Consider the following 276,536-nt stretch of genomic DNA (forward strand, 5'->3'; position numbering starts at 1 on the left):
TAAAATAATACCAGACAAGTGGGCAAATAGACAAGTAAACAAGTGAAACATAATGAAAAACTCTAACAAGTCATATCCTTTTGGAACTGATATTGGTAAAGGTTGTGTCAGAAGTTAGTAAAGTTTGGGAGGCTGAGGCAGGAGGATCACAAGTTGGAGACTAGTGTAGGCAATATATCAAGACCTGTCTTAAAACATAATAATAATAAAAGGGCTGTGTGAAGGCCTTGGGTTCAATTTCCAGTACTGGAAAAAAAAAAAAGTAAAGATGGTGGCTAAAGGGGTTTTTTAGAGGCTTATGAAAATGTCCTAAAATTGATTGCAATAATAATCATACAATTCTGTGAATATACTGAAAGCCATTTAATAATACAGTTTGAATGGGTGAATTATATGATATGTAAATTCTAACTCAGTAAAGCTGTTAAACTATTAGTGGCTGCAGGTATAGCTTAGTGATAGAATGCTTGCCCAACATGTTCAAGACCATGGGTTCAATCCAGCACTGCAAGAAAGCAAGAAAGCAAGAAAGCAAGAAAGCAAGCAAGCAAGAAAGAAAGAAAGAAAGAAAGAAAGAAAAAAGAAAGAGAAAGAAAGAAAGAAAGAGGGAGAGAGAATATTAGTGAAGAAAAGCTAAATTGCTTTGATAGTATCGGCAACTGTTTAGAAAGAGAATGCAGTTGGGTTTCTACTTCACATACTAAGACAAATTCCAAAAGGATTAAGGGCCAACATGTAAAATGCAAAACTATTAGGCTAATACAAGAAAATGTGAGAGAATATCCTTATGACCTAGGGATAGAAAAAGACTTCAAGACACTTGAAGCCCAAGTTGTAAAATACATATATAACATGTATAATGTATAATGATTATATCAGTTCATTCTTGAATTATGCACCATAGAAAAATTTGAAATTAAAAAAATTAACAAAATTAGGGGCCGGAGATTTAGCTCAGAGGTTCTGCCACCTGCCTCGCAAGCCCAAGGACCTGAGTTCAATCCCCAGTACAAAAACCAAAAAAAAATCTAACAAAATTATTAGACAGATGGTAGACTGGAAAGAGATATTTTCAATCCCTAAAAATGTTGAGGCATTAATATCTACAATATATAAGAAATCTCTTCTGGGCATGGTAGTACACCAGTAATCCCAGCATTCTGAGAGGCTGAGGCAGGAAGATTTAAATATTCAAGCCCAGCCTAGGCAATTCAGCAAGACCCTGTCTCAAAAATAAAAATTAAAAAAGAGTTGCGGATGTAGCTCAGTGTGAAAGCACTGGGTTTAATCCTTATTACTGGAGAAAACACACACACACACATACACAAACCTCTGCAAATCAATAAAACCCAACAGAAAAATGGGCAAAAGACATGAAGATTTAATCTATAAAAGAAGTTCAAAATGGGCATGGTGGCTCATGCCGGTAATTCCAACGCTCTGGGAGACTGAGGCAAAAGGGTGACGGTGGCAGGTTCAAACTTAGCAAGACCCTGTCTCAAAAAACAATAAAAAGGGATTGAGGATGCAGCTCAGTGTGACGGCCCTGAGTTCAATCCCTAGTACTGGGATAACACACAAAAAAAGGAATGATCAAACTCACCAGTAATCAGAGAAATACACATTTACATGACATAGCAACTGACATTCATCAAAATGGCAAAATTAGAAAAGGGAATAAGGTCTGTTCGCAGTTGTAGAACTGTAGACGGATAGAGCCTCTTTAGCACTACTTACAGAAAGTGGTTATGTCTTTGCCATCTGACATTGTGATATCATTACTGGTATCTATCTCAGAAATCCTCATGCAAGTCCCCAAGGAAACGTGAATGAGGAAGTTCAACTCACTTTTGCTTGTGGAGCCAACCTTGGCTTTCACCCCTGTGGAATACATAGAATGGTAAAATGATGTGGCTGACTGGACACAGTGGTTCCTGCTTGTAATCCTAGCTACTCAGGAGGCCAAGGTGGGAGGATTGCAAGTTTTAGGCCAGCCTGGGTAACTGACTGAGATCCTGTTTCAAAATAAAATTTAAAAAGAGCTGGGATGTAGCTCAGTGGTAGAGCACTTGCTTAGTATGTATGTGTAAGGGCCTGGATTCAATCCTAAGTAGAGAAAAAAAATGTTATGGATGACTATTCAGAATAGTCATTATGAAAGCAATGATAAACACGTACACACACACAACAACATGGATAGACCCTAAAAATACAGAATTGAAGCTGTGCATAGTGGCATGCACCTGTAATCCTAGCACTCTGGGAGGCTAGGGCCGGAGGACTGCAAGTTCAAGCCCAGCCTGGGCAACCTAGTGATTTATTGAGACCCTGTCACAAAATAAAAAATAAAAAAACGGTCTGGGGATGTAGCTCAGTTCAAATGCCCTGGGTTCAGTTCCCAGTACCACAGAACAAAGGGAACCGATCATCAAAAAGGAGAACGAGGTTTAACAATGCCTTTTAATATTAAAATGCATTTGATCTCTGGTACCAATAAATAAATAAATAAATAAATAAAATAAAATGCCCAGGGCTGAGGATTTAGCTCAGTGGTTCTGCTGCCGGCCTTGCAAGCAGAAGGACCCGAGTTCGATCCCTGGTACCAAAAAAAAAAAAAAGCATACATTCAAAGCAACATTACATCCTTAACAAGGGTGTGCACATGTTTCAGGACATGGAACAAGCCCCTTAGAGTGCCTATGGGGCAAGGGGAGCCAGATAGGAGGAGATTCAAAGGAGACTGCAGGAGGAGCTGGAAAATAATATCTAAGAGAGGACTTGCTGCTTTGCATGGGATAAGGATGATAACAAATGCCACCGTGTGATTAACCTGAGTCCCATGGAGAGGAAAAAAAGAAGACTGCAGTGTGGAATCCGACTCAGCCACTCATGAGCTTGTGATCCTGGGCAGGAAATAGAACAGAACCTCCAGGGACTTGGTGTTCTCACCTTTCAGTGGGGATAATACCCAAGGTGGCTGTGAAGAACCACGATCGTGTGGGACAAAGGTCCTGGCCAGAACTGGTGTTCAATAAATAATAATAACATCAATGATGGGACATTGTCCTCCCGCATAGCTGTCCTGGGATCAGCTCTGCAGAACCACAGACCAGCTTGGAGTCAACACCTCTTGCTTCGCTCCCTGGGCCCTGGCTCTCTTATCTTCCTGGCCTTCTCGTCTGGGTAGCAGTTAAAAAAAGGAGATTAGCAAGGCAAGGAGAAAGCCTATGATTACATATACATATGTGTATGTTTCTCTATTTATGTTTATTTATTTTTATTAGAAAACAGTTCCTAATTCTGTACTGAAAGCTGCTCCCTTTGTATCAATACCTTAATTAGGGCTTTTGAGAAATGAAATTTATATTCACGCCCCACCGTTCCCTTAGTAACAATCTCCCGCAATCAGATCTGCTCTCTGGTGGAAATGGCCTTTGGAAAGCGCTTGTGCGGAGCAGTTGCACAATCTTACCTTTGCCAAAAACCGTTTTCTGATGTAGCCAGTATCTTTTCCAGAAAAAAAAAATTAACTACATTTAAGCAGACTTAACAAGGTCCTAAAATAGATATAAAGTGGTTTCACCCTACAAGAGGAATTCTTAAAATACTGAAGTACTGTTTTTAAGCATAGTTGAGTACTTCAGAAACACTCATTTACACTGCAAACAATTTCCATGCTAATTACAAAGGATACTTTCTCAACCACTAGGTAATATTTTGCATACTATTTATACCTGAAATAAATAAAATTATTTTTCTTTCTCCTCTTCCTCCCCCTCATTCCCCTTACCCCTTTTTCCAATTTTCACTCATTCAAAAGGACCTTGGCTGGGACTGCAGCTCAGGGTAGGGCATGTGCCTAACATGTGTGAGGCCCTGGATTTGATCCCCAATACTGCAAAAACAAAACAACAAAAACAAGATGTCTTTTTCACAATTTTTCCAGATTTTTACTTTTATTGTATTTCAGGTGTGAATTTGAGGATTTGATCCCATAGTATTGAGGGAAAAACGAAAACAGATTTATCACTGGTGTCTTGGTAACAAGGTGGTGATAAGTCTCTTTCAAACATTTATCCTCCAACAGCTGAAACCCCACACAGGAGAGAAAGTGGAAGCACCTCAGCTGCAGGCACCAAATCTGTAAGCTGGCCTCCATCCACATCCCCCTCTCTGCCTCCTCCTCTCTGCTTTTAGGTCACCCTTTCAGCTTCCTCTCTCTTGCTTTTTTGTTTGTTGAGACCGGGTCTCGTTCTGTTTCCCAAGCTGGTCTTGAACTCCTGGATTCAAACGATCTTCCTGCCTTAGCCTCCCGAGCAGCTTGGGCTATCGGCTTCTGGCTAGGCTCCTCACTCCCAGTGACCTTTCACCCTTCTGCCTGAGTCCTCCCCACCCTGACTTACCTCTGTCTATCACCTCCTCACAAGGGTAAAGCTTGCCACAGAAACCCACACCTCTCCAGCCACCTCGATGGCTCTCCCTTCTCCTGGCCCCTTAGGGTCACATCTATTGGGAAAGTCTATGCTTGCTTGCCTCCCACTCACTCCTCTGCCCACCACCTTCTGCCTTCACCATGGAAACTGATCTCTTGGAGGTTACCGCTGGCCTATCTGTTGCTAAATCCAGTGGACCCTTCTTGGCCCTGCCTTATTTAGCTGACCTCTCAGCAACATTTGGCACCGCTGACTACGCCTGCTTCTGGCTTTCCTCCTACCCACTGCAGTTCTCCCTTCCACCTCCCTGGGGGGCTCCTTCTCCTCTTTCTTCTTCCCTAAATGTTGGTGTTCCTGGCATTCTGGCCTGGGTCCTTTTCTCCCTCTGCACACACCTTCTTGGTGAGCTTGTTGTTCCTTGGCATTACTGCTCACAAATGATTTTTAAATCTTCATCTTGGGTCTAGATCCCCTCCTAAGTTCTAGCACTTAAGTCTCAGCTCTTTCTGGAAGGTTCCCTGGATGGCTCTTAGGCATCTCAAACTCATTATGCCTCTAACAGAACTCCCCAAATCTGCTCCACCCATCCACATTCAGGGAATGGTTTTCTTAGCCAAGCAAAACACATGACCTTCATTCGTAATGTTCTGCTCCCTGTCACTAGCATCTCTGTACCCTCTGTCAGTCAGTTAAACACAAAATTTTATCATCTTGTCTCCTAGACATTTCTCGATTCCACCCTCCTGACTCCATCACTGCCCAGGTCCCAGAAACCAGCACATTCACCTGACCTATCCTGTCCCCTCCAGCCCATCCTCCCCTGCAACTGGAAAGTCCTTCTAAACCTGCAATGGTCAGTCCACTGCGTCCTCTGTTGAATGTCTCCATCCTCATACAAAGGTCCAGACTCCTTGTTAACAAGCCCTGGTTGCTTGATCTGAGCTGGTCCACATTTTGGGCCACATTCCCCTCCACAGTGGCCCTCGCTCTTCGTGCTCCAGCCCCACTGGACTTCTTTCCAGCTCCTTAGACCCACAGTTCCCTTCTGGCTCCAGGTTTTGTACATGTTGTCCCCTGTGTCTGGGACAGGCTTAGCCTGGCTGACTTGCATTCATTAATAAATGTGTGGGTGGTGTGGATTGGACCTTGGAGAGAAGCAGACATTGGTTTGAATTCCAGCGCTACCATTTCCAAGCTGTGTTACAAGCCTGCCAACCAATTTCTCTGTGCCTTGGTGTCCTCATCAGTAGAAAGAGGCATAATAAGACCTACCATATCTAACACACATTAGTTTTTCTTTTCAGCCACCTAACACCTCCATCTCACAGGCTTTTTCTGGGAACTGCTCCTCATCTCTGTTCATAGAGGACACAGCCTATGCTCCACAGATAACTGGGCCAGAAGTGAGCCCCAAACCCAAGCTGGACCTTAGTTCCTATCTCCCAAGCTAGCAACTATGTTCCAGAAAGAGTCTCAAAATGAAAAATAAAAAATAAAATAAAATAAAAAATGGCTGGGGCTGTATGAAGGCGCTGGATTCAATGCTCAGTACTAAAAAAAAAAAAATTTTCCCCTTAGTAGACCAGATTCCAATGATTTGAAACCAACAAAGTCTTAAGTAATTTATTGATTTTTGTGAAAAGTTATTGTGAAAATCAGAAATGAGGCATGTACTCATATAGGAGATATTTAATAACTAGCGATTTTTTTTTTTTTGAGTACCAGGGATCGAACTCAGGTCCTTGCGCTTGTGCAGCACGCAACAAAACCACTGAGCTAAATCCCCGGCCCCCAACTAGCGATATTATTATTTTTGCAATGTACTAAATGAATGCATGAGGCAAGGACTGAAGAGGAGATATTGGAACTCTCAGCCCTTATTTCTCTACAATGATTTCAGAACTAGGGCTCAGTGCTTAGCACTATCCTATTCTATGACTACACACACATATATGCACATATACATAACCTCAAGCCTCTCTCTATATTATATATAAGATACATATATAAAATATAATATATATAATATAATGTTTTTTCTCCCTGATCCAGGGCCCAACTTGTGGGCTCAGGTGACCTTCCCGTCTCAGTCTCCTAAGTACTAGAACTATGGAAGCTTGCCAACTGTATAGTATTTTTAATTGAAAAGCCAAAGTGCCATATTTTGGTGACTGAAAAAGAGGGAAGTTTTTCATATAATCTTCTTCATTAAATTGAAACCTTTTTTTCATTGCATACATATTTTACATATTTATAATCACGGTGCACATTCCATTTTATGTCTGGTATTTCTCACTTAATATATAAACATGTAAATATTTGTACACAGACTTTGTGATCATTTTAATGATTGTGTAACATTTAATACATTGTACCATGTAGTATGTATGTATGTATGTATTTATTTATTTATTTATTGGTACCAGGGATCAAACTTGGGACCATGTGCTTGCAAGGCAGGCAGCAGAACAACTGAGCTAAATCCCCAGCCCTGTATTATGTAGTTTTTAAAGGGATTTCCTTTATAGATATGTCTTCCTTTTTTTCTCTCATAAATCGTGCTACAATGTCTATCTTTGTGGCTAAGGTTATTTTTTTATTTTTTTATTTTTGGTACCCGAAATCAAACTCAGGACCCTGCACTTGCCAGGCAGGCAAGGTGCCACTGAGCTAAATCCCTGGCTGATGGCTAAGGTTATTTAAAACTAGCTTTTGTAGAATGCTTTGATTACAAAAGCAATATACATATAGTCATCTTTTAAAATGTTGATATAGATAAGCAAGGAGAAAATTTAGGCTGGCTGTATAGCTCAGTGGTAGAGCACTTGCCTAGAACGCATGAAATCCTGGGTTGAATCTTCAACACCGCAGAGGACCAGGAGGCGGGGGAGAGGGAAAGAAGAGGGGGGAGGGGGAGGAGGAGGAGGGAGGGGAGAGAGGGGAATATTTGGAGGGGAGTATTTTTAATTTCACCAAAGAGAACTCTTGTAAATATTTTGCTAAATAACCTTCTAGCTCTTTTTTATGAGTAATTTTTTACAAATGTTAGATTATACTGCAGGTGTATTATAATCTGCTTTACCCACACTCTAGTTGCATATCATAAACATCTTTTTGTGTCATTAAATACTTTTCTTTCTCTGTTTTTTTCTTTCCTTCTGTACGTCCATGTGTGTGTGCACTGAGGGGATGGAACCTAGAGCCTTGGGAATGCTAACTTCATGCTTAGCTCAGTTCATGCTAAGTTCATGCTATAGCTCAGGGAGCTATACCCCCAGGTCCATTAAATATTTTTCTTTATATTCATATATCTTATATGAACAATTCTCTATTTTTGAACATTTATTTGTCTTCAGTATTTTACTGTTTTAGATGACACTGTGATGACATTCCCAAATAAACTCTTTATGCACATATCTGCTCAGTACTTTATGCAGCATACTTCTGTAGAATGAATTCCTGCAACCGGAATTGTAGGGCCAAGATGCATGTGGGGATCCTTGGGATGATTCCTAGGAGTGGGATTATGAGGTCCACATTTTTCAAATTTGGGGGGCTTTTGCTGTGTTGCTGTTCTGCTCTTTTTTGAAAAAAAGAAAGCTGTCAGTTTTTGGAAGTGGAATTTGGGGGGGTTGTTTTTTGTTCTCTCAGAATCATCCCTGGTAGAAAGTCAGGTGGCATGCACCAAGGTTTGGGGACCAGTTCTTGGGCTCTTCCTCATATCTCCCCTGAAGTCCTGGCCATTTCAGGGTACAGGCAACGATCAAAAGACTTGAGTTCTGGGTGCCATTTCCACATTTTATGGACTAAGTTATTCAGGAAGTCACTTGGGTCTTCTGAGCCCTCAGTTTGCCCAGCTAAGTGTACCTGGACTGGAGAACTTGCTGTTTGTCTTGGAGGTGAAGAGGAATAGCAAATCAGTTATAAAGCCATACTGTAAGCTGTGCTTCTGCTCAGCCCCAAAGGAAACAGTGATGTTTGGCATGGCCCCTTCAGTTTGCTTGCTTGTTTTTCTTTTTCTGGTACTAGGGATCGAATCCAGTACCTTCACACTGAACCCCTTCCCAGCTCTTTTTTTATTTTTTATTTTGAGACACGGTGTCAATAAGTCATTAGGTTGCCCAGGCTGGGCTCAAACTTGAGATCCTCCTGCCTTGGCCTCCCAGTATGCTGGGATTACAGATGTCTGTCACCACATCCAGCTGGGCTTTGTTTTTGTAAAGATGATGGAGACATAGTGGCAGTATTGAATCAGGGGATTCACCCACCCAGCCTCAGCCCTTCACTTAGGGGCCCAGTGAGTGCTCCACAGCAGGTAGGGTGCAGCAGGAGTGAGCCTCCATAGACAGACTCCCACTGGCCCTTGGCTAGAAAATGGCAAGCCCTCTATCAGAATTGTGGGGGGTGGGGTGCAGGGATTTAGCTGAGTGATTTCGCTGCCTGCTGCACAAGCACAAGGACCTGAGTTCGATTCCCGGTACCAAAAAAAAAAAAAGAGTTGGAGTGGTGGGGTTCATTGGTTTTAACCAACAATCCTCCCCCCACCAGCCCCCAAGCAGAAACCAATTTTTTTTTTTTTTTTTGGTACCAGGGATCGAACTCGGGTCCTTGCACTTGTGAGGCAGGCAACGAAACCACTGAACTAAATCCCCGGCCGGGAAAACCAATTTTGCTGTAAGGAAAAGTCTACCTGGGACAGGGGCTTTGCAGTGGGGCTGGGTCCTCAGAAGAGAACCTCTGAGGCATGAGCGCCAGCTCTGTGCTATACTACAACAGCATAACAAAGGATGTGCATCAACAGTTTGATTCTCACAACAAATCTACAGACCCACAATAGGTGCCTTCACTTTCTATGAAATGCAGGTCAGGAGACTGAGGCCTAGCCACGGTAAAAGCTGGTGGCCGGACTTCAGAATCCGCATCGCCAACGTTCTCAGAAGTCATAACTCTCACTCCTCAGCCTTCAACAATTGGGAAAGGACAGTTTTTGATTCTATCTTCACACATATTCTGCAAGACAAAAATATATTATTCCCAGGCCGGGGATTTAGCTCAGTGGTTTCACCGCCTGCTGTGCAAGCACAGGGACCTGAGTTCGATCCCCGGTACCAAAAAAAAAAAAAAATATATATATATATATACACACACACATATATATTATTCCCATATTATAGATAGGAACCCAACGGTTAGAGAGTTTAAGTGATGGGCCCCAAATCACACAGCTGGAACATGATAGAGCTGGACTTGAACTCAGAGCTATCTAAATCCAAAGGCCAGGTTTTGTTCTCTACCAACATGTCTGGAAATAGGTCTGGGCCTTTGTATCTTCTCATGGTTCCACTTGCCCAAAACCCCCGCTGGCTGTGGTGGCACTCACCTGTAATCCCAGCACTCGGAGGCAAAGGTAGGAGGATCACCACCAGTTCAAGGCCAGCCTGGGCTACAGAGTGAGTTCAAGGCCAGCATGAATAGCAAGATCCTGTCTCAAAAAAGAAGAGAAAAAGCCTCAGAGGAAGATCATGGTTGGTTAGAGTAGCTTCAGGGTTGTGGGTGGGACACATTTCCTTGCCTGTAGTGCCAGTGCCTTCTAACATGTGCATACTCGTACACATGCTCGCAGGCACACACACACATACACACATACACGCTCATGCAAGCATGAAAACAGGCCCAGGCAGGCTGACACTGCCTCCTCCCAGCCAGGAATGGGCCCACCTACTCGTAACAGCCTTCCAGGCAGGTGACCTGCCCACACCTGCTTGCCTCACCTGGGATGGGCTTCTAGAAGGCAGCCAAACTCAATCTCTGGAACCTACTGGGGCTTCCCAGGGGAGAAAGAATCTCTCGGAGTTCTGTGAAACAACTCATCTCTTGAAGTTTTTATTTCTAAACAAGTGAGGATTCTAAATATCATAGCCTGGAGCCTAGGCTGCTTTGGGTAGAGAAGGTTCTGTCATCTCTAAAGGACACTTTCTCTATTCTTCCAGTGGTTCGGATATTTTTTGTTTTTAATGGTGCTGGTGATTGAACCCAAGCCCTCACACACATAGCCACTAGTATTCATTTTTTACTTAATATATATGACCTGTGCCATTTTTTTCTTAATACCTGTGCCCTGATTTGATTATTTTCTGGATGGTGGCCTTTGGTTTTTAAAAGTCTCCCGTATCCTATGGCAAATACAATGCCCTTTTGTCTAAACCTTCTTTTCTTTTCTTTTTTGTTCTGTCTGTTTGGAGACAGAGTCACTACATTGTCCAGGCTGGCCTTGAACTCACTATGTAGCTGAGGCTGACCTCAGATTTGTGATCTTCCATCTCAGCTTCCTGAGTGCTGGGATTACTGTTGTGTACCACCACACCTGGCCCTAATCTACCTGTCCTTCTAACATATCTCTGACAGACTGACTATTCTAAATTTTCAATGGGAGCTTACCTCTAAAGTCCCAAATAAAATCTTGACTTTAACATAACATAGTCATTCCATGAGGATTGATCCTACAGCTTTACTCTCAAAGGCAGGACATAAAGACACACTTAGATCCACACTTTCTCATTTTTGACAGAGTGAAGGGAGGCCACAGAAGCCTTGAGCCCTGCCAAGTTCCCACCCTCTCAGAGAGAAGGCCAGGGGCCTGAGATCTGTCTTGTGGCAAAAAGCTTCCCCACATCTGGCTGCTGTGTCCTCACCCCAGCTTCCCCAGTCTGACTATCCACCACTTAATGTAATTTCCCTGAGAAGGACTGAAAAGCACTGTGAGAGGCTTGGACATGCCAACTTCCCCTGGCCTCAGGCAGCCATCCATGGGTAGGCATCAACCCCAATTCTGTTCTGTGTCAGACTGCCAAGGATTCAGTGGCGCTCAGAGCACCTACTACCTCCAGATTTCTCACCTGATAGGAACTAGGCTTGCAGCCTTTCTTTGGAGGACCCACCTATCCATCCCTGGGACAGCATGGACTCCAAAGTGGTGAGGGCCTTGGAGAAGGCTACAGACTTGGGGAGAAGGAGAGCAAGGAGCAAAGAGGTGGAGGCTGGCCTGGATGGAGTGGGGAAGTCAGAGTGGGAGACCAGGGACAAAATAAATCAGTATCCTTTGTGGTTATTTTTCCTTTTGCAGGGGCAAGAGGAATATCTCCTTTCTGTCCTGATCCCTGAGCCCTGGGCATGCCTCCCATCCTCTGCCTGGCGAGGTGGGCATGTAGTAAGTGCACACTAGAGTGGTATTTATGTTGATGAGATGACGGCACAGCACTCAGTCTGCAAAGTCCAGACTTCTGTCTCTCCCACCCCCTGGGAATTTCATAAATAAATCCCTGGACCTGTTCCAAGAAGAATTTCAAGGCTTCTCGGCACGTGTGTGTGTTTCCAGAAACAACAATTTTACATGATGCCTGGTGTGCAAACTCCTAAGCAACTCATGGCAAGAAATGAGGGCTGGGGATGGCAAAATGGAGGTGGACAAACAGGGTAGGGCTGGGCCAGAAGGGGCCAGAAAAGCAGCAGTCAAGGGTGGTGGCGGTTTGAGCCTGGCTCTGCAGCTGGCGGCTGCTAACCCGGCTCCCCAGACACCCAGTCTGCCTGGGGCTCAGATTGCCCAGCCTCCCCTCCCCCAGCCCAGGCCTTTGGCAGGATTCTCCACCAGGTTTTTGCAAAGTGCTGGGGTCTTAAAATAGCATAAACACACACACACACACACACACAAATTTCTGTACAACAGAATGAAGATCAAAAAAATAGAAAAAAAGAAGACTCCAGAGGCCAGTTAGGAAACAGGGATGGACACCTGGTGTAAGGAAGGGGCTGGAGGACAGAGAGGAGGAAACGAGACAGAGCCTGTGTCTGGGTGTATGTGACAAAGTGACAGGGCTAATTGTCATGCCTGAAGTATTCTTGTGAACCTGTGTGTGTGTGTGTGTGTGTGTGTGTGTGTAGCTAGGACGATGAAACCAAAGGCTGTATTGGTGTACCAGTGTGACAAGGTGAATGTGTTATTTCACTGTTGGACTGTGAACTTCTGGAGAGCAAGAACTAAAAACTTTCATGAATTCACTTCCAGGTCCTCTCTTAGCACCTGGCACACGGACATTTAATACATGCTCCTAGGGCAAATAAATGATGGCTGGATGCATGGATTTCATAGAACATAAAACAGTAGCAGTAAAGATAGTCTGGCTTCAAATGGCAAAATTAGAACAGAACACCCCAAAGTTAGAAAACTGGCTGAATCAAGTATGAGTTGAATGTTGAGAGGGAAACTGAAGTGACAGCTGCCATGGGTTTGTGTCCTGTCTGGGGAAGATGAAATGAATGCACAGAGAGGCAAAGGCACTGGGAGAAGCTGGAAGAATTACATGAGCTGGTGTTCTAGCCAGGCTCATGGACTGCAAGGACAAACACACGCCAATGAGAGAAAATGCAAGAGAATTTCCTGGGAAGACAGATGGGAATCTCCGAGAATCCAATAGTGGAAAATGCAGCCAAATCTCCTGGGATCTGAGAAAGCACTGGGCTGGGCATGTGCTGGGGGCTCTTTGATTGTTAGGGTGAGGCTGGAGGATGTGTTTGCATAAGGACACAGCCACAGGCTCTCTGCATCTCTCCTGGGTCCCCGGTCTCTCATTCCCTTGTGCCTGTGTTCCACCTCCTCTCCTGCCTCATCCTGGCCCAGGGTGACTTCCAGGCGTCAGTATCCTGTGCCTCAAACATCAAAGTATCCGTTTCTGTATCTTTTTCCTTCAAATACTTACAAGAAAGAACTTGAGTGGCTGAGCCAATCTACCTAGTGCTTTTTTTCCCCCAGTACAGCGAATTGAGCCGAGAACTTCCCACCAGAAGCTACATCCCCAGCTTTTTAAAAAGTTTTAAAATTTTGAGACAGGACCTGGGTAAGTAAATTGCCCAGGCTGGGCACCCACTTATGATCCTCCTGCCTCAAGGCCCCCAAAGTGCTGGGACTACAGGCAGGTACCACCATGCCCTGCTCTACTGCTTTTCCTTGGTTCAGGTGTCCAGTCTTGGTGTCATCGGCTGTGGGAAGCAAGCAGACCATACAGTCTCCTAGGAGAAGCAGGGATGGCAGGTGGGAGCAATGGACTCCTGGGCTCCAGCTAGGAGGAAAACTTCAAGTGTGTGTGTTTAAAGGATGGGAGGAGAGAAAGCAAGACACTAGGAACTAGGGGACCTGTTAGGATGGGGGTTCATCGATTAACCTTGGGTTGTGCCTCAGCTCCTCACTGGATAATGCTACCACCTGTCTCACAGGGTTGCTGTGAACACTAATGAATAACCTGGCTGCAGTTCTAAGGAGAGTCAGTGCACAGTCACTGAGTGCTACTTTTATGAGTGGTAAATTCTCACTGTGCCGAGATCTTGACTGCCAGTTTAGGGCCTGCCCTGCACCAGACACTTTTCTTTTCATAGGCCTCAGTCTCCCCACCTGTGAAAAAACAGAGTCAGAGTAAAGAATTTCAAAAATTCCCTCTAGGTTTAAAACTCCATGATTTTAAGCATCAGAGACCCTGCATGTTGTGGTGAAGGGAACTGACCTGACTCCAGAGGGGAGGGTGGCCAGGAGGTGGGAAGCTTCCCGCACTATAGTGCCAGAGGGGTGCTGTGGAGTGTTCTGGGGTGCTGGCCTGGGACATCATCCAGGGCATGGAGGAGAGGGGTGCCAGCCAGACAAGAAAAAGCTCCACAGAAGGAGGATGACTGGGAGAGCAAGACTGTTTGGCCACTGGGCGTGCCCAGATAGAAACTGAAGCATGAATCATCAAGGTTGAGGGCCTAGCGCCTCTCTACCAAGAAGGCACTGGGGTGAAACAAGGTCAGGGTGAGAGTTAGAAGGAAGAAGGCTGGCCTCTTAAGCTGTGCAACAGCCTTTGGAGCAGAAAGGGCCAAGAGCCTGAGGGTTTTCTTCAGGAATGCCACAGCTCAATGCCTTCTCATGGGACCTCGGCACATGGACTGCAGGCTTCTGACTGCACCAGGTCCCTGACACTGCCTGGGTACTTTGGGCTTCTCTGGCCCACAGCAGCTACTCTAATCATCCTCACCCATCAGGCATATCAAATTCAGGGTCCTTTTTTTCTTTTTTTTGTCCAGGGATTGAAGCCAGAGCCTTGCTCTACCACTGAGCTACATCCTCAGCCCATTTAAATTTTTATTTTGAAATAGGGTCTCAGTAAGTTGCCCAGGCTAGTCTCAAACCCACAACCGTCCTGCCTCAGCCTCCCAAGTAGCTGGAGCTACAGGTGCACACACCTGGCTTCATGTTCTAACTCACTTGCCCTCCCTCTGCTTCCCTCATCACCCTGGCCCATCTGTTCCTCTGCCAGCCCCTACATCCTCACTTCTGCCCCTGCTCGGAGCTGCTGAACATTTCCAGAGGAAACTACCATGAAAGGGGCTTATTGTGACCTCAACTTTATGTTCTGCGATCGTGACTGGCCCTGAATGCCCCTCTGACAATCTCTTTCCACTTTTCTATGACCCTAGATACCACTCTCATTGCCACAGTGGCTCTTATAAATTCTCACCTCTCTCTCTCTCTCTCTCTCTCTCTCTCTCTCTCTCTCTCTCTCTCTCTCTCTCTCTCCCCCTCTCTCCCTCTCTCTGTCACATCTCCAGCTCTTTTTTCTAAGTCACTAAACAACCCAGCTGGGCTTGAACTTGTGATTCTTCTGCCTTGGATTCCCAGAGTGCTGGGATTACAGGTGTGTGTCCTCACACCCAACCATTCTCTCAACCTGGAATATGTATACTCTTTCTCTTCATTAGTGAATAGCATGAATTCATAAACAATCTATATTTTTTATTTAACCTTTACCTTTTAATTTAATTTGTTTTTCTGAGACAGGGTTGATCTAGTTTAGGCTGGTCTTGAACTCATTATGCAGTCCAGGCTGGCCTCAGAATCATGGCAATCCTCCTTCCTCAGCCTACTCAGTGCTGGGATTAAATGTGTATGCCACCGGGCCTGGCAAACCCTTACTTTTAAAAGACATTTTCTAAGTATACAATTCTGAATCAATTGTTATTTTTCTCTCATTCCTATTTGGCTGTATGATTTTGGATTTTTTACTAGGTAGATATGTATACTTCTTGGAATAGTGTCTATGAGAATTTCTGGTAGTCCGAGTTGAAGGTGGGTTCCTCTAGAGATGATATGCTCTTCTTTCTTCTAGGTACTACTAGAAAGTATTAGTGGCTCAGGACCACTTGAATCTATACTGTGTAGTTTTTCAAACATCCAAACAGGGTAAATTTGAAATGAAAACATATCATGGAGGCCAGCTTTCAATTATGAGTCTTAGGGAAGATTTTCCCCCCATTCTCACTGTGTTATGGTTTAAATATGAAGTGTTCCCCAAAGATTCATGCATTAAGAGCTTGATCCTCAATGCAGCCAGAGGTGACTGGGCACTAACTTGGGGAATGGGTTAACCCACTGATGAATTCATAGCTGAATGGGCTGTTGGGAGGTGGCACCTAACTGGGGTAAGGAAGTCACCAGGGGCATGTCTTGGAAGGGTATATCTTTCCTCTTATTCCTTCCTTCTCACTTTGCTTTCTGGTTGCCATGAAGTAAGCAGCTTTCTTCAGCCATGGCTTCCCATCATAAGATTTCTGCCTTGGAGCCAGCTTACTATGGACCGAAACCTATAAATCCATGAGCCGAAAGAAGCCTTTTCTCCTTTGTTTCAGTTATTTTTCTTGTTGCTGAAACAAAATACCCAACAGCCAAAGTTAAGGGAGGAAAGGTTTATTTCAGCTCACAGTTTGTAGAGGTTTCAGTCCATAGATGCTGGCTCCAAGACAGGGTGGCATGGCAGAAGGGCATTGTAGAGGAGAAACAGTTCATGGCAGGCAGAAGGCAGCAAAAGCAAGTAAACCAACAAGCAACAATAGCAGCTTCTGCCTTTTTTATATTCTGTCTAGGCTACACAGTTTAGGGCAAGTGCCAAACCAATCGGTGGACTAATTTAGTAATCACACACCCTGAATTCCAGCATCCTTAATCCTACCATTGCACCGTGAATCAATCCTAGCATCACATCCTTAATCCCAGCATCACATCCTTAATCCCAGCATCACACACTCTAGATTCAGCCACCTCTGAAAAGCCCCACCTATGACCGCATGAGGCTTTGTGGGGGACATCTAAACGCAAGCAATAACATTCTTTAAGTTATGTATGTCAGATATTTTATTCCAGCAATGGAAAGCTGACCAAATACACCCACTGCCACAGTTCAAGTCAGACAATTTTCCTTGTAGTCCTCTGGAGAAATAAATGATTCTTAGACTAAAGGTATTACATTTTGTGGATCACAGCCTTTCTGCTTTTCTTTTTTTCTTTTTTCTTTTTTTTTTTTTGGTACTGATGATCAAACTCAGGACCTTGCACTTGCGAGGCAGGTGACAGAACCACTGAGCTAAATCCTTGGCCCTGTTGGTCACAGCTTTGTGAAGAGTCTCTCTACGTTTGATGGGTCTGGGCTTTGTCTCCTGTCTCCTGTATCCTGCTAATCTGCAAAAGTCAAAGTTCAAATTTACCCAGTGTACAAATGCTCTAAAGATGAAAGCTTGGTGACCTGCTTTCCTTTCTTTGTTCCTTTGGCCTCACACATGCTAAGCAAGCACTTTACCACTGAGTAATATTCTTAGCCTGTTCTTAAGGTTTTTTTCTTGTGTATTCTTTTTTTTTTGGTATGGGGATCTAACTCGGGACCTCATTTCTTGGGTATTCTTTATTTTCTTGCTAGTTTACTAGCAAGCATTTGGAATTGTTTTCAGCAGATTTGCTCAAAGTACCTAGTCTACCATTCTGAAGGAAATCTAAATCTCCTTTCTAAATCTAAGTCTCAGCCAAGTTCTTTTAAAGAATAGCTGGCATTCAGTCCCCCTAAGCCTCCATTTCCGTGCATTTGCAGTGTTTCCAGTTAAGCCTCTACCCCATCTTCCACTGAACCTTCCAGGTAAAACACCACCACTGGGCTTGAGTTATCAAGTCCTAAAGACTCTTGCTCCTCATCTTACTCAGTCTCTTCTCAACACTGGACACTTGGGACCTCTTAAAAGCCCTTTCTGCCATGGTTTCCATAATTCTGTTCTCTCCAGGTTCTCTTGCCAATTCTGTAATTATCCCTTATCTGTTTCCTCTTTCTTGTCATATTGTTGTATTTCCAGAATTCGTGTGCTCCATTGAGATGTTTGAACAACTATGATATGCTGCTGCCTTCGAAATGCACATCTCTAGGTTCTCCAAACCCACATCTCCAGGTTCTCCACATCTCCAAATCCATAGCTCCAAGTTCCTTTCCAACTCAGTATGCCCAACAGGGAACTCATTTTATCTTCCCAAAGCTGCCCTTCCTATTTTGCTGAAGGAAGCTGCCAGGCAACTGTTCACACAAATTAGATCATCCTGGAATCATGGGTCATCCTCTTTCCTCACTTTCTACATCCAATCAATCTTCTTCTTTCTACCTCTTTAAAATCTCTTGAAACTGTTTTGTTTCCCATATTCATTGTTGTTGCCTGGGGTCAGGCCCTCCTCCCATTTTGTCTGGGCTACTGGCATTGCCTACTCTTTGGTTTCCTCACTGCCAATCTTACCTTTGTCTAGCCATCCCATGGTCTAAGTTTAAGTGCACCTGGTTCAGAAATGTGATCTTCCCAAAACAAAAATGTAATCACTTTGCCACCTGGTTAGAGCTCTTCTATGTCTACTGGAGAAAAATATTCCTTAAGAGTGCTTAAGTGTCTGCCTATTCTCCAGCATCACTTTTCAGTTCTATCACCAGCCCCCTTTAAACTGTGCCCTCTGGGTAGGTTGCTGTGGTACTCACATTTCTCCTAAGTGCCAGGCAAAGTAGTCTTCTGCCATCCCCTCGTTCCCTGCACTGGCCTATCTGGAGCGCACTGTTTGAACTCCCAAAAATCAGGTGTGGCATGGCCTCTTCATGACCTTTCCCAACTCCTCAGATTTTCCATGCAGAGTTGAATCATCCATGCCCTCTGCATGCCCCTACTGACTCTTCAAAGGCTGCATCATGGCATCTATAATATTATTGCTCTTTTCTTTCATGCTTGTCTCTATTAGACTGCCAGTTCCAAGCAGGCAAGGACCAAGACTTATTCATGTCTATATGTTGTGCCTAGTACACTGTAGGTGCTCAATAAGTGCTTGCAGAAGAGATGAATGACCATGAGCTATTGCCTTCTTGGGATTAATGACCCTGCAGCTCATCAAGGCAAACCATGCAGAATTCTCTAAGTAGTGGTATCTGTGCCTTGTGACCAAGACAGTAGCTGTAATACTGAGTCATCTGGTCACTGGAGCCTGATGGTGGAGGGTAGGCTTTTTCCTGGGGGAGAAACTCCTGGTACCTCTGAGGAGCCTCATGACAAAGGGACAGAGTAGAGGAGACAAGAAGTTTATAGGCTATGATGTGGGTCAAGCCCTAAGATTAAGGAACCATATAAAAACAGACACTTGAGTAGAATATTGTTACAGACGCTGAGAAAAGTGAGGAGGAGGGAAGGATAGGGAAAGATTGATCAATAGGCACTGAGTTTTAGTTAGACAAATAAGTTTCAGTGTGCATGGTAGGGTAACTATAGAAAATGATCATGTACTGTACATTTCAAAAAAGCTAGAAGAAAGGATTTTGAATGTTTTTACTACAAAGAAGTGATGAGAAGACTAGATATGCTTACCCTCATTTGAGCGTTACACAACGTCTACAAAAGTGGAAACCTCACATGGTACTCACCCAAAATATATATAATTTTCACATGCCAGTAAAAAGGAACACTTTGCTGAGGCCTCAAGGATAGTGAGGAGGCCTAGAGCTAAACGTCCTCTGCCCAGGCTGTGGGAGTACAGCAAAAGAGCACAGGTATGAATCAAGTAGTCTTTCTCTGCACCGCTCAGATAGATGCATCACCTGGGTAAACTCTAACTTAAGGAGATACCCCCAACTCACAAAGGCATAACTAACTAACAACATTAACTAACCCTCCTCCCCTTGCCCCAGCAAGTCTCATTTCTCACCTTCTGCTGGGTCCTGAAGATTGGTCCCCAGAGATGTGGTTTTGAAAAAAGTACGGAGCCAGTAGACTGTGGGTTTAACAATGAAGTATGTGCAAGCTTGGGTGAGTTGCTTACCTTCTGTGGGCCTCAGGCACCTCACCTATAAAGTGGGCACATTCTGACATGTCTCAACCACTTCATAGGACTGTGGCAAAGCCCTAATACTACTACTACTAATAATAATAACCATTCTTTTTCTATTGATTCCTATGTATCACAGACTATGCTAAGGGTCTTACATACAATATCTTAATTCTCATACCATCTCTATAGACATAGAACTACTATAAACTCAGTTCTACAGATGAGTGGACTGAGATTTAGGGAGGTAAAATATCTTGCCCAAAGTCAAGTGCTATCAAGTAAACAGACAGAGGAGGCAGTTGATGTGTGGACCCAGCATTCTGGTTCCCCAGTCAGTATCTCTACATAGGTGGCTGATCTTACAGTCTGGGAGCAAAACAACTGCATGCCCTACCTTGGACTTGTGGTCTTAAAGCCACAGTGGCAGCACTTAGCAGGGCATAAAGAAAAACAGCTCCCTCATACTTGGCCTAGTGCTCCAAAGGGGTAAGCTTCTCCTTCCCAACTGCAAAGGTTGGTGACTATTTTCCCCCTAATTCATGTCCACCGGAAGCCTGTGGACTTCCCAACCCTTGATCATCCTCTTTAACCCTAATTGGGTCCTAATCAAATGACTGGTGTCCTTATAAGAAGAGGAAAATTGGACAGAGAGATACAGATACATACTATAGCCTGGGATCCCAGGATTCAGGAGGCTGAGGTAGGATGATCACTGCAAGTTTGAGACCACCCTGAGCTACACAGGTGAGTTCAAGGACAGCCTGAACTACACAGCAAGACCTTGTCTCAAAGAGAGAGAGAGAGAGAGACATATTGCAAGCATGTACTAATGAAAAGTTGAATGGAAAAACAAAACCAAAAAAGGAAAAATACAGAAGAGAGGCCGGGGATTTAGCTCAGTGGTTTTGCTGCCTGCTGTGCAAGTGCAAGGACCCGAGTTTAATCCCCGGTACCAAAAAAAAACCAAAAAAAAACAACAACAGAAGAGAGATACAAATACAGAGGTAATCCAGGCACATGAAAACAGAAGCAGAGATTAGAATGATGCTGCTATAGTCACAGAACACCAAGGATTTGGGGAGCCACCAGATGGTAGAAGAGTCATGGAAGGCCTCTTCTCTAGAGACTTCAGAGAGGCATAGCCCTGCCAAGACTGTGGTTTCAGATTTCTAATTTCAGAATAGTGAGAGAATAAAGTTCCTCAACTTATGAACCTTCCAGTTGCAAACTTTCACAGGTGTATTCTGTAAGATTCATAGGTGTACAGTATAGGACTCACTTTGTCAGATTATGAACGACTCTGACTTACAAACTCTCTCCCGAAACGGACTCATTTGTAAGTCTGGGACTTACTGTATTTAAAACCAACCAGTTCATGGTACTTTGGTAAGGCAGCCCCAGGAGTTAATATATGTAGTGCCCTACTTCAGGGTCTGCCACAGCTAGGAGACCAAGGGTGAATAAAGCATATTTTGGGAGACTGGTTAGATAGATTTAGGTGGTGAGAGACAGTAGAACAGAAATAAGGTGTTTACTCATCCAGTTACACCAACCGACTTCTTATAGATTGTGCTTGGGCATGACTTTACTCGCATATGGGTGTTGTGTCTAGGAATGGTGTCTGCTTGCTTTGTTCTAGATATGAGGATGGAAGCTCTTCGGGTGGGTGACAACTGAACAGGTTTGAGAGGATGCCACCTGAGAAACTTTTCCTCCCACCCCTTGCACTTCCTCTGTATCCCAAGATCTCACATGATGAAACTATTCCTTAGCAAGGTTAAAACCTTGCCCAAGTTTTCACAGCCAGCTAGTAAGAGAAGCAGAATTTAGATCTAGAATTCTCTGGCTCCGAAGACTCTGTCCTTTTAATAATCTCAAACTAAAGAAAGTGAACTCTTGGCCAGGGATTTAGCTCAGTGGCACCAAAAAGAAAAAAAAAAAAAATAGTAAAGCGAATTACCCTGTATCTTTCTGAAGAGTTCACTTTCTTTCTTTTTTTAATTTTTTATTTTTTGGTACAGGGATCGAACTCAGGACCTTGCACTTACAAGGCAGGTGCAGCGCCACTGAGCTACATCCCTGGCCCTTGCTTTACCTTTTACAAGCATTTTCCTTAAATTTTAAACTAATGTTGGGCCAGGGATGTAGCTCAGTGGTTCTGCTGCCTGCCTCACAAGCGCAAGGTCCGGAGTTTGATCCCCAGTACCAAAAAAAAAAGTAATGTTTATTTGAAGAATAGTTAGAAATTGAGATGTTTAAAGAAAAAGTAAAAATTACTCCTGGCAATAATTACTAATATTGAGCAATAGCCTTCTAGTCTTTTTCTATGCAAATAAATATTATCAAAAAAGTTGAATAAGACTGTAAATAGTCTTGTTTTGCTTTTTCATTTAACATTATCATGTCATTTGCTTTTGTAAACATGATTTTTTTGTGTGTGTGGTAGTGTGGGGATTAAACCCAGTTCTGCGGCATGCTGGGGAAGCACTGAATCTCTACCACGGAGCTACAACCCCAGGACTTTTTAAATTTTGAGGCACGGTCTTGCTAAATTGCCCAGGACAGCCTTGAACTTGTGATCCTCCTGCTCCAGCCTCCCGAGTCGCTGGGATTACAGGCATAAACATGATTTTAAATTACTGAATAATATTCCAGCATGCAGATGGGCCATAATTTACCTAAGCCTTTTATTGTTTCCTTTTTAGTTTCCAGCATTTTACAATAATAAAGCAAGTTAACATTTTGCGTAAATATTTATCCTCATTATTTCCTGAAGACAGATAGGGGATCACACTGGGTGAATGGGATGAATGTTTTAAGGCATCTGATATATAATGCCACATTGTTTACCAGAAGGGTTTTACCTGTCAGCAGAATGAGCGTGCCCGGGCAGCAGCCTCAGCATGCCCGAGGATCGGCACGAACAATCCTCGCTCTATTTATAAAAGCACGGCACGGCTCGATCACACAGGTTGCTGTGTTCAGAACACTGCAGTGGGAAGGACTCACAGGAAAACCAGTTAGGAAGCCGTGGCGACAGTCCCAGTGGGACCTGACGGGGCTCGAGCGCAGCAGCAGGGATGGAGGAACGAGAACAAGCACGGGAGAGGCAGGGCTCCGTTGGGGTTGGGGTTGGGGGCGGGGCGGGGGCGGGGCCGGGGCCAGCGCTGATAAGGTAATTCCGCGCGCTACGCTGGCGGGCGAGGGAGGAGGCGGTGCGTCCTCTCGGGCCTCCTCCGCAGCGACCCCTGAGATTGGCCGAGCCGCGAGACCCTCCCACTTCTTTAACAGGGACACTCCCCTTTAAGGCGGGCGTCAGCGCGCGCCCGGCCCCGCCCTTCGGGGGCGCGCGCGGCGGCGGCGCTGGCCCCGCCGGGAGCGCACGTGCCGGCGCGGGGCGGAGGAGAGGCGGGCGGGAGCGGGGCCGCGGGAGGAGGGGAGGCGCCGGGGGCGCGCGCGCTGGGCGCTGCTGGGCTGCGGCGGCGGCGGCGGCGGCGGCGGCGGCGGCGGCGGCGGCGGTGGTGGTGGTTACTATGGCGGAGTCGGCCAGAGCTTCCTCCTTCTTCCCCCTGGTCGTCCTCCTGCTCGCCGGCAGCTGCGGGACTGGGCCCCGGGGAATCCAGGGTGAGTCCCGCGGCGCTGGCCGGGATGGAGAGGGCCGGGCGAAGGCGAGGCCTCGAGCTGCGGCCCGTGGGCTACCGCGCGCCCCCTCCCCATGCGCACAATATGGCCGGGCGGGGGGCGCGAGGGAGTCGGGATGACTCTCAGTCTGCCATCCCGACCTCCGAGGCGCGGCCGCCCGGCAGCGACCAAGCTTGCGGCGGGCCCCTTGGGGACCTGAGTCTTGTTTCAGGCGGAACTGGATTCGGAGAGCTCCAGGGGTCGCGCTCCCAACACCCCCTCGTTTCATAGAAGGGCATGCGGCTTTCTTCCTCAAGATTTGAAGGTCCCTGGTTCCTACCTTTCTGGATGTCCAGGGGCGGGGGGCTTCATTCCCTCCCACCAGATGCTCTTGGGAGGGGGGCGCCTTTTCTCCCGCCAAGATTGTGGGGTTCGGCGATGGGATCTTGCTTCTCTGAGGTATACTACTGTTGAGAGCTTTTGCGCACCCTAAGATAGGGGCAGGGTTTTTTTTTAACCTTCCTTCAGTTCCAGCACTTGGGGTGTCTCTGCTCTCTCTCCCCTACCTCCCTGATGTTCTGGGAACGGGAGTCACATTTCCCCTTCGCTCAGTCCCTTGCCTTCCTCAGGGCAACCCCACCACCACCAATTTACATGCCTATAGAAAAGCTGTTAGGAGGAAGTGGGACGAGCAGGCCCCCAAACCTTTTTTGTAGCTTGGCCTTGGAATCTTTCTAACCCTGTGAAACCTGGTTCCCAGCGGTTAATATGAATATAGGTGTATTTGCTTTTCTCCTGGCCTCTCCTACCCTTCCCCAGGGGGCCCATTCAGTTAATCACTTCGTGGATGCCTTTCAGGTGAAATCCTAGAACCTGCCTCCAACCCCCAAGATTATATTTAAAATCCCACCTCTGGACCGTCTCTGTGGTCGTTGGTCAGTACTGTACTTATTTACCTTTGCACACAATCCCTATTCCCAGCCCTTCCCTACCCTTACACACCCCTTACCTTCCAACCCCCGAAGCCTTCTGCTCGCCTGATCCACCCCCAACCTTCCCACTAGAGGTGGGGACTTTTCTGTGGGACACTCCACAGGGTGTGTTTGTGAGCGTTTACAGGCTGAGAAGAGGGGATGAAACCCTGAAATATTTCATTTGAGAGAGTCCCTTCAAATGTGTTTTGCATTGGGGTTGCTGATGAAGGTTATATTTGGCCGTTAAATTGAAGTGATTATTGACCCACAGATGGATCTGGGAGAGATGATCAGGGTTGTGTTCCCTCCGGGTGTACAAAGCCTGCAGCTTTGATTTCACAGCAGCCCCTAACCTTCCAGCAATGGGAGACCAAGTGTGTGTTCTAGGGTTGTCCTCGACACTAAAAATAATGATTCAGGTGGGTAAAGGCTTCCTTCATAAGCCAGACCATCAAGAAAACGCATCATGCTACTTTAGAGTCTCAAAAACAAGTTCATTATCTGCAGCTTTGATATTTGTTCCCAGTCGTGTACATACCCTGTGCAGTGAGGTCTTTTGTTCACTGGCTAATGCTTCTCCTAGGCACCTCGCGCGCGCGCGTGTGTGTGCGTGTGTGTGTGTGCGTGTGTGCGCGCGTGCATGCGTGCATGCGTGTGTGCGCGCCTTGGTATTGCTGCTGTGTGGTGGGGTCTCATAAATGTGCCAAAGGTTCACAAACAGCCTGACATTTGTAGTGAGATAATGGTTTTCGTGAATAAGGATGTTTGTGGGAACTTATTGTGGGCCATGGTTTTGGAATGTGTAGCACAATGCTATTTCTCTATTACAGCAATAAAAATAAGGCAGTTCAACCAGGTTTGTCATTTTCTGTGTATATGAATAAATTCTTAAATCTCTCAAATAGGAATTTTTATCCTGCCCCTGATGTATCCAGGATTTTAAATATTCATTTCCCTGCTGATTTGGCTAGTGTCTGTGAGATTTTTCTTGTGAGCCTAGTTAAGAATAATTAAGTGATAATCCAACTGGTTCTGAATGGGGCAGAGTTCATTTTTTGTAACCTTCCTAAAATGGATGTTTGTTGGGGTGAGGGTGGGTGGACGTAATAGAGTTTCTTTTTTTGGTAAATGGGAAATTAGACTGTGTGTCCAGCAAACATTCTCGAGGCCTTTAAACTTCTTGGCCAGACAGTACAGTTTTTTCCGGGACACATCTAGTTGCCAACAGTGCATGTTATGGAGACCACTATTGCAAAAGGCTTACAGTAAAACGTCAGTTCTGAGAAAATAAGAGTCTATGGGATAACAAGAGTTGATTTTCCCCCTCCCCTGCATTTCCTATATACTGGTCCCGTACAAAGCCTGGAGAAGTGACAGAGCCAGGCAGCTTCAGTGCCTAGTACTTATTTGGACTTAATGTGAGGGCAGTACAGGATAGGTGTTTCTGTTAATTAATGAATTCACTGGGACTTAGTAAAAGCCAGTGATAGAGAGAATAAGTTTCAGGCTAGAAACAGCATCCATTTGGTAGGTATGCCATGTTTTAAGACCTAGCTTGAGAATTTTCACATTAGTGTTTAAAAATGTAAAATTTAGTTAGTAGCAGAACATGAAATTTATTTCGTAAGACAGAGCAACAACAGGCATTTGAAGTTCTGATAGGAACATTTTGAGTTTCTGTGAACAGACAGAAAAATAATTTCAAGACAAGTCTTGTAATTTTTGTTGCATGAACATGAATTTGAAGTACAGTAGATATGAACTGTAGAGGAAAAGAATCAACTGATTAGCTTTGTTAAAACAGCTTCTGGAACAGATGTGATAAAGCATATTAAAATGGCTATTCTGGTTAAAGGTTAAAACCAGATGGAGGGAGGAGACTGCTTTTCAGTCCGAGAACTTTGCCTCCTTACAGGTTGTCCTTGAACGAGTAACTTAACGTTTCTGTTACTGCCTTAATTTCCCCCCTGAAAAATAATGTTCTGTAGCTCTGTTACTGGGACATTTGTGAGACTGACTTACTGATAGCCAGTTGGTGGGGAGGTATTTTTAGACACAGTTTCTGACTTCGGTGAATAAGCAATGTTGGGTTACTTTTTATCTTATGGGACAGAATAACATACTCTGTGATTGATAGACTACATGGCACAGTGTAATTAATTTCATATTTGTGCTTTTTAAGTAGACCCATTTCAGATTTCCTCAAGTTAATTTCTGTCTTGGACAGGCTTTTACTTCATAGACCAGGCAGCATACCTGTGCTAATGAAAGACAGTCTGAAGGGAGTGACCTGCTTTTTAGGCTTTATTGGTTTGGCAACATTATGCAACTCTGGGTATGTTTATGGCACTATGTAAATGTTACATAAGAGCATGGAGGCTGAGAGGTGGCCAGAATGGTGACTGTGAACACAGGAAGGTTAGACTGAGGACTTCATCCAAAAGGACCTTGGGACTCTGCAGTCACTACAGGAAGAAGCTGCACTTTATTTTTCTCAGAAAACCTTTTTAGATGATTGTGTCTTTCAGGGGGACTGCTGTGTTATAAATACTGGTGAGCTGATTGTAACCTTGCTACCAAAATATGAATCAGTAAACAAGGAGCAGGGAGAGGAGGGGACACACTGCTTCTTTCAGTGTGTCCTGTTGAAGCTGCTTGTTGCATTTTGGAACATGAGTTGAATTGCATTGCAGTCTGTTCTCACAATAACCCAGGAGTACAGGGTGTTGAGGTAGAATGGAATTCTCAGTTCATGGTGATTTAGATCCTCTTTATTTTGAAGGTTTAATTAGAATACAGAAGTAACTATTTTGTTTTAATTTTAAAATCTTTATTTTTTACTGCTCAATTTTTGCTTGAGCAGCAGTGAGCATTAATTCTGGAATCCTGCCTCTCTGTTGAGTTCTTGTGTTATTTGTTACAGTAGGAGTTGATTTAAAAGAGCCTTATCTCATTTTCCCTCTGTATTATAGCATCCTTTTTCTCTCTGTCCCCCTGGTGCTGAATGTGCTGGAGGCCTATGTGCCTCATCAGTCCTACGTGGACTGGGAATGCCTAAACTTTTTAAGTAATCAGCTCTCAGACCCTGTGGTTTCTGGCAGTGTAACTTGCATTTCTTTCACTTTGCCTCTTGGCCAGGTTTGAATACCTGCTCTCAGCTTTTGCTCATGGTTTTTCTCTCATGTGTGGTTTAACCTGAGCTTAGGCCTCAGAGGTACCATTTCTGCTCTTGTCTGCTCTTGGTCTGCTGGCTTCTACGTCACAGATAAATGGGGCACCAAGCAAAAGTACTGTTTCAGAGTGTCTTTCTTTCCATTACTGTAGAGTTGCCTGAGTTTGGTTTAGTTGTGAATTTTCCATCCCAGCAGTCTTATCTACTCTAGGTTTCAGAGACAGTGCTGCTCCACATAACTCTGATCATCTTTTGGGTTTTTTTCTCTCCACCCAATCTTTTTAGTTTTTTGAGACAGAGTCTCACTGTGTAGTCCAGACTGGTCCCGAGCTCGAGGTCGTGGTAATCCTCTTGCGTCAGCTTCCCAAGTGCTGGGATTACAGGTGTGTGCCACCTTGCTTGGCATCTCCACCCAGTTTTAAACCTGCATTTGTCTTGCTAAATATTTTGGATTTAGCATAATGAAAATAAGTAGCACATGACCTCAAATATTTATAGTTGTATACTGGGTGTGATTGAAAAATACAGTGAATGTTTAAACTTGTAAAAATTTGTTAAAGTAAAAGATATTGCCATTAATCCCTCTCAAAATACTCTCTTTTTCTTTGATCACACTTATCCCATCCTTCTTGGCACTTCTGAAGCAATTCTAGAATTCTCTTTATGTCTTTAGTTGCACTGTCATGGCTGCCTCTGTGTCTTGAATCATTAACTTTCATGGTCATTTTGACTATGGGAACAGCCAGAAGTCTCACAGTGCCAAATCTGGTAAATAAGGTGAATGAAGACACACCATGATGTTTTTGTGAACCAGCCTTTTCACTGGATGGCACTTGGTAGCAGCATTTGCCATATTTTTTTATCATACCTGTCTTAGTTCATTTTCTTGTCACTGAGACAAAATACCCCACACCCGAAACTTAAAGGAAGAGGTGTTTATTTTGACTCATGCTTCAGTCTGTAGTGGGCTGGCTCCAAGGTAGGACAGCATGGCAGAGGGTCATGGCAGAGGAAAAGGTGCTCAACCCATGGTGGTGGGGAAGCAGAGGGTAAAAGGAGGGGCTGGGGACTGAGCTATTCCAAGACACTCTCCCACTGACCCTCCTCTTCTGACCAGGCCTCACCTGCAGACAACACATTTAGGTATAAATAAACTCTGGGAGGCTGAGGCAGAGGACAACCACAAGTTCAAGGCCAGCCTGGGCTACATAGTGATTTCAAGGCCAGCCTGAACTGCATAGGGAGACCCTGTCTAAAAAAATAAAAACAGCAAAACAAAAACTCATCAATGGACTGATCCACTGATGAGTGTAGCAACCCATGATCCAATCATCTCTCTAAACCCCCACATATGATCTCGTGAGACTTTGGGAAACATCTAAATTTAAACCATAGCACCTCATAAACATGGTCATGAAAGAGGAATCCAGAACTCCTTTAGAAAGTGGCAAGAAGGATGGGATAAATGTGTTCCAAGTGAGGAGAATTAATGGCAATATGTCTTTTACTGTCATATTTTTTAAATTATACATTCACTGTGTGTATATTTTGATCACCCCTTGTATAGGAGATTTCTTTATTCATTCACTTGGATATGTGCCTGGAATGGTTTTTGGCATGAGATAATAACAATAAAATGTATAAAAGTCCCAATATCTTTACTGTTGTGGAACCTGAAATGCAGTGTATTAGGATGGAAATAAATAAGCAAACACAATTATCAGTCGAATACAGTGATGAAAACAGGAGTTAGAGTGCTAGAGTGTGCTTGGAGCTGCTGTTTCATATCTCGGCTTTGTTATTCCATCTGTAAAATGGGGCTGACACTCTTAGGTCCCCTTATTTGTGTTCTATAAAGTGACTGCTAACACTGAGTTAGCCAGTACTGAGCCATTGATGTTAGGAGAAATACAGAAGTAGGTTCCTGTGAGCCTCTGATCATGGCTTTGTCATCAAATGCCTAGTATGTAACATTGTTTTATGTGTTTCTGTATAGACGTTGTATCTAATACATATTGTTGATTCATTAACATTGAACTCAAGCAAAAACAGCACTGTAACTCATACCTAAACCAAGCTTACCTAACATGCATATAGTACTTGCTCCACAAGATACATCACTATTTTTTTGTCTTTAGACAAAATAGGCATCCCTTCAGTACTATGTTTGGGGGCCTTTTGTTGTTGTTTTGTTTTGTTTTTTCAGATAGGGTCTTGCTGTGTAGTTCAGGCTGGCCTTGAACTTGCAGTGATCCTCCTACCTCAGCCTCCTGAGTGCTGGGATTACAGACATGTGCCACCACCCCCTGTTTGAGGACCATTTTAAATAACAAAATCATCAACAAAAAATGGCACTACAGGCTGGGGATTTAGCTTAGCGGTTCTGCCGGCTGCCCTGGAAGTGCAAGGACCCAAGTTTGATATCCGGTACCAAAAAAAAAAGAATGGCACTACATATACTGCCAAAAGGATATGTATTTACAGTATGAGAGCTGAAACGAGAGGAGGGAGAGTGTTGCTTTGTTTGACCTCAGCTGGGAATGTGTTTGGGCAGCTCAAGACTTGTTTTTTTTGTGTTTTTTGGTTTTTTTTGGTACCGGGGATCGAACTCGGGTCCTTGTGCTTGCGCAGCAGGCGGTGAAACCACTGAGCTAAATCCCTGGCCCTACTTAACGCTTTTGTATGTCCTTAAATGACCAGGAAAGTAATACAAGTATTGATTTGGGGGGTTACAGATAAATTTAAGCAAGAAGGCAAATTCAAATACATGGAATTTTAGTAATGAAGATCAACTGTATTTTATTAGAGCTAGAACTGTGACAGAAATTTGTATCATGTAGAACTCGAAGGACTCCTGAATCACTTCACTGAACTAAAATTTTAATGCATACAGTTGAAAGTCCTATTTCCAGACTGTTAACAGATATACATGTGCAGATTATCTATTGTGGTGAAAAGAGATTCCTTTAACATGCATTTATTGAGCACCTGCTATGCCAGGCACCATTATAGGTGTAGGGATACAGTAAGTAGTAAACCAAAGGATGTAGCTGTCTTCCCTCATGAAGCTTGTTTTCTCCAAGAAAATAAAAAGACATGATAGACAAAAGGTTTCCGCCGCCTGCCTCTCAAGTGCAAGGACCTGAGTTCGATCCCTGGTACCAAAAAATAAAATAAGAAAATAAAAGGTGATCATGCCTACCACAGCTCACCTCTCTTTGTTCCCTCAAGACTCATGGATTTTGTTGTACACATATCTTCTCCCTGTTACTCAGTCTACATTAGTCTAGGTATTGCTGCGTAAGGATTTTACAGATGTAACTGAGGTCCCAGCCAGTTGACCTTCAGGTGTGGAAACTATCCTGGTAGGACTGACCTATCTGAACCAGGCTTTTAAAAGCAGATTTCTCAGCTGATTGAAGAAGAGGAAATCAGAGGTGCTCCAACTGGCATGGAAGCAAGCTAACATCCTCCTGTGAACCAACTGGCACCAGGCAAAGAACTGTGGGCAGACTGGGAGCTGAGAGTAGTCCCTGACAGCCTCCTAGGGGGAAGCAGGGACCTTGGTCCTTCAATTGCAAGACAAAGGATTTTGCCAGTGACAAATAAACTCGGAAGAAAACCTAATCCTCAATGAGAAAGCGTGTCCGTTTACTGTGGGCCTGGTATGCCTGTATCTTTTCATGGCCCCTTCCTTGCCTTCCTGTCCTCTAGAATGCTTTCTCTGTCCTCCTACTAAACCCAACATCCTCCAGTGGGACCTTTGTTAGCCTGTGTTCCCCAGTCAGTGCTCCAGGCCTGTTATATGGAGGCTCCGTGGGTTATTGTTCTCTGCTCCTCCTGCTCTCCCACCTCCACCCCCAAAAAGTGGATGATAGGAACTGGCTTATTCTTTACAGTCTTTATTCTTTACATGACTTTGGCCTGTCACAGAGCCTTGCATATTTTATTTTATTTTATTTTTATTTTTTATTTTTTGGTACCAGGGACCTTGCATATTGTAAATACTTAATAAATTTGTTTAATTGAATTTGTTCATTTTTTTTTCCATTCTTGGTAAAATCCTGGGTACAAAGTTACATTTCTGACCTGCTGTAACTTCCTTCCTTTCTTCCTTCCTTTACCAGGGATTGAACTTGGGACCTTGCACTTTCGAGGCAGGCGCTGGAACCACTGAGCTAAATCCCCCGCCCTACTTTTTTTATTTTTTATTTTATTTTTGGTGCAATACTCTGAATTGAGCCCAATACCTTTCACACTGAGTTATATCCCTAGCCCCTTTTTATTCTTATTTGTATTTTTTTATTTTGAGACAGAGTCTCGCTAAGTCACTAAATTACCCAGGCTGGGCTCAAACTTGGGATCCTCTTGTCTCAGGCTTACAGAGTACTTAGATTATAGACAGGTGCCACCACACCTGGCTATATGTATATATGTACAGGTATAGATATAGATATTCTTTTTTTTTAACCCAGTCACTCAAAAATGCTGTGAACATTCATGAGTTACTCAGAACATAATCTTCCTATCTTCTTTCATCTGTTTATTTTAGGACCTTATATTCCAGCCAAATGAACTTGATCTCAATCTTATTAGTTTCTTAGTTTTGGTTGATTTTTTAGTTTTCTCCTTCATTGTCCCAGTTGCCAAAAACAGGCATTCATATCCTTCTCATTGAAACTGTGACATATACTGTCTCCTCTCCACTCGTCTATGGTGTAGTAAATAGGTCAGGAAGAAAATGCCAGTGATATATATCCTCACATCCTAATGAACTGGAAGTATGTCTATGTCAACACAGTAAAGAAAACAGTGGTTTTATATTTTATTATAAACTGTAAATAAAGGATAAATAAACCACATTAGTGGTAGATAGCCTAACTACAACAGCAGATTATCTACACTTAGGGCCTGGGAACATTTGACACACTCCCTTGCAATGCCACACATTCCAGTTTTACCCTGACACTCTCCTGGGCAGCAGGTGGGCCCTTGCTCTGATGGTCAGGTATTTACAGCTAGTCATGAATTGCAATGATGGTATCCTTAGTGTAAACATCAAATGTCTCTTTTGAGTGAGAACAAAGCTTTCATTCTCTAAACCCAAGGCTTAAAGTTGAACTTGTTTAAACAGCTCTGTTGGGTTGGCTTTGTCTCCAAGGAGAATGTCAGAAAGGCAGTTTGTAGAATGGGTATAGTGTGGAGCTGCCTTTTCAAACTCCTTTCTTATGCACACCCAGATTGGAATTAAACACCAAGTGTATGGAGTATCTTACTAAATTTATGGGGTTTGCCCCCATACAAATAACTTCCTTTATTAAATTAGTTATATTTTTTCATAAGTAAGTTATATTTAAGATATATATACATTTTTTTTGTACCTAGGATCGAACTCAGGACCTTGCACTTGCAAGGCAGCTGCAGTGCCACTGAGCTAAATCCTCAGCCCTTTAAGTTATATTTTTTACCAACACATTTTTTTTTCTAGACACCACCAAGTGCATATGTAAAATTTGACTTTGATAGCTCTTGGAGGTATTTGAGAGCTTTTTATTTTGTTTTAATATTTTACACTTGATCTTAGCCAAAAGGCCAAGAAGCGATTATTTTGTTTTAATATTTTAAAAATCTATTTTGATGGTTGTGAAACAAAAATACAGTATAACTTTGGGAAGGTTGTTTTTAATCAATAGCATGTGGTTACTGCTGCAAGATTTTTCTACTTAGGCTAATTAAAACTTTGGGGCGCAATATCAGTTCCCAACTACTTCCCACCCTTTCTCCCCCAAGAAAATCAAACATATTTTCTTATTTTGTGACAGTTTAGTGTCAGACACCTCCATTTTTTTAATAGTTTTTTTTTGTTGTTGTTATTTCATTTGTTTTCTCTTAAGCAAAACATTTATTGGTACGTTTTAGAGATATGTAATGATAACACTCATCATAGGAATTTGCACCTGTACATGATAAATCTTGTCTTTTTTTCCCATCCCCCCAGCCACCCTCCCCTATGTACAAAAGCTTTGTTTCCATTTTTTTCTTCTATTTTCACTTTTTTTGTCCTTTCCTTCTTTTCCCCCTCCTCCCTCCTTTGTTCCCCTTCCCATTTGAACATTTTCTTTCCATTTCCCAATATCTGTTACACATTTTGGTCCTTATTTCCATTTTCAGTTTCTCACACCAGATAAACAATGTCATATTTAAACATATGTGTCTGATTTATCTCACTTAAGAGTATAGTCTCAAGGTGCATCCATTTAGCTAGAAATGTCTCAAGCTCGTCCTTTATGGCAGTGTAGTACTCCATTGTATAAAAAACCACATCTTCTTTATCCATGAATTGGTTGGGCATTTGGGCTTTTTCCATGATTTAGCTATTACAAATTGTGGACACCTCCATTTTTTTTTTTAACCCAAATCATGATTTTTTTTTTTTTTTTTGGTACCAGGCATCGAACTCAGGTCCTTGTGCTTGCGCAGCAGGTGGCGAAACCACTGAGCTAAATCCATGGCCCTCAAATCATGATTTTAATAAACATTTTGACAGTTGTCTAGATCAGTAGTACTGAGCAATCAGTTTTAAAAATTTTTATAAAGTGTTGGAGACCACATGCTATCTCATCTCCCTGTGTTGGGGATCAATCCCAGGCTCTCATACATGCTAGGCAATCACTGTACCACTGAGCTACATACCCACTCACCCAGTGAGTTCAAGGACAGCCTGAAATACATGGAGTGACCCTGTCTCTAGCAAAAAAAAAAAAAAAAAAAAAGGGGGCCCAGGATTTAGCTAAGCAGCACCCTGCCTGCCTTGCAGTCCCAAGGTCCTGAGTTCAATCCCCAGTACCAAAAAAAAAAAAAAAAGAAAGAAAATAGAAGAATATATAAAAAAATCTATGAAAGCTGAGCATTCTGGCAGAGCCTTCTTCATACCTTAAATTATTAGGCTGTGATTTATCAAACCTGGTGCTATTTACCAGGCACTGTGCTAGAGACCAGTCAGAAAAGGATGGAAAGGACACTGGTTCCTTCCTTCCCTATGGAGTTCAGATTCTTGGGCCGTCATGGAGAGCCTAGGGCAGTGGTGGCGAACCATGTAGAGTTTTCAGTGATACAAACAGCCCAGAGCAGTGCACATAGCATAGGTTCCCCACCACTGGCCTGGAGAGTTAGAAAAAGAAAGTTTGAAAAACACTGTACCTCCAGGTTTTTTCCTTTGCATGTATTAAGGTTTTGTTTTTGTAATTGAGATGATAATATACGTCTTGTTTTGTAAATGTGGGTTTATGATAGTAATTGTGATAAAATACATAGATCAAAAAATTTACAATTTTAAAGTGTACAATTCAGTGCCATTAAGTACCTTCATCATGTGCAGACCATCTTCACTATGTACTTCTTCCAGAACTTTTTCTTCACTCCAGAAGAAAACCCTGTGTTCATTAAGCAGTCTCCCTCCCTGTTTTAGGAATATTGATGTCCAAATATTTTAGATTGTTTTTGTTTTTGTTTTTTGAGACAAGATCTCACTATGTTGTTCAGGCTGGCCTCAAACTCATGGCGATCCTCCTGCCTCAGCCTCCCTAGTGCTGGGATTATAGGCATGCACCACCAAGTTTGAATGAGACAGGGTCTTGCTATGTAGTTCAGGCTGCCTTTGAACTCACTTTGTAGACCTGGCTATTGAATTCAGTGATCCTCCTGCATCAGCCTCCCAAGTGCTGGGATTACAGGCAGGTGCCACCACACCTGGCCTAGCATCATTTGTTAAAGAGACTTTCTTTCCCCCTAATGTTCTAAGCACTTGTGTTGAAAATCAGTTGATCACTGATGTGTATGGTTTTACTTTACTCTCAGTTCTGCTCTGTTGATCTGTTTGCCTATACCACAGTGGTTGATAACTATAGCTTTATAAAAAGTTCACATTTGGGAAGTGTGAGTCCCCCATCTTGATATTTTCCCCCCCTAAGATTATTTCAGGATCACTTACAGTTCCATGTAATTTTAGGATCAGTTTTTCCATTTATGCAAAAAAAGGAGATTTTGATAGATTGCACAGTCTCATCTTGTATATAATTGTTATGTAATAATCACATATTTAATATTTAATGTATGATTATATATAATTACGTTGCTGGACAAGTTGGATTCTCGTTGTTTTAGTAATAGCTCAATTTGCACACAAAAAATCTTATATTATTAATATGCCTAAGAAACCCTGGATGATGCATCAGACTTGCAATGGTATCTCTGGGGCAGGAATTAAAGGGATTCTCAATTTCTCCATTCTGTGGTTGAATTAACCCTGCCCCCACCCCCATATACGCACGCAACTGCTCCTGATGTGGTGGCTGAAAAACCCAAAACAAATCTAATAAAGATTAAGTGTATAATAGAACCAAAAGTTAATAAGTAATATTCATAATAACATTGGTAATGTTTACAGTGAGTGATATCCCTGCTGAATAGAATTCCCCAACATGAAATGCTAGAATTGGAAAGTTTAGCAGCAAGTGAGGGCTTTGATGTATGGGATTAGATTCTGTCCTGGCTGGTGACGGCTGGAAGGACAACCAGCATGTTGGTGACGTTAGACCACAGACCTGTTGGGAGGGTAGGCCTGCATTCGAGCACAACACGAGGTGGAAGCTGAACCCAGTAGAGATAGTACTGCCTGAGATCTCTCAGTGAGGTCTTTGCCATATATGGTGTAGTTGGGCTAGGAGGGATATAATGCAGACCACCTGACCAGGGTATCGAGAGTGGAGAAACCTCAGAATTAGATCAGACATTAGTGACTGCAGATTTGTAATTATCCAGACTTGAGTAAGAGAGAACTATTGGAGGGGAAGGGGGAAAAATAAGAACCAAGAGAATATGTAAAGGTGCATATCTCCAATGATGAAAGTCATTATATTGTACACCTAAAATGTACCAATAAAAGGATATACAAAAAAATAAATAAAAGCAAGTATGCTAATAAAAAAAAGAGAGAACTGTTGCAGTATTAAGAACCCATCAGGCAGTTTTAGAACTACTAAGGAAATACACTGAAGCCAGTGTTTAAAACAAAAGTAATTGCAAGAAGCCTAGAGAAGGGAGTGTTTAGCCTTTCCTAGACAGAGAAGAGTGTGCTAAAGATTGTGCCTGTTGGGGTTGGATGAGGGAAGTGTTGAGGGGACGGGATGCTTACACAGGCCAGAAAAAAGTGAGAACTTAATCAGAGACAGTTGGAAGTTATGTGCCTGCTAAGTATTTTAGTTAAAAATTTGAAGCTGCGGGCCGGAGATTTAGCTCAGTGGTTTCCCCGCCTGCTGCACAAGTGCAAGGACCCGAGTTCGATCCCCGGTACCAAAAAAAAAATTTGAAGCTGAACAAAATCAAGCCTCTAGGTCTACTCGTTTATAGAAAACATCAAAAAGAGAGGTACACGTTCAGTGACATCACAAGGAGGCACCAAAATCTGGAATGTGGGGAACTATAAGGCAAACAGCCCGGTCCTTTCACCTGATAATTTTTCAAGGAGAAAATAACAGCAAGGAAGAAGCCTATAAATTAAAAGAAGTTTAAGAGGTCTTTCAGCCAAATGCAGTGAAAGAACTTTATTTGGATACATATTTGAACAAATGAACTGTTTAAAACATTTTTGACACGATAGGGGACTTTTGAACATTGGGTATTTGATACTTTTAAGGATATTGTGTATATTCTTGGCATAAAACTAATATTGTGGGAAGCTGGATAATTTAAAATATATAGTAATTTGCAAAGCCAGGCATGGTGTCATACGCCTGTTACCCTGGCACTCGGGAGGCTGAGGCAGGAGGATGACTGCAATTTCAAGGCTAGCCTGGGCTTTATAGTGAGTTTTGAGGTCAGCCTGAGCTACCTAGCAAGACTTTTGCCCAAAAAACCAAATAAAGAGCTGGAGATTTAGCTTGGTGTCGCCACCTACCTCACAAATGCAAGGTCCTGAGTTCAATCCCTGGTACCAAAAAAAAAAAACCCCAAATAAATGAATGAATAAAAACTTGCAGAACATTCCAATATCAATAACAAAAAATTAAAGCTACTTTAAAACATGAAAGCTTGCAGAACACCTGTTAGAGAATCATTGACTGTAGTGGGCATATCTACAGTTAATATATGCTTAACCGAATAGACACTTAACAAAGAGCTTTATATATTGATATATTGATACATACTTCTTGGAGTCAGTAGGTTCCGTTGCTATACATTTTTTATAATTGGGCAGATGAAGCCAGTGAGCTTAATAAACTCATCTGGTGTTGCTCAGCTAACAAGTGATGGAGCCAGGATTCAGACTGAGGTTGTGTGCCCTCAGAGCCCAGGTTGTTAATCACTGTGAAATTATGTTTCCCTAAAGGTGCTGTCAGTGATTGAAGGGGTAACCAAGAAACCAAAATAATTATTTCACCATTTTTTATTGAGAAGCCTTCCATGGATATATACATTCCCAAATTTTGTCAAGTGGACAAGTTGTAGATGTTAGATACCTCTTGGGGTAGTTAAAGGATTAGGACCAGTCTTATGTTCCTAGTTGGTTTGTGTTATAAATTATATCTATATGTGTGTGTCGCCGCTGCTACCTGCCCCCCGCCCGGCCCAGGCCTCATGCATTCATAGGTGGGACTTTGGGAAGTGGCTGGATCCTGGGTATGTGATATTGATTAAGCATATTTGATGACTGGATTAGTCCATTGATTAATTTAGCATAGTTCTGAGAGTAGATACTGTATTGGGAAGGCTCACCTGGGTGTGGGTGACACCAACAGATAGGTTTGTAGCCTGAATGGAATAAAAAGGACAAGAAAGGCTTGCTGCTTCCCGCCTGCCTTGCCATGAGCTCTTTCTTCTCTGCCATCCCGCCCTACCTTAGAACCGACTGTGGACTGAAACCTCTGCAAACTGAGCTAAAATAAATCCTCCTTAACTTGTGGGTGTTGGATATTTTGTCCTAGCAACAAGGAAGTTAGACAATTCCCAATGAATACTACTTTATTCTAAATTTAAGTAGTCGTACAGGATGTTTTAGATGTCCTTTCATTGTAAAGAAGTAAGTCTTTGTGGCCTGTTATATATCTCCCATTCCACCAGTTCTCACAGTATATGACACTCCTCCCATCAAAAGATGGGATCTAGGGCCGGGGATTTAGCTCAGTGGTTCCACCGCCTGCCTCAAAAGTGCAAGGTCCCGAATTCAATCCCCGGTACCAAAAAAATAAAATAAATAAAAACAAAAGATGGGATCTAGCCTGTCTCCTTGAATTTGGTGTTTGTTTGTTTGGTACCAGGAATGGAACTCGGGACCTTGCACTTGCAAGGTAGGCATGATGCCACTGAGCTAAATCCCTGGCCCTTGTCTCCTTGATTTTGGATGGAAGCTTTCCTGTTTCAACCTGTAGTGTTTGGTAGGGCTTTTGATGCTCTGTGACTTTCTTCTGGTGCTGGGAATTGTACCCAGGCCCTTGTGCATCTACACATTTGGCTGTGCTTTGTTTGTTTGTTTTCAGTACCGGGGATCAAACTCAGGGCCTTGCACTTGCAAGGCATCCTGGGTGCCACTGAGCTAAATCTAGCTCTGCTCTGACTTCTAAGGCTGGACCCTTAAAAGGATACAGTTTCTGCCTATTAGCTCCTTTTGGAAACTTGCTGAGGGGAAGCTGCTATCATGTTGTGAGGAGCCTAAGCTAGCCCCTGTAAAGGGACCACTTGGAGGAACCAACATACAGGAGCCAAGGCTTCTAGCCAACAGCTGGCATCACACCCCCAAAATGAGAAGGAATGAGTCTTCACGTGATCCCAGCCTCCAGAGTCAGGGTCTTCAGCTGAAGCCCTGGATATTGCTAAGTAAAGACAAGCTAATTTCACAGAGTTTTGCCCTACCCAAATTCTTTGCCCTCAGAATCCTTGTGCAGAATAATTGGTAGCATTATGCCACAAAGTTTTGGGTAATTTGTTACACAGCCATAATAACTGGAGCAATATTCTTTTTCTTTCCATTCTGAAGAACTTTAATGTTGTCATCATAAATGGCCATTTTTTATGTAGGGCTGCTTGAATTCAGTCCTGGAAAGCAAAGTGAATAGAACACAGTTCTGTTTTCTATTTCTGTAGATGGTACCTCAGCTAGAAGACTGTGACCTATCCTGTTTACAGAGCAATCTCCAGGGAGACCCTGATTTCTCTGTGGATGGGATCCATAATAAAAGGGCTGGGTATGGTGCCGCACACCTGCAGTCCCAGCACTCAGGAGGCTGAGGCAGGAGGATCACCGCAGATTTGAGGTCAACCTAGGTTACATAGTGAGTTTAAGGCCAGCCAGCATTACAAAGTGAGACCCTATATCCCCCCCAAAATAAAAAGATTAGAGCCACTGAACCCCAGAAAACAACCCGCTGGAAGGAAAGTGGCAGTGTGGTTTCTCAAGGCCCAGGCAGTCTAATAATCTGGACCATCAAAGGCCTTAATAAGGTCTGTACAAGGTGGTTATTTATTTTGAAATCACAAAGTGGTAAGGTTTCTGGGTCAGAAACCATATGTGGGTTTGACATGGTGAGGGTAAGAGTGCATTCAGGTTTACATCAATAACATTTGCAGGATGATGAGTCTAATTCTGAAGCTATCATAGAATGCTGTGTGGTGTCATGGGAAAATGCTGGGTTCTAATTGGAGATGTGGCCCAGTAATCTATTCATTTACCATTTGTGAGTCCTTTTCCTTCTCCAAGGTTTTATTACGCACAAAATGGGACAGCGACACCAGCCTCAGCCTGAGTTCCTTGGGGATCACATGAGAGAATGAATGTGAAAACTCTTGATAACATAACTCGGGGTAGTTGTGCAATGTCTCCTTAAGGGAAACTAAACTAAAAACATCACATCCTAATATAAACTTGGTGTCTCTGTTCCTGAAATCAGAATTTGGTCTTTGTTCTGCACTTGTCTAGCTAGCCTGAGGCCCTGAGTTTGATCACTAGTACCACAAAAACAAAACTCAAAAACAGTGGTGGGCTGGGGGTTTAGCTCAGTGGTTCAGTTGCCTGCCTCGAAACCACAAGGTCCTGAGTTTGATCCCCGGTACCAAAAAAAAAAAATAATCAGTGGTGACACACACCTGTAATACCAGCACTGTGGCAGGCTGAAGTGGGAGGATCACAGGTTCGAGACCAGCCTGGGTAATTTATTGACTTAGTAAGACCATGAATCAAAGTTTAATGGGCTGAGGATTTAGCTCAGTGGTTTCGCCACCTGCTGCGAAAGCACAAGGACCCAAGTTCGATCCCTGGTACAAAAAAAAAAAAAAGAGTGAAGAATTGTTTAAAAGAATTTAAGAAAAAAAAAATTTAAAACTACAAAAAGGACTAGAGATGTAGCTCAGTGCAAAGCCTGGGTTCATTCCCCAGTACAAAAGAAAGGAAGGAGAGGGAGGGTTGTAGGATATTTGGATGAGGCCCAGAGAAGAATAATTAAAATAATTTTGTAGTACCCTGTTTTTGTCAGTATGGCCTGTCCAGTGGGTGCTGTTATCTGAAGGACAAGGGCTAAGAGTCAGTGGATGATTTGAGTTTTAACTCATGAAGAGTAGGAGCAGCACAGGCTGCACTCACCAAATCTGCAGTACTCGAGAACGGGAGGGCTGCCCAGTGCAATTAAGAGAGGCAGGTTTCATATACCCACACAGGACATTCTCCACAAGGAGCATTGAACTCATGAAAGTTATTATCCATGAGAAGGAATTGATAAGTTAAAGCCAGGTGTGGTGGCACAGGCCTGTAATCCCAGCACTTGGGAGGCTGAGGCAGGAGAATTGCCTCCAGTTCACGGTCAGCTTGAACTACATCGTGAGATCCTGTCTCAAAAAACAAAACAAAACAAAAATCATGATTGCTGTAGCTTTAAAACAGTTTTAGAAGAGTTCCTGAACTCCACTTGACGAACACGGATGCCTTGTATGCTTTCTTTTTACCCCCTTCGGTAACAAGGATCAAACTCACAACCTGGCGCTTGTGAGGCAGGTGTGGCACCACTGAGCTAAATCCCCAACCCTGCTGTTTACCTTTTGAGGCTGGTAATCACACTGCTTTCATGCCTGTTTCCTGACAATGTGCTCAGCAGAACACTGGATGAGTGGTTGTGGCTGTTGGTAGATTTCTCAGCTGAGCCACAGCCTTGCTGAATGCCCTCAATCTTCTGAGCCCCAGTGGTGTGAGTGAGGTATCTTTGTAATGTGTAGTTAGCCAGGCATGGTGGTACATGCCTATAATCCCAGGTACTCAGGAAGCTGAGGCAGGAGGATTGCAAGTTCAAGGTCACCCTGGGCAATTTAGAGGAAACTTTGTCTCAAAATTTAAAAAAATAAAAGCACTTTTGATATAGATCACTGGTAGAACACATGGCTGCAATTCTCAGTACTGCCCCCCCCCATAAATAAATACAAACTAACAACACACACCTAGGCAGATTCTGCCCAAGTCAGAACTTGTCAACCTTTCTCAAAACAGCTACTCTCATGAATCAAATTTGCACTTGCATCCAACCACAAACCACCTCTTAGTCGCACTTGGGAACCATATTCAAATTCTGCTAAGATGGTTTTGTCTGTAGTTTAGGTTTGACTAAGTTATCAATAACAAAAGCCTGTGCTGGTAGGACTGTGGTTCTACCTACTTTCTAACTTGTTTGTTTATAGAGTGATGCCAGGGATTTAGCTCAGTGGTGCTGCCACCTGCCTCGAAAGCCCAAGGTCCTGAGTTCGATCCCGGGTAACCCCCCCCCCAAAAAAAACCCGCTCCTGTTTATAGAGTAATTTGGTAGCTCTTCTGTGATTTGTTGTTTTCTGGTTTTTGGTTTTTTTTTTCCCTTTAGTACTGGGGACCCAACTCAGGACCTTGCTCTTGCCAGGCAGACACAGCGCCACTGAGCTAATCCCCGGCCCTGTGATTTGGGTTTTTAAGTTGGGTCATTTCTAGTACCTAATGCTTTGGTTGTAGACCAGGAGCATTTTAGGCGTGTGTTGTTGGTGTACACATGTGTAGACTTGTTGACCTAGTGAGTCACTGTATAGCATTATAAAGAGCTTTTTAAAGTCCACATTTAGCTTTTCAAAGAAGATGGGATTTAGGCTTGCAACTTAATGTATTAAGTTTATAGTAAATTTGGTTTTATTGTCATTTGTTTCATTGAAAAATGAATATTAACAGAAAGCTAGCCAAAATGCCTGTCCTTAAAAGAAATTTGGGGAAAGATATAAAAGAAAGCATAATTGTCCAATATTCAGACAGTGATCCAGACTGTGAATTGAAAAACAAAACTAGATTCAAACTTACTGCTGGAAAGGATTTTAGAGGTCATCTAGTTCGGACACTTCTTTTTGGTTAATCATGAGGAAAATGAGGTTCAGAGAAGGTAAATGACTTGCCCAAAGCCACGCAACTAGTTACTGGCAGAGCTGAGACTCCCAACAGAAGTTTCTTCCTGTAACTTTCCACTTCCTAATTAGTGGCTAAAGAGACATTTTGTGTCTGTGTGCATGCATGTGTGTTAGGTTTTTTGTTAAGAGGAGGCAATTATATTTATTGAGCACCTACTATTTGTTAAATATTTTAAATGTATTATTTTATGTCGATTTTATATAGTCTCATGAAGTAGGTTTTTTTTTGTTATTGTTGTTTTTTGGTACCGGGGATTGAACTCGGGACCTTGCACTTTCAAGGCAGGCGGCAGAACCACTGAGCTAAATCCCCAGCCCTATTGATTTTTTTTTTCAACTAGTTATTAACTAGTTATTTTTTCAGCTAGTTATGAACTTGTTATTAACAGCCCCACTTTATAGATTGCACCACAAAGGAAAGCAGTGCAATAAGGTTAATAGCTTGCTCAAGGTCATGCGATTACCATTAGATCTGGCATTTGAATTTGAGGTCTTTCTGACCTATTCCTGCCATGATATCCACTGTGGTTCCTAGTAATGTAAATTCAGACCTTTTCAGGGGTGTGGGCAGTAGTAGTGGTTATCTTAGAATATACTGTATGTTCAGACTTCTCACTTCCTCTGTGAAACACAGAGATGTCCAAGATGTGTACCTTTCTTAGGGCACCTGTAGCATTCAGTTAATCTCCCTACTATCTTTATATAATAGATGGTGTTTTCTGGTTTGACAGTTGAATCTCAGGTAGGCTCAGAGTCTTTGCCAGTTTCTTATCACAAACCCATGGACCAGCTCTCAGTTTTGGTCCTTCCTCTCTAGCATAGATTTCACCACTTTTGTTCTTTCCTGTCTTACACCAAGATTGTTTGGGTACTTCCCAAAAATAATGAGCCACATGTGGGTGTGTTCATTCTCCAGAATGAATCACTGTGAAAGAGGCCATCAACCACTGAAAGAAGAATAAATATCTGGAATGAGAGACTCTTGACTACTCTGCCCCAGTAGTTGGTGGACTCTGAAGCAAGCTTTTTTTGAAAAGGCTGTGGACCTTATGTGTCTCATCATGCTCAGAAATAGTCTTTTGTTGAAGTTGTTAATTTTCCCTTCTTGTGTCCCCAAATAGACCCAATACTGTTGTCTTTGCTGGGTATCACCACACTGGTACTGAGAAGTGTGCTCCCCACAGGGAACCCCCTTCATGCCTGAAGGACACAAAGAGGAATTGGAGTGAGTTTTCTCTGGTTAACCAGATTCCAGTCGGAGTAAAAGAGGGTCAGACTAGGTTTTCTGAGTGTTGCATAAGTTTAAGTTAGCAAACAGAATAAAAGAGGAGCAGGTAAAGGTATTGGAAAGGAAAAACTAGAATGTTTCTTACCTTTCTCACAACTAGGAGAAATTTGCTATTAAAATTCCTTTTATGATTTGGCTCCTACTCTCATGAATACCTACTTTAAACTCACGCTTTTACGAAATAACACCATCCAAACTCTTCAGCAGGTAGGGACATGTTTTGGTATTTCTCCCATTAGATAGATAATCTGATAAAATGTTGTGGACAGAATACAGCAGGCCTGCAGTAAAGCTCTACACTTTCTCTCTGCCTGTCAGGGTTGCCTTCTTTGTTTCCTTGGGTGGAAATGGCAAGGGATTATCTCACAGGGGCACCAGGGTTTGGGCACTGAGATATTTAAAATCTGTCTTTGAATTTGAAAAGCCAGGAGATGACTTCCAGACTATTGGAGGAAGAGACGAAGATAGACTCTGTGGTCTAAACTGGGACTTAGGACAAGCGTGGCTTTTTGTGGAACTGGTCATGAGCGTTTCTGCCCTCGAGCCTTTGTGTGTCCTCCTGCTGGGTATCCCTGTAGTGCTCACTGAGTGTGCCACCTCAGTAAGCAGGCCACCCCTGTGTCCCCTGATGGATGAGTACCTCATGCAGCTCTACAAGTCCCAACCTCAGTGTTATAGTGGCCAAAGCCACATTCCTGCCCATCCCAAGAGGTCAGGACTAGGTTAGGCTCATGGGAGACAGCGTTGGGGAGAACCAACTGCTGCTGTCTGTACTATTCTCGCTAGCTGGATAAATAAAGGATTGTAGATTCTAGAGCTGCTAAGCAGGCTTTCAGAGACGCCAGGTTCATTTATAGCAATTTCCTGTTGGTGGCGCACACTTAATGTATGATACATATCCCGTAAAACTCACTAGTCTTAGAGGTGATTGTGTGCACTGTATTGGGGGGTGTATGTAGATGAGTGTGTGTATTTAAGTGCTATAGCAGAGCCTTTCAAAATGGGTTAGATTATTGAGTACTTTTTATGCATTATCTCATTTAGTCTGTATATAAAACTATGAGGTAGGCACTAAAATTCTTTTTTGGAGGACTTGTTTGTTTGTGACAGGGCCTCAGTACATAGTTCAGGCTAGCCTTGAACTCACTTTGATCCTGCCACTTCAGCCTCATGAGTGCTGGAATTACAGGCGTGCGTCACTGCACTCAGCTGGAAGACATACTATTTGGCCCCCCTTGTGAGAGGGACGCCTGACGTGGACAAAAGGGAAGAGATGATACTGGAGTGGTCAGGGGAAGCTTTTCAAAGAAAGTGATGTTTGAAGGATTTGTAAAAATTAGGCAAGAAGAAAGCACTACAACAAGAAAATGTGTAAAAGCATCCATACTACATTCAGGAAGTTGTGGGTATTCATGGTGCCTGAGAGAAGAGACGAATAGACTGGTTTGAAGAAACCCTCAGTAGGGCTGGGGATTTAGCTCAGTGGTTCGGGCACCTGCCTTGCAAGCGCAAGGTCCCGACTTTGATACGCAGTACCAAAAAAGAAAAAAAGAAACCCTCGGTGCTTTTGCTTGGAATGGGGATCTGTCTTCCAAAGTGAGGATGCTGTTCTTTCAGCAGCCTCCTTAGTTTGAAGGAAAAAGTAGTTTCTGTGCCTCTTATAGACTTGGAATTGAGCACTGAGAGGAACAGTGGGGCCTGCAAAGCCTTGCTTGTGAGCCGAAGCAGGTGAAAAAGGTCATACCCCAGTTAATAATATCTTTCTGGCCCCATTTCTATGAAAGCTCCTTATTTTGGAACATGAATATGCTAAGGGATTATATTCTAAGTCTAGAAAAGGGCTTGGAAAAGATTTCACCATTTTTGTTAATGTCTCCTCCCAAATGTCCTACAGCTCTGCTGTGTGCGTGCACCAGCTGCTCACAGGCCAACTACACATGTGAAACAGATGGGGCCTGCATGGTTTCCATCTTCAACCTGGACGGGATGGAGCACCACGTGCGCACCTGCATCCCCAAAGTGGAGCTGGTCCCTGCCGGGAAGCCCTTCTACTGCCTGAGCTCAGAGGATCTGCGGAATACTCACTGTTGCTATGCCGACTTCTGCAACAAGATTGACCTGAGGGTGCCCAGTGGTGAGTGGCCACCCTTATTGGACTGTTGGCTCATCCTGGAGGTAGGGCTCCCCATCCTTTCATCCTGCTCTGCTCTTCCCCAACCCTTTGACTGGATGATAGGTAAAGGTGTCTTTAGGGTGCTCCTGGAGGAGACAAAGGAGGAATTCCTCCCAAGTCAGGTTTTGGGGTTAGAACATAAGATTTTCAGGTTGGTCCCAGAAGTACTAGCTGTGCTTTGGGTAGTGGCTGAATGGCCATCAGCAGCAGGGCCAGGCATGAATCCCCAAGGGGGATGTGGGACTGATCTCAAAGGCCATGGTGCCAGAGCCACTTGAAGGAGACTGCCTTGGGGGTAAGGGGAGTCAGATGTAAAGAAGGACTAGAATTAGAAAAGGGTGGCTTGGCTGGGTTGTGCCTCAGTGGTAGAGCGTTTATGTAATATATGTGTATGGCCCTGGTTCCATCTCTAGCACCACAAAGAAAGAAAAAGAAGAGGATGTTATTACTGAGAAGTGCTAGTCCTTTGCAGGTCCATCATTTGTAAAATCTTACTGGGAATTTCCAAGGAGGACGCACCTAGAGCAGACCCTAGAGAATAGAAACTGGCATCTGTCTGAAGGGTGGGATGGGATCCTAACATGCCGTTAAATTCCAAAGTGGGCTTGGCTCAACTGTTGGAGGGATACCTCAACCAAAGAAGCTGGCATTTGATAGTACTTAGACAGATAGGCTAGCCCAGTAAGACCAGAGATATCAAAGGAATCCGAAACATTGAGGAGGAAGGGGTCTTTTTCACTTGGGGGCAGTGTTGGGGATAAACACAGTCACAGCATTCCCTTGTTTTTACCCTGTGTTCCTTCCCTTTTCTCTCTCATTTGACCCAGGTCACCCCAAGGAGCCTGAGCACCCTTCCATGTGGGGCCCTGTGGAGCTGGTCGGCATTATTGCCGGCCCAGTTTTCCTCCTGTTTCTCATCATCATCATTGTTTTCCTTGTCATTAACTATCATCAGCGTGTCTATCACAACCGCCAGAGACTGGATATGGAAGATCCCTCATGTGAGATGTGTCTCTCCAAAGACAAGACACTCCAGGATCTTGTCTACGATCTCTCCACATCAGGGTCTGGCTCAGGTACTGAGTCCTCCAGGCCTTGTATCTGTTGGCACTCACGACTGTTTCCCAGCAGGAGAGCGTGTTTTTTGGGGTGGGGTTGTGGGGGACTGCATTTGTTTCAGCTAGTGTTGAGTCATTGGATTTCATAATTTCCCTCTTTTTGGAGTCTGTCATGTAATAAGATATGATAATGAGTTCACAGATAGACTTTGATTCCCAGGAATTCCAAACATCAAGTACAAAACTCTCCATTGCAGAAACTCTACATCTATTGAAATCCAGCTGGTTCCACCTGACCAGTGGAGTGCTCAATTTAAGGGCCCCTTTTGAGAAACAGGAGTGTGCCGGATTCCTGTGAGATGGTGACAGCTAATCATTGATCTCTGAGCAACCGCAGAGAGTTTTTAAGGAGGAGAGTTTTTAAGGACGGACATTGAGTAAAGCTTAGAGTTGGGATTTGGTGAATCATTGACTTGTACCGTTGCCCGAGGGTTTTTTTGGTGGGGATTACCATAAAGGTAGTCTGGGTTTCCAGCACAGGATAGGCTGCATTTCCTGTGGTGCCTGTTTGACTGAGTCTTTCTTAGATGAAGGCACTGAACCCTACACTGGACCCTGGCATGAAACCAAAATTTAGGACAGAGAGTTGAGGTTGTTCAGGTCTCAGAGACTAGCTCAGCTAGCTATTAGATGTGAATATAACTACAAAAGAGATTTTTAATGAAGAGAAACAATTATTTCAGTCTTGTGGTACTTCAGTTCTTACACACAAAAAAAATTCGTCCACAAAGATCAGTGTTGCATTCTTGCTAGAACACACAGGATCTTTTTTGTGAGAATCTCGTGTTTTTATGTATGTTTCCTTGCCGTGGAACAGACTGTTGTTATGTAGGGAAATTATGCCGTCAGTCATGGCCAGACATTTCTCCTTAAACACAAAAGAATGCTTCAAGCTGTGACATCTCCTGAATTTCAGTAGTTTTGCCTTTATTAAGCTCAGCAGTAGAGAGCACCAAAATGATGGATATATTTTAAAGCTGCATATTTTTAGAAACAGAAAATATGTGACTTGTTCTTTAGAACCACCTGGCTGGCTCTATGGTTTGATTTGCTGCTAGAGGAGGATAGCTTAAGGGTTTCAGGGTCTTTTCAGGTGTAGGACTAGCTGACTAGAACAGGGAGGCATGATAGTTATTTAGTTGTCTGGAATAAAACGGTCAATGACTATTTCTCTTTGGGTGGTTTAGTCTATTCTCAGTTCAGAGCATGCAGTTTCCAAGGTGTTGGATTTTTAATAGTGTGGGTTGGGGGGGGGGTATTTTTTTGTTTTGTTGTTGTTGTTTGGTTTTTTTGAGGCAGGGTCTCCCTTTGTAGTTCAAGCTGGCTCTGAACTCACTATGTTGCCCAGGCTGGCCTCAAACTCTCAGGGATCCTTCTGCCTCAAACCTTTCTGAGTGCTGGGATTATAAGCGTGTGCCACCACACCCTGCTCAATAGTGTGGTTTTTAAAGTAGTAAGTCCATAATTCTCATGGTGACTTCCAATTCATTTTAATGAATATATGCTGAATACCCTCTGGAGACAAAGATTAAAGAGACTGACCCAAGATTGGATAGAAGAGACAGATTTGGGCTGGGGATTTAGCTCAGTGGTTCCGGTGCCTGCCTCGAAAGCGCAAGGTCCAGAGTTCGATCCCCGGTACCAAAAAAAAAAAAATGAAGAGACAGATTTTTGGAAAGCCTTGCAGCAGAGGATGCATTTGAAGGAATCTTAAAGAATGAGTTGAAATTTTTAGGAGCAGTGAGAGCAAAGATCATTAGGCAAAGGAAAACATCTTGAATGAGAAGACAAAAGGGCATGAAAGTTTAGTGTGTCTAAGGACTTATGCTAAGACCAGTATGGCTTGCCCACGCTAGGAGTTGGGAACACACAGACTGACCTAGGTATAAAGAGCCTTGGGGGCCATACTTTATCTTATGGGTTAAGAGGCATCCACTGAAAATTGTCACAGGGGGAAATGAATATTCATTTTTTTCCTTTGGAAGGAATTCTGGCAGTGGTGTGGAGGATGAATTCATTCATTTACCAGCTCCCTGTTAAGGAAGGCTGGGGTGAGGCAGGACTGTGTGTGGGTGTGTAGGGAAAGAGCATGGTGAAATGGAGACAGAAGGACCAGACAAGTTGGAAGTCTTTTTAAAAGACAAGCCAGAGTGGAAGGGGTACAGGGGATGGAGAGAAAGGAGTCCAAATTGAGAACCATATTGGTGGTTCTATACTGCTGTAGTTAAAAGCATGGACTGTGGAGTCAGTCCTAGATTTTAATCCCTGTTTTGATACCTACTGTTTGTATGTTACATAATGTTCCTTTTTGAGGCTTTCTAGTTTTCTCATCTGCAAAATGGGGATACTAGCAATACCTACCTTACTGGTGGTTGTGAGGAAATGAAGTAATTTATGTAAAGCCTTTAGTGTAGAGCCTTATCCATGGTAAGCACATAGCAAATAGCTCATATCCACCACACCTACAGAATAACAAGTTATTTGATCAGAGGCGGGAGTGAGAGTTTGAACTCAGTCACAATGGTGAGGGTGATGGACCAGATAGGGACACGTTGAATGAGTCAAGTGAAACAATCATGAGTCGCCTAAAGACGGTAAACCAGATCTTAGAATTAGTATGAACAGTCCCCAGTGTGCATCTGGAGTGCCATCTGTGAGCAGGGAGAGCTCGGATCTCTTCGGAGAGAGCCCGACCGCCGTCTGTGTTTGTGGGCCACACAGCACTGCCCTCTAGTGGCTATTAAGCAGAGCGGCCAGCAGGCAGTTCCCAGCACAGAAGACCCAACTTTCATCTTTTCTGCCCTCTTTCAGTTTCTATCAAAATAAAGCAGATGCGGGTGGGTTAGCCCACAGGTGACCATCTGCAGAGCTGGTAGATCTGGTCAAACATCTACATTCAGCTCTGTCATCCACACTACTGGAGGAGAGATTGCCTGCTAAAGAATTGTATGCGTTTCCCTTTCTGTGTTCACTCGCTCCCAGTTGCTGCCCGGCTCAGCTTGCCGGTGGATTCCCTAGAGGACTGCAGGGGCCGCTGCAGCTCTCCACGGTTAGTGGCCTAGGGCACAGTGCAGACACTTGGTTGGGAGCCTTTCCAGTGCAGCTGTAAATGTAGGAGTTCCAAAATTTAGCAAATTTGCATTGTCAGTTTTCTTTCTGTTCTTTGGTCCGTAGGGTTACCCCTTTTCGTCCAGCGCACGGTGGCCCGAACCATTGTATTACAGGAGATTATTGGCAAGGGCCGGTTTGGGGAAGTGTGGCGTGGCCGCTGGAGGGGTGGCGATGTCGCCGTGAAAATTTTCTCTTCTCGTGAAGAACGATCTTGGTTCCGGGAAGCAGAGATATACCAGACAGTTATGCTACGCCATGAAAACATCCTTGGATTTATTGCTGCTGACAATAAAGGTAAAGGCTGGGTCTGTATATAAAGCCAAAAGCACTTTCAGGTGGAGGGATGACTGGAGAAACTGAACTGCTATGTGATGCACAGCTCTTGTTTGCCTTCATGGTTTTTACCCATAGAAAAAGTCTCTGTGAAGTCATAGTTTTCAAATTCCTCGTAAGTTGTGGAACCTTTATTCCATGAAAAACTTACATGGAAACCCAGTTTATTATGCAGGTAATCAAGAAACACATCTTTATCCTACCTGCTCCGTTCTCTTCCCTGACACTTTCCCAAGTCCACCACCAGTGTAGTCCCTGTAGGGGCTCCAGTAAAGTTTGGATTTTTGTTCATTTGGGATTTTTGGGTTGGGGTGGGTTGGGTTGGGTTTTGGTTTTTGAGACAAGGTATCACTGTAGCCCAGGCTGGCCTCAGATTCACAATGATCCTCCTGCCTCAGCCTCCTGAGTGCTGGGATTTCAGGCCACCATGCCTGGGCTATTTTGAAAATTGCTAGAATGAGAAATTATGGGGCCAGAGATTTAGCTCAGTGGTTCCACCACCTGCCTCGCAAATGCAAGGACCCGAGTTTGATCCCAGGTACAAAAAAAAAATTAGTCGAGAGAAATTGTGGCCTCATCTCTGCCAAAAAAGGACAACTATGGAAAAGCATGTAGTTCACTTTCTGTGGCATGACTGGCATTATATACACTTGTAAGTGGAGCAGGCATGGGAGAATGAGGACTTGCCTAGCTCCAGAGTGTCACTAGCCATTGGACTCAGTTTTGGGGCTGGCATATCCATACCTGAAGTCTCTTATCTTTTCCCTCTTCCCTCTTTTCTTGCTAAAAGTTTGAGTTTCTCTAAATTGTGTGTCTAGGCACTTGCCTGTTTTGAGGACCTCACTGACTAGTGAACTAATGGCCCGTTAGTTTAGGAGGCAAGCACAGGCTCTTTTTTTTTTTTGGTAGCTGGGATCAAACTCGGGACCTTGCACTTTCGAGGCAGGCGGAAGAACCTCTGAGCTACATCCCCGGCCCCACAGGCTCCTCTTCTAATTAGGAGTAGGTTACACCTGGGCCTCATTGAGACCAAGGTGGCACAAATTGATCTGGAAGAAAAGTCATTGGGAAGGGCCTTGCAGCCATGTGGAAAAGTGAGGTGTAGACCCTGCAGGTAGCTTGGGATGGCTGGATCCTGGCAGAAGACGGATGGAAAGGCAGGCAGAGGCCAGGTAATGATGGGCCTTTTTGAGAGGATTGTATTTTATTCCTGAAGATAATGGTTGTAATTGGAATGTCATTCATTAACTCAGTAGCATCTGTTGACCACTGTGGGCCAGAACCTTTGCGGTTGCTAGGATCCTCACCTGTGAAAACAAGACACAGTTCCTGCCTTCACAGAGCCCCCAGGAGGAGGGGGGGCAGACAGGTGACAGGTAGCCCACTTGGAGTGCAGAGAGGACCCTGATGGGATTGAATTCACAGTTTAGAAGCGTCTCTGGCAATTGTGAAACAGTTTGCTCCATGGCTCAATGACTCAGATGTTAGTGTCTGCAGAGCCTGCAGAAGATCCTAAGTATTCGTTTTTCGTTCCTAAAACAACAGTGACTGCTCATTCCTCACATTGCTGTGGGGGCTGGTGATGGCCTCAGCTCCCCCAACTGAAGAGTCTTGAACTTTTGTACAAGGAGGAAGGAGGGTAAGAGTGTTTTACTCCGAGTAAGCTGCTCCTCTCTTTCTTTCTTCCTTTCTTTTCTGTTATTTTTTTAAGACAAGGTCTCGATCTGTAGTTTAGGCCGGCCTTGAACTCACAGCAGTCCTCCTGCCTCAGCCTCCCAAGTGCTGGGATTACAGGTGTATGCCACTGTGCCTGCCTAGCTGCTCCTCTTTAAAGCAGCGTCACCTTTTTATAAAATTTAAATCATGCATTTGAAAGCATCAAAACAAATAGGTGCTGCCGGGTGTGGTGGTGCACGCCTTTGATCCCAGCACTCGGGAGGCTGAGGCAGGAGGATCACTGGGAGTTCAAGGCCAGCCTGGGCTATGTAGTGAGTTCAGGGCCAGCCTGAACTACAAAAGGAGACCCTGCCTCAAAAAAACAAACAAACAAACCCAAAAAGGTGTGTTCCCTTATAACTTATTAACGGGCTCCTCAGGATTTGGCAGCTACTTGGAGTATGGACGGTGGCGGGTTGGGTGGGCTCCTTGTGATAAGAGAAGCCAAGTCTTATGGATTTCTAGCAGCCACTCCTTTTATTGATTCTAGCAGCTTATGTAAGTAGGGATCTGGCTATGGAAACCCACATTAGGGTCAGGGAAGGAGAAAAATTGGGCTCCTTCATTGTTGCCTTTTTACCATGATATATTTAGTATGGTGCCCTGGAACCAGCATCAGCCTGGAATTTAGGAACTCAGTCCAATTTCCAGTCTTCCTAGTGATAGCAGCATAGCTTAATTAGATTATTGGCTTTAATATTTTCTTTTTCTCCTTTCCTGCTTCCCTCTTCCCTACTCTGTCCCGCTGCCTCATGTATAAAAGAGAAAAAATAAAGTGTATGCTACCCACCTTCCATTGTTCTGGGTAAGATGGCCTCTCTGGTAATACTTGGAAATAGACTCTTCATGCACTGAAAAGCATTTTTTGGCCTGGAATGCAGTAATACATAAAGGAGATCTTGCCTGCTCTCATAGAGCTCCTAGCCTGATGAGAACAGACTGACTGAAAAGAAACATTACAGATGAGACAGGTGCTGTGACTGGGCTGTGTTCCAAGTGTCACTGGAGCTCAGGAAGACTTAGGCTTTCCTTGGCTATGACGGGTGTGGCCTGCTGTGGTTTGAACATAGGTGAACAAGTCTTGTTAGGGTCAGAAGCAGTGTTGCAACAAAACTGATACCTCGTAACTTTCCCTAAGCATATGCTTTCTCATTCCTAAACACCTCACGTTTCAAATGTGGCAGAAGAATGGAATGCGGTTCAGAATTCCACAGCCCACCTAAAAGAAACAAGGGAGCAGGCCTAGAAAAGAAGTGCTGTGTCCTCACTGGAGCCTAGAACTGCAGACCACTGTAGATGAGAGGGGGGAAGGTCCTTAGGAAGTGAGGAGGTGAGAACTGTAAATTCAGGTGAGTGACTGGGTCTTATGTTGTAGATGTTCTTCCTCATTGCTGATAGTTAATGCCTTTTCTGGGACACATCTCTGTTCTCTGCAGATAATGGCACCTGGACACAGCTGTGGCTTGTCTCTGACTACCATGAACATGGTTCCCTGTTTGATTATCTTAATCGCTACACAGTAACCATCGAGGGAATGATTAAGCTGGCTCTGTCTGCTGCCAGTGGGTTGGCACACCTGCATATGGAGATCGTGGGCACCCAAGGTGAGTAGCCTTGCCAAGGAGCAGGGAAGTTAGGTAGAGTAAATGGCTATGCATCCTAATTTTGTTCCTACACCTTGTCACTGAGAAAGTCAGGGCTGGACCTCAGGAACTGCAGTTTCATACAAGAGAAAGAGGTTTGAGCTGTTTGAGAACCAAAGATGTACAGGGCACTCTCCCCATCACTGTCTTTAGAACTCCCTCAGGAGAAGTCTGTAAGGTCAGTGTGTAGTTATTTGTCATTGCTGTGACATCACTGTTTGTTAAGGAGTAATCATCTCAGATCCCCACAGCAGGCATGTAAAAAAAATGGAACCGAAAAAATAAGCCACTGCAACAAGAGCCTCAGTTTAGTCATTTCACACATTTGTTGTTGAGGGCAGCTGACTTCCAGAATACATTTTGGTGAGAAACTGGCTGTGCTAGTCTCAGGAGGTTTTCTTAGAGGAAGAAGACCTGGAGCCTTGCTGCTTATTGACTCCAATGTTGGCTCTTAGAGACATCCTGGATCTTGCCACAGTGGCAAGTGTGATCCCTGATGCCTGTTTGACCAGGACAACAGCTCTTGGTGGGCACAATGGGAGACCACCTAAGACAGTCGGATTCTGTTTTAACCTATGTGCTGATGCTAGCAGTCCACATCTTCAGGGCCAGCCACTGCAAGAACAAGAGCTTTCTTTGAATTCCTTAGCCGTTTATATCAGAGCTGTTCTGGGTGGGCAAGTGGTAATAGTAATGTTAAGTAATGTTAGCTAGTACTCATGTTCTTCTAAAGTCTTTACTTACCTACATGGAGCATTTACTTTGCACAACATTTCCCTTCTGATTTTGTGGATAAAAAGACTGAGATACACAGGGGATCACTTGGTCAGCAGGAGACAAAGCCAGGACTCAGATTCATAGTCTTGGCTTCAGTGTCTGCTTTTAAAATTTACAGCATCTTTCTTTAAAGATCTCTGATTTTTTTCCTCTGCCAGGGAAGCCTGGAATTGCTCATCGAGATTTAAAATCAAAGAATATCCTGGTGAAGAAAAACGGCATGTGCGCCATCGCAGACCTGGGCCTGGCAGTTCGCCATGATGCAGTCACTGACACCATTGACATTGCTCCAAATCAGAGGGTGGGAACCAAACGGTAGGAATGCCCTAGGCTTTTGCCCTTACTCAACAGCAGGTGCTGAGTATTGCATGTGTGCTTTTTAAATATGTACAGGACAAGGTGTGGTTTCTTGCTCTCTTGGGCCTTGCTTCTCACACTGAAAAGCTATAGGTTACATCTAACAGATACAAATGCCAAAAACATGGCTTCGCTGTATGTACACAGGTTTTGGTGGATTAGGGGTAGTGGGAAATTGGAGAAAGAATCTGGAGCAGGATTTGGAGAGAGGTAGGCATGAGGGTTGGCTAAGAGAGGAGAGGAAATACTGCAGTCCAAAGGGGTGGCTTGTGCAGAGATGTGAGGAGACAGGGAATGTGTTCTATTTTGGATATAGAGCAAGTTTGCCAAACCTGAACAGAACTGATCTTGGGTGTGGATTGGAGTGCCCTCAAGGATTATGGGCCTGTTTCGTACTTCATTGAGCATTGAAATAAAAAGGAGTTTCCAGGGCTGGGAATTTAGCTCAGTGGCATCATACCTGCCTCTCAAGCGCAAGGTTCTGAGTTCTATCCCCTGTACAAAAAAAAAGTTTCCAGGTTTGGTGGCACATGCCTGTAATCCTAGCTACTTGGGAGGCTAAGGAAGGAGAATGTCAGGTTCAAGCCTAGTCTGGGCAACTTTGTAAGATCCTCTCCAAAAAATAAAAAGGGCTGGAGATGCCATTGTAAAGGCTCTCGGTACCATCCACAGTACCACCTCGAAAAAAAAAGAATTGTGGTTGACTTCATGAGTTAAAAGTGGGACTGTCTTTCAGTAAGACAGAAGAGGGGCTTTACAGTGTGCTGAATATAAGTGAATTTCATTGAATTGTGTTGCTGTTTTTGTCCTAACCCTGAATGATTGCAGCTACCCAGGGCCTAAGGTCTAGGGCTGAGATAATCCTCATTTATTAGGGGTGGGTGTAGCTTGAGTAATAGTAGTTATTCGTAATTACTACTCAATCACTAAGGGTGACTTTGATCACCTATAGGATTTTCACCTTTCTGCAATCAGATAAAATAACAAAAGAAGTTTAGAAGGACATTTAAGCTCAGTTCATCACTATGGCTACATTGAATAAAGTGAAGACTTCAGTAGTAACCAGATACTATGTACTGTGTGGCCCAAGAGATCAAGACAGTCTCTTGAAAGCACAAGGAACCGAGTTTGATCCCCAATACCAAAAAAGAAAGAAAGAAAGAAAAAAGACAGTCTCTTAATGGTTAAAAAACAAATATACACTTAAGAGTACCCTGCCAGGGATTTAGCTCAGTGGTTCCGCCGCCTGCCTTGCAAGCAGAAGGACCCAAATTTGATCCCTGGTACCAAAAAAAAAAAAAGAGTACCCTAATATTGCCAGATCTATTCTGAATTATTTAAGATTCAAATCCAAAACATGAAGAGAAGTGCTCACTTCTCCCCAGGATACCATATTGGGATAATACTCCCACATTCAGATGGCCCTGGAATCAGTCCTTTGATTAAAAGAGAGCAGTCATGATGGTTTATCTGTAACTTTTTTCTTTGTTGCTGCAGATACATGGCTCCTGAAGTACTTGATGAAACCATTAACATGAAACACTTCGACTCCTTTAAATGTGCTGATATTTATGCCCTCGGGCTGGTATATTGGGAGATTGCTCGAAGGTGCAATTCTGGAGGTACCTTTGTTTTTTATCTTCTCTTGGTCCAATTCCAGCATGATAGTTCACCTGAGGGTGCTGGTATTTTACAGGCCCCTTTTCTCAACCCGGCAAATGCCTAATGCAAGAGCCAGTCACTCTTAAGGTTTTCATCAAGGATGTAGAATCCTGCTGGGGTGTGTTGACTCTTGGGCCAGCTGGTTGAATATGTTTTGCTTTTCAGTAATCATTCTGGAGGCTCATTTGGCTAACACATTGACTTTATTATTAGGTCATAAAGGTTGGCAGCACCCTGGGTTTAAATAGCCTAAGGTTAATACAAGTATCTCCTTAAATCAGAGGTAGTATGTCCTGACACACTGGCTCTCAAGCCATGTTCCTAGAGAACATGGTGTTTGATCCTTGCAATAATAGTTGTAATTTCTAAATTTGCAGCATTACTTAAATTTTTTCAAAAAGAGTTTTTTTCTTCCATAATCTTTTTTTAAAGATCTTTGTGATGGCCAGGCGTGGTGACACACATCTTTAAACCCAGCACTCAGGAGGCTGAGACAGAGGGAGCACCATAGGTTTAAGGCCAGCCTAGGCTACATAGCAAGACCCTGTCTGAGAAGGAAAGAAACAAACTTTGTCATTTGCAATTGCTTATTTGTGTCAGAATCCAGTAAAATATAGTATCAGATTTAGCAGAAAACACTTTTTATCATCAGCTGATATCTGTATTTGATGATCTCTAGTATTCTGCTAAATGATCAAGTTCAATAACCTCTAGAGCCATTTCTCTAATGAAAGAAATCCCAGTGCAGTGAAAGTGATTGAATTAAAAATAACTGGTAGAGGGCCAGAGATTTAGCTCAGTGGTTCCGCCACCTGCCTCACAAGCACAAGGACCCGAGTTCGATCCCCGGTACCAAAAAATAAATAAAAATAACTGGTAGAACTGGGAGGGTAGCTCAGTAGTAGGGCATTTGCCTTAAATGTGCAAGGCCCAGGGTTCTATGCCCTGCGGAGAGCAGGGAGGGGCACAACAAACAGGTGAGTCTTCCAGCAGAACCCTTTTGTCTGTTGCCACCTGTTTCCATTTGGGATATGTTTGGTGAGATTCAAATAATGGAGGAAGTCCTCAAGTATTCATGGAGTTGTACATCTTACATTTTTGACTAGTGTATACAGATAAAACAGATTGAGAAAATTGGTCGCACAGGTCTTCAACTGTCAAGTTCATTTCTTTCACAGAAATTAGAGCTAAGAAAAAATACAGTGGTACCTTGGTTCACAAACTTAATTTGTTCCACAATTCTGGGGAAGATGGCCACGGTCGTGTTCATAGACCAAGGTACCACTGTACCTATATTTATAGGTGTCCACCACTTGCTATATATAAATACATTTAATCTTCACTACAAACTTATGAAGGTAGGTACTGTAATTGTCTTCATTTTATAGATAAAGAATACAAGTTCAGAGGGAGGTTAGGTAATTTGTCCAAGGACATATATCTAGTAAACTAGAATTCAAACTCCAGCAGGCTGAGGCTGGGCCTTAAGGTCTTAACTACCCTTTAGGTAATTACCAAGTCAGACTCTTCCCCATTAGTTCAAGACAGCAGGGTGGTTTCTGGAAAAAGACACAAAAAGAGTACATTGGATCTTTTAAGTTAACTTTTTATTTTGGAATTCTTTTGGTTTGTAGCTCTAACAGGACTTAAAATGTTTTGCCACACTAAAAAATAAACATTAGACTGGGGATGTAGCTCAGGGGTTTGATCCCAAGGGCTCAAAAGAAAAGAGAACCATGAACATTAATTTTTAATATGTTTAACATCTAATCAGTGTTGAGATTTCCCCCATTATCTCCTAATTTTTCTCAACTGTTTACTAAGTCAGGGCCCAAATATGATCCAGTTTTGCACTTGATTGATACAACTCTTACATCTTGTGTGCGAGTTCCTACTGCATTTTTTTCTTCTAATTTTATAGGAGAATCCAAGTCAATTGAAAAGCTTCCGAAGCTAAATTTCACTGCATTCCATTGAGTTCACAAATGTTGTTCCTGCCATTTCCTGTGAATTGGTAGTTAGATCTAGCAGTTAAAATCATATCTGGGTGCCAGGGATTTAGCTCAGTGGTTCCGCTGCCTGCCTTGCAAGTGCAAGGTCCTGAGTTTGATCCCTGGTACCAAAAAAAAAAATCATATCAGGGTATTTTCTCTTTTTTTCCAAAAGCCTTTCGTAGGTACTACTCTTCCATTACAAGATACTCAATGTCAGTCATCTCTCCTTTTGTGATGTTGACAGCCAGGGTGATCATTGTCCAAATTCAAATTCTTCTATAATGTGTAACTTCCCCTAATTATTTGGTTACCATGATGTATAGCTTGAATAGGAAAGGCAGGAAAAATACTTCATTCTTTTCATTTATGTATCATTTTTTCAAAATAATGAGTTCATTCTTGCAAAGGTGAGTTTTCTTTTTTAAGAATCATTGTAAAAGGTGGGTACTGTAACACACACCTTTAATCCCAGGAGGCTGAGGCAGGACGATCGAGTGAATTTAAGGCTAGCCTGAATTATGAAGTGAGTTCAAGACCAGCCTAAAGTACTTAGACCCTGTCTCAAAAAAAAAAAGAAACCCAGGTGTGGTGGCCCACACCTGCAATTGCAGCATTCGGGAGGCTAAGGCAGGAGGATCACCACGAGTTTGAGACCAGCCTGGGTTATACAATGAGTTCAAAATTAGCCTGCACTACACAGCAAGACCCTGTCTCAATAAATAAATACATACATACATATATAAATAGCGGTGCTGTTGCAGGCCTGTAATCCCAGCTCTTTGAGAGGCTGAAGCAGGAAGATTGAAAGTTTATGCCCAGTCTGGACAACTTGGCAGTTTATCGAAACCCTGCCCCCATCTCAAAATAAAAAATTGAAAAATGGGCTGAGGATATAGCTTAGAGTGAAGGCCCTGGTTCAGTCCCCAGTACTGCCAAAAAAAAGTTGTGTGTGTGTATGAAATGTTGGACCTTAAAATAACTGTTTCTGTCACATGCATTAGTCTTATTAAATGTTCTCATTTTTGTCTAGTCAGGGCCTTTCAACTTAGTGCCTTTTGAAGAAACCCCAATAGTCTTTGATCATTTCCATATTTTTTTGGTATGGAAAAGATGTCCCTGTCCTGGCTACTCTTGTGTATTTCTTTCTCTCTCTGTTTTGTTTTTTTTTTCTTTTAAAATGTTCTTTTTCCCTTCCTTCCGTCAGTCCATCTATCTGTCCTTGCTTCCTTTTGAGACAGGATCCCCTATGTTGCTCAGGCTGGCCCTAAACTCCTGAGCTCAGTCTTCCTGCCTTAGCCTCCTGAACGCTAGGACTTCAGGTGTGTACTGCAGTAGTACACACCTGTACACAAGCTCTACTCTTTTGTACTTCTTGTCCCGTGAGAAACAATGACCTGCTTCAAGGAGGCCTAGTGGGAATTGGCATCTACAGATCACAGTGTGGTGTTGCCATTGGTTTTGGATTAATCTCTCCTTCCTTCTGTCAGTAACTCAGATATGTATTTTCTTTTCTCCCAGGGGTCCATGAAGAATATCAGCTTCCATATTATGACTTAGTGCCCTCTGACCCTTCCATTGAGGAAATGCGAAAGGTTGTCTGTGACCAGAAGCTACGTCCCAACATCCCCAACTGGTGGCAGAGTTATGAGGTAGGGTGCTTCCTTGCCTCCTGTGACTCTTCCCGTCTGTTTGACTTCTCTGCCTTAGAAAAGGTTTTTCAGGGCCGGGGATTTAGCTCAGTGGTTCCACTGCCTGCCTCACAAGTGGCAAGATCCCGAGTTCGATCCCCGATACCAAAAAAAAGAAAGAAAAAGAAAAGATTTTTCAAAAATGGGACCAACTCCCAGGTGCACCCCTTGGGTGCCTCTCTAATTTGAAACTTTGAACATCAAAGGATACCACAAATGGAAAATTTCACAGCTAACCTCATGTAACAGTCAAAATGTATAGGTTACAGTCAAAATAGAGGTATACTAAAAAATACATATAAATACCTTCAGGCTGTGTGTGTAAGGCAGGTAGATGTGAAACAGAAGTGCATTTTGTGTTTAGATTTGGTTCACATCCCCAGGATGTAACATTATCTGTGCACAAATATTCTAAAACATGGAAGTGCCCAAATCTGTAACATTTCTGGACCTGAGCATTTCAGATAAGGGACACTCTGTAGTTTTTCTATGCTATTACATACTGGGTCTTCTGTGGCTACAATCATTTGACTTGGTCATTATCAGGTGGAGGGACAGCCTAGTATCTAGGACACAGATAAGGGGAGTAGTCAACAAGAGACAGAAACAAAAAGTAGATCTGTCTGCCTAGCCACCCAGGTGAGCTGCACTGTGTAGGAGAGTTAAGGAGAGACATCACATGAGAAGCCTTTAGACTTGATGTAGCAGGGGCGGGATGCATCGGAGGAAGTGACCTTTCTAGGGACGCACAAGGGATGAGGTTGATGTGCGAAGGGCTTGGGGTTAGGAAATAGAATTTGAATTTAAGACAGATAAAGTGGGAGGGATGTTTGTTGGACATAGTTGAATTGAGCACAGGTTTATAGCATAGGTTCCTAACATGGGGCTCAGGCGTCTGAGTCTTCAGAGAAACAAAGTTTGCTTAGCTGAGTGCACGTGGCTGCCTTTTCATCCATAGCCCTCCTTTTCTATTCATTTATTTACCCAGGGTTTGTTTTGGTACCGGGGATCGAACTTGGGACCTTATGCTTGCGATGCAGGAGGCGGAACCACTGAGCTAAATCCCCGGCCCTATTTACCCAGATTTATTTGGAGTATAACTGACAAAATAATTACGTCAGTCACATGCTCATTTGTTATCCACATATATTATGAAAGGACTGCCACAATCAAGTTAGTTAATGCAATCAAGTTAGATAGCACAACTAGTTACCTTTTGTTGTGTGTTGTGAGAACATTTAAGATCTCTTGGGCTGGGGGTGTAGGTTAGTGGTAGAGTACTTGCCTAGCATGCATGAGGCCCTGGGTTCGATTCTTCACACCACAAAACAGTCAGTCTACTCAGCACATCTCAGGTGTGTGGTGCAGTATTAACTCTGGTCACTGTGCCGTACGTTGGATCCCCCAGTGTACTCATAATAGGATGAGGAAGGTCATCGCTGCCTTTAAAGAATGTAAGCACTGAGGGCCAGGGATTTAGCTAAGTGGCGCCGCCCTTGCAAGGTCCTGAGTTTGATCCCCAGTACCCCCAAAACCAGAATGAAACCACTAGAGGGCATTTGCGCACTAAAAACAAAATCACTCAGCTCACATTTTAGCATCGAAGTGCTTTCTCATTGCACAATAAAGCAACATTTCCCAAAGTGTTCCTTGGGCAGCTCAGGTTAGGTTTACTTGAAAGTAAGGCTGGAAGAGCTGGTCTTTACTTGCGGTAGTCTCTTTCTTCTGCCGAGCCTGTCCTTTAAGGAAGAAAGAGTTGGCAACATATTTCAGGGGAAAGGGGTATTCTGACAGACTGAGCATTTTAGGTGGGCAGCAGGGTTCAGAAAGGCTTCTCTGTTCAGTCAAGTTGACAGGCTGGGTCTCTCTGTGCAGGCATTACGGGTGATGGGGAAGATGATGCGGGAGTGCTGGTATGCCAATGGCGCGGCCCGCCTGACTGCACTGCGCATCAAGAAAACCCTCTCACAGCTCAGCGTGCAGGAAGATGTGAAGATCTAACCTGCTCCCTCTGCCCTGCACGCAATCCTGGGCAGCGAGAACTACATGCAGCTGCCGTGTTGAGCGTACAATGGAGGCCTACCTCTCGTTTCTGCCCAGCCCTCTGTGGCCAGAGCCCTGGCCGGAAAGAGGGACAGAGCCCAGGAGACTCGCTCACTCCCATGTTGGGTTTGAGACAGACACCTTTTCTATTTACCTCCTGCTGGCATGGAGACTCTGAGAGCGAATTGTGTGGAGAACTCAATGCCACAACTCAAACTGGTTGCAGTAGGAAGTCTGCAAAACCCGGTGCATCTGGCACAGAGCCAGGAGTGGTGAAAGAATGGCTTGGGAGGGGCCAGGAGGAGCCAAGTTGTTGCCAGTGCTGAGCAGCACTGAGAGTTTTCCCCCAGGGACCAGCCATGGTACACCAAGGGGGTCCAGAGGAACAAAACGTACAGCCTCTCATAGGCAGCTCTGAGCCACGTGCTCCCTCCTCCGGAGGGTACCTGGAGGGTCTGCCAGTGGAAACAGAACCTGCCACCTGTCTGTCCAGTTCTGTGTGCATGTGCCGAGGTGTGTTCCCTGTTGTGCCTGGTTCGTGCCATGCCCCTACACGTGTGTGTGTATGTGTGTGTGTGTGTGTGTCTGTAGGTGTGTCTGTAGGTGTGCACTTACCTGCTTGAGCTTTCTGTGCATGTGCAGGCCGAGGGTGTGGTTGTTCATGCCGTCTCTACGTGCCGGTGCCTCTCTGTTCATAGAGAGCAGCATCTAGTTTCCCTGGTGCCCTTTCTTGGAGGCCCCCAAACCCCCTGCCATGGTGGTACTCCTTCCTACAGGCTGCTCTGCCCACCCACTGTTAGCATAGCTCGCCTCCATTTCGGACTGTGGAACCAAAGCTGGCCCAGGTGTCCATAGCAGAAGAGACTTTTGGGTCAAAATGTAAGGATTGGGGGTAGAGGGATGGCCAGGAAAAGAATCTTGGCAGAAATGTTGAGTGTTGCAGTGTCACCATTGACCGTGGGAAATGAGCCAGCCCAAGGGTATCCTCCTCAACAGCATTCAGGAAGGGCCAGAGAATCTGAAGCCAGATCTTGGGACTCAGATTGGAATGTCACATCTGCCCGTCTCCTCCCAGATTCTGCACACTGTGGTGTATATTTTTGGTGGTGGTGGGTTTGGGGTGGGGACAAGGAGTGGAGAGGGAGTCAGGGTGGGAGGGAGGCATCTGCATGGGCCTTTTACTGGATTATCTGATCAGGGTGGAGGGAAGATGAGAGATTTGCATCCACTTCAGGGGTCCTACTAAGGGAACAGCCTGAGCCGAACATGTTATTTAACCTAAGTAGAGTATTTAATGAAGTCTAGAGGCACGGTTGTCGGTGGTGATTTGGTCAGCATATCTTAGGTATATAATAACTTTGAAGCCATAACTTCTAACTGGAGTGGTTTGATTTTTTTTTTTTAATTGGGAGGGTCTGGATTTTAACTTTTTTATGTTGTTTTTATAAAAGGAAAACCATCTCTATGTGATTACCTCTCAGTCTATTTGTTTTTAAAGAAATCCTTTTAAAAAACAACCACAAAAAAAGAAAATTCTCCAATTGAATGCACATAGCTCAATCACACTGGAAATTGTTGTTATATCTGAGCCTGTTCCCACTCAGCAGTGAGATTTCCTCTTTGCCCTGGAGGCTCTGTCTCTCTTGCCCTCTGTCCCCAACCTCTGTTACCGGAGCACCCTAGCCTTTTGTGCAGTCCCCAGCTGGTTGTATTCTCCAGGCCTTTGCTCAGCAAACGCATGTCATGTGCCTGCTGGGTGCCTGGCACTGGCTGGGCCTGGGAACCCTTCAAACTAGACTGGGTTGGGTCCTACTCTGGGAGCACTGAAGGAGCTAAATCAATTACATGGGTGCCTACTTTGAGACCAGACGTTTTTGTGGTTGCTTCTGAGAGCCTTGGAACCTGGAATTATTGCTCTTAAATAAGACCACTAGGGCTCCCCATATCTCCCCTCACAAAGAGACTACTCATGGATGGTGAGGCCTGGGTTTAGAACCACAGGTGAGAACGCAAAGCACTGTATTCATTCTGACCCCCTTCCTACCATGGGGAAGGCACATTATGTATACAGCCTTAGTGCAGCCGAGCCCGGCAGTTCTCTGCCAAGGCCTGGGGAGGAGGGAGAGCCCTCCATTCCCTTGGTCTCCCCATGCATCTGGCCTATTTATTTTCCTGATGTATTGCGCCTTTCCTTGCATTAAAGGGGATCTTCCTCTAATCCTTTGGGCCAATTTACTGGGCACTGGTTCATTTCCCTTGAATACCAGTTGTGTCTTTAGGGGACCTTCTTTACCCACCCCTGCTGACCTCCCACTTACTGCCTTGCAGCAGAACCTTGGCAGTTACAGGTGAAGATGGAACTTAGACTCCTGGACTCTGGGTCACAACTAGCCTCTGGGATCTGCCAGCATGTGTCCATCCAGCACTCCAAGCCACTGGCCCACTCCCTGGGGGCCCTTTTGTCCTCACCATACACCTTTGTATCCTCACCACACACAGTCCAGCTCCTATACCTCTGGGGAAGACTAAGAAGTTTGGGGGGAAACTCCCATGCCCACCCCTGCCACTCTTCAACACTAAGCAGGAGCTGGGGAAAAGCTGAAGCTGTGTTTGTGGCTCCCTAAGGCTAACTAATCCTGATCCATAGGGCCACCTGCACCTCTGGATTCACAGACCAAGTCTAAGCCCGTTCATATGTCACCATCAGGCCCCTGAACAGCATTCTCGGTACTTCTGTTTGTTTTGTACATTTTATTAGAAAGGACTGTAAAATAGCCACTTAGACACTTTACCTCTTCAGTATGCAAATGTAAATAAATTGTAATATAGGAAATCTTTTGTTTTAATATAAGAATGAGCCTGTCCGATTTCTGCTGTACATTATTAAAAGTTTTATTCAAAGACCTTTTCCAGTGCCATCTGTCCTCCATTTGGAGAATGACCACCCACTTCTCGGGGGTGTTGGGAATGGGGCAGGCAGCCTGGAGGTAGTGTTTCCACCTTCCTCCTGCCTGGGCCTGACACATCCGTTAATGCTGATCACAGAAGGGGTATTGATCTGGACATCATAAATCTTCCTGAGACTTCCTCTGTTTCATAGAAGGGGCCTGGTGTGTAAGGGAGCAGAAGAAGCTTGCATTCTTGTATTTGCCTTTGCCTTTTGGCATTTTTATCTCTACAAAAGAGGATCTTAATCCTGGTTAGTCACATGCCACCAGGTCCCAAAGGCAACCTAACAGCCCTCTCCAGCTTTGCCTTTTTCCCCCTACGTTGGAGTATAATTGTGAATTGTGGGCTGCTTAGGTGACTGAGGTGAGAATCTTGGATGGTTTCACTGGTATTTTCAGAGTGTGAGTAGGGTATAGATGTCCTATACCACTAGGCAGAAGGGATCCAAAATAGAAATTTTAGGAGCATAGTGTCCAGTTTAAATGGGACCCTAAAGGTTATTTTGACCACTGTCCTCCAGGCACTGGTCCTCCTGCAGTGTCCCTGCCAAGTGCTCTACCACAGACTGCTGCCCTGTAGAAACGGTTGGATACCCTCCAAGTGCCATTTGCAGGGTGTTCAGAGCAGTTACTCTTTCTTCCACATAAGCTCCCTCAAAACATTTGAAAGCAGGTATCATAATCAGTTAACATCAGCAAATACTTACTGAAAACTTACTATGCACTGAGCAGTGTGACAAAATTTGCTTTACATATATTAACTGCTTTCATCCTCAACCATTGAAGTGGGCATTATTATCACAGATTAGGGAAGTCAGTGTACCCAAGATGCAGCTCATAGGTGAAAGATTTTGGGTCCAGGACGTTGCCCCAAAACCCAGTCCCTTAGCCACTACACTTTTCTGCCTCTTTGGCTCTAGTTCTTCACTCAGGCCTGCTGCGCAATTCTGAAGCTGGCCAGAGCCCAGCCGGGGAAGGGTGCATTGCATTCCATCCAGGTATTAATTGACAGACTAGAACAAGAACCTATGTTGTGCTTGATACCTGAAGGACATCCCAGGACTGTGGCATATCTTGGGTGGAGGAAAATTCAGCCACCTTCTCCCTCAATTCTTTACACAGGCACTTGGTATCTTGAACTCAAGTGTAGGATCTTACATTTTTATCTTAGCAATTTGCATTGTAGAACCTGCCCATTACTCCAGCCTGTCACTGTTTTTAACCCTGGATTATCACCCAGAGTTCCCCCTTGTTCTCCAGACTGTTGTCCTAGGGAAAGTCAAGTAACTTTCCTCTAGAAGTTTGCTGTAAGTTTGACACATAGCCCACTAACCCAGTCAGCTGCTAATTGCTGTGTCCTGGTCATAATTCTCTCAACCAAGATAATAACAGAAGCTCAGGACCTTTGCTGAGATACTGTGCCTGCCACACGTCTTTGATCTGTTTACCTGTTCAGAAGGAAAGCAGAGTGGTTTGTAGTGAATTGCAGTCCAACACAAATGAAGTCCCTTGCAGCCATCCTGCCAGTAAGTCACCTTGCCCTGGCATGGACCTAAAATTCACTAGGCACAGATTTTGGTTCCGTTTGACTATTTTGAAAGCCTTAATTGCAAGCATTCTGGTGCCCTTCCTATACCCTCAAAAATTGCTGTTTCTCACATTTATAAGGCCTGTGACACAGAAGACCTGAATTCATTTGAATTCTATATCTCTTGGGGCTTTGTTTCACACTTCTTAAATTTCTGACTTCTGCCATATGTCTTATCTTTATAGTCCTGAGAGTACACTTGCTAAACACAATCAAAACAAAAATCAAGAGCAGTGGAGTTCCAGTTACTGACTTGGGGACACAAGTGGGATGCATCACAAAGGTCGGCGGGGGGAGCTTTGGATCAAGCCAGGAATGGTGTTCTGGTTCTCTAGAGAAACAGGACCAAGAAGGGAAACATTTATTGTAAGGAATTTACTCCTGATTGTGGGGGCTGGCAAGTCTGCTATCTGCAAGACAGGCCAGCAGGCTATTGACCCAGGAAAGAATTAATGTTGCAGTCAGAAGTCTGAAGGCAGAATCCCTCTGGAAGGCATTTCTTTCTCAAGGCCTTGAGTTGATTAATGGATTAGATGAAACCCAGCCATATTATAGGGGTGGTGTGTTTTAGATAAGTGTCCCCCAAAGTTCCACGTGTTAAAAATTTGGTCCCCACCTGAGGTGCTATTGGGAGGTGATGGAGCTAAAGAGCCTTGTGGAAACCTTTAGTCATGGTCGGGGACTGCCCCCGAAGGGTGTTATGGGACCGTGTCCCTTCCTTTCTCTTGCTTCCCACCATGATGTGCTGCCTCACGACAGGCCCAAAACAATGGAGCTAATAGCTCATGGACTGAAACCTCCAGAACTGCACACCAAACCTCTTCACAGGGCATTCTGCATTACTCAATGTCTATTGATTTAAATGTTCATCACATTTAAAACATACTTAGCCTGGTGTGGTGGCGCACACCTGTATGTCAGCACTTAGGAGGCTGCGGCAGGAGATTGCCACAAGTTTGAAACCAGCCAAAATGACATAATGAGTTCACAGCTGGCCTGATCGCCGTAGCAAGACCCTGTCCAAAAACAACAATAACAAAAAATACCTTCACAGCAATATCCGTGCTAGTGTTTGAACAAACAACCTATAAATTGTTGGATGCCCCATGGCCAGAAAGGAAGGGTTTTAGGGAGTATGGCAAGTAGTCTGGCTCCTTTGGAGAATGCTCCTTGGAAGCCAAAGACTGGGGCTAATGGGATAGTGAAGATTTCAGGAAAAGTTGGACAGACTGCGCTATATTTAAGCCTCCATTGAGCAGCCTTAGTGCATAAAACAGTAGGCTGAACACAAAGATACAATCTATAGTCCCTGCTCTTCAAGGACTTTTGAATCTAGGGAGATCAGATTTGTACACAGACAATAAGACAGATTTTGGCAAGTCCCATTACAGAGCAATAAGCCAGGTGTCATGGACAGATGCAGTTTCTAGGGAAAGAAGGAACGCAACCCTGCCCTCCACATTTCTAGTGAGCAGATAACTGTAGGAGTGAGATGTAAGTCCCGTGATGGGGACCGATAGAATGCAGTAGGAACATAGGAGAGTCACGAGAACTGACATCGGTTAGGAAACAGGCACTGGCCTGGTGACTGAGGAGAAAGGATTCAAGCTTTAGTCGGAAGGTGTTGCCATTCAAGAACCACAAGTGGCCAAGCATGGTGGTGCACATCTGTAATTCCAGCACTCAGGAGGCTGAGGCAGGAGGATCACTGCTAGTTCGAGGCCAGCTTGAGCTACATAGTGAGTTCAAGTCCAGCCTGAACTGCATAGTGAGACCCTGTCTCAAAAAAATACAGGGCCAGGGGCTGAGATTTAGCTCAGTGGTTCCGCCGCCTGCCTCAAAAGCACAAGGCCCCAAGTTCGATCCCCGGTACCCCCAAAAAAACACCAAAAAAATAAAACAAAAATAACCACAGTTGCTCAGTGTGGCCACAGCATGGGAGCCAAGGCCTGAGAAGGGACTCTTTTGGAGCTGTTAGAGTGCTGAAAAGTCAAGACTTCATCCTGGGGAACAAAAATGCAAATGCCATCAGTTTCCCTGGGACAGGTACCTCTCACTGTGAGACTGTACTAGTGATGTTTCCTCGAGTCGGTCTCCAAGTTTTTCTCAGCATGCTTACTGTCTTATAAGTTAAAACCTATTTGTCATTCTTGATGTGGAGACAGTGGCAGTTGAAAAATATCATAGGTTTTGGGTTTGGTTTGGTGGGTTTTATTTTGTTGAGACAGGGTCTCACTGTGTAGTTCAGGCTGGCCTTGAACTTACTATGAAGCCCAGGCTGGCCTCGAACTCATGGCAATCCTTCTGCCTCAGCCTCCCAAGTGCTGGGATTACAGTTGTGCACCACCACGCTTGGCTAATGTCATAGTTTGTAGTTCAGGGTGGCCTTGAACTCGCTGTGTAGCCCAGACTGGCCTCAAACTAGCAGTGATCCTCCTGCTTCAGCCTCCCAAGTGCTGGGATTATAGGAATGCACCACCACACCCAGCTTCCTCCAAAAATTTTTTTACACTGTATAATATAAAATATAAACTTACTGCTGATAGTTCTGGAAACTAGAAGATCACAGTGTAGACATGAGGCTGTGGTGGAGCAGGCAAAGCTGGCAGGAGAGGTAGAGGCAGTGGGCAGGACACACAGGTTTAGGGCATGATCAGATGCAAATGGTGGGGGCAAGAGAGGAGCCTTCAGTCTGAACATCTTAGCCTGGGATCTTACACCTGTGTCTAGGAATGTGCATGCAGTTGTCCCCTGGGAGAGGAAACCAGGGATTAAGCAACTGTGCAGGTGCGTTTGTCAAGAAGAAGAACCCCAGAAAGTCTGCAGCCCTCAGAGCTGTCATTTTCTGACTTCACTGTGTGTACCTGTGCTGAAACAAGGCAGGAAGATTATACTCCAGGTCTCAGGAGTAGTGTGTCTTTAAGAACACTTAAAAACAAAAACCAAAACCTAGTTTGCCTCCCTTTCTTCTGCCATTCTAACCTGTTCGAGTCAGAGACTTTGCTATCCCCATCTAAAAGGCAAGATGGGCCCTGGCCCCTGGGCAGTACTAGCCCAAGAGACACACATCCAAATAGCCAAATAAACTGCCACATCTACCTGTCAGATCACTGGGCTGGGGTGGATCCATCCTGCTCTTGGATTCCTCCCTGGCAAGGCCCCAGCACCAACACAGACACTCTCCCATGGACACTGCTGGACAGTCAGAGCCATTAAGAAAAACTACCACTCCCTACCCAGCCAGCTGCCTACCAGCTGTCTGTGCCTCCCGAAAGAAGCAACGTTGTGCAACTGGGGGCCCAGCCCCTCATTCCTGACAGATCAGAGACCCAGCTGAACCCAGGCCCTCCCCCTCCTGCTTCCCCAGCTTAGAAGCAATGGCAGCATTCAGAGAGGAGCCCCCAGTGAGCTACTGCTCCTTCCTAGTCCTGGATCCTGAAATGGCCAAGTTAGAGCCTGAGACTGAAGTGAGACTCGAAAGGGGTCTGAGCCTCTGTAGCCCCAGCTTAGGTGCTCTGCTTTCTGATGGGACCCCAGGGCCTAAGCGGGTCTCTGGGGGCAAGAGTCAGCTCTCCCCATTTCCCCCACATAGGCTGTTGATGGGTGGGTATCTGGGAAGAGCTTGTCCTGAAAGAAGGGATGTTACTTAGGCCTTATCAACTAGCTAGGCCCCCACTGTCCAAGCATGACCCAGGCCAACTGCCATCCCAGTGCCTGCAATCAGAGCAGCTGGAGTGCACTCTGAGAGACCTGCTGGGAACAAGATACACAGTACAGAGGTCTGAAGAGTCACAACAATGGGGGATTTCCAGGAGGGAGGAGTACCAGGGAGATGTCCTGATGTATGAAGTCATAGGCAGCATACAAAATACTTCCCCATCCCCAAGCTTAAAAGGGCTGCAGCAGGTGGGAGGAGAACAGATGCTAGAGAAGAGATTGGGCCTTAGGAGGCAGCCTTGGAGAGCTGGAGAAGGCAGAGCTCTAGGGGCCTCATGAGCACTGCCTGGCATGTGAAGGTTACTGTGCAGGGAAGCCCACCAGCTGTCCACCTTTTCCCTGATGGATTTCACCTGCAGCAGGGCAGCAGCAGCTTCTATCACAAGAACAACTTCCTTGTCGTTTGACAGGTGTGATTCCAGAACTCAGTGACCAGCTGAACACAGATCCTCTTGGGAGGTACAGGAGCTGGGAGTCTGACACCAGACTGCCTTTCGATCTGGTTTAAAGATTTGCTGGGCATGGTGACACATGCTTGTAATCCCAGCACTCAGGAGGCTGAGGCAGGAGGACTCCCATACATTTGAGGTCAGCTTGGGCTACATAGTTCAAGGCCAGCCTGAACTACATAGCAAGACCTTGTCTCAAAAATAAATAAGGGCCGGGGATTTAGCTCAGTGGTTTCGCTGCCTGCGGCACAAGTGCAAGGACCCAAGTTTGATCCCGGGTACCAAAATAAATAAATAAAATAAAATAAAGATTTCCCACACAAGACTTATGGCCACCAGAGGGCATCACCACTCCATAGCATAGGGATACAGGAGGGAGAAGGCATTAGTCTCTGAGCTCTCTGGGAGCTGCCATCAGCTGAATTAACAGTCTGAGGGAGGAATCTTGGGTTCCAGTGTCCTGTCTGCCCCAGGCCTTCCCCCATTACCTGTTAAGTGAAGGCTGGGCCCCTTCTAGCTCTGGAATTTCAAGATTTAGAAATCACAAAAAGGGCTTGACAGAAATTGCATATTCTGGGCCCACCCTTACTTTGGGTTCTCTAGGGCTGACTTTCTTTCTCTTTCATTTCTTTTTTTTTTTTTCAATACTCTAGGGCTTTGTGTATGCCAAGCAATGGCTCTACTACTGAGCCAGGATACCTCAGTCCTTTTCTTACCTTGAAATAAGGGCTCACTAAGTTGCCCAGGCTGGTCTCAAACTTGTCATCCTCCTGCCTCAAACTTCTGAGTAGCTAGGATTACAGGCATGCGTCACTGCACCCAGGGCCTTTCTTCCTAGCAGGAGGAGAAAATTGAGATCTGAATGTCAGTTCTCTGGTGGAGTTCTCTCACTTGGAGGTGGGGAGGAAATCCACCTGCATAAGCTGAGGGGTCTCCACCTCCATGTCAGTCTGAAGGAGGACTATTACAACCCGGCTGTTAGACAAACGTGCTGTACTGTGCCTGTGGCATCCACTTCTCCAGGTTTCAGGCAAGGAGATGTTCATTAAGTCCCCCTCTTGGATGGGGGTTGTTCCTTCACAGAAGAGGCTGTGCACAGCACATGGGGCCTTCTGAGGGTCCCTTCGGGGATAAGCCCTAGAATGAATACAACAGAAACCATTGCACCTCCTGCTTCTCCACCTCCCCCGACACAGATGCTGTCTGTCAGGAGCAGGCAACAGACGGTCCAGGGGTCCATCTGTGCTAATACTCACAATAGAGTACCATGTTTCCCCACTGACACCCCCTCGGGCCCTCAGCTGAAAGCCACTTGGTGGCCCAAGGGGGAAGGTGGGAGGAGGGGGAGGAAGGCACTAAGGAAGCTACCCCTGCCCCCACTCAACCAGCCTCCTGCCATCTGGGCTTGTACAATCATGGAGGGCTGGAGGAGCACCCCTCCCACCCACACCTCCTGTGGCGCTGGGGCCCCCAGAGCCTGAGAGTGGCAAGAGACAGACACACAGACCATGAGGCGAGATCAGGAAGCAAGGAGACTGAGACAGACTGACTGAGAAAGCCTTTCCTGACCTTCCCATGTGGGACAGCCTCTGCCCCTCTACCCACCTCGTGCCTCGTGTCTGACACAGCACACGTACAGTATCCCAACTGCCTACCAGATGAAGAGCCTACCAGACCCCAGTGCCCAGCCAGTCCTGGCACAAAGCAGGACTTAAAGGTGGGATGAATAAGGGCCAGGGATTTAGCTCAGTGGTTTCATCGCCTGCTGCACAAGCGCAAGGACCGGAGTTCTATCCCTGGTACGGGGGGGGGGGGGGGAATGAATGAAGAACTGCAGAAGACAGCATCATGGAGTGGGAGTGGGGAGTCAGATTGCAACTCTGGAACCAGGCTGCTTGGGTTTGAATCTCAGCTCTGCCACTGAGAAACTTATGCCAAGTTGCTTACCCTCTGGGCCTCATTTGTAATGGCACCTATTCCACAGTGTTGCCAGAAGGACCAAGTTAATACATGTATGTAAAGGCAAACTGCACAGCACGTGGTAAATGCTCAGTAACTGTTAGCTACAAAGCATAACATATCTGAGAACACTGGGGGAGGGGACCAACAGGGACAGTGCCGCCCTGGCCTTTGTGTAGTGCACGGTGTTGGATGTGGAGTCCCCAGCTTGTGCTGGCAGCCTGTGGTGGCTAGCTGCTCTTTAGACATCACACGTGGCCTTCCACTTCCTCCTCTCACTTCTTATTTGGGCACCACTGACGACAGACTTCGCTGGGCCATCCCTGCCTCTCCTAGGCCTGGCAGCCATGGTAACAAAGAGCCTGGGGGATGGTCCCTAAGACAGGGTCAGAGAATGGCTGAGCACCCACACTGCCTTGGGCCCATCCTCAATCCTGTGAGTCAAGAGTCAACGCCACAGTAAGGATGTGTCTGCTGGGTAAGGGGGACCCGGGGTCCAATGTCAGGAGCTGAGGATAGGTTTCTCCTGCAAGGACCACTCCAGACCTGCGAGGGGATGAGCCAGAATTAAGCCCTCTGCTTTCAGGGTTTTGCAGGAGCTCCTCCCTTTGCCTACAGGCAGGCAGGAGAGACAGCCTCTTTCGGCTCTCTGGGACAGCAATGTAAAGATGAAATCTCGGGTCCTCTCAGTCCCGGGGGGTTTCTGCGCTGTCAGTTCAGGGGCATCAGCTTCCTCCTTCGGGACAGCAGCCCCACTCCCACCCGACCCCCGCAAAGCCCTGCTCCCCCACCCCCACCCCCCGCCTAAATAAGTCTCTTGTAGGCTTCATCCCCTCATCTTCCTGAATCTTCCCCCCAGGACCCCAAACTTCCTTACATGTCCCCTTACTGTTCCTCCTCTCCACGAATCACTAAAACTATCCACGCCCAAATTTCAAATCTCACCCAAGAAAAGCTCCTTCGCAGACACCCTCCAGGTATGAAGTACATTTTGGCTCCGCTCCGGGATAACATTTCTCCTCCTGCTCCCCTCGGTGCCTAGGTTTCCCGCGCTGAGTTTGCAAGTCGTCAAAGTTTTCCCAACCCGGCGGCGGGCCCTCGAATGCTGTGCGCTAGGCTCCCGAGGCCAAGCTCCCCCCCGGGGCAGAGCTGGCAGCATTGTGGGGCGGAGCCACCGGAGGCCGCACCCCTCGAGCTCTGGAGCCTATAAAGGGAGGCGACCCGCGGCCCCCCCGGCTGGTAGCCGCCAGCCACCGCCAGCGCCACCGGTTGGAGCGAGCGCCGCCTCCCAGGGGCGCCCCGCGCCGGAGCCATGACCCTCCGCCGACTCAGGAAGCTGCAGCAGAAAGAGGAGGCGGCCGCCGCCCCGGACCCTGCCACCCGGGCTCCCGACTCCGAAGCTACTCCAGCCCCGACCCCCTCGGGTGCCCCGGCTGCAGCCGCCAACCCCGGGGCCCCGGGGAGCGAGCTGTACGCGGCGCTGGAAGACTACCACCCCGCCGAGCTGTACCGCGCGCTCGCCGTGTCCGGGGGCACGCTGCCCCGCCGGAAGGTGCGTCCCCCAACCCCTGCCTCCCCCACTCCCGGTTCTCTCCCTGGTCCCTGCCCCAGAACCTGCTCGACCCCGTCAGCGCATGCCGACCGACCTCCCCACAGGTTCTCTCCTTGGTGTCCACGGAGGTGCCCCACCTTCCCCGGCACGGCCCTCATCGGCTCCTCCTGGCCCGGCCTCCGTTGCTCTGGAGGCTGCGCCCTGCGCCTGCAGCCGCCCAGTCTCGGGGGGCTCGCTGCTCCACTCCCCACGCACCGCCGCCCCGTCTCCTCTGCTGCCAAGACTCCTCCCCACCACCCCCATTCTCCCACTCCTCCAGCTGGCTTTCTGCCCTCCCCGGCCCCGCCTCCCTGTGTCCCAGTGTCTCGAAACCCCCACGACCCCCTTGTCTTGTCCGGGCTTCTCGAGTGGGAGCAGAAGGGCTCGGGATGAGGTCCCGCTGCTCGCCTCTGACAAGTTGCGGGCCGTAGAGCCCCCGGGCTGGAGAGGGGCCAGTGGCCGCCGGCGTGCGCTCTCACGGCGAGGGGCGCCTCCGACCCCGGAGGGCACCCTTCGAGGGCGCCTGGGTTCCTGGGCTTGGGGCGCCTGACAGGCGGGGTGCGGGGGCACCGCTCCCTGGGCTTCACCACGAACGGACAAGGTGTGGGGGAGTCGCGAGGTGCCCGCGGGGCAGGAAGGATGCGGGCCGCGCCCGCCCCCGGGGGCGCCCTCTTCTCCTTGGGCTCTTCCTCTGTCCCAAGGAGACCTGAACGCTCAGAATCAGAGACCCAAGACTCAGGTTAAGGAAAAGGGACTGGTGGCCTTTCCCCACTCATCACCCTCCTCCTCCCTTGGCCCCGAATCCCCCACACACAATAAACAGCTTGTTGAGAATTTACATTTTATGAAAATCGGGTTAAAAGACAAAGGGGTCTCTCTATGCTGCCCAGTCTTCCCTCCCCAGCCCTTTTGGGAATTGTCCCCACCCCTGAGGTTAATCTTTGGTTCTGGAGAAAGAGGGCCCCCTCTCTTCCTTGCCTTGGGCAACTTGGGTTCCAGTGTTACTAGAGCACTCATCAGGGGAGGCCCGGGGCTGTTTTGGCTCCCTAGGAAAAGGGCTAGTCCGATGGAGCTTCCTCCCAAGAACCAAAATTTTACGGTGGGAGAGCACTTGCTATAGTTTATCCTGGGCCCTGATGAAACTGGGATCTTCAGCTGTCACCTCTTCCACAAAAAACAACCCCTAATTTTCTCTCCTTAAGAATAGTGATATTTATTGACAAGTTTGACAGCTACGATTTTTTTGTCCCCAAAAGCAACAAACTATATGGCAATGTGGAGAGACCCCTCTGGCTGGGCACAGCTGGCTCCCTGCAGCTGGAATCCACAGCTCCTTGAAACAGCCTGTACCATAGGAGACTCCCCTGACTCTGCCCCATTCATGCTGGGATTGCCAGCTCTCCTGAGCTCCTGACCTGAGCTCTCCCAAGCCACTGTCTGAGAAATTAGCTGGAGGGACCCAAATGGCAGGGGATCCCTGGAATGCCTCGATAGACAGCCCCCAGGACCCCTGCCCTTGAATCCAACTGGAGAAGAGCCTCCCTTTTTTTCTGGAAGGGCTGAGCACCCACACATTTCCCCTCCTTCTGTTAGAGACTGTTCTAGAGTCACAGCCCCCTCCCCACCACTCTGGAAACCATCCTGTCTGGACAGGAGGAGGCCCAGATGTGAGGTAAGAAGCCTGGGAGTGATAATGCAGTTGCACTCTGCAAATAGTCATGCCAGCACCAAAGCAGCTGTAAAAGTGGGAAAGGACAGACATCAGGAAGTGGGTCCTGTGTTCAGAACTGGAGCCTAAGTGGGGGACCTTGCAGAGTGGGGCTTTCAGCATCTGCTCAAGGACAGCCCTTGCTCACCTGACTTTCTCAACTTCCCACCCAGGGCTCAGGATTCCGCTGGAAGAATCTCAGCCAGAGTCCTGAACAGCAACGGTGAGTCACCAATGCTCCCCGCCAGCCCTTGCTATGGTCCAAGAGAGTGAGGTGCTGGGGTGGCAGGGCAGGGCAGTGTAGGGGGGAGCACGACAGCATCACAGCTCTGCCTGGAAGTCACTCGCCCACCTGTAAGCATAGCTTCCCTGCTGGAGTGAGGGGCCGGCATGGGTGTGGGCTGTGTGAGGGTGGTAAGGAAAGGAGGCAGGGACTTTGAGTCATCAGGTGCTCCTCAGCTCATCCCTCATCCCTGCAGTTAGTTACCCCTCCCTTGGGAGATTTGATCTGTGAGTGGTGAGAGTGGGAGAGTAGGAGAAGCCTGTGGGAAAAGTCCTAAGCCAGGCTTAAGAGGCTTCTCTGGCCTGGCCTGCCCAGAAAGTCCAATGGGCCCCAACCACGGCCAAGCTGTGTCTAGCTGCTTGGAGAAGATGACCACTTTTAGGAAGGACCTGCAGTGTAGGTAGAAGTAGGTGCTCAGCCCAGGACCTGGGGACCCAGTTTCCCTTCTCTGCCCATGTCCCATCTCTGATTTGGGCTTGGCTTCCCCCAGTGTGGATCAGGCCTGTTTGACCCTTGAGCTGAGAGTATATATATATATATATATATATATATATACATATATATATATATATATTTTTTTTTCTTTTCCTGTCTCAGTCTCCCAAGCCCAAGCGCTGGGATCACAGGTGTGTGCCAGCCACCATCCTAATTTGTTTTTATATTTCTAAAGGATTGTCAAAAACAAAGGACAATATAGGACAGGGGCCATATGGGGCCTATAAAGGAAGCCTAAAGTATTTACCATCTAGCCCTTTGCAGTAAACGTTCTTTAGCCCTTGCAGAAGCCCAGAAAACACTGGGGTAGATATTGACCTTCCAGGCCCCTGGCTCCTGCTCCTGCAGTACATACAGGGGCAAAGTCCTGTACTTCAAACAGCGAGGGGCTCAGGTGGGAATAGGGAGGTGGTGTGAAGCCTTTGGGGGATATCTGGCTCAGGCTGGGAGTTGAGAAGCCCAGTCTCCAGGGCTTTTCTGAGGCTCCAGACTTGAAGGGCCTTAGGAGGCTGCTTTGCCACTGCCTCTGGCGGGCGGGAAGGAAGGCGGGGGTGGGTAGAGGAAACTAGGCTCCCCCAGCCTGAGAGGGGATCTGGAGCAGGTCCAGACCATTGTGTCCAGCGGTAGGCCTTCAGTGCGGGAAGGGGCAGGGCGCCCCAGGCTCCCCTCCCCCAGCCCTCACATCTGGTGGGCTGGGCCCAGCATAGCTGGGAGGAGCAGCTGTGGTCTGCGCTGAGGCTGAGCCTCGTGACTGGCCTCTGGGGGTGGGGTGTCCTTTCCCAAGCAGTGGAGAGTGCAGTAGAGCCAGGAGGCTCCAGGCTGGGCCCGAATCTGGGGCCTCAGCTAGTCACTGAACAGCTCTGAGGCTCAGTGGAGGGCTGGGGCGTATCTGGCCTACCCACTCTGGGAATCAGCGTTCCAGGTCCTTCCGCCACTAGAGACCAATTTAATTCTGCTCACTTACCAGCAGTTCTTCAAGGCCAGTTTCAGTGGAGTCCAGGAAGGACATTCCAAAAAATGTGTGATGAGAGTGTTGTCACTGAAGACCATGAATCTTTCCCGGATGTTCTAGATCAGACTCGTGAATCCTTGGAGGCTGGAGGTATGGGACTGCCATACTGTTTAACCCTAATAGTTATGACCCTTGTTTCTCCTGCAGGAAAGTGTTAACTTTGGAGAAAGAAGACAACCAGACTTTTGGCTTTGAGCTCCAGGTGGGATAAGCTGGGGAGAGAGAGCTGATGGTTGGGAGATCAGTCTGAGGGATGGAGACTCCCCTGCCTCCAGGCTGAGGGTTCCCTTGTTTGTTTCAGACTTACGGGCTTCACCACCGAGAGGAGCAGCGTGTGGAGATGGTGACTTTTGTCTGCCGAGTTCATGAGTCCAGTCCTGCCCAGCTGGCTGGGCTCACACCAGGTGGGGCCTGGGCCCAGGACGCAGGGCTGTGGGCGGGGTAAGACTTTCCTGCCAGTACAGGAGGAAGAAATCTCTCCTGAAATCAGTCTTTCTTCTTCCTATTTTGAAAAAGCCATAAAAAGAATGAATAAAACCCAGACTTTGAGGGCCTCAGTGGTGCTGCACCTGCCTGGCAAGCGAAAGGTCCTGAGTTCAATCCCCAGTACCAAAAACAAAACCAAAAAATCAGATTTTGGCTCCAGGCAAATTTGCCATTTCCTGTGATCTTAAGTAGTCCCGTGTGCAAAGTGGGTTAATAACATATACTCACGTCACAGCAAAGTGAAGGGCTGCCTGGTCTTACCAGGGCCTGGTAAGTGGCGGATGTTGCTCCCTACTAACCGGCTTCCTCCTGGCAGCATGGGCGGGAGCTGGGGAGGAGCAAGAACTCACTGGGTCTGCTTGATCCGGGGGATACCTATCCTCCCCCAACCTGGCTCAAGTGTGGGGTACCTATGTTATCTCCTCTAACAAGAGAATGATGCCTCTACCAGGAGACCCCTGAAATTGGGCAAATGTGTAGTCCCCAGTTTCCAGGAATGTGCAGCTGGAGATGGTACAAATTGACTCCTTCTGCTCCATTCTATCACCATTTTTTGTTTTGTTTTTTGAGACAGGGCCTCGCTGTGTAACCCAGGGTGGCCTTGAACTTGCTGGGATCCTCCCATCTCAGCCTCCTGAGTGCTAGGATTATAGGCATGTACCACCACGCCCACTTCTGTCACCATTTTTGTCCCTAGGCTTTTACTTCTCGGCTCACTTACCACCAGGCCTTGATATATTGCAACTTTGCAAAGCAGTTTCGCATCCACTCTCCCTCTGATCACCTCTGCACTAGCCACAGCAGGGATCCCTACTCCCTTTGCACAGATGAGAGGAGTCCTTAGAGATGCTGGCATGCCCTGCCTAGGGTCAGGAGTCCAACAGTGCCACTAGGTATTGGAAGCTGAGACCTCACACCTGGGCCCTGTGTTGGTTCCCAGGGGGATGCCACTCGCCCCACTCCTTTCCTGGTCTTGACCCGCATGGGCTAAACAGAAATAGCCAACTGTGGGGGCAGCCCAGGGGCCTGGGGCCTCAGTCTGTGGGGACAGAGCTTCCTGGGGGTGTGGGTTTGTGAGAGCTTACCCTCTTTGAGGTCCCTAGCACCTAAACTAAGCTAGGCCTGGACAAGCTGGTAGTCACATCACTGCAGGAAGAGAGGAATGGCCATGGTTGTATTGGTGTGTATTTGAGATAGGAGAAAAGAAATGTCCTAGACTCATCAGTAAGGGGCAGGGGAGGGAAGTCAGGAGTGCTCCTTGGAATTAGCCTACCTCCCCTGGCCATGCCAAGGGGCTGGAATTCTTCTGTGGAGCCTGCAGCAGGTTCTAACTCCTCTGTGCCTTGCAGGGGACACCATTGCCAGCGTCAACGGCCTGAACGTGGAAGGCATCCGGCACCGGGAGATTGTTGACATCATCAAGGCATCAGGCAACATTCTCAGGTATGTCTGGGCTGAGCTATACCTCAGGGTTCCTGAGCTCAGCCCCTTGGTGTTTCCTCAGCCCCCAGGCTCATGACCCTCTGATCCCTTACTTCTTCAGACTGGAGACCCTGTATGGGACATCCATTCGAAAGGCAGAACTGGAGGCCCGCCTGCAGTACCTGAAGGTAAGACCCCAAGAATGTCCATCCTCCACGCTCCTCTTCCCAGACCCCTGCCCTTCAGGTCCCACACTTCTGGGGGTTCATTCATCTCCATAGAGCTTAAGCCTGGTGTGTTGGCGCCTGCTTGTAATCCCAGCACTTTGGGAGGTTGAGGCAGAAAGAGGAAGTTTGAGTCCTGCCTCTGTAACTTGTCTACTCTGATCCCTGTCTACTTGTGTCCTGCTGGTCTCTGCTAGCTCCTGACTGGGGCCGGGCATGTGTCTTACAGCAAACCCTGTATGAGAAGTGGGGAGAATACAGGTCCCTAATGGTTCAGGAGCAGCGGCTGGTGCATGGTGAGTAGTAGACCTAGGTGTAACCGCCTCCCCCTCAGCACCTGGATCTGTGTGTTCCCCTTAGAACTAGTGAGCTACTGTCCCCTCAAAAGTGAAGAAGGGTTCCTGTATAAGGGTTTTGTCTTAAGAGACTACTTTGGGTGCTATACTGCCCCTGCCTGAGGCGCACACATTTTTGGCCCTCTGGAAATAAGTATCAGCATCGTTTTCCAGTTGGGAACACCAAGGCTCTGAGGAGTTTATTTCAATCCTGTTCAGGCCCCTTATGTCCTAAGAGGTCCTCATAAGGATTTGACTTTGTAATTCCAGTCTTACAAAGGGAGGTTGAGGCCACACAGATGGTCAACAGGAAGGACCTGGATCTCCCACCCGTGCCCTCTGGCCCGGGCCTCAGTGGTCCCCCTCCCTGTGTCTTCTGCCCTGGCAGGCCTGGTGGTGAAGGACCCCAGCATCTATGACACGCTGGAGTCGGTGCGCTCCTGCCTCTATGGGGCCGGCCTGCTCCCGGGCTCGCTGCCCTTTGGGCCTCTGCTGGCTGCGCCCGGAGGTCCCCGCAGCGGCTCCCGGAAGGCCCGCGGTGACGCCCCCGACGATGCTGTCTACCACACCTGCTTCTTCCGGGGGGCTGAGCTGCCCGCGCTGCTGCCGCCTCCACTGCCGCCCGCGCGCGCACCGGGCTCTGCGGAGGCTTTGGGGCTGGGTCCGGGGCCGCGGGCCGCGCTGAGCCGCAGTGCCAGCTTGCGCTGCGCGGGCCCCGGCGGGGGCGGCGGTGGGGTCGCCCCGGGCGCGCTCTGGACTGAGGCCCGAGAGCAGGCCCTGTGCGGCCCGGGCCTGCGCAAGACCAAGTACCGCAGCTTCCGCCGGCGGCTCCTCAAGTTCATCCCCGGACTCAACCGCTCCCTGGAGGAGGAGGAGAGCCAGCTGTAGGGGAGGGGTGGGCAGGGAGGTATTTATTTATTTATTAGTAACAGCCAGAGCAGAGTGTGGGAGGGAAGACCCCAGGAGGCCAGAGCAGCGGGAGAGGGTCGGGCGAGCCCTGGCTGCCTGGTTAGTTCACGGCTAGTCTGTGCCAGTAGGGCTGAGCCAGGAGCCTGGAGCCCTTCTCTCCTCCGGAACTCGGGAGCTGGGGCAGGGGGAGAACAGGCAGTCGAGGTCGGAAGAAGTCTGGGAGCCAAAGGTGGGCGAGCTATCCTAGTCTGGGTCAGTAGTGCCTTGTGGGTGTCCAGGAAAAACTCCCCAGCCAGGGTGGGGCCCTGTCCCACGAAGCCCTCCCTCTTCCTCAGCTTTCTTAGCTCCCCCACCCTTAGCCTGGGGGAGGGGTCCCCTGCTGGGCATTCCCCCCCCCCCCAAAGCCAGTGGGCCCCAAGGGGGCAAGGTGCTGGGCCCCTCCCCCAGCCTTGACCCCAAGGGCTCGGTCCCTTCGAGGGGCCTGTAACTAAGCAGGGTCCTGCTGGGTGGGGTCCTGGGTTCTGTGCCCTTGGGGAGCAGGAATGGGCACGTTCAGGTAGGCTAGGGGCAGCACAGACTGCTCTGCTGTTTTGCATTTGTTGCTTCTGAACCACAAACTATAAAATTGACGGTTTTTTGCATCTGTGTCAGCGCTAACTGCCTGAGGGGGAGGACTGGGCTTGGGCAAGCTCTGACTGCACCCACGTACTCTCTCCAAATACACACGCGCACATACTATATTTTACATCCTATTTTCTTGCAGCCTGAAGCCAGAGAGATTGTCTAGGGCATTTTAACCTACATGTATGGGCCAGAACTGAGGCCCTATTCCCACCTCTGAATTTGGGCCTCTGGTTTAAGTGAATCTTCAGCATCCCTCAAATATCCCACACAGGTGGAGCAAGGCATGTGAGGTCCTTCACCATCCCGTAATTCCTCTGTGAATGCTGTGGTTCCCTCTCCCCACACCAGGCCTCCCTTCCTGGACTGAAGGCACAGGCCAAGTTACCCCTTTGTGCTAGACTAGAACTCCTCAGTGGGAAACTACTGCAGGAACGAGACCTTACTAATGTGCTGAGGTGTCTGACCCCTGCCTGCTCCTGTTGTCCCCTCCTGTTCCCTGCACTGGCTGCTGGCTCCTGGCTGTACCTAGCTTCAGACCCCACCTCCCTTGAGGGTCCCTGCATTGGTTCCGCCAGTGGGACTTCAGTGGTTGGGTCTGCATCCTCCACAAGCCTGTCCAGTCACCCAACTCTTGACAGCCCTGCTTTATTTCCATCGTCTGAAATTGTCCTGACTTCTATGGGTTTTATTTTATGCCCACCTTCCCCTTTAGGTCACTTGATTCTTACAGCAGCCCCAGTTACTTTCTGTCTTACCATTTCAGTCTGCCCAGTCCTGGCTCATAGTATATCCTCAGTACAGGGTGTGTCAGCATTGTCACCACCTTATTTGAGGTGACCCAGGGCAAGTAGCCTGTCCAGGGTCACACAGCAAGCTAGCAGAAGTGACTTAATGCTTGTGTTCAGTGTCCCTCCCTGGCAGTAACAAGCCCAAGGCCTGGCTTTAAGTGAGTCCTCCCCCGGCTAGGCCTCTCAGTAGTCAGGGCAATAGCTATTAAAAAAGGAAATGGTAGGGGCTGGGGATTTGGGGATTTAGCTCAGTGGTTTGGCCGCCTGCTGTGCAAGCGCAAGGACCTGAGTTCAATCCCCGGTACCAAAAAAAAAGGAAATGGTGGGGGTGATGGCTCAGTGATAGAGCATGTGCCTAGTACATAAAGTCCTTGGGTTCGATCCCCAGCACTGCAAAAAAAAGGAAAAATAGGGGCTGGGGATTTATCTCAGTAGTGCCACACCTGCCTCGCAAGTGCAAGGTCCTGAATTCAATACCCAGTATGGCGGCGGGGGGGGGGGGGTTATAGGAAAAATAAAAAAGGAAGTCAGACCATGACCCCTGCTTAAACCCATTATGGCTCCCCTGGAATGAAAGACAACATTCAAAAAAACTTGGGCGGAGGCCAGGGATTTAGCTCAGTGGTGCCAACGCCTCGAAAGGACAGGGTCCCGAGTTCAATCACTGATACCAAAAAAAAACCACCTGAGTGGTACTAGAGGTTGAACCCAGAGCCTTACATGTGCTAGGCAAGCACTCTACCACTGAGCTACATCTGCAGCTTTTAAGTTTTTACTTTGAAATAGTCTCACTAAACGCCAGGCAAGGCTCAGACGTTCCATCCTCCTCCCTCAGCCTCCTCAGTGGCTGGGATTACAGGTGTGCAACCACCTAACCCAGCCTGTTCAAACTCTCCCAGGGTCTATTCATAACACCTTGCCCTCAGCCAGTTACAAAAAGGCATCCACTTCTCTGGGCAGACAGCAGCGGCCCAGGCCTAAGGACTTGTGAAGCGGCAGCCTTTGTGCAGCCTTTGTGTAGGACCGAGCCTCTACAACTCCACTGGGCTGCCTGCATGGGGCCTTCCAGGATATGGTCCGCCTCTCCCTCAATCTCAAATTGCTTCTCTTCCCCTAATACTTATTATATTTAGGCCACACTACTCTTTCTGTTCCTATTCCTCAAATATGTTCCTGCCCCTGACCTTTACCTGGGCTACTCCCTCTGCCTGGAATATGCTGCTTTCCGAGACTGATTCCTCACCTTCAGGTCTCCACATCACATCCTCAAAAGAGGTTGCCCTGATCCAATCTGATGTTCCCTCTCCCATTATTCTTGATCTCTAGACTCCTATGTTCTCTTCCTTACAGTGCTTTCCTCCACTTGGTAGTTATCCTGACTGCTCCTGTAGCTTTCTTTGGCCTTTGTGAGGGCAGGACCCCAACCTTGGACCTGACACAGCCTGCTGAGAGAGGTGCTCAGTAAACCTTGGGAGGGAGTCCAGGCCTCCTGGGTCCAGCCCTACCTAGGGGCCACCCTGTTCTGTCTGTAGTTGGAGTCTGCCGGTCCCTGTCCTAAAAATGCCCTTGGGTTGGGTGGCAGCTCCAGCCAGAGTACCAGCACCTGTTCCCAGAGGACACAGTTGAAGAAAATGAAGCTTCCCCAAGCTCTGTGTTTGAACAGCTGCTCTGCAGTGAGAACACACATGGGCTCCCTGGGGCCCAGGTCTAGGGGAGGGGCCCCTCCCTCCTTCATTCCCAAGACCCAGGGCTGCTGGGGGACCAGCTGCCTGCCTACAGCTAGCACCTAACTGGCTTTCTCCAGCCCTTGGCCCTCACAGGTGCCCAGCCTGTCTCCCACCAGCCTGTCCCTCCCCTTGCCATGCAGCTGGTCTTGGGAGTGATGTCTGTACCCCCACTCAGGCTGGTGGGGGCTCCTGGCCAGCCACGCACACCCAGGGGAGGGGGAGGGGGGGCCGGGTGGGGCGGATCCCACCTCTCAGCTGATGAGATGACGGCACCAGGACAGCAGCCTCCTGCCGTGTAGGTGGGTGACGGGGAGTGACTAATGTGTGAGCTGCGATGCTAAAAATTAACCCAGGGATCGTGTTTGGTGGAGGGGGTGGCGGTGTTTGAGAAGAGAGCAGGAACACGGGATTTTGCGGGCTCGGTGCCCCTGCCCTGCCTCCCTTCTCCCTCCCTCTCTACCGGCCTTCTGAGCCCCTGCCCTGCCTCCCTTCTCCCTCCCTCTCTACCGGCCTTCTGCTGCCCTCCACGCCTCAGGGCACTCTGGGAGCCTTCTTCCACTCCAGGCCGGGATGGCCTGCCCCAGCAGTTCCAGCGAGGAGAGCTCACTCGGGCTTGGTAGGCTGAGGCCATGGCCCTGCACATTAGGTTCAGGTCTGAGCCCTGCAGAGCCCCTGGGTCCTGACCCTGCTGCCTGGGCCACAGGCAATGGGGGAAGTAGGAGCAGCCAAGGTACAGAGGAGAGGGCAGATTCCCATCAGCCGGCCAGAGTCGGAGGTGATGAGGGTGACAGCTTCGCAGAAGGAAAGGACAGGGGACTGTCTGCTCCGCACGTGCACCTGCACGCCTTGCTGTGCTCAGCACGTTCACCCCCTTGCTTCACCTAACCCTCGCAGAGCTGACAGCCGGGTATCACTTCCCGTTTTATGGATGAAGAAACTGAGCATTAGCGAGGATAAGGTCACAGAGCTGGTACTGGCAGAGACAGGGTTTTCTCTTACATGTCTCTAGAGCCTGGAGTGGGGAAAGGGACGGCTTTCTGCAGGAAGCCTTGAGGCCAGGGTCACAGAGATGGTGAGGAATGAGCTGAACCTGCACCGTGGTGGGACTCATCTGTGGAAGAGCAGTGGGGTCAAGGGAGGCGTACGAAAGGGCCCTGAAAGAGCAGAGTCTGAGACTAGGCCAGGTGCCAAAAGGAGACCAGGTCCAGAGGGACCAAACTGCAGGGATGAGCCAGGCGTGGTGGCGCGTGCCTATGATCCCAGCCCTCAAAAGCCGAGGCAGGAGAATTGCCATGAGTTTGAAGCCAGCCTGGATACATAGTGAGTTCAAGCCCAGCCTGAACTGCACAGTGAGACCCTGTCTCAAAACAAACAAACAAACAAAACCCTCCAGGGACGTGGGTTATGTCTGGAGTGAGGCGAGAACCTTCTCATCAAAGCAGAGGAGAGAGGAGGGCTCTTAGGACTTAGGTCTGGAGGTCACAAAAGGGGCTTGAGCTTGGACAAAGGCTTTTATACGCCCATGCAAGAAAACCTTTAGAAGAGACCCCAGGCATACTAGCATTTTCCCTGGAGACCAAACCAGAGAACCTAGGCTGGACCGCAGCAGACAGAAAAGATGTGAGGCGGTAGAAACCTCTTTCCTCTCGCCAGTCACTCAGGAAGCTGGGGAAGTGAGGGTGGTTGTGGGATTCCCCGAGGTCAGGAGAGCCGTCAGGCTGTCTGGTCAGGAGGCTGCCAGGCCCTGCGTTGATGCGTAGATGAAATAAAGTTAAGGAGGAAGTGGTGGGCTCACAGATGTGACAAAGAAAGGGACAGGAGGCTGTGGACATGCCAGGGGAACCAATGAGTGTTCCTTAACAGTGTAAACAGGGAAAGAGATGAGACACTGGAGAGAGGGGTGAGGGTGTTGACACCTGGTGGTGACTCCAGGCACTGCACCCTCTGAGCCTTGACCACGTAGGGTGGATGGCGGGGCAGAAGTGGGTCGGTTCTTCCATCAGCCAGACAGCTAGAACATCCTGGCTTCCTCTTTAGGATCCCACCCCTTCCAGGCTTCCTCAGCCCTGCTCCGAACTTTTACAAACTGAGCCTCCTGTAACTTCCACCTTCCCACTGCATCTAGACCCTACTGCCTGCCCTCATCCCATGGGGGCTCTTCAGGGGGAAACCCTACTCTCACTCCATGACCTATGCTGGCTGGAGGCTGACAGACTTCTGCGCACAGAACCCCTGCGTGTGGTCTGAGAGCTCCGGGTGGGGCAGAGGAGGAAATACCCAGAGTAGACACTGGAATTTCTGCTGTAAGGCCGACCTAACCCTCGGTGGATACTCCCTTCCTGGAGGCTGGCCCCACAGCACAGAACATGCAAATTTATACAAAAAGTTTTTTAAATTATGAAAATTATGCCTCTGGGTCTCTTTCCCCACTGCTCCCCAGCAGCCACTCATCCCTCCCCCATGACACCCCTCCAGGTCAGTACACAGCACCTCTGGAACCTCCACATTGCTGTCCAGTAGATCAAACCCCACTTTCCCTGGATGAATGAATGCAAGCCGAGTGGTTACCAACTACAGCAGCAAGTGGCCTGAGGAAACCATAAGAGTAGTTGGGCCCTACATCTACCCTTAAGACTCTGATCCAGGAACTGTAGGGTGAGTCCCAGGGTGTCTGTGTTTCTAAAAAGACACCAAGCTGGACACAGTGGCAGCACCTAGAAGGCTGAGAAAGGAGGATCACTTGACTTAAGGAGCTCAAGGCCAGACTGGGCAACATAGCCAGACCCCCATCTCTTTCTTTTTTTAAGATGAAAAAAATGGATCCTAGAGGACTGGGCTACAGGTCATTGGTAGAGCGCCTGGCACTGGAGGCCCTGGGTTTGATCGGGTGTGTGTGTGTAATATTCTCCATAAAGATTTACTGAATAGATGTTGCAAAAAAGCCAATCTAGATCTCCGAGACGCCTCTCACCAAAACCTTGTGATTCCAAATACTGACAGAACTCACCCTAGGTTGTGTCCCCACCCTCCCCAGGACCTGGGCCTCCCAGGGCAGGAACAAGTCTCTGCTGCCTGGCCCAAGCTTTGTATGGTTGGGCCATCTCTACCACAGATTGGGGCTTTTGAGAGGTAGGGAAGTCATCGGACACTTTCTCTGGCCATCTCCTGATGGATGGGGAGGCAGGACATAAGCCAGTATCCAGGACCTGCAATTCCTGGTACCGGTCCTGGGTGCAGCCAGAACGAAAAGGTGGGGTAAAGGGAGAGGAGGTAGGGCTGAAGCACACCCGGCCAGCCACACACACACACACACACACCTGCCACCTTCAAGGTGCAGGTCTAGACCAGCAGAGGGGAGACTGCTGGAGCCCCACGAGCTGCGCGAGAGGCTGCAAGGCAGACCTTCAAGCTCTGGACTTGGTTAAAGTGGGTGGAGGTGGGGGGGGGTGCTACCCCCGCGGAGTCGGCTGGGCACCGGCCACCCCACCTTCTCCCACGCCGAGGCTGACGGCTGGATTGCAGACTGCTTCCAACCTGGGGGCGCCGCCTCACCACGAGCTGGGTGGGGGTGGACATGGGGGCGTCTGCGTCGTGTTTTGTGGGAGCCTGGAGGGAAGCAGGCGGCAGCGCCGGAGGGAGTAACCGCCTCCCCACAGCAGCGAAAGTCGGCGGTCAGGAAGTCGGGGAGACCCGGGCGCCCCAGCCCCCACCCACGCCGGGACCTTTCCCAGGCGCCACCCCGCTCCGCACCTCGGTTCCGCCTCTCGCCACCCCGTGCTCCGGACCCTACCTGGGACTCGACTTTGGCCGGGAGTAACCCGGTCACAGGCCCCGCCCCCTAGCCCTGCTCTGACCCGCCCCCCGCCCCACCCCCCGCCGCACCCCCCGCCGCACCCCCGCCGCTGGGGAAGTCGGCCTCTCCGCCCAGGGGCGGTCCCTGGGCGTGGCCCGGAGGGCGGGGACTTGGCCCGGGAGGCCGGCGAGGTGGCGTTGCCCTCTGCTGGCAGGCTCGGGCACTGCTGCACCTTGTCACCCAGTCTGGCCGCCTGGTCTCAGCCCTTTGACCTTCCTGTCACCCGTCTGACATAATGGCTGGAGGACTCTGGATGTACATTTATGGGTTCTGGTCCCAGCTGTGTCCAGGCTATCTGTGGCGCAGTAGTGGTCTCCCTGGGACTCAGTTTCTTTCCCTGAGAAATGGCTATGGTGAAAATCAAATGCACAACTATGAAGACAGATTATAAACCAAAAAGCAGTGTCTGAGTGTGAGGCCTGGTCGTTATAAATATTAAGGATGTCTTCTGTCTTGAGGGGGTGGGGGTCATCTTTCTCCCTGCCCCTGGACCACAGTGGGAGGAAAGGCACGATTCACCCCCTTAGATCACCACATGCTGTTTGTCTTCAGCCTATCTATGCATATAAGTATTCATAGTTTAATACATTGGTGGCCATTTCCATGAAATGATGGTTTTTTTGTTTGATTGGATTTGGTTTGGGTTTTTTTCCCCCCCTAAGGGACAGAGTCTCACTATGTGGTCCAGGCTGGCCTCAAACTGGTGGCAATCAGGGCCAGGGATTTAGCTCAGTGGTTCTGCCGCCTGCCTCTCAAGCACAACGTCCCAAGTTCAATCCCCGATACCAAAATAAAAAAACTGGTGGCAATCCTTCTACCTCATCCTCTCGAGTGCTAGGATTACAGCTGTGTGCCACCGTGCCCAGCTATTAAATGCTGCTTCATATCCTGCCTTTTTCTTTTTCTTTCCAACTCTGTTATATATGGTTAAAAACCTGGGGTTTAAGCTGGGCATGGGCCCGAGAGTCAGGGATACCTGGATTGGAGTCCTTGAACTGTGACTCTGCATTCTTATCTTTGAGAAAGCCACACAACAACTTCCTTCCCCAGCTTCAGTTTCCCCATCTGCACAGTGGAGGTCAGGGCAGGAATATCTGCTTCACAGGATGCGGAAAAATCCTGCACATGGGCAGCACAGTGCGCATCGGCCAATGTCACTTTTTGTGTTTTGTTTTGTTTGGGTTTTTGGTTTTCTGAGACAGGGTCTCACTTTGTAGTGCAATCTGGAGACACAGGCTGGCAAGATGGCAGTAGCCCTGGGTGGGAGAAGTGGTGGCAGAGGTAGTAGTGGGGCTGGCACTGGGCCTAGCAGCGGAACAGGCAGCAGCTGCAGCAGCTTGTTGGATAAGTGGAAGATTGATGATAAGCCTGTAAAAATTGACAAATGGGATGGATCTGCTGTGAAAAACTCTTTGGATGATTCTACCAAAAAGGTACTTCTGGAAAAGTACAAATATGTGGAGAATTTCGGCCTAATCGACAGTCACCTCACCATCTGTACCATCTCCTGTTTCTTTGCCATAGTGGCTTTGATTTGGGATTATATGCACCCTTTTCCGGAGTCTAAACCAGTTTTGGTGGGCCAGGGATTTAGCTCAGTGGTTCTGCTGCCTGCTGCCTGCCTCACAAGTGCAAACAGCTGAGTTTGAACCCTGGTACAAAAAAAAACAACAAAAAAAAACCTAAGCCAGTTTTGGCTTTGTGTGTCACATTCTATTTTGTGATGATGGGGATTCTGACCATTTATACTTCATATAAGGAGAAGAGCATCTTTCTTGTGGCTCACAGAAAAGATCTTACAGGGATGGATCCTGAAAATATTTGGCAACTGTCCTCCATTCTCAAAAGGTTTGATGAGAATAACTGAAGTTGACCTTCAGCAGTGGGAGAACAAAGCAGCAGCGGGAAGCCAAGTTTACCAAGTCCATTGCTAAGCTTTTTGACCATAGCAGGACACTGGCCATGGATGCATATGAATCTGAAATATCTAGGTTCCATGGCAGTCTTGCTACAGAAGGAAAAACAAAATAGCCAATTCTTTTTTTGTTTGTTTTGTTTTTGTTTTTTGAGACAGGGTCTTGCTTTGTAGTTTAAACTGGCAATGAACTCACTATGTAGCCCAGGCTGGCCTCGAACCCGCAGCAATCATCTGGGAAGCAGAGATCACAGGCGTGTGCCACCATGCCAGGCTCAAAATAGGCAATTCTAAAAGCAGCCTTCTTTCTGCTGGATCATGCTGAATTACTAGGTGGGTGGGGTGAAGAAACAGAGAATTTAAAATGTAATGCAGTCTGGCCTTGAACTTGCTATGTAGCCCAGGTTGGCCTCAGATTCTCAGTGATTCTCCTGCCTCAGCCTGCCCAGTGCTGGGATCACAGGTGTGTGCCACCACGCCCGGCTACGCTGTCACTGTGTAGAGCAGGACTGCTCTCCCGCCAAGCAGCCAAGCAGCCAAGCAGCCTGGGCCTGCATGATGTTCTTCCTCATGCCCTCAGGTCACAGGGGAGTTGGAAGCCATCCTCTCCTTGAGCTGGGTCCCTCCCTGCACTGCTCTGGCCCACATTGGCCTCATTATTTTGCCACAGTGCTCCCATCATCTCTTCATGTCAGCGCCTTCTGGCTCTTCCTCTGAAGCCATGGCCTTGGCCTAGACAGGTGACGCTTTCCCTCACTTTGCTCAGACCCTGCTACACTGCTACCTCCTCAGAAGCCTTCGTTGACATCTTTGAGAATTTCACCTTCAAGCAGCCTCTTACCCTGCTCTCTTTTTCCTGGCAACACTTCTCATTATGTGACATTTCTCTCCTAGAATGTACCTCGATGGAAGGCTGGAGCTTTCGAGATTTTTGTTTGTTTGAACTCCGTGGTCACAGCAACCCCCGCCGTGAGCTTTGTGTGAATATTGATAGAACCACTTTTCTGCCAAGAGCCAGCAGTACCACCTATGTCCAGTAGAGGGAACCACCATACAGCACTTTGGGGGCTCTTGGAGCCGGTGCTAGAATCCGAGGCTTCCCTCAACTCACTCTGTGGGCCCTCCCAGTGCTGAGAACGGAAGCAGAGGCCCCATCCTGCGCTAATCTGCCCTGGCAGCCTGGAGCTGGCATGGTCTGGCCGCATCATCCGGTGTTCTCTGGTGCCCGAGGTCAGAATAGCCTGCGTGGAGGCTTGGACACACCCTGTAACAGCTGATGCTTCTAGACAGGTCACACCCTGTCCCTGGCTCTGCGAAATGAGGGCTATGACCCGAGTGATCTGCTTGCTCACCGGGTTTGCTGTGAGGGCCAGACAGAAGTGCCTGCAAAATGTTTCATGAAGTAAACGTTGGACAAATATAATTTATACACACCCTTACTGTATTGGCAACAAAAGAAGAGTGATTAGGGTATTTGGAGGGAGGTGCAAGGCTAGTGAAGATGGGTTTACAGAGGGGATTAGGGTAGCAAAGGAGAAGGAAGTTAAAAATAACGGGTACCTTTCACCAAGCACTTGTTAGGAGCCAAGGCTGAGGAAAGCGATCTGCAAACATTGTCTAATTATAGCCAACACTTACACAGTGCTGACCTCCAGCCAGGAGCTGTTCAAATGCTTTATGCATATAAACTCATGGATTCTCACAAGAACTCAGGATTGGTGATATTGCTGTCCCCTTTCTACACAGGAGGAGACTGAGGCAGGCAGTGCTCAAGTATCTGGCCCAAGCCACACAGACAGGACTGGGGTTCAGACCTGAGCGATCCACCCCCTGGAATGTGCTCTTAAATCCCGATGGTCAGGACCAAACCACAAAGGAGATAATGTCCTTCCATCTCACAGAGGAGAAATTCAGGCTTGGTAAAGTTACAAACCTGTCTAAAGCCACAGTGCGCACAAATGTATTTGAGCCCAGTTTAATGCTCCCCCGGGTTGTGTTTCCTCCCAAGCTCAGGAAGGGGGAAGTGGCTGTGGGAATGGGGGCACCCGCAGACACTACTTCATCCTCTGAGGACAGTGGTGAGGGGCTGAGGGAGAAGCTGTTCGGTGGCCTTAACTCACAGAAGGGAGGCCAGGCCATCCTCGGCCGGAGCTGGAAAGAAGGCCGACAGGCTGTGTGGCTGTCCACGGTACTTCAGCCCAGGGCCACTGGCGCCCCCACACCTCCGAGCCTCAGAGACGCTGGCCTGCCACAGACCCCTCAACCCAGGCCCTGGCTTCCAGCTGGTTACATAAGCTGCTCTCTCCACAGGACTGGAAATAGCCATGGCCTATCGGGCTGGGCTGGGGGCATGATGAATGTCTCCCAGGACATCAGCTGATGGCTGGTGCTCCTGAAGTGACCTGCCGGCCAAGGCAGCTCAGGTTACCCCGCCCTCCCTGGAAGGCGGCCCTGCTTGGCCTGCAGGGGTCAGTTCCAAAGTGGCTCTGTCTGGACATTTATGGTGTGAGTGTCTGAGGGATCATCCTGCTCTCGATCAGGATCGTCCTGAGAGCGAAGGCAGCTCACAGCTGACCCCAGGCCCACCACTGTCTCCCAGGAGACCAGCAACCAGGTCCTCAGCCAGAACAAGTGCTCGGGGACCTCTGCAACCATCAGGGCAGAGCCGGCTGGGAGCTCCGCTCCTTTGGGCAGAGGTGCCAAGGCTCCCATTCGGAGAAAAGGAAGCCTGAGAAACTGGCAGAGTGGGGGACTGTGGGCAGATGTAGAGGGACCAAGCTGCAGCTCCTTATTCCGGGGCTGCTTTCCACCCACCCCGTCCTCCCATGACACAGTCCACTCGGTCACTGCACTCAAAGCCCCTGGACACAGGAGGCACCCACATGCTCCAGTGTCCACTGGAGAGGGCAGAGCCATAGAAGGAGTCCCCAGGAGTTACAGACATCATGTTACAGTGATATACGCACACCCAGGTTTATAGCAGCACAGCTCATAACAGCTAAATCCTGGAAGGACCCTACACATCCATCAGAGGATGAATGGACCAATAAAATGTGGCATTTATTTACACACAATAAAGTACTACTCTACCTAAAGAAGGATAAATTTGAGTCATTTGTAAGAAAATGGATGCATCTTGGGGCCGGGGATGTAGCTCAGTGGTGCCACACCTGCCTGGCAAGCATAAGGTCCTGAGTTCGATTTCCAGTACCGCAAAAAGAAAAAAAAAAAAGGAAATGGATGCATCTTGAACCCATAATGTTAAGTGAAATAAATCAGACACACAAGCTTAAATATCATATGATTTCTCTTTTGTTGTTTGCTTGCATTTATTTATTTATTTATTTATTTATTTATTTATTTATTTATTGTGACAGGGTCTCACTATGGAGATCAGGCTGGCCTCAAACTCACAGTGATCCACCTGCTTCAGCCTCCCAAGTGCTGGGATTACAGGCGTGCACCATCACACCCTGCCTTGTATGGCTTCTCTTCTATGAGAAACGCAAAGTATAAATAATATTTTTTGGGGTTTTTTTTTGGTACCGGGGATCGAAATTGGGTCCTTATGCTTGTGCAGCAGGTGGCGAAACCACTGAGCCAAATCCCTGGCCCTGTTTTTGGTTTTTTGAGGCAGGGTCTTGCTATGTAGCTCAGGCTGGCCTTGAACTACCTAGCCTAGGCTAGCCTCAGACTCAGGGCAATCCTCCTGCCTCAGCCTCCCAAGGGGTGGGGTTACAGGTATGCATCACCACACCCGGTCAAAGTATAAATAAATTAAGGAGCAAAATAAAGGTCAGATGATAGAAAACAGGGAGATCTTTTGCGAATGGGAAGGGGGCCAAGCAATGAAAGGAGGAAGGGGGAGGAAGGGAAAGGGGATGTAAAAAGAATTAAAATGTTGCCAGGCCTGGTGATGTAAACCTGCGGATCTCAGCACTAGGGAGGCTGAGGCAGGAGGATCACTGTGAGTTCCAGGCCAGACTGGGCTGCAGAGTGAGTTCAAAGCTGGCCTGAACTATATAGAGAGACTCTATCTCAATGTCCCTCCCCCAAAAAGAATGAAGATGTGTTATATACATGTACCGACTCCCCACAATGAATGTATTCATTATATACTGAAAACATGTATGACTAAAAAATTGTAAAAGTAATATAGCTATACAGGTAATATAATTTTATTTATTTATTTTTTTGGTACCAGGAATCGAACTTGGGATGTTTCGCTTGGGAGCCAGGCACCAGAACCACTGAGCTAAATCCCCAGTCCTAGGTAATATAATTTAAAAAATAACTTTAGAATCTACTTTTTAGTTTTAAAGAATAACTTTATAATCTACTTTGTACGTCTTTTGATTGGACAAAAGAAACTATAAAAAAGAAACTACAAAATAACTTTAATACTTAAGAAAAGAATTTCCTCCTCCTGAAAGCAACTGGGCCAGACTTTTGCAGATCTCCTGGGGTGTAGGAAGATGTGGGAGAGAGAGCTACCAGCATGTTAAGAATTACAGTAATGAGGGCGGGGGTTTAGCTCAGTGGTTCCGGTGCCTGCCTCGCAAGCGCAAGGTCCTGAGTACGATCTCCCGTGCCCCTCCAAATATATCTATATCAATGCTTTAAATCATCTAACAGTGAAGCCACCTAAGTATTCTCTGGCAAATCCTCCCGTGGAGTGACCTGTTTGCTCTGTGACTCGTGGGTGAGTTGTCCTTTCCTGGCCACAAATTCCCGGCCCACTAATCAGAGGGACACACACAGGCCCCCGCCCTGCGCCCTTCGCTCCGCTCCGCTCCGCTCTCCTCGGGAGCCCAGCCCTGCCCTGTCCTGCTGCACCCGTGCTGGGCACGTGGGTCCTGGAGTTCTGAGCGCGCCCGGGGCCAAGCACAGGACACTGAGGACGGAGGGTGCCACCCCACTGCCAGTAACCCAGGTGGGGAAGCGCTTGGCCTCTGGTGGCTTCTTGCCTGCTCACACTTCTCTCCAGGCACTCTCCTCCTCGGGACCTGTCGCCGCCGTAACCAGAGACGACTCCGGCCCGGAGAGCAGGAGGGAGGAGCCGCGTCTCCTGGCTACAGGAACAGCACGTAGGACCCAGCTAATCCCCGCGGCACCGCAGGTCAGGCCCTGCGGCTCCAGGGCGGCCCCTGCTGGTCACCAGCGCCATCCCGGAGACGATGACTAAAACTACCTCTTCCTGTTCCAGCCAACCCTAAATTCTAAGGTGGGCAAGGAAGACCCTTCGTCTCCTCACTCTCCCTGTTCCTGTCTCTTTTTGGGGGAGGATTTTGCCTGGGATTGAACCCAAGGGCTCGTGGACACTAAGCACACACTTAACCACTGAGCTACCCCCCTCCCCCCTCCCTTCTTTCTTTTCTTCCCCTCCTTTCCTTTCTGTCCTTTTTTTAGGGGGGCGATACTGGGGATTGAACCCAGGACCTTAGCACTGAACTACATTCCCAGCCTCTTTTTATTTTTTATTTAGGGACAGGGTCCCACTACCTTCCCCAGTTTTTGTCTTTTTCTTTCCTTTTATTTATTTTTCTAATCTTTTTTTTTTTTTTTTTTTTTTTTTGGTACTGGAGATCCAACTCTGGACCTTGCGCTTTCGAGAGAGGTGGTGGAACCACTGTGCTAAATCCCCAGCTTATTTAAAAAAATTTTTTGAGACGAAGTCTCTCTATATTTCCCAGGATGTCCATGAAATTGCAGTCCTCCTGCCTCAGCCTCCAGGGTAGCTGGTATTACAGGACTACACTACTGTATATAGGGAAAGGGAGGGAAACTTACTTCACCTCTCTGAACCTGTGCTCCTCTGCAGGAGGCAACAGCCTAGCAGTTGAATGTGTAGCCTCTGAGGCTGCTCTGGCTACAAACCCAGCCCTGTGATTTTTCAGCGTGTGACTAACTTTCCTGGGGTTCCAGCTTGCAGGCAGCAGACTGTGGGCTTCTTGGAACCTCAGTTTCCTCAATACCTAATACCTAATCAATTCCTAAGATAGTTCCCATCTTACAGAGTGATAGAAAGAAGAAAGAAGGAAAAAAAGCAGGGCCAAGGATTTAGCTCAGTGGTTCTGCTGCCTGCCTCGAAAACGCAAGGTCCTGAGTTTGATACCCAGTACCAAAAAAAAAAAAAAAAAAAAGCAAAGAAAGTTGTCCACGTGGTGCCTGGCACAAGGCCTTGTACTAACAGGACTTCCCTCTGGCTGAATCTCCCCAACCTCTTTCTCTTCCTCTTCCTCACGGGACTCAGTCACTCACTCTGGTGCCCTAAAGGGCCAGGCTCTGTCCTATCTCTGAGTTCTCTCACCTCCCACACTGTTTCTTCTCCCTAGAACCCCCACTCCCAACTCACTCTCCACCTGACAATTTCCTCTCAGTTTAAAAGCTGCCTCCAGCCGGGGATTTAGCTCAGTGGTTCCACAGCCTGCCTCGCAAAAAAAAAAAAAAAAAAGCTGCCTCCATAGGGAGGTGCAAGAACCCGCAAGCCCAAGGACCCAAGTTTGATCCCTGGTACCAAAAAAAAGAAAAAAGCCACCTCCATATAGAAGCAGCCTTTCTACCCCACCCCTCTCTCACTTCTCTCTCCCCCATTGTCGTTTTTTTTTTTTTGGTACCGGGGATTGAACTCAGGACCTTGCATTTGTGAGGCAGGTGGCAGAACCACTGAGCTAAATCCCTGGCCCTGTAGTTTAAAGATTTCATTGAGATCCTCTGTTTCATTTCCTCCTTATGGCTGTGGTGGTGAATTCTGTGTCCATTTAACCAGGGTAAGGGATGCCCAGATAGCTGGTGAACCATGATTTCTGGGAGTGTGAGGACATTTCTGGAAGAGATAAGCATTTGAATCAATAGGTTTAGTAAAGAAGATTGGCCTCACTAATGTGGATGGGAATCATCCAATCCACTGAGGATTGGAGTAGAACAAAAATTTGCAGGAAAGGCCAATTCATTCTCCCTCTTCTTGAGCTGGAACATTCATTTTCAACATCAGAGATCCTGGTTATCTGGCCTTCAGACCCACCCTGGAGGTACACCACTAGCTTTCTTGGGGTTCCAGCTTGTAGGGGGAAGATTGTGGACCTTCCTTGCCTCCATAGTATCCTGAGCCTATCCCTTATAATAAATCTTTTTTTTGTTTTGTTTTGTATTGAAAATGGAACCCAGGACCTCACACATGCTAGGCAGGCACTGTACCACAGAGCTACATCCCCTGCCATCTTTTTATTTTTTATTTGTTTGTTTTTTGTTTTTTGAGACAGGGTCTCACGTTGTAGTTCAGCCTGGCCCTAAACTTACTATGTAGTCCAGGCTGGCTGGTCTTGAACTTGTGGTGATCCACCTACCTCAGCCTCCTGAGTGCTGGGATTACAGGTGTGTGGTGGCCACCACGCCTGGCTCCTTTTTTTTAAATTAAAAAAATGTATTAGTACATTTGCAGTACATAATGATCACACTCATCATGAGGAGTTGATAATGTACGTGACACCTCTTAACTCTTTTTACTTCTCCTTTCCTGTTCTCCCTGCCCCCTTTTTATTTTGAAAGACCTTATGTCGCTAGGTTACCTGGTTGGCTTCAAACTTGCCATCTTCCTGCCTTAGCCTTCCAGTATAGCTGGGCTTAATAAGCCTCTTTCTCTATATCTGTACACAATAGTCCCTTAGTATGTACTGGGAATTGATTCTGGACTGCTGAAGACACCAAAACCTGAGGACAGTCAAGTCCATTATATAAAATGTTGTCCTATGTGTATAGAACCTGTGCACATCTTACCACATACTTTATCTCTAGATTACCTATAGTACCTGATACAGTGTCCATGCTATGTAAGTAGTTGTTACACCGTAGTGTTTAGGAGAATAATGACAGAAAAAGTCTGCAAGTGTTCGGCACAGACACAATTTTCCCCCCAAATAATTTTGATCCATGGTTGGTTGAATCCTTGGTGCTCATCTCAGGCTGTGGAAGGTGACCATATTTGCTGTAAATTCTGCTTCTCCAGAGCATCCTGACCAATACAATGTCACATATTGCAAAACTGGTCAACACTGTGCTCCTCGACTGGCCTGTTCTGCTTTGTTGTCTAGTGTATCCCCTAGAGGGCTGACCTGGGTCCTTGAGGGACGTCCAGCCTTCTGTAGCTCTTCATCTCTCTGCTCCCTTCTCTTCTCTCCAAGTCGACTAATTTTTTTTTGGTATCAGGGATCGGACACGGGACCTTGTGCTTGCGAGGCAGGACCCTGAACCACTGAGCTAAATCCCCAGCCCCTGACCCTAGACTAATATTTTTTACACCATTGCTATGTTCACTCATTCTCCAAGCATCGGGGTCTACCTGGACAGTCAGCCCAAGAATTAAGGGCACTGGGGCCGGGGATTTAGCTCAGTGGTTTTGCCGCCTGCTGCGCAAGCACAAGGACCCGTGTTCGATCCCCAGTACCAAAAAAAAAAAAAAAAAATTAAGGGCACTAATTCTTAGTCACACTTCATTCCTCTCAGGATTGATGGAACAGATTTGAGATGGCAAGTCCCCAAAACAGCCCCCTACAAATTTTTAGACCCCGTTCATCCCTCGACCAAGGGTCCCCACCTAGGCAATGACGTCCATTCCCATCCACCAGATCCAAAGGAAGTTTAAAGTCAACGACTGATTTGCATACTCTCGTGGTATTGGTTTGAACGGCGGCACGGCAGCCAATGGTTTGCGGCGGTGTTTACTGAGCTGCGGCTCCTAGCTCCGGGTGATGTAATGGAATCCTGGCGGGCTCGGCGGGCTCCCTCCGGACGGCCCCGTGACGTAGCGGCTTCCCCGGCCGCACCCGGCGTAGCAGGGCCTGACGGGGGGCAACGCGGCCGCCCCCGGAGCGCGGCGTAGGGCACGGCCAGCCGAGGCGCGGCGAGGCCCTGTTCCTTCCGGCCTGGCCTGGCGTTGCGGTCGCGGGCCCCTGGGGAGGGGCCCCGGGTCAGACCCGCTGGCCGGCGACGCGAAGGAAAATCTGGAAGCAGACACCAGAGAATGACCAAACTCTTACACCTCAGGGAGTAGGTCACGCAGTTATGGATTGTCTGCATTTGTTTACAATGAGCATGTTTGATTTTGTAATTTAAAAAAACTACACAGGGCTTTTATTTGTTTGTTTGTTTTGGTAATGGAGATCGAACTCAGGTCCTTGTGCTTGAGAGGCAGGCGTGGAACCACTGAGCTAAATCCCCAGCCCTTTTATTTGTTTTTAATAAAGAGCTCTGGCTGGCTTGGATTTAGGAGAAAATCTCACATTCATTCCAGTTCTGTATTTCCGGCCTAGTGATTTTGGCCACTTTCTCATGCCGGCCCTGATGGCCTCCCTGGGCAAGCAGGGACAGAAATGGGAAGGCTCTTCGAAAGCACCGGGGGAGGCCCTGGCATCCTTATGGAATTTGGACGTTGTAACCCATCTGGGTAGTGCTCTGGATGCCACCCTCCCTAGGACAGCCCCAGGACAGCCAGTCTTTGTGCCCCATGTTTTTGCCCTGGGATTGCCCTATAACTTGAGTAGAGGTGGGGGGACCCCAAGGGAATTCCCTCCGTAGCACCTCTGCGTATTCTGGGCCAGGGGAGCCCTTTCTGGCCCAAACAGTCTTGGGAACCCCCTTGCCATCCTTGCCAGGCTCCACAGTGGCCCGGGTAGGAGTGGAATGGCCGTGTCTCCCTCAGAGGGTGCAGCTGAATGCTGACTTTCTGACATTGTGAGCTTCAGGGGCACATGAAAAAAGCCACCAAGAATCTGGCTCATCCTGAGTCCTGGGGCTCTCCTTGGCTTACTGCTTCCCACCCTCAGGACCCCAACCCTGCAGATCCCATGCCTGTGTGCTCTGGGTCAGACTTCTCCATGGAATGCCCTGCTTCTCTACCCAGCCTCCCTTGTCTCTCCTTGCACTGTGCCTCACTTTCTTTTTTTCTGTTTTTGTTGTTGTTGCTGTTTGTTTGTTTGTTTTGTACCAGGGATTGAACTCAGGACCTTGCGCTTGCCAGACAGGCGCCGGCACCACTGAGCTAAATCCCCGGGCCTGTTGTTTTGTTTTGTTTTTTTGGGACAAGGTCTTGCTACGAGTTCAGGCTGGCCTTGAACTCACTGTGTAGCCCTGCGCTCCCTTGAACTTGAGATGGTCCTCCTGCCTCAGTCTCCCCATTGCTGGGATTACAGGCGTGTACCACCTTGCCCAGCTACTGTGCTCCACATTCTCTTCCTCCAGCGTGGCCTCTGAGACTCACCCTCTAGATTCTACCCCAGCGCCAGCTGAGGCCTCTTGGCATTTGCTTCTTGGATCATGAGGCAATGTTTTCATAACTATTCTGTGTCCTGCTGCCCCATCACACTGGGAACCTGCTGTCTGCTGCAGGACCTTGTCTTCTGTCTTAGGAATTTCCTAGAATGCAGGACAGCACTGGCTCAAAGCTTGTTCTCACTACTCCTAGACCCCAAGCCATGTGACTAGTTCACCTTCTCTCTCCTCAGCTTCCCCAGCTGCAATAGGAGCCATGAAGCAGGTCCTGGGATTTGTGTAGAAGACTGGGGCTGTGTTCCTGGCTTGGCCACTACTTATTGGAGGGACCTGAGTTGAGGAGACCACAGCAGAGCTGAGATTTGCTAGACGTCTCTAATGACACGTAGAGGTGACACTGCCTCCATCTGTGCAGCCCCCCAAATAAACACAGCAGCTGGGCAGTGTTATGGTAGTTACCTTTCATCAACAGGTCCAAGATAAGGTCTGCAGCCCAACTCTTCCCCAAGTCCTCCTGTCTGGAAACCACCCATCAAACTATGGGTCAGACTTCTCGATGGATTCTTCACCTCTTCTATCAAAGATGTATTGGTGGGCTGGGGATTTAGCTCAGTGGTTTTACAGCCTGCTGTACAAGCGCAAGGACCTGAGTTTGATCCCTGGTAACCCCCCCCCCCCAAAAAAAGATGCATTGGTCAGGGAAACCCTGTGACATGTTTCAAATGAGGAAATTAAAGCCCAGGGAGGGCAAGTGACTTCTCTGAGATCACACAGCTGAAAAGAGTCGGAACCCTGTGGACTGCGGTTTGTCAGTGTCAGACTCTTAGGAAGAGGAAGGAGATAAGTCTGAATGCTTACTATGTACAAGGCCCTGCCACAGCTGCTCCTGGCTCCTGATACCCAGTGTCAATCTCAAGCCTTTCTGCCGATGCTCCTCCTGCCATCTTCTCTTACCTTGCCTGTAGGAGCCACACAAGCACAAGTGTGCGTGTGTTAGCACTGCACATTTTAATATGCTTTATTTTATTATAAATAGGGGAATGTATAATCAAAGCAAGTTTTGCTCAGAGTATTTATGGAAAAGAGAGACCTCTGTGGGCTGGAAGCCTTCATGGAAAAACTGGTAACTGAGCCCTTTTTTTCCCTTTCCCTTCCTGTCTAAATAAATGTATTTCTCCTACACAGGCAAATATTTTAAAATATATTTGCAAAAGTTAGACTGCTGGAAAAAGAAAGAAAAAGAGGTGGTGGGGCGGCTGCTCCTTTGGGAACCCCATTAAAAGGCTCTGCTGGGCCAGAAGGAGGGGAAGGAGGGGCACGTGACAAAAAGCCAGTCTCACGGCTCCTGTGACACCCTGCCAATGCTGAAGTTTCTTTATCTGTAATTCACTAAAAATCGGTGAATCTGGGGCACGTACAGATTCATGTGATTTTGAGACAAACGTGAGGTTCTTGGGATCATTACCGACATGAAGAGAAAGGGACTTCTGAGTTGCCCCAGGGGACTAGTTCAGGTCCAGCAAAGGATTCCTGGAGTGCGTGGACAGAGCAGGGGAAGAAAGTGGGCCCTGGACTGAGGGCTGGGGGCTCTCCTGGGGGGAGTCTGAATGTAGAAGGGATTCTTAGTGGTGTGGGGCCCGGTGACCAACAGCAGCCAGGGCACAGCACTGAGCCCTCCCCGGTGGGTGCTCCCCAGTAGCCACACCTGTCTGGTGGGAGAGAGGCAGAGCCGCCCCTCTCAGCCCCACCAAGCCACCCCCCCCCACTACTGCAACCAGGGCCTGGCCTTCTCTCCCGCCCAGTGGCTTCCTGCAGCCTCAGCAGAGTGGGCATTTGCTGGGGGTCAAGGTTTGCTCTGCACAGGATGGTTCTCCCTGGGTCCTGGGGTTCCAGTCAGGTGGGAGAGACTACTTCCAAACACCCGCACCCCCAGGAAGAGGGGTGGGCCTCCCAGGGCTTCCCAGCCACTGGCGGGGGCCGGGGGGTGGGGTGGGGGGGAACGACGGGACTGGATGGGGATGGGACGACTGAATTCTTAGGAAACACCCCGGTGGGGGTACTCAGGCTCCTAGGGAAGAGCAAGGGAAACTGAATCTGAGTGCCTCCTGTGTACAAGGGCGCTCCACAGCTGCTCAACCTCCCACTAACCACAAAAAGTGGATTACTGTTCTGGTCTCAGAGTGGGTAGGTGACTTGATCGAGGTCACACAGCAGTGTGGGAGCAGCCAGAGCAGCAAATTCATCATCTGGCCATTGCCCCTGCCGCCCCCATTCCTCTGGAAGCACTTCTCTGCCCGAGAAAGAACTCCCAGGCGCCCAGGAAGTTATCTTTCTCTATAACCTGCCTTCTCAAGTGGAAGCCTGGTGCCCTGCTACCCCTTCGGGGGTGACACACAAGCCCACGGACTCGCGACACCTGGCGTGCCCGCGGGCTCAGGGCAGAGGCCCAGTTCTCTCAAGGAGCCTAATTGCTGTGCGACTTTGGGTCGAGCCTAGCCTCTCTGGGGCTCACTTTTTCCACCTGTGGTTCGGGGGAAGCCCCGGGCGGGTTTATTTGTAAGTCTACTGCCTCCGGCGTGTTTGAAAGGCTTCCGCACCCTTACCTGAAAGCAGCTCCCTACCCGGCCCGGGCGAGGCAGGTTATGTAACAGGGCGTGCGAATGGGGTGTGCTTGGGGGAGGGGATGCGCGGGGCGGGGCGCCCGCGGCTATTCCGGGCGTCGCTATTTTTAGCCCCATTGATGAGGCTGAGTCCTCCGCCGCAGCAGTCGGGATTCCGGAGACGTCAAAGGGCGCGCGTCACGGTCCCCGCCCGCCCGCCGGGGAAGGCGCGCCGGGACTGGGGCTGCGCGCGGGCGGCCGCAGGCTGCGGGGGCGGGGGGCGCTGCCGGAACTGCGGGCGGGGGGCTTCCCGGGCTGGGGGCGCCCGGCCGCGGCGGCGCCGCTGCAGGAGCTCGAGGTGGCGGCGGTGGGACTGGCAGGGCGCTCGCCGGCCAGTCATGGGTGCCGCCGCGGCACAGAGCGGCTGGGCGCGGCAGGGGCGCGACCCCGGAAAGCGGGGGTACAGAGGCCAGCCGAACCCGCCGGGCCAGGTGAGGGGCCCGGGAAGGGGTTCCAGCGGGAGGCCGGGAGCCGGGACCTTCGCCGGTGCTCGGGGACTGGCTTGCAGCCACGCTGGGAGCCCGGCTTGGAAACTGGGGAGTGGCGCGGGGGGGGGGGCTGGGTTCCCCGCGGGACCTGCTGTCTCCGAGTCTGCCCCAAGTGCGACGGCCAACGCGTTCTCTCCCCAGCCCGCCAAGGGTGGGGTTTGGCCCGCGAGGGGCACTGGAAGTGGCCAGGCCAGAGAAATTCCTTCCACTTCCCCGCCGGCTGCGGGGAACAGGTTCCAGGAGTTCGAGAGCCTGGCTGCCAGCAGAACCAGCCCGGGGGAACCCGCCTCGCGCTGCAGCCCTTCGTGGAATCGAGGGGAGCGTCAGAGCCTGGAGGGGACCTCGCGGGATGGGCCTTGACGCTGGGAGTCGGGCTCAGCCCGTGTCTCCCAGGCGGGTTTTTCTGCCTCTGGTTCTTCGGAAAATGGCCTAGTACTTGAGAAGAGTGTTGAGAGCTCCTTGTCCTGGGCACATTTCTTTTTTATGCCTGTGCTTTTATTTGATAAGGTGACTCGGTGGACAGGAGAGATCTGTAGAGATGGTTTACAGAACTTTTAAGTCTGGGTTTTGAGGCAAGCATTACAGACACGCTAGGAAAACACAGGCCGTGCTTCGGTGGGTAGGTTCCCAACAGATAAACCCAAGGGCACTGATGCATTACAGGGCTGCTGTCTGCCCGGACTGGGGTATAGTGGCCCCAAAGCTGATCTAGACCTACTCCAGGGAATGTTTAGGTCGTGACTTGGATGAAGACTTAACAAGAAAGCCAGCTGCCTCTATAATGACCTGGAGCTGAGAGAAATGACAAAAGTGCAGTAAAATAAAAAAGAAGATTCTGGGTCATGGTGTTGGGGCAAAAGAATGGGCCAAGACCAACAAGATGAATGTGACTAATGAGAAATGTTGAGCCTGTGCAAGAGGAGGTAAGAAAGTCAGCTCTGGAGTTCAGGCCCAAAGGCTCACCAACCAGGCTCCCAGCTTTCCACCTGCTCTCTGGATAGGCTGCTGTGTGGAACTGGATCTCTCTTCCTACTGTACCAGTCCGAGGAGGGGGTTGGGAGCAGGCCTGGGCCTGGGAATCCTGGATTCTATCCCAGGTTGCCAGTTCTTAGCTGTGTGATCTTGGGCAAGTTTCTTTACATTTCTGGGCCTGCCTTAGGTTTCTGTTGGTGAAATGTGCACCATAATCCCTTTCTCATAGCATTATAAGGCTGAAATGAGAAAATGCATAAGAATATTGTCTACCAGCAACTGTCAGCTGCTGTTGCTATTGTTTCCAACTTGAATCTACAACTTAACATTTCTGTTTTTATGTTTTTTTGCTTTTTTTTTTTTTTTGGTACCAGGGATCGAACTTGGGTCCTTGTGCTTTTGAGGCAGGCGGTCAAACCACTGAGCTAAATCCCCAGCCCTGCTGTTGCTGTTATTAATAATAGTGGTACTGGGGGCCAGGAATTTAGCTCAGTGGTTTCACTGCCTGCTGCACAAGCGCAAGGACCCAAGTTCGATCCCCAGTACCAAAAAAAAAAAAGAAAAGACAAAGTAATAATAGTGGTACTGTGTACTCATTTCCAAGTAATAGCATCAGCCAGTGCAGTGCTTGTGTCCAGGAAGCTACGGGAAGGATCACCTATGTCTCGTTGCAAGGGGGGAGTTAAGAAAAGACTCAAGTCTTAACTCAATAAGAAGGATTAGGAGGAGGTTTCTGGTGGGTCTATTCAGGAGGGGTTGACCTAGAATCTGGGGGAGGAGGGGTTTGAAGTCAAGTTCGTGACTCAACATAAGGAAGGACTGGACGGTTTATCCCAAATGAAAGGGTCAGCTCCTTAGCTGGAATGTCCCCCCATCTGGCTCCTCCTTCCAGCCCAGTTTCCAGGGAAGCTTATAGTCCCCCTGTGTTCCACCAACAGCTGGATCCTCTGGTGCTGAGCAGTTTAGTGACGGGCTGCTGTGTTAGTATACCTGTAGTGCAGTTGGGTAGGTAAAGATAAAGGGCGAGCAAATGAAAAACAGTCCTATGGAGAGAGTGAAAATAGGTTAAGGTGGGGCATGGGGTGAAGGCTCTCTGAGGAGTTGGGAGTAGAAACCTGATTTATGGGGAGGAACCCCCCCAGTTAGATGTGACTTCCCAGGCAGAGGGACCAGCCAGTGCCAAGGCCTGGGTGGGAGGAAGGCCCATGTGACAAGGACATGGAGGGGAGGGAAAGTGAGCAGGCGAGGCAGAAACTGAGTACTGTACCGAGGACAGGTCTGCTGCTCTACCACTTCCTTGTCCTGGAGCCACTCCGCCCTGGGTTTGCCCTCTGCTCAGTGCAGATGGCAACTGACCTTGGCTCTCTCCCTCATTGGGATCTCCCAGGGTCCTGGCACTTTGCTTTGCTCATTCTCTGTGACACACTGCCCAGCTCACACTAGCTTCTCAGTAAATGCTTGTGCTGTGACTGTTGAGGGAGGAAGGTTTTGTTTTATTGCAGTGCTGGAGATTGAACCTAGGACCTCCATATTGAACTGCATCCCCAGCTCTTTCTGTATTATTTTGAGACAGGGTCTCACTAAGTTGCAGGCTGGGCTCAAACTTGCAACCCTCCTTTCTCAGCCTCCCCAAATCCTTGGATTACAGGCATGTGCCACTATGCCTGGCTGAGAAGTTTGACCTGGGACAGGAGATGGGATCAGATACCTGTTCTATGGTGTTATGAATCACCTGAGCACCAGCTGGGTTTTGGGCTATTGTTCTTGTTCTCAGACACAGGGGTAGAAGACCTGGGTGTTCAGGTGGGCCTGGTGGTAATAGGTGATGTTAGGGCCTCCCTAACCTTCCTCCCCAGGGAGGTTGGGCTTCTAGCCTCTAACAGACCCATTTCTGAGGTACAGGAGGATGACATCACTCTGGGAAGCAAATAATGCACAGGCTGGGGCAGGTTTGAAGCCTCAATTTGCCTTCTCTTTGGGATTGGAAATGTTCCAGTTGTTCCAGTCTGATCTCCTTTCCCTACTTCTTACCTGTGCCCTTCCCTTCCTGTTCCTGTTGTACCCACAGGTATGTGAGGGATGTTGGCAGCTCTGCAAGAGAAGGCGTGGGTAGCTTATAGCAGTGGAGCTATCCCTGGAGTAGGGATCAGGAGCAGGAGGATAGCCAGGACCCACCCTTGGGGCCTTCTTCCTCTGGCGCCCTCTGCCTCCCACCACAGACAGATCCATTTCTCTTTTCTCAGACCTCATCTGGGCCTCAAGGGCAGTCCAATAGCCATGGCTTGGCTGGTCTTGCCCTCACTCTGGGCCCAGTTGAGAGGAGAGCCCTGAACCAAAGTGGAAGAGGGGAGGGGAGATGTGGGGTCAGGGTACCCTGGCTGATGCGGCTCGGGCATCAGTGAGGTTGGGGGAGAGCTGAATAGGCTGGGATTGGAGGACACAGCTGGCTTCTGCTCCAGGAGAGACCGGGTGCCCCAAAGTGGTTTGGAATGGGAACTAGAATCTGGGGTTAGCTTTGTCCTCATTTAGTTTTTCCCAATAATGACATATATCGCATGTATTTATTAAGCACTGTTCTGTGTCCTTTACAATATTAACTCATTTGAAGCCTGATGTTAATCCTATGAGTGTTATTTATTTATTTTTTTTTAGTCATCAGGGTCTCAATGTGTAGTTCAGGCTGGCCTTGAATTCACTATACAGCCCAGGCTGGCCTTGAAGTTGCTGTGCAGCCCAGGCTGGCCTCGAACTTGCAGTGATCCTCCTGCGTCTGACTCCTAAGCGCTGAGATTACAGAGATCTGCCACCACACCTGACAGTTGTTAATTTTAGACATCCAGATTACAGATTGTCATTATTTTTTCCTCCTTTCTTCCTTCCTTCCTTCCTTTCCTTTCCCTTTCTTTCTTTCCTTCCTTCCTTCCTTCCTTCCTTCCTTCCTTCCTTCCTTCCTTCTTTCTTTCTTTCTTTCTTTCTTTCTTTCTTTCTTTCTTTCTTTCTTTCTTTCTTTCTTTCTTTCTTTCTTTCTTTCTTTCTCTTTCCTTTCTAGACAAAGTCTTTCTGTGTAGCCCAGGCTTGGGCTGGAACTCACAACAACCCTCCTACCCTAGCCTCCTGAATGCTGGGATTACAGGCGTGAGCCAGATTGTCATTTTTACAGATGAGAAATGAGAGGCAAAAAGAGATTATATCATCTGCCCAAGGGAATAAGTGATAGAGCCTGTATTTGAACCCAGATAGTCGGACCCAGTAACTGCTTTTAACCACTCCAAGTTGGGCCTTCCTGTTTGGGGACTGGAGTCCCTGAGAGCCCCATTACTTGGATTAGAAGGCAAGGCTGCTTGATATGGGACATGGAGCCCTTGTCTTCTGGGGGGTCTAAGGCCTTGGGGTTGAGCTGGTTTCCCTATGGCAAGAGGATAGTTCTGCTCTGCCCTCACAACAGCTGCATTCTCTCTGCCTACCACGTGCCCTTTCGTGCACATTGAGGACCTCGGGCTGAGGTGCTAGGTGCCTAGGCTCTGAGATGCTGTCTGGCCATACCTCACATCACCCTGACTGGACTACCTGGAGCATGGGCCCCAGACCAGAGCCCAGACAGAGAGGTCCAAGGGCTGGTACTTCCTCCTCATGGCCCTCGTCCTGCCCCCCCAGCTCTGACTCCTGTGTCTCTGGCTGTGTTGTCTCCAAGGGATATCTGCTGGCTGCTCTCCCTCTGCTCACACTGACTCTCCCTCTGTAGACCTTCACTGTGAACAGAGGCCCGCCCCGGCCCCACCCTGGTATCCTGGCTCCTGCCAGGCCCCGAAGGCCAAGGCTGTTAGTCCATCCTGAGTGGTAAGTGCTGCTGTCTACCATTGCATGCCTCTGGGACCTGAGAGCAGGTGGTGTTGGGGGGCAGAGGTGGGTGTCCCTGAAGCCAATGTGGTTTTGGGGGCTGGAGGGCAAGCCTTAGAAGAGGCAGTGGGTGAAGTGCTGCTCAGGGGAGATCTGATTTCTTCAGAGGTGAGTGTATTGTAGGGGTGGAGATGGGAAAGCCTTCTTTTCTTAGTAGTGTAGGCTGGAGGCTCTGGGCCCAAGTGACATGGGCAGGTGAGGCAAAAGGATGACAGCTGCTCTCCAGGCAGCACGTGCCTGGTTCCAGGAAGCGGTGACTATAGCTGGGGGGCAGGTAGACATGGTGGGAGGCTGGCCTGTGTCCAGGGAGTGGACACCGAATCAGGCAGTGCTGCGTGAAGCCAGTGCCTGGGCTACACCTCCCTCCCTGAAAGAGTGGTGACCGTCTCTCATTACCCTGGCGGACTGCAGGTCGGGGGGGGGGGGCTGTGTGGGGAGGCAGCCTCTGGTTCCCTCACTGCCTTACACCCAAGCAAAGTTACAGAGGGGAGAAATGATTTCCTGAGGTCCTGCAGTGAGGTTGTGCATTCAGGCCTAGGATCCAGATCTGCTGGATTCCTGGCAAGCCCAGGGCCTGTCTGGTGGTGGAGGACACATCTTCCTTGTCTTGAGGGTACTTTCAGAGAAGGCACAAGCTGATCTGTGGGTGAAGGAATGGAATTTCCAACAGACTTTTTCCTGGGCCCCGAGGTCCTGGGATGGGGTTAAGGGGTTCCATGCCTGAGAGAGCTGTACTTTGACCTGGCATTCTGGACAGGGGCCCTGAGACTCCTCTCCCTCCTTTTCTCCTTCCCGGAAGAGAGGGCCGTCTCTGAGCAGCAGCCCCCCTCAGGCTTAGGCGATCCCAGATGGAGCAAGAGCTGACTCAGTGTCTCCCCCCCCACCCTCCAACACATTGGCTCATGTGGAACTGGTGTTCAAGGTGCAGAGTCACTGAGAGGTGGCGGGGATGGGAAGGAGGATGACCAGTCTGAGCCTGGATGGGAGGAGGGGAAGCCTCAGGAAGTGGAGCGTCTGGTGCTGGGAGCCCGGCTGCCTGTGCACCTGGCTTTCTGAGGGCAGTAGGCTCCATGCCACCAACCTTGTGCCGGGGACAGGGAGAGGAGTTACTGTAAGTGGAAGGGATAGGTAGGTGTTCCTGGTCAGCTGGAGATCTGGACTTAGGAAGCACGTGAGTCAGGATGACAGCAGTGGTCAGGTATCTCCCTCCACTCAGCCCCCACTGCTAACTCCAGCCCAGACCCGGAGTCCCAAGCACCTAGCATCCCTTCTGGGTACACAGCAATGCTAGTGGGCACAATTCCTTGTGTTTACCCTGTTGTCTGGGTGATAGTGGTGATTTGGTGGAATTCCCATGTTGAATATACTGCCAAGGCCACCCTGAGGGGCTGTCAGCCAGAGCCCCATGAGTGCTAGAGCTGTTGGTCTTGTGACGTGGGCACCTGTCTGCCAGGCCTGGGCATGGGCCCAGGGTCATGCTCACTCTGGGGCTCCCATCAGCTGACTATTTTTGGGTTCTTGCTGACCTGGGCCAAAGTCAGGCCCCAGCCAAGAGGGCCCTGAGGCAGCTCCCCCCATCCCCAGAGGCCGGCTCTGGTTTCTGCTATATAAACAGAGGAGGACACACTGGCTTGGAGATAGTTCCATATCCTGAGCCCGCTCAGCCGGTACAAGGCCTCAGCCTGGGAGGACAGGCTAACCGGGTAGTCGAGTCTCTCCCTGCAGGGCTCCCTGGGGCTGTGGGCCGAGGTCCTGCGGACCTGGATTCTGCCTTTGTTGTCCAGGCTCTCTGAGAGTCAAAGCGGACGGTGGGGAGGAAAGCTGGTAAGTGGTGGGAATGGAGCCGCTGAGGCACAGGAACTGGGGTGTTTTGATTTGTTTCTGTTGTGACTGTCTTGCCAAACCCTTTGGCCTTGAGAAGAGGAGGACGCAGGCAAGGACGGCCGGTGTTCCTGAGGAGTGAGAGTGCAGCATGGCCACAGTTGGGTGATGAGCACTGGATCTGGGAACACGCTGGGGCTGAGAACCCAGAGATGTAGGAATAGGTGACGTAGGCTGTCTTCCTCCTCAGAGAGCGCCCTCAAGGGTCTCCGACCTCCTCTTTCTTCCACCTGGCCTGGATAGGGGACTGGTCACTCAGGTGGGAGGGACATACAAATGAGTTTGGTGGCCATCAGAGTTCCTGAGGCTTGGTTTGGAGTGGGATTCCAAGCCCCCCAGCTGGGTGGGACTGGGCAGCTGGGCTGGGGCTTGGCCTCCTGCTCACCCTCAGCAGCTGGCTTGCTCTCCTTATCTGTCCGGCTTCCCAGCTGCTTTTGGTGCCTGAGAAGCAGGGCTGGAGCAAGGCCTGGCAAGTCCCCCAGCCAGCTTGCCACAGACACGCTCCCTGGGACCTGGGCCAGGGGCTTTGGCCTGGCACAAGATTAACGGCAGCTCGTTTCATGGGAGGCTCTTGTGCACTCCGTCTCAGCTCTCAAAAAAAAAAAAATTTTTTTTTTTCCCCTTTCTGAACGTGAGTCTCTAAATGAATCCAGAGCCTGTGACTAAAAATATGTTAACAATAGGAAAGTACATCAGACTTTCCGCTGGGGCTCGTTATCAGAGGATTTTTATTTTGGAATTTGAAATTTTGCCCATGGAGGCTGGGTGGAGCCCTTGTGGAGGAGTGGGGGAATCTGGTGGGTGTCTGTGTTCTGCAAGGTGGTGGGAGACCCTTCAAGTGCAGGCAGGACCTGGCCAGGAGCCGAACGGACTGAGGGCACAGAGGGAGCTGTGAGGGGATGCAAGTGAGATGGAGGCAGCCTTCTCAGGAGAACTCTGGTCTTACCTGTACTTTCCAGTCTTTAAACTGTTCTTCCTGAGGTCTTATCTTATTCCTTTATGCCGTACGGCTTCGGGGAAGGTGGAGTCTTGAAATCAGTGGACTGAAGATGGCCTCCGTGGCCATGGACTGACCTGAATTATCCAGCTTTCCCCGGAATATTAATTGAGCACTTGCTCCATACAGAGCCCAGAATTTTCTCAGTGCTTGGTGGAGCCACATCCCTGGACACACTCTTCTTTCCTCTCACTCAGCCCTAGAGGGGGACAAGCAGAGATAGTTCTCAGAGTGGAAGATCTACTGGCCTTCCAGTCCAACCAGGACCCTGGTTTGTCACCCCCACACCCTATTCTGCTACAAGTTCCTGGAGTCCAAGCTCTAGTCAATGCTCCATGTCAGTGCTGAGGAAATAGTCTCAAGGAAGGCAAGGGACTGGCTCTAGGTCACAGAGGCTTGCTGGCCCCTGGTGCAAGATGCCTCTGGTAGCTCTTCCTTCTTTTGCCTCTGCTGAGAACTGGGGATGGGTGGGTGTGGGACCCGCTAACCTGCCTATATCTTTGGGTGCCTGTTGGTGGGGAGACAACTACATATGTGGTCAATGGCAGGTCGGGGCGAAGGCCAGGTAATGAGAGCCAAAGCCTGGGCCTGACCCTTCAACCACAGTCCCCACAGCTGTCCATGGGAAACAGGCAGCCTTCCCAGCCCGTGGCACAATCCCCCTGCCCACTGCCAGGGCAGGAAGAGGAAGTTGCTGGGTTAGGGGTGGCAGCGAGCCCTGGGGCTGAGGAGGGGAAGCTCCTGGGGATCACTTCTCGGTGGGAGGAAGCAAAGCTCACTCCTTCCGCCCTCTCCACGGGAAGAGAGTAGAGGCCCATGGGTGGGGATGGTCTTGGTGAAAGCAGGGCAAGTTCCTGCCCTCTGCTCAGCAGGGGTGGGGCCCAGCCTGGGGGCACAGCGTGGGAAAGGAGGCATGCAGCTCTACTTCCTCCATTCCCTGTTTACTGAACCTCATGCCCACTTTCTTGGCTGGGGAAAGATATTGGACAGTGGCTGCCATTTGGGGGCCGCACCGGCTCTTTATTGTTGAGGATGTGTAAAGGTCCTCCCACCAAGGTGGAGACACAGTGCCCCTAACCTTTGTGTTGTTCACACACTGGTGGGGGAGACAGGGGTCCGAGCTCAGAAATCCCTGGGCCTCAAGTATACTGTGCTGGCAGACAGCATGTAGGCCCTGTTCTGATGTAAGATGTGGCCCCTCCTAACTCTAGTTGTGCTCTGAGTATCTGCTGATAGAACAGATGCGTAATGAGTAACAGCCACTTTGATTTCAGAAACATGCCCTTGAATGAATTTGTACTCAATAAATTCCAGCTGCATCGGTATCTGTTTAAATAAATATGTCTCACCAGGTGTGGTGGCGAATGCCTGTAATTCTAGTATACTGTAGGAAACTGAGGCAGGAAGATTGCAAGTTAGAGCCCAGCCTGGAACTTGCCTCAAAAAAAGAAAGGTGGTGTAGGGTATGGGGTGGGGGGTGGAATGTAGCTTAGTGTGAAGGCCTTGGGTTCAGGCCCCAGTGCCACCAAAAAAAAAAAATGAATGAAGAAATATATATGTGTGTGTGTGTGTGTCTCCCACTTAGTTGTGACTGTTTTTTAAAATAAACTTTTCTTGGGGGGAGTATAACATACATACAGAAAAGTAAATCTTAGGAGTATAGTTTGAAGACTTTTCCAGAGTGAACATACTCAACATCCCATTGTCCAGATTGGGAAAAACACTTCCAGTCCCATCAAGGACCACTTGTAGGCACCTGTCGCAGGTCATGTGTGCATGGTTTTGTGGTGCACTTAGAAGCATCAAGGACCTTGCAGCCCAAAGCCATAGCCTCAGAGTCAAGACAGTGGGTCAGCATGAACCTGAGAGTTAGAGGACCTGAGTTTGAACCTGCCTTTAAGTCTCTGTTTCCTCCATCATAAACTGCAACTTGTAATTCCAAACCTGGAAGAATGTTAAATAGAGAAATCCATGTGAGGGGGCCTGGCTCAAAGTCCCACCTTTGAAGATCAGCAGGATTCAGATAGAGGAAAGAAGAGAAACATGTGCTCTGTGGGTGAAACATCTCGTGCAGAAGTGGGCAATGGGAACCTTATCTGGGGCCCTGGGTGGTGAGGTAGAATGGGAGGCTGTGCCATGGTATGGGGCTTGACTGGGGTGGGGCTGGTTTTTGTCTCTAACTTGACATCTTCTCTTCCCGTCCTCCTTGTGTTACAATGGCCTGGCCTTACCTCCCTCTCTTCATTAAGGAGAGAACTGTTCATTCCAATTTTGTCCTTGAAGGCTGGATTTTGAAGGTCCATCAGTGGTCTCTGTTTCATCCAGGACCAGCTGTCTCTCTAAGCCTCCCAGTGTTTACCTCAACTTTCCCTGAAGTTCTGCTTGGCTGGACTCCACCCCTCCCCCCGCAGAGCCCCAGGCCACCCTCCCTGGGGGACCTCAGAGGAGCAGGGATAAAACCTGGGATCCCCAAGCCGCTTTTGCCTTTTTCTCATCAGTGTTATGCTAGAGGTTCTACACAAGTACCTGCAGGGTGACTCCAGCTGTGTTCCCTTTTTCTCCTTATTTACAGCACTTGTTTTTAGAGTATGGCGTATTCAGACCCCATCATGCCTGGCTCCCACAGCATAGCCAGGTGGCAGCTGTAGTTCCTCACCCTCCACTGGCTTCAGGGGAGCAGTCTGCAGCCTCCACAACTTGCTCCAGCTCAGAGAGATGCTCAACCCTCAAGACTGAGCTAAAGCTGAGTTTGAGCACAAACTGGTCAGGGTGCAGTAGTACACCTGTCTTTACTGGATGGTGGGAAGAACATTCCCTTGGCTGATTTTGCTGAGATAATAAAATTATTTTTATTTTCTGAGGAAGGGCCTGCTGGGGTAAGGAGGAATCTAGGGATGGGGTTAGGGAGGTGAGGAGCCAGAGGAGACACAGCTAGGGTTGGTTTCACCAGCACAGACCTGCTGTGTGCTCTGGAGCGAAGATGCTGCTCTTCTTGGAACTCTTGGATCCTAACTTTCAAACTCAGAGGACTTGAATTATAGTAGTGCTTTCCAACATTTTAAAAGCTGTGGAATCATTTTCCACAAATATCCCACAAAAATCTAAGTGAAATCTCGTGCAAAAATGCAAGAAAAAGAAAGACAAAATTTTGGCTGAGGTGGAATGAGGATTCTGGACACGTCCAATTGACACTATCCTGCCCACCCTTCACCTTCATCCAGGTGTCCTTGAAGATTTTTGTAAGATGATTTGAGAAAATCTTGAGCACTCAGTGGACTCTGTGGGGATTGCATCTTGAATAGGGGAGCTGTGGCAGGTTATGACCAGATCCTTGGAAAGGTCAGTGTCATATGAAGCTTGCTCCATTTGTGGTGGGCAGTGAGGCTTTGAAGACAGGCTGGTTAAGGATTCTTTCCCTTCTGTGCATGCAACAGATGCTCTGATCAGGTGTGGTGGTGCACACCTGTGATTCCAGCACTAGGGAGCCCGAGCCAAGAGGATCTACCCCAAGTTCAAGATCATAGTGAGTTCAGTGTCAGCCTGAACTACCTAACAAGAAACTTGTCTCAAAAACCAAAAAATGACAGATGCTCTGCTATGGATCTACACCCCTATCTCCAAGGGTAGTTTTCTTTTTTTTGGTACTGGGGATCAGAACTCAGGACCTTCCGCTTTCCAGACTGGTGGTAGCACCACAAGGGTAGTTTTCTTAACAGGTGTGGACCAGAATGTCTGTGTTGTGGGCTTCAGCCAGCAGTAGGAACCTGGAAGATGGGGGGATACAAGAGATGGTGCAAAAGAATTTAGGTAAAGATTAACAGTTGCATGTGAGGCATCAGGAGCAGAGATGGGGTGTTGGGGAGGGGGTGCAGAGATGATAAGCTCTGCCTGGAATAGTTTGAGGTGCTGGTGGAAATTTTGAGTGGGCAGAAGTAGGGGCTGGAGACAGGGTGTGGGAGACTTGATGGGAGGTGAGAGTGGGAGTGAGGGGCTGCCGTGCTTAGGGCAGAGGGAAGTGCCATAGGGCATCCGGATGAGGTCAGGACAAGCTCAGTGGCAGCAGAAACTTTTGCTGGCATTGATTTACCGGGAAATGAGAGGAGATCCCAGTGGAGTGAGTGTGTGGGGCCGCTCTGGTCGACGTTAGCCCTTCCTTCCCCCCTTACCTTTGATAAAGGCTCCCCAAGCCTGGGGTGGGATGGGGTGGAGGCTTGACAGCCGGACCAGGAAAGGCTCCAGGTGGCTGCAGCCTGGTCTGTGCCCTGATAGCCCTGGCGGGCCCTTCTCCGCTCCACGGGGCAGGTGGTAACTGGTCAGAGCTGCTCTCCCCACCCGTGCTGGAGGCGGGGTGGGAGGGCAGGTGCTCCCTGATCCTGGACCAGGGGCGGAGGTAATGGCAGGAGGGTGTGAAAAGCCCCTAGAAAGGTAGTGCGTGGACCTAGTTTCCACCCGTGTGCCACCACCTCGCTGTGTAACCTTGAGCAAATGCCATTATTTCTCTGAGCCTGTTTATTTATAAAATGGGGAAGAGTTGGCATGAGTTTGAACAGATTTCTCAGGCTCCACCCTGTTCTGAAATTCTGTAATTTCCCAACTAGGGTGCATTCACCCTGTAAGGGACTGGGGAGGAAGGGGGTGGTGAGAAACCAAGTACAGTGTGTGGAGCTGAGCCCATTGGCCCAGCTCGGGTCTGGCAAACCCCTGCCTCGGGAAGGGACTTTGCGGGCGAGATGATTGGAGGGAGTCAGCATGGGCTCTGACTATCGTCCGAGTTTCCACCTCTCAGGCAGAGCCATGCTGGGGAAGACCTGTCAAGCGCGGCCAGCTGTGCCCTGGGCTGAGGTTGGGGGCGCAGGCTCCCCAGGGTGTGCCCTGGTGTTGCCCGCCCTTGCTTTGGACGCCCAGACGCTGCAGAGGGTGACACCCAAGGGCTGCAGGAAGGGCTGGGAGGGTGCAAAGGCGGGGCCGGGCCTGAGGGTGAGGAGAACCTGGTCTGGGGAAGCCCTGGGGCCGCGGCACTAGAGCGCCCTCTCTTCGGGCTCTGGGCCTCTCAGCCGGTTATTTTGGACCTAGGGGCCCCTACTGGGTCCTCGGTCCAGTGGAGGGAGCCTGGTGGGTCTGGAAGATGCTATTTTTAGCCGGTGCGGAGGGCGCGAGGAGACTATTTATAGATCAAACAATCCGCGCTCCCTGCGTCAATGGAACCCCGCGTGCGTCACGCGCACAGACATTCCAGGCCCCCCCCTCGCCCCGCCCCCTCGGGCTCCCCGGCCCCGCGCCTCCCCCTGGCCGCCTCCCGCCGGAACCGCACCGCCCCCCGCGCCCTTGTATGGCCAAAGCTCGCCCGGCCGCGTGCGTCAGTGGCGCCCCCGCCCCTCCCCGTGCGTCACGGAGCGCTTAAGAGGTGGGTCCGGCTCGCTTGGGGAGCCCCAGTGGCGGAGGCTGCGAAACTTGGGGGAGTGCGCGAGAAGGACTGCGGAGAGCACGCGGGACCAAGCTGCGTTTCGGAGCTCTGGTCCCGGGCAGGAGGAGCAGGATCCGGCCGGGTAGGTGCCCCTGCGGGAGCGTGCATCTTTTCTGGGTGGTGCATGAAGGAGATCGGTGTTCGCGCGGGCAGAAAAGGTGTTGTAGAGTCGGCTTGCAGGAGCGTGGTGAGAGTGTAGTTCTGATGTTGGGGGCTAGTGGCTGGAGCCGGATGAGCACCCACATCGGAGTGGAGTCTACTGGATGAGGCCGTGGGTGGTTGGAGTGGCTGCAAGGTGGAAGCCGCAGGGCGTTGGGGTTGACGCCAGGAGTGGGGACTTGTCCAGCAGGCAGCTGGACTTAGTTCAATCTCCCAGGGTGCCCAAGTAGGCGCTCGGCATTCTGGACTTGATGCTGGCGGGGCGGGGGGGGGGTGGTGTCAGTACATTGGGGAGAAGGTACACGGCAGAACTCCCGTGCTGCTGGGCTACTCCTGATTCCAACTAGGATTCCAATTCCAAAAGGATCTCAGGCTGTCAGCCCCTCATCCCATGCCCCAATGTGTGCTTGTTTGTGTGTGTGTGTGTGTGTGTGTGTGTGTGTGTGTGTGTGTGTGTGTTCTAAGCACTTTAGAGGCAGTAGTTTAGTTTGCAGGGATTTCTACTTTGAACTTTTTGCCTGAATTCTGTCAGGATACCTCTGGATTACTGAAGGAAATGGCTAGGCTGGTGTTGGAATGGTTGGAGAGGTGTGTCCTGTATGTTGGGATATGTCTTTTAGAGTCAGGGTCAAGGTAGCTGGAAGCACAAGGATTGTTTTAGCTGTGGCTTGGATCCGGTAAGGCGTGCGTGCGTGTGTGTGTGTGTGTGTGTGTGTGTGTGTGTGTGTGTGTGTGTCTGTCTGTGCAGAGATAGATAAGGGGAAACGTTTTTCCTTGAAACCTGCTTGGAAGTTGCTAAGTGCTACCTACCTAAAGGATCCTTCTGCCTCCCATTCCAGCTCCATACGATGGTCGCCTCTGTACCCCCTCCCCCAATAGTCTCAGTTGGATTTTTCAGGTAGAGTGCAGTCTGAGGCTTGTTCAGCCTAACAGGTGCAAACCACAGTGTTGCCAGGACCTGCCTGAAGCCGGATTCTCCCACTCCCTCCTTTAACCCCACCTCTTCCTCCTCCGTGTGGGGTGCCCCCCCATGGGACTATCTATAGATCCTTACCTCCTGTTGCTGAATACCTGCACAAGGGGGTGGGTGTTGGTGGGGGTTGATCCGGATGTGGGACGTCCTAGTAGAGAAACAGGATTTGAATGAGGTTGAAACAAACGCCCAGTCCCGCGTGGCTGCCACTATTCTTCCTGCCCCCGGGCCCATCCCTGCCCGGGCTGTCCTAGTGCAGGCGACGTGGCTACCCTTATCTCCTGCAGGTGCTGTGTGCCTGGACGGCACCACTGGGCAAGTGGGGGCAGAGCTTTGAGGGGCTCTTTTGTCTTGGTTGATTGTGTTCCAGGGTTGGTGTGCTGCCCTGGCCAAGGCTCCTGGGGTTGTGAGAGAAAGGCTGGGGTCAGAGGGCTTCCTGGGTGGTTAGCCAGGAAATGGTAACAGCCTTTGCCCCATCACTGTCCCCTGTGATCATGGTACTCTCCATTCCAGCTTGATTTCTTACTTTTGCTTCCTGGATGGGGGCCAGAGTTGTGTAGATCTCATACATGACAGTGGGGAAGGAAACTGTCCTGGAGCCTCCTTTGCATGATTTTTGGCCAGTGTGTGAATTGAAGGGTCTCCTCTGGATGAAATATCTATTCCTTCATGTGCCTCAGAATTAGGGCTATGTAACCCCTTTACCTGAGCCCCTAGATGCTTCAGGGGCACAGACATTTAGGGCTAGACCCAAGCAGGTGCAGGATGTCTTTGATCCATCTACTGACAGGTTTTTTTCTTTCTGCATAACCACCTTAAGACTTTTGTGGGACTCCAAGAGTTCTCTCATACAAATAACCAGGAAGCTAGGAGTGGTGGCACAGGCCTGTAATCCCAGTACCCAGGAGGCTGAGGCAGGAGGATTCCCACAAGTTCAAGGCCAGCCTGAGCTACATAGAGAGACCTTGTCTCAAAACCAAAAACCAAAAGTAGCATGGAAATTCCTCTGAGGGACTGTTCCTTCCTCTGGACATCCAGAGGGCTGTTCTCTTAGCCCTTTGCTTCCCCCTTCACTCCTCTCCAGCATTATATGGCCTTTAAAGATCTAGTGCTGTTCGGAGCATGGTGGTGAACGCCTATAATCCCAGCACTTGGGAGGCTGAGGTAGGATTGTCACGAGTTTGTGGCCAATCTGGCCTACGTAGTCAGTTCAAGACCAGTCTGAACTATATAGCAAGACCCTGTCTCAAAAGAAAAAAACAAAACATCCACAAAGATCTGGTGCCAGTTACCCAATCCTCTGAGGAGCTGGGGATGGTGAGGAGGCCTGTGTTCCCTGTTCCCTTCTTCTTTGCTTCTGGAAGCATCCCAGGCAGTACAGAGTGGGTTCCCGGGCCCAGATGGCAAGACTGGGGTGTGCGTGGGATCTGCTGCCTTTGCTCAGCATGCAGGGTGAAGGTGGAGGACAGGCTCCAGTGGTTGTACTGCTACTGGGGCCGCCTTACATAGCTGGACCTGCACTGCTAGCCTGTCTTCTAGTCCTAGAATGTCCACCTTCCTAGGCACCATGGAAGAAGGGGCATTCAGAGGGTGGAGCATACCTGGGAATATTCCCAGGAAGTACCTGGTTGGAGAAACAACACATTTGCTCCTGGGGGCTGAGATGGGGCTCCCATGACAGCCTTTTCCATCCCCCCTCCCAGCCCCGACTCACACCTTCCCTGGCTGGGGAAGGGCCAGAGGCTGGAGGAACACAGCTTTGCCCTGCTCCAATAGAGAAATGCTGGCCGGATGCCTTCTCTGGGGTTCCCGGGCTGGCTGGGGTGTGGCTGGCCTTCCATCTGAGCCCACTCAGGCAGGGGTCAGGATTCCTGGGTTCTGGGCTGTGGCCCTGGTACCTCTGTCCCATCCTAGGCCTGCCAGGTGGCTGACCCGGGCCTTCTGACACCAGGCTTCAGGCTTCGCTCACTGACTCCTTTCCTTCCCTCCCTTGGCCTCTTCCTTCTGTAGAGATGCCCTGTATCCAAGCCCAACATGGGACACCAGCACCGAGCCCAGGACCCTGTGACCACCTGGCAAGCGACCCCCTGACCTCTGAGCTCAGCAAGCCCACCATGGACCTGGCCAGCCCCGAGGCAGCCCCTGCGGCCCCCACTGCCCTGCCCAGCTTCAGCACCTTCATGGATGGCTACACAGGAGAGTTTGACACTTTCCTCTATCAGCTCCCGGGAACCGTCCAGCCATGCTCTTCGGCTTCCTCCTCTGCCTCGTCCACATCTTCATCCTCGGCCACCTCTCCCGCCTCTGCTTCCTTCAAGTTTGAGGACTTCCAGGTGTATGGTTGCTACCCTGGCACCCTGAATGGCCCACTAGATGAGACCCTGTCCTCTAGTGGTTCTGACTACTATGGAAGTCCCTGCTCAGCTCCGTCACCATCTACACCCAGCTTCCAGCCGCCCCAGCTCTCTCCCTGGGATGGCTCATTCGGTCACTTCTCCCCCAGCCAGACTTATGAAGGCCTGCGGGCATGGACAGAGCAACTGCCCAAGGCTTCTGGGCTCCCACAGCCACCAGCCTTCTTTTCCTTCAGTCCCCCCACTGGTCCTGGCCCCAGCCTGGCCCAGAGTTCCCTGAAGTTGTACCCCTCGCAGGCCACCCATCAGCTGGGGGAGGGAGAGAGCTATTCCATGCCAGCCGCTTTTCCAGGCTTGGCACCCACTTCCCCAAACCTTGACAGCTCAGGGATGCTGGATCCACCTGTAACCTCAGCCAAGCCCCGGAGTGCAGTTCCAAGTGGAAGTGAGGGCCGCTGTGCTGTGTGTGGGGACAACGCCTCTTGCCAGCATTATGGGGTCCGCACCTGTGAGGGCTGCAAGGGCTTCTTCAAGGTACTATGCTACCCTGGGCCTGGGGACAGGCTGGTCACTCATCCCATTGGGGTCTTTGGTGGGTCCCCTTGCCTTCTCTTTCCAGCTAGTCCTATCCTGTAGGAAGGCAACAGGCTTGCCAGATGGGCCACTTTCCTAGGGCCCTACAGATGCACAGGCTGGGACCCTTCATTCACGGGGCCAGGCAGGGCCAGGACGAGGGGACTACAGAGGGCTGGAGGGGTGAGATAGGTTAGAGGTTTTGGGCCTCAGGGGTACCCAGGAGGGTTCCCTGTCCTGGCCACCCTTCGGGTCTCTGCCCATCCCCCCCAGGTCCTGGTGGGAGGGGGCCCCAGGCACTCGTGTTCCTGGCATTAGATGAAAGGATCTGGGCAGAGGGTTTGGTTCTTGAGCACTGGGGGTGGACTTGGGAACAGGCTGTGTATTTGTCCCAGTGCTGGGTGCCTGCTTAGCTTCCCATCCCCACCCCCAGCCCATTGCCCTCTCCCGTGGGTCCCGAGGAAGGAGCCAGTGGACAAGCTTGTTAGAAAACACAAGTGTCTGGACTGCTTGGGGTGGGAGGTCCCTACCCCCTAGTCTTGGTCCCTGGGGTCTTCCTCTGGAGGCAGAAGCTGCCCCAACATCTCTGGGACTTCTACCCTCCCCTGTAGCTCTCCCTTCCTTGCCACCCAAATGTTAGAAAAATAGCGACGAACAGAGAACGCTTTTGTCTGCGTCGTCGTCGGCAGCAGGATCTGGACAGTCCCCTCCTCTAGGCTTCCCCCTCCCCACCCCACATTCTGACAGCCTGTTCCGTGTTGCCCCCCCTCAGCGCACAGTGCAGAAAAGCGCCAAGTACATCTGCCTGGCAAACAAGGACTGCCCTGTGGACAAGAGGCGGCGGAACCGCTGCCAATTCTGCCGCTTCCAGAAGTGCCTGGCTGTGGGCATGGTGAAGGAAGGTGGGTGGTGGGACAGGGCCCAGAGGGGAAGAGGTGGCCTGACAGGGTGGGGCAGGGTCCCCAGGCATCTGCCCTGAAACCCTACAGAGCAGGGCAAGTCTGCCCTTCGGTTCCACTCCCTCCAGACCCATGTGCCCAGGGGGAGGCAGTGTCCACCTGCCTGGTTAGTGAAAGAGGTGGTAGGGGAGGGCCTTGTAGGGTTCCTTGGGTCTCAGGGGCTCTGGGTCTTGGGTCCTGAGGTTCTCAACAGTAGTGGGTGTGTACTGCTTGGGTTGAAGTTCTCCTCAGATCTCTTCCTTCCTCACCCCTGCTCAACCTCTTTGCAGTTGTCCGGACAGACAGCCTGAAAGGCCGACGGGGCCGGCTACCTTCAAAACCTAAACAGCCCCCAGATGCCTCCCCTGCCAATCTCCTTACCTCCCTGGTCCGGGCACACCTGGACTCGGGGCCCAGCACTGCCAAACTGGACTACTCCAAGGTGAGGCCCTGCTTGCTCCGCCCCTACTTGGGGAAGGCTGCTGTGAATGCGTGTAGTACCTTTGTGCATGTTAGGAGAGGCACGCTCTCTAGGGCAGCTCATCGGAAAAAGAGGAGCCCCCTGTGGGCTGACCAGATGGAGAAGTGCCCCTTCGGCAGGCAGCCAATTAGAAACGCATGCTTCTTCCAGGAGCTGCAGCTCTGGATTGAACGGGGGAGCTGACAAGCAAGAGCACCCTGTGTTCACCCCAGATCTGGGCACACCAGCGTGTATGGTGGCTGGTATGGGCGCTGCCAGCAGTGCTTACCCCGGGACCACTTTCCAGTTCCAGGAGCCGGTGCTGCCCCGCTTTGGAAAGGAGGACGCCGGCGACGTGCAGCAGTTCTATGACGTGCTCTCCAGTTCCCTGGAGGTTATCCGCAAATGGGCTGAGAAGATCCCCGGCTTTGCTGAGCTGTCCCCGGCTGACCAGGACCTGCTGCTGGACTCAGCCTTCCTGGAGCTCTTTATCCTCCGCCTGGCCTACCGGTGAGCCTCCTGCCGGCCTCCCAGCCTCTTCCCTGCTCCTGCTTCCCGTGAGCACCTGAGCCCTGACTGCTGTCTGCACCTCTCCCGCCAGGTCTAAGCCAGGTGAGGGCAAGCTCGTCTTCTGCTCAGGCCTCGTGCTGCACCGGTTGCAGTGTGCCCGTGGCTTCGGCGACTGGATTGACAGCATCCTGGCCTTCTCACGGACGCTGCACAGCTTGGTTGTTGACGTCCCCGCCTTCGCCTGTCTCTCGGCTCTTGTTCTCATCACTGGTCAGTGGCTGGGACCCAGCAGGGCCCTAGGGCCTGGGTGTCCGGGGCCTGATTGGTTCTCCAGAGGGAACTGTTCGGGAATTTGGGCAGGCTGGCATCTCACACTTCCTGTGCTCTTACACTGTCATGTTGGTGACAGGGACTGGAGGGGACTCAGCTTCATTCCACTCCAAAGTGGGCCTTTGAGTGGCCCTAGACTGCCCAAGATGCATCCATCGGTGCCATGTGTCTGGTTTAGGGTTTTGGTTTTTTTAAAAAAAAATCTCCCTATCAATCAGCTAGGCACAGTGGCACACACATGTAACTCCAGCATTTGGGAGGCTAAGGCAGGAGGATCACAGATTACAGCCCAGCCTGGGGTGCCTATGGAGTCTAACCTGGACTCCCTAGTAAGACCCTGTCTCAGAAAGATAAAAAGTAAACTGAAAACTAAAACTAAAACTCTCCCTGTCAATTACACAACATATAGGAAAGCGCACACATGATAAATGTTCACAAACCACATTTGTATAACCAGCCCCTTGGTCAAGAAACAGAGCATGACCAGCACCTCAGAAACCCTCCTTGTGCCCCGCTTCCATTACCGTCTTTCTGAGAGGTGGCCACCACTGATTTCTGACAGCACAAACTGGCCATACGTCTTGGGGACTTTGCTGCGTATGATTAGGCAGCATGGGCTCTGGTGTTGAATGGAGAGGTATTCAGATCTCTTATTTTATGAAGAACCAGAATATGCCCCCCCCAACCCTGTTTTCACTCAAATTCCACAGGGGACCCAGCCCTATAGAATAAAATCAGAGGCACTAAGGGCTGGAGAGGAAGTGGTGAGGTCTGAAGTCAGCTGTCCCTGTGCTAGCTGTACAACAAGCTTGCATGATGCCAGGCCTCCCCAGAACAGTCTGGAAAAACCCTAGCCTAAGGGCCGGGGATTTAGCTCAGTGGTTCCGCCCCCTGCCTCACAAGTGCAAGGATCCAAGTTCGATCCCCGGTACCAAAAAAAACCAAAACAAAACCCTAGCCTAGCCAGGAAACCTGGGTTAGAGTTTTATTCTCCACCCACCCCCACCCCACCCCCGGTACTGGGGATCGAACTTGGGACCTTGCACTTTCGAGATAGGCAGTGGAACCACTGAGCTAAATCTCCGGCCCTTTATTTCATTTTTGTGACCTTGGCCAAGTCATTCATGTTCACTGGGCCCATATGCCTCCCTTGGAGTGTGAAGATTATGAGTGTCCCTTCTGATGAGGCTTGAAAATGGGCTGTGGGAACACACTCTGGCCAAAGGTTGGTCGCTGCACTCGTGGAGGCCTGGGGGAAGCCGTGTCTTCTGGTGGCTGGTCCTTGGCTGGGTGTCTGATCCTATACCCTTCTTGCAGACCGGCATGGGCTGCAGGAGCCGAGGCGGGTGGAGGAGCTACAGAACCGAATTGCCAGCTGCCTGAAGGAGCACATGGCAGCCGTGGCAGGTGAGCCCCAGCCAGCCAGCTGCCTGTCACGTCTGTTGGGCAAACTGCCCGAGCTGCGGACCCTGTGCACCCAGGGCCTACAGCGTATCTTCTACCTCAAGTTGGAGGACTTGGTGCCCCCTCCACCCATCGTCGACAAGATCTTTATGGATACCCTGCCCTTCTGACCCTGGCCCCAAGCATGTGTGCACGCCTATGTGCACTCTTACGTCACCCCACGTGCCTTCAATCCACGGACCCCCCAGGGCATCCTCCGGCTTGGGCTCGGGCTGCAGACTGACGCACCTCCTGCCCTGCTCTAGGAGGTAGCAAGGAGCTCAAGTCCTGGGAAGGGGGATGCATTCATGGGGGTGACCCGACTGTTTGTCTTATCCCCCCAGCCCAGCCCTGGCCTTCATGTTTTTTGTAAGATAAACCATTTTTAACACATGCCGCTGTGCTGTAAATAAGCCGAATGCTGCTGTAAATACAGGAAGGAAGAGGCGGAGGTGGGGGCTGGGAGGAAAGGACGGGGCCCCCACCAGCCCGGGCAAACCTCGCCAGCCTCCTTCGACTTGCTCCCTCTTCCCACCCTCCTTCCACGTGTACATACACTGTCACTCAAGGAAGAAGACAAATGACAGATTCTGACATTTATATTTGTGTATTTTTCTTGGATTTATAGTATGTGACTTTTCCGATGAATATATTTAATATATTGAATAAAAAATAGACATGTAGCTAAAAGTGGGATTGTCTGCCTCTGACATCCACTACATACATCCATGAGACATGAGACAGAGGAGTGGCTCTGGGCGGGTCTTGGATGTTACCAACTTGAACTAACAGGCCTCAGTTTCCCCGTTTGTAGAAGGCAAATCATGCTGACACCTGCTTCGTGAGGCTATTATGTAAAACGTTTGTGCTGTTTTCCTTTTTTTTTTTTTTTTTTCCAGTACTGGGGATCGAACTTAGGACCTTTCGCTTGCCAAGCAGGTGCCATGCCTCTGAGCTAAATCCTCGCCTGTTTCTAATGGGTGGAAAGTCTCCACTACCCCCCCCCCCCCAGGGATTTGATTGAATCCAGGGCCTCACAATGCCAGGCTATTGCTGTGCTGCTAAGCTATACCCTCAGCGCTCTAATTCTTGGGTTTCCACATCTGTGAAAAAGAATAGACCCCCCCCCCCCGCCTCACAGAGCTGTAGGACTAGAGTGTATTTGTATAGTGCTTAGCATGGGGGTGGGTAGAGGAGAACTCAAATCGGTAGTAGCTAATGTTGCTTAGTTTAAATTTTGTTTCATCCACATTCTCAACATTCTCCCTACCCCTGCAGCAGGCCCCATATAGCTGGTATCCCTGGTCTTGGCAAGAAAATTGTTCTGAGACTTTCATCTATGTCCAAGTGCCTCCGTACAGGTTCGACTCTTTCCCTAGCTCATCAGTTGCTTAGTCAGCTGGCTTAAAAATGCAGATTCCTGGGCTCTATTCCTCAGAGACAGATTTGTTGATGGATGAGGCCCATTATTACATCCTTTAGCTGCCATCCAGATCTGGGGGCTGGTCACCCTTTTGGAGCTGGCGCCTCCTCTGCTGTGCTCAGTACCCACCCAGCTTCATCACTCCTTGGACCCGTAGGAGCCTTGCAGGTAGTGTTTTCACACCTGCTCACGAGCCCTGGCCCAGGACCTGAGTCTCCACTTGCAAGGGCCCTGGGTACAGGCTGGATAGGGGCAACTTCACTGCATGTGAGTTCGGCAACATAGGCTCTGTTCTAGAGCAGGGGAGAAGCCAGCACCTTCCCCGGTACTCCCCAGCCATATGCCCTCACTTGGGTCCTGGGAATGCAGTCCAGCTTCAGCCTTCTGAAAGTCTGCATGTGCCCAGCAGTACTGTGAACTTCCAAGCATGCATCCCTGGCATGTGTGTCTTAGTCCCTGAGTACACTTGGTCAACAGCACCAGCACCCAAAGGGGGGATGGGTAGGGGTGCAGTCAGCAGCTGCCCCTCAGGTTTGCCTCCACCAGCCTGCTGCTGCCAGAGAAGCCCCTCTTCCTCACTGAGCCTCAGTTTTCCTGTACAGTTTGGGGGGGTGACAAAGCTCTGGTTAGGGACAGAGCTTGCTGGGAACCTCCCCCGTTGCGGCTGGACTGAGTCCCTCTGACTTTGGGTCACTCTCCTCCAGGCGCCTTTAGCACAGACAGATACGCAGACAGGGCAGGCCCCTGGGGAAGGCAGGGGGACTACAGTCCTTAGGTGCTTGGGGTGGAGCCAGAGGCTGGGAATGGGTGGGGCCGAGGAGAATCTTGGTCTCAGGAGTTCTCAAAACCCTGTTGTGATGATAATAGCTACAGGCTAGCTCCTTCTCAGGTGTTTATTATTTCCGGCCCTCAATACCACTCAGGGAAGGAAGCATGATTATCCCCACCTCACAGGTGTGGACTGAGTAGCGTGGTAAAAAGCAAGTACTCTGGATCCAGATTCCCTTAAATCTTGGCTCCAGGGCTGGAGGTGTAACTCAAAGATAAAGCACATGAGAGCTCAGTGTGCAGGAGGCCAGCACACACAGGTGCACTCACAAATAAATGCACACAGAGGAAGTAAAAGAAGAAAATCCTAGGGCCGGGGATTTAGCTCGGTGGTTTTGCTGCGTGCCTTGAAAGCACAAGTTCCCAAGTTTGATCCCCAGTACCAAAAAAAAAAAAAAAAAAACAAAAACTCGTGGAGCTAGCAATTTAGATTTTTTTTTTAAAGTTTTTTTTTTTTCTGAGACAGGGTCTCAGTTTGGAATTCATGCTGGCTTTGAACTCACTATGCAGCCCAGGTTGGCCCTGAACTCGAAGCAATCCCCCTGCCTCAGCCTCCCAAGTGCTGGGAATACAGGCCTGTGTCACCACCACCACCCTTCCATAGCGCTTACTAGCTGGGTAATATTGGGGAAGTTACTTAACCTTTCTGTGCCTCAGTATTTTCATCTATAAATGAGAAAAAATTGTACCTCTTTCATAGAGTTGCTGTAAGGATTACATGAGTGAATACAAATAAAGTGTCTCGAATGGTGCCTGGCATGTAAACACCCAATAAATATTAGCTATTTTTCCAAAAGAGGGTAATCCGGAGAAAAGGAAGTGACTTACCCAAGGTCACTTGGCTTCTAAGTAGCTGATTGGCTGTGTCTGGCTACTTAACCACTAGATCTCCCATCCCAGTGCCTTGCAAATAAAAGCTGCATTGGTGGCAAATCCTTTCCAGGACTCTGGCAACTGGGGTGGGGGTGCTGACCCTCCAGCCCCACCCTGCCCCGCCCAGCTGGAGGCTGGAGGCAGGCTCTTTCTTTCCACTCAGCAACTGAAGGAACTGGCCTCCAAATCTCGCTAGGGGCCCCTGAGTGCGAACAAGGGGGCATTGAGCCTGGTGGGGCCTCACAATGGCTGCTCTGTCCCTGCTGGCCGGGGGCTGGGCCCATTTCCGACAGGGACAATAGTCAAAAGGCAATGACGCCGGCAGGGCCTGGAATCCCGGGCGGGATTTTCCAAGGCCTCAAAGCCTGCTGTTTGTCCTTACTCGCAGACTCAGGAAGCCTGCCTCCCTGTCTCCCCACCCCGCCCACGCTGGGCCCTGTGCCCAGAGGCCCTGGACCCCTCCTCAGCCTTCAGATGCCATCATGACTCAGGAGGGGTGGTCTGGGGATAAGGTGGGGAGGGACCCTGTATACCGAGGAGTCCCTGCCCACGCCCTTCTCTGGGGTGTGTGGTGGAGGAAGCTGCTCCATACCTGGGCTCTAGCCACCAGGTCTTGGTTGTGGAGAGAGGTGGTGAAGGTCAGCCTCAGGAGGCTAGGGGTTTCTGAAGCTCATGGGCAAGTATGGTCCATTCTGTATCCAGTATGCTGAGCTTCATGGCAGCAGCTATGCGGTACAAGAGTGTGGTGTATGCCTATAATTTCAGTACTGGGGAGGCTGAGGCAGGAGGGTTGCTGTGGGTTCAAGGCCAGTTTGAATTACTCATCGAGACCCTGTCTCCAACAAACAAAAGGTTGAGCCCAGCCCAGGCAAATTAGGAAGAACCTGCCTCAAAAACTCAAAAAGGCCAGGGATATAACTCAGTGATAGAGTGCTTTCCTGGAATGCAGGAAGTCCTGGGTTCAATTTCCTGCACCACAAAAAACAAAACACACACACAAACCAAGAGGGAACCCTGAGAGAGCCTGTCAGAGATGAGACGTGTGTGGTGACTGGATGGTGAGCGGCAATGGCCTTCACAGCCAGGAGGCAACTGTGTGGCACATGTCTGAGCTGTGTCCTGGCTGAGGGCAATGCTGGGTGGCCCTTGTGTGAAAGCTGGGCCCAGGACTCCAGAAAGCATAAGCTTAGAAATCTGGGTGAGCCCCGGCCCCTTCCCCACAAGCCCCTGGACTGGGCCTCCTCGGGACGGAGCTGAAGGGTGAGTAAGCCTCCGTCCGCCCTGCTTCCAACCCGAAGACCCACTGCTCACCTAGCAGCTTTTCAGGCTGCAGGCTCTGCCGGAAACTCTGCCTCAGCCCCGCTCCAGCCTCAGGCTCTCAGGCTTCGGCCCAGGCCCCCACTCCCGGGGTGCGGTTAGATTTTGGAACCTTGGCCCCTGCAGTAGGTACAGGAAAGAGTCAGTGCCAGGCTGAGTTGTGTGCAGCCCCTCACTCCTCCATGGTTCTTGCCCCTTCTGAGGGCAGGAGGGCCATTCCAGGCTCCCCAGCTGGCTTCAGAGCTGGCCCGGGGCTTGCAGCATCCTAGAGGCTTAGGCCCTGCCTTCTGCCACCCGCCTACTACTCTGTGCCCTTTCTCTGCTCCTCTGCCCCACCACCCTGGCTCCCCCTGGCCTCCCACTGGGCCCTGACCCTGTCCAGCTGGGGGGGGGTCACTTAAAGTCTCCTCAAGGTCTGACCCAGGCACTGGCACTGTCCAGCCTCGACTTGGGACCATAAATCAGGCTCAGCGAGGCCGCGGGGGTGGTGTGGGGGGGGGGCAACTGGGCTAGGGAGGGGAGTGCGGTGTGGGGGGCTGTCCTGGTACACGCCGGCCGCCTTAGCAGGGAACAGTGCCCAGCTGCAAGCCTGGAGGGCTGGGTGCTGACTGGCGCCGCCCCGCCTAGCCTGGTGCCCCCACCCAGGGAGCCTAGCCTTGGGGCGACCAAGCAGGAACCCTGAACCCTAACCCAGAGAGTCAGAGGTAACTGAAATACTATGAGGACAGTTACAGAGATGCCCCCCGGGGTAGATACAGACCCTCCCCTACCAGGGTGGATAACAACCATTCCCCTTCCCAGGGACAGTCAGAGATTCCTTTACCCCAAGAATGACGGATATACACACACTTCCCAACGGAGAGATGCACAGCCCTTGCGGGGAGGGACTGTCTCCCTAGGGACACAGGCCCCAAAATAAAGCCCTACCCCTACCTCAGCCAGGCTAGACAAACACAGACCTTGCCTGAGAACACAACACAGCTTTACCCCAACACGGAGGACCGATCCCCAGATGTTAGCAGGGCAGACAGCAGACATACACCCCAGCCTGGTCTCGGCCTAGAGGCTGCCTGATGAGGTTAGCGGGTTGGACCTGGGAGGAACCTCTTTCTCACGCCCTCTGCCACTTTCTCTGCTTTCTCCTCCGCCCAGCCATTTCCTCTGCCACAGAGGGCGGGGACTGGGAGCAACATCCTAGAGAGGGTGGGAGGTGGAGGAGCTCCTGCCTAGGACCTCAGGGAGCAGAAGTCAGAAGGAGACAGCTGGTCCTCTTCGCCCCTGAGGCCTGGCCCCAGCCGGGGGTCAGCAGACAGGGTGCTGGCTATCCAGCCAGGCTGGCCACCATCCGGAGCCCCTGGCCTGACGTCAGTCCCACTCACTGTTGTTTCTGGGGCTTGAGTCACTCCCTGTGACGCCACTGGGGTCAGCTCTGGAGCGGCTAGGGTGGCCTTCAGGGCCAGCTTTGGGGCTCAGCTCTCCCCTGGGTGCACCCCAGGATGAGGTGGGGCCATCTGAGGCCACACTCACCAGGCAACGTCAGCTGCCTACACCCAAGGTCTTGAGTTGGCCTTCAAGGTCCTCCACAGGCCTTTGCTGCAGGCGTGGCTAAGAGAGCCCTGGTGAGAGGCCTGTCTGGCTAGCTGGGGCTCTGGGCTCTGGCCGAGAAGTGCTCTGCTCCCTCTCTGCTCTCCTCTCGGGCCTTGGAACCCTGATCCGTTCTCAGCCCTCAGTGAAACCTCTCCCTCCAGCCTTGGATTTCCCTTTTCTAGAAAGTGGTCCCAGAATAATCCCCCAGATATCCCCTTTTTCCTGGAACCCGAGCCCCCTGCCCTGCCCATCAGGTTGTTGTCCTGTATTCTCTGCGGCCGTCCTGGTTTTCTTCTGGTGCCAAGGCACTCCCTAACTTGTTGAGAGCAGGGATGGGAACTGCTCCTCACTCTCAATGTGTCACTTTTCTCTTCCATCACACTATCTCTCTGGGATGGCAGCAGTAGCCTCCATTCTGGCCACCTCTGCCCCCTACAGAACCTACTGTCATTTCTTGCATACCATTTGTTAGGTTTTCTTGTCCAGGTATAGCCACTGGTCCATTTCTTCTGTAAGACTTGGAGCTTCCAGAGGGCTACAATTGTGAATCGTCCCATTGGTATTACAGGTATTACATGGGCGTAACATACACACAGTTCTATGTGTGTATGAAGAATTGCTTTTTTTTTTTTTTTTTAGACACAGTCCTCCTATGTAGCCCAGGCTGGCCTCGGACTCATGACCCTCCTGCCTCAGTCTCCCAAGTGCTGGGATTACAGAATGCATCCCAACACCTGGCAACAATTGGATCTTGATTATCATGAGTAAGGATATAGGATGGGAGAATTCACCTAACAGTCTCACACTTTTTGGCCAAGACCACTTCCCTGACCAGAAGACTCAGATGGGAGTGGGCCCTTGTGTCTGAACTTTGAGGAGAACTGCCCTGAAAGAATTCAGGGAAGTACAAGGCAAGCAAGGCTTGACCACCTGGTGAGACCAGAGAGGCAAGAGGACAGTTGCACAAGGAAAGGTTCTTTGGGAGGGATGAATTTTGCAGTAGGGACAAGGGTGGTAAAAAACTAGTGGAGTTGAGCATGGTGGTGCATGCCTGTAATCTCAGCACTAGGGAGTTCAAGCTTAGCCTGGGCTATCTATCTGGTTTCAAGGTCAACCTGGACTGTTTAGTAAGATCTTGTCCCAAAAAGCAAAAAGCTGGTGGGGCATGGTAGTGAATGCCTATGAGCCCAGCATTTGGGAGGCTGAGGCAGGAGGATAGCTTCAAGTTTGAGGCCAGCCTGGGCTACATAGTGAGTTCAAGACCACTTAATTACATAGTAAGACCCTGTCTCAAAAAAAAACCCCAACAAAAACCAACAACAACACCAAAAAGAAAAACTGGGCATGGTGGTACACACCTCTAATCCCAGCACTCTGGAAGCCTGAGGCAGGAGGATCACAAGTTCTAGCCAAGCCTGAGCAATTCAGCAATTTAGTGAGATCTTGTATTAAAAAAAGGATGGAGGGGATCTGGGGCTATAGCTCAGTGCAAAGGCCCTGGGTTCTATCCCCCACACAGGCCCCCACCCTCATAATGGAACAAAGAAAGAGGAATTGTGCGGCCTTGGTGAGTATAGTAGTCAAGGATTTCAGAAACACAGAACTAAGAGGACACATACATACATGGGAGGGAGTCAGATAGAGATTTATTATGAGAAGGCTGACACATCCCAAGATCTGAAGTCAGCAAGTGGAGAACTAGAAAAGCTGATGGTGTAGTTCCTGTCTGAATGCAAGAAAGGACTGATGTCCCAGGCCTACAGCAGCTAAAGGGACTTCCCCTTACTCACAGGCGAGTTGGGCTTTTGGGTCTACCAGGCTTTCATCTGATTGAGTAGGGCCCACTCACGCTAGGGAGGGCCACCCACTTTGATCAGTCTACCAATCCAGACATTAATTTTTTTTTTTTTCCAGTACTGGGGATTGAACTCAGGACCTTGAGCTTATGAGGCATGTGGGGCACCACTGAGCTAAATCCCCGGCCCCAGACATTAATCTTACCTGAAACACCTTCACAGACACAACTAGAATGTCTGGGCCTCCTGTCCCAGGCAAGTTGACACATACAATTACAGTAAGTCACTGCATTTCACTAAGTCTCCATTTCATTATCTGTAAACTGGGGGTGGGGGTAGAATTGTATTTACATGAAAGGTCCATGGTGGGAGAGATCATCACAGTAGTGACTGAAGTGCTGGCATAAGAATTAGTGAGGCTTGATGATGATGATGACGTCAGGATGGTGGCAGCAAGAGGCTTGAGACAGTGTGTCAGGTAGGTAGAGGTCAGTCATTCCCCTCACTCACTGGCAGGATCTGGGGGTTGGGCTCTGGTTCCTCTTCTGTGGCAGGGTTGGTCCCAGGCTCTCTGGGTCCCCAAGCCCCTTCAGCTTCTCACAGGCATCACCTTTCAAAATCTTTCTCCTGATGTTCTCCTACTTTTGTGTATGCTCTGGAAAAGTTGGCTGGGGGCTACCCAGGGAGAGGTACTCATACCTGGGACAGAGGCAAGGGCTGAAGAAGAGCAAATCCATGGGGAGGAAGGAAGGGTACCAGGAACAGATGAGAGGGAGGAGGTGGGTGGGCAGCTAGGTTTGGAAGAAGAGGAGGGAAGGGAGGCCTAGGGCAGTGACAGTGACAGTGGTGTGCTGGAGCCAGTTGTACTGACACTTAGGAGCCTGTCGCACCCCTGGTGATAAAGATGCAATCATTCAGCCACTCATGGTGATATACACCTGTAATCCCAGCACTCTGGGAAGATGAGGCAGGAGGATTGAAAATTGGAGTCCAGCCTGGGTAATTTAGGGACTTAGTGAGATCCTGCCCCCTCCCCCAATATATATTTTTGGTACCAGGGATCGAACTCGGGTCCTTGGGCTTGTGAGGCAGACGGCTGAGCTAAATCCCTGGCCCAATAAAAATATTTTTTAAAAAGTTGGAATGTAGGTTAGTGGGAAGGCCCTGGGTTCAATCCTCAGTCCTGGGGAAAAAAATGATGCAATCAATCATTCATTCCAGATTCTGAATTCAGTGGTATCCTGTAGGTTGAAATTGGTATGGTAGAAAGCTTGCAAAAATGCTACAAATCAAGCTTGGCATGGTGGAGCCAGTCACTTGTAATCCCAGCACGTAGGAGGCTGAGGCAGGAATATTGCTGAGAGTTCTAGGCCCGCTTGGGCACCATAGTGAGTTCCAGGGCAACCTGGCCTACATTTATAAAAAAGAAAAAAACAAGCCAGAAATCAAGGCAGTTCCCTATTAAGAGTGTAGGTCAGTACACTACTACTGGGTGGGCTATATATTAGAGAGTGGTAGTGCATGGGGAGGGCCCTGCTAGAGGTCAGAAAGAGAATGTTTTGGTTTTTGTTTGTTTTGTTTTTGAGACAGGGTCTTGCTATGCAGTTCAGGCTGGCCTCCAACTCACAGCAACCCTCCTGCCTCAGCCTCCCGACTGCTGGGATTACAGGTGTAAGCCACCACACCAAGTTTAGAATCATGCCCTTTTCGTGCCACTCAATAAATGTTACCTAAAAAAAAAAAAAGTTACCTATTACTGTTCTGGAAGATAACGTGTGTTTGGAAAAAGAGGTATTTTAATCCTCAAGTTAAACAACTCAAGAGTGCCCCCTGTTGGAGGGAGCCTACTAGGTTCTAGCAGCAATTGACAAATCCTACCATCTGTGAAGAACCAACCAAGCTTCCAGGCAGTTACACAGCACTAACAGTGCAGTCATATTCACAGAACACTTCAAGAGTCACAAAGGACTTTCATGTGCGTTATTGCTTGGGATTCTCACATCAGCTGCCTGTTTATAGAGGAAATCAGAAAGGATGCGTGATATCAGAGAAGCAATGGCCGAATTATAAGCTGTACAAGAACTGTCACTAGATCAGGCATGGTAGAGGATCAAGTGGTGCTGCAGTATGAAGATAACCCTCAGAAAGATTAACCCCCTTTCTCCTGTACCTCTGTGTGGGTTGAAGGTCAGGGATCCTGCCCATTAAGTACGTTGGACAAACACAAGTTTTTGCCATCCATTCGGCGTCAGGCAGCATACCGGTGTGCGCTCATTGTCAGGATTCTGGTTATGCCCCTGAATTCAGTTTATGGCCCTGAATTTATGGGGATCGGTGCCTTTTCCTGGGCTCTCAGCCAAGGGTCCCGGATCATTTTCTTCAAAGGGCTCAATTCATCGGTGTGACATCTCTCGGCCGAGGGAGGCAGCGTAGGGCCCGTCTGGCCCCTCCTTCCATACCGTCTCTATGGCGGAAGTGATTTGCTCCAGACAAAACAACAGTCTCGCTGGTGGGAGTGAGTGGACTCGTCCAAATAAGGGGGATACTTCTTACCATGAGGCCTAACGGTCCGAGGAATAATCAAGACAAAAAGAAGTACCCAAGATTTTGAGCAGAACCTGAATATGTGTGTACCTTCCTATGAGTTTCCAGATGCTGAGGGCAGCGCCAGTGGTGAGAGGCCTCGGCCGAGCCGGCCGCTCCCCAGCTGAAGGCCACAGGTGGCACGCTCCGGTTCGTCACTCACCTGGACGGTGCGAGGCTTCCGGTCCCGGCTCCCCAGTTGCTGCGGTGGTCTGGCGCCTGAACCCTGGGCTGTGTCTTGGCCCTCTGGCTACTGACCTCAGTTCGAAGAGGTAAGGAACCGTCCTAGCCGCCCGTCCCCCTTCCGGCGCGGGCGCTGGTACCTCCTGCCGCAACGGGCCTAAGAGCGCGCCTCGATCCCCCAGAGCCCGGCTAGGCTCAGCGCGGGGCGCCGCCCCCGAGACGTCCGAGAAGTCGGCTCCTCCTGGGTTCCCCGGTCTGTGGAGGACCTTGGGGAGCGGCGGCGGGGGTACGTGACTTTGGCGGTTGTCTCGGTTTTCGCTACAGAACTCAGTAGTCTTCTGTTCTTGCTTTTAGTCCGTTTCTCGAGGCTCAGCGCCGGCGCAGAGCAGCTGTGCGGAGGTCGTACCAGGGCTGGAGAAGGAAGGGCGATCAAGCCCGAGTGACCCCGCGCTCCATCCCAGACGCGTAAGGATGGGGCGGGGGGAGTGTCTTGGGTTGCATCCACACTCCAGTCAGCCTCTGCCTCTTGCAGGGACGCGACTTCCCAGGCCTTGCACTTCATTGCTCACCATAGCCGTATGGCTGGATAACTAAATGCAACTGCTCTGGGAACTGGCTGGTCAGGACTGGCTTCCTGGGGAAGTGGGTTCTGGAATAACACCGAGACTGAGGAAAGACCCTGAACTTGGGGCCAAAGTGAGGAGGTGTATGGCCTGTACAAAGGTTTGTGGGGGACCCACAAAGGGAAAGTTAAGGAGGAAAGGGGACTGGACTAGAGCTTGGAATCTCTAGGTGGGAAACAGTTGGATGGAGTTAAAACTAGAGGGCAGGTAATGGCAAGAAAGCCATCTCACCCTTGATGGAAGAGAAACCAACACAGCAACTCCTAGAAGGACCTGGAATTCCTGGGTCAGGATGCATTCCACTAGGTACTAGGAGAAGAGAAGTAATGTCAAACAAGTGTGTTTATGGTGACTGAGAACCTTCAACTTGTAGAATGAGTGAGAAGTGACTCTGACAGAAGAGCTGCCCCTGAATATCAGAAAAGCTCGCTTGGGAAAGGGTGAGACTGATTTTATGTGGCTTCAGTATCAGAATAAAAACTTAATGGTTTGAAGCATGAGATAGAGTAACTGAATAGAACAGTCTAAAGATGGACTAGTGTTTTGTTTCCTTTTTTTTTTTTTAGGTACCGGGGATTGGACTCGGGACCTTGTGCTTTCAAGGCAGGTGGCAGCACCACTGAGCTAAATCTCTGACCGATTTTTTGTTTTTTTTGAGACAGCATCTCACTGTGTAGTTTATTTGTTTTTGTTGTTTTTTCTTTCTTTTTTTGAGTCAGGGTCTTGCTGTGTAGTTCCAGGCTGGTCTTAAACTCACTATGTAGCCCAAGCTGACCTCAGACTCTTGGCAGTCCTGCCTCAGCCTCCGTACGCCACCGTGTCTGGCTAAAAGATGGGATAGTCTTATGTGAGAAGCAGTGAATTCCCTGTCAGGGGCACTTTGCAAGCTGAACACACAGCTATGAAACTTGGCTGTTCCTCTGGGCTTTTTTTTTTTTTCCTGCTTTGATGTGTGATGGGCATGCTAGGCAAGCACTCTGCTGCTGAGCTAAATCCCAGTATGGGCTCATATTTGATTACTTACTAAGTTCTGGTTCTCAGGTCTCTTCACCTTCCAACTCTTCCTGCCACTGCTGTAGTATGGCCTGGTGTTATCTTTAGGCAATAACATAATAATGAATTATAGCAGCTAATGCTTAGTAAATGTTCAGTACTTGCCAGGTCCTGCTTTAAGTGGTTTACACATGCTAACTCATTCACTCCTTGAATAATCCTCTCAAGATAGCTGTTATTACTATTTTCTGTTACTGATGGGGAAACTGAGGCACATAAGTTTTAGGCAGCTTGCCTAAGATCACACAGGGAGTAGTGGCAGAGCTGGAGTTCCAATCCAGGGTATCTTGGGCTTTTGAGTCATTGTTCTTGACCAGTATACTGTGTTTTACATGTATTTCTTTAACTAGTCCTTGCCACATTCCTATTTTATTTTTATTTACTTATTTTTGTGGTCCTGGGGATTGAACCCATAGTTTTTGCACTGGACTGTACTCCTCCCTCCCCTTTTTTCGAGATCGGTTCACACTAAGTCAGTAAGTGCCCAGGCTTGGCTTGAACTTTGTATCCTTCTGCCTCACCCTCCTCAAGTATTACCGGGATGTACAACTACACCTGGCTCACAAATCCCTTTTTATAGGTAGAAAACAAGTTCAGAGAGGTTGACCTATTTGCTAAAGGTCCCAGAGTGTCTTAGTCATCACTATAACAAAATATCTGAGATAAACAACTTAAAAGAAGCAAAGATTTATTTTGGCCCATGGTTTCATTCCATAGTCTGCTGGCACTGTTGCTTTTGAGTCTGTGGCTAACAGGACATTGTGGTGGGAAATACAAGTTGGAACAAAGCTGTTCACCTTATGGCTGCTAGGAAACAAAAATAGGGGGCCAGGGGTCCTAGTATCCCCTGCAAAGTCACGGCACCAGTGCTTAGCTTCCTTTCACTAGGCCCTACCTCTAAGAGTTGCACCTATGGCTGGCAACCAGACCTTTAACACATGGCCTTTGAGGGACATTTAAGATCTAGACCATGACAAAGCAAGATGTAGGAGAGCTGGGAGACATGGCACACACATGTAGTCTCAGCTACTCAAGAGGCTGAGGCAGGAGGATTACTTAAGAGGCCAGGAGTTTGGGGCTGGCCTAGACAACATTTATGTATTTATTTTTGTGGTGCTAGGAATTTGCCTCTTTTTTTTTTTTTGGTACAGGGCCTTGTGCTTATGAGGCAGGCATGGTGCCACTGATCTAAATCCCTAGCCCAGGTGCTAGGAATTGAACCTAAGGCCTCAGTGCATGCTAGGCAAGCCCTGAATGACTAAGCTATATCCCTAGCTCTTTGAGGCCTGTAACTGCTATGACTATAGTGACTTCTGACGGGTTTTCTTGCCCAACTTCTTTGCCTTAAATCGCCCATTTTTACACTGGAGTCTGGATGGCCCTGGAAATGCGTGGGATTTGGTGTGTATTATGCACAGGTTTGTTTGTTTGTTTGTTTGTTTTTTGAGTCTCAAAAAAGGCCAAAGGCTGGTCTTGAACTCACTGTGGAGCCGGGGCTGGGCTTGAACTCACAGCGATCAGCTCCCAAGTGCTGAGATTACAAGTGTATGCCACCTTGCCTGGCTCAATTCAGGTTTTATTTATTTTCTATGTATGTATTTATTTATTTTTCAATTCAGGTTTTAAAGCCCATCCTGCATGGCTTTCATTGACTTCTCAAAGGAACTTGTGACCCCAAAGTAGTTACGACCCATTCTTTGCCCTTTAGTCAGAGTTAACTTTCTTATGCACAGATTTGATCTTGGCATGGCTTGCAGTGACTCTCTTCACTCTTTACAGGATAGAGTCTAAGTGTCTTAACCTGTGGTCATGCAAGTTCCCAGGACATGAGACTCTGGGTCTTTCTTTTCTTATTTCTATCTTGTTCTCTCACCACAGTGGGAACATTTACCTGCCCGTTGGTCCTGTATCCCCTCAGCTCCCGGGGCTAGGTTAGTGCCTGACAAGTGCTGCATAAGGAGCCTTTGCTGGTTGCTGCACTGAATGCTGTTAATGGAATGTAGGTCTCCACTGGCAGTTTGTACAGTAGCATTGATGCTTCTGCTGCTCTCTGACCGAGAAGGTTTGTGATTTTCTGATAGCATGTGCTCTCAGAGTGTAGGGCACAGCAGAGGCAGGGGCTGAGCTGAACTGAGCAGGAAGTGAACAGGGATGTGCAGATGGTTCATATGATGTCAGCATTCTGACCTGGGCTCCTCTTGCAGGTGGCCCCTGGGTGGGGCAAAGTTCCCTGTTTTTATCCCAAGCCCCCGTCCTGGTGTGGGCCACTGGCTGCAGGATGAACTGTCGCTCAGAGGTGCTGGAGGTGTCGGTGGAGGGACGGCAGGTGGAGGAGGCCATGTTGGCTGTGCTGCACACAGTGCTCCTGCACCGAAGCACGGGCAAGTTCCACTACAAGAAGGAAGGCACCTACTCCATCGGTACTGTGGGCACCCAGGATGTTGACTGTGACTTCATTGATTTCACCTATGTGCGAGTGTCCTCTGAGGAGCTGGACCGTGCCCTGCGCAAGGTTGTCGGGGAGTTCAAGGTAGGGGAATGGTACAGCTGATGGTAGGCAATGGTAGGTGGAGCTGGAATATCTCTCTACGTAGGCTGGCTTGGACCTGCTTACCCTTCCTGGAAGTGTGGATTGGGTTCTTTCAGGCAGAAAGGTACAGGCATATTGAGAGCTCTTCCTGGGGTAGGAGGGCTTATGTGTCAGGGTAGGGTGGGGTGGGATGGGGTGGGCGAAGGATGCCTGCACAGATACTTGGGGGAGAAGGGAGAGCAGGAAGCCAATGTGGTCAGGTCCCTTTGGCAGATGAGGGTCATTGCTCCTGCGGTCTTGACTTTCTCTGGCTCCACAACTCTTAGGACACCTCTCTGCTTGCTCTGCTCCTGCTCCCACTCACGCCTCTCTCTCTCTTCCTTCCTTCCTTCCCCTCCCCTTCCCCCTTCCCCCTTTTTTCTTGCGTTGAACCCAGGGCCTTCACACGGAGCTACAGCCCCAGCCCAGCTCAATGAGTCTTATATTGAATAAATTGTAAAATTTGGTAAAATTGTCAGATTGTTATCTTAGAAAAATTAGTTAAACATTTGCAATTTTTGGTCCTCCTGTATTTAAATAATTGGACTTCTAAGTGGTTAACAAAGCTGATGCCGGGCGTGGTGCTGCACACCTGTAAAATCCCAGCAATCAGGAGGCTGAGGCAGGAGGATCACTGAGTTTGAGGCCAGCCTTTGCTATATAGCAAGACCCTGTCTCAAGCAAGCAAACAAACAAACAGATAGAAAGCTGAAGGAGTTGGGCTTGGAGGCATATGATATTGATTTGCATGAACCATTCAGGTTTAGGCTGGAAGTATGCTGTGTCACCTTACACAAATCCTTTGCCTTCTCTGAATCTCATTCTCTGCCATGTCTGAAGGACTAAGAGCTAGAGGGGTGTAATTTCCTGGGGCTTAGGAAGTAGACACTGGCAGGGTGAGAGCTCTTCAAAGGCTTTGGCCCGATCATCTGTAATCTCTTCTTCCCCAGGATGCACTGCGAAACTCGGGTGGTGATGGGTTGGGGCAGATGTCCTTGGAGTTCTATCAGAAAAAGAAATCTCGGTGGCCTTTCTCAGATGAGTGTATCCCATGGGAAGTGTGGACAGTCAAGGTGCATGTGGTGGCTCTGGCCACGGAGCAGGAGCGGCAGATCTGCCGGGAGAAGGTGGGTGAGAAGCTCTGCGAGAAGATCATCAACATCGTGGAGGTGATGAACCGGCATGAATACCTGCCCAAGATGCCCACACAGTCGGAGGTGGACAACGTGTTTGACACAGGCTTGCGGGATGTGCAGCCCTACCTTTACAAGATCTCCTTTCAGATCACTGATGCCCTGGGTACCTCAGTCACCACCACCATGCGCAGGCTTATCAAAGACACCCTTGCCCTGTAGGCCTGCTGGAGTTGTGGGAGCTCCTTTGTGGCTTCCAGGGACTGTACTGTCAGGCCCTTGGGAGTCTGACCCGGCTCTGGGTTCTTGGTGAGACTTGGAAAGGGTGGCCCTTGGCTTGTTTTGTGGTTGCCAGCCTCTGGTCATCCCTGAACCTTTGCTGGCAGTCATGTTCTGCTTACAGTCTCTTCACTCCCTTGGAGAGGATCCCCTTTTGTTCTCCACTGTACAGAAGAGCCACCACGAGGATGGTAATAAAGCTGAGACATGAGTTTGGGTTCATCCTCAATCATTAAGACTTCCTGGTGTTCCTTCAGGGACACAGGTGTGAGCAGGAACGTGACTCCAAGCTGAGGGGATGGATGGATGGGATTAAAGACAGATTAAAACTGATGTAATTTGCACTTTGTTGGACATTCACACAGTCAGATGTTACCCACAGAGTGTGACCGTGATTAGTCCCATGAATGACAGCATGGGGTAAGGGCCTGTTGCTTTTGGATGTGACTGAGCTATTTCCTCGAAGGGGAAGCCATGACATCCCTGGCCTTCATATTATCTGGTCTTACTTCATGGTACCCCAAAGAATGTCTTCTCTGTGGCCATAGAGCACACACAGGTCCCTAGCTACACCAGAAAAGTCATTTGATGTCGGTGTCTTGGGAGAGCCTGGCCAGCTTGCAGTGGTGGTACTTCTTCCAGCCTGGACTGCCTTTGCTGATTGTTAGAGCATTACTTTGGTAACTCACCCATTTTTACACAAGCATACTCAAAGCCTTCCTCATGTGCTATGTTTCTATGGATTTGTTTTCTGTTTTGCAATGCTCTTTGACTCCATCTTCAGCAGTTTTAATCTGACTAAATGAATTGTGTGTTAGAAGGTGTGCTAGGGGGGATGTGGGAGAAGTTGTCTTACCAATGGTCCTTACCATTGTCTTACCAATGTCTTACCAATGGAGGCAGGGTAGGTAGCCAGGATAGCCAGGAAGAGTTTATATTTTTTTCCCATGCCACGCTCTTTGGCCTCAGGCTGTTTCCTGACTGAGGTTTTGTGATGTCCTCTGGCATCAGAGAGTTGAAGAACTGGGAGGGGATTTGGGGATGGGGAAGACCCTTTCCAACAAGTCCTTGATGGTCTGTAGCCCCCATGTGGCCTGCTGCAGTCTGAGGGGCCTTCCTGTTTTCCTTCATAGGTATTGACTGATACAGATGTTTCCCAGCAGGGACTATTTTCAAAAAGAAGACACAGCTGGGTGTGGTGGCGCATACCTATCATCCTAGTGCAATCCCAGGAGGATTGCGGGTTCAAGCCCAGCCCAGGGAATTTAGTGAGACCCTATCTCAAAACAATAAGTAAGTAAGTAAATAAATAAATAAATAGGGAAAGAGGGCTGGGAATGTAGCTCAGTGCAAAGGCCCTGTGTTCAGTCCCCAGTAACACACACACACACACACACACACACACACACACACACACGACTCAAAGATCGTTGCCAGGCATGGTGGCACACACCTATAATCCCAGTACTTGGGAGACAGAGACAGGAGGATTCTCATGAGTTTGAGGCCAGCCTGGGCTACTTAGTTCAAGGCCAGCTTGAACGACATAGTAAGACCCTGTCTCAAAAAAAAGGATTTCCCAGGAGACTTGAGTACTTGTGTCTTGCTTCCATCCTGGCTTTTCTTTTGTGTGTCCAGACTCTGCTCTACTCTCCCACCCTGTCTGGGTTCTGGGACACACAGCTGGCAGTGGGACTGTAACATCCCATCCCCTTTGGCTTTGAGATACCCCTGAGGTGAGAGATGAGAACCCTGGTGTGAAGGTCTGTGGCTTCTTATCGCTGTAGAGGTAAATAGGCCTGTGGACAGAAGGAGCATGAGGGGCCTTGAGTTACACTGATCTGCCCTCCCTCTCTCCGTGCCTTGGGGTTTCCAGGAAGCATTGGTCTGCCTGTCTATTCCAGGGGAAACTTGGATCCTTAAGGCTTCCCATTTGCCTTGTGTCCCAGCAGCCCCTTGAGCCACCTAGCAGACTTTGGTCCAGGACAGAAGACCCTTGTGTGTGTCCTGTGGAGTGGCAGCACCCCAGCCAATGTCTGGGTGGGATTTGAGGATCTCAGGGAGGTGCTGGCTCTTGGCCTTTGCCGAGGAAGGAGAATTGTGTCCAGGGTTCCTGGGTTTGGTTGGCTGGCTGTGCATAGGTGAGCATGTGAGACTTGGGAGGAGAAATAGGCTGGGTCCGGGGATCTCCCTGGGGAGAAGGGACCATAGTCCACACTGGAGGAGCCATCTGTAAAGGAGGGGCCTGAACACTGTTTGCAAGGGGCCCAGAGACACGCCTCTAAGGTCCCTCCCCTACTGAGCCACACGCCCACTGGCCAGTTGGAGCTCTTGCATATCTGGTGTCCTGCACACATCTGGGCAGGGGGCACTGGAGCATGAACAGCTCACAGGCAGACAGTGTGGCCCAAGCTGCTTGGCTGAGCTCCTGCTGCAACCAGTCTGGGGCACTGCCAGAGTCCCTGGAGGGGCCTCCAGTGGTGCAGGCTGTGGTGCTGGGCGTGCTGTCGCTGCTTGTGCTCTGCGGGGTCCTGTTCCTGGGCGGCAACCTCCTTGTCCGAGCCCATGGCCTGACAGCGCTGCTGGCTTATGAGCGGCGTGCATCCCTTGAGGCTGAGACCAGTGGAGGTGACAACTAGGTGCCAGGCCGTGTTGGGGTTTGCATGCCTTACACCTGCGAGAGAGGCCTTTCCCCCATGCTAGAGTTTGGGGCACAGGTGAGAGGGCCAGGGTGGAGAGAGTAGGGCTGGGGCGGGGCACGATGACCACCTTCCTATTGAGGGCTCCTCTGGGTGCAGCTAGTCACCTGGAGAACCAGCCCTTCAGCAAGGCTGATCTCTAGCCCCAACCAGTCTGAGGATTGGGGCTGCAGCTTCCTACCCCATGTGGCTCTTCCTCCTGGGGACTGTCTCAGGCAGCATTGAGTCCCCTCCCATTTAAACATCCCCTTCCCTTAGGTCCTTTTTCTAGGAACAGACAGCTAAGGTGTAACGGAAAGGGGACAGCAGTTGGGTCAAAGAGGGAGTCTGGGGGGTCACAGTGTGCTTTGGATCCCTTCTTCTCATACCTATCCCTCTCCCCACTGTGCATCTGCCCCACCCCTGCAGGTACTAAAGGGCAACCCTGCTGGGCTCTAGCACTGCCCTTCGCACTGGAGGCTGGGGAGAGACTGTTGCAGGCATCTTCGGGGGGAGTGTGGCCTGCTCAGGTCTGGAGAACAGATGTCGCCCAGAGCAAGGAGCTTTGTGGTATGAGTTGGGGGTGTGTGGATGGCAAGATTGCTGGCAGCTGGGGTGCCTCAGGAGCACATTGCTGCAGGAAGTGGGGCTGAGGAGTCCCAGCTGTGGGGGCTGTGTCTGGCTCTTTTTACCTCTGTCTGGTCAAAGACAGGAACCATCTGGAAGAAAGGGCCTGGGTGGCCCAAAGGACAAGGCAACTCCAGGCCAAGGCTACCTTGCCTGGGCGGTATGTGTGGCTTTCCCTCTGCATCCCCTTTGTTCCGAGGTGCCAGGAGCTAGTGGGAGGTTCTGTGGGTGTTGATGTTTGTTGGGGGTGACTGACCTCTCGCCCATTTCCCTCTGAGAAGCGAGAGTCTTGCTGGGTACCATGAGGAGGGCTGGTGAGGGGCAGTGGGAGGGCATGGGCAGATGCAGCTAAGCTGCTGCTTAGCTGACGACCACGTGTGATTCCTGTGGAGCAGTTCGTGACTTGGCACTAATCCTGGGCAGCTGTGCCGCAGTGGCCTTGCTACATTGACTTCTGACCTTGAGGACACCACCCCCACCCCTGGAGAGAGGGCTCTCCAGGGCTGTGAAGAGTGTGTGACTGTGCCTGGCACCAGCACCCGGCTAGGGCCAGGGGGACAGACATTCCCTCCCCCTTACCTTGCTGGGCCTTGGGTGGGGTGGGGAGAACGTCTTTTACCCAGGTTCTTCCAGCTTCTGACCTCGTGCATTCTGCTGCTTTAGCGTGTTTCCCCTCACCTTGTCCCAGCGTTCTCCTCTCCTACCCCAACTGGGATAGAGGGGCTCCAGATCCCCGGGAACCCTTTCATTTTACAAAGAGGGAAGCTCAGAGAATTGAGAAAAGCTCTGAAACTCAGACAGAAGCAAGTAGCATGCTTAAGAGAATGGCAGAGCTGGAACTGGACCTGGGGCTCATTCCTGCCCTGGGTTGCCCCTCCTGCTCTGGCCCCCCTCCCACTGTGTTCCCACACTGTTTGAGAGGCTGATGCAAAAATGTGCCCTCTCTCCAAAAGACCCACCCTTCAATACACACCTTTATGAACAGCTTGAGTCAGGGACTTGCAACCCAAGCTCCTGTCACTGCTTCCTCCTCTCTGCTTCCCCAGTGGCTTTTTCAGATACCCCCCTGCTGCCAGAACAGTCTCCCAGATGCTAGGCAGCAGCAGCTCCCCAGCCGGCTGGACTCAGCTTTCCTGGGTGGAACCTGAAGAGTGGGGAAAGACTGAGGGTTGCTAGAATAAACACCTGTGGAGAAAGTCCAGGCAGGTGGAGCTGAGGGGTGATGGCCTTGGAGTTGGTCTTTGGGTTCAAGTGTTTGGGGTGTTAGGGGTATGGTGGAGGGAAGGGCTGTGTCCCCAGCATCATCATGTCTGCTCATACCCAGGACAGGGTGAGGATCATGACGGGGTAGGCAAAGAGTTTCCTCAACTTCCTGCCTTTGCTTTTCCTTCATCATAGTGTTTGGAATGGGTGTGGGGTGTGCTGGGGACCTCAGTGTTCCTGGGGGGAAGATACTGAGATGTTTGCTTTGGAACACTGACCTTGATCAGGCTGAGTGGGGAGGAAAAGAATTTGGAAAATGGTAACGTGAGTGCTGTTGTCACTCCCTCGGGCACTGGCAGGGAGTGAGAGATGAGGGCCCAGTGTAGGTCTGAGCACCCGAAGAGCTCCATCTGCCTGTGCTGTCCATGGTGGCATAACTTTCTTCCAGCCCAAGTTCACCCTGGGCTGGAATAGGCTGCAGGGTCTATCTGACCCCTCCCTAGGCCTCACAGCAGTGCAGCTTCCTTCCAGCAAGGGAGGGGACGGCCATCTGTTACAGATTCCTGAACCTTGGTGTGGTCTGTGGTCTGCCTTCGGGAGTACTCCCCTCCAGCTGCCCTCCGGAGAACTCCTGCCACCTTTGACCCATTTGCCCCTGCACGTGACGGACTGGGAAGCACCTGGACTGTGGTGACATCCTGGGGCCCTTGTACCCAGCTGTTGCCTCTGAGCTGCTCCCCTCAACCCTCTGAAATACTGCTGGGTGTGGGGCCTGGGGGCTCTGTGCTCTAGGAATGATTACGGACTGCTGTGTGTCCTCCAGGACATGGCCACATAGACTGGGTGCTCCGTGCAAGAGATGCTGTGCCCTCTGTCCACCAGGTCTCTGGACATGAGCGCAGCCCCGTCCTGCCTGGTGCGAGCAGTGCAGATGTGAGAGGCCACTGACATGTCCCTGCTGAGGGCTACTGGTCAGTGCCACCCATTTGGAAGCCCAGGGTACCTGAGCAATCCAGAAATGCCCCATCACTTTCTATGGCTAGTTATTAAATATCCTGGTAATGCAAATTTCTGGTGTGTAGTCTGTTTCTAGCCCTTGACACTGTCGTTGGTTTGTCTTTTCCTTTGGTACTGGGGATGGAACTCAAGACCTTCTGCTTGCAAGGCAGGCATGGTGCTACTGAGCTAAATCCCTGGCCCTTTCTTGACACTTTGGATCTCAGTGTGTTGTTCAGGCTGGCCTTGGACTCACAGCAGTCTTCTGCCTCAGCCTCCCTAGTGCCGGGATCAGGGGTGTGCATCACCACACCTGGCCCTGCCCCTTGACTCTTAGTGGTTTGTTCCCTTCCCTCCAGGTTGACCTGTTTCTAGCAAATACTGAAATGCAGCCCCAACCATGACCCCTGTCCCCTTGCCTTTCCTCTCTTGTGACCTTTTCCTCCTCAGCTCCAAGTCTTTCTGGAGGTGGATTGACGCGTGCCAGCCCTTTGCTGCCTCTCTGTGGCCAGTATGTGCAAGAGCACTGCTTCCTTCTGAGTAGCTGGAGGCTGGTGCTGAGAGGAGAGTGGGTTTTGTGTGCCCTGAGCTTCAGATTGCAGACTTGCTTGAACCGCAGTCTCTCTGTCCAAGAAGTGGAAGCAGCAATGACCTGGTAAGGATCCAATAGATAAGTCTTGTCCACCGATGAGTCTGTACTATAATTAGCATGTGACAAACCTGACCATCTGCAAAGAAGAAGAAGACAGAGAAGGGAACCGCCCACTCTGTTCCTAGGAGCACTTAATTTTCATCCCTTTCAGGAGGACCTAGTGAGTGGATACTGTGGGAACGGGTCCCCAGGAGACAAACGACCAGCTCTGTCCTCCAAGAGCCCACAGTCTGGTAAAGAGTAGGGCTTACAAGACTAGAGTTAAAATAGGCTATACAATGTGCCCGGGTGGAAAGAGCCAAGAGCATCGGGGGAACACGGCTAGCGGTTGGCAAAGGCTAACTATACAGGTGGAGTGATGAGAGGGCCTTCTCCATATAAGATGGAGCAAGAGCACCCTGGGCAGAGGGTGCTTTGGCAACTTGTGGTTAGGGTGGGAAGAGGGAGCTGAGACTTGGGCAGTGGGTGGGGCTGGCATGGCCTGGAGCTGGAGGCTGTCCCAGGGACAGCAAGGTGACTGGCGGCATTAAGCTGTGAAGTGGTATGGTAAGATCTGGATCTTCACAGGCCGGGGATACATTTGAAGGTGGGAGCAGCTGGAAGTAAAGAAGCAGCCAGGAGGCTGTTGTCAAAAACCAGCAAAATTGGAGTCACTGAAGCTTGGGCGGCAGGCTCTGGTTGCTAGTTGGATGTGAGGAAGGAAGCAGAGGTGGGGGGAGGAGGACACCCTGTTTTCTGGCCTGAATATCCGAGTGGGTGGTGATGCCTCCCACTGGGATGATCTATTACTGGCTAGGACTTTTGTGGTCTGAATTTACAGAAAACCCAAACTATTTGGCTTACACAGAAGGGAGTTTATTGGCCTGTGTAATTTAAAAGTCTAAGGGTAGTTCTGGCCTCAGGCCTGGCATAATTCAGGGCCCAAATCAAGAGAGCAGGCCTCTTATTTCTCCTTCCTTAGCTTGGTTCTGCTTGCCCCTGTGTCGGCTTTGGGTGGTATGATCTAATGGTCAAAATCAAGGATTACAAAACAAAGCAAAACAAAAAATGAGGGGTGCTAAGCTGGGCCTAGTGGTGTATGCTTGCAATCCCACCCTTGAGGGAGGCTGGGTTCAGACCCCATCTGAGCAAATTAATGAGACCTTGTCTCAAAAAAAAAATTGGGAAGGGGTTGGTAAAGTATGCCACTGAATCACACTTCAGTGCTCCCTCAGTTCATGAACTTAATTTGTTCTATGATTTTAGGGAAGATGGCCATGTTTGTGTTTGTGTGGGGAAGATGACTCAGTTGAGTTTGTCACCTGATGTGGAATTTGTGAACAGAAGCAAAATTTTATTGAACATGTTTGAGAACCAAACTGTTTGCGAACAGAAGCGTTCATGAACTGAGGCACCACTGTACCTGGATTTGAATTCTGACACCACATTTAAACTGACTGTAAAGTTCCTGAGCAAGGTACTGAACCTCTCTATGGCATACTTTCCTCATTTTCAGATTGGGGAATAATAGGACCTGACTTGTCCATCTTTTATTAGGCTGGAAAGAGATTCATGCATGTAGAGTGCAAGTGCTCAGTGCATTTCAGTGTTACTGTTCTCAGGCTCAGCATGGGTGGAAGGTTGGCTTTGTGGCCCCCTCAATTTCAAATCTACTAGGAAAGAGGGTCTGGGGGGACACCCCAAACTACAGGGTACAACTCACAGGTACAGTTCCTTATCACACCTATACCTATTCAGTCCTGAGGCAAACAGATGCTGGATGGCCATAAGCCAACCCATAGCTGCTGCAGAGGGGGCGCTGAGGAATGCAGTTCTGGTGTGTTGAATTTGGGGCACAACAGGAACATCCCAGGGGAGCTGTGAGGTGGACAGTTAGTTTGGAGCTCAGCAGAGGGAGTTCTGGGCCATGATGTTGCAAGAGATAGAAGCTGTGGAATGATGAATTAGGTTGTGGGGGGCAGCAGTCTGCAGGTGCACCCCTAGTTGACCACTGCTTAAAGGCGGGGCAGAGGCAAGGCTGGCAAGGAGAATGAGGAAGCCAGGGACCCATCTCTTGTGAGTTGGGGGAGAGAGGTTTCTGGAAACTGAGAGATTGGCCAGGAGTATTAGTGTCCCCAGAAGTTTTGAGATGCTGGGAAGGGGCCCACAGTTGGGTACCTTGGAGAAGGTGGGGAAGAGTCCAGCCTACCTGAGTACACACCCACCACTCCTCAGCTCAGCCTCCGAGAAGGAGCCCCACACAGGAGAAAGTGGTGACATGCTTTCCCAGGGCTGGAGAGCCCACTGTGGGGAGAGGGGTAGATTGATTTTTTATAGTACTCTGTTGTGCTAGTGCCACACCATGCACATGTCTCACCTAGGCGAAATAAAAACCAAAACCAGAACAAACACAAAGGTGCCTCCTCCCCTCCCACTGGCATGGCTCCTCTGCCTGCCTGTCTGCTGTGTCCTACTCAGGGCCTCCCACCTCTGAGAACCCTACTTCACATGCTGATCTTGAGGGCCACTCCTGTTCTTGCAGGAAGTCTGCTAAGGCAGACGTATTCATTAGGGTCCCTTGACATGTGGCCTCTGCTTCCACTCTGCCCCTCAGACCCTTCCTGCCCCTGCAGTTTAGATTCCATGGCCATTCTCTTGCCCGTGTCCTAGCTTCAGTTCCCTGTGGAACTGCTTCTGCAAAGCCTCAGCCATGCAGCACTCTGCTCTTTGACCTTGTGCTCTAGGCTGACTGATGGTGTTAGGAATGCTCACGTAGGCCCCTGGGACCTTTGCCACTGCCTGGCCACGGCTTCAGCCAGCTCTCTGTCCCCTCAGCTGTCTTCCTTCAAGCTTTCCCCAGGCTCAGACCCTGAGCATCCTGCCCCCAGAGGCCTGCTCAGACCCTCACCTCCTGCTTCCCAGAGAAGAGAGAAGCCAGTGGAGGAGGGCTGTGCTCCCTCCTGCCCCAGCCTGCCCTGCCAGCATCCCCCTGAATTTGGCTTCTTCAATGGCTCCTCTGCTGGCTCTAGCATCAAAACACACTCGGGTTTCTTCTGCCTTAAAATAGCCATATTTTGCCCCCACAGCCTCCTCCAGTTACTCTCCTACAGCCAAGCTTCTCAGAACTTCCCTGCTCACCACCCTACTTCCCAGCCTCAACTTGTCCCTCCGTCCTCCCCAGCCTGGCCTCCAGCCCTCTCTGCCCAATCACCAGATCCTGGGGAAGCTTTTCAATTTTTGTCTCAGCCTTTCCTGGTCACTTCTCCTGTGACTGACCCGTCCGTCATCCTTGCAGTGCTCCCCTGGCTTCTATGAGGTGATGTGGACAGGAGGGCATGGGCTCTGGAACACCACCAGGGGCCAAAGCCTAGGACTGCCACTCACCATGCAGCCTCTCCTCTCCCATGGTCAGGAGTGGGAGATGGTAGTACACACTCAGTGGGACTCGTGATGAGATGTGTGCTTTTCAGTCTGGGCACCTGGCCTCAAGCCCTGCCTGCGTTTAGTCCAGGCTCCCCAGCTGCTAGCTTGTTCCTCTTGGTTTGCCTCCTACCTGCCTTCCCTCTCTTCCTCCCTTCCAGCATTTCTGTCCAGGTCCTTGAGGCTCTGCACGGGTCCTCCTCCTACCCTGGCTCTTTCAGGCACTGGGATGGCTCTCTGCCTGTGGCTGTGAAGACAGCAGCCTGCCTGACCTAGCTTCTGAGGGTGCACTCTACAGAGTCCTGTGAGCAGGGTGCTGGAGAACGGTGAAGTCCCTGCCGGCAGAGCCATGTTCTGCTGCCAAAGGACATTTGATGGACCTATAAACTATAAAAAAACACATGAGGTAATTGCAGGTAGTGGTTGTGCTACAGATATGTCGCTTGGAAGGTGACATTTGAGCTGAGACCTGAACAGTGAGGAGGATCTGGCCAGACAAGGGCGGGGCGTGGTGTTCCTGCCAGCGGGACAGCATGTGAAAAGGCCTTTGGTGGGGATGAGTTTGGCCAGTCTGAGGGATGGAAAAGAGGTTAGCATGGCAGGGATTACAGAGTGAGGGGTAGAGCGGTGTGTATGTAGGCGGGTGGAAGGCAGCCAGGGCAGCTTGACCATGATGCTGACTTTGGTTCCACGTGCACCTTCTTCCCTGAGGAACCATCTCTCCTGCAGGTTCTTTTTTTTTTTTTGGTACAGGATCGAACTCAGGACCTTGCACTTGTGAGGCAGGCGCAGTGCCACTGAGCTAAACCCCCAGCCCTCCCCTGAATGTTCTTGCTCCCAGTGAGTGCGGCTATCTCCCTAACGCTGTCCCTGATTCCCTTTGCCTTTCCTCCACAGCCGTTCTGTCACCAAATATGGTCTGCTCTCCCTCTCAGAGAGCTTTGTGCCCTCTCTGCACTGGCCTCACTTCTCACTTGGTCCCCCTTGGTGTTTCAGGGCCACCCATTCTTCACTGTGCTCATGGGGATCTTTGAAAAGGGAACTGCAGCTGGTCCGCCTGTGATCCCAGCATGTGGGAGGTTGAGGGAGGAGGAGTTATCAGTTTGAGCAACTCAGTGAGTTCAAGGCCAGCCTGGACTACGTAGCAAAAACTTGTAAATAAATAAATAAAATTTCTGTCAACCCCATGGGAGTCAACCTGTTGCTCTCCCCAAATCTTTTAGTCCCCAAGTGGTGGCCCTCCTGGATTCCTGCTCCTTCCCCTGCATCTCTTCCCATTATCCCACATGTCCTCTGTCATCGTATGTCCTCTGGGCCTTGGAAAATGGTGTTCCCACCCCAGTGGGGGTGCTGTTCCTCCTTCAGGTGTGAGAGGTTCCTTCCTCAGGGAAGGCTTTCCTGACTCCCTGCAATGAGGGTCATAAGGTGTTCCCATAGCAACCTGGGATGGCCCTGGAGTCTCTCTTTGAGTGTTTAGTTGTACATGCAGTGTCCTTTTTCTGAAGTTATGCAAGCCCCGTGAGAACAGGACCCATGCCTGGATTTGTTCACTGGCTTGGCTCAGGAGTTGCTCAAGAAATAGGTGTTGAATAAATGAACAGTTGACTTTCCTTTTTCTAAATAATTAAACATTCTGTTGTGTTTTTTTTGGTACCAGGAATCAAACTCGGGACCCTGTGCTTGCGAGGCAGGTGGTGGAGCCACTGAGCTAAATCCCCGGCCCCTGTATCCATGTTCTTTACATCTCATTGGATCCCTGGACTTCACTTCATTTCCTCCGCAGATACGTACCACTGGCAGCTGCTTTGGAGGTTGAATGTCCTTCTGGGAGTTGATTGTTAGTTTCTAGGTAACACTCAGCCAGTTGACTTCTACAGAGACCCTTGGAAGGGGAGGTTGGAGAAGCATCTTCTCGGTTTGCCTGCACCTTGCAGCTGGCTCACCCACCCTCACTCATGGACCCTCACCCTACAAGATGAGACCTGGGCTGCCTGATGTTCTCCCAGCCTGTTCTGCATCAGCACAGGACCCCACCCTGTTCCTGATCTCCACAGGGTTCCTCAGCCCCTTACAGGGGGGCACGGGGGAGGGGGCATGTGCTGCTCCAGGGGATAGGCTTTGGATTCTGTCTTTGACTAGCATTCTTACTTCTTGGATCATGACTGCTTCCAGCTTCTCTGGGAAACATTGCACCTCTGATAGCCAGGTCTTGGGTCCAGTCCCAAAGCCAGCTCAGGTGGGCCAGTTCCAGGTGATGCCAAAGCCAAAGGGTTGAGGGGAGTGCACTGAAGGGCAGTGCTGTGTGTCTTTTTTCTCCTTGAATACTGAGATTGAATCCAGGGCCCATACACTGAGTTACTTCCCCAACCTCTTAAAATTTTTTTTTATTCTGAGACAGGGTCTTGCTAATTCATTAAGTTGCCCATGCTGGGCTTGAACTTGTAATTCAGGCATGTGCCATTTCACCCTTCTCAGTGCAGTAGTTTGAATGTCTCACCAAAACTCATGATGTATTATTCTTTATTATTATTATTGTTATTATTATTATTATTATTATTATTATTATTATTATTATTATTTTGGTACTGGAGATCTAATGCAGGACTTCTCTATCACTGATTTACATTCCCAGCCCTTTTTATTTTTTGAGACGGTTTTGTTAAGTTGCCCAGGCTAGGGTTGCACTTGCTAGGCAGGTGCAACAAATATTTTTTTTGGTACCAGGGATCAAAAACCCAGGACCTTGTGCTTGTGAAGCAGGTGCGGCGCCACTGAGCTAAATCCCCATCCCTTAGGCTTGCACTTTCGATGATTCTGCTACCTCAGCCTCCTCAGTAGCTGGCCTCATGTTGAAATTTAATCCCTATTAAGAAGTATTAAGTGGGCAGAAACTTAATGCAACTATACCGTTTGGAGATGGGACATTTGGGAGGTAATTAGGGTTGAATGAGGCCATAATGGTGGGTCCCTAATCAAGTGGGACTGTGGCTTTCTGAGAAGTGGAGAGAATTGAGTAGGACATTCTGTCTGGCCATGTTCTGTCTTGGGACTCTGCAGCGAGTCCCCACCAGCAAGAACAGCCTTACCATAAGTGGCTGCTTTATGTTGGACTTCTCAGCCTTTAGAACAGTGAGCCAAACAAACCTTTATCCTTTATGAATTCTTAGTCTGTGGTATTAAGTTCCAGTAAAAGAAAACAAACTAAGACAAGTGGCATATTGTTGGAGGGTTCACCTGGTCCTCGTGGGAGATTCCTAGGAGCAGGAAGGAGCAGGAGATCAGCAGCCAGATGTCAAGTCTCCAGTGGATGTCAGGGCAGTCTGCAATTCATTCCTTCATTCGTTCACTCAGTCAGTCTGCGCCTCTATTTATAAAGCACCTAACATGCCAGGCTCTGCTCCAGGCCTGCAGGTGTAGCAGTGAGCATAACAGCCAGAAGTCTCTGCCCTTGTGCTGCTTGCATTCTTTTTATTTTTTTTTTGGTGGTACCGGGGATTGAACTGAGGACCTTGCACTTGCAAGGCAGGTGCAGTGCCACTGAGCTAAATCCCTGGCCTGCTCCTTGCATTCTTGAGAAGTGGATTAGGTGATGAACTCTGTGCATAATTTAGCATAGATACAGCAGATGGTACGTTGGTGCCGAGGGCTGCTGCAACAAATGACTACAAGAGCAGAATTGATTCTCTTACAGTTCTCTAGGCTGGAAGTCCCAGATCCAGGTGCCAGCAGGGCCTTGCTCCCTCTCAAACCTGGTGGGGAATCCTTCCTTGCCTCTTTCTAACCTCTGGTGGTGGCAGCAATATTTGATGTCTCTGTCTTCAGATTTCTTCCTTCTTGTAAAGACATCGGTCATTTTGGCTTTAGGGGCCTACTCCATTCCAGTCTGGAATGACCTCATCTTTTTTTTTTTAAATAACTTTATTATCAAACACATACACATACAGAAATTAAAACCATTCAAAGAAGAACAATGCAAGGGAAAAAAACTACAATAATATTCAAATACAGTAGAACTCAATGACCAATATTTTTTGAATGAAAGGCTGAATTGCTCCAAAATGTCTTTTGCTACTGCCTTAAAACCATACCATTCTGAGTTTATTTATTTATTTATTTATTTTCCCATGGAATGACCTCATTTTAATTTAACTGATGAATTCTAGCTGGGTGTGGTGGTTCACACCTGTAATCCCAGAACTCTGGGAAGTTGAGGCAGGAGAATCATTGCAAGTTCAAGCCCAGCCTGGGCAATTTAGTGACTTATTGCTAACCTATCTCAAAGTAAAAAATAAAAAAGGACTGGGGCCGTAGTTCACTGTGAAGGCCCAGGGTTCAACCTCCAGTACTGAAAAAAAAGTTTAACTAATTGCTTCAGCAGTGACTATTTACAGACCCAGTTGCACTCTGCAGTACTGGGGGTTAGAACATCAACATGTCTTTGGGGGTGATGGGAATCAGTGCTATGGAGAAAGGCAGACAGGGTGCATGGGAGCGGAGGGAAAAGGCTGCACCTTTAAGGGAGGGTGCATGGAGAAGGTGACATTTGAGCCACCACCTGAATGAGCAAATAGAGGAGGGAGTTTGGGAGAAGCACTCTAGGCAATGGAGCAAGTGCCAGACTGGTGGCCCGGAGAGGAGAAGGAGCATCAGGGAGCCCCAGGGAGCTGGGTGCAGAGAGTGAGGGGCACCTGTGAGAACCGGGGAATATGAAGGTAGGGAGCATAAGGGATGCGGAGCCCCTGCAGCCTTGGTCCTGGGTGGGAAGAATGAGTGAGAGGCTACAGGCCTGAAGATGGGCTGTGCTAGTACCTCTTCCTTCGAAGCCCTGTAGACTGTGTTCTCCCCAAGCCCGAGAGTGAGCCAGAAATGAGGTTAGCATGGGCTCTTTTGTGCCCTGGGAGACAGGAAAGACGGGCAGCTCTTAGGCCTGAGTGTCTGCTGGGTGTGGTCCCCTTGTGCAAGAGGCCAGAGATGGCCAGCAAGTGGGGCAGCTTCTTGCATGTGTCCCCATCCCTGCTGCCATCCTCTCCTGTCCTAATACACACTGAACTTCCCTGGATGCCAAGGTCTCTTTCAGGGAAGGTTCAAGCTGGCTCTCAGAGCTCTGAGTAAGGACTTCATTTAGCCACCTCTCTCCCTCCTACTACAGAAGGTTCCCTCATGTGCGGGCCTTACTGTCCCTCTGCATGCTCCCCTCAGCTTCCATGATGTTCACAGTTCTGCTTCAGGTGGCTACTCGTGGGGACCTCGGCCCGACCCTCTGCTATTTCCCAGGCAGAGATCGGGGTTCTAACTCCAGCCCTCTCTTCCTCCGCTAGGCCTCACCTTTCAGAGCCCCTCTTCATCGACAGTTGACAGTCCACGCAGTCCCTCCCGTTTTCATGACTTTGAGCCTATTCCTTGCAAAAAACCCTGGCTCAAGATGCATTTGCCTCCTTCTTGGCCTGGCTTTCGAGATAAGAGCCATCAGATTAGCTGGAAATGTCTCTGTTCAAGCCATCTGCTCAAATGCCAGCTCCATTAGGAGAAGGGTTTTATTCACTGCACACAGAGGACTGTTAGGAAGCGTATTTTTGAACGGATGGCATTGCCTTTAAAATTTCTTCTTTAATCAGAGAGAGGAGGGGGAACTGGAAATGTGTCATAGCTCTTCAGCTTTCTCAGGCACAAACATGTGTCACCTCCCTGAATCTGCTAGAAACTAAGGGAGGCACACTGGGGTTGATCATGTGACATGCTGCTGGCATAATCAGAAGAGTTACAGAAATGTTATAGCAGAGTTTGAGGTGGACATTTGGTAGGCTGGCGGATACTGTCATGCTCATCTTTTTGATTTAGCATTAATGAAGTTTCCTGAGGAAATCAAGTAACACTCCAAAATGTTCCCAATACTGTCAGTTCTTCAGATTCCACTCTTCATGAGTTTGCAAAAAAAGGAAAAAATGTTCAATATATTTTTCTAGGTAGGCTAGCAAGGCCAAGAGGGACACAGCTGTGTCACTGGCTGAAAATGTGAACAGCATGCTCTTGGACCTGGGAAGCGTCCTGAAGTTTATGGAAATGAAAATATCGGGAATGCAGTCAATCACTTCAAAGGCACAGGTGGCTGCTAAGTGGAACAGTTTGCTGCCTGTTGGTTCCCAATTTCAAATGTATCTTTTTGTTTAAAATGTCTTTATCACATACCAAATGTTACAGGAATTGTAAGGGAAATGAACTAAAAGTAGAAACAATATTTCATCATTTGTCATTTGAGAAATGATGAATATTTCAAAACCATTTGGTAGGAAGCAGGGGATTATGTCCCACCTTTCCTCCCCCAGGGGTAAGGCAGTGTTTCTCCAAGTGGGTTTCAATCTCCTGTGGCCCCAGGAGCCCTAATGGGTGTTATATAAGAAAAGGATCCTGGCTGGGGCTTTAGCTCAGTGGTTCCACCCCCGCCTCAAAAGCGCAAGGTCCCAAGTTTGATCTCTGGTACCAAAAAAAAAAAAAGGATCCAGGGTCTTATCAGTTGGGGGGAGGTTGTTGTGTTAAACAAGTTTCTTTATTGCAGTTCCCTTCCTACATACTCTCCCCCACCATATACTGGGGATGGAATCTAGGGCCTTCATACTGAGCAATCTCCCCCACTCTTTTTAATTTAAATTTCCAGACAGGGTCTCACCAAGTTGCTAAGTTGCCCAGGCTGAGCTCAAATTTGTCATCTTCCTGCCTCAGCTTCCCAGAGTGCTGGGATTACAGTGTGTGCCACCACGCCCTTGCCACTGTAGTTCTTTTAAGGGGTAATGGTTTGCAAATATTATGATGAATATAAAAGAGAGGCTGAAGCCAGGCATGGTAGTGCACACCTGCAATCTCAGTAATTGGGAGGCCAAGGCCAGCCTGGGTTACATAGTTCAAGGGCAGCCTGAATACATAGCGAGACCCTGTCTCACCCCCCACCCCCCAAAAAAAGAGAAAAGAAAGAGAGAGACTGAGGAGCGAGGATTGCTGAGTCCATCCTGGGCAATATAGGAGCAAGACCTTGGAGAAAAAGAGGGAGGGAGGGAGGGAGAAAGAGAGAGAGAGAGAGACTTTCTAAGTAGATTTGATCAAAGAATTCTTTACCTTCCTTTCTACTGCTTTTTCCTTTTTTTGATGCTGTGGTTCAAACTCAGGTTCTTGAGTCTGCTAGGCAAGGGCTCTGCCACTGAGCTGTACTTCCACACCTCCTTTTTTTTCTTTTTTAAAGGAGCCTCTCATGGGACCACTGTTCTAAAAACCATGCTTTGAGAAATGTGCTAAAACCTCTCTCTCTCTCTCTCTCTCTTTTTTTCTGGTATCGGGGATCGAACTTGGGACCTTGTGCTTGTGAGGCAGGCGCCAGAACCACTGAGCTAAGCCCCTGGCCCCCTATCTCTCTTTTTTTTGAGACAGGGTCTCACTACGTAGTTCAGGCTGGCCTGGCCTTGAACTCACTGTGTGGCCCAGACTAGCCTCAAACTTGTGAATATCCTCCTGCCTCAGTCTTCTGAGTGCTGGTATTGCAGGTGTGTGCTACCACACCTGACTTTAAAACTTTCTCCTTAGAAGAGAAGAAAATTTTAGAGAAGATTAGATCATGCTACTTCAGATAGCACATTTTCTTTACTTTGTCAGAACAACAGTATAAAATTAATTTTATTTCCAAAGATTATAATGCCATATTACTAAATTTAAATTTATTTTTTTCCTAAGGAGTGATTTAAAAAAATATTTCCGAACTACAACTTAATGTGAAACAAACTTCTATGCAGAGCAATAGCCAAATATGTTCAAGAATTTTATGCAGAATGCAAATGTGGTCCCATAATTTCCTTTTTTGCACAACTTATTTTATCTAAAGTTCTTTGTGGTTTCAGCAATGCTATAGACCAATGATGGTGAACCTTTTAGAGCCTGCTGTGGCACGCATGCCATAGATTTGCCACTACTGCTATAGGTCTTGGCTGGTTTCCCTTCCACACATAAGGCGGCTGTTGCAGAGGAAGCCCATTCCTCACAGAGCTGTTTTTCGCTCTTTGGTTTGGCTGATCACTACGGTAGCCCAGCAACCTTGTTGCCTGAAATGAACTGACCCAGAGCCAAGGGTCAGTGGCCTAGGCTGCTGGCTGAGGCGCAGGAACTGGGGGCCAAGCCAAGGGCACCCAAAGGGCTGATTTGCAGCTTGCAGGGAGGTTGGCTGCATTTGCGGAGTGACTGGTAATGTTTTACTGAGTTAATCTGAGCTTACCTCCGTACAGCTTATCACACTATATTTTCTGATCTTCAGTTTCTGAGTTGTGCCATCATTGGCTTCCGTGGTTACGGTGGGGGGGGGGTTGTCATGTTGGCTCATGTTGTTGTGATGGAAATGAACAGATTCTTTATGAAGCTACTTTATTACAAAAATAAGAATGCTTTTGGAAAAAAATGAACTTGGAAATTTCTCACAGAAACCGAAAGTGGAAATAAGAAGGACTGAAATGTATAATGGATGTTGGGAAATGGGAAGAAAGTGTTCAAATGGGAAAGGGAACAAGAGAGGAGGGAGGGAGAAAGGAAGGGACAAGAAAAACAGTGAAAATAGAAGGAAAAAATGGAAACAAAGCTTCTGTACACAGGGAGGGAGGGGGCTTGAGTGGGGGAATGGGATAAAATAAAATTTATTTTTTAAAAAAGAAAATTTCTCACAAAGCTTTTTTCTTGAAGTTCACCCAGGGAGACCTCTCCCAGATGTGTTCAGGAAACCTGGCCTCTGCCACCTCCTGGAATGTTGGTCATGTCTGGCTTGGCCTCCACAGGCACCTGTCACTGCCACTGAACATGGCTGGCTCTTCTTTCCCACTCCCCCTGCCAGGGCTGTGCACCCCCGCCTCTCGGGCCCGCGCTTTGCTGACTGGGCTCTTTTGTCATCAGTCAGGGCTGGTGTTCTGTAGGTGTGTGTGTGTGTGTGTGTGGGGATGTGGCCTTCTCCCAGAGCTTGGACCAGGGTGATGGGAGGGAAGCACTTGTTTTGAAGACAACATACTCAGTAATCAAGACTATTTTAATGTAATATTCAATAAAATAAAATTAATTCAAAGATAACCCCACAGTGAACCCATATCGAAATTATAGATCAAGGTGGGACCTGGCCCTGCCTCACTCGCCTCCACCTGAGCCCCGTCTGTGTTGTCCTCACTCTGTTTTCTCTGGATGATCATGTCCACCTCATGTTTCAGTTTTCTTTTCTTCTTTTCTTTCAGAACCAGGGATCAAACTCAGGACCTTGTGCTTGAAAGGCAGGCACAGCGCCACTGAACTAAATCCCTGGCCCTTCTTCTTCTTCTTCTTCTTTTTGTTTTGAGAGAGAGAGGGTCTTACTATGTAGTCCAGGTGTCCAGGCCAGCTTTGAACTCATTGTATAACCCAGGCTGGCCTCAAACTTGAGAGCCTCCTGCTTCAGTCTCCCCAGTGCCCATGTTTTAGTTTTATAATGCTGCATAACAAATCTCCCCTGAACACAGCAACTTGTGACAACCACCACTGCTGATCTGCAGTTCTGCAATCATGATTCCAGGGCTCTGAGAGGGCACTGTGTGGCCAAAATGGGGTTGGAGGAGCCAAGGTACTTTTGCTCCCATGCTAGAACCTCCCCTGGGCAACTGGAGTAGCTGGGCCTCTTTCTTTCTGTCCTGAGTTTCTCTTTTTATAGCCTAGAGCAGTGGTGCCAAACCTATGGCACACGTGCCGCAGCTGGCTGTTTGGATCATTGAAAGCTCTATCAGCTTCACCATTACTGGCCTAGACAGAGCTTCCTCAGGTGGGGCTAGGTCCCAAGAAGTTACACAGTGTCATTTCTGCTTCAAAATATTAGCCAAACAAGTGTCAAACCAGCCTAGATTCAAAAGGAAGGAACTTAGATTGCACCAATTTTCTCTTTGTTCTTGTTCCCTTTCCCTTTTTTTCCTCTCTCCTTTCCTTCCCTCCCCTTCTCTGCCCCCCCCCTTTTCTGGAGACATGACCTTGTTATGTAATCCAGGTTGGCCTTGAATTTTAAGTGATCCTCCTGCCTCAGCTTCCCAACAGCTGGAATAACAGGCATGTGCCACCACGCCCAATTTTTTCCTCTCTCTCCCACTCTTCTTTCTCCTCCTCCTCCTCCTTTTTAAAATTTTATTTGTGTGTGTGTGTGTGTGTGTGTGTGTGTGTGTGTTACTAGATACTAGGGCTCCCAGGGCCTTCACACTAAGCTACAATCCAGCCCTCTTTAAAAAGTTTTTTTTTTGGGGGGTACTGGGGATCGAACTTGGGTCCTTGCACTTGAGCAGCAGGCAGCGAAACCACTGAGCTAAATGCCTGGCCCTTGAAAAAATTTTTTAAAAAAATTTTGACACAGTCTTCCTAAATTGTTAAATTACCCAGGCTGTGCTCAAACTTGCAATCCTCCTGCCTCAGCCTCCCAGAGTTCTGGGCTCACAGGAGTATTCCATCACATCTTGCTTAATCAAATTCTTTTCTCGATAGATTACCCAGTCTGTGGTATTCTGTTATAGCCCAGAAAATGGACTGTCTAAGGAGGGTGGCTATGCAACTCCAGGGGACTCATATGAGGAAATTTTGGCTCAATGTTTTCAGATCTGATTTTTCAAAAGGAGATGGAAATCCAGACTTTTACATAAATTCTACCAACTTTACAATGGAGGTCTAATAGGGGAAAAAAAGTAAGGCAATCCCAACTTCCGCTTGTGGCTGGAAGCCGGCCAGAGGGCTACCAGCTGGTGGGCCCTGAAGCCTGTCTGTCTCAGTCCCCTCTCCCCGCAGAGTATCAGCGCTGCGTTTGGAGTGGCCTTCCAGGGCCCTCTGTCTCCGGGCTTCCCGAACTGCACTTAGCGCTGCCTTCAGGCTGGTTGGTCCCGAGTTTCAGGTCTTCACAGCGAGGCAGGAGGCACCCCATCTCCTGGGTCAGACACTGGGGGTCCTCCTGGAGCCTCTGCTCCCCCCTCCCCCACATTTAGTCCGGCTCCAGTTATCACAGTGCCCAGCGTCCGCGCCTCCTCTCCAGTTCCTTGCCTCTGACTTCAGTCCCTCAGCCTCCTTCACGTGAACCATTTCCACAGCCTCCTGACAGTGGCCTCCAGTCTCCTCCCTTCCCATCTTTCCTTGAGAGCTGTGCTGTCCAATACTGTAAACACTAAGCACTTGTGGCTTTAAAACATGTTTTAATCAAAATTAAATAAAATGACAAAATCAGTCCCTTAGTTTTACTATCCACATTTTTGTGTGCTTAAGAGTCACACGTAGCTAGCGGTTTCCATATTAGACAGCACAAATATAGGCTGTTTCCCTCACTGCAGAGATTTGCGCAGGCAGTGTTGCTCTGTGGTCAGCTTACTTCCCCAAGCGCTCCTGGGTTGTTGTTTCTCTTTGGACATCTCCTGGCCTCACTTACACCCCACCTCACCTCTCCAGCTGCACCTCCCATCTTGGCCCTACAGGCACCCTCCAAAAACCACACCAGTTCCCGAGAATCCTGGCCCTACAGATTCTCCCTGCCTGCATACCTGGGCGCTTTGGGTCCTGCAGCTGGGGCAAGCTCCGGCCCTTTCTCTGTCTACCCGATGGCCTCTCGGTTCAGGCACTGCACTCGACCAGCGATTTTTGGGCCTCAGCCTAGGCTCATGCCCGCCTGCATCACGCTAGCTGCCACACAGCTCCGAGGCAGAGCTTCACTATATACCTCAGCAGACTGTGGCTAATGTGTCTGCCTCTCCTAGTTTCCTTCTGTCTTCATTCCTCAGAGGATCGGAGGTGGGGAGATGTCCGGGGACCACAACTTGAGAGGTGTCCCAGGCTTAGCAGGAAGCTTTCATTTGCAAGAAAATGCCTCACTCACACAGGTCAAACAGTAAGGGGCTCCATCAGCTCAACTGGCTGCCCAGTGCCTACGAGTTGCTGAGTTGCTTCCGGCCTGGTTAGCGCTTCCGGGAGGCGGTTCTGTGGGCTCCGGCCATCAGGTGTGTGCCTCGTCCACCAGCTTCTGGCGCCCCCGTGTGGCTTACACAGCGCTCCCAGGGCTCCCGCTTCCGGTTCGGGTCACTGGAAGGAGGGAGGAGGCTTTGGGAGCCTCTCCTAGGAGGGGGAGAGAGTGACTAAGAAGCAGAAGTTCCCTAGGCCTAGATAGGGTCACATCCTGGTTGCATGGCTGTGGCCGGAATGAGCTTGTGTGAGCCACCCAGAGCCCACAGAGGAGCCAGTTCCTTACAAAGCACACGGGCAGCTCGGGCCAGGGTGCACACCTGAAATAAAGTTAGAGGAGTGATCCCCTTCCCCCCAAAAGGAGTAATAGTTGCTAGGGAGGCATCTGAGGGCCACCACAGCCCTCTAGACAGTCCCCTCTGACTAGCCAGAAGATCCCCCACCCTCTAGGCCCTCAGCCTCCCATCCTCAGGGAGTCTCTGTGCACTGTTACTTAATGCAGAAGTCAGGGGAGGTTGTGACCGGGTGAGCAGATCACCCCCCACCCCCCAGGCAGGACCTCGTGGGAGGCTGGACCTTGAAACGTGTCCCTTGTGGGGGCGGGGGGGGGGGAGTCGGCTGCGTTATCTGTGGTCCCTTATCTGTGGAGTGGGGTGGGAGGGGGACCTGTCTCAGCGAACACAGCCCTCCAGCCGCTCCCCAGGCAGGCTGGAAGTGGAATAAGGGGCTGGGCGCATGCTCAGTTCTTCACAGGGGGTACTCTGAATCAAAGAAAGTAACCCAGGCCAGAGCTCTTCTCTTGTCTTGATTCCAGTAAGCCCTGGGGACCAGGAAATAAGAAAGGGCTCTGGATAGAATAAAGGGGACTTCCAGAGCAGGACAGGCGCCTTGCAGATGTGGAAATGCTCTTTCCTCCATCTCATTAGTCTGAACTCTTCCAAGGGAAGTGCTCTGATGTCATGCAGGCTACAGGTGCCTGAGAAGGAACTGGCAGGTCTTTAGTGCCCTCTAGTGGGAGTCCTGAATAGGGACCGAGTTCAAGGATCTCTGTTGTAACTGGGAACACCGAGCCCCCTTCCTCAGTGGCCCTGGAGACGGGGCCAGCAAGAAGTTCCTCCCCCACCCCAGCTCCCGCATAGTTATTTAAGGCTGCGGGCCTCAGACCTGAGGCCTGTTACAAGGATGCTGGAGCAGGATCGTTTCCTGAGCGGAGTGGATGCTGGAGAGAGAAGAGGTCGGTGGGAGCCCTGAGGAGCAGGAGAGCAGAGGGGAGTGGGAAGTGGGTATGGGAGGCCCTTCCTTGGAAAGGCCTCATCGTCAGGCACATTTCTTGGGAAAGCAAGGAAGGGAAAGTCCAAGTTGGTTGGGACTTTGTTTCCTCTCAGAAGAAGTAATTCCTTCTTAAAATTGCTCATCCCCTTCAGTAATGAAATGTGCATACATGGGAAAGATGTGTTTGCAGAGATTCAAGGGATAGGATGACAAAGGGAACCCTACTTGCTCCATTTCCCTTTTCCAGCAGGAGGACATCAGCCTACTGAGAAGCTGAGAGGTTTATGGGTTCGATCTGCCTTTGCTCTCGGGGTGGCAGAGCAATAGCAGCAGAAGTAAACCAGAGGATGTATGCTGGAGACAGAAGAAGCCAGTCTTCTAGTAGCGCCTGAGAGCAGAGAGTTGAGAAGGGCACAGGTCCAGTGACCTCCTGCCCTGTCCACTGGCGCTGAGTGCAGTGTATGGACTCGGCCGCACACCCCTCTCCCTCTCAGTGCCTCTTGGTGTCATGGACACCTAAGCAAATGCCACCCTCCTGTAGCCCCCTCACTTCGGAGTGTGCTAGGTTCCCAAACAGATGTGCTTGTGCATGATGGGATCACCGAGGTGCGGGGGACACCATCTCCGGCTCCATCTCCACTGAACAGCAAACTTGGGTCAGGTGGCTGTGACTGCTGCACTCTGTGTTCCAGTGTCTGGTCATGAGCATCACGGGCACTGGGTGGTAGCTGTGGTGGTTGGAAACTCAGCTGCAGCCATTTCTGATCCTGAAGGCAGCATGGTGGTGTGTTGTTACATCCTTGCTGTTAACAGGCCCACTGGTAGGGCACCTCCTGCCTCCTTCCTCTCCAGCTGCTACCTGCCACTCCACCTATGATTTCACAAGTGCCTGATTCCCTGGGTTGAACTTTTTCTTTTTTCCCAAGATGGTTTGTTTCCAGCACTGCTGGTGTAGTGGGCATGCAGCTAGAACTGCCCTGAATGGTTGAATCTGTTTCTAAGAGATCTTTAGGGCCACTGGCTCAAGCAGGAAGGACCAAACTAGACTAGGGGCAGGAAGTTCAGGGCTGGGTAGAATACTGTCTCACAGGAGCCTGTGCAGCAGGGACAAGGAAAGTGCAGATGGGGGTGAGGCAGAAGCTCCTGGGGAGGACCAGCCTCTGGCCAGATGTGACATTGGCCAAGTTGATCATGAGGACCTTAGACTGCACTTCTCTTCTCTTCCCCTCCCAGGTGTCTGCTCAGGAGGGACATCAGATAGCACTGGCTCAGTGCTCCCTCTTCCTCTGCGAGCCATAGCTGCTGACTGGACAGTTCTGGTGGGTCCGAGGACCCTGAAGTACAAGAGGGCTCAGGTCTTAATTCAGATCTCAAGGGTGGTGGTGGGGGGGATGTTTTAGAATAAGAGTCCCCTAAGAGCAAAGACTAAGGCTCTCCCTGGCATCAGCTGTGGGAAGGGGAGTTGTTCTTTGATGTTCACCACCCCAAATCATACATGTAACCTGGCTGAGGAGATACTTCAACAGGGCCTCGCTTATGGTGTTATGGCGTGTGGCAATTTCAGACAAAGTTCCCCAATTCTTCCAAAGAAGTGGAGGTCTAGGTCCCTTCCCATTGAAACTGAGCGGGCCATGAGGGCTGCTACCCCTGCGGCACAGTGGAAGACAGGCCTTATGACTTCCAGGGTTAGGTCACAAGAGTCCACGCAGCTTTGACCAGGACCTATTGGGCTGTTGTTCTTTGGTGGTCCCTCTGGGAACCCAGCTCTCTGTGAAGCTGTGGACAGCCTGAGCCACAGGAAGTTGCCTGTGGCAGTCCTGCTGAGCTGTCATCCCCTCTCGGGGACACTGAAGGGCTGGTCCTAGCCCTCGTGTCTGAGTCATACCCAGATGTGAGTCCTCCCTGCTGAGGCTTCAGGCTCCATCACCATCACCTCTGTCCCAAGCCCCTGACCCTCCTGGGCCCCTAACACAATAAGGTGGCTGCTGCATTGCGCCCCTAAGCAGGTAGGGGTTTGAATCAGAGCAGTAGCCCAGTGCCACCTGGAGTCACCCTCCACACCAGGGCTCTTCCGTGAGATCACTGCCAAGTCCCGCACTCAGTAGGTTGTGGTAGGGGCAAACAGTCATTAGAGGCACAAAACCCAGCAAGCACTTTGTGAGACCTGACTGACAGCTGATGTTGGAAGGTCACAGGTGCAGGAGACTGCAATAAGCAGGCTGTGAAGAGCTAACTCCACAACTGGCTTGTTTTGAGAAGTGGGTCTGGCTGAAGCCTATGTGCCGAGGTCAGAGTAACTCGCACCCAAATTCCATTCCCACAATTAAAACCTTCTGACTAGAAGGACAAAGTTCCAGTTACCATCATATATTTTGTCTATTCTGTTCCTAATTCGAGAATGCTTTGTCTTGTCCTTTATGAGCCTTGTTTAGATTAATTTCCATACAAACTGCACATAGCTCGCCTTTACCCTAATTGACTGCCAATAGAAGCCAGTGCCTGGGACTGGCCGGGGCCTTGGTCAGTTGCACCAGCGTTGGCCGTCCTGGCGCCCTGCTTTCTTTCCTAGTTCTGTGTGTTAGTTTTATTTCTCAGGCCTGCGTCATATACTGGGCAGGACACTGGAACCTAACTGCAGGGGGCTCCAGTACATGGGCCATTCTCCTCCGTGGGGAGAGGTATCCACACAAGGCCTCTGGGGGCTCAGCTCCCATGGTGCAGTGATTTTGGGAAGCCCTCACTGACATGTGCTGGGGGGCAGCATGAGGCCATGGTTCACCTCCCCATCTGCCCCCACCCCTTACCCTTCACCCCACAGTATTGTTCTCCTATCCAGCAGAGGAGCTGTCCCCCAAAGTCTATTCCAGCCTGTCACACAGAGCTCACAATGGGGCTGGAATCTCTAGCCTCTGATTGGCTGAGCAGGTGAATAATGATCCTCATTTCTTAGGCTTGGAGGTGGACAAGAGCCTGAGCAAGCAGACCTGGATTTGGCACCGGTTCTGGCCTCACTGTCTCTGAGCTCAGGGGCAGGTTTGGCTATGTCTCTGCATCTCAGTTTCCCCTTCTATAAAACAGGCCAGGCCTGGGATGGGGATTTAGCTCAGTGGTTTTGCCGCCTGCTGTGCAGTCGGAAGGACCCGAGTTCAATCTCCGGTAACAAAAAAACCCCCAACAAAACAGGGCAGGGCTGAGTCCCTTGAGAGGTGCTGTCCTCCTCTTTAACTGCTGCAGGTCAAGTAGCCTCGAAGCAAGTCCATGTGGTTGGATACAAGGCCCAGGTCCCTGTCCGGTGAGTCTTAGGAGATGAAGGACATTTCATGTGCTTGCAGAGATTTTAGTCTACAGCTTTGCCAGTTGTATTAGACCTCAAATGACAGCGACTTAAGCAAGATAGAACCTTAGTTTTCTCTTAGTTTTACTTCTAGGACTGGAACAGACCTCAAGGAGGGTCTCAGGCTGTGTCTATCTTGTTGTGTCACAGGTTGATGGGCAATTCTGAGCCAAGCCAGACAGCCACTGTCACCTCTGAGCTCGAGCCAGAGAGGGGCAAGGCAAGGAGAGGTGTATTTCAAACCTTGATGTTCCTGTTGGTGTCCTCAGAGGCTGCTGGAAAACCCCGTGTGCCTTAGGGCTCCCTGCTTCAACAGAAGGGGACAGCTGGTGCTAGGGCAAAGAAAGAGTCTGATCCTCCAGGCAAGGAGGTGTGGGCCCCACCACATCCAGTCATCCCAACTCAGCCTTGTACACCAGTAAGCAAGAGGAGTTAATGAGAACTGCTTCACCTGTCGCTGAGAGGGCTGGGTGTTTATTATTAATTTTCTTTCATTTTTTTACTAGTACGTGTTTGTAGTACAGTGGTTACATTCGTCATGGGGGAGTTGGTACATGTACATAACACACCTTCACTCTCTCCCCTTCCTCCACCTCTTGGCCTCCTTCCCTTTGGATGTTTATCTTATTGATGGATTGATTGATTTTTATTATAAAACATTTATTGGTACATTTTAGGGATACATGATGATAACACTCATCATTAGGGCCCCTTAGATATTTAAATTAGAGCCCATGAAGGGTGCAGAACCTGGGTTGGAGTTACAGGCTAAGGACCTAGCCCGTTCCTGGGTGAATTCAGCCCGAAGGAGGGTGTGGAGGGCGTGCTTTGATGTGAGGGGCTGACTGAAGTCTCTGGCACTCAGAATCTAGCTCTAACTTGGCTGCTCTGCACCAGGAGGACTTCAAGCCTGAGTGTTGCTGGAGTAGTGTCCTCAGCTTTGGTCAATGGTCACATGAAATATGCTTTCCTTTCACTGCAAAAATATTTTTCTAGGACCTAGCCAATTGATCACATCACGCCCCATTCTTCATATCAGGGCCATGTAAGCAATTTTTATTAGCGTGTATTGTAAAGGCAAAACTTTGTCCTGTTAGAGCAAACAGACTGCTTCCTGCAGATAGTAAGGGCTCGGATTTCTTCTTCCGCCCTGGCGGCCCGGAGACTTCCTCAGAGCCTGTGTTGCCAGGCAGGCCAGCCCTCATTACTCCGTTTCCCAGGGCCCCGCATTTTAGTTCTACGACTTTGAAACGTGTTGCCTTCCACGTTCTCCCTGGAAAGAAGCAGGCTATCATTAATGACAGAATAGAAAACAAAAGACCCTTAATTGTAAGCAAACAAAACGAGCGGGCCATGGCCACGAGGGGTGGTGCTGTTGCTGACTTGAGGACGGGTGTTGACTTGCGGTTTCCCAGCAGCAGGGGGGAAGGGCATGCTGGGAGACAGAAAGAAGGCAGCCCTGTGGTGAGAGTTGCAAAGCAGCACAGCAGGGAGCCCTGAGATGACTAGGGGTAGGGGTGGGGGAGTGGTTCTGCCCAAGCCCAAGGTGCAAGCAGAGGAGGGACCTGGGCACTGATCTCAGTTCTACTCCCTGGAAGCTGTGTGACCCTGGGCAAGTCACTCAACTTTTCTGTTCATCGGTGTAGTAACAGTAACTGCCACATGTTGTTGGGAGAGTTTGATGTTTAAGTTAATGCCCAGGAGGGGGAAGAATAGAGCCTGGCTCTTAGTAAGTGCCCAGTAAATGGAGCTTGCATCCTGCTCGTTATGGTTGGAGGAAGGATGAGGAGGAGGAGGAGCAGGCACTGTGGAGGCCTCTGGCTCAGAGTGGAGCTGCCAAGGCCACGAAGGCAGAGCGTGGGTAGAATGAGCCTGTGTAAACTGCCAGTGTGTTCTGGGCATCAGAAGATGGAGCCCCAGATTCCAGCGAGGAGGAGTCAGGTGGGAGCAGGCTTAGCTGCTTCTGGGCAAATGTGCCCCAGGCCAGCCTCACTGTGAGCAGAGCTGTGCCCGAGTCCCTCCTCCCTCCCTTGGGCGCAGCAGGTCCGGATTCACTGCGGCGGGGGGTGCTGGCCCTGTGTCAAAGGCCCTGGGGCTGGCCCTGATGGTGGCTGGGCCCAGGTCCAAGGGAGGGTGATCCGGCCCTTTGGACATGAGGACAGGCTGGGAACAGATCGGTCCTCCCAGAACCCCCAGGGGACTTTGGGGTGGGCACCCACCAAGGCCAGACCTCCTGGTACCTGCGTGTGACTGTTGGGCTGTTAGGGTTTAGGTGTGAGACCGGAGCGGGAGCTCTAGCGATCAGGGATGTTGAGACCCTGGAGGTCAGGATGGGAAAGTGGGAGAGAGTGGGCTCAGCCAAGAGAGGCTGAGAGGGAAGGGCACAGACACTTGGGGAGGGGTGGAAGCTTACCTCGATGGTGGTGAGGGCATCGATGGGGGCTTATGGTAGGGGGTGGTATATGGGCCACCAAGTGATGTGAGGAAACTACTGTAACCCCCGACTTGCTAGATGTCCCATGCACTCACTCTAGAATCGAAGAATGAATTCTAGGAACAACAGAGGTTAAGAGTAGGAAGAATCTGTGGGCCGGGGATTTAGCTCAATGGTGCCGTGCCTGCCTTGCAAGGCACTGAGTTTGGTTCCTGGTACCAAAAAAAAAAAGAGAGAGAGTAGGAAGAATTTATTGAGAGAAAGATAGCTCCTGTTTAAGAGAAACAGAAGGCCACCCCCCAAAGTGGGCTGCCAGCAGACCCCACTTCTCAAGGGAGTTTTATAGAGCAAAGCCATGAGGTGAGGCGGGTACAAGGTGGGACAAAACTGTCAGCCAGTAGGATTACAAGCATTGTCACTTAGGTAATATGGATTAAATAGGGATCAAATGGGGAAGCAAGTCATGTAGCAAGCCTGCAGGGACTGAACGAGGATTTTCGGGGGAAGGAATGGGCTGGGGAGGTTTTGGTCCCTCACCCAAGGTGATTAATGCCTATTTGGAATGTCAGTCACTGCTGTTCATCCTAGGGGAAGTATGTAGTCATTTCTCCTTGTCTGGAAGCCTGACCTTCAGTGAATGCACCTCCAGCCACAGTTGTAATAATGTTCGTTTTTTTTGGTACCAGAGATTGAACTCGGGTCCTTGTGCTTGCGAGGCAGGCGACAGAACCACTGAACTAAATCCCCTGGCCTAATATGTTCTTATCTTCTGCACTGACTCTCTCAAGGGCCCAGCCCTGTCTGACTGCCTATGTATTTTTTTGTTTTTGGTACTGGGGATCAAACCCTGGTCCTTCAGGCGGCGAAAGCACTGAGCTAAATCCCCGGCCCTGACTGCCTATAATATTTTAACTTAGCTGTCTATAATAGTATCAGGGTGTATGCATTATTCAGGTTGTATGTATTCAACATGTGCAGGGGTTTGTATATAATTACACCATAATAAAGCTGTAAAAAACTTCTATAAGTAAGAAAGTGATAGCCTGACAAGAAAGACATGAGAGAATTGAACAGGCACTTTATAAAGGATATTACTCAAATGGCTAGTGGCAAAGAGTGGTTCACCCTCGTGGTCATCAAGGATAAGAAAAACCACCAAGAGGTAGCTACCTCTACATTTCCACCAGCCTGCCTAAAACTGAAAAGATGAATGAGTATTAGTGTTGCTGAGGATTTGGAGCAGCAGAATTTCTCATATGCTGCTGGTCGTTGCATAAGTTTGTAGTATTGTAGACAGCTAAGCTAGTTAGAAAATATTATAAGGCAGTTAGGCGGGGCTGGGCCCTCAGCACAGAAGATTCCGTGGTTGGAGGTTCATTCACTAAAGGCCAGGATTCAAGAAACAGAAGAATGACTGTACCCACGCACCTCCTCTAGGGCTGAACAGAAGTGATCGATATTCTAAATAGACATCCATCACCTTGGGTGGGAACCGAAACCTCCTGAGTCCATTCCTTCCAGGCAAATCCTTGTTCGTTCCCTGTAGGCTTTCTATATGACTTGCTTCCCCATTTGACCCCTGTTTAATTAATATTACCTAAGCGACTATGCTTGTTATAACCATATTGGCTGAGCACAGTTTTGTCCCACCTCATACCCACCTTGTGATTTCCCGTTGGATCAGCATTAATTAAGCGACTATACTTTTTTTTTTTGGTACGGGGGTCGGACTCAGGACCTTGTGCTTGTGAGGCAGATGCTGGAACCACTGAGCTAAATCCCCAGCCCTAGCCCCTATACTTTTAATCTTATTAGTTGACTGGAGTTTTTTCCCACCCTAAACCCACCTCACCTGGTGGATTTGCTCAATAAAACACCCTTGAGAAGCAAGGACTATGGGCAACCCACTTTTGGGGGGCCCCTTCTGTCTCCCTTAGGCTGCAGCTTTCTTTCTCTTAATAAATTCTTCCTACTCTTAACTTCCTTGTTCCTAGAATTCATTCTTCGATTTTAGAGAACACGAACTCGGCGTGTCACATCTAGCAGGTTGGGAGTTATAATAAACAGTTCCCTTATATTATTTGGATCATATGCTCTATATCAGTAAAACCACTTTGGAAAATAGTTGGATGTAAAATATGTTCTCTCTCTTTCCTTTTTTTGCTCTACTAGTGGCCATGTATGAAGCTATTTCAGAAATGGGTCCTGCTCTGTTAAGCCTCCGGACAACAGCCACCCCTGCCAACCTCCTGACTGCAAACTCAGGGCGCTGGTGCCACCAGCAGTGAATAACAGAATGAGACAGGAGAAAAGGGCTCAAGGCTCCTCAACAGGTCCTTCTTATTTTTATTTTGTAGCTGCCCCAAAGCCTTGCAGCCAGCCCAGCTGCACCAGGCACCTCACAGCCTCTTCAGAAGATGTTTGCTTTGGCTGCAGCAGGCTTTGGCTGCAGCAGGCTTTGGCTGCGGACATATCCAGGATGACTGCCCTGTGGCCCTTCTGGGTGACCCTGCCCCTCTGGAGCCCTTCTCAGTCAGGTGCACAAAGGGCCCTTTCTCTACCTGTGGCCACCTATATAAACTACCTCCCCATACCCTTAGCAGGTTCAGTCTTCTGCTGTTCCCCCTTGCACTGCAGTATAAGTCCTAATAGAGCCTCTTCTGCATGGCATATTTTTGCATACTTGTGATTTCTATTTTGAGCAGTGCTTGGTGAGCTGGTAACACTAAGAGCTGGTAACACCAAATGCCTCTGATACTGCAAGTGGCCAGAGCCCAGAACGGGTAAGTCTAAAGGCTGCTGGTGCTGAAAGTGGCCAGCAGCTGAGGCTCTTAGTACTAAAGGCAGCTCACAGCCAGAGCATTGGAGAGCGGCAGAGTATTGCAGCACCAGCCATCTCTGGTCTCTGGAAGAATTCCCAAGACCTGCTGGTAGTTGTAGCCACTAGCATTCATAGCTCAGGGCAGTGAACACTAAAAGAGCTACACTGTGCCAATTAGTGACTTCTGTATGAATTGATCAAGAACCCACAGCCATTTGTAACATCTCAGAAGCCTGTACAGGGTCCCTGCCCTTTAGAGGGCCCTGAAGAAGAAGGCAGCCAATGGTGATGGTTCTAGTGGTTCAAGAATTGGCCCAGGCCTGATTTCTATCTTAAGAATCCACAATAGTCAGTGACAGTATGAGGATGAATGGGGAACAGGTAGGCAGGTGTCCTAGGCAAGGTCTGGATTAAAGTGGCTTATAATTTATATCATATACCTGGTGGTCATTTCCTTGATTCCTGAATGTATAATTGGGGTTGATGCACTTAGAACAAGTGTAATACCCACATGAAGTCCTTGGTTTGTGGGATAGGGCTGTCAGAGGGGGCAAAGCCAAGTTGAGAGCTCACCACCCCCAGTCAAGGGTGTAGACTAAAAACAACATTCATCCTGCAGGCATGGCCATTAATGCAATGCTGTCCTTCAGCATCCAAAGGACTCAGGTAGTGGTTCCCGTCACATCTCCATTGAGCTCACCTGCTTGGTCTCAGCAGAAACAGGCACAACCTGGCAGTTGGATGTGACTACCATATATGTGACCATACAGCCCCGCTGGCAACTGCCTTGCCAGATGTGGGGTCTGCTGGAGAAGAGGGGCCCCGCTGCAGATACTGAGCACACAAACACCCATCAGGCAGAAGATGCATTCTCTTCTAATCCAGTTCTTTTTTTTTGGTACCAGGGATTGAACTCAGGACCTTGCGGTTGCAACACAGGCGGCAGCACCGCTGAGCTAAATCCCCAGCCTTCTTCTAATCCAGCTGGGAGAGGAAGACGCAACAGCTCACATGGGGTGAACTGGGCACTAGTATAATTTGCAGCTTTGCCCAGGATTATAACGAATTTCCTGTCCTCTTTCATATTATAGTTTGAAGAGATCCAGACTCTTAATGTCTGCAGGACACAACAATATTGTGCTGTAAGGGCCAGGTGAGCAAAGAGTGGCTGAATCCAGGAGGTCTCAGCAGCACACACACGCTCCTGCGGGTGGGAGATAAAGCCCACAAAGAGGCAGAGAACCTCGAAAGCTGAAAGGTCTTCAGGTGTCCGGTGATCATAGAGCAGAAGGACGTCTCTCCTAGCATAACTGTAGGGGGATTTGGGAAGCCTCTTACTTGACACGTGAATTTGGAAATCTCCAAGGCATTCTAGTGGAGGCGTGAGTGGGCCGGGGAGGAGTCTGGGGCTCAGCCCACGCGTCTCTCGTGCACGTTACTAGGTGACCATGGACACAGCATCAGGTCTCTGTCATCAGCTTGTCCCTGCCACCTGTCCTCTGATGGTTTCTAGTCTCGGAATCTCTCTCCTTCTCTACCTCCTCCTTCTCCCTGGTTGCTGCCTGTCTCCTGTGACCCACTGCACTTCACGCTATGTGGTGTCCACCGTGTCACTGCCCAGCCCCCATGGCCGGGTGAAGGCTGAGCAGGAAAATCTTGCCCGTGGCACATAGGCAAAAGCTGGGCAGGGCTTGTCTAGGAGCTGTAGGGCCCTGCGTTCTGGCCCTTGATGCCCTCTGCTGACTGCTGGGAAATCTTCTTTTTAGCAGAGCCTGGGCACAAGGCGGCTGGCAGAGCCTGGGTTCCGAGCTGATCCCTGCCCTGCCCTTGTGGGAAAAGGCTTTTCCCTTCTCTGGGTCTCAGTTTCTTCATGTCTCAAACTGGGCAGTTGGACGCAGTGACCTCTATGGCCCCATCTGGCCCTGCAGTTCAGTCCCCACCCGTGAGGGTTAAAGGAGGGCAGCCTGGGGTTAGGGACAGTGTTCGTTTCCAGTGACTGTCCTAACATGATCGCCAACCCTGACAGTTCCGGAGGCCAGAAGTCCGATCAAGGTGTCTGCAGGGCCTGCTTCCTCTGAAGACTGGGGGCAAATCCTTCCTCGCCTCTCCTGGCTTCCAGCGGTTTCAGTGTCCTTGGCCTGTGGCTGCCTCTCTAAACTCTGCGCCCACCTTCACGTCTCCTTCTCCTCCTCTGTGTCCAGGTCTTCTCTCGTCGCTTACAGTACACGGTCATTGCATTTAGGGCCCTCTTTGTAAGCTATGATGACCTCCCAGGACCCTTTTGATTACATCTACAAAGACACTTTGCTGCATTAGTCCCTGTTTCTGGACGTGGGCTTATCTTTCTGGGTCATCATTCACCCAGTACAAGGACCAAAGCTTTGGATCTAAGCAATGCATCCCTTGTGGGTGAGGGGAGAGGAGAGGGCCTGTGGGCTCCTAAAATTGCCTGGAAGATTGCAGCTTTCCCTGGAGCACCCTCTGCCCCCAGGTGGAAATGCATCTCTCCCAGGCCTCCTAGGGCTGTGGGCCGCCTGTGGCTGAGGGGCGGAGAAAGCTGTTGAGAGAGGGGACTGAGCAACAGGGCTGTACAGAGGCAACACAAAAGGGACGGGCGTCATTGGCCTTGGCCTCGGTAACTCCTGCCTCCTCTGCCAAAGAAGACCTTCACCCTGCACAGACAGAACCCTGGGGTGTTTCTCCATTGGCTCACACTCCTCTCAGCCCAGGCCCACATTGCCAGCTCATTGGTCAGCACAACTGCAGCTCTGATTGGGGCACTCTCCCACTCAAACACCTCCTATGACTCCCTGCTCCTGCCGAGGCAAGCCTAAACTCCTTCAAGGCCTGCCATCACAACAAACCTGAGAATACAGAATTTCTTTCCTAAAATCCTTCCCCTTCTGGCTGTTATTCGAACCTACCCCTAGACCCTCTCCCTCTGGGCTTTTCCTGACACTGACTCCTCCTGGAATGAGTCTCTTCCTTCCAGCAACCTCAAAACCTAGCTATCTTTAAAGTTCCAGCTCTATGACTTCCTGTAAGCACCCCTTCCGATTTCCCAAGGTGGATTGTTATAGATGGGGGCACATGAATCCACTTGTCACAGTAGGCTTTTTTGTGGTGAGAAAAGGAAAAGTTTATTCCAGTGAACAGGGACTAAAGTCGGGGAGATTCTAACAGCTAGCTGGGAAAAGCCGGTTTATTACATCCGTGTGTGGATGGGCTGACACTAGGAGAGAGATATTAACCCCTAACTGGGAAAGGAATTGGCTTATATAAGTGTTGAAGGGGCTAAGGAATTGGGGTGAAATGTTTATGATTAAATCCAGGACAGCTCGCATAGGTGTGCAGTCACTGGACTTCTCAGCACCAGGGGGGGTTGTATACTTTGTTTTGAGTCCATTTGTCCTATTTACTGAGAACCTGCTGTTGTTTGCTGAAAGCAGCCTCGTTGCTTTGTCCTGTTTGTTTGTGAAGGACTCACTTAGGTCAGGCCTGACAGGATGTGATCATTTTGTCCACCATGTCTCTCTTGAGACATGTCTGGCTTTGTATCTTGTCCCATAGGGGACTCATTTCCAGAACAGAAGTCACCTCTGTTGGCCAGAGCTACATCAGCTCACTTTTAGATCCTGGCACCTCACACAGTGTTTAGCACATAGCATTTGCTCCTTTTTTCACATGTGGGCTGGGAATGTAGCTCACTGGTAGAGCACTTTGGCGAGAACGAGTGAAGCAAAACGAGCAAACAAACCAAACGAGTCAAGTACCTGTTACAGTTCTTGTATATTGCTCCTCAGTAGCTCCAAGGGTGACTTTCTGAAGTACTGCCGCACACAGCTTTCTGACCTTGGGGCTTGATTGCATTCTCTGCTGATTGGTGCAGGTGCACAAGCTCAGATGGCCTGCAGGCCCTCTCCTCCCGGGCTGGCTGTGGTTCACTGTGGGTGCTCTGCATCCTTGCGTGATATCAAGCTGGCTTGAAATGTTGGAAACTTTATTTTAAAGAATTAATGAGCTGGGTGTGCTTGTGTAGCCTCTAATTCCAGTTCTTTGGAAGGCAGAGGCTGGAGGATAGCAGGTTTGAGGCCAACCTGGGCAACGTAGTGAGACCATGTCTCAAAATGAAAAAGGGCTGGGATGTAGCTCAGCAATAGAGTGCTTGCCTAGCATGCGTGAGGCCCTAGGTTCAATTCCTAGTACAGTATTGCGTAGAATGAACAAAACAAAACAAAACAGAATTAATGAAATTTGAATGACATATTTTATTTTATTTAATTAAGTTTATTGGTACATTTTAGGTATACGTAATGATCACATTCATCATAAGGAATTTGTACCTGTACATGATGTATCTTGCTTCTTTTTTCCAGATTCTCTCCCCTCCCTTCAACCTCTCTTCCCCTCCTTATTTACAAAAGCTTTGTTTCCATTTTTCCTTCTTTTCTCATTTTTTCCCTTTCTCTTCCTTCCTTTCCCTCACCGCCCTCCTAGTTCCCCTACCCATCTGAACTTTTTCTTCTGATTTCACAATATCTATTATACATTTTGGTCCTCACTTACACTTTCAGTTTCTCACACCAGAGAAACAATGGTATTCACACATGTGTGTCCAATTTATTTCACTTAAGCGTATGGTCTCAAGGTGCATCTATTTAGTTTAAAAAGTCTTAAGTTTGTCTTTCTTTATGGCTGAATAGTTCTCCATTGTATAAAAACCCCCACATCTTCTTTATCCATTCATTGGTTGATGGGCATTTGGGGTGTTTCCAAGATTTAGCTATTACAAACTAGGCTGCAGTGGGTGTACATGTACCACTGTGGTAGGATGCTTTTAATTCTTTCAGGAAGATACCAAGAAGGGGAATAGCTGGGTCAAATGGAACTTCTAGTTTTAGTTCTTTTGAGGAAACGCCACACTGATTTCCACAGTGGTTGGACCAGTCTACACTCCCACCAACAGTGGAGAAAGGTTCCTTTTCCACCACAGCCCCACCAGGACTTGTTGGTTGATTATTTTCTTTTTGGTACTGGGGATTGAAGTTGGGACCTTGCACTTGCAAGGCAGGCGGCAGAACCACTGAGCTAAATCCCCGGCCTGTTGGCTGATTTCTTGATGATATTCATTCTTTCTGGAGTGAGATGGAATCTCAACATTGTTTTAATTTGCATCTCATGAATGACAAGTGATGTTGAACATTTTTTCACATATTTATTTGTTGTTTCTACTTCTTCATCTTAGAAGTGTCTATCATTGCAGATGCCTATTTTTGGAATGGGGGGGTCTGATTTCTTTTGAGTTCTTTATATAGTCTAGATATATATTCCTTTGTCTGAAGAACAGCTAGTAAAATTTTTTCCCCACACTATGGGTTGTCTTTTCACTTTGTTGGTGGTTTCTCTTGCTGTGCAAAAGCTTTTTATTTTATTTTTATTTTTTTTTGTATTAAATTCTTTTATTGGTACATTGTAGGTATACAACACAATTACATTTCTCATTGGGAATTGTACCTTTATGTAATGCATCTTGGTTCTTATTTTTTCCCCATTCCTAGCCCTCCCTTCACACCCTCCACCCTTCCCTATTTATAAAGACTTTATTTCCATTTTTTCCATTTCTCAGCATTTTTCCTTTCCCTTCTTTCCTTTCCCCTGCCCCTCCCATTACCCCTACCTCTTTGGACCTTTTCTTCCTATTTTACATTATCGATTATTCATTCTAATCATCGGTACATTTTAGGTATACAATGTAATGACATTCATCATTGGAAATTTGCACCTTTACATAGTCTCTCTTGGTTCTTATTTTTCACCCTTGCCCAGCCCTCTCTTCAACCCCTCCAGTCCTCCCTATTTACAAAGATTTTGTTCCTAGTTTTCCATTTTCTCATATTAATCCCATTCCCTTCTATCCTTTCCCCTAGCCCTTCCAATTCCTTCCCCTTTGCCCCTTTTCTTCCTATTTCACATTACCTATTATACATTTAGTCCTTATTTACACTTTCAGTTTCTCACACCAGAGAAACTATTGAGTATTTACACATGTGTGTCCTATTTATTTCACTTAAGAGTATCGCCTCAATGTGCATCCACTTAGCTATAAATGTCTCTAATTTCTCATTTTTCATGGCTGAGTAGCATTCCATTTTATTAAAAAAACCACATTTTCTTGATCCAGTCTCCAGTTGATGGGCATTTGGGCTGTTTCCAAGTTTTAGCTATTACAAACTGCACTGCTATGAACATGGGTGCACATATATCACTGTGGTATGATTCTTTTAATTCTTTGGGGAAGATCCCCAGCAGGGGAATAGCGGGGTCAAATGGGATTTCCAGTTCTAGTTCTTTGAGATATCTCCATACTGATTTCCACAGTGGTTGCACCAGTCTACACTCCCACCAGCAGTGGAGCAGGGTTCTTCTTTCCCCACAGCCCCGCCAGCATTTGTTATTGGTTGATTTCATGATAGCAGCCATTCTTTCTGGGGTGAAGTGGAATCTCAGCGTTGTTTTCATTTGTATCTCTCGAATGACCAGCGATGTTGAACATTTTTTCATGTATTTATTTGCTATTTCTACTTCTTTGTCTGAGAAATGTCTGTTCATTTCAGATGCCCAATTTTGGATTGGGTCTTTAAATTTGGGAGGTCTGATCTTTTTAAGTTCTTTATAGATTTGAGATAGTAGTCGTTTGTCTGAGGAAGAGCAGGTGAAGATTTTTTCCCACATTGTGGGTTGTCTGTTCACACTGCTGGTGGTTTCTCTTGCTGTGCAGAAGCTTGCAAAAGCTTTTTAATAAGATGAGATCCCAGTTGTTGATTTTTTGTGCTAGTTCTCGTGCGATTGGGATTTTGTTCATAAAGTCTTTGCTTACACCAATGTCTTCGAGAGTTCTACCTAATTTATCTTCCAGAAGATTTAATGTTTCTGTTTTAATATTTAGATCTTTGATCCATTTCAGTTTTAGTTTAGTGCATGATGAAAGATATGGGTCTAGTTTTAATCTTTGGCATGGGGAAAGGCAGTTTTTCCAGCACCATTTATTAAAGAGGTTAACTTTCCTCCAGTGAAGGTGTTTGGCTTGTCAAAGATAAGGTGGCTGAGTATGTCTAGAGTTGTTTCTATATCCTCTAGTCTGTTCGATTGATCCCTGGGTCTGTTTTTTGCCAGTACCATGATGTGTTTTTTTTGTTTTTGGTACTGGGGATCGAACTTGGGTCCTTGTGCTTGCACAGCAGGCGGTGAAACCACTGAGCTAAATTCCTGGCCCACCATGATGTGTTTTAAAATTTTTGTTTTTTATCACAGTAGCTTTGTGTATAATTTCAAGTCAATTTCAATTTCAAGGGGATTGTAATGCCCCCTGCCTTGCCTTTGTTGCTTGGAATTGCCTTTGCTATTTTAGGTCTCTTCTGGTTCCAAATGAATTTTAGGATTGTCTTCTCTAATTCTGTGAGATATGCTGTTGGAATTTTGATTGGGATTGCATTAAATCTATATAACAATTTTGGTAGTGTGGCCATTTTCACTATACTGGTTCTTCCTACCCAAGAACAAGGGATGTTTTTCCATTTTCTGATATCCTCTTCAATCTCTTTTTTCAGAGTACTGTAGTTTTCAGTGTAGAGGTCTTTTACTTCCTTTGTTAGATTGATTCCTAAGTATTCCATTTTTTTTGATATGCTATTGTGAAAGGTGTGGTTTCCCTAATTTCTCTCTCAGTGAGTTTGTTGTTCATGTACAGGAGGGCTATTGATTTTTGAGTGTTGATTTTGTATCCAGCTATGCTACTATATTTGGTTATTAAGTCTAAAAGTCTTTTGGTGGAGTTTTTAGGGCCTTCTATGTAGAGTATCATGGCATCTACAAATAATAATTTAACTTCTTCCTTTCCTATTCTTATTCCTTTTATTTCTTTCTCTTACCTAATTGCTCTGTCTGGTGTTTCCACAACTATACTTGATCTTAGCCAAAAGGCTGAGAAGTGATGGTGTTTCCAGAACTATATTGAACAAGAGTGGTGACAGTGGACATCCTTGTCTAACATACTTTATTTTTATATTTTTATTAATTTTATTGATGCAACTTAGATATACATAATGATCACATTTGTCATAGGGAATTTGTACATATATCTATCTATCTATCTTGATTCCTCTTTTTTTCCCATTCTCTAAATAACATTTTATATCTATAAGTTATACACAAAGAGTTTTTTTGGTTTTTTATTTTTGAGACAGGGTCTCGCTATGTAGCCCTGGCTGGCCTTGAACTCATGGTGATCATCCTGCCCCAGCCTCCTAAGTGCTGGGTTTGCAGGTGTGCACCATCACGCTCAGCTCATAAGATTTTATTTATTTATTTATTTATGTTTTGGTACCAGAGATCGAACTCAGGACCTTGTCCTTGTGAGGCAGGTGGTGGAACCACTGAGCTAAATCCCCGGCCCATGGTTTTGAAGAATATAAAATGTATCTATGTACTCACCACCCAGCAAAGAGAAGAGTGTTGCCAACACCTTGAAGGATGCCAGAGGTCCCTGGTTCAGAGAAGCTACGAGTGAACAGTGCAAGGGATTGCGGGAAGGCTGGGAGACGGGCAGGTCTCAGACCTCTGCATGTCACCTGCGTTCATACCACAGAGGAACTGGGCCCCTTGCACAAACGACAGGGTTTCTTCTGATTGGTAACTATGTGAAGTGGACCAGTTGTGTACGAATCACTGTAGTGCTGAATGACGTCCGTGTGGGTGGCAGGGAGCTGGGGATTCTTCTTTTTTGAGACAATATCTTGCTATATTGCCCAGGCTGCTTTTAAACTCCTGATCTCAACTGCTTTAGCCTCTCCAGACGTGCACCAGAGCATCCAGGCAGTATCTGGGATTCTGATAGGATCTTTATCCTTTTTTAAAAAAATTTAATTTTACTGGTACATGTTTACAATTCACACAGTTTACAGCCATCTTGGGGAGTGGTTACTTGCACACACGTGACAGCTTGTTTTTTTCTCATCACCTTCCCCTTCTGTCACCCTCCCCCTCCTCCTCTGGTTCCCCTATCACATTTTCCATACTTGTTGATATTATTTGGCTTAGCTCATGTTATGGCAAGAGAATAATAAAAATGGATAGAAAGGGACAAGGGATGGATCTCGTCCAATAGCGAAGTAATCCAAGGGAACAAGGATCTTTTCTTACAAATTCTGGGTCCTTGCGCCACTGCGCTAAAACCCCTGCAGTGCATTTTGCTGCCAGTAGATGGCGCAACAGCACCATGCTCGGGGACCATTCTGGGGGAGGAGAGGCATTTTGTATTTTGAAGATGATGGAAAAGAGAAATACCTTACATTGAGAAGTGAAACTCTGGCCCGAACTTAACATAGGCAGAGTTGGTTGCTACGTTTGCATATGTGACGTGAATACCAGAGCCTGACTTGAAGGTCTTTGGGGAACAATTTATTTCATATGAAGTGGGCAGAGCAGCATCCAGCACTTAATAGATGCTTGATAAGATTCAGTATTTCTTTCCTTTTCCATCTGCAGTGCAGTGGCCTGGCTCATCCTTGAAAGCAGGCTTGACACTCACCTCTGCATCTCAGCTGACAGCCACGGAGCAGTGCTTGGTAAGGTACTTTTCTCTTCCCACTGTCCTCATCACGTGGAGGTGGGAGCTGCTGTCTTCCTGTGGCTTTGGAGAAGATCAGGCAGGGACTACCTGGGAAGTGGATGGGTGAATGGATTGGCAACTCAAGCTGTCCAAGAATGGAACAAGCCAGGTGTGGTGGCACACACCTGTAATCCTAGCACTCTGGGAGGCTGAGGCAGGAGGATTGCCCAGGCCAACAACTTAGCAAGACACTTCCTCAAAATAATAAAGGAAGGGCTGGGGATGTGGCTCAGTGGCACCATGCCTGTCTGGCAAGTGCAAGATCCTGGGTTTGACTTCCAGTACTGGAAAAAAAACTAGGAACGGGTTGGCAGGAGCCAGCTCGCAGAGGCCTGGCATGCTATCCCAGGCATCGCGCTGAGTGGCTGGGGCAGAACGTGCCTTGCTTCTAATACACTGCGTGGCCCTGTGCAGGTTTCTAACCTCCCTGATCCTCATCTTTCTCAGTCTCCCTTGTTATAAGAATAAAAGGCAGGGGCTGGGGATTTAGCTCAGTGGTTCCACCGCTGCTGTGCAAGTACAAGGTCCCAAGTTCGATCCTGGTACCAAAAAAAAAAAAAGGATAAAGAGCAGAGTAGGAAGTTCAGAATATATGGCATGGCATAGGGTAATGATAGAATGGTGTACTGGGTGTGTTTGGAGTCTGGGCTGGTGGGAGAGGAGGGCGCTGTGTGCACCAGGTGCCTGGGAGAGAGGGGAGCGAGGTGGTGGAGGGAGCAGGCTCTGTGTCCAACCTGGTGGCCTGAAGGGCTGCTTGGGGCCCTTAGGTTGTAGGCTTAGGGGACTGGGACCGGAAGATGAGGGAGCCCCAGCGTTGAAGACCTCCAGGATCCTGAGCCTGGGGAAGGGTGTTCAGGGCGTGGAGTTTAGAGAGGGAAGAGTTGCTCTCCTCCCTGCTGCAGCACCCTGCCTGCCTTGGGCCATTAAGGCTTTGAGGTCAAGGACTCAGCTGGCCACTGGAAGGGGCTGGGTGCTCACCAGAGCAGAGGAAGGGGCCCTGTGCAAAGCCATGTCTTTGAAATAACCAGGGAGACACCAGGAGGACATCCCAGTAGACAGCCAGAGGCCCCACAGCACAAAGAGGGAACTGGGAGTCCTTCTGATCACTGAAGTCAAAATGACCAATTTTTACCCCCTATTACAGTGCCTAGTAGCTAGTAAGTGCTCAATAAGTGCAAGTCAATGCAATCCGTGTCCTATGTGTGGCACCTCTGCAGGGAATTGTGTCTGGTAGAGAGAGGCTAGGCAGGTCATGACAAGGACCAGGGCAGGAAGGGACCTTACAAGCATCTTACCCTCACTAAGTCCATTTCAAGAAGAGAAGACTTGCCCAAGGTCTGGCTGGAAGCCAGAAAGGGGAACAGTGGGTCATAGGAATCTCCCTGCTTCCTTACCATGTCCTGGACTCTCCAGAGCGACAGACAGGAGTGTCCACTTCCAGCCAGTCTCCCCGGACCCTGCTCAGGACCCTCAAACCCCCCATGTCCATGAAGTCCTCAGGCACCTTCCCAGGCTCCTGGTCTGCCCATGCATGTTGGAGCCAGAATCTGGGAGTCCCATTAGATTCCACCTTCTCCTCCCGCCCCAGCCCAGCCAAGGCCAAGGGCAAAGTCCACACTGCACCTGCCATGTGCCTCTGCTCTCTGGTCCTTCCCCTGCATATTCCTGCCCTTTCTGTCCTCTTCCACTGCCTCACTGACTCTGGTTTGGCCCCAGGTACTCAGGAAAGTCAACAATGGTTGTGGTTGGCTCTTGGGGCTTGGAGGACTCCTTTTTGGGGCCTGGGTCCTGGGTTCTGGCTTGGGTCCCTGTCCCTGTCTGTCCCATGCTCACCAGCAGGGGACGCTCCTGTCCCGTGGAAACCTGGCCCTGCTCCCACTCGGGGCGGGGCCCCAGGAGCCTCTCGGTGTGGCTGGCCTAGTTTGTCAGGCAGGTCTGGAACGCGCTGGCAGGGCAGACAGGGTGTGGGGAAGCTGGGGACCAGGATGTTGGAGGAACGCATCTTTGTAGGTGTTGGGCTGGCCAAGCTGGGTGTGCACAGGCAGTGTGTGTGTGTGTGTGTGTGTGTGTGTGTATGGGCTGGGGGGCATCGTGCTATAGCATGGTTGCATGGAAGTGCCCTGGCTCCTGCTGGCCACCCCCAGGCCTGGGTCCCCTGCAGTGGCTGCCAGGGCTTGGCTGAAAGACAGATCCTTCCAGGGACCCCCATCTCTTCACCACAGGAGCCAGCTTCAGCACCTTGGGGTACAAGCCCCGCAGTACCACTTGGTTTTAAACCTAAACTGCGTTGGCCTTGGTGTCCTTGTAAGAACGAGGACACATAACACCAGTGCCACAGAGCTGTCATGAAGACTGTAGCTGGCTGTGGGATGCATTTAGCCCCCAGCCTCCACACAGTGGTGGGACGAATGGAGATGTCAGGTGGAGACCCGGGTGAAATTAAAGACCTGTCCTTGGCTTCCCTGCCCAGGGGCTGAGAGTTGTGTCCAGAGAGGCTGGCTCAGAGCCTGGAGGGTGACAAGGACCCACGCACAGCTGCAGGACGGGGAGGGGGAAGGGGCCTCAGGGCTGAGAGCACAGTGGAGTGGCTGGAGGAGGACCCTGCAGAGCCCTCCTGGAGGGCACAGGGCCAGAAGAGGACCTGGCCCTGAGGGGAAGATGGGATTTCTCAGGGCAGGGGGCCTCCAGGCTTGGGGTGGGAGCTATGGAGGTGGGGCCTACTGGGGTCCTGCATGGGTGGGGGTCAGTGGGTGTCAGGCTGCTGTGCGGGATTGGCAGGGTGTGGGAGGGCTTGACTGCTAGTGTGGAGGCCGCCGTGAACGCCTCAGGCAGTAGGCCGAGGGAGGGACATGGTGCCCTGATGCATCTGAGCGTCAGGAAAGCCCTGTGTGGCTGTGGGCCCCATGGGGCAGGGAGAGCGATCCCTCTCCTCACCACCAGCAGGGGGCCCCAACCAGGGAGGCTGGCGGGAAGGGCAAGAGGTGCCTGGGCCTGCACCCCGGTGGCAACTTTGAGGCGGGATGGGAGCCCTAGGAGGAAAACCTCCTTCTCCCCTTGGCCTGGATTGTAAAGAACCAAGGTTGGGTGGCTGGAAGAACTTCCTGTGCTCAGATTTGGGGACACCTTTGTCTGGGGCCAGGCTCTGACTTGCCCCTGAGCCCCCCTCCTAGCTCCCACTGCCCCCTTCCAGGGTGAGCCTTGGCCTGGCTGAGGCCTAGTTTGAGTTTCATGCTGCAAACTCCCTGGGTCTTCCTAGCCCACCACAGAGGGGCCTGGGGCCACAGCACCTAGCTCTCCTCCTCAGTGGGCTGGGGCTTCTGACAAGATAGCACAGGCCAAAGAGGGAGCACCTGTTCTCATAGGGGCGGGCTGAGAAGGCTGCTCTGGCTGACCTGTGGTGCTTGTGCCTGTGGAGAGGGTCTGGGGAGCCCGTGACAGCAGTCACAGCGGGAGCTGAGGAGGCACCCTCTCAGCTGGCTGTCAAAGCTGCCTTGGAGTGGAGGGCAGGCAGAGGCCTGTGTCTAGATGCCAGCTGGCGGGGTGGTGTGGGCCCCACACAGCCCGAGGGGCCTTTAGGAGGTGGGGGAGCTCTGTGGAGGGGCAGAGCTGGGGTGTTGGAGGGTGCTGGGCTCTGGGTGTTCTGGCACTCATTTTGGGGGCCTGGGTCTGGCTCCTCCCTTGAGGTTTGAGTGCCGCCCGGTCTGGGTGGAGGAGTGGCCTGGGCCTGTACTGCAGAGGGCTCCTAGCTGGGCAGGCACAGTGGTGCTGACTGCCTTAGCCCTACAGGGAGGCAGGCCAGGGGTCTCCACTCTGGTTGACTCAGGGAAGTTCTTGCCTGAAGCTGTGGGGAGCCCTGGGGCCAGGGGCTGCTGGTGCTTGTAGGCCCTGCTGTCCCCAGTCCCTGCCTCTCTGTGGCGACTCAGCCTGGGCACGTGGGCAGCTGTCCCACTACTCTGGGTCCATGCCCTGTCCCAGCTCTCAGGCAGTGAGCTTCCTGAGCCCTGTCCAGCAAGGTTCCTGAGTGTCAGGGGGCAGCTGGGGTAGAAGTGGGGCTCTTGGGGCATGGGGAGTTCGGGTTAGGGTTGGTGGTGAGGGCAGAGGCAGGTGTGGGTGCTCCTGGGATGTGGAGCAGGGCCTGGGGTTAGGGAAGGGCCTGCCTGGAAGGGAGGCTTTGGGGAGCTGCTGCGGGTGTGGAGTGGGTATTTGACACTGGGATTTGGGGCAGTGTAGTATGGGAGTTGGGGACGGGACTGGTTTGGGGCTGGCTGGTGAGGATGGGGAAGGCTGAGGCATAGAGTGGCACCCAGACTGGGAGTGAAGTTTATTTAGGGTCGAACCTGGGGAGTGGTGCAGATTGGGGGCGGGGGCCAGTACAGTCAAGAGAGCTGGGGTGAAGGTGAGGGCAGGTGCAGACTGGTGCTGGACACAGCTTGGGGGCCAGGCCGGGCCCGGCCAGGGTTAGGTTGGCTGTGTGGCCGGTCAGGTACCCTGGGGTTTGTGGGGAGTTCAGGAGGGCCTGGTCGTGTTGCTCCACGGAGTCCCTGATGCTCCTTCCTTCTCCCTTTCGGCTGGTAGCTGTTAGCTGTGGCATCAGTTGGGGACCGTGGTGGCAGCAGGATCCCTCCACCCTCTGAGTCAGGCATGGCCCTAAGGGGTCCTGCAATGGTTCCAGACTCTAGGGCTTGGTGTCTGCTGAGGCAGGGCCTGCGGCCTAGGGTCCCTCTATGCCAGGTGATGCACCGTTCCCACCCCACCTGCTAGCTGTTCCTTGCTCGAGACCCTTGCCTAGGAGCCGAGGCTCCTTCTTTGAGCTGCTGCGGCACAGCAGGGTGAGGCCTGACCTCCCACAAGCCTCACCCTGAGTTCTAGGTGCTGAAGCTGGGCCTGCACCTCGTGGTTCTTAACCAGAGTGGTCACCTAAAGGGCTGGCTGTCTCACCTTGTCATGATTCCCATACACTGGAGGGCCAGATTTCGGGGCCAGGGTCGAGGCTGTGTCCAAAGTAGCCCCTGACCCAGGCTGCCCATGATGGCCTTCATAGGGTGCCTCTCCCTTCTGCCTCCATTTCCCTCCAGGTGCTCTGCCTCCTGGGCTGAGTTGGAGTCTGGGGCCCAGCAGTAGGCTGGGTCCTGGCCTGACTTGAAGCCTTCTGGCTTCCCAGGGCCCAGCTCAGCCGGCTGCCCTTGGCATGCCCTGTCAGGGCGAGGGGCTGCCTCCATTTTGCCACTGCAGCAGGGCGCGGGGAGCCCTTGATCTCAGGTGGGACTGGCAGGGAGGGGTGGAGACGCCTGGCTGGGTGTGTCTGTGTGTGACTCAGACCGGATGCACAGGCCCTGAGCTAGTGTCTTTGTTCTCCCACTGTCCTGGCAGGTGCATGCCATAGCCCTGAGTCACCAGGGTGTGGCCGAGCTACCCCGCAGCACAGCAGACACACAGCCATGCACTGGGCCCAGGGCACGGTGGCCTGAGTGCAGAGGGGCCCGCCTGGCAGGGGTACTCTTGGCCCTGTTGTTGGTATGGCTGTGAGTGTTCCCAGGATGTCCCTCGGTGACTAAGGGCCCCTGGAGCAGCCTCAGCCACAGCAGTCTCCTCCTCCTTCCTGGTGGCTCCCTGGGAAGATCTGATAGGGGTTGGAGGGGCTGGAGCGGGATTTGGCACCAGCAGCTCAGAGATCCTGGGAGCCAGAGACTTCCCCGCAAAGGGCCTCTGTCAGGGCACCATCTCCATTGTCATCCCCCGGGATCCCTCAGCAACTCTGAGAGGATCTTCTCATTCCCAAGTCACAGAGGAGGAGACTGGGGCTGAGGGGCGCTAAAGCTGCCCACCACCCACCATTAGTGTCTCCCCTCATCCGCTCTCCATCATGGTGACTGGCCTGAGGGGGATGTGAGTCCACTGACAGACACCACTCCAAAGTCAGGCAGGGCCCCCTTGCCTTGGGAATGATGTGGGGGCAGCTGAACTGCACTGTGCCGCCCCTGCCTCTGGTTCTGGGCCCTAGACCCATCTCTGAGGGTGAGGCCAGACATGGCCTGGGCAGCTGCCCTCCTGGAGGTGCCCCCTGAGAAAAGGCCAGAGACCCTGGGCCCTGAAGGGCGGCTCCCACCGTGGGAGCCTGATTTCCCTGTCCCCAGGAGGCAGACAGGAAGTGTGGGTTCCCATGGGAGCATTCCCTTCTCCGCAGGTGCCTGGCTATGTACCTGGGGGGTCAGGAGGGCCAGCTCAGCCATCGTGGGGTATGAAGAAAAGTAGTGTTGGTAAAGGGATCCTAACCTGCCTGTGGACAGCCGGTCCCACAGGGACAGGGACAGGAACCCAGGGCTGCCGGTTTTCGGTGACAGGGGCTGCCTGGAGGGGACCCCCCCCATCTGAGAAAAGGGTTCTGCTCCAAGGTGCTGCCCCACCCTCCACCTTCTTTCCCTCCAGGTTCTTTGTTAGGAGCTGAGGGAAGAGGGAAGGAAAAAGCACCTTATGAGGTAACAGAAGCCTCCTGTCAGGTGGGGGAGAGGACAGGCCTGCCTCCCTGCCTCCAGCTGCTGTCATCCGCCCAGGCAGAACCCCCGCTTCTGTGTCCCAGCACTGGCACTGAGGCCCCCCCGCCTTGACCCTCGCCTTGTGCAGCCACTGCTGACTTCTGAAGGCTCTAGGGGTGCACCTGGGATGGGGAAGCAGAAAAGGCCTCTGCTGGGCTGGAGCGTCAGCTTGGTAGCTGTGTGACTTTGGCTGGGTGACCCCCTTCTTTCTGAGGCCCAGCTTCCTTTGCTGCACAGTGAGGAGTGGGTCGGGGCACCAGACCCTCGGCTCCATGGAGGGTCCCTTTGCTTGTGGATGCTCCCAGGCCTGGAGCACACCAGCCATACCCACACTTGGCCCTGGACCTCTTCCTTGGCACCTGGGTGCCTGCTTCCTGGCTGGGATCCCCACAGGGTCTCTCTCTCTGTTCCAGGAGACTGGAGTTCTAAGAAGGGTCGGCTTCCCAGGGTGGGGGTCTGCTCAGGTCAGCCACATCCCAGCAGTAGGGGCTTGGTAGGGGCAGGGCCTGAGACTCCAAGCTGCCTCCTTCCCCCGACACTTGGATGTGTTTCTCTGCCTGCAGTGCTCCCTGCAGCTCTCGCTTCCCAAGCCCCTCTCCATCCTCTTGCCAGCTGTTGGGTGGGACACGTTTTGCATTGTCGGGCTTCCCTGTCCCCTGTGTGCCAAATGCTTCCTTTTGGAATTTGGCCTTGGAGGTAGAAGCCCTGATCCATATTCCCAGAGCCCTTTTCAGAAAAGGCAGATTTAATTTGGTCCTTGCAATAGCCCCTGTCCTAGGGTACCTGCAGGTGAGTGGGTGGGTTTCACAGAGAGCGTGCCCAGCTCGAAGTAGTCCTGAAGCATGGGACTTGGGAGCATGGAGATACTGCCCAGCCCAGCCCTGCGCTCCAAGGAGCCTGAGCTGGCTCTAGCACCCATGACTCCTGGCCCTGGTCCCCTCTGCCACAGCAGAGCCCTGCCCCAGGCCTCTCCTCCCTCCGCCTTTGTCAGAGCCTCCTGACTGACACTTCCAGCTCCAGATTGCACAGAGCTTTTCCAGGGAGGCTGACAAAGCAACTTCTGCTGAGAGGAGAAAACCAGGCCAAACCCATGAGGACACCACGTGCAGAGGCCCCCCCCCAGGGGGGACCCTTGTATCCTATCTCATCCCTCTGGCTTAGGCAGAAAGGACTAAACCCCTCCTAAAAGCCTTGGGGCTCAGGGAATCCTGTTCCTTGTAGGTGTGGAATCCAATTCTGCCCATTGTCTAGCCCTAGTCTCTCATGCTGTATTCTACCCATCCACCAGGATGAACAGTGCCCAGGGTGCCCCGGCTCTGTATCTTGGTACCTCATTGGTGCTAACTAGTTAAGGACTTGAATAGTTACCACAATGGGGAACTCACTACCTTGCCCTGGCAACCTTTGGGGGAAGCTGTCGCTGTGAGAAAGCCTTCATGGCCCTGAGCTGCCTCCCGCATCCTTCATCTGGGGAAGCTCAGATGGGTCTCCACCCCCTCTCAGCCTGTAGCCCGTCAAGCATGCTCTGAGAACCATGATGAGCAGATTCCTCCCAACTTTCCAGATGGGAAGCTCAGAGCTGATGAGGGAAGTCCAACCCTCTAGGACTTTTGGTTCACAGTCCTCTAAATGGGAACATTTAAAAGTACACATCTGATCACATGGGACCTTGGACTATCTTTTTCTCCTGGCCTGCAGGCTTGTGCTAGGCCCCAAGGGACTTGAAGGAAGAGGAGCCAGCAAGATTTGTCCACAGATCATTGTAGCCTCCAGGCCACTAACATGGCTTCCAGTAGTCGGCAGGCCCAGGGTGTGGGAGGCAGATGGTGTAGTTTCTCTCAGGGCCTGGGCTGAGAACAAGGCCACTGCCTGTGAACAATTGTTAGTTCATGCATTCAGTGAGCACTTACTGTATACAAAGTACAGTGATCTGGAAGGGGAGAGCACATCCTGACTTGATCAAGCCCACGCCCATCCTGAATCCCAAAGGGGCAGGTCTGGCAGGGGTCTTACAAGCAGCCTCTTTCAACCAACTCAGAAACTTAGGGCCCAGGGAAAGACTCATGCTGCCTGGTGGAATTCCGGCGGCTGGAATCCATGGGGTTTGCCCGCATCTGCTGCCAGGGAACTGCCCAAGGACTGGACACACTGCTGGGGAAGGGTTGGGCTCTGGTCAGGGAGCGGCGACAGTGTCCAGTGTTCTGAAGCACAGTTGCTAAGGTTCTGGGTCCCAGGAGGGAAATCCTTGGGGGGCCAGTCCCAGAAGCAAGCACTAAGGCGTGTGTGTGTGTGCGCGCGTGTGCATGCTTGAGTGTGCATGCGTTTGTGTGTGTGTGTGTGAGGCAAGGGCGTGCAAGGCTTGCTGTGGGCATGCTGCTTAAATGTGTGAATGGATGCAGTGTCTGCCCATGGTAAGTGGCTCCAGCTGCTGTTCTTTTTCAGGGCAGTCTTTTTTTTTTCTTTCTGGTACTAGGGTTGGAACTCAGGACTTTGTGCTAGCCATGCAGGTGCTGTGCCACTGAGCTAAAACCCCAGCCTATTTTTTTTTAACTTTTATTTTTATTAGTACATGTTCATAGTACATAATGATCACACTCATCATGGGGAGTTGGTACATACACAAAACACATTTTAATTCTTTTTTTTGGTACCAGAGATGGAACTCAGGACCTTGTGCTTGCAAGGCAGGCAGAGGAATCACTGAGCTAAATCCCCGGCCCCCCAGCCCACATCTTAATTCTTTTTATGGCTCCTGATATTTTGAGACTCCTTAAGGGGAGTCAGCAGTGCTGGGGGACTTTGAGGGTAGGGGAAGCCAGTCTGGGCTATGGGCAGGAGGAGGACTGGGCATCAGCAGCAGTGACAAGTAGGCTTGGAGGGGTGCAAAGGCTCAGAGCCAGGCTGCAGTCCTGCTGACCTCCTGGGCAAGGGGGTCCAGAAGTTGCAGGTCACTTGTTCTGCTTGGGTGCAGCCAGTGCAGAGGGTGTGGGTGCTGTGTGGGGGGCATGGAGAGGTGGGGGGCATGAAGGCTGGGGTGGGTGGAGGTTGCGGTGGCTCAGAGGCTTGGCCGGTCTGCTAAGTTCTGGCTTGATGAGTTATTGCCGGTGGTGGGCCCCTCAGGACCAGGGAGTCCGGCGGGGAAGCGGGTAGATTCCCATTCCACTCCCACCAGCCGTGTTCTTCCAGAGCTGCAGCAGCCCGCAGCGGCCGGCAGGGGGCGGTGCCCGACCGGCTTTGGAAGACTCCTTCACCAGCCCCAAGCGGGGCCCTTCGGAATGCGGCGGCACTCAGATGTGGTGGCGCCGCCCGCGTCCGGTCTCTTCCTGTCGGGGCCGCCCAGAGCGGCCTCTCTGCGCGGACACGCAGGCCCGCGGGCTGGCGCACTCCAGATGTCAGAGGCTTCGGAGCCCCGCCCTGCGGACCTAGTGCCCCGCTGCCCAGCCGGGTTTCTCAAAGAAAACCCAGCAGTGTGAGACATTCCTGCCCCCGCTCCCCCCCGCCAGCCTCTGAGTCTGTCCTGCAGTCCCACATGTCCTGCCTCAGTTTCCTCGGCTGTTAGAGGGTGATGATCTTGGCTCGTGCTGTTTTTTTTTTTTTTTTTTCTTCTTTTCCTTTCTTTTTTTTTTGGTACTTGGGTCCTTGCGCTTGCGCAGCAGGCGGCGAAACCACTGAGCTACATCCCGGGCCCCTTGGCTGGAGCTGTTGAGTGTTAACCAGCAGCAAAGGCTGATGTCCCAGCTTCCCTCCCCCACCAGACTGGGCCCCAAAAGGAAGGGCCTCTTGTCGCCCCCACCCCATCTTAGGGCTGGCTGTGGCTCTTGGTGGTTGAGTGGGGAGCGGGGGAGAGTCAGAAGCTTCGACCTCTCCTCCTTTCTGAGGGGCCTGGAACGGGCTCACCCCTCAGCTGGGGCCGTAGACTTACAGGAGGGGAGTGGGGAGGCACATTTCTGGGGTTGAAGGACACACAAGCCCTAGAGGGCAGGTTCTGGCAGCGTGGGGTGGGGACTGCAAATCCTGTTTCTATATTACCAATGGGTAAACTGAGGCTTAAGTTCCTCCAGCAAGTTACTGGCAGAGGCAAGACTAGAACCAGAGACCCTGACTCCCAGTCCAGTGCTCTTTTTCTGTGTTCTTATCTCAATAAAAGAGAGGCATGGGTCTCTTATGTTCAAGATCCCCTTCCCAGATCTGGACCTGGCTGTGGCCACCCCAGTGACACTCTCATCCTAGCCACGTCCTGCCCTGGCAGTTCCAGAAGGACCCTGGGCCTGGGAAGAGGGGACACTCACTGATTTTGATTTCTGTGTGTGTGGCTTGCTTTCTGTTTTCTCCCCACTAGCTGAGGAGTCCCAGGGCACAGGGCAGACAGCAGAGAGGATCTCCAGTGTCCTCTCTGCTGACCCACAGGCTGTGTAGCTTGGAGCAAGGCCCTTCCTCTGCCTGGGCCTCAGTTTCTTCACGTTACACTTGTCAAATGAGGAGATAGGTTACATCCATGGTTCTGGGATGTCACCTGCTGGAGGGCATGCTACCCCCCAAACTTGAGGTGAAGTAGCCCTGACTAATTCTGGAGGGAAACGAAAGGGGGATGAATGGGCCTTACTGGGTGGCACTGGCTACTTTGGGGCTAGTTTATTTTTCAGAGGACAAAGGAAAGTGGCCCACTGTCTCCTGAGTGTGGCTGCAGGTCCTCCCAGGGGCCGGGGGTGGTGGTGGTCCAGATCAGCCCTTTGGAGTCTCAAAACTTGGGAGCTTGGTGACTAAAGCTACACTTTCAAGGGTGACCTTGAAGCCAGCAGGACCTTGTGGCTGGCCATGGTCCCTGGTCCCCAGAGTCAGCCTGTCAGCTCTGGTTGTTCTCAGCCTTAGACACAAGACAGGGAACTCCTCTTCTGAGCCCCAGACCTAGGGTGACCATGGGAGTGGCCTGGCAGAGCAAGGTTTTCCGAAGGAACTTAGGTCCTAGAGAGAGGAGGACACCGAGGTACTGGCCAGCTCGGGACACCTAGACCTCCTGCCAGACCCCAGGCATAGTCTCAGCAACTGTGAGCTTGTGGGGAGATGACCGTCAGGCCAGCTGGAGGGTTGGCAGAAGGGCCTCAGGCTCCCCCGCTCTCAAGGGAGCCCTCCAGGGCTCCCCCAACTCACTGCACCGAAGCAAAGCCTAGGGTGGGCCTCCAAGGCCTCCACTGTGAGTCCTGCTTCTGTGGCCAAGAGGAAGCTGGGAGGCAGCAGGAATGCAGGAATCCGGCCAGGCCCTGTCCCAACAGGCTGGTGAGAGGATCCAGGCTCCCTTGTGAGCCCATGTGCTTCTGAGCTCAGCTAGAAGCTATTCAGCCTCTGAGAGCGGCAGACACAAGAGCACATATTTATGCATGTGTATGCATGCTTGCTCACTCACATACACACATGTGCCTGTGCTGGAGGCTGGAGGCTGAGGAGCTTCCCTGCCTCAAACTGTGGATGGGGACCCCTGTGTTCACTTTCTAGTCGCGGTCATGCTAGGCCTGAAGGGAAGGTTCTGCTTGCTGACACTGCAGACCGCTTGCTGTGTACCATGCCCGCTGCACATATTAGCTCCTTTAGTCTTTAAAACTTTACAGAGGCAGCCTTTTTACCTAATTCCATAGTTGGGGAAACCGAGGCTCTGAAGGTGGCACAGAGCAAGGGAGTGGTAAGGACGAACTGGGGTTCAGAATGAGGTCTGTCTGACTACAGTCTAGTTTTACCCCAGCTTATGTGGACACAAGTGCACATGAGCACTGGCCAGGGTGTGTGCAAACTTGCGTGCAGATGTGGGCTTCGATGGTGCATTTGTATCTACCAGTGTCTTCAGGACTCCTGCAGGGAGGCTGGCAGAGAGCCGTGTGCCTGAGGACCTGTGGCTGTCTCCGAAGGCCACCCCTCACTCCTCACTGGGCTCCCGACTCAGCACAGTGAGATGGACATGTCAGTGCCACCAGCTCAGCTCCATGAGGACTGTGATTGCCTAGTGGGTGGCACAGGGCCTTGGAGGGCTTGAAGGAAGGGCATTTTGGAGGGTAGCTCTGCAGGTGTGTGGGATGATTAAGAAGGGGCAATGGGGACCGGGAATGTAGCTCAATGGTGCCTCCACCTGCCTCACAAGTGCAAGGTCCAGAGTTTGATTCCTGGTACCAAAAAAAAAGGGGGGGGGCGGGCAATGGGAGGAGAGAGATTGAAGCCAGGGGCAGGGTCAGAGGACCCACTGTGCCCTGTCCAGGAGGCCTGGTACTTTCTTCTCTACCTGCATCTTTCAAGTTCAGCTCCCAATACCTAGAGAGACGCTCCAGGGAGCCTGCAGGGGGTCCTGGGCTGGGGAAGACAGGTTTGCCCTGTCTGCAAATCTATGTGCCAGGCGACCCTCACCGACCCCAGGGAGAACAGGGATGAAGAGGCCCAGGTGGGAATACTGTTTGCCCTGTGAGTCACAGCCGTTGGAGCAGGGCTGAGGCCAAAGCCTAATTTGAGTAGCTACTCTTGGCACTGCCCTAGTCCCCAGGGGTAGGGTGGATGGGACAGCAGTCGGCAGGGGTCACTCGGAGCCTTCAGAGGTGGGAAACCCCGGCACAGGCAGGGACAGGAGTCAGAGGCGGGGTTGAAACATAGACGCACACCCACTAGTGTGTGTGTGGGTGTGGGGCGTGGGGCACACTCACCTTGCTCCCACTCTCCCTAGAGAGAGTCCCAGGGACGGCCCCTTTCCCTGGGAGGGCTCTGGGTTGGTGGTTTGAGGCCCTGGTGACCCTGGAGCCTGCATGTCCCTTTGGTGAAGTCGAGGGAGCTGGCCCTGTGTGACAGTGAGGGCGGGATGGGACTTTGGGTCAGACCTAGGCAGTGACTCCGCCTGTTGAACGGGGCAGTGCGGTGCCGAGTCTTCACCCCTGGTGTGTCAGCACCCACCCTCAGTGAGTGTTTGGTGAGCACTGCCAGGCGCCGGGCCTTTTGCAAGGCAGGGGATGTGGGCATGGGCAAGTCACACATGGTGGCACTGCCTCAGGGAGCTGACCTTCCTGGGCAGGAGGGGTGAGCCACAGACCGTCCCAGTGAAAACATACTTCTTTTTGTTTCTTTGAAGTGGAAATTATGGAACAAAAATGGGCAGAAAAGGCCTTTTCTCTCTTTTGTTGCTTGTCACATGCAGGTTGAGAGCATTCCAGACCCCTCTGCTGTCTGCCGTGGAGGTCAGACCCAGCCGCTCCTCTCCTTGACTCTGAGGTCTCTCTGAGTCAGAGATAAAGTTTAGCATGGCCATGAGGCCGGGCACAGCTGGGCTCTGCTCTCCTCCCTCCCACAGGTCTCCCTTCTGCAGGGTCCTGCCTGAGGGCCTTTGCCCTTGCTCTCCCTCTGCCTGGTTTGCTCTTCCCCAGGCTGTCACATGGCTCCTTTCTTCACCTCCTTCTGGTTTATTGCTGCCCTGTCTCCTGGGAGACTTTCCTGGACCTCCCTGTGAATAGGCCCTGCGGTCAGCATTCCCCATGCTGCATCTTCTACACTACTACATTTCTTTCTGGTCTGTCTTTCCTGATGAGATGTGAGCTCTAAAAGGGTAGGGATTTGGGTAGATTTGTTCACTGTCTGGTTCCCCCCCCCCCGCTGGGTCACGAGCACGCGTGGGACTCCGTAGGATCAATAAATGCTTGTTAAGGGAGCGCTGAGTGCGTCCCTTCATGAGGGGGGTTCTTGACAGGAGGTGGTGGACCTCAGTGGTGCGGCTGTACCATGCTGGTGCTACCTGTGAGGGCAGGAGTGTTTTGTCTGTTGTATTTTTTGCTGTACTGGGGCTTGAACCCAGGGCTTTCACACTGAGCTACATCTTCATTTATTTATTTACCTACTTTTTTTTAAGTTCAGGTTGACCTGGAACTCACTATGTAGGCCAGGTTGGCCTCGAACTTGTAGCAGTTTTCTTGGCTCAGCCTCCCAAGTGCTGAGATTGCAGGTGTGCACCACCACACCCGGCTTATTTACTAACTTTTGAGACAAGGTTTTGGTAAGTTACTAAATTGCCCATGGGGCTTGAACTTGCAGTCCTCCAGTCTCAGTCTTTTAGGGTGCTGGGGTTTCATGCGTATGTGATCACACGCGACTTCTGGCTCTGTTTTGGGTAGAAAGTGAGTGGTTATAGTGACCCCCACCCAAATCACATACCTGAGTGGGGATGTAGTGGGGTAAGTTTCCTTCCTTGAAAACACTAGAAGAATAAGAAAAGCTAGCAGAGAAGGGGCAGTGTCTGTTGATTCTGAACGCAGGGCTTTGGCAGGGGACATGTGGGTCCCCCTCTCCAGGACCTCGCATCTGCTCACCTCCTGGAGGCCCACTCGGATTGGGCCACCTTGTCAGGACAATCACCCAGTCTTTAAGCTGTTGCGAATCAAAGGAAAAACTTTTACTCTCTCCAGTTCTGCTGACCCCACGTCCAAGAACCACACCCCTCAGCCCTGCCTGGGCCCCTGGGGCTGGGTAAGGCCTCCTCTTTCAGCCTAAGGCTGGTCTTGCCTCCTGTGTTTCTAATCTAGGACATTATATCACCCTCTGCCCTTCCAGCTCCCAGTACCCCAGTTCCGAGTTCATGCCCTGAATCTCTCTGCTGTATTCTCCTTTCCGGACTGGATGCCACCTGGTGTACCCAGGAAAAATCAATGGGCATCACGCAGGCTTGGCCAAGTACAGCATAGCACGCAGCCCAGGGCAGTGATAAGGCAGCAAACAAAGAAGCACGGAAGTGAAGTAAGACAGAAATCCCTGTGGGGAACAGGAGATGGAGGGATTCTCAGTCCTTGATCCATGACCTGTTACCCATTAGAGGGGAGGACGTGTCTCTTTTTCCCCATCTGCCCTTGCTAACCATGTATGGACTGCAAACCCCCATCCTCCCACCCTTATTAAGGGACCAGGTCCACTGTACAAGGGGGAGGGAGGAACACACACAGCAGGATGTCTCCAAGGATGAGATGGCCCAATCCATATCCTATAGGAAGGAAATCTCCTAAAACACAAAGAAAAATGTGGTACTCATGACTCGGTGGAAAACTACTGGTTCCCAGCTCTCCTCAGGGAAGCCATAAAACCCAGTCCTGTTCTTTTGCTAATGGGCCAGTCTGATCTTCTCTGTCAGACTTGCACGCCCTTCACTCTCTTCCCTTCGAGCTCAAATCCATTCTCCTTTTTCTCTCCTTTCTTAAAGCTTTTTGTGAATTCATGTTGTGGCCTCAGTTTTAATTTCTGGTATCACTGAGGCAAGATTCCTTGTGTGCTGTATCAGAGACGGGTGGGGCTCCTTAGATGGACATTTAGGGAGGTCTCTGGAGGACTTGACACTGGGTCTAGACCTGAAAGGTGGGGAGCCAGATCTGAAGGTAGGGTCAGAGACTGAGGTCAATGGGCTGTGGGGAGTGCAGTGGGAGGTGAGAGGGGACTCAGCCCTAGGGGTCTCTGAGAGCCGAGGCCTGAAATTTGAGCCAAGCGTGACGGAACCAGAGTCCTAAGTTTAGAGTTGAGAAACACCACCTCTCCACCTCCCTTCCTTCCTCTAGGAGAGAGGACGGTGCGCTAGCTTGCGGGGCGCGTGCTGGTCTGGCCACTACCAGCAGAGGGCAGTAGTCGCCGCGGCACAGGCGGGCTGGAGGGAGCTGACCTTTCCTTGACGGAAGGCGCCCCGGGCAGACAGCTCCGCAAGGAAGAGGAAGGGTGAGGTCACTTCCCTTACCCTAATCGTCGGCTTTCCCCAAACTTGTGTCTGAGCCCTGCCTCTCCTGGGGAGGAGGGAGCAGGTGAAGTTGGGCCAAAAGTCAGGTCCTCTGGGCCAGGGAGGGGCCGGATTTCAGCTCCACTGGGGATGGAGGCAAGGTCCTCAAACGCAGTGTCTGCTGTTATCATTATTATCGAGCACTTACTAGGTACCAGGCTTGGCGCTAAATTCTTTTATCATGCATCATCTCTCTAAAGCTTCACAACAGATTGATGAGGCTGGGACTGCCTAGCTCGGGAGATCCGTGCCCAAGACCAGACAGCCTCAGTCCTCATCACTGCTGCCGCCGCCCAGGGACTTCATGGTGCTGACCGGAGGGTTAACAACAGAAGGTCCCCAGATGCCCCAGCCTGACAGTGATGATTCCAAGGCGGAAGAAGGGAGGGCTGTGCGGACGGCCTGGGCCTCCCTGTAGCACCCAGCACACTGCTGTGAGGACACGGCCTTCCCCAGACCAACCCAAGCAGACAACCCTTACTGCGAGTGCCTGGGAGCCCACGTGCAGCGCATCAGTGTACAACCCTGCCACCGCGGCGCCCTTCTCCCGCTAGCTGAACACCCCATTTACCTGGAGGAGACTCCTCTGGAATCTACCTCCCCTGCCCAGACCTCTCTGTCGGGACATCGTCTTGTGCCAGTGTGGTTCCTAGAACCAGCTGAGAAGTACACCTAGGAGCACAGATGGGTAGAGATCTTTGGCCTCCTCCACAGGACATGGAAGGGATCCGTATCATGCCGTGGTCAGTCTGGTTGTCCAGTGACTGACATCCTCGGAGATGAGATAAAACAGATGCAGTTTCATCCATGGACAAAATCTCAACACTTTATTCATCCCTTGGCAGGGAGAGGGGGGCACTGCCCAGTCAGGTGGGGTGGCTGGGATATGTGTTGTCTAAATTCCAGATAGTATACACAGCACTGATCATGCAGAAACAGGAAGGGAAGCAATAAGTTAAAAGCCACATAAGTTATGAAAAAATAATATATACTTTATATATCTCATCCCACTGAGGATTTGCTCCCTTGGAAACCAATAAAGAGCCCGAGAGAAAGCAGCAATCAGCACCCTCTTTGGGGACATCAGGGATGAACAGCTGGCCCAGCTCCCTTTGGCCTGAAAGAGTTGGTGGCCCATCAGCACTGCCAAGGCCTTAGCCCACCCCGTCCTGGAAAATGAGATGGAGGGATCAGAGGCAGGCTAAAAGGGGCGAGGAGAGGGGTGGGTTGGGGAATGGGAGAGGGCGAGAGGAAGTGGCTTGAGGAGTTGAGGCTGGACCTGCCAGTTCCCCCCAGAGAGGGGAGCAGTAACACTCCTACCAACCCCAGGTCTTCCTGGTGAATTAGAAGTTTTCTCTTTGGGTGAGCCATTTTAAGGAGATCGACCGGGGCTTCCCAGCCTAATCAGGGCTCAGAAGCTCCCAGATCTGCCTGGACTGTGCCTTCCTCATGGCCCACTACAGGCAGGGGGAGTGGATATGAGGAGGAAGAAGAGAAAATGAAGTCTTTAGGGTGGGCAGCCTGGGATCCTCAGTGAATGCAGAGAGGGTGGGGCCAGGCTGTGTGGTGCAGTGCGGAGGAGAACAGGGCCCTGAGAAGTGGAAGTCAGGGAAAATGGGCTGGGGTTTCAGCACAAGGATGGGCTAGGAGTCTGGAGGGCCTAGTGCACCAAAGGCAGGTGTCGAGGCTGGGAGAGACCTGGGCTGGGGGCACAGAGCTCAGGTCCCAGGCTCTGATGAATCCCAGAAGCACAGGGAGGTGACTGTGGCTGGAGAACCTTAGGGAGGGGGAGGGGGGCTGGCTGGAGGCACCTGGTTCTGACTGTGCTCTCCTGGGCGAAGATGTCCAGGCTGATCTAAGGTCCAGGCTCAGATCTCCAGTGGCCAGGGCCCCACCTCCCCTTACTCCCTAATACTGTCAGGGGCCTGGGGAGCCCAAGGGCAGGAAAGCCAAGCCTCAGCACCAGCCTCCCCTGGAAGTCCAGACACAGCATAGAGCCCGAGTGGTCCTCCTAGCCCAGCCCAGAGCCTGGGGAGGGGCACGGGCACCAGCCCCAGTTCTGAGGCAGAGGCAAGGGAAGGCTTGAGGGAGGAGTTTAGGGCAAGCATTGGGCAAAAGAGTCGAAGCACCTTGGTGAGAGCCCTGTGTTGGAGGAAGAGCCTCAGAGGAGTGGGGAGGTGGACACAAACTGACTCCCCAAGTTCCAGTTTACCCAGCCGGTTGGAAGAGAGGACGGAGACAATGATGTTGGAGTGGAGCTGGTGACGCTTACCTCTCTCCCCGGCCATCCACAAAATAGCAGTCCCAGTTTGGAACCCCGGCTCCTCTCAGTTCTGTATCAGGCTTTGTCTCCCCTCCCAACTTGGACGTTTTGGGGTGATTTTCTGAGTCTAGCTTAAGTCCCTCCCACTGTAGTCGGAGTGTCCTGGGGCTCCTGGGCTCCTGCATTACTCTGAGGCCTCTGACTCCTGAGAGAGGTACTTCTCTGACATTTCTGTGGTTTGGATCACAGGGCCTCTGTGGTTCTTCTTCTTCCTTCTCGAGGGGGCCTTGGAGAGGCCTGGCTTGGAGGCAGCTACAGGGGACACAAGGGGTGGGGCAGGGAAGGGGCTGGAGGTTTGGGAGCCACTTAAATGATGCCTTTGAAGTCATGACCCCCTTCACCCGGTGCCCCTCCCCACTGTGGGCTCTTGGACAGGTTGACTCACCGGGTCTGGGCCAGGACTGCACAGTGCTGACCACAGTGGTGGCGGAGGGCAGGTCCATCCTGAGGGAGGGGGAAGATGGCAGAATGTGAAGGGAGCCTGTAGCTGTAGCTCCTTTGAGGTTGGGGCCCAGGGTCTGGGAAGTAGAGTGCAATTCTTGGTTGTCACTTCCAGCTCTGGGGTGGCCCTGTTGTGAGGCACTGGCTACCCAGCTCTGTCCGGCCCCTTCTTTCCTCTGTATAGATATAGCTAACATTTGCTCGTAAATGCATATAAATAGATGTGTATTTGCATGTACAATCACATTAACCTTCCTCACAACAGGTAAGCCATGTTTATGTCAGCCTACTTTCCAGAGAGGAAACTGGGAGTTTAATGAATTAGGCCAAGACCCCAGGAGATGCTGAACCAGCCTGGAATGCAGGCCTGCCGGGCCCACTGTGTCACCCTGGAGGGGAGGCTGACTTTGTGCGGGCCTGGGTCCCCAGCCCTCCCTCTGCCATCCACCCAGCCTGCCTGGCCCCGCACCTGTTCTCCTCGCCCTCCACCAGCTTGTGGTAGGTGGCGATCTCAATGTCCAGCGCCAGCTTTACGTTCATGAGCTCCTGGTATTCACGCAGCTGCCGTGCCATGTCCTGCTTGGCCTGCTGCAGGGCGGTCTCCAGCTGGGCCAGCTTGGCTTTGGCATCCTGGAAGGCCAGCTCGCCTTGCTCCTCGGCTGCCTTGATGTTCTCCTCCAGTTTCAGGCACTGCAGCCCACAAGACAGAGTGAAGAAGGTGGTGAGCAGGAAGTCTGGGGAGTGGGCTGGGGCCAGCAGTCACCTCTGTCATGGGTGGCGTGTGTGTGTGTGTGTGTGTGTGTGTATGTGTGTGTGTGTGTGTGCATGTATGGAGGCTGAGGAGTTGCACACCTGAGTTCATACTGGGTTGCAATGCAGCAAGCAGGAATTCAGTTAGACCTGACAAGACCCTTTCCTTGGCTAGAGTGAAGTCCTGCAGTCACTAAAGGAGGCTGCCCCAGCTGTGCTTCAGGGCGGCCTGGGACTTAGGCCTGTATTCCTTTCTCAGTATGGCTGGGTCAGGTAGGAGGGAGGCAGTGGACTCTGGGTGTGCATGCTGGGGGCTCCCTGCCATCCCAGCAGCTCTGGCCAGCTTACAGAGCTCATTTCTGTGCAGAGCTCACATGATCCTCCCTCATTGGCCCTCTCAGGGTCTCTCATCAGGTCTTGAGTGTGCTTAGCATGCATGAGTTAGCCCGAGTGCTCTTCTCCAGCCCCAACCCTGTGGGTCCTGCAGATACTCACGTGGCTCTTGACGGAGACAATCTGGGACCGGAGCTTCTGGATGCTCACGTTGAGGTCAGCAATCTCGCAGCGGCTGCTCTGGAGGCTGCTCCCATACTCAGCCGAGCGAGCAGCTCGCTCCTCCAGCTGCTGGGACATGGAGGAAGTCATACCCCCCCCCCCGCCTTCTTTCAGCTCCCAGCCCCATTTCTACCTCTGCAGGCCACCCCTTTGTCACCCCCCTCTTCCCTGCCAGGTCCCTCTGGATGACTTCTCTTGGCTGTCCCAGGTGAGCCCTGGTACTGATGGATGGACTCTGACCCTCAGGAGGGCATACGCTATGCCTTCCTTCTCTCTTGCTGCCCCCGGCAGGGGCTGGGCTCACACTCTGCATGCCATCTGCCCTGTCCGCCCACCCCCAGCCCTGTGCTTCCTCCTCCCCTCTCAGAGGGTCTCAGGATAGGGGAAGCTGCAAGAGACCTCAGCCATCTAGACAGCCTTTCCTGTGGCTCAGGGAGAGCTGCCCTACCCTGCACACCCAGATCCAACCTGGCTCCGAGAGTATGCCTTGGCTTCCTCCAGGCTGCGGGCCGCGATGGCGTCGTACTGGGCCTTCACTTCCTCGACGATGCCACTCAGGTCGATATGGCAGCGGTTGCCCAAGCCGACGGTCACTGACAGTTCTTTCACTTGGGCTGCCAGGTCCTTCAGCTCCTGGCCAGGCACAGGCACTGGGAGGTTAGTGCTGGTGGGGAGGGCATGAGGGCCCTCAGCCATCCCTCAGTCTCTCAGCCCCAGGGGTGGTGGAGAGGGCCACGCTGCTCTCCTCCTGTCTACCTTCGACTCTCACCCTGAGGACTCTGGCAGGCAGCTCACTGCCCTCTGCCCACCTACCGCCTCCCCTTTTTTTGTACCAGGGATCGAACTCAGGACCTTGCGCTTGCAATGCAGGTGCGGTGCCATTGAGCTCCCTCCCCAGCTTCCGCCCTTTCTGGAACAAGGTGAGGATGACAGGGAGGGCTGGCCCCAGAGGCCCATTCCATGAACCTCACCCTTGGTCCAAGTTTCACTGTCTCCCTGTGGCCCACTCCCAGGCTGGGTCCCCTCCTTCTGACGGATGGAGAAAAGGTGCAGGAGGCCACACTGGACTGGGGGAGGCAGGCCTCTGCTCCTCACTGGACGGGGGCGGGGGTCCCCAAAGGCCTGGCACAGCCATGTGCATCTCTGGGCCCCACATCAGCCTGGCAGCTCCTTAGTTTGGAACAAATGTTGGCATGGAGGAGCAGGGTGGGGCTAGAGGCTGGCAAGCTTATACCTCACTGCCCTGCCTTGTTGAAAATGGGCACAGGGCTACCCGCTCGGGACCTCTCCTGCCCCTCAGGAGCTTGCCTATCAATAAATATCTTCCTACTTAAAAAAAAATAAAAAGAGGAAATCAGTACAGGCTGTGTGAGGCTGAGGCACTGCTCTGATACTAGGTTCACCCAGGGCTCCTCTCTAGCTGCAGGTGCTTGTCCACAAATACGACGTTTTCACCTTCTCTTCCGTGTCCACAGAGCACTCTGGAAATAAACTTACTGCTTCCCTGAGGCTCACTCCAGGCTGTGTGCTCCTTGAATCCTCCCACCCCTGTGACCCTGGGCAGCAGTGTCGTGGAGACCAGAGAGTATGTGGGGTGTCCTGATAGAACCCCAGTGGCACTTCCAGTCCTGGTTTGATCTGGCATTTGATACAGTCGAGGAAAAGGCAGGGGACTGCCAGGAGATGCCTCAGTGGGGAAGAGATTGGTGAAACCTAGCTGAGGAGCAGCCTCAGACCCTTTCTGGAGAGAGGCAGACTAAGCAGGAGTGTGGAAAACAGAAACAGGAAATGGAGAGCTCAGAGCATCTGAAGACTTGTCCCGACTTGCTGCCCTTGAGGGAGCAGAGGGCATAACAATGCTCGATTGTGGCGGGGAAGGGCCACCTTGGGATGGGCCTCAGCCTCCCCAAGTTGGCAAGAATTAAGCCGAGGTACACTTCAGGCTTTCTTTGGTAGCCAGAGCCTGCTGTGTGTGACCACTCTCCTTGAGTACCCCATGGAAGTGTGGATAGGAACTCCTGTGGGGTAGCTTAGTGCTGTTTAGTAAAGTGTAAAGCTTAAGGGCCCTGGACTCTGAATACCCCCTCTTATTAGTTAGACGCCAGGGATTTAGCTCAGTAGTTCTGCCGCTTGCCTCGAAAGCGAAAGGATCTGATCCCCGGGATGAAAAACAAAAACAAAAACCTATCCTTAATAGTCAGGTAACCCTGGTCAAGTGTGCAAACCCTCTGAGCCTTAGTTTTCTCATTTGTGAAATGGGTATTATTATATAGCTGAAAACTTAATGTTTATTAAATGCTTCCTTGGTACCAGATGCTGTTCTAAGTGCTTTAAGATCTATTAAAAAAAATCCTCACAACAGCCTGGTGAAGTACTGCTATCATTCTTCTCATTTTACAGATTTTACAAATTGAGGCAGGGAGGTGTTCCTGTTCCCCTGGTTACTGAGCCCACATTCAAATCCAAGCTGTTCTCTTAATTGCTATCCTTAATTCATAGGCTTGTTGGGGAGATTAAGTAAGATTAAGTCTGGAAAGCATGTAGTACAGTTCCTGGGATGTGGTAGGTGCCCAGTACACACTGGCTAAGGACACTGGTAAAAGGAAGAGGAAGCTGGGATGAAGTGTCTCTGGCAGAACAGCCTATTTCTGGAGTGGCTTCTCTGCCTAGTCCCTGGAGTGGCCTCCTTAGCTGCTTAGACAGCCCCAGCATCTCTCTACAGGGGTCCGATCCCAGCAGGTGTGCCTAGCTGCAGGAGGTTGTCAGAAGATTCCGCAACTAATCTCCCTGAAACCGGAGCTTATGGGTGGGGCAGGCAGCATTCAAGCTGGATGCATCCAGGCCCTGCTTGTGCCAGGGAGCTGGACTGTACCTCAGAGGCTAAGGGAGGGTGAACTTGTGTCCTGGGGCAGGGAAGTACGGAGGGGTTACAGAGGAGGCTGCAGTGTACAGATGGGGTCCTGAGCAGAGCATGGCCTGGGGTCTTGCCTGGCTCTGTGGGTATACTAGCTGTGGGTGTGCATGTGTGTATTGGGGAGAGGAGGGCTGTTTCCTGGGACGCAGGACGAGCCTACACAGCAATGCTTTTCTGGCCTGATCGAAAGTTGAAACTAGAGTGTGCAGCCCTCCTGGGGCCCCTAATGTTCTGCCATGTTTTTCTTCCACTCCAGGCAGCCCTGGTGGAAGTGGGGTGTCCCCTCCCTCTGCTTAAACCTGCTCTGTCCTGGGAGGTGGACACAAGTCATAATGTGACTAGTCTAAACTGAGAAAAACTGTAAGTGTTACCACACACCTGATTTTGAAGGTTTAATATGATTAAAAGAATGTAAAATAGCCTATTGATTTTTTTTTGTATTAATCACATTGAAATAACCGTATTTTGGATGTATTGGGCTAGAAAAAAAATTACCAAAATTATTTTTTTCTGTTTCTTTAAAAAAAATGTGGCTTCTAGAAAACTTAAAATTACAAATGTGGCTTATATTATATTAGACAGTGCTGCTTAGAGATCCAGTGGTGTGGGGAATCTTTTTAGCAAAAGGCCATCTCAGCTATGGCAAGAAACACAAACTCACTTTCCAATGCCAGTTGCCACCTTGCTGCTTCTGAAAGTAACAGTAACTGCTATGCATTTGTTGCTCTGGATCCATGGGCTCTACATTGGAGGATTCAACCCACCAGGGCTGGGAAAAAAATTGTGTCTGCACTGAACTCGTACAGACTTTTTTCTTGTCATTCTTTCCTAAGATAATAAAGTGTAATAACTACTATTTACATAGCATTTACATGGTATTAGGTATGATAAATAATGTAGGGATGATTTAAAGTATATAGGAGAGCATGGTAGTACATGCCTGTAATCCTAGCTATTCTGGAGGCTAAGGCAAGAGGATCAAAAGTTTGAGCCTAGCCTGGGCAACTTAGTGAGATCCTGTCACAGAAAAAAAAAAAAGTGGGGGGGGATGAGGATGTAGTTTAGTGTGAAAGCACTAGGTTTGATCCCCAGTACTGGGAAAAAAAGTATACGGGAGGTATGCATCGGTTATATGCAAATCCTATAGCATTTTATACAAAGGATTTAAGCAGTGGAAGACTTTGGTATCTGCAGGATTCATGGATCTACTCCCCAAGGATACTGAGGGACAAGTGTAATGCACCTATAACATCACTGCTGTTCAGGCTCACAGCGATCTTCCTGCCTCAGCCTCCTGAGTGCTGGGATCACAGTCATGCTCCACCACACCTGGCTCCATAGCAGCCTTATAAGAGCACGAGCCTGACCCTGAACCACCAGGCACCCCACCCCCAGGACCCACACCATCCATCACACTTAGCTAAGGTCAAACTCTCTAAGCCCAAGACCCTTCAGCTTCTCCCTGACCCAAGACTCCTCCTGCTCTTCTGCCCTGAACATAGCGGCCTCCTTCTTTCCCTGTAGTCCCCAAGTGCAACCCTCACTTCAGGGTTTTGTACAGCTCTTCCTACTGGCCCAGACCTTCCCCATCCCTGGGCATCCTCTTGCGCCTCATTGGAAAGGCCCCTGACTGGGCCCTGAAGCTCTCCCCTCCACCCAGGACCATCAGATCACCTGAATTCTTTGCATCCTAGTGCTACTGAGCCCCCTCCTGAGTGATCTCCTTCAGACCCTTGTTTACCTGCTTGTTACCTGTCTCCTCCTGGTTAAGCCATGTCCTTCTGGACGGGGGTGGGGGTGAGAGGGACTGGTGTCTTGCTCTGGCTGGGTTAGCAGTGCCTGGCAACTGTTAGGCATGAGCCAAACGCTTGTGCAAGGAAGAAATGGGCTTGGTCTGCATCACAGGCCACATCACAGGCTGGTACCATGACTCTCCCCATTTTGCAGATGAGGAAACTGAGGCATGAGAGGAGACATAGCTTGCCCAAAGTAGCAGAAATGGTCCAAACAGAGTCCGTGGGCCTGGCTATTGGGGGAGGGGCCAAGAAGTTTTGTGGGCATGTCTCTGGCAAGGCCTGCCTGGTGTACTGGTTTCGGAGGTGGCTTCTGGCTGGTCTCCACAACTGCGGGGGCCTCATCCTGGCTTAGAGCTCAAGCTCAGAGCTTGCTGAAATTCTGAGGGAGCAGAGTGGAGCACCGCCCCATGGTGGCTGGGAGAGTTTGGGCAGGGGAACTCCTAGCCCAATTAAGCCAGCCTCTGGGCAAGGACCCCTGGAGAGCGCCCAGGGCTTGGCCTGGCTGTGGAAGGCAGTGCTGGGCAGGACATTTTTCAGGGCTGCAGGTGCGGGTGACCTGCCAGGGATGCTGCCTTCCTGCTGCTCCCAAGGCTGGCAGTGTTCTGTCTGCAAAGCCACCCCAAGGGGCACAGACAGGTCTCAGTCCCTCTGGGGCCCCCAAGAAGCTGAGCCAGCTTGTGAGGAGCGTGGCTGTGGACAGCTATGAAGTTTGGTCTCCCTTTCCATAGGACGAGGCTGTGAAGCTGGCATCTGCAGACCACAGGGTCCAAGGCAGAACTTTTTTTATTTTTTATTTTTTTGGTACCAGGGATTGAACTCGGGACCTTGCACTTTCAAGGTGGGTGGCAGCACCACTGAGCTAAATCCCGGCCCCCAAGGCAGAACTTTTTACTGTGCAGTGATTGATCTCTGCCCTGAGCTTGGCTGCATGGGCATCGAGTGGCACCAGCAGTTTTCAACACACACAATTCTGCTACTCTGAGTTAATCAGAAGACACTCGTGGAGGGGCCTGTTAGCACAAGAGCATCTCTTCTGACCCCTCACCTCTGAGACAGAATGTAGAGAGGAGGAGGCATGTCCAGCAGGGTGCCCAGAAGGTAGCAGTGGAGGGGAGGAGCAGTGTCCGGGGGCCAACAGGGGCCCGTCTGATGGCTGTGTGGGCAGCACAGCAGGCCCCGCTGGGTCACTGTCTACCCAGGTTCAGCTGAGGACTTAGGAGACAAACGAGAAGGCTCCTCCCTCTGCATTTCCTAGGTTATTTTTTTAGAAGCTAATATTGTCTGGGAACTGGACAAGCTGACTGCCAGTCTTCCCTGCTTTTGCCCAAAGCAGGGAGGGTGAGATGCTTGCCCATCAGACCTGGGGCTGTGTGTACCTATACTTTAGGTGTCGAGGATTAGCAAGATCAGTTCAGTCTGGATAGGTGTTCAGGGCCCCAGGCTGAGGCCAGCCTCCCAGTGCCTGCCCTGACGGACCTCGTCCCCTGCATGCCCTTGGCACCCCAGCACACATGAAGACACACACGGTTCTCCCTGAGAGTGGCTTTGGGGAACTGCCCGGGTCCTGTGAAATGAGTACCACTGAAGGATCCATGCCCTCAGACTTCCTTCCTTCCCCCGTCTCAGTGTCCCCTGCCCACGGAGGAGACCCTGACCCCACCTCGATTACCTGCTCATAGATGGTTTTCATCAGCTCCACGAAGCTCTGCAAGCCTTTTAATTTGGTTTCCAGTTCGGTCCGGCGAAGGCACTCAGTATCCAGATCCTGATGTTAGGAACATTAGTGAGAAATAGAGAGAGGGAATGTGGGGTCCCAGGGAAGGAGGGCAAGGGGGACCGAGAGCCTGGCGAAAGGAGCAAGAGGCGGACAGGGGCATTGCTCTGCTTGTCTGTCAGTCCTGAGATGTGAGCCTCTGAGGGCTTCGCAGGTGCATAAAGGACAGTAGGTGAGTCTGGAGGAAAGAAGGTGAAGGTGGGAGGGAGAGCCTCGGTCGGGGGCAGCCTACCTTCTTCAGCTGCACGAAGGTGAACTCCAGGTCTGTGCGCTTGGAGATCTCATCCTCATACCTGGGGAAGGGAGGTGAAGAGATGGCTCAGCTGGACATGGTGGGGGCTGGGGGTTTGGGTCATGCCCTTTGCATAGGACTCAGGGCCTCTGCTGTCCCACTCGCTCTATGCTGTGTGCCTACTAGAGAGAGTGGCTCTCCCTTTGGTGGGTGCAGTGGCCTGTCTTCAGGACGCATCCCCAACACCCTTACTTGGCTCCTGTTCTCTTGCTTCCTCTTGATGACAGCCCAGGTTTCCCCTTCCTTCCTGGGCTGCACCACCTCATCCAGGAAGCCTCCCTGACCACACAGCTCTTGCAGCCGGGCCCTGGTTCCTTCCTCATTTCTTTGCCTCCTCCCAGACAATCTCAGGTTCCAGCATACTCCCTTGGGTCCTCTGAGAGCCTCCTGTTCATACCTCCCTCTCCCACCTGCATCCTCTCCACAGCCCCACTGTTCTTCCCTGGACACCATGCCCTGTCCAGAGTGACCGTCTGTTGGCTTCCTTGTGTGTGTTGGGCCCCAGGTGCCCACCAGTGGGTGTGTGCAGAGGCTGAAAAAGTCCACCCCTGCTGCCACAGCCGGGGTCCATGGTGTGCAGTTGGCACTCCAGGGGGTGCCACAAACCTCTGCCCAGATTGGTCTCCTCCTTAGTCAAGGCCACCTTGTGTTTGCAACAAGGACACTGTTGGAGGCAGAGTGGCACCCCTGGATCCTGACCCCACCCTCTTCCTCCGGTCGGACTTTGTCTTGGCTCCATTTGTGCATTGGCTGCCCTCACACTTCCTATTCCAGCCTTTGCTGGCCTCAGGACATGGGGGTTCTGTGACTTCTGCACTTGATCTTAGCCAAAAGGCCAAGAAGTGATGGTTCTGTGACTTCTGAGTCCTTCCCTCCTCTCCAGGGAGTGCCTGGATCACTGTGGCTCTCAGTATAGCCACCACTTGCCCCAGTCCCTGCCCTCAAAGCAAGAATGGTGGCATCCACAGCCTGTGCTGCTGGCTGGACCTGCCTCAGCCCCACCGAGGAGCTGAGCGGGCGTGGACCTAAGGGCAGTCGGGGCCTGCAGGGGACATAGTCTCTGAATCTTGGGGTGTAGGTGCAGATGTGGTCCGTGGTCATGCCTTGGGTTCTAAAATCCGAGAAGGGCTCTGAGGATCCAGGTCACCAGGGCTGAAGAGAGGAGCCGACCAGGGAGAACACAATGTCCTGTCACAGATGCTGTGGGCCACCCTTGGCCCGATGCCGGGCACCCCTCTACCTGTCCTGTGACGCTCAGAGCTTCCAGCTCAGGAGGTCCTGTGAGTCCCGTTTGACAGATGAGGAAACAGTGACTTGGAGAAGGGCTAGAGGTGCCTGTGTTTTGGCCAAGCAGGGCATCAAATTCTGCTTCCTTGCTAACTAGTTGCACAGCCTTGGTGTCCTCTGTTGTGAAAATGGTCATGTTGTGAGGATTGAATGGGTTGATACATGAAGTGTTTACAGCAGGACCTGGCACCCATGGGAGCTTGCTCCTCTCCCCTGTCCTTTAGTATCTCCCCTACCCCTACCGGGGATTGAACTCAGGACCTTGCACTTGCACTCCCCGGCCCTCCTCTAGTATTCTTGGAGAGAAGCCTCAAGAACTTGGGGTGGCTGTCTGCACATCCCTCACAAATCCTCAGGGCTGGGCTGACTTGTACAAGCCTCCTCCTGGGGTCTGGGGGGCTCTGAGGAATTCCCTGTCCTGGGGACAGGGCAGGGCCTGGGGAGCCCCTAACCCTCCACGTACAGGTGGGTGGTTGGGCCCCCGCACCTCTGGGCAGTAAAGTCCTGCCAACCGGCAGACGGGAGCTGGAGATCGGAGTCTGCTGGGGGCCAGGTGCCCAGCATGCCTTCCTCCTACCCCATGCTCTTCCCACTCTATCTGCCTCCCTTCCTCCCTCCCAGGCTGAGGCCTTATCATCCTGTGTCTGACTGTCACTTGGCCCATTGAGTAATTCTGATTGCTTGGGGACCTGCTCCCTCATTTTGGATTCACCCTGTCTTCTGAAACTCTTAGGAGGAGACCTCAGGCTTTGGTTTGTGGGTGTTGAGCCCCATCAGAGCTTCTCACCCCTCAAATGTGTCCTTTGCTGGGGGAACCTGAGTTGTCACTTGCTAGTGATCCTCCAGAGCCCCAGGGAACATATGCAGGGAGTGTGGAGGGAAGTCAAGGCCCCCCAAGCCCTGCCCAGCAGAGAAGGATGCTGGGAGTTTGGGGCTGGAAGAGTCTTTTTATGGCATCCCATCCAGGCTGGGTCTGTCCTGACCCTGGCCCTCCAAGTGGGTGTGGTAAGGAGGGTACTGGCGCTGCCAAGGCCTGAACCCCAGGGGTGAGGCTCACTGCACAGCCTCCCATCTAGGGCTGGGCCCAGTGTCCCTAAGGGTACTGCTAGTCCATACTGGCCTCTGTGAGTCCCTTCCTCAAGGGGTGTGTCGCCTGCACGGTGTGATGCTCTGCTGCATCTTGGTCCCATTCTCCTCTGGGTGCTCGCTTGCCCATCACCAGCTTGCCCACGCATCTTTGGTGTACCAGAGTTACTTGCTGTGTGGGCATGGGTAAGCTGCTGCTGCTTACTGGATCTTTTGTTTTGTGCTTAGTCATAGAAGAGTTAATCTAGCCAATCCTTGGGGTCCCTGCTACTTCTAAGTCCTTAGAAATCTCTATCCCCACAGAGGCTTTAAGGGACACCTTGTTCTCCAGTTACCCCAGTCCTCTGCCAGTCTACCAGGCACCACTGAAACCCATCCTTAAGCCCCCTTCAGATTGTCACACCTGTAACCCCCTCCCCCGTAACTTGTTTATTTCTGGAGTGAGGCTGATCTCATCGCCTTGCAGAGGCAGGGCACAGCTCCTCCCTCTCAGGGCTCCACCCGAGTCTCCTGGGGCCCCAGGCTTCCCAGCTTTGGCTGGCAGACCCACAGTCTCTCCTGCCTCTACTGAGAGAGGGGAAGAGATGTTCTGATCTTAAGGCATCAAGTTAGGCTCTGGGGCTGATCGGGCCGAGACAGGAAACCTCTGAGTAGTGGTTGCACAGGACTCTAGCTACGAAAGGGCTTCCATCGGTGCAGTCTGGCTGGGCTAGTGGGAGCAGCCTTAAGCCGTGTCCTACTGAGGTTAGGACAGGTTTAGCATGCATGGCTGTGTGCCCCCAGGACAAGCCTTCCCCTCTCTGGGCCTCTGGTTTCCACAGAAGGAAGACCAAGACCCCCATTCAGCCATTCTCTGATCCTCTGAGGGCTGAAGACCTAACTAGGAACTGGTGATATGGGGTCAAGTATTCTGATAAACTGATCTGACTTTGTGGTCGGGTGTTAAGAAGCTGGGGGATTCTGAATGGGCAGTCAGACCTGTGTGTTTCCTAGGACTTGGGAGGGCAGGGTTCAGGGGAGGTGGTGGGTGAGCTGAGCTCAGAGCCCTGGATTCCCAGATAGGCTGCTTGGCGGGCTGTTCTGGAGAACGTCAGCTTCATCTACTGGCAGGACTTGGGCTGGCCTGCCCGGGAAGAGGGGAGATGAGGCTTTCATCCGTGCTCTCTCTGTCCTCTCCTTGCCATAGCTGGGCCCCTTCTCAGGGAGACCAGACCCACAAAGAGGAGCACAAGGGCATAGCCTCTCCCTTGCTCTGCCTCAGTGTCCCTGAAGCCCTGCCCACTGCCTGGCAGAGGGGGCCACTTCTTCCGTGAGCTACACAAGTGCCTATTCTACCCTTCTAGATTGGTCAATTCAGCTCAGCGAACCCATGTCAAGGACCCACTGGACACTGGAAACTTCATTCTATGAGATGGGAAAGCTGCCATTTATGAATGTCAGGCACCATGCTGGATTCCCTTCTTCCTTACCCCTGCCTCCCGAAATTGATAGCAGTGAGCACCACCCCCATGTCACACAGGAGCTAGTGAGAGTGACAGTGGTGGCGGGGGCTAAACTCTCTCACAGTCCAACGCTCAGTCCTGGTCCATAGCCATTGGGCTGCTCTGCTTACATGCTGTTTGCCTGTCTGCATGTCCCACTAGGCTGTTTGCGCTTTTTGCAGGCGGAGGCTGTGTTTTCCTTGTCTTGTAGTTCCCAGGTTCCCTCGATGTCTGACACATGTCACCCACAGGGCTTTGCTGCTTTATTCAAATGAAACCCACCCTTTCTGTACCCTGCCTGCACTGGGTCCCTCCCTCTCCTTTCCACCCAATTGAAGTCAAAATCCAAAGCCATATTCAGAGCATAAACCTATCTGTCGTTCTAGTAATGACATAATGTCCCATGCCAGTGCAGTGTGGGGTATGAGCAAGCATGTTTACAGCACCAGAGTAGGGCCACTTGAACGAGGGTTGTGATGGTGTCCAAGAGCCAGCCATACAAGAGCCCCCACAAGACTGACTATATTGTAAGCATCACTACTAGGGGTGGGGAGGGTGGCAGCTGTAGGTGCTCTGCCAAATCCCTGGTATTTAGAATGGCACCTCAAGGAAATGTCTCAAGAAGACCAGTGCTCTATAACTTCTTCCCCTTCCTCTGGCTGGGGTGTGTCCCACCTGAGTACAGCCTGATCCCCACCCTCAGTCCCTTGACCACCCCCCCCATAGGCAGCCACCTACTTGATTCGGAACTCTTCCACCTTCTCCAGCACCTGCACCAGGTTGGCCTCGAGTTGTCCCCTCTCCTGGCTAATTTTGCGCAGTTCCTCCTGCAGCTGACCCTGGTACACCTCATAGTGGTGCCCGAGGTCGAAGGTGGCTGAGTCCTCGCCCTGCAGGAAGCTCCAGCGGGTCTCCAGCAGCTGGTTTCGCTGTTCTAGGGCTTGTACCTGGGAAAGCAGGGGGGCACTGAGTGGGTCAGGGGTGGGTGGGCTGGGGTGCCGGTGGGGAGGGCTCTGTGGGAAGTGACAGCTCATCTGTACACCTCCACCTGGGCCTCACTCTGGCACTGACAGCAGCAAACCTCCGGGGTTACTGATTATTCAAGTTGAAGATGCTGAGGTAAGGAGCAGATGGAGGTGGGGCCAATTAGCAAAGGCTTGGCGGGGTGCTAACTGAGGGAGGTGTCTAGGGTGTGACAGTGCCCACAATGGGACTGGCTGTCCAAGCCCATCTGGGGCTGGGCTGGGAGACCCCTGGCAATGTGAAGGGCCAAAAGCCCATATGCCCCTCCCCCAACACAAGCCTGGTCTCATCTTGTTTTGGAATCTCAGCAAGGTAGGGCCTGGTTAGGACTTCAGTGCTAATTCTCTCAACAACCCTGGACTTGCAGGCTCTTTGAGCCTCAGTTTCCCCAGCTAGAAATTGGGGATGATGTCATCTGCCTGTCTTTAGGGCTGTAGGGGGCAGACCCTGCCAATGTGCTTGGAACAGTAATAACAGCCCATGCTTGTGTGGCACCTACTGTGTGCCAGGCCTGTTTCTGAATGCTTGCCATCTTTAACTCATTAGATGGTTGCTTGCAACAGCCCACAGCATGAGTATTATCAACACATTTTACAGATGAGGGAAATAGGCACAGAGAAGCGAAAGAATTGCCCAGCGTCATGAAATTAGCAAGTGGCAGAGCCAGGTGTGGAATCCAGGCAGTTTGCACTGAGAATTTCTTAACCATAACAGCACATGTCCCCAAGGTGTTTCTTGGGTCACTTGGGCCCAGAGACCTCAGCTGCCCTTCTTGAGCTGGTTTCTGCCTCCAGCTCCGGCCAGGTTTGCCTTAAGGATGAAGACCCATGGGCTCTAATCCCTGTGGCTCCTCTCAGGCTCTGCCAACCGCATGCCTCACTCTGAGGCTTCCACCAGGGCTCCTATGGCCCATGGACCACAATCTGCACAACAACAGGCTGTCAGGATTCCTCTTAGGTCCCTTCTTCCCTCCTCTAGTCCAGTCCAATGTGACCTGGGCCTGTCTGGCCCATCCAGCCTCCAGCCTGTCTTGGCCATTGTCTTTCCCTCCATGCCCAGCCTTACCTGCCTCTCCTCCTCCCCATGTGTGCCACAGCAAGCCTCCTGCAGAAAGCCCTCCATGATTCAACTTGAAAAAGTCCTCCTTCCCTCCAGCATCAAGGCCCTCAGTCCATCAGCTTCTCATTTGTCCTGGCCACCACCCTCCCTCCAGGCAGATTGGGAACTACCTGCTCCCTTTCTGGGGTCCCTACTCATGGAGTCCAGGACATGGAGAGGCCATTGAGGCATGGCTGGCCCTGCTCCTGGGCGTTGGGCTGTTTTTGTCATGAGGATGCAGCGATCAGTCCTGTGATGCTCCCTATGACCACAGGCATATGATCTGGAGCTGGAGTGGGAACCAGGACCATAGCCTGAGAGCTGCCAGCAGCCCTGTGGCTCAGCTGCTCCGTACTTTTTATTTACCGGGGGGCTTATGGAGACTGTGGGGTAGGGAGTCAGGTGACTTGTGCAGGGCCACTCGGCACCCGGTGGCCAAGCTTCCCAGACAGGCCTCCCTGATGGATGTTGCCCAGCCTGGACTATCACCAGCCCCTCTCCCTCCTCTCTTACTGTCCTATCTACACCCCAGGTTTTCCTTTGTCTCCTGAGACCCTCTTATGACCTTGGGAAGCCTCCTTTAACAATCATAGTAGACGAGGCCAGTAGGTGTGCTAGTTAGTGGCATTTGACAATGACATTTGTAGGCTGTCATTTCTCTAGTCACCTCCCATCTGCACTGGTAAGTTCTTGAAGCTGCCTTAAGCCTGCCACCCACTGGAGTCACAGCCAAACAGGTTCAGTGGGGATGGAGGTCAAGAGGGTGTCTGCCTGCTTTGTGTGTGTGAGAGGGAGCATTGTGGGGGGAGGCATTTGCTCACCCCACCTTCTCTCCGTTTTGACAAGTAGGACTCCTGTGTTTACACTAAGGGTGGGGTGACAGGAGAACTATGAGATTTCTTCCTCCACCCATGAGCAATAGAGAAACCTTCACACCAGGAAGTTCTTCCCTTAGTCTAACCTCAAGGCTCTATGCTCCAGTGCTAGTTGGTTTGGGGGAGTCAGGGGGAGCCCTGTCTCCTCTCCATTGCAGAAGTCTCTTGCCTCAGTGGGCGGAGATGGAAACTCATCCCTCAGCCTGGATTTTCCTTGCAGACTGGCTCTTTTCTTTGAAATAAGGGTCCAGCAGCCCTTGAAGTGCCAAGTTGAATCAACAGCCAACCCATCAAGGCCTCCAGCCCTCCTCTCTGCTCTGGCTGGTCCCCATTCTGAGATCATGAAGTGGCAGCTCTAGGAGGGGTCTATCTGCCTGTCTATTTTACAGATGAGGAAACCGAGGTCCAGAACTCAATGTGGCCCAACTCCATGGTTCTAGACTAGGCCTTGGGTAGAGGGTATGGGGAGAGATATGTTTTTTTTGAGAGAATATGAACAGCCTAAGCTGGAGCTGCTGGCTGGAGTTGGGGAGCATGTTGCGGGAGATGGCTGAGGCCTTGGAGGCTCTGCTCCCCGAGTCTGCCAGGCAGTCTGCTGGGCCAGGCAGGCCTCAGTCAGATCAGCTGCCTTCAGCAAGGGCCATAGTCCCTTGGTCAGGAAGGCCGGTCTGTGTCCTTCTGCATCCAGCAGACGGATAATTCCCAAGTCACTCAGCCTAGGGGAAGACGAGGTCCCCATCCCTGTCTCTGGACATTTGGCTGCTGCTCTTTGGGGTGGGGTTCCCCCCTCTGCAGCCTCCTCAGGCTGACCCCAGAAGTCCTTCCTCTTGCCCACCCTCATTGCCTCTGCTGTCTGCAGGTGGTGACAGGCCCGGCCGGCAGCCCCTGGGCCAAGGGCACTGCCTTCCTCACCCCCTGCCCTCCTGCTGCCACTCCTCAGCCTTCATCTCATGACCACGGCCTTGCCAGTCTCCCTGAGCAGGAACTCGGGGCCCCACGGACTCTGAGGCACAGGGAGGGGAAGCGGCTCACCCAAGGAAACATAGCCAATAAGTAGGAGAAACAGCACAGCTCCTGGGCCTCTCTGCCAGCTCCTGGAAGTGCCCTTCCCTTCCTTCCCTTCCTCCTGGTCTCTCTCCTGCCTTATAGGGCCTAGAAATGAGTGTGTGGCAGGGTAACCCTGCCTTCCTTTCTGCCCAATGCTCCCACCCTGTACTGCATATTGTCCTGGGCCTCCTATCTTTGTCCAGCTCCACACAGGCCCAAGTTACTTTATTTTTCATTTACCAGCTATTAAACATGTATCATGCACTAGGTGTGTTCTAATTGCTTTTCTAAAATCATCCCATTTAATTGATGAGCCCATTATATCAATGTGCACTGAGGCACAGAGAGGTCAAGTCATTGGCCTGAGATTGCACAGCCGGCTAATGGTAGAACCAGGATTAAATCTACTGATGGTGTTCCAGATTTCACTCTCGGAGCCACTGCCTGCTTTCACTTCTCACCAGGAGACAGGGCTTGTTGAGGTGGAGAACAGAGCGATCAGGGCCCCCCAAAGTGCTGACATCCCCTGGCTTCCTGCATCCCACCACAAAGGGAACCCCATTGAAGGCCAAATTTGAGGGTTGGAAGCTCTAATTCTACTAAAAACCTTCACTGGCCCAGGGCACAGGACCCAAACCTTGAGGGGCCCCTCCCTGTACCTACACCCACCTGTTCCCACCCTGTCCCCACACAGAGGCACACAGTGACATCAGCACTTGCATTCAAGGGAAAAAAGCCACCAATCGGAGCCAAATTACACAGCTGAGTGCAGCCTTCCTTTTAAGGGATTAAGCCGGGGATGGTGAGGAGGCACCTGGCAGGGCCCTGCCTCCCCAGGGCAAACCTACCCAGCAATGGGCTGAGCAGAAGGCTGTGGGAAGAGATGTTCTGGGCCCCTCACGTGCGCACAGGAAGCTGGTCCAGACATGTGAATTGTCCTCACCTCTGGGGACACAGGTTTTGTGCTTCTTAGACCTGAGTTCAAATCCAAACTGTACCATATGCTGGTGTGTGGCCTTGGGCAAGGTGCTTAACCTCCTTGGTCCTCAGTTTCCTCATCTACACAGGTGGGGTAATACTAGCCAGTGCAGCGTTGCTGTGGAGACCAAATCACATGCCCGCTGCCAAGTTTCTGCCGAGGGGCCCTCCGAATAGGCACAGAGTGGGGGGCCTCAGGCCCATAGATACAGACAGCCGCTTCACATTCATTACTCTTTCCCCTTCCCCTCTCTGTGAGCTCTCAACCCCTGGGGCAACCAGCAACATGAAGAGAAGACCAAGGAGCAGAGTTAGGGGCAGGAGACTGGACCTGCAATATGTAAAGCAACCAGCACAGGGCCTGGCATACAGTAAACAATTGGCTGCTATGATGATTACTCTTACAGGGGCTATTCTTGGGCAGGACAGGAGGGAGTGGACTGGGAGGCCTGAGAGGAGGTTTCTCAGAGGTGTGAGCAAGGAGCAGGTTTGGGAGGCGGACCGAACTCCACTGGAAGCTCCCTTGCCTGAGGGTAGAGATGGATGCCAGTGCCCCAGACCAGCTGTAGGCCATGGGCAGTGGAGTCAAGGAAGTGTGGGGGCTGTGGGCACCAGGGACTTGCTCCCTCTGCTCAGGTGGAGTACAGAGGGCTGCACGGTTCCAATTCTGGGCATCTGTCCCCGGCATTCCTGTCTCCTGACACGCTAAAGCTGCACCGATCCACAGCTCGCCACTGCCTGGGCAGCAGCCCTATGCCCTCGGCCCTGCCAGCTCTCCTGATGAGAAGCTAAGCAGGGGTGCTTGACAGAGATGCTGTGGGGCCAGAGGCTTGTGGGATGGACGGGGAACCTTGGGTGTTCATCTGCACCGTCCACCTGCCCTGGAGGAGGTCTGAGGACCACTCCTCCACAAGCTACTCTGGGGGAGGCATTCCTTGGGCCACGCTCAATGTCTTCCTAGCTTACTGTGGGGACAGGGTGAGCTCATGACATGACCCTCAGAGGCCATTCCTGGCGTCCCTTTCTTCCCCAACACCAGGAAGGATCAGAACTTCCTTCTCCATCTCTCTGCTCAGAGTCAGCCTGCTCAAGAAGCCATTCTGCCACCCCATTGGCTGGTGGCAGGGGTGGAGCTTGGTGACCAATGCCCAGGGAAACACAGAGCTCATCCCCCTGCCCAAGTCTGGGAGCCCTCTGTTTTGGTCCCCCTCCTCCATCCACTTCTGCTCACCTTGCTGATCAGGGAGGCAAATTTATCATTGAGGACCTTCATCTCTTCCTTCTCCTGGCTCTTCTGCTGCTGGACAGCTGGGTCCACCTTGAGGTCCAGGGGTACCAGCAGGCTGGGGTTCACGGTCACCTTGGGGATGGTGCTGGCCGGCCAGCAGCTTGTGAGGCTTCGGGCGCTGAAGCCTGGTCTGGGGGCCCTGAAGCTGCTCCATCCAGAGGTCCCAGGCCGGGGGCTGCCCAGCGGGGTCACCTTACAGCCACTGAGGCTGCTGAAGCCAACGACACAGGATTGGCAGGCCATGATGGCCCCTACCCCCGGCCTGGGAGCGGGAGGGCCCAGGGGCTGGATGAGCAGGCGAACAAGTGAGCCTTGAAGAGGAGGTGAGTGGCAGGCGGCTGCCTCCTGTCGCAGCCAGAGCAAGCTGGGGACTGAGGTGCAGACACCTGTCACATAGTGCTCATTAGCTGCAGGAGGGTGGGACGCCTCCCAGCCCGACCAACCTGTTAGATGATGCGATGCTCCTGCCCCTCCCCCAGCACCTCGCAGTGCGTCTCCTCCCCAGCAGGGGCTCTGCCTTGCAGGAGGGCTGGTCACAGGCCCCCCACTAAGCTAGGCCTGGCTTGGGGAGGGGACAGGGCTGGGCTGTCTGGATGGTTTGGGGGTGGGAGTCGGCAAGAAGAAGGCAGATTTAATAAGGAAGGAGAGAGGAGAGAGAAGTCTGTCACTGCAGAGCTCCTGCATACCTGAAGGCTGACGTAGCTGGGCCCACATAGTTCTGGAAAGATGAGGCAAGCGCAGCCCTGAGCTCTGATGGCGGGGCAGCAGTCCTGGGCACTGCGCCAGACTGGCACTGGGAAACAGCATTTTTATTGTTTGTATTCTAGCTTCCAAAGAGTCTCCCTGGCTTAGCTTCCCTTTCTTGACTGCCTTTGCTCACTGTTGAGGACCTGCTGTGTGCACACCACTGTCTCAGGGCTGAAGGAGGCTGGGTTCGAGACTCAGCTTGGTGGCCTGCCACTGCTGTGAGCTTGGGCAGGTTACTAGACCTTTGTCCTTATGTGTGAAGTGGGGGTGAACACATGGGTTGCCTAGGCAAAGTCCTTAGCAGAGGGCCTGTGAAGTCACCAGCTTCAGCCTGGTGCTCTGGCCTTCCCCCTGAGCTGGCACTCGTCAAGCTCAGCTCCTTCTGGGGCTTTGAGAAGGTTCCGGTCTTCCCATTCCTCCTCCCTTGCTTCCCTAGCCCCATTCACCTCTTTCATGTTGCATATGCAGTAGAACTAGAAGGCCCATGTGGCACCCATAGAGCCTCTGTGGAGCAGTAGAAGCTCTTACCAGCCGGAGCCGTGCCTCTCACCCTCCTCAGTTCCTGAGTCCCCGCTCCTCCACCTCCAGGGAATTGCCATCTCTCCTGCCAGCCTCTTCCTTCCTCTCTGGCCTGGTGGCCCCAGGGGCCTGCTCTGTGCATCTTCCCTCTACTGGGACACCACCCTCGAGCAGAGAGAGGCTGAGATAGTCAGGGATGGAAGGGGTCTCAGCCCTCGCTAGAGCCTGAGGAAGACCGGAGTCCTGAGAGGGGGCTGCTTGCTGAGCCACATCACCCATCCTGGGCCTCAGTCCAGAGCTCTTGCCCTGATGTGGGCACCGGATCACCAGGAGTCAGGACTCTGCCCTGAAACCACAGGTCTGTCCTAATCTCGGATCCCAGGATCTGTGGCTGGGATGGCTTGGCAAGGCACTTCCAGGCGACTGGCTCGCTGTGATGGTGTCTTTAAAAAAAACGTTTATTTTTATGTTTGCAGTACACAATGATGACAGGCCTCGTGGGGAGTGGGCACACGTACATAACTCATCTTCATTCTTTGTCCCCTTCGCCGCCCCTCCCGCCATCTCTTGGGCCCCTCTGCATCTGCGAAAGATCTGTCTCCCTGTGTGGCGGTGTCTGCCTCCGCTTGGCCGCAGGTGCCCTCCCCCACTCAGCATCAGCGAGCGCAGTCACCCCAGCTTTCCATCACCTTGGGCCTGGCCTGGCATCCCAGTGGCATGTGGTCAAACATAACACCGTACCCTCCCCTACCCCATCACCCTTGCGTGGTTCACCGGGAAGGGAGGGGGCAGGCAATGGTATCTGGGCTCTGTCAGTGCCAAGACAACCACCTGGATGCCAGGCGTGACTTCAGTGCTCCCTCTGTGCTCACCAGGACCGCTGTTTGGGGGAGAAGCTTGAACTCACCACCCCCAAGTACAGAAGAGGAGCCTGGGGGGGTTGTGCCTGGGGGGGTTGTGCCTGGGTGTACAAGTTGTCAGTGATGTACAAATTGTCAGCCTTGCATTGGCTGCGGGCAGCTGGAGTAGAAACTCTAACTCTTACCTTACCCTGAGTTCTGGGCCCCCTGGAAGGGCAGAAAACAGGAAAGGAGGCTGCTGCTTCTAGCTGTGAGCCCTTCAGAGCCATCTCTCTGCCTGACTCTCTCAGCTCTCATAAGCGCCTCTTCACAGCCCAAATCTGCTGTTGCTCTCTGGCTTCTGCTGCTCAGTCAGCCCTGAGCATGGCCAAGTCACAGTTAATTACTAAGTCTGTGACTTCTAGGCTGGCATTTTGGGGTTTGTCTCAGGCTGGGGTACCATGTGGCTTTCCTTGGGGATGTCCTTGTCTCCCTGAACAAATGGAGGGCATCCTTGCCCGGGCTGGGACCTTGGGGCCTGCTTGCTGTTTCCTCTCTGGCCTGCAGTTTACAGAGTGTCTTTGGCCAGCACAGTACTGGCTGCCGAACAGGAATGGCAGCAAAAAAGCCCCAAACAAACAAAACTCCACAGAACTGCCCAGCCCTGCCTCCTTCTCCCTCTCCTTATTTGCCTTTTGTCCCTTTCCCTGTCCTAGCTCCACCCATGACTCTCTCCACCTCTTGGGGGTCATCTGATCCAGGCCACTGACTCTGACCAGGGCTCCTTTCCCCTAGCCAGGAGGATCCCTACCCTCACTGAGCACTGGATGAGACCTTCTCCCGGCCTCGGTAAGGAGCCTGGTCCTCCCAGGGGCTCTGTGCCCCATACAGGCTGGAGGCCTGCTGAGAGCTGGGAGCAGGGAGACGGAGGTGGGACATGGCGGCCTTTCTGGGGGTGTTTAGGTACCTGCGTAGTCTCCAGATCCCTCTGGGTGCCCTAACAGAGCTTGGGGCTTCAGCTGGGGATGAGCTTGGGTAACTCCACCTGCAGGTGCAGTGTGCATCTTGTGGGACCCTGGAGGCCTGTCCTTGTTGGTCCTTACCTGGTTCAGGGACAGGAATCTCAGACTCTCCTCCCTGTCTCCCCAAGTCTACCCTTGCTGCTCCAGGTACCCTGTAACTTGTGACAGCACACAGTTCTGCTTACCCGGGAGGCAGAGTGGGGTGGCCAGAGGCCAGGAGTGGGAGGAGGCTCGAGTGCTCAGATTCTCCGAGGGAGGCTCTTTTGTATTCTCCTTCTCCTGCCTCCCATGGCTTCCTCCATGTTACTCCTTCGGACCCCTGGCCCGTCTCTCGCTCCCTCTCATCCGCTGTGTTCTCCGTCTCCATCTCCCTCTCTTCCCTGTGTTTTCTGCTATCTGCGTTGCCTCCTTCTTTCCTCCTGCCTGCCTGTCCCACTCAGTCTCTTGCCAGCTCAAACTTCTGGCTGGGCTCCTCCATCCCTCAAGCCCAGGGAGGAGAGGCGTCTGGTTCACCTTCTGACAGACCAGCCGCACGGCCTTATGGGAATGGCATTCCTGGGCCATAGTTTCAGTGCCTCCTCTTTGCTCTGCTCCCCATTTGACCTGAGGCCTGGCCTGTGGAGTAAGGCCTCATAACTCAGAACAGCCAGACATACTTGCTGGATGAACGTTCCAGTGAGCGCACGCCAGCCTGGCTCAGGCTAGGGGGCTTGGGGAGCCAGGGAAGGGTGTGGGATCTTCAGGGCAGACCCTTAGCCTCACTGCAGGGCATGGTGGGAAGGAGGGCTGCTCCTCCGGATGAGTCAGCTTGGCTGCTGTCCGTCTTTCCTTCTTTCTCCCACGTGTGTCTGTATATTCACACCTGTGGTCATTACCTGGGTCAGTGTGCTCTCTCTGCTGAGGCTGGGAATTCCTGGCCTCCTTTCTCTGGCTTTCCCTGTGACTGGGTGCCCCAAGGCCAAAGAAGGGAAGCCCTGTCCTGGGCCCAGTCCTGGCAATGGGCCCTGAGGGGCTTTGAGTGACCTGTGGTTATGTAATAAGAATTTCTGAGGGCTCCAGAGCTGGACCCTGGAGGAAGAGGAGGATTCATCCAGGCAGGGGAGGGGGAAGGTGTTCCAAGGTGGGGTGGCATCATGAGCTGTGAAGTGAGAAACTGTGTGGGATGGTGACAGTGATGAGAGCTGGAATTACTGGAGTGTCAGAAGTGCTCAGAGGAGCTGTGGCTTCCTTGGAAGCTCATGGGAGCTGCAATCAAAACGTTTCATTACCTGGTAGAGTCCTTTAGTGGCTCTCTGCGGATTTGGAGATAGATTTGTTGTGATGTAAAGCAAGATCTTTTGTACCTGCTGCCCTCTTCTGTTCCTGGCCCCAGCTCCTCCCTGCCCTTCTCTCTCTCTGAGGCCCCTTTCCATCTTCTCCAGCCCCGACGAACAGCCCTGTGTTCCTGGAGAGGGCAGGGGTGCCTCGTGTCTGTGCAGGTGGTGCAAACAGAAAAATGTCATCTTACATACAATTTTATTGGACAGCACTGGTCTGCAAAGCAGGCAACTGAGATGGCTGGGATACTGCAGATTACTGGAGCCTGGGACCTGGTTCGAGACTGGCTGAGGGATGGCAGGGGGTAGTGGCAGGAGCCCTGGACCTTCTGCTAGGAGACCTAGTTTCTCCTGGTTTCTCTCTGTGGTTCTACCACTCATCAGTTGTGTGGTTTGGGGTCAAATGCTTGGCCTCTCTGGATCGGAAGGGCCCGTACAATTAGGTTATATTGGATGATCATTTTTTTCCAGTTTCATTTAATAAATGCTCAAACCATTGTCACCCCCCTTGCTATGCCAGGCACTTGACCATGAAGCATGCTGTGGAGCTCAGGCGGCTGTTGCTCTGTAATGAGGGCAGCCTCAAGGGCCGGGGGAGGAAGCACAGGCTAATTACACTTTCCTGTCTTCAGAGCACTTAGTCCAATTTGTAATTATTTATTGTTGGTTGTTGACGTGTTTGGCTCTGCCTCCCTGGCCAAGGGCAGTTAGCACAGGGACAGTGCAGGGGTCTGTTCCCTCTGTGTCCCAGGGCTGACCCAGTGCCTGGTGCATAGTTGGTGCCTTTCCAGGATAGGTAAAAGGCCACCTCCTGCACGGGGCATTTGTTCTACTGTATTGTGACAGAGGGTACCCCACAAGAGCTTTGGGATGCTGTGGATTGTAGACCCCAGATGGGCTGGGGAAGAGTCCAGTGTGGGACGTCCTGTCTCGGGGGCCAGCCCTGAAGCATGCCCCACAGGACCTGGCTGCCTCTTTTCCAGATGGAGCTGGGCTGACCAGGTTGACCTGGGTCCTCCACTCAGCTTCCAGAGGCCTGCTTCCTACTCCTTCAGTTTCCTGATCAGTGTCCAATGGGACACTGACTCCTGTCACAGCCAATACCTTGAAGGGTGACAAGAGTAGACTGCCCTTGCAAAAGAAAGAAAGAGGAAGTCTCCTCAATCTGGCAGAGGTCTGACTGGGTCTGGAGTTTAGAGAGACATGCACCAAGGGCAGGGCAGGGCAGGGACCAAGCCACAGGCCCCAGACCCTTCTCTTTGAAGTAGAACCCAGGAAAGGTGCATGTAGTGTTCCTTGGCCCAGGCTTAGGACTGGCCCAGCCTCCCCAGGAAACCCCAGCCTGTGCCCATCTGTGTGGGTGCTGGCTCATGCTGGTGGCACTTTGGCCTGCTTGCCAGGCCCGCTTCTGGGTGGAGAGCAGCCCGAGGAAGGGAAACCGGCGGCAGGGGCAGGGTGGGGGGGGCTGGCTTCCTCGTGTGGCTCGACACCTGCCTGGGGGGAACCAAGAGGCAGCCCAGGCTGCTTGGTTTCCCTGGGAAACACTGCATCCTCTCATCTGCTTCTTTTGTGGGAGGAAATGGCAGGCCCAGCAGCAGACTCCACCGCTCCTACTCTCTGGGCCATCTTTTGTGCCCAGCTCACATCCAACCCATGAGCAGGGTTCCTACAGCCTTCATTTATCAGGCCTCCGACAACCACCCAGTGCTCCTCCACCCTCCTGTCTCCTCTGGCCCTCAGTATGCTCTGTCTGCTCCTCCCTGCAGGAAGTCTCCCTCAACCAAGAGCCCTTCCCTGTGCTTTGAGTGGAAAAGCTCTCATAAGCAACCTTCACGATGGAAGGAACTTTGTTTGTTCTTGGTTCTGTTGGCACTGGAAGAGTAGGCGTGCTATGCATAGCTGTTGAATTATGCACAGTGTGCCTTCTATTGTTTAGCTCCAGTCTCTATGGCTGTCTTAGGCAAGGGTCTCTCCCCTCCCTTCTCTGAGGAGACAGGGTCTGGGGACCTGTTTCACCTCCTCCCAGGCCCCCACTGCTGGTATCGGGGTTACTGGAGGAATCATCAGTCTTACCTGCCCCTGCTTTTTGGATCTCTCTTGGGGGCCCTGTCCCTTTGCTGAGGAGTGGGGCAAATACAAAGATGAGAAAAGCGGGGTTGCACCTGGGGTGTCCATTCCCCAATCTCAGAGGTGAGAATGCCTGTCACTCCCTCTGAGAACAGTGCTCTGACCTCCAGAACCTCTTTCCTTCCAGCCCCTGCTTCCAGCTGCCCCTGCCCAGCTGGTTCCTGCCTCTACCCCTTCCCTTCCTGGCACTGCACAGAGCTATTTAGGAGGAGTCCCTGTCCTTGGGGCTGCTTTCAGAGAGGAGCAAACAGGGACTGGAAGGCAGGTGGCTGACAAAGGAGGCTGAGGGAGTGGTAGGGCATGCGGAGATGCTTATTTGTAAGCCCAAATCATTCTCTGGAGCTTCAGCTTTATCTGGCCTGATAATAGACCGAAACCATGTTCTGTTCCCTGTTGAGAGACTGTGCACCTGCCAGGGTGGCAGCAGCCTAGGGTGGTGCTGGGCACCGCTCCAGCCAACAGGTTGGCCAGCCCTGGGAAGCCCTGGCCAGACTGGGAGGCACCAGCCTGCAAGCCCACCATAGAAGACCGTCCAACTCGTCCAGGGGTCCTCAGACCTGGACGGGAGTCCAGGACATACCTGGGGAATGGACGCTTCATCTACTTGGATGGTTCATTTGTCTGCATTCTCAGTGCTGAGCTCACTGCTGGCACACAGTGGGAGCTCCATAGTTGAACTTTATGCATTCAGCCTCTGCTTACCAGGGACCTACTGTGTGCAGGCAGCTGTGCTTCTCTCTCCCATCCTTCCGAGTCCTTCCTCCAGCACCTGCTGGGGACCCTCTGATGCAATGGGAATGGGGAGTCTCCAGGGCAGTGGGTCTGTGAAAGGACAGCCTGAGCCCGCCACTGCTCACTGCATCTCGGAGAAGGAGGCAAAAGTGCTACCTTGTGCCCCTGTAACCCATGTCAGTACCCAGGTTTATCAGTGCTCCCACATGTCACTGGTGTCACCGGTGCACTTCCAGGCAGGCCTCAAACCACCGTGTCTCCATTTTTCAGGACAGTGAGATTTGCACCCAGATCTTCTGCCATAGAATCGAGTGTCCCGCCCAGGTAAGCTCTGAGTTTCTGGAGGAAGTAGGGAAGGTAGGATAAAAACTGGGTTAGCATGAGCTGCAAAGGGTGACAAAAGAAGGTGGGGGTGAGGAGCAGAGATGCAGGCTGGAGGGCCAGCCAATGTGCACAGGTGGGCTCAGTCAGGGACCCCACTGGTGCCGCTGGATGGAGCAGCATTGCTCTAGGAATCTGATGGCCTTAGCTCCTCTCTGCCATGCCATTGGCTGCTGCCTCCTAAGTGAACAAACAGTTTTGGGCAGGATGGGGGACTAATGACTGTTTTCCAGCCCGAGATTCCTCTACTTGGGGTGTATCTTCCCTGGTCATCATTCCATAGTCTGCACTTACTAAGGTAATAGCAGCCTGGTCTAGGGCCTCCCACCTGCCTGCTGGCCCCAGGGCCCTGGAAACCCACACCACAGATGAGGGAGAGGAAGGCAGGAGTAAACAGAAGCAGTGTGCCTTGCCTTCTGAGCCCGGTCACTGAGGTGTGTGCACCCTCAGGTCAGGGCGCCCCTTACCTCGCCCTGGCCCTGCTGCGAGGGTCCCCACAGACATCCGTGTCTCACAGTCCCTACCCTCCACCGACCCTTGCCCAAGCCCACATAGAGCCCTCGTTGGCTTCTGAGTTCTCTTACTCACTTTGCCTTGCTGCATGCTTCTCCCTGTCCATGCTCAGGAAGCCAGACGGGGAGAGGACACTGCTGTGGGTGGAGGACAGAGCTCCAAGCATCCCTGTGGCTTTTAAATCCCTCTGACCACACATATGGTTGGGGCCATTTTCAGTTTGTCATTGAAGACACAGAGGGTCTGCATCTTAAGGGATTTGTCCAAAGTCACCCAACACGGTAGGCAGAGTAATAGCTCTCCAAAGAGGTCCAAGTCCTAATCCTTGCAAAATGGGCTTTGCAGATGTGATTAAGTGAATAATTGGAGAGATTCTAGATTGCCTGGCGGGGGGCGTTGTCACCGGTCCTTTACATGTGGACGGTAGGGGCAGAAGACTGATGCGGCACGAGAAAGGCTGCGCTGGCCGTGCTGGCTGTGAAGATGGACAGGGAGTTGAGAGCTGTGGGCGGCCTTGAGGAGCCTGGAAAGGTGAGGACAGGGATGCTTCTCTGGAGCCTCTGGAAGGAGCACAGCCTTGCTGTCACCTTGACTGGAGCCCAGCAAGATCCATTTCAGACTCCTGACCTCCAGAGCTGTAGGAATACACACAATTTATATAAATCAATAGTAAGTAAGTAAGGGCAATTATGTTGTCTTAAGACACCAAATTAGATTAATAGCAAATTGTTATAGGGTGACAGGAAATGAATACACTCAGTCCGCAAGTGGCTGATGGAGGAAGTGACCAGAGGACTCAGCCTCCACTCTGCTCCCTGTGGCCTCCCTGTCTGATGGTGAGCTCTATCCACCCTCTGTCTGCCTCTCCTCTTCCCCAGCACTGCAGCTTGAGCCACACTGCCCTGCACATGAGGGTGGGAGAGGGATTCCCAGCTGGGACGGTCTGGCTTCCATTGCTCCCCCTCTCCTGATCCCCAGGCCACCTTCCTCTTGCTCTCTTCTGGGAAGGTCAGGGGTTCTGAGAAGCATGACTATTGCACCCCATTCTGTGAGGGTCTGGGTTAGGCAGGGTCGGAACTGGCCTTGGGGTTGGGAGGGCAGAGAGAGTGTAGTGGAGAACCCGAGGGGTCTGCCCCAGGGCCCCTGTTTGGGTTGGTTTCCCTCTCTGGGGTGCTGTGCCCTTTGGAGCAGGTGGGTGGGATGGGGTGATGGGGCTGGTCTGTGGGGCTTTCCTCCCAGCCCTGGAGAGTGTGTTTATCTGTTGCTGTGCAGGGAAACATTTGGTATTGAGGGTCTTATTGTGGGAGGGCCCGAGGGCCCATCTGGTGTGATATAGGGTGTTGGAGGCCCTGTGCACTTCTTGTGCACGTGTATCTTGTCATGGCCCCAGTGTGTATGCCTGGGTGAGTGTGTGACTAAGTGTGAACATGTGTCTCCTCTGTCCCTGTGTATGAGTGTGTGTGTGGTTTTTTTATTTTTTTTTGGTACCGGAGATCGAACTCGGGACCTTGCGCTTGCGAGGCAGGTGCCGGTGAGTGTGTAAACATGTGTTCACTCACACTCTGAATGTGAGTGTGCAAGTGTGAGACTATGTCAGTATGTGGACATATGAGAGTGTGAGTGTGTTTGCTTGCACTTGTGTGTGAACATAAAACATGCCCACTCTGGTCCCCATGTGTGAGTGAGTGCAGATTTGCAAGTGTGTCTAGGTCCCTGGGTGTGAATGTGCCAGTATGTCTACTCACATGTTTGGTTTTAATGTAAGTGCTCAAGTGTGTAAACCTGTGTGTGAGTGGGTTTAGGGCCAGCACTGCCCCTCCCCCACCAGCATTGCTTCACCCTGTGACACAGCTGCTAATGACTGTTTGCCATTGTCTGTGCGTGGTGGCATCACCTGCACTAATGACAGTCTCCCTGCCTAATGACCTGGCTCCTGCCCTATCATTTAGGAGCCAAAGGGGTACTGGCCCTGTGGTCAGGGAGATGTTGACGAGCTCAACACATTTCCCGCTGGGTGTCACGGAGGTGGGGGAAACACGAACCCCACCCCTCCCCCCCAGCCCTCGGGTACTGCGTGGGCTGGGAATTTCAGCTGGCTGGTGGCATTCCTGGGCAGGAAGCCCCATGTCTGGGCCCTGCCCTCTGTCTCGGCAGAACCGGATGACTGTTGCCTGGGCCTAACGATGCCCCTCCTCACGGGGTGCACTGGACTCTGCTGGCAGCCTGATCAGCATTGGCACCCACTCCTTGGGGTTTGTCTTGCCCTCTGGAAAGCCTCAGGCCCTCTTGCTGTGTGAAGGAATGGCGATGAGCCTTCTGAGCGGCACTCTCCGTGCCCAAGGTGCTCTGCTATGGAGTCACCTCTGGGGAGAAGGGGCTGGGGACTGACTGTCAGTGGGTAGCAGGGCCCTGGGGAAGCTGCCTTGCATTGGGGCCACTGAGGAAGCCTCGCTCCTCCCACCAAGTCTTCCTGTTATATTGAAATAAGTTAAAATGGCTTTCTGGGTTCTGAAGGAGGAGCTGGGGAAGGGTCACTGTCCCCTTTCCACAAACTCCCAGCTTTGCCTTCATACTCTTACAGCTTGGAACTCCCCACTCTGCTGGGGCTCCACTTACAGGTCTGAAGGTTTACCTGGCTAGGCCAGGAGCTTCATACTCTGCCTGCTTCACTGGGACTCGTAGAGGTTATCTGAGTTCAGGGATGTGTGCCTGGAATGAGTTGGTGTCTGTGAGGAAGTGGACAGCCATGTCCTCCTCTGCAGAGCAGCACCTGCCTCCTAGGGTTGTTCTGGGCACCAAATAAGTTGTATGTAGGAACCACTCAAATTGTGGCTGGATACCTAGCGATCACACATTAATTTTTTTGCAGTACTGGGGATTGAAACTAGGGCTTTTGCACTGAGCTACATCCCCAGTCATTTATTTATTTATTTATTTATTTATTTAGGTACCGGAGATCGAACTCAGGACCTTGTGCTTGCGAGGCAGGTGGTGGCACCACTGAGCTAAATCCCTGGCCCTATTTTTTATTTTTGAGACAGAGTCTCACTAAGTTACTAAATTTCCCAGGCTAGATTTGAATTCCTGCCTCAGCCTACAGAGTGCTGGGATTACAGGTGTGCACTACCACGCCTGGCTCACCTTTTCTTTTTCTTTTTGGTCTTTTTTTAAAAAAATGCTGCAATAATAATGTTATATATATATATATATGGAAGTTTTGTTACTTGCACGCATTACTTATATATTTTATATGTGGCCCAAGACAATTCCTCTTCCCTCAAAAAACAAAACAAAACAAAAACGGGGACTGTGAAAAAAGGCAGCTGCAGGTTGGACACCCTGGGAGGGCTGTGGTCACGAGGATGGGCACTGTCCCCACGCATTGCAAATACTGTTTATGAAGGCGTGCATTGGTCTCTGAGTAACATGGGATTCTTACCGTAGGTTGAGGTTAAAAAGCTGGAGATACCTGAGCCACTGTCTTCAGGCAGGGTCAGGACAGTAGGGACCTTGGGTTGGGCCTTGCTTGTCTGCTCCACCATGCAGCCTGGGGTAAGGGCCTAGGTGTGCTGTCTGGGGTGACTGGGTCCCAAGTGGCAGCACTCAGATTCAGCTGGAGTCACATGCCTTGCTGCACCACCAGCCCCCAAGAGTCCCTGCTTTTGACATTTGCCCGTACAAGGTCCAAACTCGGCATTCAGGAGCAGCAGGAAGCTCAAAGGCAGGTGCTGGACAGCAGGGTACTGGGAGGGCCTCCCCACGAGCCCCTCCTGTGGATCTGTACCTGCCTAAGGAACCCTACTCCTCCTGTGACTCCAGGGTGTAGCCAGTCAGACCCACGGGTGGGGTGAAGGCAGCAGAAAGCAGACCAGAGAGTGGGGCAAAAAAATCCCAGCCCTGAATCCCAGGGGTAGCCCTTTCCCCTCAGGAGCACACCATCCTACCCTTAGTGCAGGCCTCACTGAAGATAGTGGTGGGCTGAGGCTGGGGAGGCCACTGCACCAAAATAGCAAATAGCACCCCACTCACTGAGGGGATTGACGCTTCTCAGCTCCAGCCTTTACCGCTCCTCATAGTGTTTCTGTGACTGTGCTCATTTTACAGGAAGTGAAATAGAGGTCCGGAACGGTTAGGTCCACACAGTCAGGAGGTGCTAGAGCCAAGATTACACCCTGTGTCTGTCTGCCCACAGCCTGCTGGGTATGCTGGTGGAGACACAGCATGGGTGGGCAGCTGAGTTCCTGAGGCCAGGAAGAGTAAATCCTGCCCCCACCCTCCACTGTTGGGGATTAAACCAGGGATTCTGCTCTGAGCTATATCCCAGCCCTTTAAATTTTTTTTTTTGAGGCAAGGTCTTGCTAAGTTGCTAGGTTGCACACTTGGGGCTTGAATTTGCAATGCTCCTGCCTCAGCCTCCTAGACTGCAGGGATTACAGGTGTGTGGCTGGCGACCTGGTCTTGGAAGGGTTTGCAGTAGGAAGGAAGAAATGTCCCTTAGAGATTCCTGCCCCCATATGACCTTATCTGGGGCCTCCCCAACAAACAAAGCAAGAACTTGAATGTAGGGAGAAGCTGCTCATTGTTGGGAGTTTCATCAAGTTTAATCAGACATTGAGTGAGATTGCTTGATTATCAAGAGGAAAAAATTGCAGGAAGAGAGATGTGGCTTAGATTCCAGAGTCTTCCCTGGCACTCCTTAAGGGTAGGGACTAATCCTCTAGCAAAATGGGCTTAATTAATGCTGGGAACTCTCACAACTACCGGTAGTGATGATCATGGAAGGCATAGGTCTGTGAGAACTTTTGCAGAGTAACCATATAAACCAGGGCAAATGGGCACAAGATAATTTTGGATCTAAGTGCTGAGGGGACTCAGAGCAAGCCAGTGGTTAGTGTTGGGTGGGGTTGACCAGGGAAAGCTTCTGAGAACGGGGGAGTGTGGAATGGGTTGGGAGGGACAAGGCTTTTCTTGGGGTGGGGGCAGGCGGGGGCAGCTGGCGTCACAGCGTCATTGTTCCATAACAAGCCAGTCCCTAGGGGCCCCATCCCAGAGACCCAGCTCAGTGACCTGTCACCCTGGGAATTCACCTGCCTCCTGGGTGGGGACTATCTAGCCAAATGCTTGCCTAGCCCACTTGGTGCCACTTGAAAATGACATGGAAATGTGGTGTGGCTTTGAGCCAGGACCTCCTCTCCAGGGATTTTGTCTTCTCTGTGGGGTGTGGAGTGTGGGGGAGAGGGAGGAGGGAGAAGTGTGGCTTCCCTGAGGAGGGTGGAGGGAGATTCTGGGAAGAGAGCAAGGATGCTCCTATAGCCACTACCTCCCTACTCAGGAGTCGGGGGTGGGGGGCCCAGTGGCCTGTGTCTGTGCCTGACTGCTTCCACGCTGGTGCCTTGCCTGGGCAGTGGAGAGAAACCACAGATAGACAGGTATCCTGAGCTGGAGGAGACCAGTGTACCCCTTCCTTTACAGAAGGGGTGGGGAGGAAGGATAGTGCTTGTGTGTGTGTGTGTGTGTGTGTGTGTGTGTGTGTCTCTGTGTGGTGGGCCATTGTATGAGGAAGAGACACTGCTGGTTTTTGAGGGCTTCTTTGGTGAGCAGGGAGATGGACACATCTCATGGTGGTCCCAGGTGGGAGCAGAGGTGGTCCCTGCCCTAGGCCTGGGGAGGTGGGTGGAGAGGGAGAGACAGCTGGCCTGGGGTGCCTGCAGCAGGGGTGGGCCATGAGGCAGGATGGGGATCTGGGGGGTGGGGTGGGCAGTAGGAGATCCCTGGTGGGGACAGGAGCTGGGACATGCAAGTGTCTGGCTGTGCTGTGAGGGCAGAGGCCTAGGCTGACCTGAGACCTTTGGCTACAAGTCGGGTGACACGGGAACCCCTGACATTCAGCCCCTGTGGCCTGCCAGCTGGTGTCCTTTGCTGGGTCCAGGGAGCTGCAGGCTGTAGCTATGGGTCTGACCAGGGCTTGGTGAAGGGTCTCTTGACCCAGGGATGGATTATTGAGGGGATTGCTTGGGAAGGTGTATCCAGGAACTGGCTGAGGAAGGAGGGGTTGAAGGTCAAGACTCAGAAGAAATTTGGGGCTGAGGTTGACTCCTGGTTTGTCCTACCTCTAGGGACGCCCTGAAGCTGGGACAGAGGCATCTATTTGGGGATTCGCAGTCACTTTTCAACTGGCCTTTAGGTGCATGCCCACAGTGACCTCAGGAATGACAGCATTTGGCTCTCTGTCCCTGCCCAGCAAACTCGTAAAAAAGGGCATTCCATCCGGTGTGGGCACGAAGGGGAGCCTGGGTACCAGGGAGGAAGAGTGAGCTGTCCTGCCCTCACCTCTTGTCTCTGGGGAGAGGGCAGAGGCAGTGAGGCTGTGGGCAGTGCCAGGGGGCCTGAGAGGAGCAGAGGTGGAGGGTCAGTGGCCACAGAGCCCACATGGAGGCTGGAGGGATGCTGTGAAGGAGCTTTCAGCAGCCTTCCCACCTTCCCGGCCTTGGGCTCTGTGCCCAGACAGTGTTGTCAGCACCTGCTCCCAGAGCCAGTGCCTGGCAGATGCAGCCATGAGCTCATGGGGTGGGGTAAGTTGGCAGGTCCCTGATCTCCCAGGAGCTGTGGCAGGTGGATGTAGCAGCCCTGGGCCCGGCGCCTCTGTAATCCCCCTCTTGGCCCTGTCCTCCCTCAGGGAGGTGGCTTTTCCAACCAGCCAGTTCGAGCCTCTTGTATTTACCTCAGTCCCCAGACTCCAGTGCAGTGGCATGAAGCCTTGAGATTAGACTTCAAGGAAAACCTCTTACTTAGAAGCGGGAGTGGTGGGATGAGGGCAGGAGGTAACATCTCAGAGAGATAATAACAAAAGCATGGGGCTTGTCACCGAGGGCTTTGCAGGCATTTTTTTGGAATCTCCACCATGACCTTGTAGAACACAGAAGCTCAGAGCTTTCATAGCCAGTAAGTGGAGGGCTGGCGTCATGAGTGAGCTCCTAGCTCTGGGATCCATTTCGAGGCCTGGAGAAGATGGAGGACAGGGGGCTCCTGAGTGCTCCCTTCTGCCTTCAGATAGCCTTGGTGGTCATTGAGACAGGGTTCTGGAGGGCAGGGCTGGAGATCAGACGGCTGGGAGGGCTGAGAGCCACCTTTTCATTCCTGAGGGTGGAAGTCAGCCCTGTGGAGTGGGTGGGCCTGTTTTTGGCACATGTTGAGTCAGAAGGAAGCAAGTGCATCAGAACTGCAACAAGAGGGGCAGGGGGAGACAGGAAGATATTGTGACTTCCAAGGTTGCTTGTCATTGGCAGGGCATGTTCCTTGGAGGGACAGCAGCTCAAAGGGCGCTGTCTGGAAGAGGGGGCATGGCTGTCCAAGCTGGGGTCTGTGCAGGCTTGTGTGTGCATGTGAATGTGTGTGTGTGCACATGTGCGTGCCCACAGCCTCTGGTGATGCATTTTCTGGGCCCACTCCTTTTGAGCTCTCCACAGAGTCTGTGCTGTGCCAGACAGTCCCTTTGCTGATGGCTTGCAATGTACTTTATGTTTGGTGCAGTGCCGTCATGATTGGGTGCCTTTCTTGTTCCTCAAATGTTTTTCCATTTGACAGGGTACTTAATCGAACCCTACACCCCACCCTTACTTCCAGAATTTTCTCTTCCGCTTTCCAGGACCCCATTCCTATCTCCTTTCTTGGAGAATGAACTGGGGCCTAGGATTTTAGCTGGTGGTGGGCACACTCTATTCCTTCCCTGTGAGCTCACATTCCCATCTTGGCTCCTTTGCCCCTGGGTGCCAGCTTGGCAGGACAGGGCCCACTGTGGGTCCAGTAGGGAGTGCACACATGCTTACAGATGGATTAATGGAGAAAAGGGATGCATGGCACCTGGGTACCCTTGTCAGATGCCATATTGGCTGCTGGACCCTGTATATGCTCGGTGTCCAAATCTTTGTCCCATGCCAGCAGTCTGGCAACTGATTCTCTTGGTTTCAAGGCCCAGAAGCAACACACACACAATCAGAGTCTTAGCTTGTTAGGGAAGATAGGACCTCAGAGATCATCCAGGCCTGTTTCTTCCTTCATAGACAAGGAATCAAGAGAGGGAAGAGCTAGCTAGCGATGAAGGCACACACTCTGGGAGGCTGAGGCAAGAGAATCACATGTTTGAGAAAGAGAGTGAGATTGCCCAAGGTCACACAGCAAGTTGGGGGGACATAGCAAGTGACTCCCATGCCACCATGCCAACTTTTCCCACTACATGGCATTGTTTCCCTAGCTTTGAAAGCCTCTCTCTTCTGCCTCTCCTTCCTCTTCTCTGGACTTTTCTTATGCTTTCCCATCTCAAGTTCACTATCCAGAGCCTGCCTATCTCTCAAGGCCTGGCTGGCCCTTGTGTACTCCGAAACCTGCCAGATTTCTCTCTCCTGAACCATTAGCAGCATGTCCTGCTAATTCGCCTTCCTTAATTGTCTGGAACACAAATTAATGCTTTATTACTTGATGTTCTAATGACCTAGGTTCTAACCAGGCTCAATTGCTTCCCAGCTGTGTGACCTTGGGCTACTTACTTAACCTACTGAGTTCTCTGTTTCCTTTTCTGTAGAATGGGGCAGGCTGTTGGGCCTGTAAGGGTGGCAGAAGGGAAGATTCAGCGAGGAAAACTTAGAAAAAGGCCAGACTGAATTCTAAGGTGTGGTGGGTGTGGGTGGAGAGGACGGTGAAAAGGCAGGTGGGAGCCAGATCATGGGGGAGCTTCAGCAGGGAGGGGCTGTGCTGTTGGCAGTGGGGAGCCTTGAGGCTCTTTTTGGGAAGAGAAATACCAACCCCCACCTAGAGGTTGGAGTCGCCATGACGTGGAGTGGAAAGGGCATAGGGTTAGGGGTTGACAGGTTTGGGCTTGAATTCCAACTCTACCCTTGATGAGCTGTGTGGCCAGGCACAAAGTGCTAGATCTTCCCAAGTCTCCATTTCCAGGGTGTAAAACAAGAATGATACCTAACTCTGGAGAGCTATGGTAAGGACGAAATGAGAAAACTTCTACAAACGGCTCAGCTTGGAGCCTTGTCCTTTGCCGTGCTGAATGAAGACTAGCCACCATGACCGCTGCTCTTTTCTCCCACCCAAGTGTGTCTGCCTGCATCCTGGCCTGGCTGCCTGCCCGGGTCTTCCTGGGCTCCCGTCTCAGGTTGACTCCTTATTTCTCAACCTGGGAGCTTCCCAAGGGCAGGGCCCACGCGCATCATCTTCTCGCTCTAGCTTCTGTTGCACAGAGGTGATGTCACCCTTGGGGCCTCTGGGCAGCTCTGCAGGGCCTAGGGACTGGCAGGCAGCCTGAGGAATCCAGGGCCCTCTAAGGCCAGCCATTGCCTTGTGGTGTGTGAGGGGATCTGGGAGCCCAGGGCGCCTGGCGTGGATGCGGCATGTGCCCAGCTCTCCCTTAGGTGCCCAGCCAGTTCTACCAAGTGGTCCTTGGGCCCTCAGGCTCTGTGGTGAGCCTGCTCCTCCTCACAAACCCCACAGAGGGGCAGGCTTAGCTCTCAGAGAGGGAACCCTGGGTGGGGGCTCAGAGGACACCGACAGTCAGCTCCCTCACCTCTCAGTGAGCTTCCCCTTGGCCCATGAAGACGGTGAGGGGAGCCAGACACACAGCATCAATGAAATCATTAGAATCTAATAATCATTCAGATAATATTTATAACACACTTCCTTGGTGCTGAGTGGTGTGTGTGGTGCTGGGGAAATCATCCACCAGGGACTGACTGTGTCCCTTCCTGCAGAGGAGTCACAGACCAGAGGGGAGCCAGACCAGTGTGTAGAGGTGAACACATCCAGGAAGGGAGAGGTGCAGAGGCTGCAGGACTTTGGAGGTGCACTTGGCCCACACAGAATGGTGGGTGCAGATGCATGGGGAATTAAAGCTGAGCCCCGCAGGCTGAGCTGGGGACTTGGGAGTGGTTTTGTGATTTGAGAGCAGATGTGGGCATTGGGGGCAGAGGAAGACAAAGGCTGGGGATGAAGCCAGGAAAGTTGGCAGGGGTCTTGAATGCCACCCTGAGTGTGGTTCTACCCCAAGGGCAGCTGGGAGCCACTGGAGAGTTCTAAGCAGGGAGTGATGAGGTCAGAGGCAGGTGCTGCAGTGCCATGGGAATGAGGAAGGTGAGAGATTTGCCTTCAGTTGTCACGAAGGGAGTGATGAGGAGGAGGGATGGGGTGATCACAGAGTGGGTGGGTGGGGAGTCCAGAGCTGGGGAGTTTGAGGTGGGCCTGCCCAGTGGGAGAGTTGGAATCTGGGAGGAGCATGGGAGAATGGGCTGGGCCAGGGATCTGATGGAGAGGCAAGGCTGCGGCAGAGGGCTGCAGCTGGAGAAAGAGCAGATCTGTGAGAGTGGCTCCCCCAGCTTCTCCCTTCGGGCCTCCAAGGCCGGTCTGCTGCACAGGATGTCAGAGCAGAAGTACTGCCTCTCTGAGCTTCAGCGTTCCCAGCTGAAAGAGGGGGAGAGTGATGCCTTTTCTGCCACCCAGAGTATGTGATTAATGAATGTGGTTCTATCTGGGTACCACATAATGGGAGGCGGAAAGAAGGAGAAACAGAACCCAGGGCCCAGCAGCCCCCTAAAGGCCACTGTAAGGCTGAGCTGGGCTCTGGGCGTGTTGACCGGCTGAGAGTGCGTGGTGGGGCTGGAGGGAAGGGAGTTCTGGGAAAGTGTCCATAGTAAAGAGCTGGTGAAGGAGACTGGAGCCTGGCCCTTCTGTTCCCCTCTGAGACACGAGGGCTCTCACACCTCCCAGTCTCTCAGGCATCTGAGCCACTCAGTGCTGCGGGACCAGGGCAAGAGAAGGATGGGGTCATAGAAGATGGGACTGACCGGCTCTGCAGCTTTGCATTTTACTGCTCCCCTTGGTTCCACAGCAGCAGGCCAGGAGGAATTTGGGTAGCAGGAACTTTGGGCTCTGCCTCAGCTTCCAGCTTTGTCCACACTCAGGGGAAGCCATCAGGCCAGCGGGGGATGAGGGGTGCTTCCCCTCCAGTGCCTCTCAGTTCCCCTGCCTGTCCTCAGGCACCTGGATCAAGTTGGGAGCAGTCCTTATGTGGGTGCCAGGCAGGTGGCAGGCCAGGCCACTGAGGTACTGAGGCAGTGTAGCCCAACATCAGCTGCCTTCCATGTGGTTAGGTGAGTCCTGCCTGCCTGCAGGATCTCAAAGCTCAGGCACCTTAGATCCTGGGCCTGCATGAGGGAGGGACAAAGTGGAGCAGAGCAGAGGCCAGGACCGGCAGGACAAGGGCACACGAGCCTGCCCCACGTGTGGGGCCTCTGTGCTGCCCTCACCTCCTACCCCAAGCCTGCCCCTCACTGCTCTGTCCCTGTCTGGCCCTTCTTTCCCCCACTGTCCTTTCTTTTCTTTCTCCTCATCTCCTACTCACCTCCTGGCATCGATCTTCCCATTTCCTTTCCCTCAGTCCTTATTTCCATCTCCCATTTCCACAGCACTCACATCTTCTCTCTTCAGCCTCCTCCTGGTGCCTTCCAGTTCTCTTCCACTTACTTGCCCCCACTTTGGTTCAAGCTGCCCCTTTTCCCTTCCTGGAGTCCCTGCCCATCTGAGCAGGAGGTCTTCCCACACCCCACAGGATTCCAGGGTCCTGGATGTCCCTCTCCTCCCTCGTCAAGGCTGGGTCCCTGCACATAGCCCAGTGGTGCTCCCTGGTGCCCACCTGGATCCCCAGGCAGCAGGTATGGTTGGGAGGAGGTTGAAACTTCCGGTTGAAGCCTTCCCTACAGAGCGCAGGGCTGGAGCTGGGGACCTGACAGCTCCCCCAAGAGGCGAGGAGAGAGATTGCAGCTTCCTAGCAGCTGCGGCTTCTCGCCTATGCTGGACCGTGGTGGTTGTGATGGAGTGTGTGTGGACACTTGAGCACAGTATGTCACTTAGGGATGCATACGTGTTTCTGATATGAATGTGTGATTTCTCTGAGTGTCTGTATCTGGATGTGTGTGTTTGTGTGAGTGTTAAGTTCACACAAGCATACACACATAGGGATAGCATGCAGGCTCCTGCGGACTTTGCATACCTGCAAATGTTTAACTATGGGCCCTTGGAGGAGGGCCCCGACACGTGTAATCTCGCCTGTGCCTGGGGACATGAGGCATGGGAGCAGCGCGAAGACACACGGGCATTTGAGGGAGTGAGTGTCTGAAGGCATGGAGGTGCTCACAGCATGGCCTGTGTGTGAGAGAGGTGACCTCAGGAGGGTCTCCAGTGCAAGGGGAGCTATCTCTGTGCATCTGTGGAGAATGTCCTCCTGGGCTGGGTTGAAAGGAGAAGTATTTAGTGATTTGTAAGCTTTTAAAGATGAGGCCCCAGACACCATGTGTCCCCCTGAGTCAGTCAGGGCTGACTCACCCAGCACCTGAAGCCACAGGAATGAGAGGAGGCTGCATTCTCCTGGCATCTTACCCACCCACCACCGCAGGGCTGACACCTTCCCTGAAGCATCTTCTGGGTGCAGGCCTGGGTTGCCCAACTGATGTCCCTGCCCAAACCAGACACCTGTCCCCCAGCCACTGAGGCCTTGCTGGTCCTGCTCTTGACTGAGATGGGATTGCAGGGACTTGGTGGACCAGGGGCCCAGGTGACCTTTTCCCAGTCAGTTCTGGTCCCTCAGGAGAGCTGGGTGGGTCTGAGTGGCCATGAAGCAGAGCGGAGGAGGCCCTCTATAAATGCTGGTTGGAAGAAAGATTGAAGACCTGGCAATTCCCAGGAGTGGTGCTGGCTGGCCCCAAGGAGTGCACTGAGGGTAAGTTAGCAGCCAGGAGACTGGGCTCTGAATTCACCTCTGTCTGATCCTCTCTGAGCCCTACTCTCCTCCTTTCCGGGAAAGAGCTAAACTCCCACAGGGTCATTATACCTGGGGAATGAAGGTGGTGGGGTACCTGGTGCCAGGCATGTTACTCAGGAAGTGCAGGTGCATGTATTCTCTCTATGAGTTGACAGCTGCCATGAGTCCCTTCCATAGTAGCCCTGAACCAGCCATGAGTCAGCTACAGCTGGGGAGCAAGACTCTTCGGTTTCCATTCTGGAAGCATGAGTCAGGCCCAAATTGGAGAAGAGAGAGGTCACACTGGGGTCAGATGCCAGACCGAGGCAGGAGCAGATACGTGCCTGGCTGCCACCTTATCACCATGCCCATTGCCAGTACCCGGATTTCAGGAGCTGGAAGACAAGACCCTGGGGCTGCACTGAGCATCTCAGCTCTGTGGGCTGAAGGTGGTATTGACGTGGGCTCCCTCATGGGCAGATGCTTTTCAGATGGAACAACTGGAAAAGGCCCTGACGAGCCCTGGAAGGCATTCTTTCATAGCTGCTGCTTCGGCTCCTGGGGGCAGGAGCCTCAACCCTGGGCTGGCCCTGTCTGGGGATTCCTTCACTTGCATCAGAGCTCTGGAATACAGCTTGCAAGCCCAGAGCCTTGCCTCTGATTTCCCCAGAGCTCAAGTCTTTATCTAGATTGAACAATCTCTGGTCAGGATGCAAATGTGCATTCCCCAGGATTTGCTGAATATCTGGAGTGGAAATTCCTCCTGTTAATCTCTGTACACCCCCGCCTGAGCTCTGTTCCCTGTTGCTACAAACTTCACCCCTTCAGTACAATGGACAGTGCCTCTGGCTAGGCGCGCGCGCGTGTGTGTGTGTGTGTGTGTGTGTGTGTGTGTGTGTGTTCTGCTGGGGTGAGGAGGTGTGTCTCTCCTTGCAAACCCCAGTGCTCAGCTTCTTATCTTTAGGGGCCATTCTTACTCTGGGGCCAAGAACTTATCAATTTCTTATGGCAGGGAAGGATGGCTTATCCATCTCTTAGTAAATGAACAAGCCACTCTAGACACCTACCTACATAAACACCCTAATTAAGGATAAAGTTGCCTCAAGGGGAGTCTTTGCAGGATGAAAATGGATGGAAGAAGTGGGGCTTCTCTCTTTGCCTTCCAGAGATACAGACAAAGCCAGTATGCATTCACTGAGCACCTGCTGTGGGCCAGGACGCATTAGGAATTGTGGGGGAATGGGTAAAAAGGGTGGCATGAGAGTGGATTTGTATAGCCCTCATAGGACAGCAGTTCACAGTCACATGGAAGAATTATAGACCAACAGATGTTAAGTTATTTTCTACTCTTGACATTTGCATAACTATCCCAGGAAAACATCAAACCTGTAGAGAGATGAAAACGTGAAGAAGCAGCTTTTCTGGGGGAAAAACCAAACCTCACAAATGCTGCAAGGCAGCCCCCATTTGGTTCCAGCAGCTACACACCAGTTGATCCCTGCCCATCCCTGCTAGGGAAGCCGCACTGGGGACCTGACACAGAGGTCCAAGCACAACAAGGTTTAATGACTTCAATAACATCAGTAAATATAAACATAATGTGAAAGGCTCTGTAATCTCCACTTCCTCTCTCCCCTCCCCTTCCCAAGCTCCACCTTTTCTGAGTGCTCAGGGCCTGAGGGGAAGGTCTTGGTCCCAGCTGGGTGTGGAAAGAATCCTGATTTGTTCTCCTCCTACCCCAGGCCCCAGAGGCCACAGGCTTCTGCCCCACTCCTTGAGTGTTTGGTTTAGAGCTTTGTCACTTAAGTCTTGGCCTGCAGCCTTGGTCCAGCCCTTCTCTGCCCAGTCTTGGACCTGAACCCTGTATCGAGAGGTGTTTGCTCAGCCTACGCCTGGCACTCTGTCCCTGATAGTCAGGATGAGCAGGTTTGGCCGCCTGAGCTGGCTATAGACTTTGATTTTAGTGAGATAAATGAAGAGTCAGAGCCTTTGGTTATAGCTGACATACATTTTGGGGACATTTTTGTTCTGAATCATTTCTAATTTAGGGAAAAGCTGCTGGAATAGTTCAGAGAATATTTTTTTTCCTTTGAACTATTTGTGAGTGGTTTGCTGACCTAATAGCTCTCAGCCCCCAAATACTTTAATGTGGGTTTTCTACAAACAAAAATGTTCTCTCTCTTACTTAATTACAAGACAACCATTAAAATCAGAAATTCAAGATTAACGTGTTACTACCATCTAATCTTTGTTTTGGTTTTGCTTTTGGTACGGGGGATCGCTGCCATCTAATCTTTAGACTCCATTCCTCTTTGACCAGTTGTCCCAATAATGTCCTTTGTAGTAAAAGGATTCAGTCCAGAATCATATGCTCTTGCTTTCAGTTATCATTTTTTGTTTTGTTTTGTTTTTGCAGTGCTAGGGATCAAACCTAGGGCTTTGCACAGCTAGGTAAGCCTCTGGCCCTGAGTTACTTTTCAGCCCGTGGGTATCACATCTCATTCATCTTTTTTTTTTTTTTTTTTTTTTTAAACCTGGGACAGTTCCTTAGTCTTGATTTTCATGACCTTGACACTTGGGGATGATAAGTTGGTTATTTTGTAGACTATCTTTTAATTTGGGCTTGTCTGATGTTTGCTCATATTAAATCCTACTTCCGCACTTTTGATAGAGAATCCCAGAAGTGATGCATCGTGTCCGATGGCAGCGCATCCATGTCAATTTGTTCCATTTCAGGTGGTGTTAACTTTGTGTCATTTGATTCAAATAGTGTCTTCAAGATTTTTCCTCTGGTAAATCACTTTTCTCTCTTTTGTAATTACAAAGCACTTTGTGGAGAGATGTAAATATGTAAACATCCTGATCCTCATTGAACTTACTCCCACTGGTTTTTATATCATTGATGTTTCTTGGCTTAATTGTTACTATGATCCTTGGCAAGTCCATTATTACTACTGCATTTATTAGTTGGCATCTTCTGTGTGGAAAAAAAGATTTTCTTCTCTATTAATTCATTTATTTTTTATATTAGTGTAGAGTAAGGGATTCCTACTTTACTCATTATTTATCTTTATTTTATTTTTGAGGTGGTGTTGGGGATTGAACTGAAGCTCTTCACACTGAGTTATATCCCCAGCCCTTTTAATTTATTTATTTTGAAGAGAGTATCATTAAACTGATAAGTTGCCCAGGCTGGGCTTGAACATGGGATCCTCCTCCCTCAAGCTTCTAGAGGGCTGAGTTTACAGGCTTAGGACACTAAACCTTGGCTCATCATTTATTTTGATGCTCAAATTCTCCTATCTCTGGATAGGGGGACATTTTCAAGCTGGCTGATGTTCTTGCAATATGTTCCATTCATTTTCTTTTCTTTCTTTTCTTTCTTTTTTTGGTACTGGGGATCAAACTCAGGTCCTTGCACTTTTGAGGCAGGTGGTGGAACCACTGAGCTAAATCCCCGGCCCGATTCTGGGAATCTTTGGGATAGCAAAATCCAAGGATGTTCAAGTCCCTTATGTAAAATGATGTAATATTTTTATGTAAACTGCATGTATCCTTCTGTATACTTTAAATCATCTCCAGATCACTTTATACTTGATACAATGTAAATGCTATGTAGATAGTTGTTATACTGTGCTGTTCAGCAAACAATGACAAAAAAATCTGTACATTTCAATATGATACAGTCTTTCTTTTTTGGTACCAGGGATTGAACTCAGGTCCTTGCACTTGCACAGCAGGTGGAAAAACCACTAAGCTAAATCCCCAGCTCAATAGAACACAATCTTTTTCAAATACCATGGTACCTTGGTTCAGGAACTTAGTTTGTTCTACAGTTTTGGAAAAGATGTCTACATTCGTGTTTGTGCAGGAAAGATGGCTGCGGTTGTGTTTGTCACCTAATATAAAGTTTGCAAACAAAAACAAAATTTTGTCAAATGCTTTTGTCTGCAAACCAAATTGTTTGTGAGCTGAGGTACCTATGTATTTTGGATCCACAGTTAGATTAATCTGTAGGTGCAGAATTTATGGATCTGGTATGCCAACTGCATTGATTGAGTAAACATTTCATGGGAAATAAAATCATTAATGGAAAGAGTTAGAGAATAAAGTATATGTATATTATCTGTATGTGTGTATATTTTTAATCTGTTTATCTGCCCATGTTGGAGGACATGAATTCACGCTGATACTTGGCAGTTCTAAACTCAATATCACATGGTTCATTCAGTTTTCCTTCTTTACTCGTAAAGCTCTTCTGCAGTGAGAAGCCTGTCTTTCATCATTCCTGTGTGTGTAACCCATCTCTCCTTACATCCCCTGCCACTAGTCCAGATGCCCTTCTCTGTGCTGGGCCAAACAACCTCACCTGCTTTTGTCCTGGCAAGGATGCTTGCCCTGCTTGGCCCTACCTAATAGCTTTGGAACTGTGTTGGTTAGGCCAGCAAGCAGAAAGGCATGCAGGCAACACTTTGGATGTTTGCTGACTAATGAATCATTACTTTTCCTGATGTTTGGTATGTTTTGCTCACAGAGATGGCTTCCAGTTGGGTGGGACTTGAGGGCAAGAGGTCTTGCAGAACAAAGACTTAAAAATCCAGAGTCATAACCAAACATCATGGGTTCATTGCCAGGACTAAAATGGTAAAGGAAGGCAGAAGCCTCATCATAGATGGACTCACTGAGGACATTAAGTGGCAGCGATATATTGGGATGGGGGATGTATGAGAACTGCCACTGGATACACAAAATGGAAGTGACTCCAGAAATTAACTTCTTGATGCAGAAGAGTCAGGCACACCTAAGGCAGGGCCCCTGGGGACTGGATAGGAGGCCCATGTTCAGTTTTTGTTTCCACTTCTGCTTCCTCCAATCCCATTTTATGTTAGCTTTATTTGCAACAGACTGAATCACATACATGTAGGAAGGCCTTTGTACATAGAAGCAATCCCATCGGTCAGCAAAGGGCTGACTGAGAGAAACTAAGTCTAGGAATAGAAAGGTGGTTGCCAAGGGTTAGGGCAGGGAGTGACTGGGAGATGTTGTTTAATGGGTAGAGTTTCAGTTTGCAAAGATGAAAAAGTTATGAAGATGGATGATGTTGTACAGAAGATGGATGGTTATACAGAAGTGTGAGTATACTGGGTACTGAACTGTACACCAAACTGGTTAAGATGATACATTCTATATTAGGAGATTTTTTTTCCATTTCTGGGTATTGAACCCAGGGTCTCATGCATGGTAGGCAAGCACTCTACATTGAGCTGCCTCACTAGCCCCTTTTTTATTATTTTATTTTGAGATAAAGTCTTGCTAAGTTTCTCAGGCTGACTTCAAAATTTGTGATGCTCCTCTGTCACCCTCCTTAGTAGTTGGGATAATAGGTGAGCACCTTTATGCCTAGCTATGTTGAATATTTTACTTCAACAAAATTTTTTTAAAAAATCAAGAAAATGTTTTGCTCAAAAGTTGTCCTTATGATATATTTTGCCAGTATTAAAATATCAAAGTATACAATTAACATTTGTAAAAGAAAATTGTTTCTTCATTCACAACATTTTAATATTAAGTGTGTGGGTTTTCTACACCAAGAAACTCTCCAGTTCTCTGGGGACAAAACTGTGTGTGCAGGTTAATTTTGGCAGTAATTACTTAGAGTTGATGGAGCCCCTGCAGGTAAGCGCTCAGTTCTACAGACTGCCCCCTTCAGACACCAGTCCCAGGTAATGAGTCCAGGATGGTCACCCTCTGTCTTGGCTAAAATTCAGGCCTTTCCACTTATGGTGATTGCTTAATGGCCCACAGAACTCAGAGAAACATTTCTTTCTTGTATATTTACTTGTTTACTATAAACTATATTATAAAAGATAGGCTGAGGATGTAGCTCAGTGGTAGAGTGCCTACTTAAGATGTGTGAGATTCTGAGTTCAATTCCCAGCACCATAAAACAACAACAACAACAACAACAACAACAGTCACCACCACCAACAACCAACAGCAAAAAACAAGGAAAGATGTAAATAAATAATCAGATAAGAGGTTCATAGGGAGTAGTCCAGAAGAGTCCTGAGCTCAGGAGCCCCTGTCTTATCTTCCCAGCATGTGGATACAGTCACCTACCTGGAAGCCTCTTAGCCCCGTACTTTGGGGATTTTTACAGAGGCTTCGTCAAATAGGCATGATCAATTATTAACTCAGTCTCTAGCCCCTCTCCCCTCCCCAGAGCACAGGGTATGGGACCGGAAGTTCCAAGCTTGACTGTGAACTGGCCTTTCTTGTGACCACCCCCCATCCTGAAACGGTCTAGGAACCCACAGCAGTGACCTCGCTGATCAGAAGATGCGCCTTTCACTAGGACATTCCAAAGGATTTAGGATTGCTATTTTAGGAAAGTCAAGGCAAAGTATTAGAGCAGAAGGTTCTCCTAGCATATTGTCACTCAGGAAATTACAAGGCTTTAGGAACTCTGGCAGGAACTGGGGAGCAGAGACTGAATATATACTGTATGCTTTATTATGTCACAATTTGTCACAACAGAGAAAGGGAAAAGTCATCCATAATTTCACCTCTGCATATAACAATTGTTTCATACTTACCTTTATTTCCTTTCAGTTTTTTCTCCAAAGTATTTGCTTTTCTTTTAAGCACAATTACAAGTGCAAGATTGCTACATATTTCCATTCTGCATGTTTACCGAAGACAACAAAGCACCTGCTACTCATGAAATACCTAGTGCAACATGTGCCAAGTTCTGTACGAATTGTTTCCTTTTTCTCATTTAGTCCTTGACATAATCTGCAAAGTAGACATTTTTCTGATAATAGAGATAAGAAGAGGGAGACTCCTACTGCTTTTACAGTGTGGTAGAGCTAGGATTGGGACTCAACTGTCTTTGACTCTGCAATTTGTCATCTACCCATTTTGTCATCAAGTCTCTCCAAAGAATAAATATATTTGTTTTCATAGTAGAATGCTATTCCCATAACTCTAATTCTAAAGGCAGACATAGTATATCAAGGAGAAATTATCTCATAACTTACTCAATGACTCCCTTATTGAATAATACGTGGCGCTCCCTCTCTCTCTCTCTCTCTTTCTCTCATTAGATTAATAATGCCTTGATGGACATCTTCATGGATTTTCTAAAAATGAATATTTTTTTGAGACAGGGTCTTGGTTTGTAGTTCAGGCTGACTTTGAACTATGTAGCCCAGGCTGGCCTTGAACTCATGGTGATCTTCCTGCCTCAGCCTCACAAGTACTGGGATTATAGGCATATAACACCATGCCTGGCTCAAATTGTTTTGCCCAGGAGTTGCCCTAATTTGAATGTTGAACTCAAATGACAATGGCTTATTGTTTTAAAAAATAGGTAACACATTTTTAGGCAGGGAAAGTTAGCATGTATTTGGATACCTTTAATTTTATTCAAGAAACATTTAGGGTACTAGAAATAATAGCAGGAATGGAGGATACAAAGATATTTTCATTGCATTTTTATCTCTCAGTTAGAAAGCCAGAACCAAGGCATCACATCTCAATTCAGTTCACCCTGACCAAGCTGATTGTTTCAGAGGCCTCACGGAAGCCCACAGTGGAAGGCTGAGGGATCACCCAGGGGCCAGGGCTCAAACAACAGCTGTCCTGCAGTCAGTTTAGGAAAAAGTTGACAAGAGCAGACGGGATTACAGCTGATGAATGTGGTGGGTGCTAAGTCACTGTCTCTTAGCTCTGACCCACACTTCAGTAGTATGCTTTGAGGTGCTGCAGTCAGGATTTGGTAATCACAATTTATTTTGCATCCTAATGAGGACCTGCAGATAGGGGGCGCCAGAGGGAGCCTGTGAGGCCCATGGGTTCTTTGAGCTTCCTGTCACTTGCTGCTCTTTGCTCCAACAGTGTCTTCCTCCTGGCATCCTGCTGGCTGTTTTCCAACACTGGGAGAGTCAGCCTTATTGCCGTTTCCTTGCCTTCAACCTACCAGGCTGGCCCAGCAGCCTCCTTTCCACAGGTCTGACTTTTGGGCCCTTTCACTAAGTTTCCAAGTTTCTAAAACCTCTAACCTCTTCCCTTTATTCCCTCAGGCCTAGCTCTGGTAGATGCTTCTGCTGGCTCTGTGATATCGCAGAGTTTCCTTTTTACCCTTTCAGAGTTAACAACTCTCTCCCTAGTTAATCATTGCTCACATTGAATTCTTCCCATTTGAATAACTGGTGTGGCCATTGTCTCCTTATAGGAACCTGACTGATAAGATCAGGCCTGGAGCCCCTGACTTGTTGAAGCCTGACACAGGCCCTAGGCTTCCTTTTCATTTCAGGGTGTATTTGGATATGTGAGGAGGACTGAGGGGCCTGTGGCCCGGCAGCAACTGCCTTGTTGACGGAGAAAGCAGCCTGTTCTTGAGCATTCTTCATCAGTCTGTCAGGTCTCAAATAGCTAAATGTCTGGCTGGGCTTTGGCTGACCAGAATAATTTCCGCTGGGCTGTTTGGCAACTGTGTGCTCCATGAAGTCAGGTATCTTCTGGAGGTGGGAGTCCATTTAAAATTGTCTTGGTAATCCACAGAAATGTTTTGCAGGATTCCAGGTAACCCTCCTGCCACTTTAAAAATCTACCATGTTGTTACTTTTTCAAGGTAAAATGTTTCATTTATTGTAGTAGCTATGTGTTTCTTAACCATTTAGTAAAATGCCTAACATATTTTATTAGGTTCTTATCGCTTTTGTTTGTCACCTTTAAAGTTTTTGAGTGTAGCAACCCTAGCTCCACCTTCCCCTCTTAGTTCCTGTAGTTTTTATTACATGATTTTATATAGTGTGGTGCTTTTTAGGATCATATCTGTAATGTTGTAGCAGCACTGACTGAGCAAGAAAATGGAATTTTCAACTGTCAGCATGTGTAACGGACAAAGAAAACAGGAACGAAGGTGATTGCAGAACTTTTGCAAACTAGAAAGTAGTTTGAGTTGTAACTTAGACCCAGGAATGCTGAATCCAGGCCAGGGATGTAGCTCAGTGGATCAGCTGCCTGCCTTGCAAGCACAAGGTCCCAAGTTTGATCCCCAGCACACACACACACAAAAGAATGACAAGAAAGAATGCTGAATTTTAAGCCAGCTGTGGAAAAGGAAGTGTGGGACTATAAGATTCTGAATCTCACTGCCCCCAACCCTAGTGCATTTAAAATCTAATGGCCTAAAAGTGCCTGTTAGCTCTAAACTGTCAAGATCAGTCATAATGCCTAAAGTATGTTGCTTAGCTCATTGTTCAGATAAAGTATGTCATTTAACTCATTGTTCAGAACTGATGTTCCGAACATCGCTATCTATTAGAACAATCTGCAAACATCTGCCAACCACCAGTACGTGACTGTCGTGACCATTAGTCAGGATGTCTGCGGGCCATCAGCATGTGTCAGGTGACCACTAACCTTTGTTCCCCTTTCGTAATCTGCCTCTTATAAAATGGCCTCGGACTCTGAGCTAGTTGCCTCTCTAAGCTATTTTGCTTTGGGAGTGCCATCTGGCCAGACTAATAAAGGTCTGTTTTGTTTTCCAACTTGTCCGGTGTGTTCCTTCCTGGGTGTTCGTCGCTGCAGTCAGCTCCTCGGAGCGTTCGGTAAGGCCCTCGGTCTTACAGAAGGAGCTAAGTGGAGAGAACTTCAGCAATCTGCATGAAGTCTTCTGAGTCCACTGCTGAATAATGGGTTGGACCTATGTGGAGTAAACTTCGCCAGGATAGACAAAGAGTAATGACGGGGGAGTTAGGAGCTCAACAATCTCCAGAACTCAAACAGGGTTGGAAGACATTTCAAGTTCCAACCAATAGGAGAGAAGAGTGTCTATTGAAAACCTGGTGCATTTAGCAGAGACCCCAGAAGGGTCATACTTTAGTGGAAGGCCTAAATTAGCCCAGAAGAAAGACTACTATCAACTCACCCTAGGAGATTGAAGCTCTTAATTCAACACTTAATACAAAACTGTGGTAATCAAGACAGTTTGGTACTGGCAAAAGGATACATTTTTGGACAGAGTATAATCTAGAAATAGACTAACACATATATGATTAACTGACCTATATTTATATATTTTATTTATTTATTTATTTTTTGGTACCGGGGATTGAATTTAGGACCCTGTGGCTGCAAGGTAGGCAGCGGAACCACTGAGCCAAACCTCCAGCCCGATTAACTGATATTTGACAAAGATTAAAAGACAATTCCATGGAGAAGGAATAGTGTTTTCAATAAATGGTCCTGGAAGAACTGAATATGCACTTAGAGAAAAGTGACTTAATGCATTAATTAATGCAAAAATTAACTGGATATGGATCATGAACCTCAATAGAAAAATCTAAAATTATAAGTAAGAGAATCTTTACACTCTTGGGATAGAGATTTCTTAGATAAAACAAAAAACATAAAAGGAAAAAATAATGTTTTTGCTTTTTGAAAGACACTATAAAAAATGCAAAGGCAAGCCACAGGCCATGAGAAAATACTCATACTTCATATATATATATATATATTTAATGGTACCAGGGATTGAACTCAGGACCTTGTGCTTGTGAGGCAGGAGGCAGAACCACTGAGCTAAATCCCCAGCCCTCATAGTTTATGTATTTGACAATGGACTTGACAACAAAATATATAAAGAATACAACTCAATAAAAAGATAAACAGCTCAATTTAAAAATGGGTAAAATATTCCATCATATATATCACACAATAAGATATGTGAATGACCAATAAGTGCATGAGATATACTTGTTATTAACCATTAGGGAAATCAAATTACAGCTATCATGAGCTATCACTATACCTCCATTAGGAGTACTGATAACATCAAGAGTTGATGAATAGGTCCAATACCTAGATTGTTGATGTGTTGCTGGTAGGAGAGTAAAATGGTATAGACACGTTGGAACAAAGGGTTGCAGGTTTTTTTAAAAAAGTTCAACACACCCTTACTATATAACCTAGATATTCTACTTCTAGGTATTTATTTACCCAAGAGAAATGAAAATTTATGCCACAAAAATACTTATACAAAAGTGCTTATATCAGCTTTATTGATACTAGCTCCAAACTGGAAGCACTTTGTCATGTCTGTTAGGGGTGAATTTATAAACAGATTCTGCTATATACACAATGAATGCTACTGAAAACAAGGAATGAAAAGTGATACATGTGACAATATGGATGAAATCTCTAAAAATTTATGTTGAACAAAAGAAACTAGGCAATAAATATTATTACTGTGTAATTCTATTATGAATTCTAGGAAAGAAAGTTATTCCATAGTGACAGAAAGCAGATGAGGGTGTGCTTGAGGCCTAGTAACCTGTCCTGCAAACGCAAGGTCCTGAGTTTGATCCCTGGTACCGCGGAAAAAAAAAAAAAGAGAAGAAAAGAAGAAAAAAGAATCTTTAGGGGTCATGGGCATGTTCTATAGTTTTATTTCAGTGATAGTATATCAGTGTCAAAATGGATCCAAATGTATTCTTAAAATGGATGTATTTGATTGCATGCAAATTGTACCTCAATAAAGTTGGTTTAAAAAAGCTTGGAGTAGTGGGGCTGGGGTATTTAGCTCAGTGGTTCCACCACCTGCCTCGAAAGTGTGAGGACCCAAGTTCGATCCCTGGTACCAAAAAAAGCCTGGAGTATACGTTGAAGTGTGTTTAATAGGCCTTTGGATGTTGGAATCTTCTACCACACTCAGAACAGTTAGATTCTGTCCCTCCTCACCTCAGCAGAGGACTGTAGGCCAACCACCCGGAGGTGGTTAAATAGAGAATCTTTGTAGTAAGGTACAGTGAGCCCTGTTGTAGGTATAAAAACCTTACTGAAAAGAGGGAGTAGGTGAATTCTTTCAACTGATGCTGAGACCCTCAGCCTTCTTTCATTTGGCTTCTAGAATGCTGGGAGATGGGTTGGGGATTTAGCTCAGTGGTTCTGTCACCTGGCTCGCAGCACAAGGTCCCAAGTTCTATCCCTGGTACCAAAACCAAAACCAAACCAAAACAAAACAAAACACAACTAGATGAGAAGCAGGAGAACAAAGATAAGAAAATTAAAGGACCAGTTCAGAAAAAAGAAAAGAAAGAAAGAACCAGTTCAGGGAGGCCCAGCATCTGAATAAGAAGGGTACCAGAAAGAGAGAAAAGATAAAGCATACTACTGAAAAAAAAAAAAAATCACCAGGAAATAATCCCAAGGAAATCTCCAGAATTAAAAAGTAAGAATTTGCAGATAAATAGTTCACTAAATCACAAGTCATTTCATGGGGACAGGGAAGGGTCTACAAACTTACAGAGAGAGGGGTAAAAACTGTCTTATGTAAGAAACCTAGGATAAGGGGGCAGCGATTTAGCTCAGTGGTGCCACTGCCTGCCTTGCAAGTGCAAGGACCTGAGTTCTATCCCCGGTACTAAAAAAAAAAAAGAAAAAAGAAACCTAGGATGAGAACGGTGGGACAGTGGTACCAGTAGCTCTGAGACAACGGATGCTTTCAAAATTTTGAGGGAAAATATTTTTACAACTCAGAATTCTACAACTGTTCAAACTACAATTAGTTTTGAGAATAAAGAATATTCAGATACACAGTTATTTATCTCACATGTATAATTGCTCAAAAGGCTACCAAAGACTGTGCTCTACCAAAACTAGGGAGTAAACTACAAAAGAGAAAAAGATATGATACAGGAAACAGGGAGTCTTGGGCCAGAGACAAAAGCAGCAGTTTTCCTGGATGATGGTGAAGAAGATGTCAACAGGAGGGCTGTGAGCAGGCTTAGGCAGCGCCCAGCCCGATGGCAATAGGAGAAAGAGCTTGGGGGAGATGCCTGTGATGGAGAAATCAATGCAAAGTTTGCCACGTTTGAACAGATTGAGGCTTACACAAACTGAGGAGATCCTGGGATGATTTAGGAACTGTGCGTAAACCGAAAGTAAGAAGGCGTGTCAATTACTTGGTTCAAAGAGTAAGTGGAGTTTACTATGTGGTTCTGCTGCGAATGTCGATGGGTGGAATAAGTCTGTCAGGATGAAAGAAGGTGGGATATGTGGGGGCTGTGGAGAGGTTTGAAAGAGGGGTGAATTTTCACTTTCCTGAGTGACATGCCAACAGTTGATGCCTAACCTTGAAAAGTTTGAGAAGTAGAAGTATAAACACGTTATTTAGAGATGTGGATGTAAACTTTTAAATAAAAGGTTAAAACTTGAATGTGGTTGCCTTTAGGCAGTAGAGATATTGTGTGTGTGTGTGTGTGTGTGTGTGTGCTATTATTTTTCATCACTAGTCTTATGGTTTGCCTCTTTAAAATATTTGCATGCATATATTTGATCAAAATTTGTATATCAATGTCTGTCTATCTGTTTCATCCATCCATCATCCACCCATCTTGTAAAATGGTGGCTGCAGTAGAGGAGTGACTTTTTCCTATTGTCCTGCTAGGATAGTCAACATATAGAATAAAAGGTCAGTCAGCTAATGATGGTGTGTAGAGGAGTTTGGTTTCTTTCTGGAGCCAAGAGCAGACATGAGAAGCTTTGAATTTGTAGAACCCTGGCCTACAGGGTTTATCTAGCACAGCCAAGATCCCCTGAGTCATCTAATTGGGTGGATCCACTCCCTCAGGACAAGTAAAGGACCCAGCCTTGGCTACTCTGCAAAAGGTCTGGAGAGAAGCCATGAAATCTATTGACTAGCTTCCCTAGAAGGGACTCATTCTGTTTGCTTGAGCTGGGAGAAAACTGTCTTTTGCTGTTGACACAGGTGCAGTCAAAGAAGCTGGAAGCTCTACCCATTCTTCAGACAAGAAGGTCCTGGCTACTGACCAATTTGCTGCCAGCTGGAAAGATGACATCAACTTGAATGATCAGAACAGATAGTTCTCATTGAACAGAACAATTTTCTTTCTATTGAAGAAAATTTAATGGGACATAAAAAAAATTTAGTGGGACAACTAATATAGAACTTAAAACAATCTACAAGAACAAAAGTACTTCTATGAGAATTCAACAACGTATTTCTAAAGATTATCTGAGAATAAAAATTATTTGACAGCCAGGGATTTAGCTCAGTGATTCTGCTGCCTGCCTCACAAGTGCAAGGTCCCAAGTTCAATCCCCGGTACAAAAATAAAACGAAACAAAACAAAAATAATTTGGCAATTTATAAATATTCCAAATTGAAAATCCAGTAGATGAAGTCAAAAGTAGAATAAATAATTCTGGGCCATAGAGGAAGTCATTTAGGAGATTAAATGGAGGAATTATCTTGTAATATTGGACAAAAGCATAAAGAAATTGAAATTATGTGTGAAATGGTAAGATCAAGGCTGTCAAAGTTAGATCTTGTATCTGAATATTTGTTCCAAAAGAAGAGAAAGGAATATAAGGAATAAAACCAATAAAGAAAGAAACAATAGAAGAAAACTTGTGACTTAAAGAAATACTTGAGTATTAAGATCAAAAGGAAGCTGGGCTGGTGGTGCATACCTGTAATCCTAGCACTTGGGAGACAGAGGCAGGAGGATTACTGCACATTCAAGGCTAGCCTGGGCTACATAGTGTGTTCAAGGACAGCCTGAACTACAAAGTGAAACCTTGTCTCAAAAAACAAAACAAAAAAAGATCAAAAGCATTCTTTGAATGTCTAGCAAGATTAATAAAAATAATATCTATCTAATTATACTCTGCTGCAATTTAAAATAAAAAAGTGAAAATTCTAAACAAATCCAGACATAAAAAACAACCAGAAACAAAATTAGTTATCTGAAAAGAAAAAAATAATCAGAATGTCACTGGATGTATCTTCTGCAACTTGGAAAACTCAAGAACCATGAAACAATACTCATAATTTCTGATCTAAGATTCTAAGCCAAAAAATTATTTACATATGAGTGAAGACATTTTCAAATATATAAAGATATCTATGAACCCTTCCTTCCTCCTCCCCTTTCCTTTCCTTTCCTTCCCTTCCCTTCCCTTCTCTTCCCTTCCTTTTCTTTTCCTTTCTCTTTCCCTTCCCTTTTTTACTTTCTCCCTTTCTCACTTCTTCCCTTCCTCCCTCCCTTTCTTTTCTTTTTCTTTTGCAGTGTTGGGGATTAAAACCAGTGTGCTCAGCCTAGGGATTTAGCTCAGTGGTTTTGCTGCCTGCTGTGCAAACGCAAGGACCCGAGTTCGATCCCTGGTATAAAAAAAAAAAATCGCCATAGGTCTAATCCATATTACTACACTCTTTTGACAGTGAAATCTGGGTTCAAATTTAACTTGCAAAATGAAAGTATCTATTAGTAAATTTGAGTTACAAAAGCTCCCAAATACAGGGAGAAGAAACATGAGTAGTTACCCAGGGTCAGGTAGAGAGGGGCATTTAGGAAGTAAAGGGACAACTTTCACCCTCCACTCCCTGCACCTCATTCTTCTTTAATTTTTGAATTCTTTTTAAAAACAATGACACTGCATTGGTTAATTACTTTTAAAACTAAAAGCAATGATGTAAGAAACACTGAGAAGGAAATTGTTTTCAAAGACCCAAGATGATGCTATGAGCAATGTCTTTGGAGAAACTGCTTCCCACTATCTCTTCCTTTTTTTTTCCAGCATAATTTCCCCTACTTTTTCTCAGAAGTAATGCATGACTGTCACTAGGGAAAAGAGCTGGAAAATGGTACATAGATAACTGTGAGGCCCCAAGGTAAAAACCCAAAGAACATATGACATAAATGAAGATGGTTATCTGTGTACTTACAAGTACTTGCTTGTTGGAGAAAGGCAATGTTCTGGCATGTCCCATAGGGGTTTGTTGTTCTCATCTTGTGAAAATTGGGCTCTGTGATGGGATTTTGAAGAGGCCAGATTGGAAGCCACCAGAGAAGCAGTCCTATGATAAAATCTCTGGCTTCAAAGTTAAGGTATCTGAGTTTTAGTTACATCTGCCACTTTTGTGAGCTATGAGTCACGGTGCAAGTTATTTATTCTCTCTGAGACTAATTTTTCTGAGCCCAAAAATACTGGGTTGCTGCATGCAGCCAGCATTCTCTACATGTCTTCTGATTAAAGGTTGCATAAAGTAATGAGTGAAAGGACTTGTCCAACATCACCCTTGTGTGAACTGTGCTGAGGCCACAGGTGTCTGACGCAGACCAACATCTGTCCAGCTTAGTACACAGTGGGGATGGGTCTCTCAGTGCTCCTCTCAGTCACAGGCCTCAGAACTCTGCACGGCTCACAGAGACAGTGCTCCGGTTCTCCTTGGAACAGAGCACCAGTGTGCAGACCCCCATATCCACACAGGCATTGGGCACCAGGTTCATGTTCTTCCCTGCAGCCACCATGAAGTGCTTGGACTGCAAGTGTTGGTTTTGGCCACACTTTTTTTTTTTTTTGGTACCAGGGATGGAACTCAGGTCCTTGTGCCTGCACAGCAGGCAGTGAATCCACTGAGCTGAATCCCCAGCCCGGCAACACTCTTTTTTAAAAAATATTTTTTATTAGTGCCTGTTAATTTTACAAAATATCAGGTTTCAATGTGGTATTTTTCTGTATGCACATGACATTTTGATCAGATCCATCTCCCAATTATCTGCCCTACAACCTCTCTCTTCTCTTTTTATTCTTTTCCTCTTGTCTAATAATAGTTTCCCTTCTACTTTCATGTCATCTTTTTAAGATTCCACATATTAGGCAGAAATTTCAATATGTGTCTTTCTGAATACAGTTTATTTTGCTCAACATGATGATCTCTAGGTCTATTCTTTTTCTTCCAAATGACACTATTTGTTGTTCTTTATGGTCAAATAATACTCCATTGTGTATATACAAATATCCCACATTTTCTTTATGTATTCATTTGTTGATGGGCACCTAGGCTGGTTCCATATCTTGGCTATTGTGAATTGTGCCACAATAAAGATAGGTGTAAAGGTATCCCTTATGTTGACTTTAATTCCTTCAGGTATATACCAAGGAGTGGTATAGCTGGATAAAATGGTAGCACTATCTAGTTTTTTTTGGTATTAAATTCTTTTATTGGTACATTGTAGGTATACAACACAATTACATTTCTCACTGGGAATTGTACGTTTACATAATGCATCTTGGTTCTTATTTTTTCCCCATTCCTAGCCCTCTCTTCACCTCCTCCACCCTTCCCTATTTAAAAAGACTTTATTTCCATTTTTTCCATTTCTCATCATTTTTCCTTTCCCTTCTTTCCTTTCCCCTGCCCCTCCCATTACCCCTACCCCTTTGGACCTTTTCTTCCTATTTTGCATTATCGATTATTCATTCTAATCATTGGTACATTTTAGGTATACAGTATAATGACATTCATCATTGGAAATTTGCATCTTCACATAATCTCTCTTGGTTCTTATTTTTCACCCTTGCCCAGCCCTCCCTTCAACCCCTCCAGTCCTCCCTATTTACAAAGATTTTGTTCCTAGTTTTCCATTTTCTCATATTAATCCCATTCCCTTCTATCCTTTCCCCTAGCACTTCCAATTCCTTCCCCTTTGGCCCTTTTCTTCCTATTTCACATTACCTATTATACATTTAGTCCTTATTTACACTTTCAGTTTCTCACACCAGAGAAACTATTTGGTATTTATACATGCGTGTCCTATTTATTTCACTTAAGAGTATCACCTCAATGTGCATCCACTTAGCTATAAATGTCTCTAATTTCTCATTTTTTATGGCTGAGTAGTACTCCATTTTATAAAAAAAACCACATTTTCCTTATCCAGTCTCCAGTTGATGGGCATTTGGGCTGTTTCCAAGTTTTAGCTATTACAAACTGTGCTGCTATGAACATGGGTGCACATATATCACTGTGGTATGATTCTTTTAATTCTTTGGGGAAGATCCCCAGCAGTGGAATAGCAGGGTCAAATGGGACTTCCAGTCCTAGTTCTTTGAGGTATCACCATACTGATTTCCACAATGGTTGCACCAGTCTACACTCCCACCAGCAGTGGAGCAGGGTTCCTCTTTCCCCACAGCCCCACCAGCATTTGTTATTGGTTGATTTTATGGTAGCAGCCATTCTTTCTGGAGTGAGATGGAATCTCGGTGTTGTTTTCATTTGCATCTCTCAAATGACCAGTGATGTTGAACATTTTTTCATGTATTTATTTGCTATTTCTACTTCTTTGTCTGAGAAATGTCTGTTCATTTCAGATGCCCATTTTGGATTGGGTCTTCAAATTTGGGAGGTCTGATCTTTTTAAGTTCTTTATAGATTCAAGATAGTAGACCTTTGTCTGAGGAAAAGCAGGGGAAGATTTTTTCTCACATTGTGGGTTGTCTCTTCACACTGTTGGTGGTTTCTCTTGCTGTGCAGAAGCTTTTTAATAAGAAGAGATCCCACTTGTTGATTGTTTGTGCTAGTTCACGGGCAACTGAGGTTTTGTTCATAAAATCTTTTCCTATACCGATGTCTTCAAGAGTTCTACTTAACCTCTGTTCCAACTGGTTCAGAGTTTCTATTTTAATATTTAGATCTTTAATCCATTTTGATTTTAGTTTAGTGCATGGTGAGAGATATAGGTCTAGTTTGAATCTTTGGCAAGTTGAAAGCCAATTTTTCCAGCACCATTTATTAAAGAGGCTATCTTTCCTCCAGGGAGGGTGTTTGGCTCCTTTATCAAAGATGAGATGGCTGAGTGTGTCTGGCATTGTTTCTGCATCTTCTAATCTGTTCCACTGGTCCTCAGGTCTGTTTCTTTGCCAGTACCATGCTGTTTTTATCACAGTAGCTTTGTAGTAGAGTTGGAAGTTGGGAATTGTGATGCCCCCTGCCATGTCTCTGTTACCTAGAATTGCTTTTGCTATTCTGGGTCTCTTCTTGTTCCAAATGAATTTTTGGATTGTTTTCTCAAGGTCCATGAAGTATGCTGCTGGGATCTCAATTGGAATTGCATTAAATCTATATAACAGTTTTGGAAGTATGGCCATTTTCACTATATTAATCCGTCCTACTCAGGAGCAGGGGATGTCTGTCCATTTTCTCATATCATCTTCAATCTCTCTTTTCAAAGAGTGCTATAGTTTTCAGAGAAGAGGTCTTTGATTTCTTTCATTAGGTTGATTCCTAGGTATTTCAGTTTTTTGGATGCTATTGTGAAAGGAATTATTTGCCCTATTTCTCTCTCAGTGAGTCTGTCATTCGTGTAGAGGAAAGCTATTGATTTCTGTGTGTTGACCTTGTAACCAGCTACTTGACTGAATTTGATTATTAAGTCTAGAAGACTTTTGGTGGAGTTCTTGGGGTCTTCTATATAGAGTATCATGTCATCTGCAAATAATGACAATTTGACTTCTTCATTTCCTATCTTTATTCCTTTTATTTCTTTCTCTTGTCTAATTGCCATGGCTAATGTTTCCAGAACTATATTGAACAGGAGTGGTGATAGTGGACATCCTTGTCTTGTTCCTGATTTTAGTGTGAAGGATTTCAGTTTTTGACCATTTAGTATGATATTGGCTGTTGGTTTTTCATAGATGGCTTCTATCAGTTTGAGGTAGAAACCATCTATTCCAACTTTTTGTAGGGTTTTTATCATAAATGCATGTTGGATTTTGTCAAATGCTTTTTCTGCATCTGTTGAGATGATCATATGGTTTTTGTCCTTGGTTCTATTGATATAGTGTATTACATTGATTGATTTGCATATATTGAACCATCCCTGCATCCCTGGGATGAATCCCACTTGATCAGGGTGTATGATCTTCTTGATGATCTTCTGTGTTCTGTTTGCCATTATCTTAAGGATTTTTGCATCTATGTTCATTAGTGAGATAGGCCTATAGTTCTCCTTTTCGGTTGGGTCTTTCTCTGCTTTGGGGATCAAGGTGATGCTTGCTTCCAGGAATGAATTTGGGAGTATTGCTTCCCTTTCAATTTCATTGAAGAGTTTAAACAGTAGTGGCAGCAGTTCCTCTCTAAATGTCTTGTAGAATTCAGCAGTGAAGTCATCAGGGCCCGGGCTTTTCTTAGTTGATAAGTTTTTAATTACATTTTCAATTTCATTGGTTGATAATGGGTTGTTCAGAATTTTTAGGTCTTCTTCGTTCAACTTTGGTAATTCATATCTATCTAGGAATCTGTCCATTTCTTCTGTGTTGTCCATCTTATTGGCATATAGGTTCTGGAAGTAGGTATTGATGATCCTCTGGATTTCTGCTGGGTCTGTTGTCATTTCACCCTTTTCATTCCTAATTGCATGGATTTGGGCCTTTTCTTTCCTTTTTCTGACAAAGTTGGCTAAGGGTTTGTCAATTTTGTTGATTCTTTTGAAGAACCAACTCTTGGCTTCATTGATTTTTTGTATCATTCTCTTAGTCTCCATTGCATTCATTTCTCCTCTGATCTTTATAATTTCCTCCCTTGTATGAGCTTTGGGGTTGTCTTCTTCTTCTTTTTCTAGAAGCTTGAGGTTCAGCATCAGGTTATTTAATTGGGCTCGTTCTGTTTTCCTAATATGCGTATTCACTGCTATGAATTTCCCTCGTAAGACTGCTTTCCTTGTGTCCCATAGATTCTGATATGTTGTATTGTCATTGTCATTTAATTGAAGGAACTGCCTGATTTCTTCTTTAATTTCCTCTGTGACCCATTGGTTATTCAAAAGTGTGTTGTTCAATTTCCACGTGTTTATGAAATTTTTCCAGTTTCTTTTGCTATGGAACTCCATTTTCATCCCACTATGGTCTGATAATATACAGGGGATAACTTCAATTCCTTTGCACTTACTTAAACATGTTCTATGTGTGAGTATGTGGTCTATTTTGGAGAATGACCCATGTGCAGCTGAGAAAAATGTGTATTCTGATTTTGTCGGGTGGAAGACTCTATAAACATCTGTTAAGTTCATTTGTTCAAGAGTTCGATTGAGTTCTAGTATTTCATTACTTGTTTTTTGTCTAGTTGATCTATCTATTTGTGACAGTGGGGTGTTGAAGTCCCCCACTACAATTGTATTAGTGCATATATGGCTTTTCATGTCCATTAGTATTTGTTTTATATAGTTGGGCACACTAGTGTTTGGTGCATAGATATTTATGATTGTCATCTCTTCCTCTTGGATTGTTCCCTGTACAAGGATGTAGTGTCTTTCTTCATCTCTCTTAATCAGTGTTGGTTTGAAATCTACTTGATCTGCAAAGAGGATAGCTACTCCTGCTTTTTTTCAGGTTCCTGTCGCATGCAGTATTGTTTTCCACCCTTTTACTTTCAGTCTATGAGTTTCCTTTTGAATTAAGTGTGTTTCTTGTATGCAGCATATTGTTGGATTTTGCTTTTTTTTTTTTTTATGGTACCGGGGGATTGAACTTGGGTCCTTGCTCTTGTGAGGCAGGTGGTGGAACCACTGAGCTAAATCCCCAGTCCCATGGATTTTGCTTCTTGACCCATTCTGCCAGTCTGTTTCTTTTGATTGGTGAATTGAGACCATTAACATTGATGGTTATAACTGAAATGTATTGACTTGTCATTGCCATGACTTTTTCTTTTTGTTGGGTTCTCCCCCTCTACATTTAATTTCTTGTCATGCCAGATGGGTTCATTCCACTTTGCTTCCTGGGGTTGTGATCCCCAATGTCTGTTCCTAGGATATTGTGTAAAATTTTTTGGAGTGCTGGTTTGGTATTCATGAAGTTCCTAAGGTGCTCTTTGTCATGAAAGTATCTTATTTCTCCATCCATTTTGAAAGATAGCTTTGCAGGGTACATCAATCCGGGTTGGAGGCTGTTTTCTTTTGGGGCTTGGAATATGTTACTCTAAGCTCTTCTTGCCTTGATGGTTTGTGTTGAGAAGTCGGCTGTGATTTTGATAGGCTTTCCTTTGTATGTGATTTGTTTCTTTTCTCTAACTGCTTGTTAGAAGAACTTTGTTCTTCTGTTGAGTTTCTGGAATCTTCACAATTATATGCCTATGTGTAGATTTTTTTTGGATCAAGGCTATTTGGAGTCCTATATGCCTCACTTATCTGTATGTCAAGTTCTTTCCCCCCTCCTTGGGAAGTTTTCTGCCATTATTTCTGTGAAGAGTTTTTTTATGTCATCTGCACTCTCTCCTGTTTCTTCATTGACTCCAGTCAGTCTTATGTTATTCTTCTTTGCATTGTCTAGCAGCTGCTGGATTGATTTCTCGTGTTCCCTTATAATTTTGAAGCAATTTTTCTTTTCCTGGTCATTCATTGCAATCTTATCTTCTATATCAGAAATTCTATCCTCACATTGGCTCATTCTGCTGTGTAGACTTTCAGTGGAGTTTTTCATCTCCTGGAAATCTATTTGCATCTGTTTTATGGATTCCATTTGGTTCCTATGTTGGGATTCCATCATGTTCCTGAGCTCCTCTCTAGATTTATTAATCATGTCTTGCACTAGGAGCACAATCTCTCCTGTTATCTGAGAAATTATTTCTGATTTCGTTTTTTCCAGATCCCCTTTTGTTGCCAGTTCAGTGGGTCCAGGTGGTTGAGTATCAGAGTGTTCCCTCTCATTTCCCTTTGGGGTTGCTGTAGGTGATCTGGAAGTCTGGATTTGAGACTTATTTACGTGTTTTCTCATTTTGATTGGGGGGGCGGTGGGGGGGGTGCTGTTGGCACCTGTGAGGATCACCTTCTCGGAGCTGGGAGAGGTGGGACAGGGACCGGGAGTGGCGGTAGGGATGGTGGCCCAAAAACCCTTTCCTGTGGGCTGGGAGCAGCCGGAGGGATGGTGGCCGGGAAGCCCCTTCCTCTGGACCAGGAGCAGTAGGCCGGCAGCTCAGAAGCCCCTACGTCTGGGCCTGGAGCGGTGCGAGGGATAGTGGCCCGGAAGCCCCCTCCTCCGGGCTGGGAGGGGCGGGACAGAAGGCGGACCAAAAGCCCCTTCCTCTGGGCTGGGAGCAGCGGGAGGGACGGTGACCAGGAAGCGCCCCCCACTCTGGACCAGGACCAGTGGGACGGCGGCTCAGAAGCCCCCACCTCTGGGCCGGGAGTGGCGGGACCCAGCACAGCGGTCCGGCGTCCCGGCGTCCTCTGCGTCTTTGTAGCGTGGAACCAGGTGGCTGCACAGAGGAGCGGGCGTGTGTGTGTGTGTGTGTGTGTGTGTGTGTGTTGTGTGTGTGTGTGTGTGTCCAGTGGACTGCCGCCGGGGCACGGGACTCTCGACCTCGGTAGGGCGTCCGCAGATCTGCCTGTCTGCAGCGGGCTGATTCGGCATGTTCCGCGGGACTCGCGATGATTTCTGTATTCTTGATGGTAGCCATTCTGATAGGGTGAGATGGAATCTTTTTTTTTTTGGTACTGGGACTCGAACTCAGGACCCTGTGCTTGCAAAGCAGGCAGCAGTACCACTAAGCTAAATCCCCGGCCCGAGATGGAATTTTAATGTAGTTTTTTTTTTTTTCTTTTGTACTGGGGATCGAACTCGGGACCTTGCACTTGCAAGGCAGGCCCGGTGCCACTGAGCTAAATCCCTGGCTCTTAATATAGTTTTGATTGGCATTTCCCTCATGGCTAAGATGTTCAACATTGTTTTTCATGTACTTATGGGCCAATTATTTATTTTTTGTTTTCTTCCTAATTTTTTTATTAGCCCGTGTTTACAGTACATAGTTACAGTTCTCATGAGGAGCTGATGCATGCACATAACACATATCAGTCCTTTTTTCATCCCTTTCTCCTCCCCTTCCCTGCTCCTTCCATCGCTTGGTCTCTTTCCCCTTTGCAAAAGTTCTGCCTCCGTATTTTTTGTTGTCTATCTTTTATTTTGTTCTTTATTTATATTTTGGGTTTCTCATATAAGAGAAACTACATGATACTTAAGTTTGTGCGTCTGATTTATTTTACTTAATATTAGGGTCTCAACGTACATCCATCTTCCTACAAATGACTCAAGTTTATCTTTCTTTGTGGAGGAATGTTAGTCTATTGTATAGAAATATCATACTTTCTTTATTCATCTATTGGTGGACCTATGGGCCACTTCCAAGATTTACCTATTTTGAATTGCACTGCTATAAATATTGCTGTGCATGTATTGTTGTAATATGGTATCTTTAACTCTTTTGGGAAGATACCTAGAACAGGAACAGTTATGTTGAATGGAATTTCTATTTTTAATTTTTTGAAGAATATCCATACTGATTTCCATAATGATTATATTAGTTTACATTTCCACAAACAATGTAGAAGAGTTCCTTTTCTCTTGTGGTCTCACCAGCATTTGTTATTATTTGATTTCTTGATGGTGGCCATTCTTTCTGAAGTAAGAAAGAATCTCAATGCTGTTTTATTTTATTTTATTATTTTATTTATTATTTTGCTTAAATTCTTTTATTGGTACATTTTAGGTATACATTACATTGCATTTATCATTGGGTGTTTGTACCTGTACATGATGTATCTTGGTTCTTATTCTTTTCCCCCATTACCTGTGCACCCTTCACCCCCTCCACCCTTCCCTATTTAGACAGACTTTGTTTCCTTTTTTTTCTTTTCTCATAATTTTTCCTTTCCCTTCTTTTCTTTCCCCTACCCCTCCCACTTCCCCTACCCCTTTAGACCTTTTCTTCCTATTTCAAATTATCAATTATTCATTTTAATCCTTATGTACACTTCCAGTTTCTCACACTAGAGATACTATTTGGTATTTACACATGTGTGTCCTATTTATTTCTCTTAAGAGTATGGCCTCAACATGCATCCATTTAGCTATAAATGTCTCTAGTTTCTCGTTCCTTATTCAATGCTGTTTTAATTCGCACTTCTCTAATGACCTGTAATGTGGAATATTTTTTCATGTATTTATCACTGCCTTTCTTCTGAGAAGTGTCTATTCATTTCAGTTGTCCACTTTTTGATTGGATCTTTTTTTGGGGGGGGAGGTCTAATTTTCTGAGTTCTTTATATATTCTAGATATTAGTCCTCTGTCCAAGGAATAGCTGGCAAATTATTTTTTCCCATTCTGTAGGTTATCTCTTCACTGTTGGTTGTTTCCTTTGCTATACAAAAGGTTTTTAATTGATATGATCTCATTTGTTGATTCTTTATTTTTATTTTTATTGTTTGGTACCGGGGATCAAGCTCGGGTCCTTGCGCTTGTGGGGCAGGCTGCGGCACCACTGAGCTAAATCCCCGGTCCTCATTTATTGATTCTTGATGTTAACTCTTGTACCATTAGGGTTATGTTCAGAAGTCCTTCCCTGTGCCTATGTCTTTAAGAGTTTTACCTGTTTTGTCTTCCAGCTGATTAAGTGTTTCTGTTTTAACATTTAGATAAACTTTTTTTTTTTTTTTGGGTACCAGGGATTGAACTCGGGTTCTTGCGCTTGCGCAGCAGGAGGCGAAACCACTGAGCTAAATTCCTGGCCCTAGATGAACATTTTTGATATATTTTGATTTTAGTTTAGTACATGGTGAGAGATATGGGTCTAGACTCAATCTTCTGCATGTGGAAAGCCAGTTTTCCCAGCACCATTTGTTAAAGTGGCTCTCTGTCCTCCAGTGTATGTTTTTGGCCACCTTGTCAAAGATAAAATAGGTGAATGTGCCTGGAGTTCCTGAATCCTCTGTTCTGTACCATTAATTGGCATATTCATTTTTGTGTCAGTACCATGTTTTCTTTTGTTTTGGTACCAGGGATCAAACTCAGGACCTTGAGCTTGTGTGGCAGGTGGCAACATTACTGAGCTAAATCCCCAGCCCCATGTTTTTTAAAAATATCACTGTAGCTTTGTAAAATAACTTGAAGTTTGGGATTGTGATGCCTCATAAACAAACAGGAGTGGTGATAGTGGATATTGTTGTCTTGTTTCTGATTTCAAAGGGAAAGCTTTCAGTTTTTCCCTGTTTGAGTGAATAAATGAGTAAATAAAATTCATATCCAAAATTCATACATTACCAATGGATAAATAACAAAATATCTATTTCAAAACTCAAAATTACCCAAGTGGCTGGGGATTTAGCTCAGTGGTTCCACTGCCTGCCTTGCAAGTGGAAGGACCCGAGTTCAATCTCTGGTACCAAAAAAAAAAAATTAGCCAAGCGGATTTATTTATTTATTTATTTATTCATTTATTTGTATTAAATTCTTTTATTGGTACATTGTAGGTATACAACACAATTACATTTCTCATTGGGAATTGTACCTTTGTATAATGTATCTTGGTTCTTATTTTTTCCCCATTCCTAGCCCTCCCTTCATGCCCTCCACCCTCCCCTATTTACAAAGACTTTATTTCCATTGTTTCCATTTCTCATCATTTTTTCCTTTCCCTTCTTTCCTTTCCCCTGCCCCTCCCATTACCCCTACCCCTTTGGACCTTTTCTTCCTATTTTACATTGTCGATTATTCATTCTAATCATTGGTACATTTTAGGTATACGGTATAATGACATTCATCATTGGAAATTTGCACCTTTACATAGTCTCTCTTGGTTTTTATTTTTCACCCTTGCCCAGCCCTCCCTTCAACCCCTCCAGTCCTCCCTATTTACAAAGATTTTGTTCCTAGTTTTCCATTTTCTCATATTAATCCCATTCCCTTCTATCCTTTCCCCGAGCCCTCCCACTTCCTTCCCCTTTGGCCCTTTTCTTCCTATTTCACATTACCTATTATACATTTAGTCCTTATTTACACTTTCAGTTTCTCACACCAGAGAAACTATTCGGTATTTATTCATGTGTGTCCTATTTATTTCACTTCAGAGTACTGCCTCAATGTGCATCCACTTAGCTATAAATGTCTCTAATTTCTCATTTTTTATGGCTGAGTAGTACTCCATTTTATAAAAAAACCACATTTTCCTTATCCAGTCTCCAGTTGATGGGCATTTGGGCTGTTTCCAAGTTTTAGCTATTACAAACTGCGCTGCTATGAACATGGGTGCACATATATCACTGTGGTATGATTCTTCTAATTCTTTGGGGAAGATCCCCAGCAGGGGAATAGCGGGGCCAAATGGGAGTTCCAGTCCTAGTTCTTTGAGGTATCTCCATACTGATTTCCACAGTGGTTGCACCAGTCTACACTCCCACCAGCAGTGGAGCAGGGTTCCTCTTTCCCCACAGCCCCGCCAGCATTTGTTATTGGTTGATTTTATGGTAGCAGCCATTCTTTCTGGAGTGAGATGGAATCTCGGCGTTGTTTTCATTTGCATCTCTCAAATGACCAGTGATGTTGAACATTTTTTCATGTATTTATTTGCTATTTCTATTTCTTTGTCTGAGAAATGTCTGTTCATTTCAGATGCCCATTTTGGATTGGGTCTTTAAATTTGGGAGGTCTGATCTTTTTAAGTTCTTTATAGATTTGAGATAGTAGACCTTTGTCTGAGGAAGAGCAGGTGAAGATTTTTTTCTCACATTGTGGGTTGTCTGTTCACACTGCTGGTGGTTTCTCTTGCTGTGCAGAAGCTTTTTAATAAGAAGAGATCCCATTTGTTGATTGTGCTAGTTCATGGGCAACTGAGGTTTTGTTCATAAAATCTTTTCCTACACCAATGTCTTCAAGGGTTCTACCTAACCTCTGTTCCAACTGGTTCAGAGTTTCTATTTTAATATTTAGATCTTTAATCCATTTTGATTTTAGTTTAGTGCATGGTGAGAGATATAGGTCTAGTTTTATGGATTTATTTATTTATGAATAAACAAAACAATATGTTTCAATATAGAAATTACTCTATTTTACTAAGACTAAAGACATGGGTTAGTGTTTTATGAGAAGCAACTGATTTTATAAATATTCTATTACCCTAATTTAATTTCTCATTTTTTTCCCATTTAATATGATGTTGGTAGTAGGTTTGTCATCAATGGCTTTTATCACATTTAGATAAGGTCTTTCTGTACCAATTTTCTTCAGGGTTTGTTTTATCATGAATTGATGTTGGACTTTGTCAAATGCTTTTTCTGTGTCAATTGGGGTGATCATGTGATGTATTACTTTGTCCTTGCTTCTGCTTATGTGATGTGTTACATTTATTTGCATATGTTTAACCAAGCTTGGATGCCTGAAATGAAGCCTATGTGGTCGTGATGTATGATCTTTTTGATGATTTGTTGCATTCTGTTTGCTAGTATCTTGTTGGGAATTTTTGTGACTATGTTCATTAAAGAGATTGGCCTGTAGTTCTCTTTTTTGGTTGGGTCCTGGTCTGGTTTTGGAATCAAGGTAATGCTAGCTTCTAGGAATGCTTCTGGGAGTATTACTTCCCTTTCATTTTCATTAAAGAGTTTGAAGAGTATTGGCTTTAGATCTTTCCTGAAGTAGGATCCGTTCAACAGTGAATCCATCCATACCGGGGCTTTTTTTAGTTGGCAGGTTGTTCTTTTGTTTTGTTTTTAATTATTGCTTCAAATTCATTGTCTGTTATTTGAGTATTCAAGGGTTTTTTTTTTATAACTTCTTGGTTCAGTTTTGGTAATTCATATGTGCTAGGAATCTATCCATTTTTCTGAATTGTCCAGTTATTGAAGTACAGGTTTTAAAAATAGTTATTAATAATCTGGAGTTTTGGTGGTAATCATTGAGATTTCACCTTTTTTTTTTTTGGTACCAGGAATTGAACTCAGGACCTTGAGCTTGTGAGGCAGCCGGCAGAACCACTGAGCTAAATCCCCGGCCCTGTGATTTCACCTTTTCCATTTCTAATTGCATTGATTTGGGACTTTTCTTTTTTTGGGGGGAGGATAAGATTGGTTATGGGTTTATCTCTTTTGTTTATTCTTTTAAAGAACAAGCTCTTTTTTTTTTTGATATTGGGGATTGAACTCGGGACCTTGTGCTTGTAAGGCAGGTGGCAGAACCACTGAGCTAAATTCCCAGCCCACCAGTTCTTTGATTTATTGATTATTTGCATTTCTTTAGTCTTCATTTCACTGATTTCTGTCTGATTTTTGTAATTTCCTTCCTTGTATTAGCTTTGGATTTGGATTGTTCTTGTTTTTCTAGGGCTTTAAGGTGCACAAATAAGTTATTTATTTGGAGTCACTCAATTTTTATGATGTAGGGATTCACTTCCCTCTTAGGACGGCTTTCACTGTGTCTCATAGGTCTGGTATACTGTACTGGTATTATAGTTTGAGTCTAGGAACTGTCTAATTTCTTCAGTGACTCACTGATTATACATAAGTGAATTGTTTAATTTTCATGTGTTTGCATAATTTCTGTGGTTTCTTTTGCCATTGATTTCTAGTTTCATTGCACTATGATGTGATAATATGCATGAGATAACAGCATCCTTTATGGGCTAGTGTATGGTCTATTCTGGACAAAGTTCCAGATGCTGCTGGGAAGAATGTGTATCCTGCTGTTGTGGAGTGGAGCACTCTGTAGATAGCTATGGCTTATTGTTTATGACTTCAAATGTTACACCTATATTTTCTTCTAGCAGTTTCAAAGTTTCATGTCCTATACATAGGTCTTTAATCCATTTTAAATTGATTTTTGTGCAAGGTGAGAGATAGGTATTCAGTTTCAATCCTCTACATATGGATATTCAGTTTTCCTAGCACCACTGTTTAAAAGGCTGTCTTTTTTCCTCAGCATATGATTTTGATCCTTTTTTTCCAATAATCATATTACTGTAGTTGTGTGAGTTTGTTTCTATTTTCTCTGTTCTATTCCATTGGTCTTTCTGTCTATTTTGCGGCAGTACCATGCTGTCTATTTTACTATGGCTTTGTGGTATAATTTAAAAGTGAATGTTGTGATGCCTCCACCCTTGCTCTTTTTGCTCAAGACAACTTTGGCTACGCAGAGTCTTTTTTGCCTCCTTATGAATTTTCAGACTTTTTTCTCATTCTGTAAAGAATGTCATTGAAATTTTGATGGCATTAAATCTGTATGTTACTTTTGGTAATATGACCATTCTTTCTAGTGTCTTCTGAAATATTCTGCAATTTTTACTGCAGAAGTCTCTCTCCTCCTTAGTAAGGTTATTAAGTATTTTATTTTTTGAAGTTATTTATTTTTTGTGTTTGGTGCCGGGGATCAAACTCAGGACCTTGAGCTTGCGAGGCAAATGCAATGCCACTGAGCTAAATCCCTGGCCCCTATTTTTTGAAGTTATTGTTAATGAAATTGTTTTCCTGATTTCTTCCTCATCTAGTTCATTATTGTACATAAAAGGGATTGATTTTTAATGTTGATTTTAAAAAGTCAGCTCTAAAAGTCTTTTGTTGGAGTTTGTAGGGTCTTGTGGATATAGTATCACATTGTTTACAAATAAGGGTAATTTTACCTCTTTCCTTCCTTCTTTCCTTCCTTCCTTCCTTCCTTCCTTCCTCTCTCTCTCTCTCTCTCTCTCTCTCTCTTTCTTTCACCTAATTGCTCTGGTCAAAATTTCAGGTACTATTATGAAGAGGAGTGGTGAGAGTGGATATCCTTGTCTTGTTCCTGATTTTAAAGAAAATGGTTTCAGTTTTTTCCTATTTGTTTTGATGTCAGCAATGGTGTTGGTCAAACTCTTTTCAAAGTTGGGATTGGGTTTCATACATGTCATCTTACACCCAAATGGGTAGAACTTGAGGTTGGACTCAGTGTCATAGCCCAGCTCCAGCAGGGAGAGCTTCCCAGGGGGACCCACAAACTCCTGCAGGTTGCTGAAGAGCTCTCACTTTTTGCTTGCTATTTGTTTGTTGTATGTCACAATGAACCTCAACAAAAAGTAGGGAAATCATTTTTTCCATATTCAGTTCCACAAGCCCAGAAAGTTCAGCACATACATGGGAAATGACAGAATGCAGAAGAGAAGGTTGGTGAGGACTGTCAGTGTATAGGAAGGAACACCCAGAACCATGGGATAGAGAGGAGGGGAGTGGGCAGGGAAATGTAAGTGCCTGTAGACTCCTCTCCCTCCTGCATCACATAGGTGTTAGACTGGGGAAAAATCAAAGGCAAGGGTGTCCTGAGTCCCAATCTGTTTGGGTCCTCATCTGGAAAGAGCATGATAGATGTCCCAATGACTGGCTGCCACGGTACCAACTTCTCTGACAACTCCCACTTACTGTGTTCTGAGCTGAAGTACATCATGTATATTATCTTCTTCAATATGGACACTGTTGATTTCCCATTTTATAGTAAAGAAACTGAATTTCATAGTAGTCAGCTACAAGGTCATATAACTATGAAGAGGCAATTTTAGTCAAACCAGAGTTCCCATCATCCACTAGAGTGGTGTATGAATTCCCCTGACACTGCTCATCTCTTTACCAGGTGTAACTCATGTGGATGGAGACCAGAGAAAGTCCATGTGCAAGACGATCAATTATAGAGAATTCAGAACAGACCCACAAAATGTTGTTCCTGTGTCCATCTGAAGTAGAAGTAGCTGTTCTCTTACAGCCTGTAGACCAGTCTCCGATCTGGTCTCTGTTGCCCACTGATGAATGTCTAGACCCTTGTTCTCCCCGAGCATCTCAATCCTGCCATAGACCTGGAGGCATTTCTCCTGGGGACCATGACTGGTCTCACTGGATTCTTAGACTGAGCCCTCTGGACCTTGTTCCACTAATTAGCTCTAATCTCCTTCATATGTAAGCTCTCTTAAACATGTCTCTGACTCTTGTGTCACCCATGTGCTCAGGTTTCATCTGTCATGAAATCATCCTTTCTTTTCAAGCTAACTAAATTCTTACCTCACTTTCCCTTTCTGCCAAATGGCCTTAGACACTGTAATCACAGCTCTCAGTCTGTACTTCCTCACTCCCTTGAAACATGACCACTGACATCTGACACTTCCCATCCCACAGCTCCAATAAAAGTTTGTGTCGTGAAGGGAAAGGGGAAGGTGGCCAGAGGAGGGAAGAAGGGGATCCAGAGGGCATGAAAGTGTTAGGAAGGTGGTGTGACTGGTGGATGGACTGAAATGGTGAGAGAGGCTGGAGTCCAGGGCCCAGTTGGAGGGACAGAGAAAGGTGAGGAGGGGATTGTGGGTGGTAAAGACATTTTCACCAGATGTCCTTGATCTTCTCAGTAAAGAAGAATGTCATGCTTGTCTGTTGAGGGGAAGGGTAGGGGTAAGATGGGGAACAGGAAGAGGGTGAAGAAGTTTGCAGTAGCAGCTGAATGACCTGGGAGAGGCTACCAGCCAGGAGCAGAGAGGAGGGCCCAGGATCTAAGAGGGCACAGTGGAGCTGGAGGTGTGTGTTGGGGGTGACATCAGACCTTGAGGATGTGACTTTCTTCACCGAGGTCTGGGGATTTATCCAGGCAGAGTAGACTGCAGGTAAAGGGTCAGAGAGTGAGCCATGGTCAAGGGGCCCAAGCTGGGAAAGAAGTCTGAAGGAAGGTAGTGGCTGGGGAGAAAACGGAATAGCTGGGCTCAGGATTAGAGTTGTTGGTGTAGCTGGGGAATCCATTTGCTGACAATAGTTAGAAATAAGTGGCCCTGAAGTTTAAACTGTTTCTCAGAGGTGGGATAGTTTAAAGTTTAGACTCTAGTCTAGTGTATGACCTCAGGTGGAGTCAGGATAAAAAGGATGGAAGTGAAAGTTACTGGAATTAAGCAGCTCAAGCAATTCTTACCCCTGAGAAGAAGAAGCTGAGTGTGTCATCTGTGTGGAGAATGAGGATACCCAGGTGCAAAGCAGTGCCAGAGCCCAGGTCCCAGGGTCACCACTGAACATAAGGCCAGGAGGTTGGAGGTGGCTGTGGGCCAGCAGGGATCTGCCACAGAAGAGGGATGGAGGCCTGGTACAGTTGGATAGCATGAGCCCTGCAAGGGTTTTAAAATTACAGTGATTTTGCAATCAACATAAAGGTTAAAAACTCAAGCAGTATATAAAGGAGCCATTCATTTCAATAAATAGCATTCCACTGAGTGTGTGTAGTTCACTTCCTTTAATCACTTCCCTATTGAGGGGCATTTATACTTCCAGATTTTCATGAATTATAAAACAACTGCAGCAGAGGCCACCTGTGTGCACATTTACTGCAAACACCTGCAGGATAAGAACCTGGCAGTGGAATTAGTCCAAAGACTAGTGCATTAATTTTATTTGTTGCATTTATTATTTATTTATTTATTTGGTACTAGGGATTGAACTCAGGACCTTGCACTTTCCAGGCAGGGGCAGCACTACTGAGCTAAATCCCTGGCCCCCTTGTTACATTTATTGATGTAAGGGCTAATGTCTTTTTAATTTGGGGATCTTTTGTCACCTTGTCCTCCAGAGAGGATGTACCAATTGATAACTCCACCGAGAAGATGATAAGGCTTTCTGTTACTTCCACAGCTGCCAACACAAAATGCTGCTTTCACATATTTTAGTCTTTGATAGTTTGACAGGCAAAAATTGTTTTTTATTTCTATTCTTATATTTATTTAAGTGGGGGTAGCTTCTTTTCATATTTGCTAAATGATTACCTTTCTTTGATTCTTTTATTCTTTCCTTTATTCTTTTTTGTAAGTAATTTAGTGGTTCCAAATACTGAGGTTCAAATCTTAGGTTTTCTAACAGCTGTGTGAGTTTGGGCAATTGACTTAAATTCTTTGTGCCTCAGTTTCTTGTCTTAAAATGGAGATAACAATATACACCTGCCTCATAGAGTTATCTTGACAACTAAATGACTTAATAGGTTCGAAATGCTTAGGATGATGTCAGGCACATGTATGATAGTTCATATTATTCATGTCTAAAGGCTACTTTTTTGTTGTGTGGTTTGTCTTTTTCTTATTTTTTTGTTTTTGTTTTTTTGGTACCGGGGATCGAACTCGGGTCCTTGCACTTGCAAGGCAGGCGGCGGAACCACTAAGTTAAATCACCAGCCCTGTCTTTTTCTTTTTGATTCATATATTCAAGAAAGTAGCCTGCTGGGTGTCCTAAGGAATACTGCCTTGTCTTTTATCTCTACTTTTTTCCCCTTTCCACTGTCTTTTTTATTAGTTATACAGATTAACGGGTTTCATTTTGGCAGATCTGTACATGTACATATAAATTTTGACCCTTTTCACCCCCACAATTCTCTTTACCCCACCCTCTCTCACTTTCACATTTTTGGGGAGAGGAATTCAGTGTGCATCTTTTGCCCCATCCACCCACCCTGTTACCCACATTTATGACCCTTCGCCTCCCTCTTATTCCTTTCCTCTTGTCTAATAATAGTTTCCCTTCTACTTTCTTGTCATTTTTTTTACATTTCACATATTAGGCAGAACTGCAATATTTATCTTTCTGAATCTGACTTTTTTTGCTCAACATGATGGTCTCCAGATCCATCAATTTTTTGATTTTTAAAAAAGTATTATAAATGTTAAATGGCTTTTCGTGTCTGTTTTTGTTCAACAGTCTTATTTCCCCACTAGAAAGATTGTACATGGAATGGAGATGCTTGTATGACTACAAACATCTCCATTCCAAGATGATGAAAAACTGTTTTTTTTTTCCTTTACGGACCAGGAGATATGTTTTCAGGGGGATGGACAATGAGTAATAGTTCTGAACATGCAGCAGGGAGCCAGAGAATGTTTTCCCTTCCCTTGGGGAGGAGCAGCAGGGCTCTGTGGTATATGGGTCAGGGCTAGTGGAGCCAAGCAGGGCTGAGGACCTGGGGCTGCTGTTTTTCATAGCCGGGTTCCAGAGGGAGGTCAACCAGTGTGTACTTGGCTTGGCGGGTGTGTGTGAGTCATAGGACACTCTGCCTTCAGGGTGGACAGAGGACCACTGGGAAAAGGCGTTGTGGGATTAAATGGTCAGGTTTCTGCCCACGATCTTGAAAGGTAGTTTCTGAGGTCAACAGAAGCATGCAAGATGTGTGTGTGTGTGTGTGTGTGTGTGTGTGTGTGTGTGTGTATACATGATAGAGATTGGACCTGGAAGAACCCCTAGGAAGTGAGCTCTCCAGGAACAGGAATTTGATGGAGGTCTGGCAGTGTTGGCAGGTTCTGGTGGAGGCCTCCTGAGGGTTTATATGCGCTGCCTAGCTCCCAAGGTCATCTGCAAATGTGGAGACGGGAAGAATCTGGCCAGTGCTGGACCGCCAGGAATGTTTCCAGGAGGGGATGAGATGAGAGGCCAGGTCTGACATCAGGCAGGCCCTGGAATGGGGAAATGTGGCTGGAGGGTGAGGGGGTGTGGGTTGAAGCCAGGCCCAGAGAGCCCAGATGCTCTTTCTCTTTTCCAGCACCTTCTCCCAGCTCCTTCTAGGTGGGAACTCTAGGATTTCATAGCTGGTGAAGGATCAGTGGCCCAAGGAGGGGCATGACTTACCCAGGGTCACAGTTCCCCAGCAGTGGCCTGCCAAGACTTCCTAGGCAGGTCTAGGGAACAGCCAGACTCTAGGGAACGGAGAGGAACCCCTGGTGTGGGGGGGGCACAGCACCTGGACTGCAGAGCCTGTGGGGGCTAGAGGTGGGAAGGGGTGGGAGGGGCCAGTGGTAGAACATGAGCTGTGGGTCCTGGTGGAAAAAAGAGTTGAGGATGAGCCCCGAGGGGTCAGGAATTTGGAGCCTCTTGTGTGTGTATAATTAAATTAAACAGTTGGTCTCTTTTGCCTGCTTGGGTATTTCTAACTGAAATGGCAAACCAGGAAGGACATTCCATCCCTGCTGTCCTCCCCCCGGCCACCCCTCCTCAGGGCTTCGCCAGACGTGACAATCTGGCCAGCTCTTTGGGCCAGCTGAGGTCTGACTCAACAGGTGTGGGAAAAGGAGGGAGGCCCGTGCAAGTTTGAGGCAAGTGTGCAGGGAAGTCAGCCGCTCTTAGGCAGAGACTCCCAGGGCTGCCTGCTCCAGCCCAGGCTGACTGCCCTCTCCGCCAGGCCCAAGACTGCTGGGAACTGTCTGATGGGAGCTTCAGGTGGGGTGA

At 49.4% G+C, this 276,536-nt stretch overlaps 7 protein-coding genes, 3 long non-coding RNA genes and 1 pseudogene across 20 annotated transcripts; 9 read left to right on the top strand and 2 right to left on the bottom strand.

Annotated features, from left to right (window-relative positions):
• The first annotated feature begins 23,079 nt into the window (after positions 1–23,079).
• Acvr1b (activin A receptor type 1B) lies at positions 23,080–65,644 on the top strand. Its single transcript, XM_004862920.4, has 9 exons — positions 23,080–23,244; positions 46,023–46,262; positions 47,129–47,377; positions 50,594–50,824; positions 54,016–54,183; positions 55,158–55,314; positions 56,854–56,978; positions 60,531–60,661; positions 62,576–65,644. The coding sequence occupies exons 1-9, from the start codon at positions 23,154–23,156 to the stop codon at positions 62,699–62,701; spliced, it is 1,518 nt and encodes a 505-aa protein (XP_004862977.1). The 5' UTR covers positions 23,080–23,153; the 3' UTR covers positions 62,702–65,644.
• On the bottom strand, positions 64,070–74,501 carry LOC147821535 (uncharacterized). The gene is made up of 2 exons (XR_015446903.1): positions 74,350–74,501; positions 64,070–72,582 (listed from the first exon to the last, which is right to left on the bottom strand). It is a non-coding gene; the product is annotated as an uncharacterized LOC147821535 (long non-coding RNA).
• Positions 74,502–74,593: 92 nt separating this feature from the next.
• Positions 74,594–82,510, top strand: Tamalin (trafficking regulator and scaffold protein tamalin). Of its 2 annotated transcripts, XM_087199974.1 has the most exons (9): positions 74,594–74,956; positions 76,877–76,926; positions 78,449–78,460; positions 78,641–78,695; positions 78,795–78,897; positions 80,329–80,422; positions 80,523–80,589; positions 80,855–80,921; positions 81,349–82,510. In XM_087199974.1, exons 1-9 carry the CDS (start codon positions 74,717–74,719, stop codon positions 81,846–81,848), a joined length of 1,188 nt encoding a protein of 395 aa, XP_087056100.1. In that variant the 5' UTR covers positions 74,594–74,716; the 3' UTR covers positions 81,849–82,510. The 2 variants fall into 2 exon arrangements, with proteins under 2 accessions (XP_087056100.1, XP_004862975.1); XM_004862918.3 differs by lacking the exon at positions 78,449–78,460.
• A 2,719-nt stretch (positions 82,511–85,229) lies between these two features.
• On the top strand, positions 85,230–96,673 carry LOC101702283 (signal peptidase complex subunit 2-like; annotated as a pseudogene).
• A 7,026-nt stretch (positions 96,674–103,699) lies between these two features.
• On the top strand, positions 103,700–118,597 carry LOC147821536 (uncharacterized). The gene is made up of 3 exons (XM_087199980.1): positions 103,700–104,133; positions 108,905–108,999; positions 114,510–118,597. The coding sequence occupies exons 1-3, from the start codon at positions 103,726–103,728 to the stop codon at positions 114,520–114,522; spliced, it is 516 nt and encodes a 171-aa protein (XP_087056106.1). The 5' UTR covers positions 103,700–103,725; the 3' UTR covers positions 114,523–118,597.
• Positions 110,684–125,831, top strand: Nr4a1 (nuclear receptor subfamily 4 group A member 1). Of its 2 annotated transcripts, none has more exons than XM_004862916.4 (7): positions 110,684–110,883; positions 120,544–121,421; positions 122,233–122,362; positions 122,689–122,840; positions 123,166–123,368; positions 123,460–123,638; positions 125,016–125,831. In XM_004862916.4, exons 2-7 carry the CDS (start codon positions 120,546–120,548, stop codon positions 125,270–125,272), a joined length of 1,797 nt encoding a protein of 598 aa, XP_004862973.2. In that variant the 5' UTR covers positions 110,684–110,883; positions 120,544–120,545; the 3' UTR covers positions 125,273–125,831. The 2 variants fall into 2 exon arrangements, with proteins under 2 accessions (XP_004862973.2, XP_004862974.1); XM_004862917.4 differs by lacking the exon at positions 110,684–110,883 and adding an exon at positions 116,739–117,483.
• A 7,928-nt stretch (positions 125,832–133,759) lies between these two features.
• On the top strand, positions 133,760–141,599 carry Atg101 (autophagy related 101). Of its 3 annotated transcripts, XM_013079028.3 has the most exons (5): positions 133,760–135,820; positions 136,086–136,196; positions 136,921–136,957; positions 139,612–139,937; positions 140,927–141,599. In XM_013079028.3, exons 4-5 carry the CDS (start codon positions 139,686–139,688, stop codon positions 141,329–141,331), a joined length of 657 nt encoding a protein of 218 aa, XP_012934482.1. In that variant the 5' UTR covers positions 133,760–135,820; positions 136,086–136,196; positions 136,921–136,957; positions 139,612–139,685; the 3' UTR covers positions 141,332–141,599. The 3 variants fall into 3 exon arrangements, with proteins under 3 accessions (XP_012934482.1, XP_004862969.1, XP_087056105.1); XM_004862912.3 differs by lacking the exon at positions 136,921–136,957 and having other exon boundaries at positions 134,092–135,820; XM_087199979.1 differs by lacking the exons at positions 133,760–135,820; positions 136,086–136,196 and adding an exon at positions 136,777–136,794.
• Positions 141,600–142,687: 1,088 nt separating this feature from the next.
• On the top strand, positions 142,688–154,153 carry Smim41 (small integral membrane protein 41). Of its 5 annotated transcripts, XM_021243024.2 has the most exons (5): positions 142,688–144,016; positions 144,496–144,636; positions 147,343–147,547; positions 148,790–149,000; positions 152,601–154,153. In XM_021243024.2, the coding sequence occupies exons 1-4, from the start codon at positions 143,767–143,769 to the stop codon at positions 148,926–148,928; spliced, it is 735 nt and encodes a 244-aa protein (XP_021098683.1). In that variant the 5' UTR covers positions 142,688–143,766; the 3' UTR covers positions 148,929–149,000; positions 152,601–154,153. The 5 variants fall into 5 exon arrangements, with proteins under 5 accessions (XP_021098683.1, XP_087056101.1, XP_087056102.1 ...); XM_087199975.1 differs by lacking the exon at positions 148,790–149,000; XM_087199976.1 differs by lacking the exon at positions 152,601–154,153 and having other exon boundaries at positions 147,343–148,995.
• A 13,547-nt stretch (positions 154,154–167,700) lies between these two features.
• LOC110345521 (uncharacterized) lies at positions 167,701–199,541 on the top strand. Its single transcript, XR_002388913.2, has 5 exons — positions 167,701–168,836; positions 172,114–173,915; positions 182,306–182,385; positions 198,517–198,670; positions 198,929–199,541. It is a non-coding gene; the product is annotated as an uncharacterized LOC110345521 (long non-coding RNA).
• Positions 199,542–199,947: 406 nt separating this feature from the next.
• On the bottom strand, positions 199,948–220,126 carry Krt80 (keratin 80). 2 transcript variants are annotated; one of them, XM_004862911.3, is made up of 9 exons: positions 219,680–220,126; positions 214,166–214,374; positions 209,514–209,574; positions 209,177–209,272; positions 203,266–203,430; positions 202,738–202,863; positions 201,962–202,182; positions 201,437–201,495; positions 199,948–201,338 (listed from the first exon to the last, which is right to left on the bottom strand). In XM_004862911.3, exons 1-9 carry the CDS (start codon positions 219,977–219,979, stop codon positions 201,304–201,306), a joined length of 1,272 nt encoding a protein of 423 aa, XP_004862968.1. In that variant the 5' UTR covers positions 219,980–220,126; the 3' UTR covers positions 199,948–201,303. The 2 variants fall into 2 exon arrangements, with proteins under 2 accessions (XP_004862968.1, XP_004862967.1); XM_004862910.3 differs by having other exon boundaries at positions 199,948–201,303; positions 219,680–220,125.
• Positions 220,127–221,761: 1,635 nt separating this feature from the next.
• Positions 221,762–258,062, top strand: LOC147821537 (uncharacterized). 2 transcript variants are annotated; one of them, XR_015446970.1, is made up of 4 exons: positions 221,762–222,690; positions 227,309–227,362; positions 228,668–228,768; positions 254,503–258,062. It is a non-coding gene; the product is annotated as an uncharacterized LOC147821537 (long non-coding RNA). The 2 variants fall into 2 exon arrangements; XR_015446971.1 differs by lacking the exon at positions 228,668–228,768.
• Positions 258,063–276,536: the final 18,474 nt, after the last annotated feature.

Source organism: Heterocephalus glaber, unplaced genomic scaffold, assembly GCF_053883595.1.
Source record: "Heterocephalus glaber isolate CG9 unplaced genomic scaffold, H.glaber_assembly_v1.0 deba00001733, whole genome shotgun sequence".
Taxonomy (NCBI): domain Eukaryota; kingdom Metazoa; phylum Chordata; class Mammalia; order Rodentia; family Bathyergidae; genus Heterocephalus; species Heterocephalus glaber.

What these genes read in the sequence shown, in the direction of transcription:
- Acvr1b (XM_004862920.4), top strand. Translation starts at nt 23,154, where the DNA reads ATGGCGGAGTCGGCCAGAGCTTCCTCCTTCTTCCCCCTGGTCGTCCTC. An exon ending in TGGGCCCCGGGGAATCCAGG is followed by an intron (nt 23,245 to 46,022) that starts GTGAGTCCCGCG and finishes AATGTCCTACAG; the next exon opens with CTCTGCTGTGTGCGTGCACC. An exon ending in CAGAGGGTGGGAACCAAACG is followed by an intron (nt 55,315 to 56,853) that starts GTAGGAATGCCC and finishes TTGTTGCTGCAG; the next exon opens with ATACATGGCTCCTGAAGTAC.
- Tamalin (XM_087199974.1), top strand. Translation starts at nt 74,717, where the DNA reads ATGACCCTCCGCCGACTCAGGAAGCTGCAGCAGAAAGAGGAGGCGGCC. An exon ending in CTTTTGGCTTTGAGCTCCAG is followed by an intron (nt 78,696 to 78,794) that starts GTGGGATAAGCT and finishes TGTTTGTTTCAG; the next exon opens with ACTTACGGGCTTCACCACCG. An exon ending in GGAGCAGCGGCTGGTGCATG is followed by an intron (nt 80,922 to 81,348) that starts GTGAGTAGTAGA and finishes CTGCCCTGGCAG; the next exon opens with GCCTGGTGGTGAAGGACCCC.
- LOC147821536 (XM_087199980.1), top strand. Translation starts at nt 103,726, where the DNA reads ATGCGCGGGGCGGGGCGCCCGCGGCTATTCCGGGCGTCGCTATTTTTA. An exon ending in AGCCGAACCCGCCGGGCCAG is followed by an intron (nt 104,134 to 108,904) that starts GTGAGGGGCCCG and finishes CTCCCTCTGTAG; the next exon opens with ACCTTCACTGTGAACAGAGG.
- Nr4a1 (XM_004862916.4), top strand. Translation starts at nt 120,546, where the DNA reads ATGCCCTGTATCCAAGCCCAACATGGGACACCAGCACCGAGCCCAGGA. An exon ending in GCTGCAAGGGCTTCTTCAAG is followed by an intron (nt 121,422 to 122,232) that starts GTACTATGCTAC and finishes GCCCCCCCTCAG; the next exon opens with CGCACAGTGCAGAAAAGCGC. An exon ending in TGTGGGCATGGTGAAGGAAG is followed by an intron (nt 122,363 to 122,688) that starts GTGGGTGGTGGG and finishes ACCTCTTTGCAG; the next exon opens with TTGTCCGGACAGACAGCCTG.
- Atg101 (XM_013079028.3), top strand. Translation starts at nt 139,686, where the DNA reads ATGAACTGTCGCTCAGAGGTGCTGGAGGTGTCGGTGGAGGGACGGCAG. An exon ending in AGGTTGTCGGGGAGTTCAAG is followed by an intron (nt 139,938 to 140,926) that starts GTAGGGGAATGG and finishes CTTCTTCCCCAG; the next exon opens with GATGCACTGCGAAACTCGGG.
- Smim41 (XM_021243024.2), top strand. Translation starts at nt 143,767, where the DNA reads ATGAACAGCTCACAGGCAGACAGTGTGGCCCAAGCTGCTTGGCTGAGC. An exon ending in TGAGGCTGAGACCAGTGGAG is followed by an intron (nt 144,017 to 144,495) that starts GTGACAACTAGG and finishes CCACCCCTGCAG; the next exon opens with GTACTAAAGGGCAACCCTGC. An exon ending in CCAGAGCAAGGAGCTTTGTG is followed by an intron (nt 144,637 to 147,342) that starts GTATGAGTTGGG and finishes TTTCCTCCTCAG; the next exon opens with CTCCAAGTCTTTCTGGAGGT.
- Krt80 (XM_004862910.3), bottom strand. Translation starts at nt 219,979, where the DNA reads ATGGCCTGCCAATCCTGTGTCGTTGGCTTCAGCAGCCTCAGTGGCTGT. An exon ending in AGGCATACTCTCGGAGCCAG is followed by an intron (nt 202,864 to 203,265) that starts GTTGGATCTGGG and finishes ATGTCCCAGCAG; the next exon opens with CTGGAGGAGCGAGCTGCTCG. An exon ending in GCAGTCCTGGCCCAGACCCG is followed by an intron (nt 201,304 to 201,436) that starts GTGAGTCAACCT and finishes TGTCCCCTGTAG; the next exon opens with CTGCCTCCAAGCCAGGCCTC.